At 38.5% G+C, this 243,793-nt stretch overlaps 1 protein-coding gene and 1 pseudogene across 2 annotated transcripts; one reads left to right on the top strand and one right to left on the bottom strand.

Moving 5' to 3' along the window:
- The first annotated feature begins 23,390 nt into the window (after nucleotides 1–23,390).
- On the top strand, nucleotides 23,391–127,775 carry PAPSS1 (3'-phosphoadenosine 5'-phosphosulfate synthase 1). 2 transcript variants are annotated; one of them, XM_007999471.3, is made up of 12 exons: nucleotides 23,391–23,528; nucleotides 42,464–42,578; nucleotides 51,188–51,423; nucleotides 57,998–58,136; nucleotides 62,734–62,852; nucleotides 78,628–78,741; nucleotides 82,035–82,146; nucleotides 84,141–84,346; nucleotides 85,417–85,552; nucleotides 93,943–94,211; nucleotides 110,221–110,450; nucleotides 127,055–127,775. In XM_007999471.3, the coding sequence occupies exons 1-12, from the start codon at nucleotides 23,469–23,471 to the stop codon at nucleotides 127,191–127,193; spliced, it is 1,875 nt and encodes a 624-aa protein (XP_007997662.2). In that variant the 5' UTR covers nucleotides 23,391–23,468; the 3' UTR covers nucleotides 127,194–127,775. The 2 variants fall into 2 exon arrangements, with proteins under 2 accessions (XP_007997662.2, XP_007997664.1); XM_007999473.3 differs by lacking the exon at nucleotides 23,391–23,528 and adding an exon at nucleotides 31,364–31,485.
- LOC103236677 (prohibitin 1 pseudogene) lies at nucleotides 47,314–48,370 on the bottom strand (annotated as a pseudogene).
- Nucleotides 127,776–243,793: the final 116,018 nt, after the last annotated feature.

Below are 243,793 nucleotides of genomic sequence, written 5' to 3'. Positions count from 1 at the left end.
TTTGGGGAAATTTTTCTAAGAAAAAAAAAGTGACTATGTTAACCATAAGGAAATACTTCAGATGAAATTAATAAGTGATATTTCAGGTTTCCTTGAGCCCTATTCCTCTTACCTTGCTTTTATTCCAGTAAATTTCCTTGTTGGAGAAGATGTACCTCCACAGTTTTGCTGAGTCATTTGTAAAATGAAACTGCCTGACTAGAGGGGTAATTTTCTCACAGATTGACCTAGAAATCTTCTGGCAAGTCCCAGAGACTTGAATGGGTAGGCCGCATCTCCTATTCCATCACTTTGGGCATGGAGTAGGATTTCAACATATGAATCATAAGGTGACACAAACATTCAGACCTTAGAAGCATTTGTTATTGGTTTCTCACAACAGAAAGTGAAAATTTATTTCTCCTCTCCTACCAGCACCACCACACACACATACTTATTCTCATATCCCTTCAACTTTTCCATCTAGTTATATTGCAATCTTGTTAAACTTTATATTCATAGTTTACATTATCATGACTATGTATGACTTAGAACTGAGCTATGCAGTAAAACCATTATTACGTTTCTTTTAGCAAAATATTTTTCCTCTGAATGTTTGTGTGTACATATACATGTGTGTGTACATATTTATAGTTTTCCTTGCAGAATTCTTTGTTGTTTTTTCTATTCTTAAAAAGTAGTAACTTCTTGTATAAACAAAGAGAAACATTACAGAAATATACCCATGCTATTTTTTTTTTTTTTTAACACATACTTCATTGGCGGAACAGGAAACACTGCTGGTGCCCACCTATATCCCCTTAATTCCTACTATCATGGCAAATATCATTCTGACTTCCACCTGTGGGTAGTTCCATTTCTTTGCATGAGGGTTTCCTTTGGGTCCAGAGTCTTCTTGACCTATGTGCATGCAATCCAAAAATACCAGGGAATGAATATTTCCTGAGAGTAGTCCTCGACTAACAACTGAAGAACGTTGCATAAATACTCCAACTCCCTCTCCTCTTAGGTAATATACTCTGAGGCACATATTCAATGCTGTTTCTTAGTGTTCCCTAGTGGGATTAAGCTTCAGTTTCCTATGATGTATTTTTCTTGAGTCGGTGTCTTGCTTGGCCCAGGCTGGAGTGCAGTGGTGTGAACTTGGCTCACTACAACCTCTGCCTCCTGGGTTCAAGCAATTCTCCTGCCTCAGCCTCCCGAGTAGCTGGGACTACAGGTGTGCACCACCATGCCCAGCTAATTTTTGCATATTTTGTAGAGAGGGGGTTTCTTCATGTTGGCCAGGTTGGTCTCCAACTTCTGGGCTCAAGCAATCCGCCTCCCAAAGTGCTGGGATTACAGGCCTAAGTCACAACGCCTGGCCCTAGGATGCCTCTTTGATGAAACGCTATTGGTTTCCTTCCTGTCCCTGTATCACTTTCCTACTCCAATAGTGGAAACTTATAGGATCACCTCCCAAACAAATTATTGTACTAGAATTCTTCTCCCCAGGCCTGCTTCTTAAACAATCCAAACTAAGACAATTAATGCTGTGCACAGCTAATTATGTCACATTGTAAGGCACAAGATATTTGGCATCTCAGTTTTAGAGATGCTAAGATTGATCAGTGGATGCAGGCAGTATGAGCCTGATCCCCTCATTATAAAATTCTCTTTCCTACCTTTCACCTAATATTTTTTAGCACTCACTGATGATCATTGCCTATATCTGTTAATATTACTTCATAAGGTATTTTAAATGGTGTTTTTTAAATCCAGTATTTTTCAAAAAATTAGCTGGATGTGGTGGTGAGCGCTTGTAGTCCCAGCTACTTGGGAGGCTGAGGCAGGAGAAAGGCGTGAACCCAGGAGGCGGAGCTTGCAGTGAGCCGAGATCGCGCCACTGCACTCCAGCCTGGGTGACAGAGCGAGACTCCGTCTCAAAAAAATATAAAAAACCCAATAAATAAAAATAATAAATCCAGTATTTTTTTTCTGCATTAGCTAAAATTCTTCTGTCAGCACAAACTTTTCCTTTATCAACTATTTGATTCCCCTGAAATATAGTTTGTACAGAGAGGGTAGGATAAATGTGTCCTTTTTGATGACTTTAAGTAGTTACCATGAATTTAACACTGAACTATTGCCTGTTGTCTGAATCATTTTTAATATGGTTATTCCTAGTGAATACTCTATCAATTTCATTTTTTTTCAAACAAGGTTTCTGAGGGCTTCTGACCTCTCCCACAGCCATCTCACTGATCACCCTCTAGAACTGGGACACAGAGTCATCCTGGGATTCCCTTCCATCAGTCTGTGGATTCCCTTCAGCTGTCTCCAGTGTAAAAATTCTTGTTTTCTGAATGCCATGCTTTCATTTTTTGTGGAACATGTTCCTGCAACCAAGCCGGGTCAGGCTGTGTTTTCTCGCGGCCCAATAACGAGAAGCAGACAAACTAGGGAAGAAGGGAATTTATTGCCGTAACCAGATACAGGGAGAAGGCCGGAGATAATTCCACCAGACCAACTCAAAGTATTACATTTTTCTTCGTGCTTAAATAGGTTGGGGTTATGTGCCTACATGCAGTATAGCGTTTGCCTAAGTCTACTGGTAACTAATTTTGTTTCGACTAGAAGATCAGAGGCAAAAATGCTTGCTAAGTCTGATTAAAAGGGCCCCAGTACCTTCAAGGCCTGTCTACTGTGGTACGACAGTGATGACTTCTATCTTGTCTTTTTTAGGCTCTCCAGTGAATTTATTCAAACAGCTGCCTCTCTTGCTTTGACTCATCTCAGATTTCATCGACCCGAGATGGGTCCTGGCACTAGGAATGCAAGAATGTCTCTTTATTTTGGTTTGCTGTAGGTTAGGGAGAAGTCTTGACCGCATGTTTCATTTCTAGCTTTGATGTCTGGGCACTGATTTCCCTAGGCTTAACTATTTGCTCAGTGTTAAGGCAGCTCTGTGGAGATTAGTCTGTGGAACTGAAGTGCTATGCAGGCCTGTCTGTGTGATTGTCATAGAGACTTTTCTGTGTGATTATCAGGGAGAATTGACCTGCCACAATCCCCACTGTCAATTTGTGCATGATTTTTGTCATGTTTGTGCCAGAGGAGCTGCTGGAGTGCTGGACGTTGTGATCATTTTGGCTCTTTGCTGCTGAGAGGGGTCGTCATCAGGGGTGCTTGAACTGGGGTTGGAGTGGAAGAGGTCCACCTGTCCTCTGTTCATTTCGGGGTCTTAGGGGCAGTGCCTGTTAAAACATAACTGCGTGAGTCCAAGGAATGTTCTGAAACAGCACACAGTAGCAATACATTCCACAGCATAAAGTGACACTTATGCCTAGGATAATGGCTAAGAACGTCAGAATTTTCTGCCACCAAGAGGGCCTTCCACCAAACCATGATGCAAGAAATCACTTAGTGACAACTCTGGGCTGGAGATGACCTGAATTTGCTGGTGCATATCTTTTAATGCCAGGGAGATGTTCCCAGAGTTATCTGGAATATACACACAGCATTCAGTTTTGATGAGGGCACAAGTTTCCCCTTGAGCTACAGTAAGGATGTCCAAGGCCATTGGGTTTTGTAGAATAGCCTTCTGCATGTGACACATTTCAGTATTTATTAGAGAGATGCTCTGGAGGCTGTCATTCAGAGTCCTTTTGGTAAAGTTAGCTGGGGCTTCTATATGTCATATAACAGTTCCTAGCCCTACTGAGGGCGTGAATATTGCAGCTAGATGATCATACTAATGAAAGACTGACTTAGTCCACCTAGTAATCATATGTGGAAGACTGGCTGGAATTTTTTTTTTTTTTTTTTTTTTTTTTTTGTACCCAGCAGTCTTGTGCTCATGGGAGGCCTAGAGTGCAGCATCCTAGCCAGCCCACTGGGAGCCATGGCCACAAATTGGTGCCACAAAGCTACTGAGTCCTGTTGGGAGCATACTGGGCCGTTGCTCCCAATATTTAGGCTGGGCAGTTGAGACCAATCTGTGGCAAATACATCCCTTTGCTGGAATGCTATAATATGTTGGCACCGATCTGAGAGAATCCATCCCATAACCCATGTGGCATTGGGCCAGTGGTCAAGGGAGTGGTTTCATTGTTCCCAACACAAGGGAGCTAGTTGACTTGAGTGCCCAGTAGAAGTGGTTAACCGTATGAGCCCATCCCAAATTTGGAGAAAGCCACTCTGGTATCAAACATTTTGGGGTTTAAAAGTTTGCATGGGCACTTTTGGTTCTAACAAGCTAGTGCTATAACTTTGTCTATTGTTTTGTTAATCAAAAATGGCTTTTCATGTCCTGGGTCATTTAAAGTTGTGTTTATGGGCCATTCTGACATGTTTGCCCTAGTCACTCCTATCATTTGTGACCCGGCCCAGTGTTTTAAATCCAGGAAGACTTGTAAATGTCTCTAATCTTTCCCTTGCATCGGTGAGACCCACCACAGTAAACCTGTGGTGCTAGAAAGGGGTAACAGGCCACAGACCCAATAGGAATCCTGCTGGAGGCTGTCTGCATAGTCCTGTGCCCATTGTAGAAAGAGGTTAGCAGTGTGTGCAGAAACAATACTAGGTATAAAGAGAAAGAATAGGATAAAAGAAATTCTTATCATTTTCTGAATAGAAACTTCAGGTCCTCTAGGGGCTCTGCCTCCCATTGAGTGGTTGCAGGTATTCCCGTGGTGGAGTTCTCGGGTGACTGGAATTTCTTTACCCACACATGATGAACCCAAGGCTGGATGCCTGCTAGTGTCAGTGCCGAGTCAGTAGTGGACAGCCCGTCATAGGGCTCTTTCCCTTTCTCTTGTAGTTGTTGGGCAGGACCAGCTTCCTTCCATTCCTTCCGCAGCATGTGATCACCAGACTGGAGCGGGTGGCGGGCTTCCGCGAAGTCTATGACATTTCTGTTAGAAGCAAATTTATGCAAAGGGTTAAGAGTTTGTTCCAAGTGAGTGGCATAAGTTTTAATAGTTAGTTCCTTGTCTGGAGACATTCTAGCCACCCGGGACAAGTTGGCTGCAAAAGGCCTCCTGGAAAAGATTTCATAGGGATTTATTTTGATCCCATTTCTGGGAGCTATTCTTACCTGGAGCAGAGCAATCCCAAGCAACTGAAGCCACTTTAGCTGTGTTTCCTGACATAGCTTGGCGAGGGTTGTTTTTAAGGTATGATTTATTATTTCAGTTTATCTGGAGGATTGAGGCCTCCAGGCTGTGTGTAGCTCCCATTTTTTCCCTAGTACTTTACTTACTTGTTGGGCTATTTCGTATGTGAATGAAGGTCCATTATCACTCTGGATAATGTCAGGAAACCCATATCGAGGAATGATTTCCTTTAGCAGTACCTTCACTACCTCTGTTGCCTGCTCGGAGCAGGATGGGTATGCCTCTACCCAGCCTGAGAAGGCGTCCACCAGAACTAGGAGATATTTGTACCCTCCTGGGGCAGGTAGCATTTGAGTAAAGTCAATTTGCCAATTCTCTAGGGGTTGTTTCTCTCTCCCTTGCTGTCCGGGCTGTCCTGTTTTATGGTCGTTGGGCTCATTTTTAATACAAAAGTGGCATCATAGGATTATACTTTAAATGGGCCCTCATTCCTTTTCTTTTCATATACTCCTATACAAAAGTTAACGAGACATCTTGCCCAAAAGGTGTGCCATCATGAATATATTTTAGTATCGGGTGAAGGAAAGACCCCTGTCCTAGGTCATTTAAAGTTGTGCAGCCATTCTGATATATTTGCCCTAGTCACTCCCATCATTTGTGACCCAGCCCAGTGTTTTAAATCCAGGAAGACTTGTATATGTCTCCAATCTTTCCCTTGCTTAGGTGAGACCCACCATGGTAAACCTGTGGTGCTAGAAAGGGGTAACAGGCCATAGGCCCAACAGGGATCCTGCTGGAGGCTGTCTGCATAGCCCTGTGCCCATTGTGGGAAGAGGTTAGCAGTGTGTGCAGCAATTCTAGGTGTAAAGAGAAAGAATAGGATAAAAGAAATTTTATCTCTGACACCCAAACTAGGCCTTTGCCATTCAATTTCCAGCCATTTTTCATCCTGAATAAACCCTTTGTCTTTGGTAGTCTTTTCATCCTCAAGACTGTACCCGGGTTTGAAGGCTGCCAAATCTATTTGGGGAATTAAAGGAGCCCAGAGTTCAACATTGGAGCTGGCCAGGTGTCTGGCTGTGTAATCTAAGAAAGCATTTCCCCTAGCTACTTCAGAATTGTTGCGCTGATGGCCTGGGCAATGCATAACAGCTATTTCTCTTGGGGCCTTTATTGCCTCTGGTAGCTCTAACACTTGCTTTGTGTATTTGATTTCAGTATTGTCAGCCTTCAGTAGGCCCTTTTCTTTCCAGATAGTACCCTGTGCAGGACTATTATGAAGGCGTTTTTGGAATCAGTGTACATGTTGGCACTCTTACTTTGGGACAGTTGCAAGGCTCTAGTAAGGGCGATTAACCGAGCTATCTGTGCAGAAGTCCCCGTTGGGAGAGTTATTGCCTCTATTCCCTCTGAGACTCACTACAAAATAGGCAGTGTTCCTTCTTCCATTAATGGCTAAACTGTTCCCGTTCATGAACAATGTCCGGTTTGCACATGAGAGGGCTGCCTCCTTCAAATCTGGGGGGCTAGAAAACACTTGATCAGTAACTTCTAGGCAGTCATGTATTAGTTCCTTTGATTCCCCAGTAGGTGGCAGCAAATTGGTGGGGTTTCAGGTTCCAGGGGTCTGCAGTTTCACTGCAGGGTCATCAAGCAGGATAGCCTGATATTGGCCTAATCTGCCTGCCGTTAACCAATAACCACCTTTTGTTCTAACAACGCCAAGACTTAGTGTGGCACAGAAATCGTAGTGGGCTGACCTAGAGTCAGCTTCTCAGCTTCCTTGAGCAACAGGCAGGTGGTGGCTACTGCCCTAAGACAAGGGGGCCAGCCCCTAGCCATGGTATGGAGCTGCTTTGAAAAATAGCCACTGGTTGTAGTATTTCTCCCAGTTGTTGTGTTAAGACCCAGAGTGCTAGACCTAGTCTTTCATGCACATAAAGTTGGAAAATTTGTGTGGGTTTGGCAGTCCCAGAGCCAGAGCAGATATTAATTTATGCTTAGTTGTTCAAATGTGATTTGGTGTTTGATTTCCCATGGTCTGCTCCTTTTAGATATAGCTGCTTTACTATTAACCCATAATTGGGACTCCAGATTTTACAAAATCCTGCCATTCCTAGGAAGCCCTTTAGTTGCTTCCTGGTTGTAAGTGTTGTGATGGAGGCAATTGCACTTGCCTTTCCACCGTCAGAGCTTTAGTTGATCTTGTAACAGAAACCCTAAGTATTCTACAGTTTGCTTACATATGTAGGCCTTCTTACTTGAAACTTTATACTCACAAGCTGCCAAGTGGTTTAGGGTCTTTACAGTGTTTTCTTGACATTCTTGTTTTGAGGTGCTAGAAATTAATAACTCATCCATACATTGAAGTAGCACCCCATTTTCTAATTGCAAGCCTCTCAAGGCTTGAATTAAAGTCTCTCCAAATATAGTTGGGGAATTTTTAAACCCTTGAGGGAGCACAGTCCGGCAATATTGAAACTGTGCAGCTGTCTCAGGGTCTGTCCACTCGAAAGCAAACAATAGTTGGCTTTTTATTTCCACTGGTATGCAAAAGAAGGCATCCTTTAAGTCTAACACTGTAAACCATTTGTTATACTTAGGAAGTAAAGCAAACATGGCGTATGGGTTAGCCACAGTGGGGTGAATGCCTTCCGAAATATCATTAATTGCTCTGATATCTTGCACAAACCCATACTTACGGGAATGAGGCTTCTTTAATAGCAGGAAAGGAGTATTGTATGAGGACTGACAAGGCCTTATTAAGCCATATTGCCATATTGCCAAAACCAGATGAATACCGGCTGGATAACTTCCAAGACTTCCTTCTTTAAGGGGTATTGCTTTTTTCCGGACAGGCTGGGCCCCTTCCTTCAGTTTGTTTTTTATTGGACTCACGTTAATTTCCCTCCCAGGTTGATCTGATACCCAGACCTCTGGCTTCACCTTGTCGAGGACTTCTTGAGGAATTGCCTTTGCCTCAGGGTGTGGGGCCTCAGTGCTTGCCAGCAGTGCTTGCAGCCGCAGTCCATGCTCTGGAGGCATTTGAAGGCACAGCTGACGTTTCTCTGGGTGGAAGATGATCTGAGCCTCTAACTTGCATAGTAGATCTCTGCTAAGTAAAGGTATCAGGCAGTCTGGCACATAAGCGAATTGATGAGTTATCAAATTGTTGCCCACTTTACGTGAAAGGGGGTGCAGGAACTGTTCTGATTTCAATTGCCCACTTACCCTGACTATATTGACAGAAAGTATCAGAAAGCTTAGTGATTGGTGTATTAACTACTGAATAACGAGCACCAGTATCAACTTTACCTGAGGCTCCTTTGGGGAAATTTTGGTGTCAGTTAGAGTTGGAGCTGCTGGGAGTCTTGGGCACCCTCAATCTTCCTCGGATTCATTTTTGGGTTTGACAGCCATAAGTGACCTGGGTTCCTTCTGAGTTAACTTGGGGCAGTCTGTCTTCCAGTGTCCTATTTCCTGACAGCAAGGATACTGGTCCTTTTCTACTTTCCCTTTCTGCCTTGGGGGTCCTTTTTACTTTGGGTTTCCTCCTGCAGCTGCCAGGAGTACAGCTGCCTGCCGAAGTGCCTTGGTTTCCTCGGCCTCCCTGCTATTATGTACCTTGAATGCAATGTTGATTAATTGGGACGCTTCATTCCAATAGCCCCCTCCACTTTTTGTAGTTTCTTCCTAATGTCTGGGGGCACTTTGCCCTATAAAGGTCATATCCACCATTCTAATTCAGGGTCCTGCGGGTCTAACTCTGTATACTTTCTATATGTCTGAGACATCTGTTCCGTAAATTCTGAGGGGTCCTCAATAGGTGTTTGCTAAAGTGCCTGTACTTTGTTCAGACTTTCAGGTCTTGGCACCCTTGATCCAATGCCCTTTAGGATGCACTTTCTATAGTGTTCCAGATGATTCATCCTAGCTCCACCTGCCTCATTAGGATCCCAATTTGGGTCAGTTGGGGGAGTTGCCTCTTTAGGGTCCGGGCTATCATTGGGGCTTTCATCATGAAGGCACCGTGCCTCCTCCTTTGCCTGTCTAACACTAGCCTTCTCTCATCTGCTATGAGCGTGATGTTTAGGAGGGCTTGCACATCAGCCCATGTAAGGCGATGGGTGGCAAAGATAGCAGTACACAATTCGGTCATTTTCTGGGGATCCGCCCTGTAGGAGAATTGGAATTTTTCCAATTCAGAAAATCAGACATGGAAAAGGACTATATGCCAAATAATATCCTGCCGGCTCCTTGCTTATGAACTCGCACGGATATTGTTGGAGGGAAAATTGCCCTACTCCAGGCTCAGTGTCTCCCTGGTCAAATTTAGTGCCTTGTCTAGTTTGGGAGGAAGAGACTATTTTTGCAGCCTTCTCCTATTCCAGGGGTGAAGGCCTTTCCCCCTTCTGAGTGAGTGGCGGGACATTGACTCGCTCTGGGTTGCCACTTACTGGGTTAAGCACATTTAATACTTGTTGAGTCTCTAATTCCTTTTCTCCCTCTCCCTGGGACTTGAGACAAACCTTGTCTGAGCGCTGCACCATTAGCTTATTTCCTTTGACTTCTTGATTATGCGGTAACGTAAACGCTTGTGTATAAGGCTCCTCTGCCTGTCTTCCCTGACACTGACAAAACTGTTCTGATAGATAGTAAAGTAGCTTAAAGATCCAAAAATTGGCCACCATTCCCCAGATCCCAAAACATATGTTGGCTAAGCCATATTACAATAGTAAATCATTTTATTTTTAGTAATGGGAGAGTACCCATACTGTTTCCAATCCGACAGGATCTTTCCCAGAGGGCTCCCTGGGGGAAGGGAGCCGCATTCCCCATCTTAGATTCAACAAGGCTATGGGTACAGACACAGAGATAGTGTCAGATAGACACAGAAGGAAGTGCACCTAGGTGAAAAAGGCCTGCAAACCAAGTAGCAAACGCGTATACAAAAAAGACCTATTATCTTCCTAATGGTACTGAACAAAAGGCTTAATAGCCCAGATAAGGAAATAGTAAAGTCACTGACCCTTTGAGCATGTCTGCGCCTGCCAAACTTCCATTCTTTCCCAGTGATGAAAAGGATATGCGGTTTTGTCCACAGGACAGCCCTTAGTAGAGTCCCCAGGACAATCTTACCCAGTAACTGCTGGGAGTTTCCTCATGACTGTCTCCTCACAAACTGCCAGTCACCAAAGGCAGCACCATCCTGGCGGCCTCCTGGCTGGCTTGCCAAAATTTTTGTTCCTGGAACCAAGCTGGATCTGGCTGTGTTTTCTGGAGGCCCAATAATGAGAAGCAGACAAACTAAGGAAGAAGGGAATTTGTTGCTGTAACTGCATACAGGGAGAAGGCCGGAGATAATTCCACCAGACCAATTCAAAGTGTTACAACTTTCTTAGTGCTTATATAGGTTGGGGTTATGTGCCTACATGCAGTATAGCATTTGCCTAAGCCTATTGGTAACTTATTTTGTTTCCACTAGAAGGTCAGAGGCAAAAAATGCTTGCTACGTCTGATTAAAAGGGCCCCAGTACCTTCAAGGCCTGTTTACTGTGGTACCAGAGTGATTATTTCTATCTTATCTTTTTTACAGCTTATTCTGGAGAGCTGCCTTAGACTCTCAAATGAATCTATTCAAACAGCTGCCTCTGTTACCTTGACTTGTCTGAGATATGGGTCCTGGCACTAGGAATGTAAGACTGTCTCTATTATTTTGGTTTGCTCCAGGTTAGGGAGAAGCCCATGCAAGCCTCCTACTGACCATATGTTTCATTTCTAGCTTTGATGTCTGGGCACTGATTTCCCTAGGCTTAACTGTTTGCTCAGTGTTAAGGCAGCTCTATGGAAATTTGTCTGTGTGACTGAAGTGCTATGCAGGCCTGTCTGTGTGATTGTCAGGGAGAACTGGCCTGCCACAGAACATATCCTCCAGTATTTCCTTGAGAAAGCATAAATAGCAATTCCAAATTCTAACTGAAAATACTTTCAGAGCTCTGAAGGTATTGTTCCATTTGTCTTCTAACTTGCAGTATTTTTCTTGACAACTTCTAATTCATTTTTATTCCTGACTCTTTGTTCGTGAACTCTTCCTTTCTTTGGAGCCTTGTAGAGTTTCCAAACGATTTCGAACTATTGTATAACAGTATTCTGAAACTTCATGGTGCTATGATTTTTCCATGCTTGATTTTATCTGCTGAGTTAGGCATTCAGGGAAGCATTTCAGTTCTAGGAAATTTCATTAAATAATTGCCATGGTGATTTCCTTCTGTGAGTTTTCTCTCTTTTTTTTTTCTTCCTAGAACTTCTAATACTTGGATGTTAGATTTCTTGGACTGTTCTTTTCTTTCTTTTCTAAAAAATTATACTGTATTTCCCATCTCTTGGGATTTTTGCTCTGCATTCTGAAAGACATATCAACAATTTCTCCCCATTCCTGCTATCATATTCGAGAACCCAATTTTGTTTCCTGAATATTTATGGCATTGCCATTTCACTGATAAATCTTTCAGCATGTATCTCACTAATATGTTTTGGCTCTGTGTCCCTACCCAAATCTCATCTTGAATTGTAATCCTGACATGGAGGGAGGGAAGTGATTGCATCATGGTAGTAGTTTCCCCCATGCTGTTCTCATGATAGTGAGTTCTGACAAGATTTGGTGGTTTTATAAGTGGCGGTTTTTCCTGCTGTTTGTTCTCCTACCTCCATGTAAGACGTGCTTGCTTCCCCTTCCGTCATGATTGTAACTTTCCTGAGGCCTCCCCAGCCACGTGAAACTATGAGTCAATTAAACCTCTTTCCTTTATAAATTACCCAGTCTTGGGTATTTCTTTATAGCGGTGGGAAAATGGACTAATATACTCTGAAATGACTTATTTAAAAAATATAATAACACTGCTGTTTCTCACACCAGAAAAGTAAGTCTTTTATATCGAGTTCAGAAACTTCAAATTTCCCATATAGTCTCATAAATTTTTAAAAAAGTTTTTTGTTTGGATCAGTGTTCAAATATGTTTCAAATGTTTCAATTGCTCCATTTTTATTTTATAATCTTATTTTGTTCTTTAGTTTTTCCTCATTTATTTTTTCCTATCTTTGAATTATTGAAAACTCAGGTCATTAATGATGTAGTTTTCCAGAGTTTGGGTTTGACTAATTGCATTTGTAGTGTTTTCACCTCTTCCTCTTTCCTCTGCATTAACTGTAAACCTATAAATTGTCCTGAAGACTTGATTAGAACCAGATTTGATTTGACTTTTTCATGATTTTCATCAGGAGACAAAAAGTTAGTGTTCTTTATTTTCATGATATTTGCAGCCATTGAGGATGTGACGGTTAATACTGTCAGTGTGATTGGATGGAAGGATGCAATATTGATTATGGGAGTGTCTGTCAGGTTGTTGCCCAAGGAGATTAACATTTGAGTCAGTGGACTGGGGGGAAGGCAGATCTACCCTTAATTGAGTGGGCACCATCTTGTTAGCTGCCAGTGAATATAAAGCAGGCAGAAAAACGTGAAGAGGCAAGATGGACCTAGCCTCCCAGCCTACATCTTTCTCCCATGCTGGATGCTTCCTGCCCTTGAACATCAGACTCCAAGTTGTTCAGTTTTGGGACTTGGACTGGCTCTCCTTGTTCCTCAGCTTGCACACAGCCTATTGTGGGACCTTGTGATCGTGTAAGTTAATACTTAATAAGATCATATATATATATGAGTTTATTAAGTACAAATATGTATATGTATATATATGTATATATCCTATTAGTTCTGTCCCTCTAAGAGAACCCTGACTAATACAGATTTTGGTACCAGGAGTGGTTCTAGAGGAACAGAATATTAAGGATGGAGTTCTTTCATTGGTTTTGGGGTTTCTGGAGTTGGCTGCTTAATATGATTCGACCCAAAAATGCTAAGGACTCTATTTCTAATAGTATGGAGAACACCAATAGTCCTTGGCAGAAACTGTTTAGAGAGTTATGCAAAATAAATGCATTTGACACTCCTGATTCACCACTTGTGAGAGGCAAAGAGTTCAGTGACTATACATAGTACTCATGACCATATATGGAACACCAAGGAACATAATGAAGCTGGCTGGTTGCTCCTAAGTTCAGTGGACAAAGTGATAAAAGAAAATGATAAACTCAGGGATTCTGTCTCCCAGCTTCAGAAGTAGATACTGAGCCTCAGATCTGCTAAGATTGCCCTGAGTGAGATTCTTATCTCCTACAGAGAAACAGCTGAAATTGTGGAAAAAGAGACACAAACTCTTATCATGCGAGTGGCTGACCTGCAACGAAAGATGCATGCAGAGCTTCGCCAGGTGCCTACTGTTAAAGTGAGGGCATTGACTGGAAAAGAATGGGACCCTGCAACTTGGAATGGGGATGTGTTGGAGGGACCCTGATGAAGCTGGGGACACTGAGTTTGTAAACTCTGATGAACATTTTTTGCCAGAAGAAACAGCTTCCCCATCTCCAGTAGTGGCAACATTCCCTCCGTGACCTATGCTGCCATCAACTTTTCCACCTTTGACTGAGGAGATAAATCCTGCGCTGCCTGAGGCAACAGTGATGGCCTCCCCTGAGGCAGTTGCCAGTCAAGGTAATATTGGTTTTCCTCAGAAGCCACCCCCAGCACCTCTGTTTGCCTCTAGATCTGTAAATAGGCTGAAGTCCCAGTGGCCCCCTAGAGGTGAGGTTGAGAGTGTGACTCATGGGGAGGTGCGCTACATTCAAAAAGAACTGTTTGAGTTCTCTTATTTATTTATGTATTTTTATTTTGAGATGGAGTCTGGCTCTGTTGCCCAGGCTGGAGTGCAGTGGCACGATCTCGGCTCACTGCAAGCTCTGCCTCCCAGGTTCACGCCATTCTCCTACCTCAGCCTCCCAAGTAGCTGGGACTACAGGCACCTGCCACCACTCCTGGCTAATTTTTTTTGTATTTTTTAGTAGAGATGGGGTTTCACCGTGTTAGCCAGGATAGTGTGGGGAAAACAAAGAGAGGTCAGACTGTTACTGTGTCTGTGTAGAAAAAGGAAGACATAAGAAACTCCATTTTGATCTGTACAAAGAAAAATTGTTCTGCTTTGAGATGATGTTAACCTGTAACTTTAGCCCCAACCCTGTGCTCACAGAAACATGTGCTGTATTGAATAAAGTTTTATGGGATTTAGGGCTGTGCAGGATGTGCCTTGTTAACCGTACATTTGCAGGCAGTATGCTTAGTAAAAGTCATCGCCATTCTCCAATCTCTATTAACCAGGGACACAATGCATTGAGGAAAGCCGCAGGGACCTCTGCCCAAGAAAGCCTGGGTATTGTCCAAGGTTCCCCCCACTGAGACAGCCTGAGATATGGCCTCGTGGGAAGGGAAAGACATTACTGTCACCCAGCCCGACACCCGTAAAGGGTCTGTGCTCAGGAGGAATAGTAAAAGAGAAAGGCCCTTTGCGGTTGAGATAAGAGGAAGGCCTCTGTTTCCCGCAGGTCCCTGGGAATGGAATGTCTCAGTGTAAAGCCGACTGTTTGTTCTATTCTGAGAGATAGGACAAAGCCACCCTGTGGCTAGAGGCGAGATATGCTGGAAGCAATACTGCTCTGTCACTCTTTGCCATACTGAGATGTTTGGGTAAAGAGAAACATAAATCTAGCCTACGTGCACATCCGGGCCCAGTACCTTCCCTTGAACTTATTTATGACGCAGATTCCTTTACTCACATGTTTTCCTGCTGACCTTCTCCCCACATCACCCTGTTAACCCTGTTCTGCCGCATTCCCCTTGCTGAGATAGTGAAAATAGTAATCAATAAATACTGAGGAAACTTGGAGACCGGTGCGGGTGCAGGCCCTCACATGCTAAATGTGCCAGTCCCCTGGGCCTACTGTTCTTTCTCTATAGTTTGTCTCTGTGTCTTGTTTCTTTTCTCAGTCTCTCATCTCCACCTGATGAGAAATACCCACAGGTGTAGAGGGGCAGACCCCCTTCAGATGGTCTCGATCTCCTGACCTCATGATCAGACCGCCTCAGCCTCCCAAAGTGCTGGGATTACAGGCATGAGTCACCACACCTGGCCTGAGTTCTCTAATTTATATAAACAGCAATCTGGAGAACAAGCATGGGAATGGCTATTAAGGGTGTGGGATAATGGTGGAAGGAACATACAGTTGGATCAGCCTGAATGTATTGATTTGGGCCCCCTAAGCAGAGATTCTGCATTCAATGTTGCAGTTCAGGGAGTTAAAAAAGTTCTAATAGTTTATTTGCTTGGTTAGCTGAAATATGGATTAAAAGATGGCCCACTGCCAGCGAGCTGGAAATGCCTGATCCCCCTTGGTTTAATGTAGAGGAAGGGATCCAAAGATTTAGGGAGATTGGGATGGTGGAGTGGATTAGTCACTTTAGAACTACTCATCCCAGTTGGAAGGATCCGGAAGATATATTCTTGACCAATGCCTTGTGAAATAGATTTGTGAGGGCAGCGCCTGCATTTTTGAAGAGCCCTGTAATTGCTCTTCTCTGTATGTCAGATCTAACAGTGGGAACTGCAGTCACTCAATAACAAAATATAAATCCAATGGAAATAATTGGATACTGAGGTGGCAGGGGCCAAGTGGTGGCACTCAACTGTCAAAGGCAAGGTGGGCATAGCTAACATAATGGATAGCAGAGGCAAAGTGGCAATCAGAATGCAGAATGGTCTGACGTGTGTAGAGCTCTGGCATTGGCTAGTTAATCATGGTGTTCCTGGAAGTGAAACCAATAGAAAGCCTACTGCATTCCTACTTAAATTATACAAACAAAAAACTTCTAGGTCGAATGGACAAAAGACTAATTTGAATTATAAAAACAGAGAATCATGCCCCTCAATCAATTTCCAGACTTGAGCCGGTTTACAGATCCAGAACCCCTTGAATGAAGGGGAGGCCGGGTCCCTTAAGGAAGGACCCCACTACATTACTGAGAAATTATACAGTGAATCTTTCTCCCATCCTTCCCCAACGAGACTTCTGGCCTTTTACCAGGGTAATTGTGCATTGGGGAAAGGGAAATGATGAGATATTTGGGGGACTACTGGACACTGGCTCTGAGCTGACATTGATTCCAGGGGACCCAAAACATCATTGTGGTCCTCCAGTTAAAGTTGAGGCTTACAGACGTGTGGAGGAAAAGTTAAATATTAATCTGAATATTAATCTGAACATGGACAGAAACAATGGTCACCAAGTCCCGGAACAGATTGCATGAACCTCTTGAGGCATTTATCTAGCATTGTTTCAGACAAATCTGTTCCTGTATGTTAGTTATTGAAAAACAAAAGACAATCACAAAAACAAGTTGACCTTTTTGTGTTTCTTGAAGCCAGGCACGAAGGGCCCTCGTGACTGGGCCTCATACCAAACAACTTGTTACAAATGAGCTAGGGTCCCAGACCACACTGAAGATCCACAAGACCCCTCCTTGTCTGTGCACAGATGGGTGGCCAACTCTGGAGCCTAGGCTGTTGCTTCCCAGTCTGGTGATGATTTCTCCATAGTCTGGTGAGTGTGTGTGTATACACACATATATATATACACACACACAGCTATATACACATATATGCATATATATATGCCCTCTCCCTTTCCTGCTGTGATTTGTTTATTATAGCTGTATTGCCATATACTTGGAAAAAAGGCTGTTTACACTTAGAAGTATTGTGTGTGCGTTTTCTTTTCCCCTCGTGCGTTTCCTGTAAAGAGCAGGAGGTTAGTAATTAATGGAGTTTTAGCTCAGGTCCAACTTACAGTGGGCCCAGTGGGTCCCTGGACTCATCCTGTGGTCATTTCCCTGGCCAGAATGCATAATTGGCATAGACATACTCAGTAGCTGGCAGAACCCCCACATTGGCTCCCTGATTGGAAGGGTGAGGGCTACTGTGGTAGGAAAGGCCAAATGGAAGCCATTTGAGTTGCCTCTACCTAGAAAAATAGTAAATCAAACCAAAAAGTAAATTTAAAAACTAGTAAATCAAAAACAATATTGTATCTCTAGAGGGACTGCGGAGATTAGTGCCACCATCAAGGACTTGAAAGACACAGGGGTGGTGATTCCTACGGCGTCCCCATTTAACTTTCCCATTTGGCCTGTGCAGAAGACAGATGGATCTTAGAGAATGACAGTGGATTACCGTAAGCTTTACCAAGTGGTGACTCCAATTGCAGTTGCTGTACCAGATGTGGTTTCATTGCTTGGGCAAATTAACACATCTCCTGGTACCTGGTATGCAGTCATTGACTTGGCAAATGCCTTTTTCTCCATTTCTGTCCATAAGGCCCACCAGAAGCAACTTGCCTTCAGCTGGCAAGGCCTGCAATACACCATTACTGTTGCTACCTCAGTGGTATATCAACCCTCCGACTTTGTGTCATAATTTTATGTGGAGAGCTCTTGAATGCTTTTCGATTCTGCAAGATATCACACTGGTCCATTACATTGATGACATTATGCTGAATGGATCAAGTGAGCAGGAAGTAGCAAACACACCAGACTTATTGGTGAGACATTTGTGTGCCAGAGGGTGGGAAATAAATCCAACTAAAATTCAGGGATCTTCTACCTCAGTAAAATTTCTAGGGGTCCAGGGGTGTGGGGACTGTTAAGGTGTTCCTTCTAAAGTGAAGGATAAGTTGCTTCATTTGGCCCCTCCTACTACCAAGAAAGAGGCACAACACCTGATGGGCCTATTTGGATGTGAGAGGAAATACATTCCTCATTTGGATGTGTTACTCTGTCCCATTTATCGAGTGACTCAAAAGGCTGCCAGTTTTCAGTGGGATCCAGAAAAGGAGAAGGCTCTGCAATATGTCCAGGCCGTTGTGCAAGCTGCTCTGCCATTTGGGCCGTATGACCCAGCAGGTCCATTGGTGCTTGAGGTGGCAGTGGAGCTGTTGACAGGTCTCACAGGTGACTCACAGTGGAGGCCTCTAGGATTTTGGAGCAAGGCCCTGACATCTTCTCCAGATAACTACTCTCCTTTTGAGAGACCTGTTCGTGGCCTGTTACTGGACTTTGGTGGAAACTGAGTGTTTGACTATGGGTCAAGTCATCATGTGACCTGAACTGCCTATCATGAACTGGGTGCTTTCTGACCCATATAGCCATAAAGTGCGTCACGCACAGCAGCATACCATCATTAAATGGAAGTGGTATATTTGTGATCAGGCTTGAGCAGGTCCCGAAGGCACAAGTAAATTACATGAGGAACTGACTCAAATGCCAATGGTCCCCACTCCTGCCACCCTGCCTTCTCTCCCCCAGCCTGCACTGGTGGCCTCATGGGGCATTCCCTATGATCAGCTGATAGAGGAAGAGAAGACCAGGGCCTGGTTCATAGATGGTTCTGCACGATATGCAGGCACCACCTGAAAGTGGACAGCTACAGCACTACAGCTCTTTTCTAGGACATCGCTGAAGGACAGTGGTGAAGGAAAATACTCCCAGTGGGTGGGACTTCGAGCAGCGCACCTGGCTGTGCACTTTGCATGGAAGGAGAAATGGCCAGATGCGTGATTATATACTAATTCATGGGCTGTAGCCAACGGTTTGGCTGGATGGTCAGGGACTTGGAAGAAGCATGATTGGAAACTTGGTGACAAAGAAATTTGGGGAAGAGATATGTGGATGGACCTCTCTGAGTGGTCAAAAACTGTGAAGATATTTGTATCCCATGTGAGTGCTCACCAGTGGGTGACCTCAGTGCATGAGGATTTTAATAATCAAGTGGATAGGATGACCCATTCTGTAGATACCACTCAGCCTCTTTTTTCAGCCACCCCTGTCATTGCCCAATGGGCCCAAGAACAAAGTGGCTATCATGGCAGGGATGGAGGTTATGCATGGGATCAGCAACATGGACTTCCACTCACGAAGGCTGATCTGGCTATGGCCACCACTGAGTGCCCAATTTGCCAGCAGCAGAGACCAACACTGAGCCCGCGATATGGCACGATTCCCATTCCTCAGGTGATCAGCCAGCTACCTGGTGGCAGGGTGATTACATTGGATCTCTTGCATCATGGAAAGGGCAGAGGTTTGTCCTCACTGGAATAGACACTTCCTCTGGATATGGGTTTGCCTATCCTGCATGCAATGCTTCTGCCAAGACTACCCTCAGTGGACTCACGGAATGCCTTATCCACCATCATGGTATTCCACACAGCATTGCCTCTGACCAAGGCACTCACTTTACCACTAAAGAAGTGTGGCAGTGGGTTCATGCTCATGGAATTCACCGGTCTTACCATGTTCCCTATCATCCTGAAGCAGCTGGGTTGACAGAACGGTGGAATGGCCTTTTGAAATTACAACTACAACACCAACTAGGTGACAACAGTTTGCAGGGCTGGGGTAAAGATCTCCAGAAGGCCATGTAGGCTCTGAATCAGCATCCAATATATAGTACTGTTTCTCTCATAGCCAGGATTCACAGGTCCAGGAATCAAGGGGTGGAAGTGGAAGTGGCACCACTCACCATCACGCTAGTGATCCACTAGTAATATTTTTGCTTCCTGTTCCTATGGCATTACATTCTGCTGGCCTAGAGGTCTTAGTTCCAGAGGGAGGAATGCTGCCACCAGGAGACACAACAATTCCATTAAACTATAAGTTAAGATGGCCACCTGGACACTTTGGGCTCCTCCTACCTTTAAGTTAACAGACTAAGAAGGGAATTAGAATGTTAGCTGGGTGATTGACCCAGACTATCAATATGAAATCAGTCTACTATTCCACAGCAGAGGTAAGGAAGAGTACACATGGAACACAGGAGATCAATTAGGGTGAATCTTAGTATTACCCTGTGATTAAGGTCAATGGGAAACTACAACAGCCCAATCAAGGCAGGACTACAAATGGGCCAGACCCTTCAGGAATGAAGGTTTGGGTCACTCCACCAGGAAAAAAAAAAAAAGCCACAACCTGTTCAGGTGCTTGTGTTCAGGTGCTTGCTGAAGGCAAAGGGAATACAGAATGGGTAGTAGAAAAAGGTAGTCATCAGTATCAGCTATGACCACGTGACCAGCTACAGGAACGAGGACTGTAATTGTTATGAGTATTTCCTCCTTCTTTTTTTAAAAACATGTTTGTGCATGTCCTTTTCCTTTATCATGTGACATAAGGTTTATTGACTTCATATCAGCATTTAAGTATTGCTAACTTTATGTAATAGTATGTGGGTTGGGGACTGCATTTCCAGTTGTACAAAGGATAGTTCAGTTATGTTAGACATAATTATGACCTTATTATTGTCTTATTTGAAGATTATGAATGATCTCAGGAGATGTGTATGGGTTCAAGTTGTCAAGGGGTGGACTTGTGATGGTTAATACTGAGTGTCAACTTGATTGAATTAAAGGATGCAATATTGATCGTGGCAGTGTCTGTCAGGTTGTTGCCCAAGGAGATTAACATTTGAGTCAGTGGGCTGGGGAAGGCAGATCCACCCTTAATCTAGTGGGCACCATCTAATCAGCTAACAGTGAATATAAAGCAGGCAGAAAAACGTGAAGAGGAAAGATAGGCCTAACCTCCCAGCCTGCATCTTTCTGTCGTGCTGGATGCTTCCTGCCCTTGAACATCGGACTCCAGGTTTTTCAGTTTTGGGACTCGGGCTGGCTCTCCTTGCTCCTCAGCTTGCAGACAGCCTGTTGTAGGACCTTGTGATTGTGTAAGTTAATACTTAATAAACTCCCAAACTCCCATTCGCATGTATGTATCCTATTAGTTCTGTCCCTCTAAGAGAACCCTAATACAGAGGATCATTGTCTTTATCCATTACTTCAGTAGAAGATGAAAAGTGCTGTTATTAAAATCATATCATTTCTTCATTATTTATTAGTGGTACTTCTGTAAAGAGAAACGTCTCCTTATCAACTTTTTGGGTCCCTGACAGTCCAGGGAAAGCAGAGTTAAATGCTTAATTCATCCCCTTTATTTACCAGTTTTCAAAATAATGAGTTGGTTTCTTAGCATTCTCTAAGAGTGACAATAAATTTTTTAAAAATCATCATTATTACAAACACCTAGGTTTAAACATATTTGATACGTTTTAATATTTTGTAGTTCTAGTCCATTTAGTGCTTTAATTCTCCCATCTTTGACATGGAAAAATTTCTTTAAATTGGTTTCTGAGTCCTTTTGACATAATCCAAGTAGCTTTTGATAGTCTTTTGTTATGTTTCCTGTTTGACAAGATGTTTCTGGTTCATTTGCATGACCCATATCTGGAATCACGAATTTGGATGGACAGTATCAATGTAAACTTATGATATATTTTACCTTAAAAAATAGTCTTTTAACTCTTAGGAGAAATAAGGTCAAATTCACAGCAGTGATCACTCCGAGGGCCAGATCGTTATAACTAAATACCATTTCCCTCTAATAAGAACCAGAACTCAGAGAAATGGCTAACTTCAGATGTGGCCCTATTTTCTCATATGAAACTTGAGATCTTCCAAGCTCATTCTTGTTATTGGTAGAATTTGGAATTATATTGAAATTCTGTTCTATATATGAACCCCAGATTAAAAATTCCCTAGAAAAAGCTGAAGGGAATCATTCACATTTCAAGTAGTCAAGTAACAAGCTCAGATTTCTGTTTCAGAAATATCACTCTGACAGCAGGCCCAAGAATGGGGTGTGTGGCGGGGGTGTGGAGAGCAGCTGCACAGGTGGGAGGATGTCCAGTGAACGGGCTTAGTGATAACTCAGATTGGATATGCGGCGGTGGGCTAATTTAAGACAGTAGCAGTGGAGTAAATAGATGGGGGGCTGATTTGCTAGTCACTAACAGGCAGCAGCCTCGGGTCTTGGTGATGGTGGTTGATTTGCTAATCACTGACAGGCAGCAGCAGCAGCCTCAGATCTTGGTGATGGGCGGGGGCGGAGGGCGGCTGTGTCACAGAGTGGCAGAGCTGCAAGCAATTCTCTTGGTACCAGGGGTAAGCTGCGGAAAAGAGAACTCAGAGTTATGGGGGGTGGAGGGAAGACAGCTCCTGGAGGAAACTCTCTCATGCCCCCAGCTCATCCTCCTACGAACTAGCCCTGGAATAATTAGGTGAATTTGAAAATGCCCTCCGTAGGCGGGCATTCTATTCGGGGTTACCTGCGGCCTCCCCGGTCCTGGATTTCAGCCCTCTAGGGATTTCCTGAGTAGCTATTAATAATACAGAATCCCCTTTCCGGCGTAGGTCGGTAAGAAGCACTGCACAGAAATCTGATGAGAAGGGAGGTCTCCAAGTGGAGACGGAGGTACCTTATAAATAATCACTAATCCCGTTGAGATTAATTATTGATGTCAAGAAATCGGGCTTTTACATCTTTTTAAAAACTGTATCTTGAGGCCAGGCGCGGTGACTCACGCCTGTAATCCCAGCACTTTGGGAAGCTGAGGCGGGCGGATCACGAGGTCAGGAATTCGAGACCAGCCTGGCCAACATGGTGAAACCCCGTCTCTACTAAAAATACAAAAAACTAGCCGGGCGTGGTGGCGCACGCCTGTAGTCCCAGCTACTCGGGAGGCTGAGGCAGGAGAATCGCTTGAACCCGGGAGGCAGAGGTTGCAGTGAGCCGAGATCCTACCACTGCCCTCCAGCCTGGGCGACAGTGCAAGACTCCGTTTCAAAAAAACAAACAAACAAAAAACGTGTCTTGAGGAGAATTTTAAAGTGAAGCGTTAAAATGTGGAGAATGAGCTGTTCAGTGAATCAATTCTTCCCTTTGCAAAGCTGTAAAACATTTAAAACATCTGGCCAGGGTGACAGGGGCACAGAACGGGCGGACAGGAGGCCGTCAGCCAGCCTGTGGAGGGGTAGCCAAAGGGGCAGGAGCCCGCGTCAGCATCCTCCCAACCAGCCTCTGCTGAGTGAGTGCCGCGCGTGGCGAGCCGCGCACTCCCCATGCCGCTCTGCTGGCTGCTGGTACTCGCTCTTAGAGCTCTGCGCTAGCTCAGAGAGAGGCTGGGAGCCGCAGAGGTGCCTGAAGTTCCACGACTGCATCCCAGGCCCCGCCCTTTCATCGGGATCTGGAAGGAGGAGCGCCGTGCGCGCTCGCGCCGCCGCGAGCGCTGAAGCTCCGCCCCCAGCTTCTACCTCCGGTTCTATCCCGGCGCTTCACCCTTCCCCGCAGACCTCTGCCCCGGACCCATTTCCGAGGCGCGCCGCATGCGCCGCGCAACCCAGGCCACGAGCACGGGCGCGTGCGCACGTCAGCGCGCGCCCGCCCCGACGCGAGGAGGCCCCGCCCTCCAGCCCCGCCCCGCTCACTGGCCTGCCTCCTTCTGCTACCCTCCCGGCGCAGAGAACCCCGGCTGCCCAGCGCGCTCCGCGGTCATGGAGATCCCCGGGAGCCTGTGCAAGAAAGTCAAGCTGAGCAATAAAGCGCAGAACTGGGTAAGTGGGGGAGGAGGGCGAGACGGCGAGGAGCGGAGAGGCTGTGGGAGCAGCTAATTACGGAGCCGCAGCCTCTCTCTCGCCTCCTCCGCATCCTTCCAGGAGCGCGGAGGTGGGTTCCGGGACCGCGGCGCCTCCGGACTGGGGCCGTGAGTGGTTGTGAGGCAGAGGGGCCCGGCGCAGGGTGGGGGTCTCGCCCTGGCTTGGCGCAGCGTGCTGTCCGGGCCACCGTTCTTGGGAAGAACGCCTCCCCTCCCCAGCGCCTGCACTCAGGTAAGACCCCCAGGAAAATCCTTCGCACGTGAGCTGGCGGCTGCTGAAATCTCCGGGCGCTGAAACCTGCGGCTGCAGAAAGTGGAGCTTCCTGCATCCCTTGGAGTGGCCTGACAGAGGAGGCGGAGGCGGGCGCCTTCGACGCGTTCTTGGTTTTTCTTGGCTTTGCCAGTGCGGTTGGCCCAGGTTTGGGTCCATCTCCATGTCTTTCCATTTCTGAGTCTCAGTGTGAAGGGAGAGACCCAACAATGTGGTCATTCATGGGTTGAGACTGCCCTGAACTGAGGTTCTTTGTGTCTCTGTGTTAAATCGGAATGTTTAACAAGTAGGAGTTTTAAAGACTCCATTCCTGGTGACAGTCAGGTGTGGGACCAGTCCTTTATAACGTTTAGTAACGACTGCCAGTTGACTTTGTAAAGTGCTGTGTCCTCATAACATTGCTTACTTCCTTAATTTCTCTGTGATGAGAAACAGCCTTATCTTCCTTTGTAAGTGTGGAGCAGGGGAGGACCCATCTTTGGAGTCTGGAAAGGAACTGGTTTTAGATTTAGATGGAAATGTAATTTCACAGTCCAATGAAATAATGAGGTTTAAATGCAATGTCTCCCAAAACGTTACTTGCCCTTGATGAATCAAAGAAAAAAAAAAAAGCAATTTCAGGCAAATGTTCTTTGGAAGTCATTAATTTACCACATCTGTTGTTATTGTTATCAAGAATTGTCTGCTGATTCCTCTCTCTTTTTATTTAACTCTATAGATGGTAAGGAGGGGAAGGAGATTTAAAAGATGAATTAGAACCGTGGAAAGAGCACTGGACTCCTGGCCTGGTCTCTCTTCCCAGCTTTGCCATTTACTGACTGTGTGATCTTGAAGAAAGTCACTACTTATTCGAACCTCAGTTGACTTAAGGGTATAATAGTATGTACTTCACGGGATTGTTCTGATGAACAAAGAAGACAGATCATGAATTTAAAAGTGCAGTGAAACCACTGCCTTGAAACTGAGACTCAGTTTCGCTTCTGTTACCTTAAGGTATTTCATGGTTAGGGAAATAAGGTTGACTAACTTGGGGTATTTACAGATAATTTCTGTTACATTGTCCATTTATTTACTCATTTATTTATTAACATTTGCCACATGGTGCGTATTCTATGTAGAGACTTGTGCTAGATATGGTGGTGAAAAATGTGGGACTTAAACTGCTTGCCTTCTGGTAGTTCATGGTCTGTGTTGGGGTTGTGACATTTGCCAACTGGTGAATATGTCTTTGTGGTCCACAGTGAGTGGCGTAAGACAGAAGTTTTATTGCAATTTAGAGGAGAGATTAGTTTCGCCTGGGCGTTTTGGGAGGGTTTATGGAGGAGCTCAGATTTCTGAGTCAGAGGGGAACTTCGTGGAGAAGTGTTGGGAATAAAAATTACTATTTTTTTACTCCAGGAACATTGACGAAACTTGTTTGACTGCTCTGGAGAGTTTTTGTTGGGAAGTGGAGGTAAGGTTGAATAGGGAGGCTGGGGCTACGTGATGCTCTTATGTTTGGCTGCAGAGAAGACTTAATTCCATGGGAGATTTTTGATGGGGCTAGAATTTTAAATTTTCTGATCCTTGTAAATTTTTTCTCTCCCTCATGAAACACCCGTCGTCTCTCCCTCTCTCATACTTAAATCAGCTTAATAGGCACAAGTGTGTAGAACCCATACACCTTTAAAATTCCTATCACAGGATAAAATTGGTAATCCAGGAAGAATGTTCTGCTGAAGAAATGTAGACCCGGTAGGACCCAGATGGGGAAGCCCTGGAGACCAGACAAGGTTATAGTAAGGTTTAAATGAATTAATAGATTTCAAGCCTGCCTGGCCCCTGAGCACTATTTATGTTCTTGTTAATTCACCCAGTGTGAGGGGCTGAAGGGCTGGGGTAAGGTGGCAGTGGAACTAGAGGAGTAGCTGCATTAAAAACATTTAAGGAAGAGTAGAGAGGACCGACTAGATATAGGAGATGAAAAAGGGAGAAATGTTAAAAGATGAACCTGAAGTTTTGGTCTGGGAAGTGGGGAGAAAGGTTGTTACCTGTGTGGAAATGGGGAAGTAGGTTGGGCATGGGGGTAAGGGTGATATTAAACACAAAGGAGAGTTTAGTGTGTGCCAGGAACGGTTTGAAATGTTTTACCTATATTAACCCATTGAGTTTTTGTTACATTTCTGAGGGTGAATATCATGAGAGACAGTGATTAAAAGCTGGACCGTGGAGCTGACTGCCTGGGCTGACATCTGGACTCCACTATTTATTAACTATGTAACTTTTGGCTGGTCGCTTAATTTCTCTGTGCCTCTGTGTGCTCATCTATAAAATGAAAATGATAGCCTCACAGAGATATTGTGACAATTAGACTTAGCTCTTACTATTATCATCCTCTATTACAATTAGTATTTCCATTTTATAGATGACAAAACTGAGGCACAGAGATGTCATGGAGCTTGTTAGTGGTGGACCCATTTTAAACCTATTGCATTTGAGGGACAGCCTTAGTAGAGATAGTTTTAGAGGAAATATGAGCCATGTATATAATTCAGCATTTACTAGGTACCACATTAAAAAGTATAAAGTAACAGGTGAAATAAATTTCAGTAATATGTTTAATCTACTATATCCCAAATACTATCATTTCAGTATGTTTTTCAATGTTAGTATAAGTTCAACACTATCATAATTAATAAAAACTTATAAAAGAATGGAGTTTCTTTTTTTTTACAGTTAGTACACATTTCACTTCATACTATCCACATTTCAAATAGTAGGGACATGTGGATAACGTAGTTACAGAAATTGAGTTGTGCTGAGGTTGGAAGTAAAGGTTTCATGGTTAAATTTGAGTTAAAGAGTATTTGGAAAATAAATGTGAGACCAAATATTAAGCTTTGGGTAATAGCTCCTGTTAAGGATTAGGTAAAGGAAATGTACTCATGGGAGACAATGGGCAAAGAGATGGGAAAATGTAGTCTTTCAGCTCTGGGAAACGGTTAGAATTACAGAAAGTTAAAGTTGTCCATATACCTGTGGGAATAGTGAAGAAAAACCAAGAAATTGACTTACTCTTGGGGCTGCCTCTTCTGTCTGATAAAGCATCAGATATAATGAATATAATTTTCTATCCAATTGAATCTTTCTCCAGTGGGACCAGTTTTCATCTGCCCTTGGGGATGTGTTAGTTGGACTGAGGGAAATTTGGGACACTCAGTTCAGGCCCAGGTGTCATTTACCCATTTTGTAGAATCATATTGGGCTGAGTCCCTTGTTGGATCTGCCTTACAGTGGAGTAGTGTGCTAAGAGAAGTTTTTGAAACCGGGCACGACATTAAGAAGCATATACAGTCTCTCTCTGGTTTGCTTTTCCATTCCCCTCTTACAGCTCCCTAAATTTCCATAGCTCCAGCCCAACTTTCCATCCATATCATACATCCTCATGGTTTTACACAAGCCTTTCCTTCTCCCTGGGATGCCTGTCACCCTTTATCAGGGGCTGAAATGTTCAGAGCCTTGGACCATTTTACCTTAACTGTGTGAAATGTGTGGCCCTCATAGATATATATATTCACTTGCTCATGGGCTGAATTGTTTGTGCTCTTCTGCATTATGTTGCATTCTCTCTGCTAATATGTATCTTGTAATCATATTTCATTATAGATGTTTTGTATCTATACCAAACTTTTCCTGATACAACAGAATTGGGGATAAGGGGCAGGATGCAAAGTAGCTCGGTAGCTCTGATATTGAAATCCTTAGATAATTCATTAGTATCTTAAAAAAGCTTAAGTAAGGGAATAAGCTCTGTATGTGGGAGGATTCAGATTACAGTTTTGTCACTTACCATCTGGGTGATCTTGGGAACATTATTTAACCCCTCCATCTCAATATCCTCGTCTGTAATGAGATAATAAAACATACCTCACAGTGAGACTAATGGTGCATACCATATGGGACTATAGTGAGGTTTAAGGAAGTTAATATATTTATAAAACTATGGTTCCTGGCACATGAGTACTATTCTTGTTCTTATTAGTTATTAGTTCATCAAATATTTAACATTTACTTTGTGCCTTTGTTCCAGGTCCTGAGGATGCAGTGGTAAAAAGACAGAGAAGGGTCCTGTTTTATGGATATTACGTTCTACCTGAGAGAGAGTTAATTAAACGAAATAAATGAATGAAGTAATTCCCCCTTTTACCTATTCTATCTTTCCCAAACAGCTTGTCTCCTTATATGTGGATCTTTTTCATAGAAGGCCAGCAGCCCCTTCTGGATTTAGCTGAACACTCAGATGATACACAAATAAAATAAGGACACAGAAGTGGAACACACAGCCAAACAAGAGGCCAATATACTTGTCCTTCAGAGGATTTGCCTGGGTGTGGTCAGGGGCAGGCATTGGTCTTTTATTTCCCCCACCCCCAGGTTTAACAGAGAATTGATCTTTCTACCCTGGCAAGATGATACTAAAAAAATTGCCTGATGAAAAGGGAAACTTAAACTTCTACCAACAACAACAATAAGACGAATGATAGTAAGGTCTAGATCTGTGTTGTCCAGTTCACGATCCACTTGTGGCAATTGAAATTTAATGAACATTAAGTAAGTAAAAAATTCCGTTTGTTAGTTGCAATAACCACATTTCAAGAGCTGCATATGTGGTTAGTGGCCACAGGAATTGGCCAGCACAGTATAGAACATTTTCATCATCTCAGGAAGCTCTGTTGGACAGTACAGATCTAGATGAAGCTTTGTGATGGCTGCCAGTTTTTTTCCTACTTATCTGTGTGTTTATGTATTAGGGTATTTTTACTCTGTTCCCAAGAATGGGTAATTTCTAGAGTCAGTGGCTACTTTGAAATTTTAGTTTTGGGCGGTTTTGCACCTTGGCTTCTGGTAACGTGTCCAGCAGTATTAGCCTCCCCTTAGCGTAGTTGCTTCTTCAGATTTGAAATGTCAGTATACTTCCCAGCCTGGGTGTGTTACATTGAATTTTGAGGAGTAGTTTTCTACTTTAGTGGTTCTCAATCATGTGAGATTTTACCAGCCCTAGGGGGCATTTGGCAGTTCTGGAGACATTTTTGGTTATTCTACTTGTGTATGGAGGGGGATAATTCTTCTAACATCTATTGGAAAAGATTTCTTAAAAAACCTAAATGTCTAAATTCTTAAATCTGAAATGCAAACGTAAAATCCAATTAAAAAATCCAATTGATGTGGCCTTTCTTCCCCCCATCAGCCTGGAAGTTGCCATTTCTTACTCTGAGATGGATCAGTTACTCATAGCATACCAATAACAAGACAGGAAAACCCCAATCCTGAATTGTTTTGAAATCAGATTAAGTAATTAGTTCAAATAAAGGGAATGACTTTTCTTTTTGGTATTCATTTAAGTGATAGTAAAGAGAATGTTCTCAGGGAGACTATTGCAGTGGCTATAGAGACATCTGCAATGGAGTTTTGCTGTAGGGGAGAGAGATTGGGCTCAGCTCCAAATACAATGAGGAAAAGTGGGAATTTATGGTGAGGGAGCGGTGTGGGGGTCAGTGGATGGAAAATTACTGAGAGAGGAAACATTAAGAATTAGGGAGTATTCTGACTGAAACAATTTAACAGGGTTCTTGCTGAAGGCAGGCAGGCCAAGGTGATCAGGCATCATCTGGGGGATGGTGCAGCTTGAAGAGTTCGGTCAGCTATCGAGGATGGGGGATTTCTGCTAAAATTTGACTCTTGAAGACATGCCCAAGGATAGGGGCCCAGTTGAAAAAGGGTTCAGAAGGAGCCTGCCTAGTTTGATCAAGGAGAGAAATCTTGCCAGTGATAATCGTTTCTGTGACATATCTTTTCCTAAAGACATAGTTAAATTTTAACTGAATAATGATGGTAGAAATACCAGACATTGTGTAGAGAAATTCAGTGTCTGTCTTTGGATGAATGCAGCCATTGCGCAGGCTGTTCTCTCTTATTGTTCTCTCTAGTTACGTTGATGCTTGCAGACCTTCCCTCTGCTTTTGTCTTTCATATATTTTTTTCTTTTTTTCTTTTTGTTTGAGACAGAGTCTTGCTCTGTTGCCAGACTAGAGTGCGGTGGTGCGACCTTGGCTCACTGTAACCTCCACCTCACTGGTTCAAGTGATTCTCCTGCCTCAGCCTCCCGAGTAGCTGGGACTACAGGTGTGTACCACCATGCCAAACTAGTTTTTGTATTTTTAGTAGAGACGAGATTTTACCATGTTGGTCAGGATGGTCTTGATCTCTTGACCTCGTGATCTGCCCGCCTCAGCCTCCGAAAGTGCTGGGATTACAGGCGTGAGTCACTGTGCCCGACCTGTCTTTCATATTAAGTGTACAATTCAGTGGTTTTTAGTATAGCCAGAGTTGTACTGCCATCACCAGAATCTAATTTTAGAATATTTACATATCCCCAAAAAGAAACCTTATTCCCATTAGTAGTCATTCCCCAGGCTCTACATTTTCTCCTAGCCCCTGACAACCAATAATGTACTTTCTGTCTCTATGGATTATGCTGTTGTGGGCTTTCCTAGAGATGAAATTATATAATCTATGGCCTTTTGTATCTGGCTTTTGTCACCTAGGATAATGTTTTCAAGCTTCATCCGTGTTACAACATGTATCAACTAGCCTTACCAGGATGGTGAAACCTCATCTCTACTAAAAATACAAAAAAAATTAGCCATGCATGGTGGCATGCGCCTGTAATCCCAGCTACTCGGGAGGCTGAGGCAGGAGAATCACTTGAACTAGGAGGTGAAGGTTGCACTGAGCTAAGATCGCGCCACTGCACTCCATCCTGGGCAACAGAGCAAGACTCCTTTTTTTTTTTTTTTTTTAAAAATAGTTCATTCAATATATGGTTGAAGAAAATCCCATTGTATGGATAATAACACATCTTTTTTTTTTTTCCCCTCCCTGAGATGGAGTCTCGCTCTGTCGCCTGGCTGGAGTGCAGTGGCACAATCTCGGCTCACTGCAGCCTTCGCATCCCTGGTTCAAGCTATTCTCCTGCCTCAGCCTTCTGGGTAGCTGGGATTAAACGTGCCACCATGCCTGGCTAATGTTTACATTTTGAGTAGAGACGGGGTTTCACAATGTTGGCCAGGATGGTCTCCATCTCCTGACCTCATGATCTACCTGCTTCCGCCTCCCAAAGTGCTGGGATTACAGGCGTGAGCCACCACGCCCGGCCACATCTTCTTTATTCATCAGTTGGTGGACATTTAGGTTGTTCCTACTTTTTGGCTTTCATGAATAAATGCTATGAACATTTGTGTATAAGTTTTTGTGGATACTTTTATGTGGTTTTAATAGTTAATTTCAACCTTTGAGGTGGACATTAGTGTATTTTGGCTCCCCAGTCTCTGAACCTCCCTTGTATGTGTGGTGAATGCCTCACTGTGTTTGTGGTAGGAGACATGGTCTGTTACAGATTAGTGATTTCTTTATTTACCTATGTGTAACTAGTTCCTTTTACAAAATGTTTTTGTTTTTGTTTTTGTTGTGTCCTGAGTGTCTAGAAAGGATCAAACAACAAATAATGAATGAACAGATAGTCCCAGGCCCATTCTGACTTCTAGGAGTGTCTTAGGGCCAAAATTCCCAGCTGAAGGTAATGGAATGGAGGGCCTTTCCATTAAAGGTACGGATATAAAAACCTATTACGTATTTAAAAGTTCTTTAATCTTTAACAGAATAGTTGGAGAGCCGTAATATGTATGCAGAGTGTATGCATGACAGATGGTAGTGATGAGATAAACATGCTAGTAACTCAGTCCTGATTCAGGAGGTCTGTAGTAGGGCCTGAGATTTGCTTCCTAACAAGCAGCCAGGCCATGCCAGTGTTGCCACACAACATATTTTGTAGTAGCAAAGTTTTAAGAGTAGCCTTTTCAAGTTGTTTTCTCAACATCCTCCAGGGTTGTAGGATCTTCACTTGCTTTTTATCATTGACTTATTAATATTTACAAGATTAATTTCAGTTATCAGTTAATTCTGTGAACTAAAGATTTTAATTATCAAGAACTCTGTGAACTAAAGATTTCTTTTCATTGTATTCTACAGTCTCTTATCCATATTGTTACTATCTCTTCAGTTTTATCCATATTGTGTCTTGGGACATAAAAGAAAAGTACCTGTTGCCATTTCAGGGATTTCTCACTGGAGTAATACACTGTTTAGCAGTTAGTTTAGGGTGGGTGGTAGGATGGATGAAAGATGTTGAAGTCCAGAATTATGCTTAGTATTTGGTATATGCTTTGTGTCTTTATAAATTTCACTTAAAAATGCACAATTCTTTATAAAATCATGAAAAATTCACAAAATCTGAAATTCTCTAAATAGCATCACAGAGAAGTTGATTTTCCTTATAGGCAAGTGGATAAAATAACAAAATGGCCATGTGGAAATTAGGATGGGTCAAAAAGGGCCACTTGTGTGGCTGACGAGGATGGAAGTTTGTAGTACGTACAGAAAATGCATACTACAAATATCAGAGGCCATGCAATGTTAGCCTAGTGACAGGATTGTTAGTCATTTAGTTCTAAATGTAGAAAGTATTAAATGGTCTTGGAAAGAATTGTTCCATTTCTGCTAGATTTAAGGTTTCCAAGTATCAGTCATCATTTCATTTGCAAGATACACAGAGAAAACAAACCATACTTTAAATGTGTTGTATCTTACATTTATGAGTACTAACTAGGAACAAAGGAGGTTGGGCATTGTGGAAAATATGGATAATTGTAACTCACCGTAAAGAACATGGCTGTGCTTTGGTCAAGGATAGGCCGAGGTAAACATCCAGAATGACTCAGTGAGTTTACAGCGCAGGTGTTTAACTCCACTTGTTATCAGTCATGTAGCCGTGCCATAAGAAGACTCATCATTTGGCTCTAAGCCACTATTGTCTGTAAAAGGTATAATTGCCCTACTGACATTGTATGGGTGCACTTGCCCCCAGAGAAGGAGAGGGAGAGCTGGAGCTGTCCATCTTTGCAGATGGATAGGAGTGAGCCAGGACACAGCTCAGCTCGCTCACACCCAGAGAGAGAGAGGGATTTAAGATGCTGACCCTGAAGGGAGAGCCGGCCGCGTAGCTGTGTGTGGGAGCTGCTGGACTAAGCAGTCGAGACAAGGCAAACAGTGTGAGAGAGCTAATGTGAGTGGGCTGCTGATGAGAGAGCTGCTGAATAAAACTGCCTTCCACCTCCCTATGCCCCTGAGTGTTCTTTCAGCTATCTGCTCATCCAGTTACTCCCTTTGGACCTCAGCATGAACTGGAACCTGACCCTAAGCAGGACACTCATAGTCCTTGACCTACTTTCCTGAGGAAGTAAAAATATGTAGGCACAAGAAGATACCTACATGTATTAATGGTACATAAATAACAAAGGAATGATATGGGCAGTAAATGTTACAGGGACTTCCTAGGTACACATACTTACACCGAGCCAGATTATATACACACACACACACACACACACATATTTATGTGTGTATATGTATATGTATATATGTGTGTATATATACGTGTGTGTATATATATATTTCTACAAAGCACCCAGACTATTAAGCAGTAAGCTTGGTTTCTCCTGTGTGTGGAAACTAGGGCACAGAAGACTCAGTATAGAAATATACTTTAAAAAAAAAAATTCCAACCCAGAGAGCCAAGAATAGAAATTTAGAGGTGAAAGGAACTCAGTCACTCTCAACCCTTAATGAGTCATTAATGTCATGTTTCCTCAGCAGAATTATGGAAAGGATTTGGCTGAAGTGGATGCAGAAGGAAGGGAAGGGGAAGTAGAAGTAGAAGTGCCGTGCGGAGTCTATAAATTCAGGCATAAGTCTACCACTTTGCAATTCTGTAACCACCCAATGTGTTCCTTTTGCCTGCTGCCCACAGGCAAATTTATCAAGACAGGGTAATTTCAGTAGAGAAAGAGTTTAATTCATGCAGAGCCAGCTGAACAGAAGACTTTTATTATTGAACAAATCAGCCTCCCTCAAAATTTGGAGGCCAGGGTTTTTTAAGGATAGTTTGGTTGTCAAGGGAATGGGTGCAGCTCATTCGTTGGGGATGTAATCATAGGAGTGTGGAAAATAGTCCTAGTGTGTTAAGTCCGCTTCTGGGTGGGAGCACACAGGTGGTTGGTAGGTCCAGGTGGAGCCATTGGTAGTCAGAAATGCAAAAACCTGAAAAGACATCTCAAAAGGCCAATCTTAGATTCTACAGTAGTGATGTTATCTGCAGGAGTAACTGGGGAAGTTGAAAATCTTGTGACTTCTGAAACAGTGACTGGTAATCATTTATGTTTACACCTTAGGAGAATTCAGGCTCCTCTCATCTCCTAACCTGGTGGTCTTTTATTAGCTTTAAAAGATGGTTTACTTTTGGGGAAGTACTATTATCATTTAAACTAAAAACTAAATTTCTCCCAAAGTTAGCTTGGCCCAAACCCAGCAATACCTAAGGGCAGTTTGGAGGTTCAAGGCAAGATGGGGGTTAATTAGATCAGGTCTTTTTCACTGTTACAATTTTCTCACAATTTTTCAAAGGCTGTTTCAATTCCGGTAGTTTTATAAAAGTGCTGTTTGATTTACTCTGAAAAACTGGAAGGTAGGACAATGTGGCAATTTTTTAAAGTTTATTTTTTAATATGAAAAATACCGTTAAAAACTTTAGCCAAATTAAATTTAAAAGAGTTTGAGCAAAGAATGATTTGTGAATTAGGCAGCCTCCTGAGTTGGTGCGGCTGCATGGTGGAAGATTTATGGACAGAAGGAGGAAAGTGGTGTACAGAAAATGGAAGTGAGGCCCAGAAACAACTGGATTGGTTATAGCTCAGCATTTGGCTTATTTGAACATGCTTTGAACAGTTGGCCACATTTGATTGGCCAAAACTCAGTGATTGGCGCAAGTGTGGCTACAGTCTGTTTATTGTCTCCAGCTAGGTTACAGTTTACTACATATGGAGAAACCTTTGGGCTGAACTTAAAATATGTAAAGAGGAAGCGTTAGCTTTAACTTGATTTAACAATATCAAACATACATAAACAAAAAAATCTCCTTATATCCAGAGTACTACATTTGCTGCCAGAATCTTTTTAAATGTAGGAGGCAAGAAACTGAGGGAGCATTCTTTTTAGAGATTAAAACAGACGGTCTCTACTTATCCTGTCTGTATTTTTTTCTCAGCCATATTCTCAGCAGTTTATAGTTTGACAGATAATTTTTATGCATTCTAGCTTGATTTGATAAGAAAAGCAGAAGATATTTTACAGGACCAAAATCAATTAAAATTCATTAGATACATGTTTCTTCTTGTCTGAAGAGCAAAGTAACTTGGAAAAATCCTCAAACAAAACGACCAAACCAAACAAGTTCTACCAGTATAGGCAGCAAAATGTATATAGCACCTTCCTCAATTCTTTTTTAGCAGAGACCTTAACTCCCTTTTTCTCCTTAGCCAGTATTGATGGGAGCTAAAACTAAAGAGGTGCCACTGCTTCTCAAGATATACAAATGTCTACTTCTGAAGCCCTTTTTTTTTAAGTTCTTGGAAGTGTAGAACTGGTAAGTTGTATTTGCTTCATCAGTTTATTGAAAAGAAATGAATCTAGAGACTCATATTACAGTTTTTTGTAAGCGATTATTAAATATTATTTAATAAATATTAAATATTAATTTTTAAAGCGATATTAAATAAATATGTAAAAGTATTTATTGGAAATAAAGTATTAATAATTATATAAATTATTATTGTTAATGAGATGAGTAGATGGAAAGGGGTGCAGCTTTTGTGGCATACCTATTGAAAGAATTGTCAAATTATCCCTTTGGTCCCAGAGGATTTTTTAGGCACTGGTAATGATAATAAGATTCAGATGTGTGGGAGATGGCATTCCTACTGTACAGGATTGTGAAGGGGAAGATAGGAAAAGAGATCCTTAATCTCATGGAAGTTGAAGATTTGGATAGAAATTTAATTCCTTAAAAATCAAATCTGTGTTTTGGTGGAGGTCAGCAAAATGATAGAATGGGACTTCCCAGTGCTTGTCTTCCCAAATAAACATTAATTGAACAACTATTCTTGCACAAAAATACCTTAATAAGAGCTAAGGAAGCCAGGTGAGAGATGACAGCACCTGCATGTAGCAGAGAAATCAGAAAAAACACATTGAAGAGAGTAGAAAGAACAGTTTTACATGATCTATATCACTGCCCCCAGCCTGTCACGTGAGGCAGCACAATGTGGAGAAAGACACCCTTTGCTTAGAGGAGGGAGAGGGCAGTGAGCATAAGATTTTGTCTCAGAACCCAACACCAGGCCCACCCCAGTGAAACCCAGTGCCAGGCAGGTCCCCACAACCCCAGACTCCAGGCTTCTACCCATGGATTGAGCCTCCAAGCCTATGCTGGTACTAAGCAGGATTCTGCAGCCCCAGGTTCCAGCTCCTCCGACCCCCACCACCAGGCCAGACCCAATTGACTCAAGTTTTAGACTTGTCCTAGGGCCAGGCTGGCCCCAGTGTCCCTGGGGTCAGAGCTCCCTTTAGTACCAGGTTGGCTCCCACAGGTAGGCACCTGTGGATACAGGCTCCAAGCTGTCCCAGCTTCAGGCCTTCTCCAGGTTTCAGACCAGCTGAGAGCCAGGTTGGCCCACACAGCCCTGGGTGTCAGGTCTGCCCCAATACAAGGCCATTCCCTGTGGCCCCACCCTCCAGGCCAGCTACTGCAACCCCATACTTCAGAGACCCAGGGTTTCAGTACCATCCCAATACATCTCAGCACTGGACCAGCCCCCTTCGACCCAGGCTGTAGGGCCATTTCTGTGGACCCAGGTTCCAGGCCAGCACCCACATGCCGAGCATCTAGGCCAGCCCCCATGGCTCCAGAGCAGGTCCTATGATTCTAGGTAGGCGTCAGACCAACCCCTGTAGACCTAGGCCTCCACATCTGCTCCAGCACCAGCTGAGCTCTGCCTACCTGCTGACCCAGATACCAGGCCAGCCTCCCAAAGGACTCCAGCAGCAAGCCTGCCTGTGCACCATGCCAGATGGCCTCCCCAAATTCTCTGGACAGGCTGACTGGTGAAGTGCTTCCCAGATGAAGCTAGGCTACAAAGACTGGAATAAGTTCCTATCTCTTCATTGTACATATATTGGTATAAGACAATAAGAAATGTGAAAAAACAAGGACACTTAATACTACCAAAAGTATCACTGACCTTTCAGTGGCTGACTCAAAAGAAATGGAGATACATGAACTGCCTGAAAAAGAATTAAAAAATAATTGTTTAAGGAAGCTCAGCAAACCTCAATAAAATAGAAATAATTCAATGTACTCTGGAAAACAGTAGATGAGCAACGTGAGAAATTTAACAGATTGAAATTATTTAAAAAATAAAAAATTATAAAGCTGAAAAATGTAATGAATAAAATGAAAAATGCAATAGAGAGCATCCATAGAAGAACTGATCAAGCAAAGTAATCTGTACTTGAAGACAGATTTCTTACATAGAGGAGGAAAAAGAAGAATTAAAAGTAATGGAGAAAGCTTACAGGATTTATAGGACAGTATCAAAAGTACAAAAAGTCGAGGTATAGGAGTTCAAGGAGAAGAGAAAGACAAAGGGTTACAAAGCTTATTTAAATAAATAACAACAGAAAACTTTCCAAATCTGGGGAAAGGTATAAATAAGTACAGGAAGATCAAAAGTTCTAATCAGATTCAATCCAAACAAGACTATATCAGGACATATGGTTAAACTGTCAAAAATAAAAGAGGATTCTGAAAGCAGCTAGAGAAAAGCAAATCACATATAAGGGAGTTCCAAAAATGCTAGCAGCAGACTTTTCAGCAGAAACTTTATAGTCCAGGAGAGAGTGGGGTGACATGTTCAAAGTGTTGAAGGAAAAAAACCCGGTCAACCAAGAATACTGTATTCAACAATGCTGTAATTCACAAAGAGAAACATAAAGACTTGCCCAGACAGCGCTAAGGGAGTTCATCACTACCAGACATGTCTCAAAAGAAACGTTAAAGGAAGTTCTCCAAGCTGAAATAAAAGGATGCTAATTAGTAACAAGAAAGTATAAAACTCACTGTTAAAAGTAAATCCACAGTCAAGTTCGGAATTAATACTGTAATTGTCGTGTCAATAATTTGTATCTCTAGTGTGAACATTAAAAGACTATTAACAATAGTGACAATAATTTGTTAAGGGATGTCTTCACTGTCGAGTTCTATCAAATGTTTAAAGAAGGATTAATGCCAATCTGTATTAGTCTGTTTTCACACTGCTATAAAGAACTCCCTGAGACTGGGTAAATTATAAAGAAAACAGGTTTAATTGACTCACAGTTCTGCATGGCTGGGGAGGCCCCAGGAAACTTACAAACATGGCAGAAGGTGAAGAGGAAGCAGGGCACATCTTACATGGTGGCAGGAGAGAGAGAACAAGGGCGGAAGTGCCACACTTTTGAACTATCAAATCTTGTGAGAACTCACTATCATGAGAGCAGCATGGGAGGAAGCGCCCCCATGATCCAATCACCACCTACAATGTTGCTCCCTCCACACATGGAGATTACAGTCTGAGATGAGATTTGTGTGGGGAGACATAGCCAAACCATATCACCATTTTTTCTTAAACTCTTCCAAAAAACTGAAGAGGAAATACTTCCAAATTTATTTTATGAGGCCAACATTACCCTGATATCAAAGCCACAAAAGGACACTAGAAGAAAAGAAAATCACAGGCCAATGTCCCTGATGAACATAGATGCGGAAATCCTGAACACATAGTAGCAAACTGAATTATATGGCACATTAAAGGATCATTCCTTGTTACCAAGTGGGATTTATTTCAGGGATGCAAGGATGGTTCAACATAGGCAATTTTTTTTTTTTTTTTGAGATGGAGTTTTGCTCTTGTCACCCAGGCTGGAGTGCAATGGCATGATCTTGGCTCGCTGCACCCTCCACCTCCTGGGTTCAAGCAATTCTCCTGCCTCAGCCTTCTGAGTAGCTGGGACTACAGGCGCATGCCACCATGCCCGGCTAAATTTTGTATTTTTAGTAGAGATGGGGTTTCTCCACATTGACCTGGCTGGTCTCAAACTCCTGACCTCAGGTGATCCACCTGCCTCAGCCTCCAAAGTGCTGGGATTAGTGGTGTGAGCCACCATGCCTGGCTAACATATGCAAATTAATAAAGGTGATGCACCACACTAACAGAATGTAGAGCGACAAACCTATGATCATCTCAATAGATGCAGAAAAATTGTTTGAAAGAATTCATTAACCTCTTATGATAAAAACTCAACAAATTAGGAAAAGAAGGAATGTACTTCAGTGCAGTAAGGACTATATATTTCAAGCCCACAACTGACATCATACTCAATGGAAAAACAAAAAGTCGAAAGCTTTCCCTCTAAGATCAGGAACACAACAAGGGTGCTCACTCTTACCACTTCTATTCAGCATAGTACTGGAGGTCCTAGACAGAGCACTTAGACAAGAGAAATAAATAAAAGGCATCCAAATGGGAGAAGTAGAAGTTAAATTGCTCCTGTTTGCAAATGACATGGTTTTAAATATGTGGAAAACCCTAAAGATTTCACCAAAAGACTGTTAGAGTAAATAAATTCAGTGAAGACGCAGAATACAAAGTCAACATTAGAAAACCAGTAGTGTTTTTATATACTAACAATGAAGTACCTATAAAATAAAGAAAACAATCTCATTTATAGTAGCTACCAGAAAAATAAAATACTTGGGAATACATTTAACCAAGGAAGTAAGATACCTGTATACTGAAAACTGTAAAACATTGATGAAAAAAATTGAAGACAGAAATAAATGGAAACACTATATGTGTTCATGGATTGAAAGAATTAATATTGTTGAAATGTCCATACTACTTAAAGGGATCTACAGATTCAATGCAATCCCTATAAAAAGTCCAAGGATTCTTCACAGAAATAGAAAAAGCAATTCTAAAATTTATATGGAAAGCAATTGTAAAAATCTATATGGAACAAAAGATCCTAGAGAACCAAAGCAATTCAGCAAAAATAACAAAGTGGGAGGCATTATTACATTACTTGACTTTAAAACATACTCTGAAGCGGTAGTAATCAAAACAGCATGATACAGTCGTAAAAACAGACATATAAACCATAGAACAGAGCAGAAAGCCCAGATACAAATATATGGATTTATATTTAATTGATTTTTGGCAAAGGTGCCAAGGATACATGATGGGGAGAGGACAGTCTCCAATAAATGGTGTTGGGAAAACTGGATATCTGCATGAAGAAGAATGAAGTTAGACCCTTATCTCACCTCATATTAAAAAAAAAAAACTCAAAGTGAATTAAAGCTTTACATGTAAGACCAGAAACTCTAAAATTGCTAGAGAAAAGTAGGGAAAAAGTTTTATGACACTAGTTTAGGCAGTGATTTTTTTTTTTTTTTTTTTGGATATGACTCCAAAAGTACAGGCAACAAACATGAAAATAGACAGATGGGAGTACGTCAAACTAAAAATCAGCTGTACAGCAAAGGAAGCAATCAACAGAGTGAAGAGACAACCTACAGAATGGGAGAATATATTTCCAAACCATACATCTGATGAGGGGTTAATATCCAGAATAGGAAGCCAAACAACTCAATGGCAAGAAAACAATGCAATTAAAAAATGGGCAAAGGATCTGAATAGACATTCCTATAAAGAAAATAGACAAATAGCCAACATGTATATGAAAAAAGGCTCACCTTCTCTAATCATCGGCTCAACTTCTCTAATCGGAAGTGCAATTAAAACCACAATGAACTACCACCTCACACCTGTTAGAATGGCTATTATAAAAAAGACAAAAGTGTTGGTGAGGATGTGAGAAAAGAAAATCCTAGTATGCTGTTGCAGGAATATTAGTATAGCCATTATGGAAATCAATATGGAGGTTCCTAAAAAAATTAGAAGTAGAACTACCATATGATCCAGCAATCCCAGTACTAGGTATATAATGAAAGGATGTGAAATCAGTATGTGGAATGGATATTTGCATTTTCATGTTAATTGCAAATTGCAGCACTATTTGCCATAGTCAAGATATGAAATCAGCCTAAGTGCTCATCAGTTGGTAAATGGATAAAAAAAGTGGTATATTTACACAGTGGGATACTATTCAGTCTTGAAAATGATAAAAATCCTTTTGTTTGTCACTACATGGATGACAAAATATTAAGTGAAATAAGCCAGGCACAGAAAGAGAAATACCATATGATCTCACTTACATGTGGAATCTGAAAAAGTTGAACCTGTAGAAGTAGAGAGTGAATGGTGTTTATCAGGGACTGTGAGGTTTGGGGTGGAGTGGGGGTCGAGGAGGATGGTTGGAGGAGATGTTGATTAGAGGGTACAAAATTTTATTTAGATACAAGGAATAAGTTTGAAAGATCTATTGTATAACATGGTAATGATAATAACAATGTATTTCTGAAAATGCTGCTATGTACATGTATGTACAAGTTCTATGTGGTCATATGTTTTCATTTCTTGTGAGTATAATGTAGGTGTGGGATTGTTTGGTCATATGATAACTCTATATTGAGCATTTTGAGGGACTGTCATTTTCTAAAATGACTGTACTGTTTTAAACCAATGTATGAGGATTCCAATATTTCCATATCCTCACCGGTACTTGTTATTATCTGTCTTTATTACAGCTATCCTAATGGGTGTGAAGTGGTATCTTATTGTGGTTTTGGTTTGCATTTCCCTGGTGGCTAATGATGTTGAATATTATTTAAATAATGTGGCTTATTGACCATTTGTATATCTTCTTTGGAGGAAAGCCTGTTCAGGTACTTTGAGGCCTATGTAATTTTATGCTTTTTTTTTTTTTTTTTTTTAAAGCAGCTTTGGGAGAACATGAAGTTAAAACCAGTGCATTCTACTTTATTCATGTCAGAAGTAGCTATCTCATGATACCCATAGGCATCTCTCACACTTTCTTTGGGAGTCTACTCAAATATCACCTTCTTAGCATTTCTTGATCATCCTCTCTAAAGAGGCACTCTTTCCCCATCTCTGTTTGCTTCTTTACCCTATTTTATTTTTCTGCAGTGCACTTACTACTCTCTGATGTTGTAATTAAGTTTTATTGGTTTACGTTGTTCCCCAGTGGGATGTAGGCTAATTGAGGATAGTGGTCTTGTTTTGCTCACTTGGCATACTAGTAGGGCCTCAGTAGATACTGTCTGAATGGATGAGTGAATAAATGAATGTGTGAAAAGACTAGGCTCTGGAGTCTGCCACTCACTAGTTTTGGAATCTCGAGCAAGTTATTTACCATTTCTCGGATTTAAAATCTTCATCTGTGAAACCTTAGTAGTAAGAGTACTTATGTCATTGGGTTGCTGTGAGGATTAAATCGGTTAGCATGTGTAAAGCAGTAAACACCATGCCAGTACTCTAAGGAAAAAAAAAAACTGTTTTATATTTTTCTTTGCTTTTGGCATGTTACATGGAGTTTTGTGTGTTTGCGAGGAATATGTGTTTGCCTTTTAAAGGACTCATGTAAACTAGAATTTTTTTTTCTTTTTTTTCTAGGGAATGCAGAGAGCAACCAACGTCACCTACCAAGCCCATCATGTCAGCAGGAACAAGAGAGGTCAGGTGGTGGGGACCAGAGGTGGCTTTCGTGGTTGCACAGTTTGGCTAACAGGTATGGTCAAGAGAGATAAAGCAATTTATTTTAAAAATAGTGCATATAGGTAACCTTGGACTAGGCATAGGCAAAATTTTGAGCTCTGTTCTTGTATTTGGAGCATCATGACGTATAACTGACATAGTTGCTTAATAACATTTCTTGTAATTTTTTTTGTTCTTTTATAGGATTGCTGTTAAATAAAAGTAAAAACCACAATGCACCTTAAAACTACTTTTTCATAGATACTACATTACATTCTACACACTTCTGAGTGCAAATAAGATCCACATTCTGCTCTAAGAAGCTAACAGTGAAAACCGTATACATCTTAGTTTATTTTATGCTGTTATAACAGAATACCAGAGACTGGGTAATTTATATGAATAGAAATTTATTTCTGATAGTTCTGGAGGCTGAGAAGTCCAAGATTGAGGGACTAGCATCTGGCGAGGGCCTTCTTGCTATGTCTGTAATATGGCAGAAGGAGTCACATGGTGAGAAAGAGCAAAAGATTGAATTCACAGCCTCAATCCCTTTTATAGATGGATTATTCCATTAATGAGGGTGGAGCCCTCATGACTTAAACACCTCCATTAGACCGCATCATTCAACACTGTTGCATTGAGGATTAAGTTTCCAACACATGAACTCTGAGAGACACATTCAAACCATAGCATGGTATAACCAGAAAAAATGAGTGGTAAGAATTTTCACAAAGTGAATTTCTATTATTCAGCTTTTGTTTGGCCTTTGATTGTTTCTATTGTGTTGGTTTCCATAGAGTCTGTCCTTTGGTCTAGTCATAGCAGGCTGGTGAGTGACTGAATTGATACAGATTTTGAAGTAGCTTTAAAAATGATGGATGCTTTCACTTCTATGAATTATATTTAAAATTTTGATACATTTTGCCACATTGCCCACTAAAACTTTATCCCAATTTACTCTCCTACCAGCAGTATGGGGGGGTGTTTATTTCACAGTGTCTTTGTCAACAGTGGTTGTTACCAGTTCTTAAAAATTTGTACTGATTGGCAAAAAAGTTACTGTTTTTTTAATCATGTTTCATTTTTAGACAGGTCTGTTCGTTTTTGTATGAAAGCAGATACACTCTCACATTCTTCCCATTTCTTCATTCTTAATTCCAGACAGTTGTTAAATTGTTACATTTTTATTGCCAAGGTTTATAGTACTTAATGGGTCAGTAGTTGGTAGCTCACCATCGGTTCTTTTACTATGACATGTTCACTTACAAGCTCTTTATTTGAATGGTCTTGTCTGTATTTCCTTGTTAAATAATTTTTGCAAGGTGGCCTTCCATTAGGTTCGGAACTCCTGGAGGTTTTATGTTTGAGAAAGTCTGACTATCTTTTATGCCAACTTGGCTGGGTAAAATATATATTTGGTTCATACTTTCTTGGTCTTGGAATTTTAAAAACAGTACTCTGTTGTCTTCTGGCATTAAATGTTTTTGAAGAAGTGTGAGTCTAATAAGCTTTTTCTTTTTAGGAGCTTTCCTTTTTTCATCTGGATGACTAAGGAATTATTTATTTCCCTGTAAAAATACAGGGAAATAGAGGCTTTTGTCTTTGTCAATTAGGTCCTTATCTGCAGTTGATTTTTGTGTATAGTGTGAGGTACAGATTCATTTTCGTTTTTTTCCATGTGACTGATCACTTGTCCCAAGAACATAGATTGATGAGGGTATCTTTTTTCTCTAATCTGCAGTCACTGCTCTGTTATCAGGTCTCCACTTATGTGTGGGCCCTCTGCTCTGTCCCACTGATATATTTGTCTCTTCCACTGTTAATGCCACATTTCTTAGTTACTATATTTTTATAAATCTTGAAAGACAGTGGAGTAAGTCCTCTTACCTTGTTCTTTATCAGCAGTGTTGCCTTTTTTTTTCATTGTGACTTCCTTTTTTTTTTTTTTTTCCTGGCTGTTAGTGTTGTGTGAATCTTGTAATAGATTTAACCAATTCCCCAGAACTCTGTTGTTATTTAGTTTGGGATTGCATTGTATCTAAGGTTAGTTTTTGGGGAAAATTGATCTTTAGAATATTGGGTACTCTTTTTCTTAAACATAGTATTTTCCATTTATTTCATCACTAATGATACTTATAAATAAAGCTTATCTGATTTTTTGGTACTTACTCTATGGTCTACTATGTAATAAGTTTTCAGTCATCACCTTGCCCTGACCCTATGCCTTCCTCAATTGGGACAGGATGGCTACAGTTGGCTGGAGTTGGTATTTCCCTTCCCCCAGGTCAGTTAGTTTCCAATAAAACCTCAGCAGTTTAGGCTTTGGTTAAATAGTTTCTCCTGAGTTCAGTCCTTGTTAAAAAAAATCTGGTGCTCTGGTATATTTCAGAATGGAAGCACTTGGGGATTTTTCTTCAGTACTTACTGTGAGAACCTGATTGAGCTCCTGGTGGTGAAACTCTCAATGTTGTGGCGACCTCCCTGTAACTAGGTTCCTTTGAAATTTTTAACTCTCAGACTTGTCCACACTGAGCCTTAATTCATTCATCAATTACAGTTTAGGGTTTTCTGTGTGACCCTGGTTCCCACAGCACTTTTCCCCACAGTGAGTCTCTCCTCCAGTCAATCGTCACTCCCTGCATTTGCCTGTCTCCCCATTCATGGGGGCAGCGCTTTGCCCCTTGTCCTCCCCTCACTGACGGATCCAAGAAGAGTTATTCTGTTCAGGTTTTTACTTGTTCGGATGTAATGGTGACTTTCAAGCTCCTCCCATGTGGACCTGGAAAACTTGTAGTTTTCATAAACGTGTATTTGAAAAGAATATGTATTCCCCTGTTGTATGCAGTATTCTGTATAATAGATTAAACTTGTCAGTTTTGGTGTCAAGTCTTCTGTAGCCTTCATATGTATATGTTTTTTGATAATGATGTTGGACATGGAAGTCAAGATTTGTTTTTTTCTTGCAATTCAGATGCTTAACCTGGATCTGCCCAAGGTATTGAGTGATTTTTGTATACTGTTTTGCTAGACATGGTTCACTTTTTATCAGATTTTATTTTAGGGAAATTTTGTTGTTTTGTGTTTCTACATTGGTTGGTATGTTAACTTCCCAGGGCTCTCATAACAAATTAACCACAAAATGGGAGGGAGAAATTTATTCTCCCACAGTTCTGGAGGCTAGAAGTTTGAAATTAAGTTTGTGGTGAGGTTGATTCCTCTGGTAAGTGCTGAGGGAGAATCTGTTCTGTTCCCCTCTTAGCTTCTGCTGGTGGCTGGCAGTCCTTGGTGTGTGGACGGATCACTCCAATCTCTGCTTTTGTCTTATAGCCTTGTAATAACACCAGCTGTTGGATTTAGGGTCCACCCTAATCCAGTATGACCTTCTCTTAATTTAACTTTGATTGTGTTTGTAAAGACTCTATTTTCAGATAAGGTCACCTTCTGAGGTTCTGGGTGGACACGAATATTTGGGGAACAGTATTCAACCCAGTAGAACTGGTTTCTATTCTTCAGGTATACCAGTTATCCGTATCTTAGATTTGGATTGCTTATCTTGTATTACCAATTTCCTCTGACTGCTCTGTTGACTGTAATTATTAACTGAAACTGTTTATGTCAGTAATTCAATTTCAACAGTGCTTATTCTTTGTTTCAAATTAAATATGCACTTAAAACATATAAATACACATGTATGTATGAACAGACACGTTTATTATAATTTAGGTTGTTTTTGTTGTATAAAAGTTTAGAGTTTCAGATTTTTTTCCCCTGATACTTGGTGCTCAATTGGTGGTTAAAAACAATTCAGAAGAAATCAAGAACAGCCTCTTTCACCCAGCCACCATCCCTTTGTTCCCCTTACTGTTACTGTGTAACAATTTGCCTAAAACCCAGTGTTGTAAAACAATCGGCATTTAACTTTGCTTACCATTTTGAAGGTAAGGGGGCTCAGATAGGCAGCTTTGCTTAGGTCTTGCTTGGTTGTTGTCATGCTGGCCTGGGCCACAGCCATCTGAAGTTTCAGCTGGGCTGGATATCCAAGATGACTTACTCAGATGCTGCTGGTTGTCAGCTGGGAGGTTAGTGGGCTGAGACTGGCTGGTACACCTGCTTGGGATCACGTTAGCGTAGTAGTCTCGAGGGATTGAGTCACTGGCATCTCCCAAATTAAGTGACCAAAGAAAAGCTGCATAGCATTTTCTGACCTAGCCTTAGTAGTCACACATCGTGTCACTATTTCGCTACATTCTTTTGGCTACAGGTAAGCCCTAAAGCCAGCCCACATTTCAGGGCAGGGAATTAGTACCTCTTGATGTGACAGTAGTAAAGTCACATTGTAGACACTTGTAGGATGGGATATTCAGTTGCAGCCATCTTTGGAAAATGCAGCTGGCTACAGTCATTGATATCGGTTTTTAATGTATAAAGCAACTGACACTATATCGATGCTCTCAAAATATCCTCTTCTTTTTTTTTTTTAATTTTACTTTAAGGTCTGGGATGCATGTGTAGAACGTGCAGGTTTGTTACATGTGTGTGGCATGGTGGTTCGCTGCACCTTTTAACTGTCATCTGGGTTTTAAGCCCCACATGCATTAGCTATGTATCCTGATGCTTTCCCTCCCCTCCCCTCCCCACCCCCCCCGCCCTCCTGACAACAGGCCCTAGTGTATGTTGTTCCCCTCCCTGTGTCCATATGTTCAGCTCCTACTTATGAGGGAGAACATGTGATGTTTGGTTTTCTTTTTTTTTTTTTTTAAGAGATCTGAAGTGATTTTACCTTTATTTCCTTCACTTTAAGCCAATCATGAAATTTCACAGTGATTTCTGGGGTGGGGGTAGAAGGAAGGCGGTGTTAAGAACCATCGGGGCTGTGGCCCAGTCAGCCCGCGGAGGTGCAGGCAGGGTGGGCCCTCACTGGGGCAGCTGGAGGAGCACAGACTGCCCCGCTGGCAGGTAGGTGATGTTCCGAGAACGTGAGAGCTGGTATGCGATGTCCTCCACGGCTTCAAGCTTGCGCAGCTCGATCAGGCCATCCCCTGCAGTGGCCAGTGAGTTGGCAATCAGCTCAGCCGCCTTGGAGTCACCCTCAGCAGAGATGATGGCTGCCTTTTTTTGCTGCTCAGCCTTTTCCACCACAAATCTGGCCCTCTCTGCTTTCTGCTGAGCCACCTGTTTGGCTTCCACCACTTCTGTGAACTCCTTCCCGAAGGTCAGATGTGTCAAGGACACGTCATCCAGGATGAGCCCAAAGGTGGCTGCTCGCTCTGTAAGATCGTTGCTCACCTGCCTGGAGACCAGCTCTCTCTGGGTGATTAGTTCTCCAGCATCAAAGCGAGCCACCACTGACTTGAGGATCTCGGTCGTGATGGACGGCAGCACACGCTCATCATAGTCCTCTCCGATGCTGGTGAAGATGCGAGGAAGCTGGCTAGCGACGGGCCGGAAGAGGATGCGCAGTGTGATGTTGACATTCTGTAAATCTTTGCTACCAGTGATGACTGGCACATTACGTGGTCGAGAACGGCAGTCAAAGATAATTGGTTTCTGTACCCATGGGATGAGAAAGTGAGTCCCTTCCCCTACCACAATGTCCTGTACTCCACGGAACCGGTCAAAGATGACAGCTCTGTGCCCAGCATCCACATTATATAAGGCAGAGTTCACCACGCCTCCTGCAACAGCTAAGGCCAGGCCAAACTTGCCAATGGACTCGAACACTTTGGCAGCCGTGTTTTCTTCTGCTGGACCCTCTCACACCTGCTTCCACTCTGACCTCCACATGAATTCCCCCGCGATGTTTGGTTTTCTGTTCCTGTGCTAGTTTGCTGAGGATGATGGCTTCCAGCTCCATCTGTGTCCCTGCAAAGGACATGATCTCATTCCTTTTTATGGCTGGCATAGTATTCCATGGTGTATATGTACCACATTTTCTTTATCCAGTCTATCATTGATGGGCATTTGGGTTGGTTCCATGTTTTTGCTGTTGTAAATAGTGCTGCAGTAAACATACATGTGCATGTATCTTTATAGTAGAATGATTTATATTCCTTTGGGCATATACCCAGTGATGGGATTGCTGGGTCAAATGGTATTTCTGGTACTAGGTCCTTGAGGAATCATCACACTGTCTTCTACAATGGTTGAACTAATTTACATTTCCTACCAACAGTGTAAAAGCGTTCCTGTTTCTCCACAGCCTCTCCAGCATCTGTTGTTTCTTGACATTTTAGTAATAGCCATTCTGACTGGCATGAGATGATATCTCATTGTGGTTTTGATTTGCATTTCTCTATTGATCAGTGATGCTGAGCTTTTTTTTATCTGTTTGTTGGCCACATAAATATCTGCTTTTGAGAAGTATCTGTTCATATCCTTTGCCCACTTTTTGATGGAGTTGTTTCTTGTGTATTAAGTTCCTTATAGATTCTGGATGTTAGACCTTTGTCAGATGGGTAGATTGCAAAAATTTTCTCCACGTACGCAAATCAGTAAATGTTATTCCATCACATAAACAGAACCAATGACAGAAACCACATGAATATCTCAATAGACACAGGAAGGGCCTTTGATAAAATTCAACATCTATGTTAAAAACTCTCAATAAACTAGGTATTGATGGAACATATCTCAAAATGATAAGAGCTATTTTTGACAAACGTATAGCCAATATCTTACTGAATGGATAAAAGCCAGAAGCATTCCCTTTGAAAACCATAAAAAAGGATGAGTTTGTGTCCTTTGTAGGGACATGGATGCAGCTGGAAACCATCATTCTTAGCAAACTATCACAAGAACAGAAAACCAAACACCGCATGTTCTCACTCATAGGTGGGAACTGAACAACGAGATCACTTGGACTCGGGAAGGGGAACATCACACACCGGGGCCTATCATGGGGAGGGGGGATGGGGGAGGGATTGCATTGGGAGTTATACCTGATGTAAATGACGAGTTGATGGGTGCAGCACAGCAACATGGCACAAGTATACATATGTAACAAACCTGCACGTTATGCACATGTACCCTACAACTTAAAGTATAATAATAATAAATAAATTAAAAAAAAAAAAAAAAGAAAACCAGCAAAAGACAAAGATGCCCTTTCTCATCACTTCTAGTCAACATAGTATTGGAAGTTCTGGCTGGGGCAATCAGGCAAGAAAAATGAATAAAGTGTATTCAGATAGGAAGAGAGGAAGTCAAATTGTCTCTGTTTGCAGATGACATGATTCTATATTTAGAAAGCCCCGTAGTCTCAGTCCCAAAACTCCTTAAGCTGATAAATAATTTCAGTGAAGGCTCAGGATACAAAATCAATGTGCAAAAATCACAGGCATTCTTATACACCAACAATTGACAAGCAGAGAGCCAAATCATGAATAAACTCCCATTCACAATTGCTACAAAGAGAATAAAATACCTACGAATACAACTTGCAAGGGATGTGAAGGACAAGGAGAACTACAGACCACTGCTGAGGGAAATAATAGAGGACACAAACAAATGGAAAAACATTCCAACCTCATGGATAGGAAGAATCAGTATCGTGAAAATGGCCATACTGCCCAAAGTAATCTATGGATTCAATGCTATTCCCATCAGACTATCATTTGATATTCTTACAGAATTAGAAATAAAGTACTTTAAATTTCATATGGAACCAAAAAAGAGCCCTCTATTTTTTTTTTATTCCAGTTAGCCTTCTGTACTACCATGAATTCTTTCAAGAGCATTGGTACATTAGACTTTAGTATTTTATATCTTGCTTTAGAAATATCTTGGTTACAACACTCGCCAAGTTGGCAAATAATTGTGCATAAATGTACTCTTTCCTTCTCCTCCTTGTTTACTGAGTAAACACTGTTGGTATAGGAAGATGAGTTGAAATGAGGGTGTTCTATTAAGATTAATTATATTATAAATTGGACTCTCAGATAGTTGTATCAAGGTGGTTTGTGAGTGCTGATGATCTAGGAAAATGGAGGTACCTTTGTAACATTTCTTACTTTTGTCCTTTCTTTTTCTTCCCTCACCAGAAATAATTTGGGCATATGACTTTGTTTTAAAATTTGGCATGCTGCTTTAGAAAAGTGGTAACGAGAGGACAAAGTAAATTCCCAACCATGTCTGCTAATAAAGTTAGTTAAGCCTTTCTGAAGTTTATCAGTGATTTCTGATACCTTTGCTCATAGATATTTCATTAAAACAAACTCTTTTTATGTTTAAACTGTAGTTGTTTTCCTAGGTAAGAGGTAAATCTTAAATAGAAATATTAGATAAGAACATTACTGAGAGATTGCTGTGCATAATGAATGTATTTAGTCCTGTAATTAAAATTTTTTGTATCTCTTGAGACCAGGAGTTTGAGACCAGCTGGAGCAATATATTGAGAATTCTGTCTCTACGAATAATAAAATAAGTTGGATGTGGTGGCAAGTGCCTGTTGTCCCAGCTATTCAGAAGGCTGAGGCATGATCTCTTGAGTTCAGGAGTTTGAGGCTGCAGTGAGCTATGCAGCCTCTGCACTCCAGCCTGGGTGGCAGAGCGAGACCCTGTTTCTGGGAAAAAAAAAAGTATTACTACATAATTGTCCTTCTAACTTTACACATGGAATCTGTTTGGACTGTTTAATTTTAGGCTTGTCTGGAGCAGGAAAGACTACTGTGAGCATGGCTTTGGAGGAGTACCTGGTTTGCCATGGTATTCCATGCTACACTCTGGATGGTGACAATATTCGTCAAGGTCTCAATAAAAATCTTGGCTTTAGTCCTGAAGACAGAGAAGAGAATGTTCGACGCATCGCAGAAGTTGCTAAACTGTTTGCAGATGCTGGCTTAGTGTGCATCACAAGTTTCATATCACCTTATACTCAGGTATGTGGTTTTTGTGCCATTGCCTTTCTGATTACATTTACTAAAAATATATCAGGCAAAGCACATACTTTAAACATTGATATGTGCTTTGAGGCTCACTCTGCTCCTCCCCAGCTACCATCTCTTTGTTCGTCAAACATAGGATTAAAATAACCTAAAACATTTCTATGCTGTGACTTTCTAAGTAAATCCGGTTTTGATAAAACCTGCTTTTAAAAAAGCCCTGAAGTATAGCACAGTGGTTGAATTCAAGCCAATGACCAAATTATTTCAAGCTCGACTTTTCAACTTAATAAACCTATAGTGAATGCTTGACAGATGTCATACTCCGGAGAAAATCTAAGTTTCTTAACATGTGCCCTACCATGGCTTCTTGGCTCAGAATTCGTTGTTCTTAGCTTGCATCATGGTTCCTCTTATTTTAGAGATTGCAGCAACAACAAACCATGTTTGTGTATTTCTCTGAAACAATTATGTCATTTCTTATATCAGGATTTTTGTTTCCTCCCTGCCTGGAAAGCAGTCTTCTCCCTCACATTGTCAGCTGACTTCTAGCCATACATTGAGACTCAGGTTAGGTACCTTAACACTTTATTTTATTTTCTTCAACTTTTATTTTAAGTTCAGGACTATATGTACAGGTTTGTTAAATCGGTAAACGTGTGCTATGGTGGTTTGCTATGCAGATCATCCCATCACCTAAGTATTAAGCCCAGCATCCGTTAGCTATTCTTCCTGATGTTCTCCATCCCCACCCACAATAGTCACCAGTGTGTGTTGTTCCCCCCATGTGTCCATGTGTTCTCATTATTCAGCTCCCACTTATAAGTGAGAACATATAGTATTTGATTTTCTGTTTCTGTGTTAGTTTGCTGAGGATAATGACTTCCACCTCCATCCAAGTCCCTGCAAAGGACATGATATCATTCCTTTTTTAGCTACATAGTATTCCATGATGTATGTGTACCACATTTTCTTTATCCAGTCTACCATTGATGGGCATTTAGGTTGATTCCATGTCTTTGCTATTGTGAATAGTGTTGCAGTAAACATACTCATGCATGTATCTTTGCAATAGAGTGATTTATATTCCTTTGGGTATATACCCAGTAATGGGATTGCTGGGTCAAATGGTATTTCTGCCTCTAGGTCTTTGAGGATTCACCACACTGTCTTCTACAATGATTGAACTAGTTTACACTCCCATCTACAATGTAAAAGCATTCCTTTTTCTCCACTAGCTCAGCAAGATCTGTTGTTTCTTGACTTTCTAATAACAGCCATTCCAACTAGTGTGAGATGGTGTATCATTGTGGTTTTGATTTGCGTTTGTCTAATGATCAGTGATGTTGAGCTTTTTTTCTATGTCTTCTTAAGAGAAGTGTCTGTTCATATATCCTTTGCCCACTTTTTAATGTTTTTTTTTCCTTGTAAATTTGCTTAAGTTCCTTGTTGATCCCATTCTGTAGGTTGTCTGTTCACTATGATGATAGTTTCTTTTTCTGTGCAGAAGCTCTTTAGTTTAATTAGATCCCATTTGTCAAATTTTGCTTTTATTGCAATTACTTTTGATGTTTTTGTCATGAAATATTTTGCCTGTGCCTGTGTCCTGAATAGTATTGCCTAGATTTTCGTCTAGGGTTTTTATAGTTTTGGGTTTCATATTTAAGCCTTTAATCCATCTTGAGTTAATTTTTGCATATGGTGTAAGGAAAGGGTCCAGTTTCAATTTTCTGCATATGGCAAGCCAGTTCTCCTAGCACCATTTATTAAATAGGGAATCCTTTCCCACTGCTTGTTTTTGTCAGGTTTGTCAAAGATCAGATGGTTGTAGGTATGCATATGTTATTTTTAAAAACTCAGTTCACTGGTGATACTGATAGTAGCTGTAGTGATAATAATATTAACATTTATTGAACACTTTACTGTGTTCTGGTAATTGCTAGAGTGCTTTTCTGTGAATTAACTAAAGTAATTCTTGTCTCCTAGTGGGGAGACAAGGAAACAAAGGTGTGCATTGCCCAAGGTCACACACTATACTTGTAGAAGAGCAAGGTTTGCACCCAGATAGTGCATCTCCTAAGCTTAGGTGCTATGCTGCCTCAAAACTCCACTGTCTCCTTGACAGCTGGGACCACATCTTACTCGCCTTTGTAATCTTGATGCCAAGCCTGGCTCTTGGACCATACTATATGATTAGCGTTTGTTGGACAATAACATACTCCCTTGGGAAGCCCTGATATCAGTGAATAAGCGAGTTAGTATGGAGGTGAGAGGCAGGGTCTTTGGAGTTGAAACGCCAAAGAAACAAAGGGGCTGAAATCTCAGCTCTGCCAGTTATTGCTGCTGTGGCCTTGGCCAGCACACTTAACCTCCCTCAGTTCAAGTAATGCCTGCAACATAGGGTTGCTCTGAAGATTAGGTAAGTCATGTATTTAAAGCCTTAGCACAGTGCCTGGCATGTAATAACTATTCAATAAATGTAATATATTAGCACAATTCTAGTACTGTATCATAAATTTTGATGGTTACTTGGACTTTTTTTTTTTAAAAAAAACAAGATTTGACCTGTAAGAATTATGGATAAGTGTTAGATTGAGTATTATTTACACAGGTTCACTTAATTGAACCACGGCAGGAGTCCTAAAACATTCTGTAAAAACCGTTTCTTGAAACGCTTGGATCATTGCCAATATGTCAGTTTAAAGTGTTTAAATAATAGGAGCATAGTAAGAGTTTAGAGTTCCTGAATCCTTGGATATACACAGTTTTCATAAAAATATGATATTGGCATTCTTATACCTTCTGGTGGGAATCTTGCAGCTCTCAGAAAGGGGGAGGTCTATAATACCCGTTATGGAGAGCTGTCAGCAGACACCTGGGTCTCTAAGAGTGTGCGCTGATCTGCTTTGCGGCCTCCTTGATTGCATAGTGTGGAGCAAAATCTTTGTTGACCTCATCTATAAAGGCACTAATAATGAGGTTTGGACTATGTTTAGGGCATCTGAAAATCCATGAAAATACTTGGATTGAAACATGTAATATATAGGACGTGTATTTTTCTGTACAGTCACGATTATATTTGTTCATTCAATAGTTGTTTATTGGGTATTTCCGTGTCAACCACTGAACTGGGCATATTGGTTCTAAAAATAAACCTGATAGTTCCTATTCTTAAGGAGTTGGCAGTGTGGTGGGAATGCAGAGATGTGAAGAGTTATAGTATCTTAAGGCAAGTGATGAAGTAGATATATATGAAAGGTGTTATGGAAGATTCACAGAGGAGCTGCTGCTTGAAATGAGTCATGAAGGATGAATCAGAGTATACTAGTTAGACCAGAGGGAGAAAACTGTTTCAGACAGAGGAGACAGTACAGTATGCTCAATGGAATGTGAGACAGTTTGTTTTTGTTGGGAAACTGTAGGTAAGTTGCTGTGACTGCTATGAAAGATGATTGTGAGGGGAGATGGAGCTGATTGATTTGCAGAAGCTAGGTGGTGACTTCTGGACTGTTCAGAAAGAATTTTGCCCCAAAAGGAGTTAACAGTTTGAGATTATAACAGAGATTGATGTCATTGGGTTTGCATTTGAGTGAGGTCATCCTTGAAGCCTGGAATGAGAATGGTCTGGAGGTAAGGGACTAACCAGGAGGCTTGTGGTAGCACCAGCCCCTTCAGGGAAGAGGGTGTGAACTCGAGCAGCAGCAATGGGACTAGTAACGATGGGGGCATATTTAAGGGCTCTTGAGGCTTGAGTAGCATCAGCAAAACCTGGTTCCTGCTTGATTGCTGATTGTGGCGGGGGGGGGGGGGGGGGGGGTTACGCAGAATGAAGTATGGTGCTTTCTGAATAAAGGTTGGTATGATTGAGTTATGAAGTACAGGATAGGAGGGGAGGACATGCATATTTCATTTTTGGTGGATTATGTTTGAAGTGCTGGTGGAGTGTCTAAGTGGAGATTACCACTGGGCCATCTAGGAAATTGGTTTTAGAGTTTAGGAAAGTTGTGTAGGATTGAGATCTAGATTTAGGAATCATTAACTTTATTAGTTGAAACCTAGATGAGGATGATTAGATACAGAAGAGTATATAATAAGATGAGAGCCATGGATAGAAACTCGGTGACACTTTCCTTTAAAAGAATAGTTAGAATAGTAAGATCATAGCTTAATTGCTGTTCCAGACACTGACATTGTAAAGCTAATGAGATGATTTTAATATACTGGAATAAGATCTATGATCATATATAGTGAGTATTCTGAGAACCCCGAGAAAGCAAGGGGCCTCATCAGCCTGAGCATGCAGGGAAGGCTTCCTGGAGGAGGTCACCATGGAGATGTGCTGTGAGGAAGCACATTGGTTTATCCAGAAGAGAGGGGTTGAGTATTTGCTGGTAGGGGTGGGATTGTGGTGTGGGGAGGCCTAAGGTAGAAACAGCCTGACCAAGCAAGTATTATTAATAGAGCATCAAGTGCAAGACTGAGAATGGTGGTGCCAAGTATAGGACTGATGCCTCACTTTAAGAAACTTGGATTTTACCCCAGTGGTGGCAGGGAGTCTCTGAAGAGTTTAGTAAGATGGTCAAATTTGCTTCCTTTGCCACAGCGTAGACTGTGGCTTTGAGCATATCCAAGTTAGAAGCCAGAAGACCGGTAATACGTTGAGGTTGTTCAGACAAGAGATTTGAGGTTGAACTAGGGAATAGGGAAAGATTGCAAACTGGCTTGGTGTAATATTTAGAAGTAACATCTGTAGGACTTTGTGACTGAATTATTGTATGGGAAAGGGAAGGAACCAGTCTTAGTATTGTGGGTGTGGAGTGTGGTCTTCCTTGATTTGGGAAGTATACGAGAGAATGCAAACTTGAGAGAAAAGGGACTGGATTTAGTTTTGGACATGCTTAGTTTTTGGCACCTGTGGTATATGCAGGTGGACATAGGAAGAATTGGACATGTGTGTTTAATTTCAGGACAGAGTTCAGGGTTCAAGCTTCAGTGTTGATATATGTGTTGTAGTTTATACTGTGAAGGCACTTGAGAGAAATGCGCAAGAACTATGTAAGGTGAGCAGTGGGCTGTGGCGGGAGTGTGGGCGACTCCAGTGTTAAGGGATGGGTGAAGTAGGAGGAGCCCAGGTGGAGTCTGCCTAGGAAAGATCAGGGAATAACATTATAGGCATCCATAGGCATAACAGTGGGAAAGCAGCAAAGAGGCCTGGTATTTTAAATACTGAAAAGTACCTGTTGTTAAGGAAAAGTTTTTATATGATTTGTTAGTTCATTATGCTAAAAAATTTTTTTAGAGAGAAGATCTCACTCTGTCACTGAGACTGGAGTGTATGACTATTCACAGGTACAGTCGTAGTGTGTTACAGCCTGGAACCCCTGGGCTCTAGTGATCCTCCTGCCTCAGCCTCCCCAAGTAGCTGGGACTATAAGCATGCTGCACCACTGCCCTTAGCCATTCATTTGTTTTAAATGGATGAAGGGACTTGTACTTGTTTATTGCTGGGGAGCAGGGAACCCAGCAAAGGGGGAATGCTGAAGATTTCAAGTGGAGTAGAGAGATTGGGTTGAACAAGGTCTTGTAGGAGGCCATGAAAGGGAAGGGAGTTCCCAATATGTGAAGGTAGAAGTGGCAGGGAGAAAAGGATCATTAGTATGTAGATAAATTTGTATGGCAGAGAAGAGATTTTGTACGGCGGAGACGAGATTTTGCTTGAAAGAGAAGAGATTGAGATCTTATGCTTGGGGATTTGCTGGTTTTTTTTTTTTGCAACATGAAGTATGGCCATCTGGTCAGAGTGGAAGTAGGTAAGGATTGTCAGAGGGACCAAGGAAGGTGGCAAATGCTAAAATGAGCTGTGTGGAAAAAGGATGGTAGAAATTGCAGGCACCAACTTTGAAAATATTGGCAACTACTCTTTGGTTAATGGAGTATAAATGTGGAGCAAAGGGAGAATTAGGTTTTGAAGACCAGAAAGAAGAAAAGATTGACTTAGGAAGGAAACATTGTTCCAAAGGACAGAGTAGGGAGGGTTTAGAGGGAACTACAAGGGTGGTTACTAGAGAGTTGGGAGTTAGGAGCAGAAAAGTTAAGTTTTGGGAGTGTTAGAGAGGAGAAGTGGCTGCAGGGGGCTTGTATTGGCAAAGAAACTAGCCTCAGGATTCTGAATGAATCTTTCTTGTGCAACTGTTTTCATGCCAGCTTAGGCTGCGTTTGAATGTGACATTAGAGAGAAGCCTGATGACACCTGCATTCAAGCTGGGCTTTGGCTCAGGATCCACATAGAATTTGTGTGAAAGAGTTTGTGGTGCATTCATTGTTTTCCTTCTGTAACTCCCCAATATTCTGGGTTAGTAGAACAGTATGCCTTTTAAAATTGTCACGAGTAATAGGAATTAACCTAATAATTTCTTGGAGTTTTTTTCAGTTTATATTTGAAAACATAAATTTTGTCTATTTCCCACTAAATTCGATGAGAAGCACTTTTTACTCGTTTGTAGTATTAACATAGTACCTTTTTGATTTGTGTGATCATTTTTTATTTATTTTTATTTTTTATTTTTTTAAGGATCGCAACAATGCAAGGCAGATTCATGAGGGTGCAAGTTTACCGTTTTTTGAAGTATTTGTTGATGCTCCTCTGCATGTTTGTGAACAGAGGGATGTCAAAGGACTCTACAAAAAAGCCCGGGCAGGAGAAATTAAAGGTCAGTAATATTTTCTTCCCAGTTTCACTTTGCTTAGGATATTTTCTAAGAGATTGGAAGTGTTAGAGTAACTTGGAGCTCCTTGAGGAGAGAATGTAGTCTTATTACACTATTCTGTCTCTCAGGCATAGCAGCAGTGCTTGGTGCTGGGCTAAATGAGTCTTGTTGATCCTTTTGGAATCCTGTTCAGTAGCCAGAGTTGGGGCTCGGGAGTTGGTGAAAACCTGCTTGAGAAAATTAGGTGCTTAACATTAAGTTGGACGTCAGTTGCCTGCTGCCACCGATTCTACTTTCTTTGTTCCAGGGAAAATGGAGGAAATCCCATGGCTATTGGAAAAAAATGCCTGAATGATAAGCATCTTGATGACGAGGATAATGCCTTGTACTTTATTACAATCCTTGGAATGGTCCCTTATTCATTTCATGTACCATGGTTGAATTAGATTGAATTAACATATCACTGATTCTATTAAAATATATACAGCTGACCCTGCACATCTGTGGGTTCCACGTGTGTAGTTTCAACCAAGCGTGAATTGCAAATATTCCAGAAGAAACAATATAAAATAATACAGCAATTAAAAAATAGTATAAATAACAAATATAGTATAACATCTATTTATGTAACATTTACATTGTACTAGGTATAAGTAATCTAGAGATGATTTAAAGTATATAAGAGAATGAACATAGGTTATATGCAAATAGTACACCATTTTATGTAAAGGACTTGCACATCCTCACATTTTGGTATTTACAGGGAGTCCTGGAACAAATCCACATGATTACCAAGGGACAGCTCTACACCTCGCTTTTTAGGTTTTATGGTCTGCTTCCCAGAGTTTCAACTGTGGTAGACATTTAGACATTGAGGGAGAAATTTAGAACCCAGCTCTGCTCTGGCCTTTGATATCAGTCATATTATTTATCTTGTAGACATTCCTTGACTTGTTCTGTTCTGTTATTGTTAACAGAAACAAAGGACTTGCTGGATTAAAAAAAAAAAAAAAACAAAACAAACAACTAAAGATAGCATTGTTTAGGAATCAGTGAGTCCTGCAGGTAACTTTTAAGTTTGCCTTCCCAGCAGGGAATGTGATAGCCTGAGACTGTCACAGGAACTCCCAGGAACTCTCTCAATGATAGATTTTGGCATTCAGTATTTGGCCCTGAAAAGAAAAAGATAGAGTGGGAAGGAAAATGGTAGTTATTCTGGGTTCTTCTGTATTTGGACCTGGGAATGCTTTGGCAGTTGGATCAAGTTCCATCTGCTGTGGTATCATTAGTTCCATGGGCAAGGCTGACCTCCGGTAATGCGACTATGGAGAATCAGTTCCTTGATGGGGACTCCTGCCTGTCAACCCTCTACCCCATTAAGCTGTTACTTTCTTGACTCAGAAAGAGCAGGCTGCTTGACCAGAATAATTTAGGACAATTGGAAGAAAACCTGTTTAACCCTTCAACTCCCATACTACTCTCTCAATGGCCAGTTTTCAGGTCAGTTTTTGTGTAGAAATTTGGCACAGAAAAGCAAAATGGTGTATCCTAAATAAAGTCTAAACCTTTTACTTTTTTAAATTGTAATTGGTTTTGTTGTTTTTGCACGAATGGATTGGTGAGGGAAGAAGGTTTGTCATCCTGGCTGGAGTAAGCTGCTTGTGAGCAGGGAGATCAGAGTGAACATTTTTGTGTGTTTAGAATTTAGCACAGTGCATCACCCAAAGCATATACCTGTGATACACACAGTTAATGCTTGTTGGATGGATGAGAAAGTGGAGTGGGAGTGGAATATTTAACACACATTTGCCAATGCTTTGGTGACAAAAAGAGTTGAACTCTTGTCAAATATTTGAAGAGATTTATTCTGAACCAAATACAATTTGACCGTGGCCCATGACACAGCCCTCAGGAGGTCCTGAGAACATGTGCCCAAGGTGGTCGGGGCACAGCTTGGTTTTATACATTTTAGAGAGGCTTGAGACATCAATCAAATACATAAAAGAAATACACTGGTTTGGTCCAGAAAGGTGGGACAACTCAAAGCCAGGTTGTCGGGGGGCTTCTAGGATATAGGTGAATTTAAACGTTTTCTGGTTGACAATTGGTTGGGTTTGTCTAAAGACCTGGGATTGATAGAAAGAGAATGTTCAGGTTAAGATAAAGATTGTGAAGACCAAAGTTCTTTTGAAGTCTTCCAGTGGCTACCCTTAGAGACAAGAGACGACAAATGTTTCCTGTTCAGATCTTAATCTCTTTTGGGAGGGTCTGGAAGAAAAAAATACAGTTTTGTTAATAAAGATTCTTTAAAGATGCAGATTTCCCCCCACAAAAAACAGCTTTGCAGGGCCATTTCAAAATATGGCAAAGAAACATGTTTTGGGGAAAACGTTTTGATTTTCTTTTTGTCTTGCAATGTTATGCCAGAGTCAGGTTGGAAAAGAAGTCATGATATATAGGGTTAAATAAAACCTATCTGATGAAAATTAATGGTTTGTAGGGCATGACTTCCCAGGCCCCCTAGACAGGAATTGGGGCAAGATAAAAAATGAGAGTTCAGTCCTCAGCTTTCTATTTGCAAGGTATATATTTGGTGCCAGGTATTCAAAGATGAATAAGACCTTGTCCACAATGCTCTTGAGTCTCTTACAGTTTGTACTCTATAACTGGGAGTGTGTTTGTGTTAGTCCAGTTTCTTGTTTACTTTCTCAATTGTTGACTATATTCCCCTGAGTAGAGGTTGATAAAATGTTCCTTAGGTTAATGTGTGTGTGTGTGTCTGTATGCATACACTGGTATTTAGGTTTCCCATGGTGCTGGAGTTCCTGATTGTAGAGTTGCTTATTTTTTTTTTTTAAAGCTTTTACTTGTAAATGGTGCTTAACAAGTTCCCTATCAACTCTGTTTCAAAGCTGTAATGGTAAACATTCCAGGACAGACAAGATTGTGTATATTCACGGGGCCTCTGGCTGTTACAGACCTTTACATGACATTTATTGGACAGTCAGTATATCCTTGTATCATTCATTATGTTATCTCAATTATTTTCATGATGACTACTTAAAATAGTTTTTATTACCTGCCTAAATATGTTTTTCCTCACAATTTACATTTATCATTGTAATTACTTATGGATAAATTATCTAGTAGGAGAACTCCAGGGCTTCTAAAATGTTAAGCCACTTCTTCTAACCCAGTGCTTGCTGCATGTAAACATTTCCTTGGGAACTTTTAAAAATCCAGTGCCAAGGCTGTACTCCAGACCAGTGAAATAAGAATCTCATGGGGTGGGACCTGGTAATTCCAGTATATCGTCACATTTGAGAATCAGAGCTTAACAATTAGTGTTCTTAACCGGATTTTTTTTTTTTTCCCCAGCCATTTTCTTGTGACCCACTGCTAAATGGGAATACTGGTAATGCAGAAATTTTTTCTTGAGTTCAGGACTGCAGAGGATGCTTAGAAATAGGAAATAGAAAAAAATGAAATAAGTGGGCTATAGGTTTGTAGTATATATTATTGAACTCTTTTGTTAGCGGTATTTCTTAATGGTAATGATTTTAAATTCATGCATACCATTCTAACGTAAGAGTGACCTAAGCTTTCCAAGATAGACAAGCCTTGAATGACTTACGTGCGAGGTAAGGTCAGGGATATAAGATAGGAATAGTCTATCTTTAACTCCGCTAACCCTCTCTGGGAAATTGTCATCTATTTGCTCTTTTCTTAGCAGTTTTATGGTAACACATATACCGTAGGAAAAATCTAAATAGTGGTTATTACTCAAATTATATTTGATTGTGTAATTTATTTTGTGATCTATTTACTATCCTTATTTATGTTTAGTTTAAGCAAATAGTAGTTGATTTGACTTAACACTTGTTATCTGATGGCAGAAGAAGCCTGCAGAGCTTCACTTTGTCCACGGATAATTCTTATGAATATACTGGACAGATTGATTTAGTGTTTGTTTTTGCATTGAGAAGAAAATAATCTTGTCAGGTTTGGTTTTATGTCCATGTCCTGTAGAGAAATTGAGATGCTTTGGATCACCTGGTATTAATTCCGTACATCTTCACAGGCAACTTGGGCATTTTCTTAAGACAAAAAAGAAAGAAAAAAGGTGACAAAAGTAGTAGAATTGATTCTTACTATTTGTGAATTCGATATTTATGAATTTGCCTACTTGACAAAATGTATTTGTAATCTCCACATCAATACTCCTGGCACTTTCACGGTCAGTGCAGCACGTCCAACACACCTGACACAGTTCCCAGCGAAAATCGACAAGACAGCACTTTGCCTTCTGGGTTTAGTTCTCAAACCATAAACAGTTTTTCTTCGTACAGCCTGTTTGGTGCCACATTTTTTACATTTTTATGCTATTTTGGGTAGTTTTGCAGTTTAAAATGGCCCTCAGTACAGGAAAAAAAAAAAGTTTAATTAGAAATCTCCCAAGAAAGACACTTCATTACTATAATCCTGTGACTTGGAGGACAGCGCAGATACTAACTTCAATGTAGCAGAGGTCTGTGCTGAGAAAACAAAGCAATTTTAATTTTATTTTCCACCCTACTCTGTTATCTGGTACCTTTCACAGGTTTCACTGGGATCGATTCTGAATATGAAAAGCCAGAAGCCCCTGAGTTGGTGCTGAAAACAGACTCCTGTGATGTAAATGACTGTGTCCAGCAAGTTGTGGAACTTCTACAGGAACGGGTAAGAGAAGATGAAAGAAGGGCTCATCAGAGAAAAATTGTATCTTTCTCATAATCTTCCCTCTCCAAAAAAAACGGTGGTGTTAATATTGAGTAACGTTTATATTTTAAATGCTTTGAAATGCCAACAGTGTTCTGTGTCTGTATGTCAGTGTGAGGTGTTGTGGGGAACACCATGAATGTGCAGTGTATGAAATATCCCCATCAGTATAAACCTCAGGAGGCTTAGGAGTCAAACAGTCTTGTACTTTACCAGTAATTTTACCACAGAAAAATACCTAACAGAAAATCCAGCCATGATTATTCAGTCCTGTAACTTGATAGTGTTATATTTTTCAATTTGAGGTATACAGAGTAGTTAAGTTTTCTTAGACATTTAGAGCGCCCACATTTTCCTTGTGATAACATGCTGATCTCCTTATGGGTGGATTCTAGAGAGGGACCTGTGGAGGATGTAAGTTTCTAGGACATAAGGACCTTTGGGTGCCTGGACATATGGAGGCATGAAGAGGCTTGATGTTCTCCAGGGTACTGAGGCCCACTAACAAGTGCAGGGTTCCTTCAGACTTTAGTCTGGGTTTTTAGAAGTTTTCTTTCCCTTGTGCTTTGTCCATACTACCCTCAGTCCCCTTTCCCCTTTTCATTGGAGGGTCACATAGTTCACTGTAGTTGGAGAGGATCTGGCCTCTGTGTGGGTAGCGGTCTTGGGTCAGTGATTACCCTGTCACCTTGTCATGCATCCACCCTTTGCTGTTCAGTCCTGACCTAGAGGTACACAGAAAATGAGGCATCATCTTTCCTCATTCTGTCCTAACTGCGGGTTTTGGAGTTCGAACCCACTCTTAGTCTACAAAACCCTGTAATAAACCTCTTTCATCTAGTGTATCTTATAAACCTCTTTCATCTAATCTGTCTTAACTGGATATATTCGACATACAACTTTAAAGAAATTTCTTTGTCTGAATATATTATAAACATTTAGCCTTTGATTTTTTCCATATTATATCTACCAAGTAGATAATGTGGGACTTTCCTTCCTATTTTATTTATTTTATCCAAACATTGTAGCCGAATAAATATACATAATGTAAATCGATACGCTCTGACGTTTTTCTCTGTATTTACTGTTGAGGTATCATTATTTGCAGGTCACTGAGACATCCCAGGAGGTTTTATGCTTTGTCATCTCTGCCTTCTAGGTTTCTTTTTAAATGACTTCTGCACTCTTGTTCTAATCCTATTGTTCTACTTTTAGCTTCCTTCTCATCTCTCCAAAGCTGTCCCAGCATCCATTCTTTCATCATCCATCATCAACCACATATTGATTAAAAGCCCACTACTGTAGATTTTACAGTCCTAGGCGCTAGTAATGCAAAGATTTATCAGCAGTGTCTCCATCCTTGAGCAATTTACATTATAAGTGATAGAAACAGATATAAGAGTGTTTAACTCCTAGGAAGTGTGTTAGAAATCATGATTTCAGTTATGTCCATGGCATACTGGGAGGCACAGGGGAATGAATTTGGAAAGGCTTTTTATCAGTCTTTCTCATCTGTTTGTTCATTTTTAGAAAATACTTTTACTGGGCATAGAATTCTGCATTGACAGATTTTTTTTTCTTTTAGTGCTTTAAAGATGTTCCATTTTTTTTGTTTGCTTCATTTCTGATGAGATGTATAATGTAATTCTTTTCTTTGTTCCTCTGTGTGATTTTTTTTTCGTGTCTGAATTTAAGATTTTCTGTTACTCCTTGGATTTTAGTGGGTTTAATATCATGTGTCTAGGTCTCGTAGTTGATTTAGGTCTTTTTTCTTCCTGTTTAGAATTCCCCAACCTGCTTGGGTAGATACATATTTTTTTCATTAGTTTTTGAAAACTCTTGGCCATTAACATGTTAAGTATTTCCTTTGCTTTTTTCACTCTTCTTCTGGTACTCTAGTTACCCATATGTTAAATAATATATTGTCCCACAGTTTTTAGATGCTGTGTTTCTTTCATCCCTTTTCTGTTAACATTTTAGCTTCGGTAATTTCTAATAACTGATTTTTAAGTTTGCTGATTCCTTAACTGTATCCAATCTATTCATATGCTCATAGAAGGAATTTTTAAATTCTGATAATCATTAAAAAACAATTCTCATTATTTGACTTTTTTTTTTTGACAGTATTCATTTTTCTGTTGAAATTCTCCATCTCTCCATGCATGCTGTCCACTTTTTCATTAGATCCTTTAACTTAATCCCAGCTAAAAAGCCCTAGATTGAGGATTGCTTGAACTTGGGAGGTGGAGGTTGCAGTGAGCTGAGATTACACCACTGCACTCCAGCCTGGGTGACAGAGTGAGACTCTGTCTCAAAGAAGAAAAAAAAAAAAATCCTGCCTTATGGTTTGAACATGTGTGTTATTTCTGAATCTCATTTTGTTGAGATTTGTTTGTCATATCTCTTGACAGTGGGTAGTTTTTCTTGCTTTTTGGTGTATCTTGTAATTTTTTGTGAATGCTGGACATTGTGTCTAGTTGTACAGTAGAGATTGAGGTAGTGTTTATGTCATGGGCATGTTTCATTTTCTGTCATACTGTTATTGTAGTAGTTTGATTTAGCCCTCAGCTGGACTTGGCTGTCCTTGTTTCTTATGAAGTTATTCTTACTGCATCACAGGCTTCAAATTTCTGCAGTGGTGGGCTCTTCTACCTTGTACTTAGCATGAGGCCTGGCCTGCTCTTGGGTTTTTCTTAGTGTTCCTCCTTCATCGTCAGTGTTCCCTGTATACCTGTACCACAGGAGTCTTCTTCCTGTTCGTCTCTCAGCAGCATACTGCTGTGGCTTATCACTTGGTGCTAGGCTCATGACTAGGAAGTGGTGATGATTCTCAGTTTCCTTGCCCAACTTCAGTCTAAGGCATGACCTGTGCTCCTGAGTCTTGAGGTGGGTTTTTCTCAGTGCTTCTTCCTCTCCCTGCGTAACAGTTAATCTCTGCTTTCACCCTGGGAGGCTTGGAGGGGAGTTTTGTTTTTCTCACATGCATTGGCATGTTTTGTATCTGTTTTGTACTAGCTACCTGGTTTGTACGAATGCAGGATCTTGGGCCCAAAAGGATTTCCTTCATCTCCTTCTTTTTGGCAGACCATATTTGCTTCCACCCCTCCCCCAGAAACAGAGGACCCTGGGAAGGTTTGAGGGTTTCCTTTCCTTTTTCGTTAGCTTAAGGCTTTTGTGGTTATGAAAGAAGGGTCTAGTGAGTGAGCATAGTTTTTTGCCTGTGCCCCACTGAAGAAGACTCTTTTTAGTCTCTAGACCTCCTCCTGATTTATGTTCTGAGCACCTGCCATAGGCGTGCTTGTGCGTGAGTTCAGGACCCCTTGTGTCTGGTACCCCCAGTCCCCCATTGTACTAAGCCTGTCACGCTAGTCCACACTCAGCCTTTAAAAGTTTTAAAGACATTTTAGCTCTTTTCTTCTTACCTGCCTTTATTGTAGCCACCTCTTCCTCCCATGTTCTGCTACAGGTAAGCAGTTCATGTGCCTGGTCTTTTCTTGGTGGGACTTGTCACTTGGAAGCGTTCATCTCACTGCTTTTTTTCACCTCAGTTCTGCAATGGGCTCAAGAAAGTTTATGATTGTAGATTGGCTGGCCTTTTCATTTGTTAGGTGATGCTCTCTTTTGAAATCTCTGTTTTGTTTTCAATGCATTGTTTATCCTTTCTCTTCAGTTTTACTCTGTTGCTGTTGTATATCGTTTTCTTAGAAATTTGTATAAAATTCTAGTTCTAGACATAGATATTAAATCCATCTCATTTTTATTGAAACTATAGTTCTAGTATTTTGCCTTTTCATTTTGATTGTAGTTTTGTTTGAGTTTTTTTGTACACCGAACCTATCTTTTTTTAATTTGAAATTTGCCATATCATTGTTACAAAGTTGACCCTCTGTATCTGGGGTTCTGTGTCTGTGGGTTCCACATTTGTGGATTCAAACAACCATGGATTGAGAATATTCAGGAAAATTAATACAACAATGAAAAAGAATACAAATTTTAAAAAGAATACAATGTAACAACTACTTATATAACATTTACATTGTATTAGGTATTATAAGTAATCCAGAGATGATGTAAAGTGTATGGGAAGATGTGTGTAGATTGTATGTGAATGCTGTGCCATTTTATATCACTTGAGCATCTATGGATTTTGGTGTCCTCAAGGGGTCCTGGAACCAATTCCCCTCAGATACTGAGGGATGGCTGTACAGTTTTATTATTTGTTTTGATTTTTTAAATATCTAGTTAGTGATTCGTAAGTGTTTTATAAAATCTCAGAAAAATGCACATATTTAATAGATAGCATTTTATATAATTTTATGGGGCTTATTAATCTTTGACTATAAATTCCAGATAGTTCAGACATGTTTACGGGATTATTAAGCTTGATTTGTGTTGGATGCCACAGGTTTCTCCCACCTTCTTCCCGTCTTTCTCTCTTTAAATTCGTAATCACTTCTTTGGGGCCCTATTTAGAATATTATCCTTTGGGTTTGACACTTTCCCTGTGTATAAGCTCCTTTTTTTCTTCAGGGAGGAGGATAATTTTAAGTTTTTCTTGGAAAAAAAAAACAAAAAAAAAAACCCATAACTTGGTTTTGAGAAAATTTTGCAGCTTTTCACTTATTTTTTCACTAACGTTCTTCCTGTTCCAGGATTCGATCCAGGATTCCACATTGTATTCAGGGTTCAGTTGGTTTTTAACTATAATTCTGTATAATGAAAATACAGATTCCTGTGGTATTTGTGATGCACAGGACTTTGCATCTTGCTTTTTTTCTCTGATGGTTTAAAAACTGAAGGTAAATTGACACTGTGTGATTTTAGGATCATACTATCCCATATTCCCCTAACTGGTTACCACACCTCCAGTTCTGTGTGCCCTTTTGTCCATCCTATGATATTCACAAAATCATCTTTCGAAAGTGTAGTCTAGGCATTTCCCTTTTTTGCTGTAAAACACTTACTGATTTTCCCATTGTTTATGGAATTGAGACGATTTGTATGCCAGGTGTGGTGGTTCACACTTGTAATCCCAGCACTTTGGGAAACTGAAGCAAGAAGATTGCTTCAGGCCAGGAGTTCAAGACCAGCCTGGGCAACATAGTGAGAGCCTGTCTCTGTCTCTGAAAAAGTTTTTTAAAAAGTAGTCAGGTGTGGTGGCGTATCCCAGCCACTCAGGAGGCTGAGGCCAGAGGATCTCTTGAGCCCAGGAGTTTGAGGCTGCAGAGAGCTATGATTGTGCCACTGCCCTCCAGCCTGGATGACAGAGTGAGACCCTGTCTGAAATAAAAAAATAAAATAAAATAAAATACATCACTGAAAATAAGATAAAATAAAGAGGAGAGATGATTTGTGTTCACAGTTCTTCATAGTTTGGTGCTATTGCTTGTCTTATCTCTGTGGTCTTAGTTAATGCCTTTCTCCTAATTTATTTGTACCTAATTAATGATTATGCTAATTGTTCTTCTTTTCATATGGATACTAATCTATATTATGCCTGCCTGACAATCTGATGATTGGACAGTTTCATTGAAAAAGAAGGCTAGATAAGAAATTAACATTTGCTGAGTCCTTATTATAAGGGACATATATATGTAGTATGTTGTCTTTTAAAATAACTTGTTCTGTTTATTTCAGTTGGAGAAATGGCCTTTTTTCCTAATTTAGCTTCCAACTGTCTCTCACCTGAATTACTGTGGTAGTTTTCCAAATGGTCTTTGTGTTAAGCTCTTTTCATATGTTGTTTAATTTTATTCATACAGTAAACATTTGAAATAGTTCAGAGAAATGAAGAAACTTGTTCATGGACATGTTGGATTCTGCATCTAGAATTTCAGTCATTTTCTTACACCTCTGGCTTTTACTTTCAGGAGTGTTCTCCTTACACTTAAGTGAGATGTAATTAAATCTACATCCAGTAAGGGATTCTGATTGTGTTCATTTAGGGGAGAGAAATTTTCTTTTGAAAAACTGTTAATTTTTATCTTAAACGTGGGTGGTGACAAAAGAAATGCAAATGCCTACTTAATTTGATAACTTTCTTTTGGTATCACCCTCCTTTTCAGTATTTGTTACATGCTTTTCTGAATAAATGACTTCACTTCCCAATGAAAGCATGCGTATTTCTCTGTTGTACTTAGTTGATCTTTTTAGTTAATTTAATCGATGGTGCTATATGTGGTAGGCACTTTTGTGAACACTGGAGATGTGGCAGTGAATTAAGCAATAAACATTCCGGCCTCATGGACCTTAATGTTTGGTCTTCACCACTGTTATTTTGTTTATAGTGTATAGACTAGAATGACCATATATAGATTCATTTATTTCTCTTCTTTTATACTATGATGTAGAATTTTAAAATGCAATTGAAGGAAGAAATACACATATAAACACAACTATATCTGGCATTTATTTTCTTTTGGTTGTTTTTCTCACTAGGTTGAATCCCAGTGGGCATCAGGGCACATGGAGAAACCAGTGACTACCTGACATTCAGCTCAAAGTTTATCCTTAGAGATGCCAGTTGTGCATTTGCCCACTACTTCATTGCAAAGTGACTTACTATAATGTGTACTTTTCATATCGAACTCCCTCTATCCAGGGGTAGCAAATTCAGTTCATTCAACTTCATTGTTATCGCAAAGACATTTGCTAGATTTTCCAAAGGTGGGCTATGGGAGGACACATAGTACAATCTAAATATAGATGGGGAGGTGAAGGGGATGAATATATCACGTACCATGTTGCTTTAAAGCGAGGAATAATAACTAAATCTATGTAGCTTTAGAGTATGTGTTTGGAGTAGGGAGGTGAAGGTTAGGGGTCCTATATTAACCAGCATTATGTAAAAGAATATATAAACGTGTGCTGAAAGAGAATGCCATGGGCAGTATATTAGGGTTCTCTAGAGGGACAGAACTAATGGAATATATATACACACACATATATACACATATATACACACATATACACACACACATATATATACACACACATATATATACACACACATATATATATGAGTTTATTAAGTATTAATTTGCATGATCACGAGGTCCCACAGTAGGCCATCTGCTGGCTGAGGAGCAAGGAGAGCCAGTCTGAGTTCCAAAACTGAAGAACTTGGAGTCTGATGTTTGAGGGCGGGAAGCATCCAGCATGGGAGAAAGGTGTAGGCTGGGAGGCTGGACCAGTCTCTTTTTTCACATTTTCCTGCCGGTTTATATTCTAGTCGTGCTTGTAGCTGATTAGATGGTGCCCACCCAGGTTAAGAATGGGTCTACGTTTCCTAGCCCACTGACTCAAATGTTAATCTCCTTTGGCAGTGCCCTCACAGACGCACCAGGATCAGTAGCTTGTATTCTTTCCATCCAATCAAGTTGACACATGGTATTAACCGTCACAGGCAGAGATGGAGACCATCAACAGTAACTTATCAGTTGAACTCTTACTATGTGTTAGGCCCTGTGTTAGGTACTGCAGTGGCATTATTGCATCCGATTTACATTGAAACTGATTAAGTATTTACAATTATCTTCATTTTGCTGATGAGGAAACAGATTCCAGAGGTGAAGTTATTTCTCCCAGATAGTTCAGTTAGAGAGAGTGAGGTTTGCACACAGTTCTGATTGATTCTATAGCCTACACACTCATGTTTCTACTACACTGCCTTTACTAGTATCCAGATTCTTTCCATTTCTAGTTTATTTCTGAAATAGAATCTTTTCTCTGACTCTCTTTCACATTCCTTGATCAGTTGTTCCCTACCTGTAGTTGGGATTAAGAAATGGAAGCGGCATGGGCATTTTGTTGACCTTAGAAAGATTATTTCTTGAGTACTTTTAAAGCACTTGAACAGATCAAAGAACACTATCTGGGTTGGAAAGAATGTTCATTAAAGAAATAAACTGCTCATACCTGTGCCCAGCTAGTGTGAAATGCTTGTTCTGTGTAAGTGCGATAAGAAAGGTGTTCGTGGGTTATCTAATTTTCCTTGGAAAGAGGCACATTTTGCCTAGTGAATTATGATTTATGTAAGTCCTAAAACGTAAATCTAAGTGGTAAAGGGTTATACTGTATATAATGACAACTTTATTTCTAAAATAAGCTAAGTACATTTTATCCCCTTTTCAAGCTTAGTTTTGTAAGACTTTTGAAGACTTTTTTCCTCACAATAACCAGTTTGTTTAATCTCTGATATCATCTGGTATCCAGTGATTCAATTTAATTTTGACCCTAGCTATCTGGAGTTAGCTCAGCCCTCACAGGTTAAGGGCTCACTCCTATACACTGCCCTGTTTTAGATCCCAGCCCAAATGGGGTGCCCAGGCTACCCACTTTCTTGCCTGGCTGATTATGAATCCAAGGTTTCCTACCTCCCTACCTTGTCCCCACACCAGGTTTGATCATTGGCTAGGACAACTCACAGAACTCAGTAAAATGCTTTATTTGCTACTCCCAGTTTCTTATAGACTCAGTAACTGCCAGATGGAAGAGATGTGCAGGGAAGGGGTGGCAGAGCTTCCGTGCTTTCTCCATGATCTTCAACCCCACCCCCCACCCAGTACCTCCGTGTGCTCACCAGCCAGGAAGCTCTCTGAACCCCATCATTTAGAGGTTTTTATGTAGGCTTTAAGTTGCACGTTTGATTAAATCATAGGCCATTGGTGATTGAACTCAATCTCTCTAATGCCTTTCTGCTCCCCAGAGGTCAGGGGAGAAGAGTAAGGCTGAAAGTTTCAACCCTATGATGGTGACTTGGACTTTCTGGTCCCAGCCCCCATCATGAAGCTGTCTAGGAGCCCTTCAGCCAAGAGTCCTCTCCTCAGCACTCCAGAGACACATTGATCACTTAGGGGATTTCAAGGGTTTGAGGAGCTCTGTGCCAAGAACTGAGGACAAAGACCAAACACTGTATATATTTCCCATTGTATACCACTTTTTATTAGAGAGAAGAAAGTACTATAGTCTGGGACTTCCCAGAGAATGAAGGTATTTGAAAAGCACTGCCTTCATGGAAATAATAGTGGTAGGTAGACTTTGCTTTTATCTGTTGCTCTGTATTCCTTTGGAGAGACTCTTCGGAAGTGAATTGTAACTGGAAGAGTTTAATGGTCTTCAGTAAGATACAGTATTTATTTCATTGTCCAAGAAAAATGTTTTTAGTATGCTGTACAATGGATAATATAGGATGATGGGTCCTTTGGTTACCATGGGTACTTTACATAAAGTTAAGAATTCTCTGTCATTTTCTGGGTTGCTTTCTCTTTCACTGTGACTGTGTAATATAATCGGGATAGATAAAGTGGTCATTCATATAAAGACTGCATTTCTCATCGTTTTCGCACAGCATCTTCATTTTCTTTGTTTGGTATGTATTTATTTAGGAAAATAGAAGACACTAACAAATCAGGATATTTTATTTTCCTAGACCCTAAATTCGTCACTAGATGGCCTGCTAGTATTGCATTTTAACTTGGCTTGTTATGACATGAGGAAGTAGACTTCTTGCTGCTGGTTTTAATCTAAAGTGATATTTTAAATACTGTTTTAAAATCTACCAGGAACTCTAGATTTACTAGTGCTATAAATTATTTAAAGGTTTGTCTTTTTAAGAAATGGTGGTTTAGTGCTCTAAGTGGGTTTTATACTGCACATAAAAGCCAGACTTTGCAGCTTAGTTTTAAAGTGTTGCCAGAACGTCGTTTGGTGTTCATGCTTTGGATGCATGTAGTTTAGATAATAGAAATTTAATAGTTACATAAAAATATGAATGTGCCCTTGTATTCCAATCTGTTGGGCAGATTTGGCTCAAGAAAAAAGTACAGAAAGTATTTAAAGGAAAACTTAAAATGTGGAATCATTGTATTAACATGTTCAGAGTTCTTTAGGAAGATTAAAATGAGAGGCGAGAGCTACCACTTTCATGTAGTGCGTGTTGTTTGCCCTGCCTGCCAGTTTCCAGGTGAAAACAAAAACAGTTGTCTGTTTTTGGATACAACATATGTTAGATCTTAGACTGTCAAAGTCAAACAGAAAACGTTCTGGGTACCCTGTGTTACATTTTAAAATTAAATTAATACTTATAAATTTATAATATCTCTAGACTTACAGGTTACAGAATTCACCTCTCATTAGTAGTAGAGTGTGGGTCGTTTACTGATCCCCTGCTCAGGAGGACTCCTAGGACCTCCCTGAGCCCCCTTCAGTGCTGGGTGACTGGAGCTTTCAGATTGGAGGTGAGGTGTCCAGGTATGTGCAGACTTTTTCCTGGCCTGGCTTGGGATCTATTTGTGTTTTAAAGGACATTTCATGAAACAAAGGGTTTTATATGTACAAATTGAAGAAGAGCACGTTGTTTCTAATAGCTCTGTCTGTGGAAATCCTAATGAATCCCAAATAAAGTGGATAGCTCATGTGGCAGGGACTTCAACTTTCTGTTGTCCAGATATCTTGTCTCACTTTGAGGTGGTTTTGCTCCTTTCAGATGTTTAGTAGTGGTTTTGGAAACTGAGATTTGTCACTGGAATGTGCTAGAAGCTGGCAGCATCTGCATGTTTAAGATTCTTTTTATATTCCTGTTAGAGACTGAGTACTTTTGTCTTTACACATAGAATCTGTGTATAACACATTTCCACAGACTGAGCAGATGCTCCCAGTTCCTCTTGATTCATGCTATTTTTGCATTAATTCCCAAAACATTCACTCTATGTATCTTTTTTAGAAGAGAAAAACAGTAGCAACCTTTTGAATGTTTATTTTGGCATTGGTTAGGTATCAGAAGAATTTTGTATTGAAGTTGTGAGGCTAAAATCCATTTAAAAATATTGTTGGTATGAATTTTGAAAAGGGAAGAGTTTCATGAAATGCTTCTAATGAAAAAGTTATTTTGACTCAAAAACAAAAACAAAATGTCCTTTCTTGAAAAGAAAGTGGTTATAACCTTTGTTAATACATGTAAAGTAGCACATTAATAAAAAATTTATGCTCAATTATGAATAACTTTATTAGTGCACAAAACATTTCAGTAATTTGATGGGGCTTACAGTATAGATATTGTCCTTTTTGTGTTCAAAATAGTTACCTTGGAGACAGATTTGATCGCAAATTATTTGTACATTTTTTTTTTTTTTTTTAACTTGGGGATATGGTTGGAAGGTAATGGTAGACATCTAGACATCATCTATGGAAACATTCGTTAGTGCAGAGTTCTTATTTGCAACATCTCTTCAGAGGAAGCAGAGATGCACCTGAGTGTGCTCTAGGTGTTGTGGGGGCTTTGGGGTGGAGGGAAGAGAATAGCCCCAGCCCTGTGCCTGGAGCATTGCGGTGGGCCATGCACACTGCTGTTGGTCTTCAGTCTTTGTGAGCTGAACTAGGGATGCTGGTTTAGGAAACCAGCTAAACATGCCTTGTTGTAGCCAGTAAAAATCAGAAGATGTGTCTGCTGCATGCTTTCCTCTGCTTCTCTAGGATTGTGACAATTTTCAGCAGTAAACCTGGGGGAGACTAGTTGAGCCCCATAGTCAGCGTACAAAAAGATATCGCATCCTTACAATAATGTACATTTCAGAGATGGCAAAGAAAGTTTTATATAGAGTTTTTCTTATCATTGAAGTTGAGAATGAGATTCTTCTCTTCTCTGGAGTCCTTTGTCATTTGTTCCCAGGCTGCGTATCCTGCTAAGGGATACTCAGTAGTGGAAATGGAGGTTCTTGATTATTCACAGTGGCAGGGTTTGGAACAGTCGGTTGCAAATTGCTTACTTGTCTTTAGTAGAACTGTTTAGGCCTAACTGAAATATTGAATATCTTTTATTTTTCTCTAGAACCTTGGCAACGCATTGAAAGATCACATGCTGATTAAAAACTTGGGAATTATGTTTAATAAAATCATGAAAATAAGAAAAATTTGTGTGACAAAATACTTAATACGTTAGTTTTCAATATTTCTCAACTATATGACCTTGGAAGATATAGTCTAGTTTCTTGGACTTCAATTCACTCATCTGTGAAATGGGAAATAATTAAAGTGCCTGTCTCAGGATTGTGCAGAGGATTCTATGAGTTGATATATGCCGAGTGCTTAAACAGTTCCTGGCATGTAGCAAATGTAGTCTAATTATTGAGTATTCTTTTTGTGTTAAGTCCATTGAAAGACAGTATTGCAGGGATTTGGGTCAAGTCATTGACCTCTCTTGGGCCTCGATTTCCTCTGTAAAGAGGGGATAGCAGTAGTTTCTTCTGCCTTCGTAAGTAGGACTGTGTGAAAATTAATGGATTAAAATTCACATGAAGCCCTTAGAACAATGTGTGGTGGTGTAGTCAGTTCTCACTAATGTTATCCTCCACTGTTCAGGTACTTTGAGTCACTAGATTGTCACAACAGCCCTGTAACATGTATGTGTGTATCTTTTTGTATTTTTTTTTTTTAAACAACTGGGGAGACACGTTGTAAGATGCTTAAGATTGCACTCTGAGAATTGGAACTCAGATCTTAAATATAAACAGCCTCTGCCCTCTTTTTTTACTTCATATTCTTAGTGATGAGAATATTGAAAATAACTGACCTATAGACCCCTGTTGCTTTTTTGTATCTTGTTGGTTTTGAAGATGTTATGCCCCTGAAGCTTTGTGATTATGTAAATATGTAAGTGTCGAGTGAAACCGTATCATACTCTTCCTCACAGAAGTCGTAATGAGTGCCTGACTTTTTGTGTAACTTGTTATGTTTAGTGTTTTCTTCCCCTAGTATAGAGGATTTCAATTCTTTACTTTGTAGCTGCAGAGAATCTGTATGCCTCAAGGCATCTTTGGAGGCTTTACATATCCAAGAAGCTAATTGAACATACGGAATGTATGTGTAGTTCACTTAATGCACATCATACTGTCATTCCAGGAGAAATTGACTCTAAATTATTATTTTCTACTTGAAATAATAGGCTTTGTACAGACTGCTAAACTACCATTTGTCCTGTGATGTGCCTATGGATGGAGACCAGATCAAAGGGAAGATAGAAAAATGGCAATGATAACCATATCTGGGATACAGGGTGATTTGTTTTTCTCATTCCCAAGTTCTCTTTGCTGCTATTTTATAATTTAAAATAAATGTATTAAAATAATTCTGGAGTTGGAAGATAAGCTATATCTCATGCTAGATTTAAGGAAGAGTCCTTTTTTTTTTTTTCCTATATGTGGTTTCCCCTCCTGGTGTTATGTATAAACTATGTATATTTACTTGTCACTGCTTTGAACTCCTTGGGAAAATTTAAGACATACCCTCTATAGTGTGGGTTCATTAGAAATAATCTGCCCCATTAGTACATGGCTGTATCATTCATATTTGTATCTACAAAGAGCACACAGAAGCAGCTGGTGGAGCATTCTTCCTTCACCATTATTTTTTAATGCCCTCATGTATTATTTACCCTCAGTAAACACAATAGTTAGCTTTCGGCTATGGGTGCCTGCTGGAAGCTTAATTGCAGAAGATTTGGCAGGTATATGAAGTGTCTAATGCTGTGCTGGGTTTGTGCCTCACACACTTTTCTGCTTTCCTCCTGTGAACAGTGAGACCCTAGAGGGACAAGGGGCCTCCAGAAAATGCCGTTCATGTCTGCACCCGAGGAGCAGCGCAGCTGGCTGAATTTGCTATTGTGTAAAGCAGTGTTTATTTCCTGTCTTTTGTTTTTAACATTTCTTTTTCTTTTCCTTGATATTTATTCTTTTATTTATTTATTTTTTAATTATTAGAAAGGACAGAGACTTTGAATTTACCAGTAGGAAATTGCTGAACTGTCTCTTGTTCCGTCTTTGAGGAAACAGGATGTGTGAGAAAGTAGGAGAAATGTAAGAGAATAGTTCTTTTTAGGTTTTCAGAACCCATAGTTGTTGATTAGTTGAGTGGTAGCACCTAGGTCTTTCATGAAGTCATCTGGCTTTGATCGACATATCTGCCTTTTTTTTCCTACTGAACATGTCATGTAAGACCAAATATAAATTGAAGTTTCTTTCTAAAGAACATCTATTCCTCAGGAAAAATAGTGGAGAGTGTCCTTAAAAATCCAGTTCTTTCATCTTGAATTAATTTTTTGTTGTTTTGTATTGTTTTTTAAAAAAAGCAGACTTTTTTAAAGAGAAGTTTCAGGTTCACAGCAAAATTGATGTCATGTAGTTGGAATCATATAGTCTGTACCCTTTTCAGATTGGCTGCTTTCACTTAGCAGTTCTCACTTAAGGTTCTTCCATGTTTTCATGGAGCTCATTTCTTAGAGTTGACTAATATTGCATTGTCTAGATGTTCTACAGTTTGTTTATTCACCAACTAAAGACACATTGTTGCTGTCAACTTTTGGCAATTCTGAACAGAGCTGCTTTAAACACCCTGTGCAGATTTTTGAGTGGAGGTACAGTTTCACCTCATTTGGGTGAATATCAAGGAGTGAAATTGCTGGTAAGAGTATATTTAGTTTTGTAACAAACTGGCAAAATGTTTTCCAAAGTGGCTGTACCATTTTGCATCCCCACCAACTATGAACAAGGGTTCCTATTGCTCCACATCCTTGGCAACATTAGATGTTGTCAGTGTTTTGGATTTTGGCTATTCTGATAGGTGTATTGTGCTATCTTGTTTTGATTTGCAATTTCCTAATGACGTATGATGTTGAACATCTTTTTATATGCTTATTTATAATCTGTGTCTTCTTTGGTGAGATATCTATTCAGGTCTTTTGCCCAGTTTTAAATTTCAGTTGTTCATTTTCTTATTGGTGAGTTTTAATTGTTTATTTTGTATATTTTTGGATAACAGCCCTTTATCTAAAGATATGCCTTTTGAGTATATTTTTCTCCCAGTCTTTGGCTTATCTTCTTATTCTTTTGAGAATTACTTTATTTCGAATAATAAAGTGTTGGACACATCTATGAAAAGCCCTCCATTAGTGCCAGTTTTTCATGGTTGTTGAGGTTACCTGACAGATTTGGTTTAAAACAAATTAAAGTGATTAAACACATTTAGTAATTATTCTTAGGGATATGTCAAGTGTTGTGAACAAACCTTGTAAAGAGCTCCTAATGAGCAGTATGTAAATGGTTATGTTGTTATCACAAATATGTACATAAATTGTAGTATGTACATAAAATTGTAGTATAAATGGGGTAAAACACCATCCCAGTGTTTTATAAATGAGTACATGGAGCTTGGATAAAAATTCCAGGCTGCATTTCATGTGGGATCAAAAAGTTCTGATTTTCAGACCACAGTGGTGGAAGTAAAGCTGACATTCTAGAATACTGTGTTGCGTGGGTAAAAGGTGGCTTTCCTGACAGTGGTGATAAAGGTATATATAAAAGCTGGAATAAAATGGTTTTGTGATATGGTAAAGATAATAAGTGTGATGGTTCAGGTGGTTTTTGTTTGCTTGTTTCCAAGTTCTTTTTGTTGTTACCGCTTACTTGAGGCTACCTCTCATTTGTAGTTGCCTGATTTTGACATAGGTAGTATATTTTAGGAATTTATTATTTCCCAGTAGATAATGGGACATTGTGCTTAATTACTTCTTGTATGTGGGATACTATCTGCTTGAGAGTATTGATTGAGGGGAACATAGCACTCACAGCCTTCTTTTATGCTACTTTTTGGTTTCATTTTGAGAGATTTTCTTCATTAAGATACCCTTTGGTGAACTCTAAATTCTTGAACCAAACATTTAAATTGTACTCCTATTGTTATATAGGATATTGTACCTGTGGATGCATCTTATGAAGTAAAAGAACTATATGTGCCAGAAAATAAACTTCATTTGGCAAAAACAGATGCGGAAACATTACCAGCACTGAAAATTAACAAAGTAAGTTCTTTGTTGCTTTTCACACCAAGTGATACAGCCTTATGTACAGTAGTTTGTTAAATTTGTGACTTACAGCAGTATATGAGGCCCAGGGTGGTATTAGCTGGGGGGCAAATATGTTGTGGTATATATCACAATTTCTAAGGATGGGGAATGTGTTTAATTTGTGCGACCACGTTCCCAAATTACCATGATTTTCATTTGGTTTGAGTAATAATATTTATTTATTTTGAACTATCAAAGAACAAATATGAGATCTTTAGGCATATCAGAAATAATGTGTCCTAAAAGGTCAAGAAATACTAATCCATAGTTATTAAGTAAACATTCTCCCCTTCAGACATGTTTTCTGATCCCTTGCCAAAACTTGGCTCTCTCCATCTTATATTGTTAAGAATAATTTTAGGCCGGGCGCGGTGGCTCAAGCCTGTAATCCCAGCACTTTGGGAGGCCGAGACGGGTGGATCACGAGTTCAGGAGATCGAGACCATCCGGACTAACGCGGTGAGACCCCGTCTCTACCAAAAAAACACAAAAAACTAGCCGGGCGAGGTGGCGGGCGCCTGTAGTCCCAGCTACTCGGGAGGCTGAGGCAGGAGAATGGCGTAAACCCGGCAGGCGGAGCTTGCAGTGAGCTGAGATCCGGCCACTGCACTCCAGCCTGGGCGACAGAGCGAGACTCCGTCTCAAAAAAAAAAAAAAAAAAAAAAAAAGAATAATTTTATTGTGTATCTTAGCTCTGATGATATCATTAACTATCTTTCTCAATACAACTGCTTAGTTAAACATGATGAGAATGGAAACTATAATTTATCATTTTCAAATCTTAGAGAATTTTAAGTTGTATAATTTATGTATACTTTAAAAAAAGGGAGATTAAAAATAAGTATTTGGACTAGAAGCTGGATTCCCCATCCTTTCTTTTAATATAGTAAAAACCCAAAATACCCAGGGAAGTGCCACATCTGAAAGTAAGGAGAAAGGAAAACAAAACAAAACTTCTAGGCTTGAAGAAAGACTCTTTAAGTCGTTACCGAAATCCCTGATGGGAGTAAATTATATTGGTGCACTTTGTGTGTGTGATTGGGTCCCTGACCAGAAACCAGGACATCCCAGGGAATGACAAGAAGTGAGAACTACAGAGCAGAGCAGCCCAGGAAGTGAACTGTTACAAAAGAACAACAAAATTGGTTGCTTACAGACTGCATGGAATGAATACACGCAGACAAAGGCAGAGAGAGGAAGAAGAATGAATGACTATAAATTTACATGTCAGATTCTAGAATCCAGAAAGACAGTAGATTTTTCTAAGTGGAATGTTTTTTCAATTCATTGGTTCTCAAATTTCTTCAGTTGGCAGAGCATCTGGAAGGCACACTGCCATTCTTTGTACCTCCTCACATGCCCTGTTTCTAAGTATAGTAGCATTGGAGTTAGGGCTTCAATATAGGAATTTTGAGAGGACACAGACGTTCAACCCCTAACAGATACCATCTAGAATTGAATTCCAGTAGAAACAAGTAGTAGCCACCATCAAGGGTTTTGGGAAAAAATATTTCTCCATGAATACAATTTTTTTTCCTGTGAATTGAAGCAGGAGAATACCATTATTTGATTTTGCATTGGAACACATTGGCAAACATACTCTGGGAGTAAAGAGTAGGCTGCATTTTACTGCACACCACTCGGCCAGGTGCTTTATCTTTCTCATTGGAGAGCCACTGCTGTATGCCCAGTTAAAAAATGAGCATATCCAGCTTACATAAACGATAAGTACATTGTTCATTGGTCCTTTAATTTTCTGATGGGATATGCTAGAAATCTCAAAGTTCAAGAAATAATAGTCTTGCAAAATGAAGAGTACTCTGTCATGGATAAAAGAGACTTTTCTTGGAAAATATTTTATTTAAATTTTCTCCTTTTTTTTTTTTTTTTGGAGACAGAGTCTTGCTATATTGCCCAGGCTGGAGTACAGTGGCTTCCCTTTTTTTTTTTTTTTTTTTTTTTTTCCTAACAAGACCACAGAACAGAAGGTACTTAATTCTATACACCTTTTTTTAAGAATACAGAGAATACAGTACTTTATGGTCACTTTTTTGTGAGTCACTTGATGGACCAAGGCTCTTCTTATTTATTGTATGTCAAGTGACCTCTGCCAATATTTCCCTTTTGAAGTTTAAATAGTCTTAGCTGGCCAGTGGGGTGATGCCTGTGTCTTTCCAACAAGATTTTGTTAATCTTGGAAAGACTCCTTGCTTCCTGGCTCAGCAAGATGTTCCAGGCTCACTTTGTACCTTCTAGTCCTATAATTGGACTCAGCCTTTTCTCCAACCAGCCCTAGTTCCCTTTGGAGATCATAAGCTGCGTGCTTGGGTGCACTGTAGAGGTACCAAACTGTCAAATAAAATGCAGCTTTACAGATAAAGTTGAAGTCTTCTCTGTGAAAAGATTATGCCATCATTTTACATTTCCCTGATGATTTATGAGAACAACCATCTTTTGCATACATTTATTGGTCATTTGAGTTTCCTTGTCTCCCAGTGACTTTTTTTTTTTTTTTTTTTTGAGACATGGTCTCAGTCTACTGCCCAGGCTGGAGTGCAGTGGCGTGATCTCAGCTCACTGCAACCTCTACCTACTGGGCTCAAGTGATTCCCGGCTCAAGCGACTCCCATGCCTCAGCCTCCGAAGTAGCTGGGACTACAGGCATGCACCACCACACCTGGCTAATTGTTTGTATTTTTAGTAGAGACTGGATTTCATCATGTTGGCCAGGCTGGTCTTGAGCTCCTTGATGTCAGGTGATCTGCCTGCTTTGGCCTCCAAAGTGCTGGAATTACAGGCGTGAGCCACCTCATTTGGCCATAAAGTTTCTCTTGGTTAAGGACAGTGGTTATCAAAGTGTTAGATCATCACTGTTAGCATTTTCTGGGAACATTTTAGAAATACAGATTCTTGGTCTCCGCAGCAAGCTGACTGAATCAGAAACTCTGCAGGTGAAGCAATCATCATTTTAGTAAGCTTTCCAGGGGTTTGAGGTAAAGGTTGAGAACCACGAGTTTAGGAGAGGCTGTGCTTATTAGAAATACTTGGAGGCCTAATGTTATTTAAATTTAATAGGAGAAGGAAATATTTTCCTAGTGCCCTTATTCTTTGTTAGTTTGGTATAATCTATACTCATCCTTACACTGTTTGTTTCCATTGCTTTCCAAATTAAATTCCTGAAGATCATCACTGCTTTTGCTTATATATACATGCAATAGAAAATTTTGCTTTACTTTCAAATTTACTAGGTGGATATGCAGTGGGTGCAGGTTTTGGCAGAAGGTTGGGCAACCCCATTGAATGGCTTTATGAGAGAGAGGGAGTACTTGCAGTGCCTTCATTTTGATTGTCTTCTGGATGGTAAGACATTTTACATTCAAAATTATATATGGCAGAGAAATTACATAGTTGCAGAGATTTATCACTGTTTACAAATAGTAGTAGGGAAACATCTTAGTAGAGGTAGCATTATAAGACTAAGTTATATCATTACTGAACACTTTATTTAAGTGAATCATGATACCTCATTTTTGTTTTTCCCTTTCCTGACTCTTACTTATTTTAGAGAGAGAGGGAAATCTGGGGATCAGGGCTGAGGATGGATTGTAAAACACATACAATTATTCTATGCTGTTTTTGCCTGATCACTATGGAAAGCTGCTTCCCACCGAGGGCATGTATGTGCTGCTTTTTGTGGTACTGAAGCTCATGCTTGAGCCTTCTAATGAGGAATTGTGGAGTCCTAGTTAAGGAATTCTGAAATATGTGGCTAAAAATGTGGTCCTTTCTATTCTTTTAAAACATTAACAAAAAATTGTCCAAGAAATTGATGTTGGCCAGGCGTGGTGGCGCACGCCTGTAATCTCAGCACTTTGAGAGGCTGAGGCGAGTGGATCACTGGAGGGGAGTGGATCACCTGAGGTCAGGAGTTCAAGACCAACTTGGCCAACATGGTGAAACCCCGTCTCTAGTAAAAATACAAAACTTAGCTAGGCGTGGTGGTTTGTGCCTCTAATCCCAGCTACTTGGGAGGCTGAGGCAGGAAAATCGCTTGAATCTAGGAAGTGGAAGGTGTGGTGAGCCAAGATCATGGTGCCACTATACTCCAGCCTGGACAAAAGGACGAGACTCTGTCTCAAAAAAAAAAAAAAAAAAGATGTCCAACATATTATCATTATAATCCAGCAGCCTTTAATTTTGTATTGTATACTGTTGGTAAGATTAATTTACTACCTTATGAAAATATTTTTAAATGTCACAGAACCCTACTATAATTGCTACCAAGTTTTTTTGTTTTGTGACTTCTTTTAACTGGGTGGTGAAATAGATATTAGAAAACATAATTCCTAATCATTCTTCTCAAGAAACTTTATCAAAAGAACATAAAGATTAAACAATGCATTTTGATTTTCTTCCTTGGAACTAATCGCAAAGTCTTGTGGACTACCTCCTTTATAATGATTTAGTCTTGGGCTTGGTGCAAATCTACCTATTCATTTTCCATGTTACACTTTACCTAGTGGTAGTAATTTAAAAAGCAGCCAAGCAGTTTTCATTACTCTGCTTGACATTTTTTGTTCAAAGAAGATATGCCATGATGTCCAAAAATATGATTTCTTTAGTATATAAATAGTCCAAATATGAATATGAGAGTGCATTTTATTTTTCTAACCTATAGATGATGAATAGAAAGAAGATTTTTACAGCTTGCAAGGTTGCATGCTGAGACTATGCCTTTAGTATCACTGACAACACATTTTGGTTTAAATGCAACCATTACTGTCTTTATTTCTTGGTTAGTGATAGCTGATATCAGTTTGAATTTGACTGTATTAAAAAAAGACTTTTTGGATAGTTCTGTCTTCGTATCTCAAGTATACTCAAGTGTACTTAATCAACTTGTCACATAAATTGTAGTTATTATGTCATCCTGTTATCAACAAGGATTTAAGTTTTTCCTGAAAAGGCCCAGAAACGTAGTTCTTTGTCTGTTTCATATATTGGAAAATTGGAAGTGCACAATATATATTTGGTGATTTTAGGCTTAACCAGCTGATTCTTTCTTGTTAAACAGTTTACGTATGTAATTCTATACCAAAATGTACCCAAAGACAATTTGATTCTTTTAATTTTTGCTTTTTTTTTTTTTAAACTTCTGAGCTCATTGCTTATTCTCCCTGTTCCTTGTAGCTTGTTCTTTCTTTCGTTTTTCTGTGCCAGATACCAGTTGAATACTGTCACTGGACCCACAGCCTTTTATTATTTGAAAAGTGTCCCCTGAAGTGAAAGTGGATGTAAGTAAAGCCTGCTGAGTAATCCAAGCTGTGTGCTTCATGTTCTTTTGTGCTCTGCAGGAGGTGTCATTAACTTGTCAGTACCTATAGTTCTGACTGCTACTCATGAAGATAAAGAGAGGCTGGATGGCTGTACAGCATTTGCTCTGATGTATGAGGGCCGCCGTGTGGCCATTCTTCGCAATCCAGAGTTTTTTGAGCACAGAAAAGAGGAGCGCTGTGCCAGACAGTGGGGAACAACATGCAAGAACCACCCCTACATTAAGGTGCTGAAAAAAACTCGCTGCATTTTATCTTGATTTGCCAGTGACGTTTGTGCTGAAATGTGGGCATTTTCTGTGTATTGACTTTTCATTGGAATTGTTAATATTTTGCGGAATAGAGATTGGACCTTAGATTAGTGTGATGAGTGTTTATGCTCTTGTCATTTTGGTCCAGATAAATATTTATTCAGCAAACATATTTTAAATCTCTATTATATACATGGCACTGAGCTAGGTGCTGATGCTGGGAATGCAGGGCCAGGGACACCACCAGCACAGTGTTTCAGCTCTTGGAGTATACAGTCTTGTCGTATGCTTAGGCATGTACTTATAATGAGCATGTGAGGTAGAGGCTAAGGGAGCCCTCACCAGGGTGGTTTGATGTGACAGCAGTGAAATATAATTTCTCATCAAAGTACCTCATTTATTATATGTGTATGTTGTATGTGGAATGTTATTGAAGTCAAATTTCTGTCAGTTGTTAGGTGTGTTAAGGTAGACTGAAAAAGAAGCTGGGTGCGTTGTTGGCACATAAGCCAAAGCCTCATGGGGAAAAGGAGGGCTGGAGCTGCCTTGTGAAGATGAACAGGTCCTGGAGGGTAATAGCTCCTCCTTTCAGATGCAGGGAAAGAAAGTAGTAAAATTGTAAGAAATTTGAGGTGGTGTGGAGACTGGAAGGCATGAATTTGTATCTAACTCAATGATCATTAATTCTTCAAAAGGTTAGGATTGGAGAACACAGAGTATGGGATGACCAAGGGCTACAAATTGTTCTGTTAATCGATGTACAATAATAATGAAAAGAATGTTTTTGTTACTTGAAAAGGTATAATTATTCACATTGCTTTTGTTTGCCTTTCATATGTAAAGATAGTTATTTTACAAGTTTTCTGGGAAATTACAAAATCGATTCTAATTTTATAGCATCTCTAATGTCAATTTAGTTGATAAGTCAGATTTACCTCATTTAAGATGAGAGTAGCTTACAATGACTGTATTTAGCTTATATGAGAGAAATGTTTTTACTTATTTTGATCTCGGTTTCCATTAAATTTTTTTTTTCTTCCTATTAGATGGTTATGGAACAAGGAGATTGGCTGATTGGAGGAGATCTTCAAGTCTTGGATCGAGTTTATTGGAATGATGGTCTTGATCAGTATCGTCTTACTCCTACTGAGCTAAAGCAGAAATTTAAAGATATGAATGCTGGTAAGACATGGATTTAATTACCTAATAGAGGTTGGCTTGGAGAGAAAGTTCTAGAATATTTTTTCTAGTGCTTACTAAAATGTAAAACAAAGATGAATAAATATAGCAGTGAAATATGTAAAGAAAGGTAGTCAATCAAAACTAACCTGTGTAGTTTTATTATAGTGGTATAACTTGAATTGACATTATTTTGAATACTCTGGAAGCCAGATGCTAATATAGAATTTACCTTTCGTTTATTATAAAACTCACATGTTAAAGCTGAATGGAACTATAGAATATTATTTGAATAATTCACTCATATAAATATGCTTTATATGTCTGAATGTTTTACGTAACATATATATACACACACACATATATATATGAATGTCATATATCTCAGAATGTTTTACTTGACATTCATATATTGGAAGTGCACAGTGTATATTTGCTGTGATGTATCACAGCAAATAGTGATATATGAGCATTATATCATACTATTGTACCAATGAAACATGACTATGATTTAAACAATAGAGAAAGTTGTTTAAAGCAAAAATTAAAAGAAACAACACTGTGTGTAGAAATACTTCTCAAAACAATTCATCAAACTGTCTTTGGGTACAAATTTTTGGTATAGAATTACAGAAGTAAAAGAAACTTAACAAGGAAGAATCAGCTGGTTAAGCCTAACATCACCAAATATAAACCGTGTACTTCCAATATATGAATGTCAGGTATCGCAGCAAATAATGGAACAATGGAACTTTTATCATGTTCACTTCATTTAAAAAACGTTTGTGGATCTTTATATGCCAGTATGCCCTGTGCTGAGGATCCATAAATAAGTACTCTAGGAGCTTATGGTATAGAAGAGAGAGACATTAAACAATAACACAAAAAGTTGTTTAAGAGAATACAGAAGCTGCAGATGCTGTTCTTTATAATACTGCTTTCTATATTATAAAGCACTCTAGGACAGGATTTTTATATCAAACTTCCTGCTATTAGGTCTTTGACACAGAGGTGGGTAAATGGATGTGCTTACCTTGATGCACCCATACTCTTTCTATACCTGCAAATTGAAGATTCTGTATCAGGGAACAGCATTCACTGTAGATTTGGGGAGGCTTTTTTAAGCCTTAAAATTTGAAGCATCCTGCAGTTGTGCTTCTAATTAATTCCCACCCACTGCAGAGATGGTTTGGCCCTAAGCACTGGTGCTGCTCTTTCATATTTTCTGTGTAGAAATCAGATGGATGTGACTGAGAAAGGGCAGGTGAATGTGTTTGCCTTTTTGGGGTATATAACTGGCCACCAAGCCATGTTTGTGAACCAGAAACCCTCATTCCAAGCAACTGCAGAACAACTGGGAAAGAGCAGGCATTTGTGTTTGTGTTTGTGTTAGTGTCAGTGAACTCCAGAATGCTCCTGGTAGGCATTCAGAGTTCTGTGTTCAGACTCTGCTTCACCACCTAGCAGTTATGTGTTTGTGGGGAAATTGCTTTTCTCTCTAAGGCTCATGGACAATTGATGAGGATATTGATGGTACCTAAAGCATAACATTTTACTTTAAAAAGTGAAATGAGATAAGATGTGTAAGGGACTTTAAACTGTACTGGTATGTAGTAAGAGATTAAGTTGTTGATATGGTTTGGCTCCCAAATCTCATCTTGAATTGTAGTTCCCATAATCCGCATCTGTCATGGGAGGGACCCAGTAGGAGGTAATTGAATCATAGGGGTTGTTTCCCCCATGACAGTAAGTTCTCAAAAGGTCTGATGGTTTTATAAGGGGCTTCCCCTTTTGCTTGGTTCTCATTCTCTCTCCTGCCACCATGTGAAGAAGGACGTGTTTGCTTCCCTTTCCACCATGATTGTAAGTTTCCTGAGGCCTCCCCAGCTGTGTGGAACTGTGAGTCAATTAAACCTCTTTTCTTTATAAATTACTCGGTCTTGGGCATTTCTTCAGAGCAGCATGGTAATACAGGTGCCTTAATTTTTGTTGTGTGAACTGAAGCTAGACTTTATTCATGTGAAGGTTAGAGCAAGAATATCTGTTTATGCCTAAGCTCTGCTGTAGACTGCTGAAATTTGAAGTGTTATGAACTTAATAAAATGGGTTAAGAACTGGAGGCCTGAGATGGGCCACCCACTCTTCAGTGCTCCATAGTTCCTACCTAGTCTGCTTAACTCATTCACATTTCTTTCTTGGCTCCTTTAGGGTTTTTGAGTGTGGGATCCCTTTTTACCCTTTTATACTTTACTCCTGAATTTGAAGCAAATATTTGGCTTAAATTACTTATACAGAAACTTCTTTGAGTGCTGTACTTGGTGCTGCCTGTATAACAGCTCATTTCTCTTCTTTTTTGCTAACATGTTTTATATACAGGAATGAATAATGACTGATATAAGTTAATAATGATGTCCCACTCTTTTTTGTCAGTGTGTGATTAAGGGTCAGTGCATTAAGTCATTTCTGGCCATTGAGCTCTAAGGAAGAGGGTTTTCAGGAAAGATTCTCTTTCCGACAGTTTGGCTTATGCCAAACAAATTCTGTTTTTTTCACCCTTCTCTTTCTTCCTGTTTTGGATGTTTGGAGTTCCTGCAACCATTTTGTATTCATGAAAATTCCAAATATGCTAACTTTTGTCCTTATACTGTGAGTTTCTCATCCAGCCAGGGAATCATTTATCTCCAGATTTCTTATTCAAAGAGATAGCATATATTCAGATTATTTAAGATACTTCTAGTTGGGTTTTCTGTGATTTGCAACCAGAAGCATCTGGTAGTTTATTATCTGTACTCTTCCCTTTTCTGCTGGTGAACAGAAACATGTTTAATGGAGGACTTACTGTGATCATGTTATTTAAATTTTTGCCAAAATTTGAATTCATATCTGGAACTGATGTTAGTAAATTAGTTGTTGGCATTGTTGAAAGGGTCTTATCAAGGAATTGTTCATAATTAGGGACTTTCATATTACATCTGTTTCGCACTCTTTTTTGTGAGCCAAACATTTTAAGTCATTTAGAGAATGTGTTGCATAATGAATGATTGCAACTTTGTTTAAAGTAGCTGAGAGCCAGTTATTAGCCTTACATCAAACAACACAAATTGGAGTGTTATTTTATTTTTCCATTTTTATACTGAGGCAAATAAGCAACAGACTAAGGAGTTTACTTTGTAGTTCTTGTTCACTCTTTTAGGAAGCCAATAACAAGTCAGTTCTGATGTGTTCAGAGGAGAGAAAGCAGGGAATTTATTTATTTATTTTCTTAATCTAGGATTTCTTTCCTTACCTCTTCCTCCTCCTCCTCCCCTCATCTTAGAAGTACTTTGATTACCACATCTGGGCTACTGTCCTGTGCACAGCACTATCAGTGTGACTGTTCTTAGACCACTCTGTAGCTGGGAAGGATTGAGAAGTCTTTAATACCCACATTGGTGATTGCAAGGTGATATATTTCCAGATGGCAAGTTCTTTGAATTACCGATGATTGACCAATGTCCTGGAGGGGAAGAATGCATTTCACTTATGCCAAGTCAGAGCCTGTTAGTGTTTATTAAACAGAGAATATTGGTGTCCTGCTGATTGCAAAGGGAAGAGTTGACATAATTTCTTTCAGACTAGTGTGTGGTAGTACAGTGTTGAATAAATCTGAGAAAGCTTTATAGAGTTGCTGAATTACAAACTACATTTTAAGTGAGTAAATGGAGACATCAGAAGGATGTTTTAAGTAAAGTTAGGGATGGTACATGAGAAAGCTGAGTCAGAAGCAGATCTGTGTTTGGCTCTGAAGTGGATAGTGGATCTCAATGATAAGTGGCAGCAAGCCAGAGAGCTGAGATTGGGTGAGGGGAACCTGTGTCAGTCAGCTCCCAGCAGGAAGCAGAAGGCACACTCAGATGAGGCTTTGAGCATAATTCAATGAAGTGAGTATTTAAAGAAGGATGGTCAGAGTTAAGGGAACCTACAAGGAGTTGCTGAGGTGTCCAGGGACTAGTGGCATTGAGCAGTGTTAGCCAGCCCCAAAGGGGTGAGAGCAGGAATCTGTGTTTCTGAAGCCAGGTGGGAGCTGTAGCTGTGGGAGGGCCGCTGGGCAGAAGCGGTTTGAAGGGTCACCGGCACAGCCAGAATCACAGTGCTGAGGCAGATGATAGTGGGGAGAAGAGCTCCCCCAAAACTTTTCTCCGTCCATCCTGTGGTTGCCTGCTAATGCCTCCACCCTCAAGGCAGGAGGACAACAGCCCTGTCTAGGAGAATCCCTGAGGGACCCCTGCGCTCCCTGCCCCAGGACACCAGAGAATAGATGGGGAGGGGAATGGCAAATAAGCGGCACAGAACTTTATATACTGGCACAAAGCTTTATAGTCAACATCTTACTTTAATTTGGAAGCATTTTTAGTCATGAGAATAGAAAATAGTTCATTGCTGCCATGCTTTAGAGTATGAATTTACCAGTTTGTGAAAAATTCTAATATCTTTATATTTGTTTAAGGGGCCCATCTCTTATTCCTTTATTTCTCCCCCCTCTCTCAAGCAGTTTGAGTAAAAGAGACTGTTAGTTTATGATAATCCCAAGGAAGAAGGAGAGATCAGATTGCTTTGTTCTTCCAGGTCCCTTCACAAAAACTCCCACAGAAACAAACATTAAACACACACACACAACTCTGGCAACCCGTTCCATTGTCTTGTTTAGCTACTATATTGATTTAGGGAAAAACAGAAATGTCTGTTCTTGGAGCTTTGGGGTAGAGAGGCATATAGAAACCTTGGGTGGGAGGGAAGAAAGGATTTATTAATTACTGCTCTATGTAGTGCAGTCTTACAGTGAAGTTAAGATCTTACAGTGAAGTTAAGAGGAAAGAAGCGAGAAGATTTGTAATTCTGTGTTCAGTGGTTGGGGTGGATACTGGGGCTCTGGCTGTGGGCTGGGATGTGAAGCACAGTTCTGGAAAGTCTGAGGGAGGGTGACTAGGATTTAGGAGCACTGTCCTGCTCATCAACTCATTCATTTATTTGCTGAGCTTCAGATGTCTTTGGATACTCAGCTTGGAAAGAGTAGAGTCTGGGTTACTCTGCACCGTGCCACAGCAGTCCTTGCTGGCAATGCCTCTAGATGAAGCAGTCTGTGGCTTGTCCTACATGTTTTCAGGGAATGCTGATATCTTCATTTCCTTCCTTGTCACACATATGTGCTCAGAAAAACCTTCTTCACTTTCTTCTTCCTCTTCTACCTGCTGGAAGGAAAGGGATCAGACTTCACTTGTTTCCTTAGTGTGTTGGCTCCTGGACTGGATGATAGGAAATCCAGAGGAAAGGGAGAGAGCTTGCTCTACTGGGAAGTTCCTTCACGTAGACATGCAGTACAGGAGAAGGAATAGGCTTTGGGGACCAGACCCAAATTTGGCTTGAGATGTGACAGTAATAGGAAAGGTAGAAGAATTGAGGGAAAGAGGCAGGTAATGAGCAATGTATATTGAAATAGTTTTTGTAATGCATCTGTCCGGTGAACCGGAAGGAAGGACTTAGAGATGTGGCTAAGAGAAGCCATCTGTATGTGTGCAGTAATTGAACCCAGGTGTAGGGGTAAGCTTCCTGAATGAGTCTGTCAAGAAGGAATTTCATAGGGCCCAGCAGTAAGCCTTGTGGCTCCAAGAGAACCACAAGATGTCAGAAACAGGTGGTTAGACCAGAATGGCCAAGCGGAATAGACGTGTCATATGTTTGATTATAGCTGTGTAAAAATGTGTGCAACAAAGAGAAAAACTAGAAAATTGCACAAAACAAAAGACCATGCTTTCAGGACAGTGTGTTTATGATGATTTTCTCATCAAATTTTATTGGGTTTCATGGTTTTTACTTTAAAGAAAGCATAGAGAGGCAGATGAGATATAAAAGGTTGGTGCCACAGTTAGAAGGCCTTAAGTGGTGTAGATTTTTATGTCCGTCAGTAAAGAGGTAAGGACCACTTAAATCAGGAAAGTGCCATTTGAATTTGGCTCACGTTTCATCCTCACTGTTGGTGGAACAGGAAGGAATTGGTTGAATCAATGAATCCAGTCCAGCAGTCTCATGTATAGGTGAAGACACCCATTCTTTCCTTCCCTCACTCTCTCCTCCACACTGTGGTAGTGCCGTCACCAGTCTTATGGTAATGGTGTGGAGGAGTAAGTGAAGGAATCTTGTCATGTCCTACTGGAGTTGAGGGAACTATATTCCTTTTAATGTGTATTTACTCTTTTAGGTAACGTCTGTGCTCCCCTGCTCTGACTAGACTGCAAGCCCCTGGAGGGCAGGCCAATTTCACTACTTCCTCAGGCTCAGCATGTCTCCAACTGCATTTGTATCCTGTCCCTGGTGGATTTCTTCCCTGTTACTGGCTGTTGTGTAAAGTTGGGTAGTTCCGGGAAGAAGACCTGTTTGAAGACAGATCTTGTGAAGAGATGAGGAAGGCTAAGTGTGCTGGTAATTAGTGTGCTGCAAATGAGATGTAGGGAACAGAAGAGACTCATTACATGTGGAGGACAGGGCAAGAAAAGAAGCTGAGCCTCTGAGGTGGGTAATGGTGAATTGCTGGTGAGGCGCCTGTGGAGCACTAAGAGGCGGTTGAGGAGACAGTAGTCTGAGTTTGGGTAGAGTTCTGGTCAGAAGACACAGTTTGTAAATCACTAGTACCTAGGGCTCTGCTCAGTGACCTTAGGCACCTGAGAGCAGAGTTGGGAGGGGCTTGACCAGGAGGGCGGCGCCTGTCCTTGCTGTTGTCATAGTGTGGCTTTATTCACTAGTGTGTAGACTGTGGTGTGTCAGATGAGCCTTCATGAGATGTCCCCATTATTCTTTGAGCACTTCCCTTCTTAGTGGTACAAAAAGGTGTTCCAGCTCATGTTGTACTTTCCTTGCCCCAGCTAAAAGCTGCCATTTGCCAAGGAGCTCTTGTTTATTTAAGTGGGGAATGGTATTTAGAACGTAAAATTTGGGCTTTTGTTTTGCTTCTTGCCACTGGGTAGTCACTGTTTGTAGGACCAAACGATGGTCCTACAAAAAAAAAAAAAAAAAAGGACTAAATGAAGAGGGGTGTGTGTGTGTGTATATCTGTAGTTCTAGTGGTCAAAAGGGATATTTTGGGATCTTTTATGTCCATATGTAAAACAAACTTTGAAGTACATTGAGAAGGATAGAAAAATGTTAGGTCTATATCCATTGAGAAGGATAGAAAAATGTTAGGTCCATATGTAAAACAAATTTGAAGTACATTGAGAAGGATAGAAAAATGTGAGGTCTATTTCCCTCCTCCCATCCTAAAGCAAAATAATTTTAAATGCTTGTATATCAAGACTTTTCTGTCTTTTGTACCTAATGTCATATCAGCTATTTCCTTTGTGAAAACCAGCCCTGTTCTGTTCATGTATAAAGGTAATGTGAGGAACTTCCAAGAGTAGTGATCATGCTGTAAATCTTGGATTTCACATGATATGGAAAACAAAAACAAAAAATCCCAGTTAAGTAGGATGCCACAGTCTTCCTGTGATACCTTTTTGTTATGGTGATAGAAGAGGGTCAGAATTGAGAATAAATTGGAGAAAATGTACTATTTGGCTTACAGATTGTTAGAGGAGAGAGGCTGTTCCTCTCTCTGAGTCGACCTTGGATCAGCATGGCATGATGCTTTGTCAGGTATTGTGAGGGCGGCGAAATACAGAGCTCTTCTAACCGGATTAGAAAGGTCACCTGCTAGCAAGCACCAGGTAGGAATGAAGCCAGGGTTGTAAGCAGGAGATAAGGAGTTAACCAGTTTCATCTGTCTAGTAGTTTTCATTGTTTTACGGGATATTGTTGTTGCTAAACTATAATCTAGAATTCAGACCTTCGATCATAAAACAAAATATGGTGCTAGTCAAGCAGAGTAATTGTAAGTAGCATGTTTGGACAGTAAGTAAATTTTTGAAACTACAAATATATGTCTCTACCTTTCTGTCTCCCTTAGTAAAGCATTATCTTAGGTCCTTTGGAGGTATTGACTGATGGGTAACTGAGGCACAGACCAAAAATTTATATCTGTAGTAAGCAGTGGATCCAGGATGTTAGGACCAGAAAGTCTGATGATTGCTCTCATTTCCCATGAATGCAAGAAAGTAATTCTTATAAATCCATGATTGCTATATTACACATCCTCAGATAAGTATGGTTTACTTAATATTGTATAGTAGAAGTATAGGTCATGTTATCCTAGAGTAAATGGTCAAAGCAGTACATTTTTTTTTTTTTTTTACCAGTTTTCTGATTTCTGAGTTTGCATATGTTTGCTTAATCCTAAGTATCAAGTTTTAAGAAAAATTGCATATCCTTTGGAAGGTAATCTGTTAGAAGCGTGCTGTTCTTAACTCTGGAAATTCTCTTTTCAGATGCTGTCTTTGCATTTCAATTACGCAACCCAGTGCACAATGGACATGCCCTGTTAATGCAGGATACCCATAAGCAACTTCTAGAGAGGGGCTACCGGCGCCCCGTCCTCCTCCTCCACCCTCTGGGTGGCTGGACAAAGGATGATGATGTTCCTTTGATGTGGCGTATGAAGCAGCATGCTGCAGTGTTGGAGGAAGGAGTTCTGAATCCTGAGACGACAGTGGTGGCCATCTTCCCATCTCCCATGATGTATGCCGGACCAACAGAGGTAGACTGCTTGTAAGATTTTCACTGCAGCAGTGTTAAAGCCACTCTTACCAACACACCTAGTGTCACCATCCAGTTGCTTTTTCTCTGCTATGTAGGTCTGTTCCAAACATTTAGCATACATAACATCCTCTCCTGCTCATTGGGGATGTTCCCTGGATGTTAGGGACAGCCTTGAGAAAGGAAAGGTGGGGAGAGGTTTCACTTGCTCTTGTGGGTCTTAGTGCCAGTTGTGAAGGAGGAGATGTTCCCAGCAAACAGGGCTGGGTTATTTGGGAAGTTATGCCACAAGCTCCTCTTGTAATTGCTGGCCACATTGCAGACACAACAACAACACTGATCTTGTCCCGTTACCAAAGTTCTAGGTCTTTGTTAAAGAGGGGAGCTGGGCAAAGCCTGTTTGTTTATATTCTTCTCTGTGTCCTTGTGTTTTCAGAGATAGGCACATTCCTTTCCTCTAGGTATAGGATGGGCATCTCTGGAATGAGGGTCTTTTGACCTACTTCAGGGGAAGATCCGCTACATTTTATGACTGCCTTAGGGGAAAGTGAGGGTGGCTTGGTTTTTTCTGCTGTTTTCTCAAATGCCAAGGTGCCATATTTTGGAGTAGTGTGTCCTGAACCGTATCAGTATGCTAGCTGCAGCAACTCCTTCCCTGGTCTCAGATTCAACTCTGCTCACTACCTGCAAGAGCATGGTCTAGTGGAAATAATACAAGACTGTTGTCGAGCAGTCCAGGCACAGTTCTGGGCCTGGGTTGCCACCAGCTGGTTTGTAATCTCACATTAGACTTATTGAGACCTCTCTAGACTACGTTTAAGTGCACAGTAAGTGGTATAGGTAGGACTAAGGGTTCTTTAAGATTCTGTCCCATTCTGATCAGTTCCTAATTTGTCTTATTTTCTTTTAACTTCACATTGAAGTATACACACACACACACACGAGAAAGTATATATGAAAAAGTATATATGATTTGAGTTGCAGACGTATTAAAAGAAAAAGCACATCTTTCATAGATGCAAGTAAATGAATTTTTCCCATTGGAACAGTGACATACAATTGGCTTCCAGAGTAAAAAAAAATTGTATCAGCACCCAGAAGTTTTTCTTCTTGCCCCTTTCTGTTCACTACTTGTCCTCCCCATAGGAGTCATCAGTACCCTCACATTAACATCATAGGCCCAATTAGCTTGTGTTTAAGATTGGATACCCTGGGAGCAGACTCTGAGAGTGAGGTGAGAGTTCAGGAAGTCTCTTAGGGAGAACTCTTGGGATCAACACCTCTGGAAGGGAAGAGAAAGGAAGGGAGCAGGATTCTGTAGAGGGGGAGGTCGAGCTATAGGTCAGTCTCAGTGGAGGCTTTCGTCAAGTCCATGGGGAGCTCTGGAAAGGCCCTTCAGAAATGTCCAAAGTTGCATGGGAAATAGGCATTATACCTCAGTGTTTCCAGGGGTTGGCTGCCCATGGGAGGGGGCTTACCTTTGGGTGCTGCTTCTCCTTTCAATAGAAGCAATTTGTGAGCGGGGTGACAGCTGCTGGGTGTCTGCTGGCAGCCGAGAACCTGGAGAGCCCGCTCCCTTCCTGCAGAAGGCCTGAGTATTGCATCACAGCAGTAAGTCCAGCTGGTTTTTAATATTTCTGTAATTCAAATCATACCACATATGCTCGTTTGTGTCTGGCTTCTTTCACTTTACATTGTGCTTGTGAAACTCACCTCTATTATTATGTAATTAGTGGCAGATTGTTCATTCTTGGGCCTGTGTGGTGTTTCGTTGTGTGATTATACCCAATATTGTTGATGGGCATTTGGGCACTTTATAGATTTTTGCTCTTAAGAATAGTGCTGGCATGAAGATTTTAGTGCATGTGTTTTTGTGGACGTTTCTGTTAGTTATACCAGGGAGGAGAATTGCTAGGTCCTGGGATATGTATTTGTTCAGTGTTAGTAGATTCTGCCAGTCAGTTTTTTGATGTGGTTGTACCAGTTTACACTCCCATCAGCAGTGTATTGCCTCATCAGTACTTGAGTATCCTTTTCATTTTAGCCATTTTGGTCCTTTAGTCCTGATTACTTAGCCAAGCACTCTGTAATACTTTTCCTATTTCTTAACCAGCCTCAAGAAATCTCCTCATTGAACCAGTTTCACTGAAATGGAGTCTTAGTAAATGTGTTGTAGTTATAAAGGATTGAGAAATAGAATATAATGATAGTCCATATTTTATTGATTTCTTACTGTATTTTTCAGACAATATTCTGAATGCTTTACGTATGTTAACTAAATCCTTATAAAGATTGCTAGTTAATGTATAACTTATAAGTTATTTGTTTTAAGTTTTATGTTAGGTTTTATAACTTATAAGGATTAATCCTATTGTTATTCACAATTCACAGCTGAGGAACCTGAAGTAGGAGGTTAAACTATGTTCGAGATCACATAGTAGTAGTAAATGGTAGAGATAAAATCTGAACCTAAGTAATCTGGCTCCAGAGCTATGTACTATAATTTCACATAATTTTTAATATTATTATATAACATTAAGATATTTTTTAAAATGTGTAGCCACATCTTTTTTGAAAAGACTAGAAATAAATTCTTATAATATCCTATAAGAGTTCCAAAATAGTGAGTTAGGATGGCCCTAGCAACATTCGTTAGAGGTGGAATCTTCAAACAAACTTATTTTTTTTTCAAAACCTAGAGTTGCGGGTTGTGATATTCTTTGTATAATATGTATTCTTAATCTTTGTATTCTTACAATACCTGACTCGTGATATTGGTATTATCTGCCTATATTTCTGTTGTTGAGAGGAGCAAATAGGATCAGTGTAAATCATTTAACACATTGCCTGGCTCATGACAATATGTGGCAATTGATATAATTGGCTTCCTTTAAAAAACTACTTTGCTGCAAATTCTCAGCATTTCTAGGATTCTGGCCCCACATCCAAGGAAGTGTCTATATCTCCAGGCTGCTTCATAAGTCTATGAAGTCCTAGAGTTTGATTATGACAGGGAACCTGGGATGACCTACTGCCTAACAGGTTTCATGTCAGAGTGTGTGTCCTAGCCCTGATTTGGGATATCCTTTGGTGTTTAATAATGTATAAAGCTAATATAAAGAAATTAAAAATACCCATTTTATGAGTGCCTATGCATGTATCACTCACTGAATAGCTGCTTTGCGTGCATTAGGTTACCCTACAACTTGGTGAGGAAGGTTTTATTCTTGTTTTACCAGTGAGATTACTGAAGCACAGAGAGGCTAAGTGACTTAACTCTAGTCTGTCAAAGAAGACCAGAGCTGTACAGTGATTAAAGTAATAAAAACAGAACTTTATTCAGGAAATATTGCAACAGGAGAATAAAGTCCTCAGTATAGAACTGGGCTCAACTCTGAATACAGCATAGACAGGTGGGGATTGATAGCCAAGGACAGGGTGGAGCTAAGTGGATGGAAAATTACTGAGAGGAAACATTGGAAGCAGGGGATTCCGGGACAAGTGGGATTCTTGCTGAAGGCAGGCCAGGATCATCAGATACCTGGGAAGTGAGTGGAAGATAAGGAATTTGATCAGATAATGAGGGTGAGCAGATACTGAGAATAGAGGATTCTCAGTAAACAAACTTGGCAAGATTTTTGCTACAGTTGGGCAATGCAGGCCTGATAAGGATGGACACCAAAGGTCAAGGCTTAGAGGGCTCAGAGGAGCCTGACTAGTTAGTGTCTGTCTAGGAGAGATGCAGAACTGGAACTGAAACTTGGGCCTATTTTTTTTTCCTTCTAGGGCTCCTTGCTGCCAAGAAGCCTCAAAGTAACTTTGGGCTTTGGCATTTGGAGGGAAGGCCAAGAAGTTAGTTGTTTGGGGTGCCTACAGAGCTCCCAGGTTTTCTAGGGAGACTAAGAGGCACGTTAAAGCTGTGTCTGCCTCTACATCTCTGTCTGGAGTGTGAATTGTGAGCGTAAGAGATGTGGTTCTTTTCAGGAAGGCCCAGCTCTGATGCCTGAGCAAAAGGTGGTTTTTTAACTTCTGAATTTGTGAAGAATAAGCTTTAGAAATTCTAGTAAACATCTTAATATTTCAGACCATGAAGTGTTTTAATGTTTTTGGATTGGCAGTGTTTAGGCTGTTGGATTGAGCTACTTAGGAAAAGTATCTCTTTTTCTCGAGGACCTAACTTGTGTATTTGACTTATTTGGCTTATTTGCAGCCATAAGTGAAGAATTTTTTTGTAATTAAAAAAACACCCTCATTTTTGTAGCTTTTCCAGTGACATCAGGAAAAAGTCTGTCAGTAATGCTTATTTGCCAGCTAATAATAATAAAATAAAAACAATGACTCTTCCTTTAATCGTTTTTTGTAGATCATTTAGAAGGCATTGGTACCAGATTTATTTCCTTAGCACAAATGCTTTTCAGAACCATGAGCAGCTGTTAAGCCTATTTGGTTATCAACAGGATGTTCCTGATTTTCCAGTCTGTAAAGATTTTATGGCTTGAATCCTAAATTCCATTTCAGGAATGGAGGAGGCGAGGATGTCGAGGGAGTGTTAACTTTCTAATGCTAAAATGGTGTTATAGATACACATTTTGTCTTTGTGAGGTATTGACTATGTAGGAAATTCTGTTTGTCTCATCTCACTAAATAATGAGTCCATTCTTGTGAAGGATAAATAATGCTTTCTAAGACCTGTGACGTGAAAGTGTCAAAGGTAAGATATTTTTGAGAATGTGGATATATGTTACTAACAGATATACCCTTGGTTTATGAAGTTTTAATGAGGATTACCAGTTGAATTTGGGGGAAAATGCAGTTGGAGGTAGAGATTATCCTTTGCCGTGAAAATTACCCATGCACTGTTAAATGACTCTTTAAAAGAAACTGATTCTGTGTAAGCAAGTGGATACCCTTCACCAGGGACAGTAGAACATACTATGACATGGATGCCAGTGTGCTTGTTTAATTAGTCCATGCTTTACACCAGTATTTGGAGCAATGAGTAGGGTGTCTGTTAGGATATAAACTAGTTCTTCCCTCTACATACTTCCAACAGCTCTAGCAACTGATGTTACTTCTTGAGATCTGAGTCTAATTATACAAGCCATAGACACCTAAGTTTTACTTGTACCTTTGACTCTCTTTGGGGGTCTTTGTTAATTTTGTCTTCTCATTTATCTTGTTCCAAAGTTTCTTGAGTAGTATGATACCGTTCACAATCTCTTTTCCAAAATCTTTAGGATTATGTATTACTTATTTCTCCTGATGGGTCTGGGATGGTACCCCCATGTTAAAGCACATTAATATTCCTGTAGCAAAGTGAATGATTTTTCTCACAAATAGGGTCAGCAAAAAGGCTGATTGAAACTTCCTCAGTTTTGATCAGGTTTTGCTACCAAGTGAGTTACAAAACTGGGTTTTTAGATTTCAGAAGTTTGGATAAGCAATTGTGGGCCTGTACCACAAATGCATTTAGAGTGTGTTGATTTACTTTGAAAGTAATTTTGGGGATCCCTGTAGTCTTTTTTATATACTTTTGGCTTATATGTGTCTTGATAACTGAACTTATTTCATTAGGAAACATCAGATTTTGCAGGTGTTATAGGTTGCTTTTCATAGGGAAAAAAATGTCATTTTTTTTTTCTCTTAATAGAGTTTCAGTTCAGAATTTGTTCTTGCTTGTTTCTTACTAAAGCAGTATCAAATTCAGATTTGTCTGTTACTCTGATTTTTCAGGTTTTCTGATTTCCCAGCTAGGTAGTCTATACAGCTTCCTCCCTAAGTGTCCTTGACACAGTGTCAGTAGCTCAGTATGAATATGAATGTGTGGGTTTTGGGATCGCACAGACCCAGGTCCAAAGACTTGATCCTTCACTAGTTCATTTTGCAACTAGGATATGTTATTTGAATTCTCCAAGTCCCTGTTTTCTTATTTGTAAAACAGGAATAATAACTATCTTATTGATTTGCTTTAAACATTAAATAATATTTATAAAACATTTTGTACAGTGACTGGCATATTAGGAAGAGCTTGTTAATTGTTACCTAGTTTAATTTCCTCTTCTCACTCTAATGAAGGACCTCATGAAATATTTTCCAGTGCCTTATCACCATGGTTGCCTTCCTCTATTTTCTTAGAATAATAATCAGTGGGAGGGCAGAGAGCCTCTTGAGGGCCCCTGGGTTTGAGGGGCAGGAAGAAGAGGTGGAGGCTGAGCGTTTCCGGGCTTGCTGTCTCTACTCTGAGCCGCCACTCTGGGAGGGCTGATACTGTCCTCACCTGACTGGGGGTCTGGGCTTAGCCAGGGCAAGGTCACTTCCAAGAATAAAAGTAGTTTGGTTGCTGATTGTTCTGAAAAAAATGCAGCTCTTACATTTGAGGTATATCTTTTTGGGGATTGAGACATTATTCTTAAAGATAAAGGAAATTTGGGGGAAATTCTGTGTATCTTGTATTGGACCTCATATATGAAGTAAATAATTCAGACTCCATAATCTAGACTCCCTTTCAGCCCTTAAAATTGTTTGAGAGTTTTTGTAAGGTATGTTTAATTCTCTCCTACAAGATGAAGAATGAAACGTCTAAGTAACTTTCATAATTTTTGCATTGCAAACTAGAAATGTGACTCTCATGAGGCAGCTGTTCAGTATCAGTACAGAGTAATAGAACTTAATAGAGGCACTTAGAATATCAGTTGTATTAATACAAAGAAGATCAAAAGCCACAGTATCAGGAATCTGTATGCTGGGAGGATGAGCGTTGCCTTTCACTTGCCTGTCTAGATTCTCCCAGTCATCTTGAAGAGTTTAAAATAATTCCAATCTCTGGAAAATCAAGAGGCAGGCCACTATGATTCGGGAATTTCAAGAAAATGTATTAATGCTAGATAATGTACAACCAAGATTAGGGATATTTTAATATGGAACTCATCAGATTAATTACGGTATAGATTTTTTACACAGCAAAATTAGGTAATGCATTTGACTTCCTAAGGAATTTTTATAGCATCAAAACAAATACATTTTTGACAGTCTAGAAAATAGTATTCAAACATTTACTAAAAAAAAGTTTCTGTGCCTGATGTTCTTTTATAAACCCTTTGAGTATATAAAGTTGGCCTTAGAGAATGTTGACTTTAATAAAATTTATTACACTTAAATAAATTCAGATTTTGGTGTGAAAATACAAAGAAATAAACTACTTAAGTGGGACTTAAAATTTAATTGTTCAATTCATTATTCTCAGTATTTTTAATTCAGAAAAATTGAAAATGTCATATATCTAATCTGCCAGATTTCTGGAACAGTGAAATTTCTCAACCGTTAGGTGTGGGGAGAGAATGGTTTAGTGGTAGTGGTATTATATGTAAGTGGTATAGTCCATTTTATAATTTTATAATGTAACTTTAAATTTGAAAAGTAGGTTTTTAATTTGTTTTTGTTTTAGAAACTACTGAAAATAAAATTTACCAAAGTCTTTGCCAGGTTTGGAAGTGGGGAGATAAGTGATAGACACTATTTTCAAATCGATTTGGAATGTATATAAACATCAGGTTTATAAAAAGGGGCATGAATTAAAAAGTTAAGAAACTCTTCTCAATAACGTGCCATATTGGGATGAATCTAGAACCATTCTAACTCCAAAGGATTTTATATTATAAATGTTGTGTGTGGAGATATGTAACTGAGGTTCTTATCTATCAGCAGTCATTGACTTATTAGTCATGTGGTATCTTAACCTATGATGGATGGCAAGGAGAAGCCATTATAGAATTAAAATTTTCATAGATAAATTTTGTAAAGCATTGACTATAATTTGGATCAGAAACTACTTTCCTATTCTCACTATTGGATAGTAAACTTAACTAATTCTTACTGGTATGACTCACACTATGGAAATTAAGTAAAAATTTGAGTAAACCTTAGCTCCACAAATGTCCTTGGGAAGGAAATTTTGAAACAAATATCTGTTTATTTTAATTATAGTTATTTATTTTTAGTAACCCATATTCTGCCTTCCATTTTGATAAGACAATTCTCAAACCCTATCTAAAGGTGAAATGAGACAATTGTTGAACCTAAGTATTATTTACTTGAATTTGGTCCTCCTGGCCTCCCCTGCTTTTTCATTTTCTCAAATAAGGCAGTGTGGAAATTTTGTACCACATCGTGAATCAGGTCCACACTGGGGATGTCATTATTCTGATTCTGTTTCCAGAGTGTAAGCCCTGCCTTACACTCCAGAGTGTTACCCATTTGGTCTCTTCGAATTCATACTTCTCATCACTCTCATTCCTCCTCTTGCTTGAGTTGCACGCTTCTGCTGTCGTTTTACTAGTAAGCGAATTCAGCGAGTGATTTTCCAAAATCAGATCTCTAGGGCATGATGATTGTGATAGAGATCAAAGCCTAGAATGTTTGTTTCATTTCTCCACGTTTCTATTATGTATTTTGTATTGTAAAACTGCTTCTTAAACTTCCTATATTATAAATATCTTCTTATGTTAATTTAAATATTGATCTTTTTTGAAATGATGGCACAGTTCCCTGCTGTTTAGGAATTTAATTCAATAACAACACCCAATTGAAGGATCTTTGGATTAGTTTCTGTCTTTTGACAACCTGTAATGAATCCTAAAGTGAACCTTTTTGCATATTTGCCTCACAATATTTCTGGAATTGAAACTGCTTGGGGTTTTTGACATATTATCAAAATCTTGCCTTTCAGATGTCTTATATCCAGTTTTCTTTCACATAAGCAGAGCAAAGTAGTATAATACTGTTTAAAAAGGTAATCACTGTGCACTCACACACCTGCTTTGTCACTGACTTTGAAATGCTGGAAGCTTCAAAGTTTGTGACTGACAAGATAAACAGAGAAGCACACTTACTAAGCCGGGGTCTCTGTGTACCTATGTCACCAAGTCCATGAAATACCACAGCTTCCAGAAAATGCAACTGTTGTGCTATTTTGGGCGATAAGAATATTTTAAAGTCTTTATAAAGTAATGTTTATTATGTAATTTTTTAGTTTCATGGTCCCAGCATGTAGATTATTCTTTCTGTAGGGTTATTACCAGCATATAAATTTATGTTAGTGGTTTTATTTTTAAAATGTTAACTCACTGGTCACCTCCTATTGTTTCTCCTTTTTGTTTCCTATAATTGCCTCACTTTATCATAAAAAACAGTTTGTAGGAGATTGGAAGTATGTAGAGGAAAACAGTCCTTATTTGCTCCACCTGTTTCCTTTAATTATTGGCCTGCTTTTAAATGCAGAGGTCATTGAATTGACATGTTGGATGAGCATCTTCTTGGCTTTGTTGATAACAAAAAGAATCATATTTGTGGAGATACTTTTCCCTTTAATTCTTTTGTTTATTTTAAACTGTACCTAGTGAAAAAAACATCAGCAAGTGTATACCATATTAATGCTTGGGAATAAAATACGGTATGAAAGATTAGATTTTTTTTTTCCCTCAAATTTTTTCTCTCACTTTTTGTTTTTAGCAGTCATCTTTAGGGAACATGTCTTTTTTAGACAGTAGGTTTCTCTGGTCAAGGAACTGGAAATTGATGAAGTCTATCTAAGGAAGTGTATTCGTGTTTTAGTCAACGCCAATAGAATATAAAAAAGAAGGAAAAATAAAACATTTTAGAAAAACTTTAAAAATACATCTAGAATAGGCTGGGCGCAGTGTCTCACGTCTGTAATCCCAGCACTTTGGGAGGCCGAGGCTGGTGAATCACGAGGTCAGGAGATCTAGACCATCCTGGCTGACACGGTGAAACCCCATCTCTACTAAAAATACAAAGAAATTAGCTGGGCGTGGTGGCAGTTTCCTTAGTTCCAGCTACTCTGGATGCTGAGGCAGGAGAATGGTGTGAACCCGGGAGGCGGAGCTTGCAGTGAACCGAGATTATATCACTGCACTCCAGCCTGGGTGACAGAGCGAGACCCCGTCTCAAATATATACATATGTCTAAAATAGTGTAGAAATTTTTGATCTTGTGAATATTTTTCTTAAATTTAGCCATCTTTTAATTTTTTTTCCAACTTGTGTAATGTATACAAAATCTTATGGTTCATATACTTTGGAATACATTTAAGCAGTGTGAGTTAGGAACCCTATGCACCAAATTAGGTAAAATATGAACTACATTTTAAGAAATGTATTTCTTTGTTTGCGTTTATTTTAAATGATGTGTAGATAACATATCTTGTTAATTATGTCGGTAAATTTGAAGCTTAATAAAATGTTCCCCCATTTACTTGGAAAAAGTAAAACATGGTAGGAATGTAAATTAATATTACTTCCTAAAAATATCTTGAATGGACCGCAAATGCACAGAATTGGATTAATCATAATCTGTGGTACGTGATGCCTTGTCATTAGCCTCTGAATTAATTACTCTTTTTAATTTTGATGGTGTATGTATTTGTTATTTTTAAAAACTGTTTAATGGCCAGGCATGGTGGCTCACACCTGTAATCCCAGCACTTTGGGAGGCTGAGGTGGGAGGGTCATTTCAGCACAGGAGTTCGAGACTAGCCTGGAGAACATGGCAAGACCTTGTCTCTACAAAAAATAAAAAAATAGCCGGGCATGGTGGCTCATCCCTGTGGTCCTAGCTACTTGGGAGGCTGAGATGGGAGGATTGCCGAGCCTGGGAGGCTGAACCTGCAATAAACCATTTTTGTACCACTGCACTCCAGCCTGGGTGACAGAGTGAGACCCTGTCTCAAAACCAATAAACAGACTATATAATGAACAACATAGAATTGCTGCTAACCTGATAAATATGACTTATGTCTAACAGGTACTCCTACCAATCCCCTTCTCACACTGCCATTCCCATCATCCACTGCCCCCCACCGCCCAGATAATCTCTGTCCTGAATTTTGTATTTTTTCCCTTATCTTTACACACATACACACAGTTTTATTTCATGTACATATGCTTAAATGATATATTGTTTCATTTTACTTGCTTCCAACTTTGTGTTTTGGGACTTGCTTTCATTGCTTATGGCACTTATGGGCACATTTATGTTACTAAGATTCATGTGCTTGTGTTTGACATATATGTCATATATGTGACATAGTATTTCATTCTGAAAATATGCCACAATTTATCTGTTTCCCATTGTTAAGTATTTATGTTATTTCCTTTTTTATTGGGTGTGTTCTATTTTTGTTTTATATGTTTTTGTGCATGTGAGCAAAGTGTCTTCTAGGAATGGAATTTCTGGATCCTGTGAAATGCAAATATCCAACTTGAAATGGTAACATAAAATTATTTTTAAAAAAGATTATATCAGTTTACACTCTCACACTCTGAGTGATAAAACTGAAATGATCTGCAAGTTATTTGACAGTTATCACCTTTTGGGGGAAGTGATTTGATAATGTGTAGCTAAAGTGTTAAAATTGAATGGTTTTTGGCTATCCTTTTTCTTAAGGAAATAATCAGATCTCTTCATGTCCTACATCTCAGTGTGATGATTCTGTTCTCTGTATACTACCCTTGTGATGATCTTGTCTCATCTCCTGGCTTTAAATACTTTCTCTGTTGCTTATTTTGCTTAAGTATCTATCTCTAATTCACATCTCTTTTCTAAACTTCAAACCCATAGATCCAGCCACCTGAGACCTGAATTATCAAATAGTTCAAACTTATTTAAAATGTTAACTGCCTCATTTTACCCCTTTCATATCTGGTTTATCTATAGCCCCTCCCCATCTAAATTGATTACTGTACTTTGAAAAATCTTGGAATCGTCTCTGAAAAATCTTGGAATCATCATTGACTCCTCTCTTTCTGTTGTACTCCATGCCTGATCTATCTACAAAAATGCCACTGCCGCCTCTTTCAAAATATATTTGAATTCTGCCATGGTTGTGATGGAGTAACTGATACTTGGCTTTGCCCTCATACGTTGGACTTGCCTTCTTGCTGAAAATAGTAATAAAATTAAGTATGTAAAATGCCTGTTTAAAAGAATTGGAAAATAGGCAGTGCAGGAAAATGATCCCTGAGAGATGGAAAACACACAAAATAGACCCCATCTTTACCCTGGTTCTCTGCCTGGAGACAATTTCCAGAGCTCAGCATGTGCAGTTGGAACCCAAGTAGAGGACAGTGGTCCTGTTGAGCTAAGGAAGCAGAGATGTTGGAGCTGCTGAAGCAGACATGCTGAGTATTTACAGGAGTGGAGGGGCAACAGGAGTGCACTAGTGTCTGCATTAGGAGGGCCACAGTGAAGTGGTCACTGGGCTCAGACCATGGCTTTGAGATCGGTGAAGAACTGTGTGCATTGTGCTTGCTGCTGGAACAGAGTGCCGGCAGATATTCCCATACACAGTCGCCACTGACAGATTATACAGCAGGAACAAGAAAGCAAAATGTAGCTTATCAGGACCAGGAAGAGAACCCCCTTTCTTCTACAGTGTCTTTCTAAAGTCCTGAACTGATAGAACTTAATGCTATGCTCACTGTAAAGGGAAAATGCTTAAAGGAGTTTAATCCATTATCTCAGAATAGGTACTGAGGGTGGATTTGGAATTGAGAGGCAAAAGATTGATGACTAACACAGAAGGCTACACTAGACCTGCCCCACAGGGTCTAATGCCAAGCCTCAAAAACAGAAGAAGTGCTTGTAAATAACCTGCCTGCTAAAATCAAGTCTTCACACTCTGAAGGAAAACAATACAATTCAGACTCCTTAAATCGTCCACAAGTCCAGCATACAATAACAAATTACTGGAAGCATACAATAGCAAATTACTAGAAGCAGCAGCAAAATGTGATTTATAATCTAGAGTAAAAACTGTTACTAAAGACATACCTGAGATGATGCTGTTGGAATAAGAGCATTAATGCCTTTAAAAAAAATACATAGTCCTATGGGTGGGGAATCTCAGAAGAATGAAAACTGTTTAACAACAACAACAAACAACAAACAACAACAACAAAAAAAACCAGGAAATAATACATCTTGACCTAAGTCTGTCAGGGAGATAAGCAGGAAACTCTCACTGGTTCTCAGTGCCCATTTTATAGGCAGCATGTCATCTTTTTCAGAGGGTGAATTTTCTTTAGAAACTCTGGTTAGGAAGCCATTCAGCTGAGTTTCGCAGGAAATGTTTCACTGAGTAATAGTAACAGCATCAGTGTGTGTGGCTGTTATTTCCTGAGGGCCAGGTGCTATCTTGAGTGCTTTCAAATCTATTAACCTTTGGTGTTAAGCATTATTCTCATTTTTATAAATTAAAAGACTGCATTTATGTAAGGAACTTACTTAAGGACACTCAGTCAGTAAGGGGCAAAGCTAGGACTCAAATCTAGGATAGCCTGACTCTTAAGGTCTGTATTCTTAATCAGATATACCACTGATGAAGGCTGACTTACATTCTCTTGACGACAAAGTATAATAACTTTTCAGTAGGTTATAAGTTGACTCACAACAGGTATTCTTGGAAGAGCTTCATGTGTTCTGTTTATTCATGTTTATTCAAAATTTAAAAGTATTCTCATTGGAGAACCATTCAGTAAAATGTAAATGAAAATCATTCAAGTCACCTGCAAGAGAATGTTGACTCATGGTTTTAATTTACTCATATAACCTCTAGAGGAAATCAAAGAAGCAATTAAATTTTCTAGTAATTGTACAAGACTAGAAATTAGAACTGGCCACTGCCACCAATAATGCTCTACCCCCTGGTAAGGTGCTTAATTTTTCTGAGCTTCAGTTTCCTCTCTGATTTTAAAAGGACAAAAGGAATTGGGTTAAATTATCTGACCTTCCTTACATATTAAAACTAAGTCAAACATTTCCAGATTATTGACCTTTGGGTACTTGAATGTGATAGACATAGATATTTAATAGGCAAATTAGGTTTACTGAAGTTCAGAGAACTTAAACTGCCCTTTTAATTTCACTCCATATAAGTAGCTTCTAATTTGCATGAGGCAGAAAAGATTTTCCATTTAAGTGGAGTTGCAGAGCAATTAATTGAAGATAAAATTCTGATTGATCCCTTGATTACAGGAGTCTGAACTGAGAGGTCGTATGTCTGTCTACTGTATAGGGACTGAGGGGAATGATCAGAATTGTTGTGAAGAGCTGAATCTGAGGGTGGGTGGAAGAAGTAGTAGCATATATATATATATATATGGAACAAACATCTGTCAGCATCATACTTTGCCATATTGTTCATTCAGAACTATGATAGTTCCTTCCTAGTTCTAGGAACTAGGAAAGTGCCAGGGGGCTTTTTAATGGGCCACAATTGGAAGAACTGCATATCACTTTGGCAGTCATTCCTTTGGTCAGTACTGAGTGATATGGCCACACTGCAAGGAACATGGGAATTATGTTAAACTGTGTGCTCATGAAGAAGGTTAGAGCAAGGTACACAAAAACCTGGGAAAACTATGCAAGTGGAAAAAAATCAAGGCAATCTTTAGGAAAAACAGTTGTACAAAAAGGGGATTAAAATAGAGGTAATAGTGGCAAACATTTATTGTATGCTTACTGTGTGCCAGGTGTTATTCAAAGCCCTCACATGTTTCATTTATTAATTTTCTTAAAACTTCTATGAGATAAATACTATTATAATCCTCACTTTACAAATGAATATTGATTTCACCAAAAATATTGATATCACTGTACCTGTTGGAGAATAAGAACCTCATTAAATACTCAAATGTGGTAGAAAATCTAAGTGAGGTGGAAATAAGGTCTATGTTATATACTATGTAAAATTAAACAGTCAAAACAAAGTGTAAGCATGCTGTTTGAAAACATGCAGGCAAACATCAGTAGAAACAACTGAAAAAGTTAAAACCCCTCAGGGTGAACAATTCAGGTGTGAGGTATGGAATTGCTCTCTTACTGTTGCAGTTTCTAAACTATGTTGGTAAATAGATAAGTACCTGGTATGCAGGAAATTATCGAGAGACATAAAATGAAAACAAAACCATAAAAGATGATTTGGTTATTTATGTGTAGTGGTCATCATTTATACCTTATTTTAATATGGAACAGTGATGGTTTTATAAATTACTAAATAATAGAGCCTTACACTGAAAGGGAGCTAAGACCAAATTTCTAGGCCTGAGTTTATCCTAAACTTTATTGATCAGTCACGTAACCTTCACTTTCTTCAAATCTTAAGGAGACTGTTGAACTAGAGATGATCTTTTACTGTCACTTTAAGTTCTAAGGTTTCATTATTCTAGGTGTTAGACTAATTTTGTTTTTTTAATAATAGATCTTACTAGGTCTGAAACTAGAGGCTTAAAGGCTAGTTTTGGATGCAGCATGGCCGTTTACTCACAACCAATCTTTTTTTTTTTTTTTTTTAGCTAGTATTGGGCATATGTTACAAGATTAGTTATATATTAGTTATATGATTTTCTCAGTACGAGTTTTTGTAAGTACTTACATGTCTTTTTTATCCAACAGGGTTTTTTTTTTCTTAACCTGTTAAAGTATAATATAACAGAAAAGTTCATAAATTATAAGTGTGCATATATCTCAATGAACTTTTACAGTGAGCACACCCTAATTACCAGAACCTAGATACTGGATCAAGAAACAGAGCATTACCATGATTCCAGAAGCTCCTTGCAGTTGCCTCCCTCCAGGGATCAGCCATTATCCTGACTTCTAACCTCAGAGATTAGATTTTGAGCTGTATAAATGGCATCTGGTAGTTGTGTAAAATCAAACATCTAGACACATGTACATTTACATATAAGTAATACATAAATATATATACACATATATCCATAAATATTTATGCTTTTAATCTTTTGGTTTGGGGGAGATTTGTTGTTGTTTTTTGTTAGTTTTGTTTCTGGCTTCCCATGATGATACATCTAAATTTGTTGAGATTTCCTACTGATAATGATTATGTAAAAAGCATATGCATTTATTATCCACTTACTACTTCTAAGTACATAGTCATAAAAGCAAAGTTATCCAAAATGAAACTTTTATTCTAGGTCCAGTGGCATTGCAGAGCACGGATGGTTGCAGGAGCCAACTTTTACATTGTTGGACGAGACCCTGCTGGCATGCCTCATCCAGAAACAGGGAAAGATCTTTATGAGCCAAGTCATGGTGCCAAAGTGCTGACAATGGCCCCTGGTTTAATCACTTTGGAAATAGTTCCCTTTCGAGTTGCGGCTTACAACAAGAAAAAGAAGCGTATGGACTACTATGACTCTGAACAGTAAGTCTTACATTCTTTATACAAATCTTTGAAGTACTTTGTGGTCTAGCTGCACCCAGGGATTTAGCTTGTTGTTTAATCTTTACAACTGTACTGATGACAGGCTTTGTTGTACCCATGTCAGAGAAAGGTAAACCCAGAAAACTAATTTCCCAATATTCTGGAAATTAGAAGTAGAAATAAAACTTGAATCTAGTTTCATGGTTTCAGGAATTTTGTTTTGAAGTCTGTAAGGACAGTATTGTTATTTCTTTGCCTACTGTGTCTGCTGTAGCTTACTGAGCATAAGTAGTTTGAGGACTTAGTGATGATTACTCTGGTAAGCCCAGGGAATCTATGTATGGAGAGAGAGTTTAGCTAATATTTGTGCAATCACTATGTGACAGGCAATGTCCTAATTATTTACGAGTATTAAATTGTTTACAGGTTGTGTATCCCTTGTATGAAATGCTTGGGGCCAGAAGTGGTTTTGATTTTGGATTCCTTCAGATTTTGGAATATTTGAATATTTGAATGAGGTACCTTGGGGATGGGACTCAATTCCAAACATGAAATTCATTTATGTTTCAAATATACCCTTATATGTATAGCCTGGAGGTAATTTTATACAGTATTTTACATAATTTTGTGCGTGAAACCATTTGTGTACATTGAGCCATCAGAAAGCAAAGGTGTCAGAGATGGAATTTTCCACTTTTGTCCTGTTGGTGCTCAAAAATTTTCAGATTTTGGAGTATTTTGGATTGTGGATTGGAGTGCTCAACTTGTATTTTCTGTAACAATCTCTAAAGTAGGTGCTGTTACCTCCATTTTATAGGTGAGTATCCTGAGGCATACAAAGGCCAAATAGCTTGTATAAGGTCACAGGACTAGTAAATGGTAGCTCAGCATATGAAGCCAGGCAGTCTGGTTGTAGAGTCTGTGCTCTTAATCATTAACAGCACAACTTCTGTCTTCAAAGATCTTAGGAAGAGCAAAAAACCCCAAGCTTTTAGTACAAATTATTGGTAGTATTGAACATTGTATTTGTCCATTTTCACAGTATTATAAAAAACTACATGAGACTGCATAATTTATAAAGAAAACAGTTTTAATTGAGTCACAGTTCTGCATGGCTGGGGAGGTAAAGGGGAAGCAAAGCACAATTTACATGGCCCCAGGAAAGAGAACAAAGTGGGGAAGCGCCACACTTCTAAACCGTCAGATCCATGAGAAGTCACTATCATGAGAACAGCATGGGGAAACTGCCCCCATAATCTAATCACCTTCCACCAGGTTCCTCCCCTGACGTGGGGATTACAATTCAAGATGGAATTTGGTTGGGGACACAGAGCCAAACTATATCAAACATACGTGAGGGGACTTCAAAAAGTTTATGGAAAATGAAATTAAAACATACAACTAAAAAATGTAAACTTTATTTCTCAACATAAGCTCCATCAAGATCAGGACACTTTTGTGAGTGATGATACTAGTCATTTAATCCATTCCTGAAGGAGGAGGGTATCTGGAGATCTGGAGACTAGGGATAAAAAAGAACCAAGCGTCCTGGGAATTTAACCATGTCAATGTAGTCTTTTTTGACTGAAGAAAAATGGGTGCCCCTTAAAGATTTTTTAAGATTAGGAGATGGAGCCAGAAAGAGCCAAATTAGGACCTTAGAGATGGATGCCTAATGGTGTCCTGTTGAAATTCCTGTAAAATTGCCCTTGTTTGATGAGAGGAATGAGCAGGAGCATTGCCATGGTGGAGAAGGACTCTCTGGTGAAGCTTTCCTGGGCATTTTTCTGCTAAAGCTTTGGCTAACTTTCTGAAAACATTCTCATAATAAGTAGATGTTATTGTTCTTTGGCCCTCCAGAAAGTCAACAAGCAAAATGCCTTGAGCATCCCAAAAAACTGTTTCCACGACCTTTGCTCTTGACTGGTTCACTTTTGCTTCGACTGGACCACTTCTGCCTCTTGGTAGTCATTGCTTGGTTGTGCTTTATTTTCAGGATTGTACTCGTAAAGCCACGTTTGGTCTCCTCCCTCAATTCTTACCAGGATCTTGATCCCACTTGTTTAAAATGTCCATTGACAGCTTTGCTCTTGTCTGCAGCTGATCTGGGTTTGGCACCAGTCAAGTGGAAAGTTTGCTTAACTTTAATTTTAATTTTAACTTTAACTTTAATTTAACTTTAATTTTACAGTCAGAATCGTGTAAGCCACACCAATCGAGATATCTATGGTGTTGGCTTTTGTTTCTACTGTTAATTGTTGGTCTTGGGCATGGACAAGATTAACTTCTTCCTTGAAAATTTATGTGGTCTGCCACTATGGGCATCATCTCCAACATCATTTTGTCTCTTCTTAAATGTAAACTGCTGATTTCTTTGGGACATTATCCCCATAAACTTTTCCTGAAGCATCAGTGATTTCACCAGTCTTTTACCCAAGCTTCACCATAAAGTTGATGTTTGTTCTTGCTTCAGTTTTAGCAGAATTCATATTGCCCTGATAGGAATTCTTTTCAAACTGATGTCTTATCCTTCCTAGTGCCTCAAACTAGATCCCGTTCAGACATGTTATAATTAGTTAGTGTGAGTTTATTTTGGTGAAAAATTGAAATCCATGCATAGTTTTTTTTCATAATGAACATTTTCCATGAACCTTTTCGAGACCCTTTGTATCTGTCTCTCTTTGACTGACAGAATTGTATTAACTTTCATCTATAGGTAGTACACTCTGTAAGTTTAAAGTGGTGGTGTGACAGGTAGGTAGCTCTGTCCTTGCTATGTGACTTGAGAGTCCTGTCTTCTCTGCCCTGTTTCCGTGTCTCTGGAATAAAGGCAGTGGACAGGGTGATTCACTCTTAGCCCAAAAGGTATAGCTCTTTGCATTATCTAGAGCACCTAGTCATTTTTATACCTTAGTAGGTACTTGTACATATGAATTGTTTTATGCTTGACCTTTATTTAGTATACCTGCTCTTTTAGTAAAAATCACAATCCACATTCAGCAAGCAAACAGATAATTCAGCAAGCAAAACAGGTAATTTTTTTAATTTACATTTTTATCAGTGTCAGCTCTACTGATATGAACTACTTGGAAATTGACTATGGCCTACTAACCATTAATCTGAAAGCTGCCATCCTTTGCCGTGATACTTCATAGTTGGTTCCCCATTTAGGAATAATGCAGCCCAGACCCTGTGTCCTCATTTGTGTGGCTCATTTTGTAATAGTGGAGACAGAAGAGAAAAATAAACCTTTAAAAAATTAAAACAACATTCTCTTGTTTCTAAAATGGATGTAAAGTTTGTTGTCATTTGATTTATTTGAAATAAATGATAAGTTGTCTGGAGAAAGAAGTACTATTATTACCAGTGGAAATTGGGGAATGTTAGGTTTCTCATTAATGACAGAAATAATTCTGGAGACAATGCATACTTTTAGATGATAGCAGACTTTTCTGAGAGGTGAACTGTAGCTAAAATACAGGAAAGTCTTATGAGAGTGAATGAACAGAAAAGGCTTTCATAACTGGGGCAGGCAAGTGTAAAAGGACTCCTGACTGTTCCCTATATAATTCAAGACAGGAGGTATTCTAGTTTATATTTTCTGAAGATCTGAAATGTGGCCCAGATTTTAGTATACTTCTGAACCACACCAAGAGAAAAATTTGCAACAAACTAGAACATTTTTACCCTTGTACAAAATTAGGTTTGTAAACATTTAGAAATAGTTCTAAGTCATGTGGAGTTTTTTTTGCCTTTAAAAGAAATATGTATATGTATGGCATATATACTATATATGTACACCTAGTACGATTTCACTGTCTAAAAAGTGCAACTGTAAAAGTGGTGTGCTGAGAGTTGTAAAAGGATTTTTTCTACCAATGGACCTTTTCTACCAAAGGATGCCTTAAAATTTTTTTAAGGAAAAAAAAAAATAAATTATAATAAACTTTGAACTGTTTTACCACAAAAGGTGATTAAAACTTTAAAATATAAATTGATTATTAAAGGAAGTAAAAAAGTTTTGGGTACAGTTCTGCCCTTTTATGGTAGGCCATTGTCAAAAATTCTGATTTACTTAGTCTGGGGAGAGGCCTTATAATTTGTAGTTCTTTTAAAAGCTCCCTACCCTAAAACCACTAAAAAAGGGTAGAAATGCCTTCCTACAGATCTATAAAACATACAATGTCAGTTGAAATGCTGGGCCCAGAAACCTTTTGCTTCTCACCTAGCATAAAATTTATTTAGTTTTTGTATAAGGGATTATGAACACAATCTTTTCTGAGAGTTAGGATTAACTTCCTTAAGTTGCTAATATAGTGGCAAGGGAGAGAAAGGAGAGAGAAATAAAATTATTCTGCTAGTGGCTAAATGCTTAAAACTTAGATGAATATCCATTTTGATGAGTTATGAAAACAAAACCAAACTAAAAAGAGTAGAGCTTTTTTTTACACTTACTTGTGCCGAAATGTTTCATTACTGTGGTCTCAGCATGATCAGTTGGTTTAATCATACGCAGGACCCTAAACCCCATCTGTATGTAGTTGACTGATGTGCTGGTAAGCCTTTGATAACTTTGATATTTGGTTAAATAACTGTGTAATATTGCTTTAAGTTTCTCTTTTAATCATTCAGAAGCTAAATAATTACATCAGTCTCATAAGATTTTCCAAAGATGAATTCTATATTAGTTGCATGAGTGGCTCATTTTCTTGGAATTTTGGGGGAGTTACCAAATCTTAATAGGTAATAACTGGGGAAGCTTTAAAACTGTCTTAGTTTTCTAACTTTTTATGTTTGTGTTCAAAAGTAATTAAGTTGATGGTAATACGTTAGAAAGTGATTAAAATTTTGTGGAAAGGCGATAGCCTTTGATGTAGTGAGAAAAGAGTTATTAATTATGCACAGATGAGGTTGTCTTTTGTTTGATTAATGGATGTTACTTAGCGCCAGCTTTTATGTAATTAATGAATTTGTTTTGTTTTTTATTTGATTAAATACCAACGTAAGACAAGGCTTAGGAGAAAAGAAACAAACTTCATGAAGATTTCAGGCAAAACATTGTTGATAGGAATTATGACAAAAATCATCTGTTTATATTTAGAAAGTTAAGGAGGTTCAAATTAGCTGTAATAGGGACTAAAGGAAATTTAGTTTTAGGACTACAAGATTAAAGTCCAATCTTTCAGATATTGCAAATAAACTTTTAGAGGTAATTCAATTATTTATATTTTTTTCCTCTATTATAAAGTAAGTCTTTGTATTAGAGTAGATAGATACAGAATTATTCAGATTAGTGAAATAGTAAACTCAAAAAGCAGTACACACGAGTGAGAGTGCCTTGTGGAAATTTGTAAATGAATGGGTAGGTGGACATAAATGCCTGTTGTCTGGTTATTTCCACATTTTCAATACAGTATTTCTTTCGTGTTTGATGCCAGAGAATACTTTAAATCATGTACTATTAGTGTCATTTTTAAAAAACACTCTGACTGTAGGCATCCTTCGAGGCTTTTTCAGATATACTTTCCATGGGAGAGCTCATCTGTTCCTGTGGTTTCTGTGGGGGTGATTTTTAAACCTGTACATCAGTGTTTCCCAGTCATATTAGTTTTTTGTTGTATAACAAAGCACCACTGAAAATAACACCCATTTATTACCTCATGCATGTTTCTTTAGGGCAGAAGACTGGGTGTGCTTGACAGGGTTCTCTGACCAGCTTGGGTTCTTATCTGAAGGCTCTGAAAAGAATCCACTGTCAAGTTGAACCTTGATATTAGCGGAGTTCAGTTCCTTCTAGTTACAGAACTGAAGTCCTTATCTTCTTACTGGCTATTGGCTGAGGATTGCTGTCTGCTCCTAGAGGCTACTTTTGGTCTTTTTTTGTGGACCAAAAGATCTCTCAGCAGTAGATCCTCCCTCATGTTGCATCCCTGTCATGCCTCATGTCTCTCTGACTTCCCTTCTGCTACAAGACAGGAAAATTTGAGTGATTAGCTTAGGGCCACCTAGATAATTTTGCTATCTTAAGGTCAACTGATGAGTAACTTTAATTGTATATGCAAAATCTCTTTTGCCATGCGATAACATAGGATGGTAATAACACTGGGGGCAAAGGTCATTGGGGCCATGTTAGAATTCTGCCTGCCACACTAGTGAACATTTCTACTTAAATTTCTTGCTTCTTTGATTTCTTTATAAATTTATTTCTTCTTTGGCCATTCCTTAAAATGACCAAAACCAGCTTTACCTTTACCCTCATAATATCCCCAAATCCTACATTTCTTTAGTTACTTCTTATTCGCACTATATAGAACCTTCAAGTCCTTTATCCTTTTCCCTCACTCTTCATAGCCAAGTCTTATCAAGTTGACCACTGAAATGTTTCTTGTGTGAATGCTTTCCTTTCCCTTTCTTGCCACAGTCTTTGCAATACACAAGTATTTCTGTTAGAGTATTGGGAAACTGTGTTTTCTGTTAATTCATGCAATGCTTTGTTTTTATTAATTTTGATGTTTCTTCTGAATACATGTAGAGTCCGACTATAACTGCATGAATTTACCAATGAGTCTCATTCTGTATTTGTCAATTTTGCACATACTTTATTGTAGGGAGTTGCTTCATGATCATTAATAGATAAGACCTAATTTAAACTCTATCATGTTGTCTTCTAGTATGCATTTTAATTATAATTAGGTATAGTATAGCTATGTATATTTTTGAAAAGCAAATTATATATTTTACATATACTAGATCTTGTATTGAGGTCAATATATTCTATTGAAATTAGTAAAAACTTTGACTTCACTTTGCATTATTCATTTATTAACTTCTTCTGGAGCCTTTACCATTTGCAAGCCATTGCTAGGTTGTAGGCACTATAGTTGGAAACAGGCAGATATTGTCATCGCCCTTATGGAGCTTAAATTCTAGGAAAGAAGACAGATAGTAAACCACTGACCACACAATTAAGGATGGTAAGTACTTGGCGGAGGACTGTGGAAAACTCAGCACTTGTTTGAGTAAGTCTGAGGTACCGGGGATAGGTTCCTGGAGTAAGTGATGTTTGTGCTGAACTCCAGAAGATGAGTCGGCACTCCTTTGATGAAGAAGGGAATAATAGTATTCTGGACAAAAGGATCTGTGCATGTCAAGGTCTAGGTGAGAAGGATCATAGAGGGTTGAACTGAGTGAGGTAGAACAGAGTCAAAGGAGGATGATTAGATATTCGGGGCCCAGATAAGGCAGTTCTTGAAAGGTAGGAGCTGGAGTTGATAAGAATTTTTAAAAGATGGTGGTGTGACTGTGGATTGGTTATAAAAAGTTCAGGTTTCTGGTAAAGAGGTAGGTTAGATTTACAGATTGCCTTTCTGAAGAAATTAAAAATGCTGAGTTAAATAAAACATTTTCATAAAAGTATTGTGGATCTGACAAGATGATGATAAGAACTGTGAGGCCAAAACCAGTAAGTGAATGCTGAAAAGTCAGATAAGCTGAGTGTTGAAGCTGCTTTTGCCCTGTTAAACCTAGCAAACTTGAGAGTATTGATTTTCAATGCCTCGTAGTATGGATGGGGACAGAAAATGCAACTCTGGTCATGATCAAGGTGGAGAGCCCAACAGGAGACACTCCCATTCAGTTGAGACTCCCTCCTACCTTAATTAAGTGTAAGGGAGAACCTGAAGTGAACCCGATTCCTTCCCCTGTTCTAGGAGACTGTGAGCAGGACATTCTGCTTTAAGCTCGAAAGCTGGAATCTCTCCTCATATGGGCCAAAGTTACATTACCTGGGTGATCTTAAAACAAACAAAAAACCCTCAAGTCATGAAGTTAGTTTTTTGTGGTTCTTGACTAGGCAGGCCTGTAAGCATTCAGCAGAAGCAAACATAAACTCTTCTTAGAGCAGCACATCAGTGTCCTAGGTCTCGACTTCCTCCTATAAATGTTTATATATACTTAATGAACAGTTTTAGTCAAAAATGACAAAGAATTCAAGGAAACAAAGTACCATAAGCAGGAAAAAAATGGAAACTATAGTCAGCAGAAGCAGACCTGCAGAGACTTCACGTTAGAATTACCAGATATAGGTTATAAAATCACCATACTTGTAGTGTTTGTAAAACCAAGGACAAGTGTGAAAGTATCCACATGGAACATAAAAGTTATAAAAGTGACCTAGGAGTTTAGAAAAGAGAAAGAAAGACAGGGAGGTGAGTGTGTAGGCATGTATCAGTATCATATGGGTGGGTTGCAGTGGGCAGATTGAAGGAAGTGGCTTGACTTCGAAGCATCTTCAGGAGGCACAGTCAGTAGAACTTGTAATATAACTGTTATATTAAATAAAGGCTGTTTTGTTTTTTCTTATCAAATACATAAATCTACTTACCTCCCCCCTTTCAAAACAGACAAGCAATTTAGTTCAGTGTCCTCCTTTGTAACTCCACAGGTAATGGGCAGAGTTTTAATAGAAAGAACTGTAGGTATGAAAGTGTGATGGAATTAGTGAAGAGTTCGTGTTTCACACACCATTGTTATTGTGTACAATTTTAAGTTTTCTGTACAGCAAATCTTTTGATTCCAAACGTGTTCAGATGGCAAGAGTCTGCTTCTACATTTCGTAAAGCAGTTAATAAAAGATTTTGTGTATTTTGCTCTCTTTAGACTATTTTATCTAACAATAGAAGATGGCAAACTTTCTTTAATCAGTAATGAAACAGATGAAATGGAAATATGCATTATTTGTTTTATCCTTTCATTAGCCCCTCTTTTGAAACCATTCTAGAGAGGTGAGAAGCTTACATTTTCTGGAAACAAAATAGAAGTGATTTTTTTCCCTTAGTGGTTAATACTGGGAATGATAGATGATACCATTAAAGAGATGCTATTATGGTATTTTTGGTATAAAACCCAGCAATACCCATATGCTGCTTTTAATCAACCATAGTATCTGGGAGAAAGAAGGGAGGGAGAAGGGGAGATATGCATGGAGCAGCAATTGAAACAGAGCAGTACTCTTGGGCTTTGCCCCCAGTGTAGAATTCTAATGAGCTGGAATCGACTACGTTGAAGAGATTTTTTTAAATGCCAGGAAGCCAAAGTAGCTTTGAACCCAAAGCAGGACAAAGGTCATTTTCTCTCTCTCTAAAGCCCTGACCAGGTTTGACCACTCTTGTAAAGTATCAGTACCAAAGAAAAGTAAAAAGAGCAAATGAGACAGTTCCCGAAAGAGTATTTTCCCTAGTGCTTATGTAGAGCAGTCCAGGTCTCCCCATACAGGTGCCCTTGTCCTCCAGTGGAAGGAAAATAGGTCCCGGTCATTTGTGCTCACTCTGAAAAACCTCTCTTCCTAGAAAGTTTCTTCTTTGTGGCTAAGTGGGGTGCCCTGATTTCAGTGCATTCTTGGGTGAATAAGCGGTAAATGGAATAAGTGCCCCCTAAGAGGTCAACCAATTGAAAATATGTTTGAGAAAAATTATAAGAGCATTTAAAAAGAGAAAAGTAACACCTATGTCACCAATACTTTTTGTGTGGTTTGCTTTTATTCTCTTTATACATTCATCTAACGCAGTTGTGCATAGTTGAGTTTATAATATAATAGAGTTTTGTGTCCTGCTTTTTAATTTACTTTTCATGAGCATCGTTCCATGCTACTAGAAGTTCTTTGTAATCATTTTAATGGCTCTTTGTCAGTATCTGGTACCATACTATTCCGTAAGTCTCACTGGTTGTAGTTGAATAAAGAAGTTTATGAAGGCTCCCCGCTACTCTGGAAGAGGCTTCCTCATCACACACTCATGTCCTTAGGTATCACTGTGGGCAGGTAGCATCCATCTCCTTGTCCCATTTCTTCCCACTCCTCTTAAAAACACAGAGTATAGTTTTTCTGTGTCTGTACCATCAGATGCCACTGAGATGTGGACATGATGTTGCCTTAGGCTGTAGACCTGAGTTGTGTCCAGTCATTGACCTTCTTTCTTACTGTAAAGAGGTCTAGGAGGAAGTAACTATAAAGCTCTATGTCTTATATAGTGATGTTTTGTTCTGTTACCTGCTTTTCTTTTTTCCTGTGACTTTGAGATTTCTTTTTTCTTTTCTGCCCCTTTAGGGCGAGGGTGTAATTTATATTTTATAAAACTATCAACCCAAGCTTGCTTTCTTATTATACCCATTAGCAGGGTTTCTCAATCTCAGGAGTATTGGCCTTTGGGGCCAGATAATGCTTTGTTCTGGAGAGGCTGTCCTATGCATTGTGGGATGTTTGCCCTGGGGAAGGGAAGAGGATGGCAAAAATCATCTTTGTTGAGAAATTGAGTTGATTTTGCAGTACACTTTAGGACAGCCCTGGAAGTCCATTATTTGGCTGAATATTTAATAGGTGCTACACTCTAGCCTTTATTTAGAAGACTGGAGTGCGGGGACGAAAACATGACAAATGAGTGGCTTTTATTAATTAGATTTTAGATAATTCAATTTTTCATGTCTTTCAATTGGTCTTTGGTTTGAAAATGAAAATTGTTAAATTTGTCATGTATGATATCAAACAGTGCTTTTTAGTCCCTAAAAAGAAAGCTGTAAATGTTTATCTGATTTTGAAGAGAATTTTTAACCCCAGTCTTAAGAATGCTTAGTGTTTTGATGTATACTGTGTTTGATGTAACCCACTTTCAAGTTAGATTAAAAAGTTAATTAGACTCAAAATAGATTCATTTATAAGTTACCACTATTATTTTTCATCCTATCAAAGAAGAAATTCCCTTTTGCTTCTCTGAATTGCTTGTTGCCTAGTTAGCACTTTTAAAAAGCTGGTCTAATTGAATATGAACCTTGAAAAGATACACATGAAGGGCTGTCTGCTGACCCTAGCTCTTGTCCATGTGAGCAACTTGTAGTGGTGGCTGTGATGGCCATGTATGTGGAGTAAGAAACAGCAGATGGTTGTAAAGATTTAAAATCTTCAACAAGTGGCCGAGAGTCATTTCCACTTTGGAGTTAGTCAAGATGCTGGCCACATGTGGTTAGTATGCCATGAAGGGTTTCACATATTCTGCTCATTTGGGTTTTTTTTTTCCCCTCCTTGCTGTTCTAACCTCTTCTCTTTTAAGAGCTAGCATTCTGTCTGCTGTAGATTATAAGAATCTGTAACCAAGTGGTTTTGAGAAGGAAAAAAGCAAACATACTTGTATTCCTTTTTCCAGGTGCCATAGAAGATTGGTTAACTAGTATAATGAAATGGCCCAAATTAGAATTTATTTGTAGTGAAAACCTAAGGTCCCATATTTAGTAGCCTTTCCTACTACTGGCAGATTCCTGATTACTCACAGGTGAAGTTCAGAGATAATTTTAGTCCATTCCAGAAATTCTTCAGTTTTTTTTTTTAATTTAGTTATTTCTGTAAAATAATGTCCATTTGAATGAAGATGTACTTGTGAAAAATATGATTTGATTATGGTGACTCTTGAGTCAACTCCTTGAACCTACGTTCTGATAAAAAGTTAAAATCCTTATGTGACAGAGATAGAAATGTAAGTATGAGGCAGAGGAAAATGTGTTTTCCGTAGCCAGGGTGGAGTGGAACCACCACCATGTGGAAGCGGAAACTCCCCATTTCGTGTGATGAACAAATGCTTGTGGCATGCAGGGCAGATGGAGTGTGAAATAGCTTCAGGACAAGAGGTACCCAGGGACCTTGGTTTCAAATTGCAATTTCAGAAGGAATGCAAGCAGACTTCTGGATTTCAGACAGTTTGGCATTCCGGGGAAAGAAAGGACTTTAATTGGTCTGGTTTTTTTCCAAAAAGTTAGGCAGAGCCATCCAGCAAGCTGCTGTCTTCTTTTTCTTTGCCTTCAAGAACAAGCACTTTATGCAAGTGATAAGTTTTTCTTTTTTGAAACCAGAGTTTAAAATGTACATGACCGGAAAGCTCTAGCATCATAATTTTTCAAAATGAAGTTTATTTAGGGAGCTGATAAGTGAACCTCCTATGGAACTGAAACACATTCAGTCAGTATTTTGTTAAATTATTCTTGACCAAAGCAGTTTTTAATTTTACATCTGGCTAGAGCAAGCATTTTTGGATATAGTTGAAAAGCTATCTGGACCCCCTCCATAGCTACTCAACTCCCTTAACTTCCTGTCTAGGCTCTGCTTGCTAAGTCTTGTCCTGAGATGTAACCTCTCTGGCCTGGAGATAAAGTCAACTAACTGCATTGATGGATTATTTTATATATTCATTCGCACGCAGATTCTCCACACCCTCAGAAGGCAACCTGACATCTTTATTGAGAAAATTAAGACTGTCTTGCATTAACCACCACATCTTTTTCTAACACCAAATCATTTCTCTCTCTCTCCACCCTGCCCCCACCTTCTCTTTCCTCTTTTCATCACTCCTGACCCTCCTCCTTGTCAAAGCCCCTCTCCCTGTGTCTTCATCCTGGCCTGCCTTCTCCAACCTATGTTTCTCTTGTTTCTTTTCCTGGCGCTCATCCTCCTCCCCTTTCTCATTCTTGCCACTTATTTTCTCCTGCCTATATAACTTGTTAAACCTTCTCTGGTTTCCTTAAAAAAAAAAAAAAAACACACATCTTACCTCCATTGTGTATCTCTGCCATTTCACCGCTCCATCTCTTTCTTTCGTCATCTATTAAAACTCCTCTATTAAGGAAGATTTAAATTCTGATTTGTAAATTCAGTATTTTATTCCCTACTGTGGTCATCTTCCTAAGCCCTCTGTGACCTTACCATTTTTAAGTTTCCCTTCTTCCATGACTGCATATAATCATCTTGGTTCTCTTTCTACCTTTTTGACAAATGCTTTGCCTTTTGGTGAGTTTTCTTTCTTTGGAGAGCTTCTCCATTTTCTCAAACTCAGTTTTTATTTTAGTTTTGATCCACTTACAAATTGTTTCTAACTTCAGCTCTCCTGATTGTTTTTGATATCTCTTCTCTCATAGCCTTGCTTATTTTCCTAGGCTCATTTCAAATGCAGTAACTTTGTTTTTCTTCCCTTAAGTCATAGTCCTTTATGTAACATAAAGATGATAGTTTACTTTATTTTGAACTATAGTAACTAGCCCATCTGCATGGGCCCGTATATCATGGTCGACTTGACATTTCTTGCACATTGAATATGATAGAGGTGGGAGATACTCCCTACGTTTACAAACTCTGAATCAATCCATCTTGTTTTGAAGCAATATCTGTTAATCTTTCCTTTTTATCCATCATCTTTAATAATTTGGTGTAGACATGTAAAATGTGTTTTACCTAAGAAGATGAGAGTTGAAATACTGAGTTGAATGTGTATGTCTACTTCCTGGTAATGCAGAGAATAGGAAGAATAGACAGGATGACTAGGGGAGGATGTCACATATCTGAATTAAAGTAGTAGTACCTTTCTGCTTAATAGGAAGGAGATTATAAAACACTGACATTGATTTTTCTTGTGACTGATTAAATGAGTCACACTAGTTTATATTCATATTATATATGTATAGCATTCCAGAATAAAACTCTTAGACATGTTTCAAAGGGGAGTGGAACATTTGTTAAAATCCTGGTTCCTCACTGGGAAGTTGGAAAGGCCAGAATTGGAGCCAGTAGTGAAGCTAAGAGGTAGAACTAGACCAGGAACCAAGTGTCAAGTTGATTGTACGAACTGACAGCAGTGGTCAGGCAGAGGGGTAGGTCAGGTACAGGAGACGCTTGGGGACTGGTGTTAAAAACAAACACAAAAAAACAAGCCCAAGACTCATATAAACCCTATGAGCAGTTGAGTCATTGAGCACACAGATAACAAACGTCAAACAGAAGAAACCAGAAGCTTGATATACCACCTAGATCACTAAGGAAATAATAACATTTCTTTCTTGTTCTAGAGCCCATCTTAGTGAGTGGATAGCCACAAGCTCATAGCTAGACTCAGTGAAGTGTGATAAGGAAGATGGTGGAAAGCTGACTAGTGTGGAGGTGAGTGAGGTCAGAGAGGAGACAGATCTGAAGAGGATTATTGATGAGATCATTATGAAGGGCATGCTGAAACTTCTAATATGAATAGTCCAGATTTAGATAAAAGGGAATGAAGAAGTAGCCCAAACTTCAGTAACTGACATTTCTTATATTATGTATTTATGTGTTCACTTATTTATATCAGCGTTCCTATCCCATCTTAATGCATGTTAGTTTTTTGTCTTAAGACCCTCTGCCACCCACTTCTAGGACCCATTCTTAATTTGTTACATTTGAATAAAACATTAATGTCTTTCAAAAAACAAAGGAGTGGCACAAATTGACTACAGTATTCAGTAAAGCTAAATTCCTCTTTTTGCCACAGTATAAAGATTAGTCACTGAGGGCTATGAATGGTGCTATATTGAACCAATACATTTTCCTATACATGTACCTATTTATCCTTTCATATTTCACCAAATATTTACTGAGCTCCTACTTAGATAATAAACCACCTTATCACTGGTTAGTTAATATTTATTGAATATGAATATATTTGATGTTCTTAGCATTCAAATATATTTTTTACTGCTAATGTCTGTCATTTACAGGTGTGTTAATAGCCATTATAATTGTTGTGGGGCCAGAATGATCACTTTGGATAGAGATTTTTAAAATAAGTTTTTACTCATTATAAAATTGTTGATAATAATTGATATTTTTGTTTGATTTTGATAATATTAATAATTGATAAAATGATCATTGTAGAAAACTGCAGAAAACATGAACAAAATAAAAAGCCCTTGTAAGACCACTTCCCAGAGATAACCACTGTTAACATTTGGGCATATTTCTTTTTTTTAAACCCCAACAATGAGTACATAGGGTATATTTCTTTATGTGCTCATTCATTGTCTCTCTCTCTCTCTCTCTCTCTCTCTCTCTGTATTTTCTCAAAATAGCAGTGATACTGTCTGAGTTCAGGCTGCTATAAAAAAATACCATAACCTGGAAGGCTTAGATGACAAACGTTTATTTCTCACAGTTCTAGAGGTTGGGAAGTCCAAGATCAAGGTGCCAGCAGATGCAGTGTCTGGTGAGGACCCTTTTTCCTGGTTGTGGATGGCTGCCTTCTTGCTGTGTCCTCACGTAGAGGAAAGAGCAAGAATCTCCTGTCTCTTTCTTTTCTTATAAGGAGATTAATCCCATCATGGGGGGCCCACCCTTTTGGCCTCTTAATTCTAATTACTTCCCTAAGGTTCCACCTATGAGTTCATAGCAATGTTTGTATATAGTTTTGTGTCCTGGTTATTTTATTTATCATTAATCACATCATGAGCATCTTATCCCATCCTTACTTTAATGACTATGTAATATTCTACTCAGGACTATACTGTAACTTATTTAGGATCTTTTGGCCTTTAGGTTATTTATAGTATTTTGCTATTGTAAAATGACTTTCACATAGCTGTCTTAGGCATAATATTTGTCTGCCTCTAATTTTTTCCTTTTAGGTTTGTAGAAGTGTGATTATTAGTTAAAACATACTTGGCATACCTCCAGAAGCCAGGGCCGCTTGGTAGTTTATGATTGCACTGGGTTCTCAGGTTAAGTCTATAAATAATGAAGAGAGGAAGGAACATAGAACTGCCAACTAGAAGTAAACAGGCTCATGATCTGGTGACCTGAGCAATTCTGAATGCTTGCTGAGTCATAGTTGGCCATCTAGGTTGATTCCCATGTTTGAAAGAGGAGGATGAATTTAAGGTAAGCAATATATGCCATACCTATATGTGCTCTGTGCTTAGTGATTTGAGGGCTTTTGTGTGTTTTTGTATGTGTGAAGATGAGAAACACTATCAACGCTACCTCTGTTGTGTCTTGTCAATTAAATAGTATTGATTATTGCTATTTACTTGCTGTTCCAGAAAAAAAAAAATTCAATTTTACTCTTAATATTTCAGCATTAATTTAGCCTTTCAGGTTGTAACTTCCTTAAAAGTGTTCAATATGTGCTAGCTAAATTAGATTTAGTGTTTTCTTGAAAAAAACAAGAAATCTAATTCTAGATGAGTGACTGCCAGGAGCTGGGGAGGAGAGGGCAGAGGGGCGAGGCAGGTATGACTATAAAAGGGCAACCCGTGGGATGGGCGTGGTTTTGGAAGTGTTCTGTAACTTCACTGTGGCAGCTACATGAACCTACACATGTGATAAAGTAATATAGTATTAAGTGTATAAGAGAAATGAGTACAAGTAAAATTAGGAAAGTCTGAGTAAGATTGGTAGGTTGTTTCCACACTGATACCCTGGCTGTGCTATGCTGTAATTTTGCAAGATGTTACCTTTGGGAGGAAACTGGATGAAGGGTACAGTGGTGACTGGCTATATTATTTCTCACAATTTCGTGTGACTCTACAATGGTCTTAATAAAAATTTCCATGCTGTTTTTTTTTTTTTCTGGTTCTAAAAATTGGTAATATTCAATAGTGTGGTGTTTTTTGTTCAGTGACAAATTTGAAATCAGATTTATATACACAAGTACTATGTTCAGTATTTTTTTTCATTAAGCTTATCTAATATGAACAGAAGGAACAAATGCTTTTTAAAAATCTAAGTTTCTAAAATTATGAAATAATTTTCTTTTATTCCTCTCCTTTAGCCATGAAGACTTTGAATTTATTTCAGGAACACGAATGCGCAAACTTGCTCGAGAAGGTCAGAAACCACCTGAAGGTTTCATGGCTCCCAAGGCTTGGACTGTGCTGATGGAATACTACAAATCCTTGGAGAAAGCTTAGGCTGTTAACCCAGTCACTACACCTTTCACACGTTACTAGTAACAAGAGGGGACCACATAGTCTCTGTTGGCATTTCTCTGTGGTGTCTGTCTGGACATGCTTCCTAAAAACAGACCGTTTTCCTTAACTTGCATCAGTTTTGGTCTGCCTTGTGAGTTCTGTTTTGAACAAGTGTAACACACTGATGTCTTTAATGTATCTTTTCCACTGATTATAGTTATATTCTTAAAATACAATTTTAAAATTTTGTCGTTTTATATTATATTTATGCTTCCGTCTCATGATTTTTTCAAGCTGTTGTATTAGTTGTAACCAGTAGTACACACATTGAATCTTGCTTTTTTTCCCCTTGAAAAAAGAAAAAATTACCAAACAATAAACTTGGCTAGACCTTGTTTTGAGGATTTTATAAGACATCTGTAGCAATTAGATTTTTTTTTCTACATTGAAAATAGAAACTGCCTCCTTTCTTCTTTCCAGTCAGCTATTGATCTTTTCAGCTGTTATAATCTAAAGTATTCTTATGATCTGTGTAAGCTCTGAATGAACTTTACTCAATAAAATTAATTTTTTGGCTTCTTACTTATGTGATACATTTTATATTGCTTTGTTTCCACATACCCTTTCCTCCTTATGAAAAAGTTTCTGATGGAAGAGGGAAAATGCAGGCATCTTTTATTACTGGAATCCAATACTTAGTTTCGAATACTGTATTACGGTGAAATTTTTGACAGCAGGAGCCTATGTTCCATTATTTAAGTGGGAAAATAATGAGGCAGTCTTAGTCCATCCAAGAAAATGTTTCTTTGAATATTTCTCTAATATTCTTAAAACACCTGTATAACAGTTTCCAAGGATTTGGAACATAGATGGGTACATACTGCTTTAGTTAGGAAAAACTATGCTGTAGAAACACATCTCTAAATTTGTGCCATTTGATCATACAGGTTGACATTCTGTTCACCTTAGTCATTCAGGGTGAAATTCTCCCACCTTATGTTCCTATGTCAAAAAGAGGTTTTAGAGGGAAAGAGCATAAAAATTACACACCAACTCTTCAGTGTTTTGAATCAGAAGTGGCACACATCACCTGCTAGTTCATCGGGCAAAACAGTTCACACGGCCCCACTCACATGTAAGGAGGATTAGGAAATGTAGACTTCTGTGAAGAAGGAAGACAAGTAGACTGGGAACATTGGTGACCATGAGTTGTGAATAAGTACCAAAGTTGCCGTTCTGTTCTCTATATTTGGAATTGGGGAGTAGGGATACGTTTCTTGTATTAGTCCATTTTTACACTGCTGATTAAAGACATACCTGAGACTGGGAAGGAAAAAAGGTTTGATTGGGCTTACAGTTCCACATGACTGGGGAAGCCTCAGAATCATGGTGGGAGGTGAAAGGCACTTCTTACATGGTTGGCAGCGAGAGAAAATGGGGAAGACGCAAAAGTGGAAACCCCTGATAAAACCATCAGATCTCGTGAGACTTATTCACTACCATGAGAATAGTATGGGGGAACCGCCCCCGTGATTTAAGTTATCTCCCAGCAGGTCCCTCCCACAACACGTGGGAATTATGGGAGTACAATTCAAGATGAGATTTGGGTGGGGACACAGAGCCAAACCATATCACTCTGTCCCTGGCCCCTCCAAATCTCATGTCCTCACATTTCAAAACCAATCATACCTTCTCAACAGTCCCCCAAGTCTTTACTCATTGCAGCATTAACCCAAAAGTCCACAGTCCAAAGTCTCATCTGAGACAAGGCAAGTTCCTTACACCTGTGAGCCTGTAAAATCAAAAGCAAGCTAGTTATTCCTAGATACAATGGGGGTACAGGTATTGGGTAAATATAGCCATCCCAAATGGGAGAAATTGGCCAAAACAAAGGGGTTACAGGGCCCATGTAAGTCCGAAATCCAGCGGGGCAGTCAATTTTAAAGCTCCAAAATGATGATCTTTGACTCCTGGTCATGCTGATGCAAGAAGTAGTTTCCCAGAGTCTTGGGCAGATCTGCCCCTGTGACTTTGCAGGGTATAGCCACCACCTGACTTCTTTGACTGCCTTTAAGACCGTCTGTGGCTTTTCCAGGTGCACAGTGCAAGCTTTGTCCTCAAAAAAAGTGCTTTTCTTTTCTACTATGCATCGTCAGGTTGCAATTTTTCTAAACTTTTATGCTCTGTTTTCCTTTTAAAATGGAATGCTCTTAACAGCACCCACGTCACCTCTTGAATGCTTTGCTGCTTAGAAGTTTCTCCCTCCGGATACCCTAAATCATCTCTCTCACCCTAAATCATCTCTCTCAAGTCCAAAGTTCCACAAATCTCTTAGGGTAGGGGCAAAATGCCACCATTCTCTTTGCTAAAACATAACAAGAGTCACCTTTGCTCCAGTTCCCAACAAGTTCCTCATCTCCATCTGAGACCACCTCAGCCTGGACCTTATCAGTATCAGCATTTTTGTCAAAGCCATTCAACAATCTTGTAAGAGATTCTAAACTTCCCCACATTTTGGTGTCTTCTTCTGAGCCATCCAAACCGTTCCAACCTCTGCCTGTTACCCAGTTCCAAAGTCGCATCCACATTTTTGGATATGTTTTCAGCAACACTCACTTGATAGCAGTATCAAGAATTTTATGAAAAGTACACTTTTTTTTTTTTTTTCTCACGTGCCACCTGTTATGATCAGGGTTCTTGGTAGCAAATGATAAAAACTTACTCCAGATAATTTAGGCAGCAAAAGAATTTATGGGAAGGCTACTAGGTATTTTACAGAATTGATGAAAAATGCAAAAGAATTTTGCATTTTAAAATGGAATGCTCTTAACAGCACCCAAGTCACCTCTTGAATGCTTTGCTGCTTAGAAATTTCTCCCTTCAGATACCTTAAATCATCTCTGTGGCTTTTCCAGGTGCACAGTGCAAGCTTTGTCCTCAAAAAATGTGCTTTTCTTTTCGACTGCATCGTAGCAATAAAGAATTTTGAGTAAGAAATCAGTTAAAAGTGTAGTTACTTAGGAGAAAATGTTTTGGCAAAACAGAAGACAAAAGTTTAAGAGAGTATAGTTTTGTGATTAAGAATTCAGATTCTGAAGTCAAACCACTAATTCCTCCTTTTTGACTTTCAGCTTTATTGGGCCTCAGTTTCCTTGTTTGTGAAGCAAAAGTTATAGTCAGGAATTAAATGAAATACTGCATTCAAGAACTGTTGCTTTTATTAATATTTATTTACTTTTAAAATACAGTCTTTTGGCGAAGAAATACAGTGATACCAAAATTGACAAGACTAGACCTTGGAATCTTTACTTCATAGTACCACTCTCTAGCCCACTGAGCCAAGTGACTAAATATAATGACAGGGATACATTCTGAGAAATGTGCCCTTAGGTGATTTTGTCATTGTGCAAACATCACAGAGTTGACTTAATCCTAGATGATACAGCCTACTACACACCTAAGCTATATGGTATAGTCTGTTGCTCCTAGGCTACAAACCTGAACAGCATGTTACTGTGCTGAATACTATAGGCAGTTGTAGTACAATGGTAAGTATTTGTATATGTAAACATAGAAATGGTACAGTAAAAATACAGCATTATGATCTTATGGGACTACCCTCTGTAGGTAGGTAGTCGGTCTAGGAATGTAGTCTGTTGTTTACTGAAACATCCTTATGTTGCACATGACTGTAGTGATACATGGTAGATACAAATCCAAAGGCAGTCAAAACACAGTATTCTTGGTTCAGCTGCACTTCTTTTTCCTTGTGTCCAACTTCTCTTGTGTTTCTTAGACTTTTTTTTAAAAAGTGTATTTTTACAAGGGGAAAAAGCAGAAAAGTGGAAACATTTGTCTAAAGCAAGCATAGATGAATTCAAATGTAGTAGAAAAAAATTTAAAAAAAGATAGCACTTTGGGAAAGGAGAATCAAGTGTCTTTCAATATAGGTAGTGGAATATCAGAATTAGAAACATAGATTATTCTCAACATTATATTTAATTAGGAAGGTCTGCTTTAATTGTGTTCATTGGTTATATTAAAGCTGCATTTCATAAGCAGCATAATTTTCATATAAAAAATCAATTTGATACTTCTCATCAAAGCATAAAATCTTACATTTAATCTTTAGAATTGAACTAACTATAAATGGTACTTCACGTGTTAGCTCATTATTTGTATAGTCTGGATATTAACAGGAATATGAGAATATGAAATAGCATTGTATACTGTTTCCCAGAGTTTTCCACACACATATTTTTTTCCCACTTCATGTAGTCAAAAGATCTCATGACTATGACTAGGATGATGACCAAAGTATAGCATAAAGTTTAAATTCATCTTGAATAAACAGCAAATTCTTAATAATGGCTAACATTTACTGAGTGCTTACTGCTCTTTTCGCCAGCCATTGTGCAAAGTGCTTTGCATATGCTATTTTATTTAATGCTTGTAACAACACTGGGCACATAGTAAGGAATTGTAAGAAAGGAGTAAGAAGAAACAAGAGTTCTAAATCGAGAATTGAAAGAAAAATGACAAGTACAATTTAATTTTGTAGAAAGGGAAATTTAAAACTTAAATTTCACTTTAGTAAAGAGGTCGGCATAAGATAAATGTATAAAAATCAAAATTCTCTGTATTAACAATAATTGACTACAAATGAAAATGCCCCAATGATAGCCATGCAACTTGTAAAATGCTTATGAGCAAAATTAAGAAAAAAACCCAGGGCCTGTTTGAATACAACTGTAAAATTTTAGGAAAAGACAGAAAACAAGGTCTGAAAAAATGGAAGGGTATATCATGGTTTTAGGTGAAAAAACAATATCATAAAAACATCAATCTTTCTAAAATAAATAATGGGGAAATTGCAATTAAAATCTCAATGATTTAGTTTGGGAATTAGAGGATATTATTTTATTAGTTCATTTGGAATAATAAATATCAAGAACTGGTGAGAACGTTATGATGAAAAAGTGAGGAGAGACTTAAACCATCTGATCCAACGACTCACAAAAAGATATTACGTAGTTGCCTTAAGACACTGAGTTTTGGGTGGCTTTGTTATACAGCAATAGTTTTTGTAGGGGACAAAAAATATGCTCCATCTACTCATGTTCTCTGGCGAGGGCCCTATAAATTAGACTACAAAAAGGTTAACAAGAGAAAACCAGTTTATTAATGGATGCAGTGCACAGCAAGGCAGAAACCTCTTGAAGAGTAGTTGAAATGAAAGAAAGGCTAGAATTTGGTTTAGATAGCATCTTTTGTTTTATTTGTATTTATTTATTTTTGAGATGGGGCCGATCTCAGCTCATTGTAACCTCAACCTCCCAGGTTCAAGCGGTTTTCCTGCCTCAGCCTCCCCAGTAGCTGGGACTACAGGTGCATGCCACCCAGATAATTGTTTTTATTTTTAGTAGAGACTGAGTTTCACTATGTTGGCCAGGCTGGTCTCAAACTCCTGACCTCAGGTGACCCATCCACCTCAGACTCCCAAAGTGCTGGGATTACAGGTGTGAGCCACTGTGCCCGGCCAATAACATTTTAATGAAAAAACAAACAAACAAATATGAAACAAAACAAAACAAAAATTGGTAAAGAAACAAAACAAAGAAAAAGGGTTTCAGGCTTTCAAAGGTGGTGCTGTGGTTTGAATTTGCCTCCCAAAGTTCATGTGTTGGAAACTTAATCTCCAAGGCAACAGTGTTTAGAGGTAGCATCCTAACAGGTGATTAGGACATGAGGGCTCTGCTCTCAGACATGGATTAATGCTGCTGCATGCAAGAGTGTGTTATCTTGAAAGGAGGTACCTGATAAAAGATTGAGTTCAGCCCCCTTTCTCACAAAAGTGCCTGCTTGTGTTTCTACCTTCTGTGATGGGATAATGCCACAAGAAGACCCTCTCCAGATGTCAGTCCTTCAATCTTGGACTTTCTAGCCTCTAGAACCATAAGAAACAGATCTCTGTTCGTTATAAATTACCTACCCTCAGGTATTCTGTTATAGCAGCACAAAATGGACTAAGACAAGTGGCAAATAGAGGGAGGGTGAATATGTGGGAGAAACAAATGGAGTAAGGTTTGTTTGTTCAGGTCCCCCTTGGTGCAGACTTTCCATCTCCTTGGCCATCAAGGAGAGGACATTCATGGCAGTTCTCGCTTCTCAGAATTGTCTGCTTTTAGTTGGATGTGGAAAGTTCCAGGAAGACTTCTTTCAACATCTGTTGATTCTCATATGCCTGCAACTCAAAATAATTTTTATGCCAAAGTGGCATAAATTGGGATGCCATATTCTGATACCTTACACTAATTAAAGCAAGTAATAAGGCTAATGTGTTCTAACTCAGCTGTGATTGTACTAATCAGCAGATGAAGGCTGGGGAAATTTGGGTTGTGATAAAGGTAAAGAAAATTAAAGGAATCTGAAATTGGAGCTAGAAGTTTTACAATTAGAAGAATGCCTGATAGATTAATTAGAATAGTGGTGTCAAGAAATAAACTGGAATCAGGCAACAGTGTATATTTTTAAAAAATAGCATTGAATTACTGAACTCTAAAATAGAATATATCCTTAATACAATGAGAAAAAACAAACTAGCTAGAATTCTGTAGACCAGCAGTCGGCAAATGACCTGGCTCACTGCCTGGTTCTGTAAATAAAGTTTTATTGCAACATAGCTATGCCAATTTGTTTATGTTTTATCTGTGGCTGCTTTCATGATCCAACAGAAGAGATGAGGAGTTTAGGACAGAGATCTTACAGCCTGAAAAACTGAAAATATTTACTCTTTAACCCCTTACAGAAAAAGTTTGCCAACCCCTGCTCCAAACCAAGAATTAGTTCTACATCATGGGGTTCGCACATCAGAGTTTCCACCTAAAAGAAGGGGACAGGCTTGGGGAACATAGCATTACATATAATGTTTAGTTTGTATATCGTGCCTTTCTATTCCCTTCTCTGACTTGGAGGGAAGAAGGAGGGTAGGGGGAGATGACAAAGGGAAGAGACCAAAACTCTCCAGCAGAGATTTAACCCCTCAAAGTCAAAGAAATCTGTGTGATGCTTGTTCAATTGCCTCCTATTCTAGGAGTGAGATTGGATATCTACGACTATAAAATGTCTAAACAATTCAATTAAGTGTCACACATTCAGTCTGACTCATTTTGGGGCCTTGTGGACTGATCTGTTTACTGAATAGAGTTTTTATATTTATTTATTTATTTGAGATGGAGTCTTGCTCTGTCACCCAGGCTGGAGTGCTCACTGTAACCTTCGCCTCCAGGGTTCAAGCGATTCTCCTGCCCCAGCCTCCCAAGTAGATGGGATTACAGACATGTGCCACCACGCTTAGCTAATTTTTGTATTTTTAGTAGAGACAGGGTTTCACCATATTGGCCAGGCTGGTCTTGAACTCCTGACCTCGTGATCCACCTGCCTTGGCCTCCCAAAGTGCTGGCATTACAGGTGTGAGCCTCTCTGCCCAACCTAGATCAGTTTTATAGCACTGTGTCGATCCATCAACCCAATTCTGGTAATGGAAACTAAAGATTTGTAAATACAGATAAACATATTGTTTTAAGATACAGTGCAGAGAAAAAAAAATACAGATAATTATATTGTTTATAGATACAATGCAGAGAATAAAAATAAATACAAAATTTAATAAGCAATTATTCTAGTAGTTGTTTTCACTTCTAAACATATGATGAGTGTCCAGGCAGTTACAGATTTACAAGGGTTCATGACCAGAATGTCAGGTTAGGCAGGGCACGGTGACTCATGTCTGTAATCCCTGCACTTTGGGAGGCCGAGATGGGTGGATCACCTGAGGTCAGGGGTTTGAGACCAGCCTGGCCAACATGATAAAACTCCATCTCTACTAAAAATACAAAAATTTAGCTGGGCATGGTGGTAGGTGCCTGCAATCCCAGCTACTTGGGCGACTGAGGTAGGAGAATTGTTCGAACCCAGGAGGCAGAGGTTGCAGTGAGCCAAGATCATGCCACTGCACGTCAGCCTGGGTAACAAGAACGAAACTCTACCTTAAAAAACAAAACAAAACAAACAAACAGAATGTCAGGTTTATCAGCAGAAACACCCAGATCATGCATAGAAACAGGGTACATGATCTGAGGTTCCTATGAGAACATTTACCTTTGTGCTTCTTGATTCCCATGTTTTAGTTGATGTCTTGTGCATTGTATTAGTATTTTTTTTTTTTTGCATTTAGTTTCCTTTTAAAAATTGAGAACAAAAGAAAAATTTTAATGTCCCAATCTCTCAGGGAAATCACCATATACCACATAATAGCTATATTTGAGGTCTTAGGGTTTTAAAAATATTTTTATCTTTGGGAAAATAGGGAAGGGATTTGGTTCCTTTTATTAATATCTCAAATGGATTAAACGTATTATGCCCAAAGTTTGCATAAAAATTTTTCTCTTGCTGCCTGAAACAACCAAAACAGAACAAAAGACCTCAATACAGAAAACTATAGTATAATATAGCTTAGAGACACACTTGAAAACTCAGTTTTGAGTGATTAAAATTACATTAAATAGAAACTTTTAAAGGTAATCTTTTTAGAAAATCATCAGACAAGATATGACAAAAGCAAAGGGCTCCGTTTATAGGCATTGTATCTATAGTATCTATAATGTTATATTAAATGAGATTTTTTAAACTGTGAAAGTACCTGTTCCAGAATTTTCCATGTAGGTAATAGTAGGTATTCAACATTTATTTGCTTTCTTCCCTTTTCAGGTAGACACTACGAGTTACCTAGTGTTTATTCCACATTCTTTATAGATAGGATTGTGATTCTGTTGAGGTTGGCAACATACTAAGCCCTAGTGTTGGGTCATGATCACTGGGACTAATCATGACAGCTTTGTCCCCAGCTTTCTCAGGCCCTGTGGTGGCTATCAGAGGCCATGGGATAAGTTTGGGCCAAAAGACCTAAATGGAATTTTGTTTGGGTGGAGGCTTTTATTTTCCTCATAAAAGAGAGTGGACCTGCTAACCATAAAAGAATTCCTTTTTTTTTTTTTTTTTTTTTTTTTTCTGTCTGGTAGGCAGACTCAAGAATGCTTCCTCAGCAAGCTGTGTAACAAGACATGATGGATGTCATTTAGCAATTTCTGTTTGGTTGTATTTAACTGAGAAAAGTCTAAAGACATGTTTTTCAAATTGTGGCCTTGGCCCATTTGTATTAAATTCACCTGGGTTGGTATTTCTGAATTGAAGCCAGGAATATGCATTTTAAATATGTGCTTTGTGTCATTCTTACGCACCCTAAAATTTAATATTTGGTGGCATAAAATCTGAGATGAATTTTTAAAAAGTTATCATATGTTTTTATTTGGATATGCATTCCAAATGAAGACTTTAATAAGATTTGGACTTGACTATCAGCTCCCGAAGTGAGGATTTTATGGAGAAGTTATTATTTAGAATCAAAGAATAAAGCCCTGATCCCTTGGACATTTTGAGAATATTTAAGTTGAGAGTAAACACGGTCTTTTCAGCTAAAGCCAGGGGTAGAACAGAGATGGTCCCCTCCTGAACTAGGGCTCTGATAAACTGTTTCTCCTTTGTTAGTGAGGCTTACAAATGTTTGCTTTCCCACAAATAATTCTCAGGAATTCCTGAAGTTCCTAAGAGCCCATATAATCTTAGAACAGAATAAGACCACCACTAACAATAGCATTAAGAACATTTTTAATGTTATTTTTGCTTCCATGTTACCTCTAAGGATTTATAGTTTGCTTGATGCAAGGCTTTTGCAGGAATTGACAGAACACTTTCCAGAGAGCTCAGGCTCCTTAGCTGAAAGCCTCATAATCAAATTAAACAGGCCTTTAAGTTAGCAGACATCATGAGGTTTCTATAGACAGCTCTAGATTCCCCCAAAGTTGATCCTACCTTACAAGCGCCTCCGACACTAAGGGGAAGGCCCACATAGTCTCACGTGTTGTAGGCTTCCTTTTGTACTCTCAGCTGAACTGGAAAACGTGGGAAAACAAGTAACACTGTGGGCATTTTCTCTTCAGGGACAAGCCAATCTCCCGTTCTCCGTGCTTCCATCTCTCTTTCTCCATGGCTCTCCTGCTGCAACGGCAAGGTTATAAAATATGAAAGACAGGAACACTTCAGTCTCAGAAACATGCTCCTTATCAGAGGCCTTGAGGTAAGCTTTTAAATGTTAGCATTTTTTTTTTCTCAACTTTTCTTCAAGCTCTGAGGAATGCAAGGCAACCCTGCCACACTTCACGGGGCTGGCATCTCTTTGCCATTAGACACAGTTCATTCCCTCTTTGGTTGCCAAAAATCATTTGTGGAAGATTCCAACATCCAAGTGACCCACAGGCGTGACTATGGGAGGTTGGAAGTCAGAATCCTAGCTCTACCCAAGCAAGTGACCCTTTAAGAGAACCAAGACTTCTGGTTCTGAGAACATGTTTAAAAATGAAATAGATTTTAAAAGGTTAGAGAAAATCTTATTATACAAAATCAGAATATGGGAAATGATTTGTAAGTCATAGAAGAAAAATATTTTAAAAAAGAATAAAATACAACCAGTGAAAAAGTCAACATGGGAAAATGTTCAGCTATAGCAGATTTATTCTGAATGCAAAATTAAAACAACCTAAAGAATCTTGTTTAACGTTGGCTAGAATGCAATTAAATCAGACCTAACATGTGAAGGTCTGGGGAATTTTGCTACATTTGTCTTCTAACTTGGACTACAAGAATGTTCAGGAGAGTATCACCCCCCTGCTTCTGGCAGTTGGAAGGCTACAGTAATCCCTCCTTATCCATAGTTTTGTTTTCCACATTTTCAGTTACCCATGGTCTGAAAATATTAAACGGAAAATTCCGGAAATGAATAATTCATCTGTTTTAAATTGCACACTGTTCCAAGTATTGGGATGAAATCTCACGCTATCCTGCTCCATCCTGCCTGGGACATGCATCATCCCTTTGGCCAATGTGTTGATCCTGCATACCCTACCTGCCCCTTTGCAGTCCTCTCAGTTATCAGATCTACTGTTGTGGTAGTGTAGTGCTAGTTTTGCTGTGGCACCTCAAACAGCAAGCGATAAGTGCTTAGTTAAAATGGAAAAGGTCTTAAATTTGTGGATGGAAAACGTAAACAGAAATGTGTTCTGATAGACAGCAATGTGTTGTGTCAGATTAACTTAATCTTAATTAAACCTTATAAGTATGTGTGTGTAGGGGAAAAAAACATAGTATATGTAGGGTTTGGTACTACCTAAGGTTTCAGGAATCCACTGTGGGGGTGCTGGAATGTATCTCTCTTGGATAAAGGGGGACTACTGTATTATGACTGTAATGAGAAGAATTTCATGGACACAGCAGCAGGGTGAAGCCTACTATGTGAGAATGAAGTATTAATGTCAGACCCAATAGGAGTGGCCTCTGTAGGGTTTTTTGTTTGTTTGTTTGTTTGCTTTTTAAGATGGAGTTTGGTTTTGCTATTGTTGCCCAGGCTGGAGTGCAATGGCGTGATCTCAGTTTACTGTGACCTCTGCCTCTCAGGTTCAAGCGATCCTCCTGCCTCAGCCTCCCAAGTAGCTGGGATTACAGGCGCCTGCCCTCACACCCAGCTAATTTTTGTATTTTTAGTAGAGACGGGGTTTCACCATGTTGGCCAGGCTGGTATCGAACCCCTGACATCAAGTGATCCACCTTCCTCAGCCTCCCAAAGTGCAGGGATTACAGGCATGAACCACCACATCCAGCCCTCTGTAGGTTTTTACCCAGGAGTATGGTGTGAGGCAAGTGGGGTTTTCAGTAAATAATTTGGGCTTTGGTGTGCTGACTGGAGAGAAGGAACAGAAGAGCAAGATGCAGAGGGACCAGTTGAAAGTCCTGCACTTTTGCAGGCCAAGGGTTAGGAGGGTCTGGTGTAGGTAGTAAAAGAGGTAATAGAGATGGGAGGATGCCTTTATTATCTTCCTAAATTACTTCCTGGGCCTCAAAGCCCTGACCTGTTTTTTTGTGTGTGTTCGTTTGTCTGTTGGTTTTTGGTGACCACGTACATCTCAACTTCATTATTCACTCACAGATGAGCTTTTGGCAACATGAGTCCCACAAAAGCAAATTTATTCTTCTTGCTGCAGCTCCAAACACCAGATAGTTCTGTTTTTAGGGTCTGTGCCTCAGGAAAACTCCAGGGACTCTTCTTTCCTCCTTCTCTGGAGGCCCTCTTTCTAATTGTTCCACCAATCTTGTCACACTGAGGGATTCTCCCTACCTGCTCTTGGAGCGTACAGTGATGCGACCTTACCATTGAATTTTTGGGTTGCTTCTTGTAAACCTGCAAGTGCATTTTCTTGATTTGGATTTCAGAATTTATGAAGAATAGCCGCGAGGAAATAATGCTAATTGCTAGTATTTGCTGTGGGTTGCAGTGTGTGAGGTATTGAACATTAACTCTTTTAATCTTCACAACCCTATGGTGTCAGGTAATATTGTTGTCCCTGTTTTTCAGATGAAAACACTGAGATTTATAAGTGACTTGCTTGAAGTCACATGTGGTGGAGTTGAGGACAGGAACCAAGATGGGGCTGATTTCAGAGTCTGACTATATGTGAGACAGCCTTCCATTGAGGGATTTGGAGATGTCCAGAAATGCAAATTAGCCCTTTGAGAGGAGTAGATATTTTTTTTAAATTAATGGGAAATTAATGAGAAAACCTCAACTTTTCTTTTTAATATACTTTAAGTTCTAGGGTACATGTGCACAATGTGCAGGTTTGATACGTAGGTATACATGTACCATGTTGGTTTGCTGCACCCATCAACTCATCATTTACATTAGGTGTTTCTCCTAATGCTATCCCTCCCCCAGCCCCCTGACAGGCCCCAGTGTGTGATGTTCCCTGCTCTGTGTCCAAGTGATCTCATTGTTCAATTCCCACCTATGAGTGAGAACATGTGGTGTTTGGTTTTCTGTCCTTGTGATAGTTTGCTGAGAAAGATGGTTTCCAGCTTCATCCATGTCCCTGCAGAGGACATTAACTCATCCCTTTTTATGGTTGCATAGTATTCCGTGGTATATATGTGCCACATTTTCTTAATCCAGTCTATCATTGATGGACATTTGGGTTGGTTCCAAGTCTTTGCTATTGTGAATAGTACCGCAATAAACATATGTGTGCATGTGTCTTTATAGCAGCATGATTTATAATCCTTTGGGTATATACCCAGTAATGGGATTGCCAAGGCAAATGGTAATTCTAATTCTAGATCCTTGAGGAATCCCTGCACTGTCTTCCACAATGGTTGAACTAATTTACACTCCCACCAACAGTGCAAAAGTGTTCCTATTTCTTCACATTCTAAGAGGAGTAGGTTTTTAAGGATAACAATATCATAATGAAACATGAATAATAAATAGCATCTTCTGTATGCCAGGTTCTGTATTAAGTGCTTTCTATAACTTACTTCATTTTCTTCTTGCAATAAACTTATGACACAGTTAGAATTCCCACTTTATAGATAGGAAGGCTAAAGCTTAGAGAGGTTAGGGTAATTATCCAAGATCATGAAGTTAGCAAAAGACAAAATCAGAATTGAAGTCAAGCTCGGGAATCCTGTGAAGTTGACACACAGGAAAACCTTCAGGGGCCCTTATTTTCCTCTTCTCTGGAGGTCCTCCTTCTAATTGTCGCATCAATATTGTCACAGTGTGGGATACTCCCTACATGCACCAGGAGCATACACTAATGCAACCTTACCACTGAGTTTAGGCTGCTCTGAGTGAACCCTAGTTCATATGTATTTTCTGATTCTGATAATATGCTTGGAGTTGAGTCCACTCCATAATCCAGGTTTGCAGTGTTTTCTGAGGTGTTGTCTGAAGACCTCCTGAATCAGAATTACTTCTGGTGCTTGATAAAAGTATAAATCCCTGGACCCAATGAATCAGAATCTCTGGAGGAGTGCTATGGGGATTCATATTTCTAAGAAGCCCATGCTTGATCTCCTGGTGGCAGATTTCCACAATCTAGAGCAGAAGCAGGCAAAGAGTCTAGTGGCCCAAGTTTGAAACGGACTCTGTGGTGCTTCTGCCATGCTCCATTGGCCAAAGCAAGGCACAAGGCTACCCCAGATTCAAAGGAAGGGGAAGTAATTTCTCTCTTTGAAAGGAGCTGCAAAGTCCCATTGCAAAGGACAGAAGGAAGGAGATATTTTGTGGTCATTTATTTGCTTTATTACAAGTGAGAATCACACCAAGCAGTGGGCTTGACAGTACCCTGCCCCACTCATTCATTTATGACAATCCTATCCTGATATATTGCCCTCTTTGTGATACAGACGGTGCGGATGCACTTAGTTTTACGAAAACAAAATAAAACAGTAGATGTTGCCATGAGACAGGAAGCGATCGTGAAAATCTTTATTACCATAAAAGTTTTTCTGCATTTATCATGGCAAAGTACTGAATAATTAACTTAGAGATGTATAATTTGCATCTTTTTAAATGAAAACACAAGTGTTCCAGATTTTCTGTTCTTTTCTGTGATGACAAGTGTCTGTCAGTAGTATGCTATCCACCAGACGCTTTTTGAAAATATAAACACACTTAATCCATCCCCTAAGTTTAAAGTAATGTTTTAACAATGAATGTAAAAGTAATTGCTTTTCAAAAGAAACTCCTGCTATGAACAAAGCATTTTAAAATTGGATGTTTGGAAATGTTTCCATTGTTCCATGATTTTACTGCCAAACAATGTGTCTGTGTCCCATACCACTTTTCTCATACCTAAACTTAAAAAATTGACAAGTAATTTTTTTGTCTATTTAAAAACATATTTCAAATAAAGAGTTATAATGGGTTTTCAAACTATTTGATAATAGAGGTTTAGTAACCCTTATGTAAAATGCATAATGTTCTGGATTTTGGATTTTGGAATATTTGCATACACTTAATGAGATATCTTGGAGATGGGACTCAAGTCTAAACACGAAATTCATTTATGATTTATACACACCTACACACATAGCCTGAAGGTAATTTTATCCAATATTTTACATACTTTTTTGCATAAACCAAGTTTGCATACATTGTACTATCAGAAAGCAAAAGTGTCACAATCTCAGCCACCTATGTAAATAATCTATGCTGTTTGGCATCACCATCATTCCTGACTCTGAATTTATGTGCTACTAAAAAGCAATCATTTTCTTACACTTGTTCACACGCAAGTACTTAACAGTAAAAAATATGAGATACCATGAATGCAGTGAAAAAATAATGTGTTCAGGGTAACTAAGAAGCACGATAGCATTACCAGAAAATCTGTTTGGGCTGTTAAACATCAGCAACCACAAACAGCAGCAGGCTTTCGGTCTCCACCGATGATGTTGTGTTTTGACTAAAAGCTTACTGCACACTGTATTTTATTTTTTTATCAGAAGCAATTAAGGGACCAGGGAGTAGTAGGTTGTCTAGGGATAAGGAGTCATTCTGCTGGATGGCTTTTTTTCTTTTTGAGACAGAGTCTCGCTCTGTCACTCAGGCTGGAGTGCAATGGTGCAATCTCGGCTCACTGCAACCTCTGCCTCCTGGGTTCAAGATACACTCCTACCTCAGCCTCCCAAGTAGCTGAAACTACAGGCACCTGCCACCACACCTGGGTAATTTTTGCATTTTCAGTAGAGACAGGGTTTCACCATGTTGTCCAGGCTGGTCTCGAACTCCTGGCCTCAGGTGATACAATTGCCTTGGCTTCCCAAAATGCTGGGATTACAGGTGTGAGCTACCATGCCTGGCCTGGTGGATGGCTTTTTAAAATGTTTCCTCCAGAGTCTTCTGATTCATTAACAATGATATTTGTCTTCAAAGTCTCTCTTTGATTTTATAAATAGACATGACTCTTGTTCTGTTATTAATGCACACTGCTCTAGGATTTCAGTAACCCCATTACATTTTCACCACTTTGTCCACAGGCACTTTTTCTTCAGTGTTAATGACTTCATCTTCATTGTCACTTTCATCCTGATCATCTTGATTTGGAACCATTTCAGCTATTTTACCATTGATCAATGAATGAACAACTGGAGACTCATTATCGATGTTAAAAACTTCTTCAATATCCACTTCTTCTAGCATACTGATGAAGAGTGAAGGTATGCTTTTTTGAATAGGTAAGGAGGTCAGACATCATTTTTTCTCACTTGATATATAGAATCCTTCAAAGTCACCAACTTCTTAATTATCCTCACTGAACAGAGTCACAGACCAGAGGTTGTGCCAGACATGCACAACTGTGTATTAGTCACTGTGTTCCCAGGGTTGGTAACAACATATCCAGCAGCCTTCATGCTAAACTCCTTTTGAAATCTTCCACATCCACGCCTCTTTTCACTGCTGTAGCATGCTGTTCAGTAGAGTGTTTTTATATTTACTGTTCATTGATCTAAGGATAACCTGGTCACAATTAATGGAGTCATGTTTGGGGGAAAGTACAGGCCATAAACATTATTTATGAGAACTTCAGCTGGAGGATGAGCAGAACAGTTGTCAAGGAATAACAAAATCTTGCAGTCATCACCCTGTCTAGCTTCCCTACTCTGAACATAAGATACTGGTAAAAAATGTTTGTGAAAGCAAACACAAAAGAGTCCCTGGTGATCTATGCCTTTTTGATAGCATAATAATGGACTGGTAAAAAATTCATTCCTGGGGCACGGAGCAAGATGGCCGAATAGGAACAGCTTCACCCTCCAGCTCCCAGCATGAGTGACACAGAAGACAGGTGATTTCTGCATTTTCAACTGAGGTACTGGGTTCATCTCACTAGGGAGTGCTGGACAATCAGGGCTGGTCAGCTGCTGTAGCCCCATCAGCGAGAGCTGAAGCAGGGCGAGGCATCGCCTCACCTGGGAAGTGCAAGAGGGACAGGAATCCCTTTTCCTAGCCGGGGGAACTGAGACACACAATACCTGGAAAATCCGGTAACTCTCACCCCAATACTGCGCTTTACCAAGGGTCTTAGCAAACGGCACACCAGGAGATTATATCCCACACCTGGCCGGGAGGGTCCCACGCCCGCGGAGCCTCCCTCATTGCTAGCACAGCAGTCTGCGATCTAACTGCAAGGCAGCAGCGAGGCTGGGGGAGGGGTGCCCGCCATTGCTGAGGCTTAAGTAGGTAAACAAAGCCACTGGAAAGCTCGAACTGGGTGGAGCCCACAGCAGTTCAAGGAGGACTGCCTGTCTCTGTAGACTCCACCTCTGGGGACAGGGCACAGCTAAACAAAAAAAAAAGCAGTAGAAACCTCTGCAAACGCAAACGACCCTGTCTGACAGCTTTGAAGAGAGCAGTGGATCTCCCAACACGGAGGTTGAGATCTGAGAACAGACAGACTGCCTGCTTAAGTGGGTCCCTGACCCCTGAGTAGCCTAACTGGGAGACATCCCCCATTAGGGGCAGACCAACACCCCACACCTCACACGGCGGGGTACACCCCTGAGACAAAGCTTCCAAAGCAAGAATCAGACAGGTACATTCACTGTTCAACAATATTCTATCTTCTGCAGCCTCTGCTGCTGATACCCAGGCAAACAGGGTCTGGAGTGGACCTCAAGCAATCTCCAACAGATCTACAGCTGAGGGTCCTGACTGTTAGAAGGAAAACTAACAAACAGGAAGGACACCCACACCAAAACCACATCAGTACATCACCATCATCAAAGACCAAAGGCAGATTAAACCACAAAGATGGGGAAAAAGCAGGGCAGAAAAGCTGGAAATTCAAAAAATAAGAGCGCATCTCCCCAGTGATGGATCAAGCTGGACGAAGCTCATCGCCAGTGATGGATCAAGCTGGATGAAGAATGACTTTGATGAGTTGAGAGAAGAAGGCTTCAGTCCATCAAACTTCTCAGAGCTAAAGGAGGAATTACGTACCCAGCACAAAGAAACTAAAAATCTTGAAAAAAGAATGGAAGAATGGGTAAGTAGAATACTCAATGCAGAGAAGGCCATAAATGAACTGACAGAGATAAAAACCATGACACGAGAAATACGTGACAAATGCAGAAGCTTCAGTAACTGACTCAATCAACTGGAAGAGAGAGTATCAGCGATTGAGGAACAAATGAATGAAATGAGGCGAGAAGAGAAACCTAAAGAAAAAGAAGTAAAAAGAAATCCCAAGAAGTATGGGATTATGTGAAAAGACCAAATGTACGTCTGATTGGGGTGCCTGAAAGTGAGGGGGAAAACGGAACCAAGTTGGAAAACACTCTTCAGGATATCATCCAGGAGAACTTCCCCAACCTAGTAGGGCAGGCCAACATTCAAATTCAGGAAATACAGAGAACGCCACAAAGATATTCCTCGAGAAGAGCAACTCCAAGACACATAATTGTCAGATTCACCAAAGTTGAAATGAAGGAAAAAATATTAAGGGTAGCCAGAGAGAAAGGTCGGGTTACCCACAAAGGGAAGCCCATCAGACTAACAGCAGATCTCTTGGCAGAAACTCTCCAAGCCAGAAGAGAGTGGGGGCCAATATTCAACATTCTTAAAGAAAAGAATTTTCAAACCAGAATTTCATATCCAGCCAAACTAAGTTTCATAAGTGAAGGAGAAATAAAATCCTATATAGATAAGCAAATGCTTAGAGATTTTGTCACCACCAGGCCTGCCTTGCAAGAGACCCTGAGGAAGCACTAAACATGGAAAGGAACAACCAGTACCAACCATTGCAAAAACATGCCAAAATGTAAAGACCATCGAGGCTAGGAAGAAACTGCATCAACTAACGAGCAAAATAACCAGTTAATATCATAATGGCAGGATCAAGTTCACACATAACAATATTAACCTTAAATGTATATGGACTAAATGGTCCAATTAAAAGACACAGACTGGCAAGTTGGATAAAGAGTCAAGACCCATCAGTGTGCTGTATTCAGGAGACCCATCTCACATGCAGAGACATACATAGGCTCAAAATAAAGGGATGGAGGAAGATCTACCAAGCAAATGGAGAATAAAAAAAAGCAGGGGTTGCAATACTAGTCTCTGATAAAACAGACTTTAAACCATCAAAGATCAAAAGAGACAAAGGAGGCCATTACATAATGGTAAAGGGATCAATTCAACAGGAAGAGCTAACTATCCTAAATATATATACACCCAATACAGGAGCACCCAGATTCAAAAAGCAAGTCCTTAGAGACTTACAAAGAGACTTAGACTCCCATACAATAATAATGGGAGACTTAAACACCCCACTGTCAACATTAGACAGATCAACGAGACAGAAAGTTAACGAGGATATCCAGGAATTGAACTCATCTCTGCACCAAGCAGACCTAATAGACATCTACAGAACTCTCCACCCCAAATCAACAGAATATACATTCTTCTCAGCACCACATCACACTTATTCCAAAATTGACCACATTATTGAAAGTAAAGCACTTCTCAGCAAATGTAGAACAGAAATTATAACAAACTGTCTCTCAGACCACAGTGCAATCAAACTAGAACTCAGGACTAAGAAACTCACTCAAAACTGCTCAACTACATGGAAACTGAACAACCTGCTCCTGAATGACTACTGGGTACATAACGAAATGAAGGCAGAAATAAAGATGTTCTTTGAAACCAATGAGAACAAAGATACAACATACCAGAATCTCTGGGACACATTTAAAGCAGTGTGTAGAGGGAAATTTATAGCACTAAATGCCCACAAGAGAAAGCTGGAAAGATCTAAAATTGACACTCTAACATCACAATTAAAAGAACTAGAGAAGCAAGAGCAAACACATTCGAAAGCTAGCAGAAGGCAAGAAATAACTAAGATCAGAGCAGAACTGAAGGAGATAGAGACACAAAAAACCCTCCAAGAAATCAATGAATCCAGGAACTGGTTTTTTGAAAAGATCAACAAAACTGATAGACTGCTAGCAAGACTCATAAAGAAGAAAAGAGAGAAGAATCAAATAGATGCAATAAAAAATGATAAAGGGGATATCACCACTGACCCCACATAAATACAAACTACCATCAGAGAATACTATAAACACCTCTATGCAAATAAACTAGAAAATCTAGAATAAATGGATAATTTCCTGGACACTTACACTCTCCCAAGACTAAACCAGGAAGAAGTTGAATCCCTGAACAGACCAATAGCAGGCTCTGAAATTGAGGCAATAATTAATAGCCTACCAACCAAAAATAGTCCGGGACCAGATGGATTCACAGCCGAATTCAATCAGAGGTACAAGGAGGAGCTGGTACCATTCCTTCTGAAACTATTCCAATCAATAGAAAAAGAGGGAATCCTCCCTAACTCATTTTATGAGGCCAACATCATCCTGATACCAAAGCCTGGCAGAGACACAACAAAAAAAGAGAATTTTAGACCAACATCCCTGATAAACATCGATGCAAAAATCCTCAAGAAAATACTGGCAAACCGAATCCAGCAGCACATCAAAAAGCTTATCCATCATGATCAAGTGGGCTTCATCCCTGGGATGCAAGGCTGTTTCAACATATGCAAATCAATAAATGTAATCCAGCATACAAACAGAATCAAAGACAAGAACCACATGATTATCTCAATAGATGCAGAAAAGCCTTTTGACAAAATTGAACAGCCCTTCATGCTAAAAACTCTCAATAAATTCGGTATTGATGGAATATATCTCAAAATAATAAGAGCTATTTATGACAAACCCACAGCCAGTATCATACTGAAGGGGCAAAAACTGGAAGCATTCCCTTTGAAAACTGGCACAAGACAGGGATGCCCTCTCTCACCACTCTTATTCAACATAGTGTTGGAAGTTCTGGCTAGGGCAATCAGGCAAGAGAAAGAAATCAAGGGGATTCAGTTAGGAAAAGAAGAAGTCAAATTGTCCCTGTTTGCAGATGACATGACTGTATGTTTAGAAAACCCCATCATCTCTGCCCAAAATCTCCTTAAGCTGATAAGAAACTTCAGCAGTCTCAGGATACAAAATCAATGTGTAAAAATCACAAGCATTCTTATACACCAATAACAGACAAACAGAGAGCCAAATCATGAGTGAACTCCCATTCACAATAGTTTCAAAGACAATAAAATATCTAGGAATCTGAATTACAAGGGATGTGAAGGACCTCTTCAAGGAGAGCTACAAACCACTTCTCAATGGAATAAAAGAGGACACAAACAAATGGAAGAACATTCCATGCTCATGGATAGGAAGAATCAATATAGTGAAAATGGCCATACTGCCCAAGGTAATTTATAGATTCAATGCCATCCCCATAAAGCTACCAATGAGTTTCTTCACAGAATTGGAAAAGACTGCTTTAAAGTTCATATGGAACCAAAAAAGAGCCCGCATTACCAAGACAATCCTAAGTCAAAAGAACAAAGCTGGAGGCATCACGCTACCTGACTTCAAACTATATTACAAGGCTACAGTAACCAAAACAGCATGGTACTGGTACCAAAACATAGATATAGACCAATGGAACAGAACAGAGTCCTCAGAAATAATATCACACATCTACAGCCATCTGATCTTTGACAAACCTGAGAAAAACAAGAAATGGGGAAAGGATTCCCTATTTAATAAATGGTGCTGGGAAAATGGGCTAGCCATAAGTAGAAAGCTGAAACTAGATCCTTTCCTTACTCCTTATACGAAAATTAATTGAAGATGGATTAGAGACTTAAATGTTAGACCTAATACCATAAAAACCCTAGAAGAAAACCTAGGTATTACCATCAGGACATAGGCATGGGCAAGGACTTCATGTCTAAAACACTAAAAGCAACGGCAACAATAGCCAAAATTGACAAATGGGATCTAATTAAACTAAAGAGCTTCTGCACAGCAAAAGAAACTACCATCAGAGTGAACAGGCAACCTCCAGAATGGGAGAAAATTTTTGCAATCTACTCATCTGACAAAGGGCTAATATCCAGAACCTAGAAAGAACTCAAACGAATTTATGAGAAAAAAACAAACAACCCTATCAAAAAGTGGGCAAAGGATATGAACAGACATTTCTCAGAAGAAGACATGCATACAGCCAACAGACACAAGAAAAAATGCTCATCATCACTGGCCATCAGAGAAATGCAAATCAAAACCACAATGAGATACCATCTCACACCAGTTAGAATGGCAATCATTAAAAAGTCAGGAAACAACTGGTGCTGGAGAGGATGTGGAGAAATAGGAACACTTTTACACTGTTGGTGGGATTGAAAACTAGTTCAATCATTATGGAAAACAGTATGGCGATTCCTCAAGGATCTAGAACTAGAAGTACCATATGACCCAGCCATCCCGTTACTGGGTATATACCCAAAGGATTATAAATCATGCTGGTATAAAGACACATGAACACGTATGTTCATTGCGGCACTATTCACAATAGCAAAGACTTGGAATCAACCCAAATGTCCATCAGTGACAGACTGGATTAAGAAAATGTGGCACATATACACCATGGAATACTATGCAGCCATAAAAAAGGATGACTTCATGTCTTTTGTAGGGACATGGATGCTGCTGGAAACCATAATTCTCAGCAAACTATCACAAGTACAGAAAACCAAACACTGCATGTTCTCACTCATAGGTGGGAACTGAACAATGAGATCACTTGGACTCGGGAAGGGGAACATCACACACTGGGGCCTATTATGGGGAGAGGGGATGGGGGAGGGATGGCACTGGGAGTTATACCTGATGTAAATGATGAGTTGATGGGTGCTGATGAGTTGATGGGTGCAGCACACCAACATGGCACAAATATACATATGTAACAAACCTGCACGTTATGCACATGTACCCTAGAACTTAAAGTATAATAACAAAAAAAAAAAGAAAAGAAGTTAATTCCTTGGAAACACAAAGGACACAGCTTTTGCCTATCACAGCAGGTTTACTTACACATGCCTGCAGCATTAGCACAGCCCAGCACAGATGGGACTTGGGTCCCATCTCCAACATATCTTGCATACACATAATAGTGTATGCAAATATTCTTCTGTCCTTGGCATCCTTGATTCCTGTAGGGGCTGTCTCATAATTTGCAGTCAGTGACTTCGTTGCACAATAAAGCCAAAACAGTGATGTTTCATCAGCACTATAGACTTGTTCTGGTGTCAAATTTTCCTTGGTGATGACCTTGGCAAACTTGTCAATGAATTTCTCTGTTGTTTCATGTTCACCAGATGCTTTATCGCTACAAATATTTTAAAAATTTAATGCAACATTTTTTCTTAAATTTCTACCACCAGCCTGTTGAATATTCACAATTCTCTTCAGTTCATTGTGATAAATCTTTACTTGTTTTATGATCAGCATACCATTATATGCATGTGTTCTCTGCAATACTGGTGGATTCATTCTTTCAATACATAATCAATATTTTCATTTTTAGCTTTACACAGTGTTTTTCTATTTTTCATTAACTTTTGTTCATCACTTTCAGCATAGAACTTCAACAGTTTATTTGTCTGTTGCTTCAGGTCATAAATACTGGACATTCTAACACCATACTCTTCTGTAAGACATTTTACACTTACAAAGCTGTCCAGTTTCTCCAACAGTTTATCTTTCTGTGCTAAAGATAAACATAAATGCTTCCTCTTTCACTTGCCACCATTGTCATAGGGTATCTGCAGGCCTTTTTGACATTTCCAAAAATATCTTTACATCAGAGAACAGATAATAAGCAAAAACACAGTGAGTAATGCATGTAGGTCCTGGTCCATGTGGGCCATTGCAGGGAATCTGCCATTGGTACATTCATCCTGCACACGTGGCATTTTATTACCCTTTGCAGGCATGCTTGCTTAGGGAAGTCTGGGCATGCATGGAAAAAAATATGCTGCAGCTGAAGAGGGCCAAGAGGGTCTTTTTTGGGGGGGGACACTGAGCAAATTGTGCTGTGCACTTACATTTCCATTGGGACCCATCACATTAAGTCAGGTGTGGAATTTTCCACTTATGACATCATGGTCAGTGCTTAAAAAGTTTAGAACTTTGTAGATTTTCAGATTAGGGGTGTTTAGTCTGCAGTAAGAAAATACAATACTTTCTGATTTATTTATAAGAAAACAGACTGATATTGTAGAGGTAAAAATTTATGAGATGTATTTTAACAGAAAAATATTGAAAATTGGTGAATGCAAGTAAAAAAATAAACTTCAGGATTTACAACCAATAACATAGTTTTTCCATGTGGATGTAAATATACATATAATAAACTTTTTTCAGATGATAGCCATTAAAACTCAGTGACATCACAAAGTGCTGAACTAAGCTTTAGAATATAACAAGGTGTTATATGTTACTTTGTGTTTACCTAAACCATTAATATTAATGTTAATTTTTTAGGATAAACATAATATTTGAGAAACAATACATACAAATAGAATTTATTTTAAAATATAGATTTTATAGGTTGAGTATCCCTAACATAAAACTGCAAAATCTGAAATGCCCTGAAATCCAAAACTTTTTGAGTGCAAACATTTTGCTACAAGTAGAAAATTCTACACCTGATCTCATGTGAGGTGTTGCAGTCAAAACAGTTAAAACTTTGTTTCATGTACAAAATGATTTAACCTATTATATAAAATTACCTTCAGGTTATGTGTACAATGTTGCTGTAAAACATAAATGAATTTGGTGTTTAGACTTGGGTCTCATCCTCAAGATTTGCATGTATGTATGCAAATATTCCAAAATCTGAAGAAACCTAAAATTCAAAACACTTCTATTTTGAGCATTTTGGATAAAGTGTACTCATACTGTATCTTTATCTCATCCTTTAAATTTTCTATTAAAAGATAATTAAGACTATTAGTACAATGGGCACATGTATAAAAATAAATGATCACACTCATTAGTTGGTTATTATTTAAAAAAAGAAACAGAAAATAACAAATGTTGGTGAAGATGTGGAGAAGTTAAAACCTTAGTGCATAGCTCATGGGAATGTAACATGGAGCAGCAGCTGTAGAAAATAGTACAGTGGTTCCTCAGAAAGCTAAACATAGAATTACCAAAATTCAGTTTCTCAGTATATACTTGAAAAAGTTGAAAGCAGGAACTCAAAAGAGATTCCTTTGCACCAATGTTCATAGCAGCATTATTCACAGTAGCCCAAAGGTGGTATCAAAAGACAAAATTACAGCAAGTTTAGTTTAAAGATCTTAATTAGCTTTCATTCACAATTCTGGAATTGGGCAGCCCTCAGAACCAGAATAGATTCTAAGTACTCTGGGACTGCAAAGTGGTCAGATAACATTTATGGATGGAGAACACAAGTGATGCACAGTCAGCTTAGTTGGTTACAGCTCAGTGTTTTGCCTTATTTGAGTGAGCAGGCCACCTGCAACTGACTGAAGCTCAGCTGCTGTGATTGACTAGAACTCAGCCAGTTGTTAGAAGAGTTTATGTACTCCTAAATTAGGCTTTCAGTTAGTAGTCTCTCTACCAATGTTGCAGTTTGTCACATAAGGACTCAAGTATGGGGGCAACCTCAGGCCTAAACTTAATTTAATTTAAAAGTAGAAATACCCAAATGCCCACCAATACATGAATGAATAAAGTTTAGTATAAACATGCAGTGGAATACTAATTTGTCTTAAAAAGGAATGAAATTCGGATACATGCCACAATATGTATGAAATTTGTAAACAGTATGCTAAGTGAAGTAAGCCCATCACAGAAAGACAAATATTGTATGGTTTCACTTATATGAGGAACCTAGAGTAAGCAAATGCATACAGAAAGTAGAATGCTGGTTTCCAGGGTTTTGGGGAAAGGGAGAATGAGGAGTTATTGCATTATAGTTTTTGGTGCCCAGAATGTGGGACCTGAGGAAGGGTGAGTAAAATGGAGACCCAAAACCTTTCACTTTTGCTTCTGAGGCTTTTGGTCCTATGACATTCCTCTTAATTTTTTCAGGAGAGTAATGTCACCTATCTTTCCTTTTACAATACTGGAGGTGGTCCACACCCACCCCAACAGCCACAGGTGGATGTGTGCTTGGGATGGTTGGGTGGGGCAGCTCCCTGCTCCCCCTTCCCTGCTGCCTGGGGCCATATCTGCCAAATGTGTGTACAGTGTTCAACAGCCACTCAGGGCAGCAATAAGCCACAACTGCTGCCAGGGCCTTAAGGCACCCCACACAGCTGGCTGGCATTCCCTGCCATGCACCATGGAGTCTCCCAGTCCTTGGCCAGGGAGTCCAGCTTTGTCCCCAGCAATTAAGCTTTTCCCCTGGTGGAGGAGTATTTACATAAGAATAAAAAGGTAAGGCCTGGGGACGTGTGGAACTAGCCACACCCTTAATTATGCTGGAAGAGGTCAAGCTTTGGCTGCATGTAGCACATAATCAAAACAACATACCAGGTTTTACATTAAAGTTAAAAATTGCTAAAAGTTACCATTATGGCATATAATTGAGACTACTGGAAATAGATTTACATACAAGGTGTGTGAGAACAGTAAAATGTGTTTTTAATAAAAGGTTATAAGAAGGCATAAAAGTGTAAATTCTTGCCTAGTGTTAAATAATTGTTTTAAATTAAGTAAGATAAAGTTAAGAGTTCAAACAAGTGATGGGAGGATTGTAAAAATTAATCTTGCAAAAATTCCATGTGTGAACATACTGACAAAATTCAAAGGGTATTATATGGCTTTTCTGTAAATTGAGCATTAAAATAAGCACACAAAGTACTCTTAAGGTACTCAACTGCTCTTTACCAAAATTTGTAAAGGGTTATAAAAGGTTTTTGCTTTTTTAAAGTTTCTGAGTCATCATTTTGGTAAAATAAATAATTTATGTAATCTGGAATTCTGTTTCATAACATCAAATGTTTTAAACCTCTAACATATTTAACAGGCTTCTCAAAATCAAACTTCAGTTTCAAAATTGTCTTTCCTGACATCTGACTTTTCAGATGCTTCAGAAGGTCCCCTGGAGTACACAGAAAAGTACACAGAAAAGGGGTAAATAGGATTATGTGACATGTTTCATTACATGGGATTGCCAAAATGGTATTCAGGGTTCTTTAGGCTATATTTTGGTGAATAATACTAATATATGTTCCAAAATTGTCTTTTCTAAAATTCTAATATCTGAGTATATGCTATCAATCATAATTAAAGTTGTTATGTTAAGTTATTGTAAACCACAGAGATAACTAAACTTCTTTATCAATTATGTTTCTAACTGTAACTACCCTCGACATTTTGTTATTCACAGATAGTTGTTTTAATCCTTTTCAAAATATTGTTTATAATAAGCTGTAGAACTCTGACAAGTGTGCTTAAATACAGGTTTCTGATAACTTTGTAAATTGTGATATTTGAGTACAGGAAAAATGTACAGGACTCATGAAGAGCTGAATATTTACAAATATCAAGCAAAACAAGAACTAAATTGACTGAACTCAGAAAACTGAAACAATCTTTTGACTTTTGCTTGGAATATTGCTGATCCCTGTTTCATTTTTCAGAGTCAAGAAAACTTACTTTGAACTATTATAGCCTTTCATAATTAAGGTATACTTCTGTGAACAAAATTTGGAGCACATTGGTTTCTCTCTGCCTGGTTCCTCTAGAATTTGGAAACTATCTGCGAATATTTTTAACTTATGGCAATATAGTTGTTTGCATCAGTGCAATAAAATCAATTTTCTTTTGCAACAGAACACAATTGGAGAAACTGGTTGTTTTATCAAGGCTTTAACTGAAAGGACATTCTTCCCTTTAAGGAGTCAAGTTCAACTTGCAGAGCTGATAAAAGTCCCTTAAGAAAAAAACTAGCCTCATACTCTTGTCTACAGAATTCTTGTACAGGATTCCCGACCTGTGTTCAGTAAAGAATGTTACTTTCTAGCAGGCCCAGGAGCTCCAAGTTTATCTTGGGACCTTAAGAGGAGAGTATCACCCAACTCATAGGTATTTGAGGATACAAACCCATGGCTGGGCTCTACTTTCAAAGATCCTATCTGAGATTCCTTGTGGAACAGAGTTCCATCAAAGCCACTCTAAAAGACCTATGTAGAAATAATTATTCTTGCTGTACTTTATGCAAATAACCAAACCAAGTATAAGACTAAAGTCTATTTTGCAGATAACTCAGTTCTATAGTTCTATCATTTTTTTTAAAAAAAAAACAAAAATGAGGACTGGAGAGAGAGTAATGTTTCAAAACTTACCATATATTTGTCATTAAATTCTAAACTCAGTTGTTCTTAAGTTTTTGGCTACATTTTAGAATAACCCTGCTTGTTCCTGTGAACCTACCAGCAATCTCCAACTGAGCTGCGAAGGAACAAGAGGGATGGGTAATGTAGAAATCTGGGTTGATATTTTAGTTCTGAGTAATTATCCTGCAAATCCTGCCAGGTGATGGGAATAAATAGGGTGCCCATCACCCAGAGGTTTCCTTTTTGGGAAAGTAAGACCAAGGGAACTAACCAAAGCCAAGCACCATATACCCAAATCATAGCAAGCATAATTATAGCCACTGGTTATCTGGACATGTCACAAGACATCCTTTTCTCTCCCTTGTTGAGGGGGCACTCAATTCCACAGTTTCACCTTAGCATTCAGCTTATGATAAGAAGTTCATGCACTGCCCCCAAGACACATTTTTTTCCCAAACTCAATTACGAGCTTTGGGTCAAAGTCCAAGGAAAGAAAACCGGATCTGAAGGATCCAGAGGCAGGCAATAACAAAAGTTAAAAGACGCAGTGCAGGTGAGTGTGACTGATTTCTATTGATTAAGCCAAGGTTTCCATTTCATGGATAAAGGCCATGCTAGTACCCATGGCATAAATGAGGTCTAGGGAATTCAAAGGCTACTGACAGCAGCGGAGATAAGGCCTACATGGGTAAGAGTGAATATCCTCATCCCCCAGACCCCCTCGTTAACATGGGTGAAAGCCACTTTAACATCCATGGGTGGCACCCTGTTGTGGTTGCCAGGACGTAAGTATTCAAGAAAGGAGGAAATAAAAAAGAATGCCTTACTTTCCCTCCTTCATGTACCCCAAGTATTTGCTAGGAAGAGAAGGGAACCAGTGATACCTGCTCCCCTCTTTCTAGATGGGTAGCCATTCATCTTCAATCTGTGTCCCTTTTCAATGCATCCTGAACCCTTAGGACTCCTTTGAAATAAAAGTCTTACTTTTTCCTTTCTCCTCTTCTATTCCCTCTCCACAGATAGGTAATTGTGTCTCTGTACTACAGGACACTCCCATTGGATACATCCTCCAAACTGGGAAGAGTTCATTTCCCAAACCTTAGACTGGTTGGCTTAGGATTGGGCTCAGGGGAAGGGAACCCAGAAAGCTGACATGCTGGCAAAAGAATAAAAGTTTTTTTTTTTTTTTTTTTTTTTTTTTTTTAAAGGTAGGCCTTTTAAAGGGTAGGCTTTTGGTCCCCCGCTTTCTGTGCAAACTGGTGAAAGGTATCAGGATTTTTGAGCTGTCCTTACGCCCACCTTGTTTCATTTTGACACATGTTTTCTAATAGCCTGGTTTGTCTGCTCTTGCCTTGAAGTCATCAAACTCCAATTGGTCATGCAACTGGAACCTAGAACACTGGTCCCTTTTGCCAGGGACCCTTGGAGAGGCCTCTGTGGGAGCTCTGACTGCCATTTTCTGAAAACAGCACACACCTTGTCAGCAGGAAGCAGTTAAGATCAGTCTTTGTTCTTATGTGAATACTTATCCTTATTCTAAGGGCCGTTAGATGTACTTCTTTAGAGTGGGGAATGAGACAGCCAAGTAAAAGGGGCTCCCTGGGAAATCCCCAACTGGACTGCACACTGGGAGAATGGGGTGGGGTCTCGAGAAATTCAGGCTGTTTGCAGCAGGGAGGAGCCTGGCCCCTCCGCTCCTGTTTCTCTGTGGTAACCTGGGATTCAGTCTGTGACATGAGGTCCTGTTAACAGGAACCCCTCTCACTTTGCTGTGTACTTTTTCCTTTTTCCTTTTTGCCCGATAAATTCCATCCCCTTCTCCCTTCAAAGTGTCTGCAAACCTAATCTTTCCTGGTCATGTGACAAGAACCCAGTTTTTCCTCCAACAATAGTTAGAGTTTCTATTTGGGATGATGAAAAAGTTCTGAAAATAGATAGTGGTGACTATTGCACCTGTGCTTAATGACACTGGTGTACACTTAACGGTTAAAATCGTAAATTTTAAGTTACATATGTTTTATATCAATAAATCCACTGCAACCTCTGCCTTCTGGGTTCAAATGATTCTCCTGCCTCAGCCTTCCAAGTATCTGGGACTACAGGCGCCCACCACCACACCCAACTAATTTTTATATGTTTAGTAGATATGGCGTTTCACCATGTTTGCCAGGCTGGTCTTGAACTCCTGACCTCAGGTGATCCATAATTTAATGAGTTTCAGAATTTAAAATCAGCGACTATGGTTTCAAATTCTGGCTCCTCCACTTCCTGATTGTGTGACTTAGGCCAAGTTATTTAAGCTCTATTTGCCTTTGTTTCTTCAGCTGATCAAGAAATGATAATTATTCATAATGTTTGTTGGAAGCTTTAAAGAAAAGAGGCTTTTGAAACTCCAACAAATTGCACACTTAAATATAAATGCATTTTGGTAAGTCATGATTGTATAAAAGGCCTGCCCAAATTGAGCAGCCGTCTATTTTCTTAAAATTTTAAATTAATAAGAACTAATTAAAGTGGAGAAATTAGGTAAAACATGAAGGAAAGAAATCAGCTATAACCCACTACCCAAACTTGCTCTTAATATTTTATTGTCTTTTAAGTCTTGTTTTCATGGATAGAATTTTAAAAAATATATAGTCATAATTGTACTGTATTTATAATTGGGACAGATAGTTTATAAATATAATTTATTTAAGCCATTTCCTTATTGTTGGATTTTAGGTTATATTCATTTCCCAAGTGTTAATAATTTTTCAGTGAATATCATTAGGGATAAGGCTTTTTATTTTCAGTTCCAGGATACATGTGCAGAATGTGCAGGTTTTCATAGGTACATGTGTGCCATTGTGGTTTGCTGCACCTATCAACCCATCACCGATGTATTAAGCACAGCATGCATTAGCTGTTTATCCTGATGCTCTCCCTCCCCTGACTCCCCGCCCAACAGACCCAGTGTGTGTTGTTTTGCTGTATGTGTCCATGTGTTCTCATTGTTATAAGTGAGAACACTTATAAGTGAGAACATGCAGTATTTGGTTTTCTCTTCCTGTGTTAGCTTATTGAGGATAATGGCTTCTAGCTCCATCCATGTCCCTGCAAAAAAACATGATCTCATTCCTTTTTATGGCTGCATTGTATTTCATGATGTATATGTACTACATTTTCTTTATCCAGTCTATTATTGATGGGCAGTTAGGTTGATTCCATGTCTTTGTTATTGTAAATAGTACTGCAATAAACATACGTGTGCATGTATCTTTATAGTAAAATGATTTATATTCCTTTGGGTATATACTCAGTAATGGCATTGCTGGATCAAATGGTATTTCTGGTTCTAGGTCTTTGGAATTGCCACACTGCCTTCCACAATGGTTGAACTAATTTACATTCCCACCAAGAGTGTAAAAGTGTTGCTATTTCTCCACAGCCTTGCCAACATCTGTTGTTTCTTGACTTTTTAATAATAGCCATTTTGACTGGTGTGAGATGGTATCTTATCATGGTTTTGATTTGCATTTCTCTAACGATCAGTGATATTGAGCTTTTTTTCATATGTTTATTGGCTGCATATATGTCTTCTTTTGAGAAGTGTCTATTCATGTGCTTTACCCGATTTTTAATGAGGTTATTTTTTTCTTGTAAATTTATTCAAGTTCCCTGTAGATTCTGGATATTAGACCTTTGTCAGATGGATGGATTGCAAGATTTTTCTCCCATTCTGCAGGTTGACTCTCTGCTCTGATGATAGTTTCTTTTTTCTGTGCAGAGCTCTTTAGTTTAATTAGATTGCATTTGTCAATTTTTGCTTTTGTTGCAATTGCTTTTGACGTTTTTGTCATGAAATCTTTGCCCATGCCTATGTCCTGAATGGTATTGCCCAGATTTTCTTCTAGGGTTTTTATAGTTTTGGGTTTTACATTCAAGTCTTTAATCCATCTTGAGTTAATTTTTGCATATGGTGTAAGGAAGGAATCCAGTTTCAATTTTCTGCATATGACTAGCCCATTCTCCCAGCACCATTTATTAAAAAGGGAATAATTTCCCATTGCTTGTTTTTTTCAGGTTTGTCAAAGATCAGATGGTTGTAGATGTGTGGTTTTATTTCTGTGTTCTTTATTCTGTTCCATTGGTCTACATGTCTGTTTTTGTATGAGTACTCTGCTGTTTTGGTTACTGCAGCCTTGTAGTATATTTTGAAGTCAGGTAGCATGATGCTTCCAGCTTTGTTCTTTTTGCTTAGGATTGTCTTGGTTGCACAGGCTCTTTTTCATTCCATATGAATTTTATAGTTTTTTCTAAATCTCTGAAGAATGTCAATGATTTTTAAAATAAGAATAGCATAAATCTATAAAATACTTTGGGAAGTATGGCCATTTTCATGATATTGTTTCTTCCTGTCCATGAGCATGGAATGTTTTTCCATTTGTTTGTGTCCTCTCTGATTTCTTTAAGCAGTGGTTTGTAGGTCTCTTTGAAAAGGTTCTTCACTTCACTTCTTAGCTGTATTCCTATGTACTTAATTCTCTTTGTAGCAATTGTGAATGGGAGTTCATTCATGATTTGGCTCTCTCCTTGTCTATGCTTATGCATAGGAATGCTTATGATTTTGCACAACGACTTTGTATCCTGAGACTTTGCTGAAGTTTCTCATCAGCTTAAGAATCATTTGGGCTAAGGTGATGGGGCTTTTTAAATATATGATAATGCCATCTGCAAACAGAGACAATTTGACTTCCACTCTTCCTATTTGAATAACGTTTATTTCTTTCTCTTGCCTGACTGCACTAGCCAGAGCTTCCCAATACTTTGATGAATAGAAGTGCTGAGAGAGGGTATCCTTGTCTTTTGCCGGTTTTCAAAGGGAGTGCTTCCAGCTTTTGCGCATTCAGTATAATATTGGCTGTGGATTTGTCATAAATGCTCTTATTATTTTGAGGCTTGTTCCATCAATACCTAATTTATTAAGAGTTTTTAACATGAAGGGATGTTGAATTTTAGCAAAGGCCTCTTCTGCATTTATTGAGATAATCATGTGGTTTGTGTCTTTAGTTCTGTTTATGTGACAGATTACGTTTATTGATTTGTGTATGTAGAACCAGCCTTGCATCCCAGGGATGAAGCTGACTTGATTGTGGTGGATAAGCTTTTTGATTTACTCTCTGGATTTGGTTTGCTTGCATTTTATTGAGAATTCTTACATCAATGTTCATCAAGGATACTGGCCCAAAGTTTTCTTTTTTTGTTGCATCTCTGCTAGGTTTTGGGATCAGGAAAATGTTGGCCTCATAAAGTGAGTTAGGGAGGAGTCCCTTCTTTTCAATTGTTTGGAATAGTTTCAGAAGAAATGGTACCAGCTCTTCTTTGTGCCTCTGAAATAATTCACCTGTAAATCTGCCTAGTCCTGGACTTTTTTTGGTTGGCAGGCTATTTATTAGTGCTTAAATTTCAGAACTTGTTTTTGTTATATTCAGGGATTCAACTTCTTGCTGGTTCAGTCTTGAGAGGGTGTACGTGTGCAGGAATATCCATTTCTTCTAGATTTTCTGGTCTATTTGCATAGAGATATCTATAGTATCCTCTGATGTTTGTTTGTATTCCTGTGGGGTCAGTGGTGATATCCCTTCTATCATTTTTTATTGTGTCAATTTGATTCTTCTCTCTTCTTCTTTATTAGTCTAACTAGCAGTCTAACTATTTTATTAATATTTTCAAAAAACCAGCTGCTCGATTCATTGATTTTTTTGAAGGGTTTTTGTGTATCTATCTCCTTCAGTTCTGCTCTGATATTCGTTATTTTTTGTCTTCTGCTAGCTTTGGGACTTGTTTGCTCTTGGTTCTCTAGTTCTTTGAATTGTGATGTTAGGGTGTCGATTTGAGATCTTTCTAGCTTTTCAGTGTGGGCATTTAGTGCTATAAATTCCCCTTTAACACTGTTTTACCTGCATCCCAGAGATTATGGTATGTTGTCTCTTTGTTCTCATTGGTTTTAGAGAACTTCTTGATTTCTGCCTAAATTTCATTATTTACTCCTGAAGAGTCTTTCAGGAGCAGGTTGTTCAATTTCGTGTAGTTGTGTGGTTTTGAGTGAGTTTCTTAATCTTGAGTTCTAATTTGACTGTGCTGTGGTCTGAGAGACTGGCATTATTTCAGTTCTTTTGCATTTGCTGAGGAGTGTTTTACTTCCAATTATGTGATAGATTTTAGAGTAAGTGCCATGTAGTGCCAAGAATGTATATTCTGTTGTTTTTGTGTGGAGAATTCTGTAGCTATCTATCAGGTTCACTTGATCCATAACTGAGTTCAAGTCCTGAATATCTTTCTTAATTTTCTGTCTCAATGATCTAATATTGACAGTGAGGTGTTAAAGTCTCCCACTATTAATGTGTGGGAGTCTAAGTCTCTTGGTAAGTCTCTAACAACTTGTTTTATGAATCTATGTGCTCTGGTATTGGATGCATGTATATTTAGGATAGTTGAATTCTAGATCAATTCTTGTTGAATTGATCCCTTTACCATTATGTAATGCCTTTCTTTGTCTTTTTTTTTTTTTTTTTAAATTTTTGCTGGTTTAAAGTCTGTTTTGTCAGAAACTAGGATTACAAACTCTACTTTTTTTCTGCTTTCCATTTGCTTGGTAAATTTCTTTTCATCCTTGTATTTTGAGTCTATGTGTGTCTTTGCATGTGAGATGGGTCTCTTGAATACAGTACACTGATGGGTATTGACTCTTTATTGAGCTTGCCATTCTGTGTCTTTTAACTGGGGCATTTAGATCATTTACATTTAAGGTTACTATTGTTTCTTGTGAATTTGATCCTGTCATCATGATGCTAGCTGGTTATTTCGCAGACTTGTTGGTGTAGTTGTTTCATAGTGTCATTGGTGTTTGTATTTCAGTGTGTTTTTGTAGCAGCTAGTAATGGTTTTTCCTTTCCATATTTAGTGCTTCCTTCAAGAGCTCTTGCAAGGCAGGGCTGGTGGTGACAAATTCCCTCAGCATTTGCTTGAGTGAATAGAATTATATTTCTCCTTTGCTAATGAAGCTTAGTTTGACTGGATATGAAATCCTGGGTTAGAAATTCTTTTCTTTAGGAATGTTGAATATTGGCCCCAAATCTCTTTTGGCTTATAGACTTTCTGCTGGGAGGCTCACTATTAGTCTGATGGGCTTACCCTTGTATGTGACCTGGCCTTTCTCTCTGGCCTCCCTTAACAATTTTTCCTGCATTTCAACCTTGGGAAATCCGAAGATTATATGTCTTGGAGTTGACCTTTCATGGAGTATCTTACCGGAGTTCTCTGGATTTTCTGAATTTGAATATTGGCTTGGTTTGCTAGGTTAAGGAAGTTCTCCTGGATGACATTCTAAAGTATGTTTCCAAACTTGGTTCTCTTCTCCCTACTTCTTTCAGGTACCCCAATCAGTCATAGGTTCAGTCTTTTTACCTAATCCCGTAGTTCTCAGATGTTTTGTTCATTCTTTTTCATTCTTTTTCCTCTAATCTTGTCTGTCTGTTTTATTTCAGCAAGGTAGTCTTCAAGCTCTGAAATTCTTTCCTCTGCTTGCTCTATTTAGCTATTGATACTTGTGGTTGCATTGTGAAGTTCTTGTGTTGTGTTTTTCGGCTCCATTAGGTCATGTATGTTCCTCTCTAAACTTCCTATTCTGGTTAATGGCTCCTATAATATTTTATCATGTTCTTAGCTTCTCTGCTTTGGGTTAGAACATGCTCTTTTAGCTCAGTGAATTTCATTACCTACCTTCTGAAGCCTATTTCTGTCAGTTCATTCATCTCAGCCTCAGCCCAGTTCTGTGCCCTTGCTGGAGAGGTGTTGCAATCATTTGGAGAAGAGGCACTCTGGCTTTTTGAGTTTTCAGCAATTTTTCATTGATTCTTTCTCATCTTTATGAGTTAATCTAGCTTCAATCTTTGAGGCTGGTGACCTATTGATGGGGTTTTTGTGGAGACTTTTTTGTTGGTGCTGTTGTTATTGCTGCTTTCTGTTTGTTTGTTTTTCTTTTAACAGTGAGGCCCCTCTTCTGTAGGGTTGCTGCAGTTTGCTGGGGGTCCACTCCAGACCCTATTCACCTGGGTCCATGCTGCACCTGGAGGTGTCACTCCTGGAAGCTACAGAACAGCAAAGATGACTGCCTGCTCCTTCCTCTGGCAACTCTGTCCCAGAGGGGCACCAACCTGATGCTAGCAGGAATACCTCTGTATAATGTGTCTGGTGACTTCTGTGGGTAGGATCTCACCCAGCCAAGAGGCATGGGATCAGGGACTCACTTCATGAAGCACTCTGGCTGCCTTTTGGCAGAGGGGGTACGCTGCACTGGGGGGCATCTCACTAGTGGGGTACAGCCCAGACTCCTCAGAGCCAGCAGAGGGAAAGATTTAAGTCTGCTGATTAATGGAGACGGTGGCTGCCCCTCCCCACAGGGGCTTCATCCCAGGGAGATCAGAGTTCTGTCTATAAACCCCTGGCTGGAGTTGCTGAAATTCCCATAGGGAGGCCCCACCCAGTGAGGAGGGATGGGTCAGGGTCTGGCCTAAAAAGGCAGTTTGGCCATGATATACCACAGCTGCTGTGCTGTGGAGAATTCCTCCTGGGTCCAAACCACCCAATCTCCCTGGCACCGGCAGGGAAAATGGCAGACTGGAGCTGCAGTGATGGCTGCCGCACCTCCCCCGGGAGCTCAGTCGTCTTAGGCAGCTGTCAGCCGCAATGATGATGGCCGCCCCTCCCCGCAGGCTCGGTAGTCTTAGGCAGTTTCCAGCAAAGTGGCGGCCAAGAATCTGCACAGCTGTGGGCTTGGGACCCAAGGCCCTGGTGGCATTGGCTCACAAGGGGAATCTCCTGATCCACAGGTTGCAGAGGTCCGTGGAAAAAGCATAGTTTACCGGGTGGAGTAACACAATCACTCACTGCCTACCTTGAGTGGGGATGGAAGCACCCCTTGCCCCATGCTGCTCCCTGGTGGGCCATAACTCGCTCTGCTTTTTCTCGCTGTCCATGTGTTGAGCCAAGTGTCTAGTAAGTCCTAATGAGAGAACCTGGATACCTCAGTTGCCGGTTTAGGATTCACTAGTCGTTTTCTTTCTTCTCAGTGGGAGCCTCCAACTGCAGGTGTTTCTAGTCAGCCATCTTGCCCCCGGCCCGCCTCGAGGGATAAGACTTTTTAAAAGAGATTATGTCTATAAGGTAGATTCGTAAAGGTGGAATTAGTGCATCAGAGAATTAGCCTTCTTAAAACAGACTCTTGACATCTAACTATATCCACAAAATATTTTCCCCAACATTTACATTATGCAATAAGGAACATAAACAGAAAACTGTATACACACAAGCATAGTTCATTTCTCATTTATTTATTACAAAGCAAATACCAGTTTACATACATTACCATTGCTCCAGACGTGCTCTTAATGCACCCTCCCAATCACTATTTCATTCTTTCCTTGCAAAGGAAACCACAATCTTGTTTTTTGGAATTTGCTTCCTTACTTTTATTTATAGTTTTACCATTGAAGCATATATCCCTAAATATTAGAGTTTGGTTTTGTCTGCTTTTAAAACTTTATATAAATGCAGTCATACCATATCTGTTCTTTTGTCTGAGTTCTCATGTTTGATTTTACATTTGTAAGATTCATTTTTGTTGCACGTAGCTGGCAAATTGCTCATCAGTATTTTGTTTCTGAATCGTACATGTTCTGTGAAACAAATGCTAACTTGTAACTCATTTCCCATTACTTTAAATAGAAAATAAAAGTATGTGGTAGCACTCCCATTCCACCTGTTTTCTTAAATGGAACTAAAGCAGTAATTATGCATATTACTTATATACGCAAGCAATAGATGCTAAAGTGCTTACAGTATGACTTTCTGATCACCAAACAATAAGAGTAGTGGTTAATAAGCAATTGCTTTGCATGCAGTAATATATTGCATTTCCCCTCTTTTGGCACTCTTCAGCTTTTAAAAAAGTCCGTGTAACGTCTGACATTTTAACAGTTGTATTTGGACTCACTGAATTTGACTACATTATTTAATATGTTGTAATAAAATTTAGAGATATAAATATAAAACCTTCCTAGGTAAACATCAGCCAAAATAATTTGTGCTGAAAGATACATGTATTTTATGAAAGCTGCATACTAAATATCAAAAGACATTCCACCATAAAACATTAGCCAGTGAGATGTTCTGAGGGCTATGATTATAGATGACTCATTTTAATTGTATAGTCATTAATTGATTAAATTCCAGTATTGGTATGTTTACAGTCATTGGGTGGTTTGTAGGAGCAGTCATTTTACATTGCAGACATGCAGGTGCTATTTCATAATGGAGTTAGTTCTTCTTCTACTTCCATTTTCCTTAATCCCCAGAGTACTTCAGCCTACTCACAAAATAGGAGCAGTGCATCTTGAGATTTTATTATTTTTGTTCATCTTTGGGTATCTGGGGAGAATTAGATACATAACTCTGAGGAGGAAAGATAGAACCAGGAACTGTTGCTGTATGGCATTTTGCATAGGTTTTCAGGGACAAACCTCTATTTGACTAATGGTAGCATACAAACATCAACAAATCACATTTCCCAGTGTTGGCAGATTGAAATAAAGCACAAACATGTCCTGTTGGTTCTGTTTCTCTGGGGAACCCTGACTAATACATTGATCCATGAAGACTAAAGGTTCAAACACAGGAGTTACCTGAGGTTAGTATCTGCATGTCCATGGCAAAAAAGCCTCCAACCAATGTCAACAACCACCCAGTAGTTTGATAGGATGAAATATCATTATACATGAATAAATTTCCCCAATTCATAAATTATTACAATAACACCAAGATGATTTAAAATAGTTTTCCCTTCCACTTAATGCAATTTTTTAAAGATTATAATAGACAGTGATGCTTCCTGTAAGGCCAGAGATCTAAGTTACTCTATGGTTTTAAACAGTGGATTATTTTAATATAGAAGGAATAGTATTTTTGACAGACTCTCCTAAACTACTTAAGGCTGAAGACTGTCATATCAGGTAACTTCAACAGATGATCACAATGCCTGACACATAGAATCCATGTGTTAAATCTTCCTAAAATGAATAAAAAAAGATTACAGAGATCTAGGGGGAGTGGAGGTTATGAGGCCAATGTTGCCTGATGAAACTTATCTCTAGTAGATGAAGCTACTTCCCAAGCTTGGCTGTCCAAAATGTCAAAAATATGGCCCCTAGGAATGTAAAATTTTACATATTTGGAAGGAATGAAGTGGATCTGGGGTTCTCAGTTGCAAGCAAGTTGATATTACATATTTTAAAGAAACTTTCAAGAGTAACTTGGGTTAGGACTATCTCATATGGAGTTTCCTGCTAACAGATTACGGGGGCTGGTGGGGGCGGTGTAACTCAGGGAATTTAATCTGTGTCTGTGGTCCCTTTGCTGTGGTTAATGACCAGTGAAAACCTCTCCAACAACTGTCCTCAATCTCCATCAGAGTCTGCCAGAATGGGGTCATTACCTTTCTATTCCCCAATACTTTCTAACTTCCCCATATCAAACATCTAATAATCTATAAGGCGGATGTGAAAAGTTATTTACTAAAAGGTCAGATGTACCTCAAAAAGAGCAGCTCAGTGAAGAGGGAACCATGCCTATAACTTATTGCGTTCCCCTGTGCTACATAATGCCTTACTGATTTAGGCATTTGAAAGCAGAGTAACCTAAATGGGCTTTCTTTCTCTTTCATCCCTGCTCCTCTTTCTGGGGACTTCTACTTCCAGTCCCCAAATCCTGATATGTTTTCTTTCCTCTGAGAAACTTCTCCCATTCTTACAGGAGTTTGCAAACTCCAATGGCTTTGGCTTTGGCCAGGTACTCATGAATACTCTCCTTTGGTCAAACTTGGCTGGTTTTGAAAGAGAAGAGGAAGATCCCAACGATGTGAGCAAGAGGGGACCCTGCATCAAGCCGTATGCTTTGGGGGACCCTGTTTATCATAAATATATACACAAAATGTAAAATTTTTAAAGAGTGCATGGGTACCTCCATCCCTTGATTTCTGGAGCTCAGTGCAATTGCAGCATGACCTATGGCCATAAACAACTGCCCTCCTGACTAACACTCTTCAGGCCCCAGAGAAATGCTTCTCACATTGCTTTCCCACTGTCCTTGAACAAAAGGTGAATATGCCATGTGTGGTGTTGATTGTACTGCTGCCAATATTGAAGATGTAAAGTACCTCAGGAAGCAAAAAGGATTTGAATGGCAAAAGTGCATAAGTAAGAGAAAAAGACAAATTAATTAACTCATCAAACTCTTCCTCTCAGAGAGCATAAATGCAATAGCTTCTTGCATCATGAAATATCATTTCCCAGTAGTGCGGAGAGTCTGTGTTCTTCTCTTCATGTTTCAATTTGTGGATCTAGAGATACTTATGCAAAAAGCAAAGTACTTTCCACAGATTGTACATGGTTGCTGAGGTGCATTTTTCAATATTACATTTCCTATCACTTACATTTTAGATATGTAGGTCTAGATGTAATACTGGTGAAGGGTGATAGCAATTCTTTGCATTGGCAACTCGGTGGACAGCGAATGCCAGAATGATGCATGGTTTTGACATGGGAAAAGTTCCCTTGTCCCCCTCACAGAGCATGTGATGGGGGTGTGGCTTGCTTCTTCAGTGCCCTGCTGCTCAAAACCCCTAGTGGGAGCAGGCAGACAGGCAGGTTGTGGGGAGCATGAACTTTGCCCCCACGGCAGCATCTAGGGGTGAAAACTGACAGCTCCTGAAGCCCCAGTGGGCATGTTATAGTGTGTTCTTTTAGTTTTGCCATCTGTAGGCAGCTTGTGTCCTTACCGCAAAGACAGAGGGCTTTCTGTATTCTGGGGTTCTTGCCTTGGTGTACTGGAAAAATAGGATCATATGTGGGCTTAGAGAATGAATGCAAGGCTTTCTTGAGTGGTGGAAGTAGCTCTCAGCAGATGGATGGGGGACCAGAAGATGTGTGGAGTGAGATGTGTGGACCAGCCCCTGGAGTTGGGCTGCTCAGTGGCTGGACTCTCCTCCGACTACTCCAGCCAAATTCCCCTCGGCGTCTGTGTGGTTCCGCTGATCAATGGCCTGACGGCGTCTGCCTGTGCCTATTGGTGTGTTCTTCCACTCCTCTGCTCCTCTCCAGCCACGACGTCCAGCTACCTGTGTGCCCTTCTGCTGGTGTGTTCCTCTCGACGTCCAGCTGCTTGTGTGCATGCCCAGTACAGTCTCAGGGTTTTTACAGGCACAGGATGGGGGGCGTGGCGGGTCAGGGTGGTCTTGGAAAATGCAACACTTGGGCAGGAAAACAGGTGTGGCTGTCCTCACCTAGGTCTGTGGGAACAGGCCCAAGGCTGGAGCCCTCACCAGGGACACCACTCTTCTCCTCCCAGCACTTCCCTGTCCCTGTCCCTTTCCTGTATCAGTTTGATTTTCATAAATATATTTAATAGATTTACACATGTTTTTAAAATATTAAATTTGATTTTAGTTTTCTTTACATAATTTTACTTGATATTTTGATATTTAATGGTAATATTTATTTTGCCCTTTCATTTTTATAATATGGAATATATTAGAGGAAAATCATTGTTTTTGGAAATATATATAATTTTAATTTTCTTTTTTCTTTTTGGTGAAAATACATCCATATTTTATATATAGTGAATACCATATATTTTATTTTAAATGTATTAGATCACTATTGTCAGTAGAACAAAATTATGTAGAAACTTCCACTCTAACAACATAATTAGTGATTTTTCTGAGTTGTAGGCAAAAAAAAAATTATGAAAAATACACAATTTCTTTTATTAGTCATACAAACATCACGGACTCATCAACAGAATATCCAGATATGCAAAATAGTAATTAAATTGTCTTTTAAAATATTTTGCCAACTTTCATTCATTTAAAAACCGTAGCTTTACATAGCCTCTTCAGTCTTGCTGTTATGAACATATTTGTAAAAGTAAGAGGATAAAACATACTTCATTTAACAGTTAGGTTGATTTTTAACTTGAAATATTTAGATACATGGCCTTACACACCTGAGAGCTGGCCTCCTCTCAGCTAAGCCTTCCCGTGGTGAGGAGCTGGCTTAGTACTTACAGCCAGATTGCGGAATTCTCCTGTGGAGCATGGACAGTGTCACAGAACACCAATGCCAGATAAAGCTGCTCTGGGACCATGAGGGAGCAAGACAAAAACAGGACCGCTCTGGAATCATGCTCTGAGAATAAGAACATCTTTCAAAATGAGAAGTGACCAAATGTCCTCCTTTCCTTGTTATTATGAGGGACTGCTACTTCCTTATCAGTGCAACTTTGCCTCTACTTTCTTCCAATTTTTCCAGCTAAGAATCATTAAGATTCTCAAATATAAAATTCCACTCACTTCCTGAAAGCACCCAACCCTCAGCAAAGTCTCACATCCTTAAACTCTCTTCAAAACTACTTACCCTGAGCCCAAATCCTGTAAGTACTTTCAAGTGCCCTCTTAATCAGAAGACCCATGTCCTTCGTGATAAACATGCTTTCTCCTTGCAACAAATCAATAATTCCATCATGCTATAAGGATGTTCTTAGTGGTCTTTGGCTGAAGGGAATTGCCAATATCCTTGTACAAGAGGAAAGGAAATGCTTTCTGTTAAAATAACTTTAACTCTGCTCCTTTCCTAGTGAAATGATAATGTTGGTGTTACTTAATTATCCTGGGAGAATGTAATAAACAATGCACCAATAAGATGTTAGCCACTATTATAGTTGTTGAGGATATAGCAATAAATAAATGTACAAAAATCCCTGTGTTCATGGTGCTTATATGCTTTGGAGTGTTAGGACCCTTTCCTGTGTCTGGCTTATATTAAGAGTCTCTACATTAGATGCAAAGGGCTCTGCCTTAGTCATTTGGGATGGTAACGCCGAGTGAAAAGTATTTTGATGACCAGCCCTCACTGTCCCATCATCCTCCTCTTAGTGCTCCCCTTTATTGAAGATCAGGGAGATGAGTTTAAGTTTCAGACACACAAAGTAGAAGGCTACATTCTCTAAATGTAGATGGATACTTTGTCTTTTATAGTAGTATAGAGTTTGCTATCAACAACATGTATTTGTACATAAATAATTTATTAAATTAAAAAATCGCTTTCAAATTAAATATGCCCACTTTAATCTCCAGGATTTTGCTGGCACTATCTAAGGAAATCAATTTTTCTTTGTAGTTAGAAAAGGTAACTTCAGTATTAGCACCGGTAAGGCTATCCCAAAATCTAATATAATAAAATCTAAATTTAATTCAATGTGCCAAATTCGTATTGAATATCTTCTACAGGGAAGAATAGTGTCTTTCTTTTATGAACGTTAAAATGCTTTGCAAACATTACTGAACATTTTCAAAATATTGTCTAGATCTCATCTCAATAAACTTGTAGCATACCATATGAATAGCTTACTATATAGATATACATAAAACAACATTTTTAGTAATGACTCATATGTGATAGTGTCTGCAATGTGGTTTTTATTATAGCCCTAGTCCTCATCTGCTAGTAACTTTCTCCAAATTTAATCTTTTGGCTTGAAACTTTCCATGACTGGTTTAAGCTAAAAGGTATTTCAAAAATTATTTTTTAGCTTCAGGGCAATTCTCGCTATCATATATATCCCTTCTAATTTCAATATAGGTGAGAGAAGAAAAAAAAAGGAAAGATTGGAGTATATGGATATGGTATTTGTATGTTCAACTAGAACCATAAAAAGGCCTTTGTAGCCTATACCTAAGATCATTTCATTCGCCTCATTTCCTAAAGTAACTGGAGTACCACACTTGCTGTTAGCTGGCATGCTTTGGTTGTTGCAGGAACTAGTCCTCTGCACAGAAACAGAAAATAGAAAGATCCTTAGAGATTAGATTCCCATGGCATTGAAAGATGTGTGTTTAACTAATTATTGTGAGGAATTGGACACAATGCCCTGTTTCTGAGGCTCTTGAGATGGGAGTTCAGGCCTCCATCATGGTCTTTTCCTCCATTCCCTGCCCATGGAGCAAATGTAATATTATTTTAGAAAATTAAAGGTGGCTTTCCTTGGAAAATATGGATAATTATAGCCTTTTAAGGTGTTTATGTCGGAAAAGATATCTCTCTGGATTTAGTTCTGATAGTCACATTGTCAAACGGGTCTCAGAGGTGTCCTACAGATAATTATGTTTTTCATAGAAAATCTAGAAATGTAGTTGTAAGTGTCCCCTTCCCTTCTTATCAAAAAATAAAGAGTGAGAAAGCTGCCCTCATAGAGGTCTTTGGTGGCTGAGGTTTGTTGTTATATGAGCATAAATGGCATTCTTGAGGACAAAAAAATACTATGGGGAGGCAGAAACAGGAATTCTTTTTTGGACCATGCAAGAGAAAATGAAATACCTTTTATCTTATATTCTCGTGTGTCATAAATCTTCACCTCACACTTAAACTTGATTCCCATCTTAAGTGTCATTAGAAAGCTATCACCTTGGAAATTCTGTTGTTTGGTCTTTACCTAAAAACAGAAACAAAAATCCCATCAAGGTGTCTAGAAGGCCTTTAAAAAGATGACATATTAAGTATATCCTCTTTCTAAAGGTATACCCATATATGTGCAGATTCTTAACTGGTTTGTGTAACTGTCTATTCTCTTTCTGTAGTTCTCCTGTGTAGACATATACATACACATCTATGTGGATTCACAATTCCCACAAGAAACAAAGGGAATCTCATAATGAAAAGCAACATTTTTTATGGATCCATGACAAGGTATCAGACCTTGTTCTTTTCCAGTTGATTTATCTTAATGATTCTCTGTCAGGCAGAAGCCTTTATGAATTCTGCATAATGTCGTATTCAATTACAGCAGCATGCTTGCCCCTGGTTTGCAAGGTTAAGCTTGACATGATTTTTTCTTCTAAGAATCTTTCCCATATTCAGTGACAAAATGAGATCAGTTACTGCTGGAGGAATATAATTATCAAAAAGGTTTTACTTTTTAGGACTTGTGCTTAAAAAAATTCTGCCTGGACAAGTTTTACCAACTTTGTTTAAATTCCACACCTACTTTCTCATTTCTTTCCTCAGTTCAGTTACATATATGTCTTAGAACTCTACTTTGAATTAGTTTTATGCTGAAGAAGACAGAATACATTGTCTAAATGTTCCCTCTCAGCCTCATTCTTTTACAGAGAAGCATGGACAGAGCTCTGGGTTGGTCTATAAAAGCACTATCTGATAAAGCTTTCTGTGATAAAATATTCTATAATCTGTTTTGCATGATATGGTGATCTTTAGCCACTGTGGCTGCTGGGCACTGAAAATGTGGCCAGTGTGACTGAGAAATTGAATTTTGAATATAATTTAAATTTAATTCATTCAAATTTATATAGCTACATGTGGCTAGGGGCTACTCTATTTCACACTGAGGTCTATAGAATTAAACCCATTATGATTTATTTAAAATTTTTAATTTATATATAATGTACATCTTTATGGGGTATATGTGCTATTTTGATACATGCATACAATGTGTAATGATCAAATCGGGGTAAATGGGATATCTATCATCTCAAATATTTACCATTTATTTGCATTGTGAACATTCAAAATCCTCTCTTCTAGCTATGTTGAAATATATGATACATTATTGTTAACTGTAGTCACCCTAAAAACCTATAGAACGTGAAAACTTATTCCTCTTATCTAACTAAAATTTTATATCCATTAACCAGTCTCTCTCTAGCTCTACCCTCCCAGGCTCTGGTAACTATTATATTACTCTACTCTCTGTTTCTATGTGATCAACTCTTTTAGCTTCCACATGTGAGTGAGAACATGTGGCATTTGTCTTTCTGTGCTTGACATATTTCCCTACATAATGTCCTCCAGTTTCACCCATGTTCCTGTGAATGACAGAATTTGGTTCTGTTTTAGGGCTAAATTGTATTTCATTGTGTATATATTCCACATTTTCTTTATCCATTCATTTGTTGATGGACACTTAGGATGATTCCATATCTTGGTTATTATGAATAGAGCTGCAATACACATGGGAGTGCAGAGATCTCTTTGACGTACTGATTTCCTTTACTTTTGATATATGCCAGTAGTGGGATTGCTGAGTCATGTGGTAGTTCTCTTTGTAGTTTTTTGAGGAACCTCCATACAGTCTGACATAGTTGCTGCACTAATATACATTAGCAATGTAGGAGTGTTTCCCTTTATCCACATCTTCATTGTTTTTTTGTTGTCTTTTTGATAATAGCTATTTTAACTTGGGTGAGATTATATCTCATTGTGGTTTTTATTTTCATTTTCCTGATAATTAGTTATGTTGAGCATGTTTTCGTATACGTGCTGCACATTTGTCTGTCTTCTTTAGAGAAATTTGTATTCAGATCATTGTCCCATTTAAAAAATCAGATTTTTTTTGTTTTCTGTTGAAAGTTGTTTGAGTTTCTTATATAGTTTGATCATCACATCTCCCCTGCTAGGTGAGGATGATTTCTTCATATTAATATATTCTAGATATTAATCCTTTGTTGGATGTATAGTTTGCAAATATTTTCTCCCATTATGTAGATTGTCTCTTTCCTCTATTGATAGTTTCCTTTGCTGTCCAGAAGCATTCGAATTCAATATACTCCAATCTGTCTCTTTTTCCTTTTGTTGTGTGTCCTTTTGAGGTCATACTAAAAAAAAAAAATCTCTTCCCAGACCAATTGTGAAGCATTTTCCATTTTCTTCTAGTAGTTTTATAGTTCCAGATCCATTTTGAGTTGATTTTTGTATATAGTGAAAGATAGGGGTCTAGTTCCATTCTTCTGCATATGGATATCCAGTTTTCCCAGCACTGCTGATTGAAGAGACTGTTCTTTCTCCAACATATGTTTTTGACTCCTTTGTTGAAAATCAGTTAGCTGTAAATGCGTAGATGTATTTCTGCATTTTCTATTCTGTTCCATTGGTCTGTGTGTCTACTTTTATACCAGCACCATGCTGATTTGGTTATTATAGCTTTGTAGTATATTTTGAAGTCATGTAGTGTGATGCCTCCAGCTTTATTCTTTTTGCTTAGGATTGCTTGGCTATTCAAGTTCTATACAAATTTTAGGATTTGTTTCTATTTCTGTTAAGAGAATAATTGGTGTTTTAATAGTAATTGCATTGAATCTGTAGATTGCTTTGGGTGTTATGGATATTTTAGCAATATTAGTTGTTGCAATCTATGAACATAGGATTTAAAAAAAAAATTTGGTGGCCTCTTCAATCTGTTTCATCAATGTTTTACAGTTTTCATTGTAGAAATCTTTCACCTCTTTGGTTACATTTATTCCTAGGCACTTTATTTATTTTATAGCTATCATAAATGAGATTGCTTTCTTGATTTCTTTTTCAGATTGTTCACTACTGGCATATAAAAATGCTACTGATTTTTGTATGCTGATTTTGTGTCCTGCAACTTTGCTGAATTCATTTATAAGTTCTAGCAGTTTTTTGGTGGACTCTGGGTTTTTCTAAATATAAGATTATGTCGTCTGCAAACAGCAGCAATTTGACTTCCTTTCTAGTTTGGATGCCCTTTATTTTATTCTCTTGCCTAATTGCTCTGACTAGGACTTCAAGAACTGTACTGAATAAAAGTGGTGAAAGTGGGCAGCCTTTTTTGTTCCAAATCTTAGCAGAAGGGCTTTCAACTTTTCACCATTTAGTATCATGTTAGTTGTGGGTCTGTCATATATAGCCTTTATTGTTTTGAAGTATGTTCCTTCTATGCCTAATTTGTTGATAGTTTTTGTCATGAAGAGATGTTGAATTTTTAACAAATACATTTCTCCATCTACTATGATTCTCGTATGGTTTTTGTCCTTTATTCTGTTGATGTGATCTATGTTTATTAATTTGTATATGTTAAACCATCCCCACATTCCTAGGATAAATCCTCCTTGACCTGATCATGGTTTATCATCCTTTTGATGGGCTGTTCGATCCACTTTGCTAGTATTTTGTTAAGGATTTTTGCATCTACGTTTATCAAGAATATTGGCCTGTAATTTTCTTTTTTTGTTGTGTTTTTGTCTAATTTTGATATTAGGGTAATGTTGGCCTTGTAGTACAAGTTAGAATAAATTCTCTCCCCTTCAATTTTTTTTGGAATAGTTTGAGAAGGATTGGTTCTAGTTCTTCATTAAAGGAAGTTTGGCAGAATTCAGCAGTGAAACCAGCTGTTCCTGGGCTTTTCATCATTGTGAGATTTTTTTTTTATTCCCGATTCAATCTTGTTACTTCTTATTGGTCTGGTCAGGTTTTCTATTTTTTTACAATTCAGATGTGGTATGTTGTACGTGTCCGGGAATTTATCTCTTTCTTTTAGGTTTTTCAATTTGTTGGCTATAGTTGTTTATAATGATCTCTAGTGATCTTTTGTATTTCTGTGGTGTCAGCTGTAATATCTCCTTTTTCATCTCTGATTTTATTTATTCTTCTCTCTTTTTTCTTTAGATAAAGGCTTCTTGATTTTATTTATATTTTCAAGAAACTAACTTTTCATTTTGTTGACTTTTTTTTATTCTTTGCCTCCATTTTATTTATTTCTACTCTAATCTTTGTTATTTTTTTCCTTCTACTAAATTTGGATTTGATTTATTCTTGCTTTTCTAGTTCCTTGAGGTACATTATTAGATTTTTTATTTAAAATCTTTCTACTTTTTTGACATAGATGTTTATTGCTATAAACATTCCTCTTAGTACTGCTTTTGCTGTATCCCATACGTTGTGGTATCTTCTGTTTACATTTTTCTTTGCTTCAAAGCATTTTTAAATTTACATCTTAATTTTTCCATTGACCCAGTGGTCATTGAGGAGCATGTTGTCTGTGTGTCCTTACAGGTGATGTGAGTCTCTTACAGGCAGAATATAGTTAGGTCATGGTCTTAAAAAATCAATTCAGCCATTTTATATCTTTTAATTAGAGAATTTAATCCATTTATATTCAAGGTTGTTATTGATAAGTGTAGACTTACTCCTACCATTTTGTTAATTATTGTCTAGTTGTTCTGTAGATCTTTCATTTTCTTCTTCCTGTCTTGTTTTCTTCCTTTCTGGTTTGATGGTCTTTCTATAGTAGTAGTAGGCTTTGATTTTTTTCTTTCTATATTTTGTATATCTTTCATAGGCTTTTGCTTTATGGCTACTCGAAGCTGACATAAAACAGCTTACACTTATAACACATCAACTTAAGGTGAAAACAGTTTAGAATTTAACTCTGAAAATTGCCCTGAGATTTTGGAAAAATGCTATCATTCTTAAAATTTATTTATTTATTTTTGAGACAGAGTTTTGCTCTTTTTGCCTAGGCTGGAGTACAATGGCATGATCTCGGCTCACCACAACCTTTGCCTCCTGGGTTCAAGTGATTCTCCTGCCACAGCCTCACGAGCAGCTGGGATTACAGGCGTGCGCCACCACGTCCGGCTAATTTTTTTGTACTTTTAGTAGACAGGGGGTTTCTCCATGTTGGTCAGGCTGGCCTCAAACTCCTGACCTCACGTGATCCACTCGCCATGGCCTTCCAAAGTGCTAGGATTACAGATGTGAACCACCATGCTTGACCCATTCTTGCTATTTACTATAACAAACTGTCCCAAACTTAATGGCTTAAAATAACAATTTATTGTTATTATTCATGATTCTGTGGGTTGAGTGTACTTATCTAGCTGAGCAATTCTCACGTAGGCTCCCTCATGTGGTTGCAGTTACATGTCAAATGAGGATGGCATCATCTGATAGGTCAATTGAACTGATGTCCAAATAGTTTTTTATTCCATGTCATGTGCATGGGCTGGTTTGACTGGAGCAGCTAGGGATTAGCCAGGTACCTCTCTCTTCAGTGAGCATCTAAACATGACTAACTTGAGGTTTCTCACAGCATGGCAATCTCAGGAAGTTTCCATGTCCTTTAGACATAAAGACTAGCCCAGTGTCACTCCTTGTATGATCTATTGATTCATGCAATTATCCTGCATAGATTTAAAAGGAAGTGGAATGGATGGGAAGAAAGTCAGAACATTTGTGGCTATTTTTTGTTTTCCACAGCTATTCTGTAGAGTGACACATTCGCTAATTGCAATCAGTGAAAATGTAAAAATAAATGCCTATACCTGACCAATAATTTTAATTTTCTGTCTTGACACCAAGAAATGACAAGAAAATATAACACTTTTGGTATTGTCTAAACTGTACTGGGGAATTTCAACTTGAGGAGGAACTTAACCTAGGATTGATTTTCATTAGAGAAGCAAATACCGTTTGATGTGGTTATTTTCATGGTTCTTAAATGACTGAGAACATTAAATTCTGGCTAGAAGTTCTCTCCATACTGGATGCATATAAGTGCTGCTTTATTTCTGAATATGTAATGATTGTTTAGATTTCTTGTTTAGTTAGGGAAGCTGAAGTGATTGGGTTTGTTTTTTAATTAAACTTTTTTTGATACTGTAACATTCAGCATCATGCTGATTTTTTTTCTTACAAAAATAATTAATAATCCCATGTTAACAAAAACTCATCAGTTTCTATAAGCAGTGCATAAGCTGGGTGTATCTGCATTTTTCATGTTGCTGTACAGATAGGTGTGCTCATCTGATTTGTGCTTCATTATACTAAAATATTTTTTCAGTTTAACATCAACGTGTTTTAACTTTCAAGCATCTGTATAGATTTCCTGTTGTCAGCCAGCTTCCACCTGTCTTGTCCAAGAGAATTATGTACAGGTGAACATTGCTTCTACCCTTAAAGGTTGACTGAATTACAGGACTGCTGTTCATAATTTTGTCTTGCCATTCAATGTTAATCAATAATGTTCACAGAATACCTTGAGATGGCCTGAGTCTAGGTCTCTGCATGATATGCACGGTTAGCTCTTTCATCAAATGGAAAGTCTTCACCTAGTCTTGGGATTGGTCCTATATCCAGCTGCCACACTTAAATGGCTTCCCAAAGAAGCTTTTTGGATTGTTTTGATTGTTGATTTTTTTTTTTTTTTGTACTTTGTTTCTTAGATCTTTATAACAGAGAGTTTTTCAGAAAATCAAATTCAAAAAGGCTTTAAGACCTATTTTGCAGGAGGAAATCTGGCTATGTAGGGCTTCCTTGGTGTACAATGATCAAAGGAATGCTCTTCTTGTCACTGTTTGGGGAACAGATTAAGCGGCTACTGGTGCCCTGCTGATTCTTTGTTCCATGGATTCCTTTCCTCTCTGCTGCTGTCATCTCTGTTCTGATCCTACAGTAAGTATCATAATCCTGTTCCTTTAGGCCTTGCCTTCATCTGCTTTAGTTCCATTTGCTCTGGCAGCTGCAGCTGAGGCTCTGGTCTTTTTATTATCAGTAGCCATGGTGGCTGGTACCCGGCAGGGCCATTTTAGGACAGAGAATGAGATGAATAATGGCTGTGGTTTCAGGGTTGGAGATGTTTGGCAGAACTGAGAAATCAGCGCCTGGGAACTGACATGAAATGTGTTGTTCCCACACTTCAGAGGATTGCAATGTTTCTCCATCCTCACAGCTACTGTCTAGCCCAAACCATCAGCAACTCATCCATTCTTCCTCCTCTTTAGTACGTTGTCCATCTATTGCCAGAGTGATGGTTTGAAGATGTGTACCTGATCAAGTCACTCCCCTATTCCCATTGCTTCCCATTGACCTCAGCATAAAGTCCAGTACCCTTACTGTGATCAGAACAGCGTCCACTTGTCAGACCGTTAACCTGAAACAACTTTGTAACAGATTTCATTTTTATTGATTTATCATACCTTGTGCCTTTATTTTCAATGCTTGCAATAAAGTGTGATCTGCGAAACACAACTTGTAAATTCACAGTGGTGAAAGTGCTTTAGATATTTGTAGTTATTCTTAATGCCTTGGTACAAAGAAGATCATAAGTCAGAAGTGAAAAAGAGAAAAGAACTCTTCTTTTGTAGCAAGCCTTGATCCTCATTTCATATTGCTGGCCTTTGTTTCATGCATATGGTGTCTGGCCAACCCCAGCTTTACATGAAAGGGCTTTATCAGCTTTTAACAACCATATGGTAAAACCATCTACACATATTTCTTCTGATACCTCCAGGCACAGCTAAGCAGCTGGTATTAATGAATAAGAATGGCCAGGGAAATGATGGTATGTTGTTGCTAGGAAGGAACAGTTTATAGCCAGGAGAATTACAGATTACTAGGCAAGAACACACAGGAATAGAAGGGATGTGTGATTTCTGCATTTCATCTAGATGTGGCCACCTGTACTGCTTAAGGCAATACAATGCTTGGCTGATTAGCAAGGATTAATTCTATTCCTACTGATGGTGGTCCCAGGAGATGGAACCAATAGTTTCAATACCTATCAAAAGTGTCTCAGGGCCAATATCCCTAGCTGAAGCCACTGGGGGAACTATGAAAAGAGGCCCTGGTTAAGCACAATAACAGCAACATTTTGTAATGTTGTTTTCTAGGTTTTTCATCTTTTCTTGCATAAAACATTTATTTCCTCCCACTGCATATGTTAAAATTTTTATTATGTCAAGACACAATGTCTATTATAACCTTTTAAGAGACTCAATTTCTACCATAACCAAGATGTAGAAATTTCTCCCTATCTACATCGGATTAGTTTTAGCTTTGTGGAAGCTTTGATGCAAAACTCAGTCTTTTTACTAGATTTCACACAAAAAAATGCAAGCATATTTTGTGATAGTTTTCTTACTATTTTGCATTTCACTTTAATGCATCCCTATTACAATAGCTCCAGTGTTTGTTTCCTTCAGACCCCTGGCCTCCAGCATCATCTTTTCCCTTATCATTTGCCCAGTGCTAGCGCTGTTTTTTTTGATGCCTCTTTTTCGTCTCCACATTATTCATAGTAGGTTCCTTTTTATCTGGCAACCTGACTGATTTTGATCAATAGGCTTAAGAAAAAGGTTTTACAGTGAAGTTTGTTGACCAAAATAGATATGATACCTTTTCTCTGATCCTTACACTATAGTACGTTGGAAGTGGTCTTTTCCTTTCTCTACTCTCTCTTTTTTTCTTACCTTCTGTTTGATGCCAATTTATTTTTATCAATTATTTGGTGCAAATGACTTGTTTTCATGTTTCAAAAAAGCTAAAATAATTTCTCTAAAGGGAATTTGAGTGTGAATTTCTCTTTCTTAAAGTGCTTTTTGTATAGTCAGCCAAAATTATAGTATAAACAAGAATATTGAAAGTACTTAAGCTGATTCTACACACATGTGGGAGTGGGAGGGTTCCCCCTAATCCCCCATGCAGCTGTCAAGAGTTTCACCTACTCCTTTGGAACTTAGACTGTTCTAGGGTATTGCAAAGGGATTATTCAAAAAGAACGGGAAAGACAGGGGCCAGACACACGCTCAGAGTTTGTACAGATTATAATTCCACTGGGCAACTTTCAAGCTAAGTCCTAAGTGCTACTTCAGGGAATTTCTTACCGGATATGGATGGAAAAGACAATTATCTTGGGTTTCAAATGGATGCTATGAAAAGTGCTATAAATCTTTTATAATTTATTATTATCATTATTATAAAATATAACATTTTTTCGACACATAGTCAAGCCAGAATCAAAAGAAATCCACAAAATTAAAGGGGTATGTGGGAGATGAAATTAAATTGAATGATGGAGTTACAGGAAGTAGATGAAGGTTTAAATGGCTGGGGTCTGGGATTTTGACATCTGCAGTAGGAGAGAAGTTTAGGTTGTAGGTCCTATAGGAATGACAGCTAGAGTTGAGTATGCTAAATATATAATAGTGATGGCTGACAATAAGTACTGTTATGGTTTCAAAGTTTGTGTCCTACCAGATTTATATGTCAAAACCTAATCACCAAATTCAAATAGAGTTACCATTGCAGTTCCCACTGCTTCAGCTGGTCTATGGGTGCCCATGGTGGGAGAGAGGAACATGGAGGCCGTAGATGTAGCATAGATTAAATAAACAAAACAAAACAAAAATATACCATACAAAAAAGTCCTAACTTATTAAATTGAGGTCTGGGACTTAGTTCACAGCACCAGCTACAAAGGGGAGTCTGGAATGTGAGTGAAACTGGAGGTTGCAGGCTGAGAGAAGCATTCCTTTTGGGGGAAAAGCAGGTACATAGAAAAAGAGATTTTCCTTTGGAGAAGTAACATGGAAGGAAAATAAAGCAGTAAGGAGAAAATTAAGAATAATACATAAATGAAAAGAAAAATGAGACACACCAGCTCTTCCCTTCCTCCTGATAAAAGAAAAACTTCAGCCAAATTAAATTTAAAGGAGTTTAATTGAGTAACGAATGACTTGTGAATTGGGCAGCCATCTCAGCCACAGTAGGCTCAAAGACTCCAGCACAGCAACGTGGTATAAGATTTACGGACAGAAAAAGGAAGTGATGTACAGAACAGGAAAGTGAGGTAAAGAAACAGCCAGACTGGTTACAACTTGATGTTTACCTTATTTGAACATGGTTTGAACAGTTGGCTACATTTGATTGGCCAAAACTCAGTGATTGGCACAAGTGTAGGCTATGGTCTGTTTACACCTCCACTTGTTATAGTTCATGATGTACAGAAAAACATTTAGGCAGAACTTAAAAAAAAAAGTCCTTACTTAAAAAGTAAGGAGACAACTTTAGGCTAAAGTTGGTTTAACACTCCCAACAACTAATATTATTCATTATAGAAACTGTGATTCACTATTATGATGGAAGAGGGTGATATTGAACTAGAAATTCTTAAGTCTAACACGGAAAAATCAGACTAACTCCATAAATGGTACTATAAAAAGAAAATAGAAAATGAAAATAAAGTACTTCAGCTGATGAAAATTCTCACCAAAGAATCAATCAGTAAACTGAATCATACTCTACAGTGAATTTAATATAATTGAGTAAACATTTGGAACTATTATAAAAATGAACTTAGCATAAAAATTCAAATAATAATAACAGAAATTGTTTTAAAAAAGTAAGAAATGTAATGAGGGTTGATTGAAATTGGGAAATAAATTAAAGGGGTAAAAACTATCTCAGAAATGAAGATTAAATAGCAAGGTACCCAATGGGGAGTAGACTCAGATGGCAATTCAATAAGAGGCACTTTAAGAAGACAGAAAAACAGCTAAGAGAAAATGATAGAAAAAAAGAAAGTAAAGGGTGATTAAATTAAAAAGTCAATGAAAATCCAATTTTAAGTATAATTGGAGTTGCTGAAAAACTAAAATGAAATAACAATGAAATAGAACTAATATTTAAAGCTGTAATCCAAGAAAACTTTATAAAAATGAGGGAAAACTTAAATCTAAATATTGAAAGGGCCTGTGGTGAACCTGGGAAAACTGATTTGAAATAATAAACTCTAGTAAAGTTTAAATAACTCTAGTCTAAATTCTAAATAAATTCTAGTCTAAATTCTAAAGACTAATTCAAGATCCTCAGGTCCAAATTATTAAAAAATTAAATTGGTATCAGATTTATCAAAATAAGGTAACGGTTGAGCAGCACTCTGGAGAACTCAAGAAGAATGAGAGATAAGTGTTTTTATATTCAGCCAAGTTATATCTTAAGTGCTGTATTGGTTTCTTAGTGATACATTAACAACTTATTATAAACTTGGTGGTTTAAAACAGAAATGTATTCTCTTACAGTTCTGGAGGCCAGAAGTCTGAATCAAGGTGTTGGCATGGCCATGCGCCCTCTGAAGACTCCAGGGAAGAATATTCCATGACTCTTCCTAGCTTCTGGTGGCTTCTGGCAATCGTTGGCATTTCTTGGCTTGTGGCTGTATCATTTCAATCTCTGTCTTTGTCTTCACATGGCCTTTTTCTCTCTATATCTCTTTAGGTGTCTATGCTTAAATCTACCTCTCTTTTTGCTTAGAAAGACACCAATCATTGGATTTAGAGCTCATTCTAAATATGGGATGATTTCATCTGGAGATCCTTGACTAATTATAGGGTCTTGCAAAGACCCTGTTTCCAAAATGGGTTATGTTCACAGGTATGAGAAATTACAACTTGGACATATCTTCTTGGTGGTCACAATTCAACCCACTACAAGTGCCAAAGCTAGCCATATATATATATATTTAAAAGAATCACAAGAACTCAGAAAATACTAACAAGCTATTTCTGAGGAATCTAGCTTTATTTAACAGATACATGACATTTAAGAAATCTAACTTCATTTAACTGAGCTTCATTTAACAGAGAAATGACAGGAAAAGCTTTGGCAAGAGAACTAATGTTGAATATTTAATAAATTTAGTTGTATACCTAAGGCTAAAGGAGGCTGGTGACATGGGTGAAAGGATGGTATGTCAACATTATACAGTCTCATGAAGGAGAAAGAATACAACTAAAAATGGGAAGAGTGAGGAGCAAGAAAGGGAAAGTGGAGTAAGGTCATTGACTGCTCTACAGATAATAGCTAGGAGTCAAGGGATACCATTTCATAAGTTGATAAACTGATGGTAAGAAAAAGTAAGAGGGAATTAGAGCATAAGTCCAAAGGCGACCAGTAGAACAAAAATTTAAATCTTCCTAAATATCAAGAAATTGAGAAAAAATATTAAGAAAAAAGTAAATAAGACATGCCATAGAGAAAACACACAGTCAATCTTACATAAACTTTGCAGTAGCTGTAACATAAAGTAATATGATTGTATTTAGATCAACTGTGTTAATAAATGTACATAGGCTTAACTTGCCCATAAAAAGGAAAAAGCTTTCTTATTGTCTCATATAGCAACCCTAACTCTATGCTGATTAAAAAAGAAATACCTAAAGCAATGGGAGTTTAAAAAACTAAAAATAAAATGATGGGAAAATGTGTACTGGGCTGATATAAGCCTATTATCAGACATAACAGATTTCATGGCAAAATAGTTAATCAAGATAAAAAAGAACACTTTGTAATACTAAAAGCCACAGTTTACGGCTAAAAAATAATAATTATGAATATCTATGTTTTAATTAGCACAATTATTAATATTATAAAGCAGAAACTACAAAAGATAAAAGAGAGAATACATAGAAACATAATGATAATAATGACTAGAAATCACCACCCACAATACCAAATTGATGAAGTAGACAAAGGAAAAGATAAGAATATAGAAGAGCCAAAGAACATAGAACTTTTAAAGGAGTTCAAAACCAAAAAAAACTTTCATGTGGATATCAAAAAGCCTTTTTTAAAAAACGAACCTTGAGTGAAAGAGGAAATGCAAACATAACTTACAGATTTCTGAAAAAAATGATGAAATACTACATAACCACACCTATGAGACATATTTAGAGCAGTGATCAGACTAAACAATTACGAAGAATAGCCCCAAACACCTATATCAATAAAAATGAAAGAATAAAAAAAAAACACATTAAATCCAAGTAAAAAAGCCAGAAACAGAACAATAAACAAAAAGAAAGCATCAAGTAGGATATAATAAATTCTAAGCAGAATTTAATGAGGCAGAAAACAGAGAAATAGCAGGGTAAGTTAATAAATACAAATACTGATTCTTTTAAAAATCATAAAAATACCATAACCAATAGCTAAAATAATCAAGGAAAAATATACAGATACACAAATTAAGAAATGACAAAAGGAAAATTATTATTTTTTAATTATACTTTAAGTTCTAGGGTACATGTGCCCAACGTGCAGGTTTGTTACATATGTATACATGTACCATGTTGGTGTGCTGAAGAGGAAACATATATCATAAAATAATAATTTGCCTGCCTCTATGCAAATAAACTTAAAATTAAATTTACCAAAATTGATCCTAGTAGAAAGAGAAAGTTTCAATAGACTGATGTCCTTAGAAGAAATAGAGAGAGTTATCAAGGAATTAACACACAAGAAAACACTAACCCTAGAACTGTTCACAGGGGAAATGTAGCCAAATCCTGAACATCAGGTAAATTGATGAGATATAACTTGTTTTAGAGCAATGAAAATGAAGAAAATAAGGAACACCATCCACATTCTTTAAATGAAGTGAATTAAACATTTATCTCTAAGTTTGATAAAATAATGGTACTAAATCACTTGTGAATATTGATGTAAAATTTTAAAATAAAATATTAATGAACAGAGTCAATTATCATATTAACAACACAATAAACCATGACCAAATGTGATTTACATAAAGTGTTCCTAAATAACACAAATGGAAACCATTCTTTTTCTTTGACAAAGCATCTCAATTTCATTCTCTTTAAGTGATAGGTACATTCATGATCCCAACAAACACACCAACAAGCTTTCTACCTGAAGGAAATCAAGCTGATACTGAAGTTTATACAGAAGGAGAAACACATAAGAAGAGCTAAGAAAACACTGAGAAGGAAGCACTATGGGTCAGTGGGGTAGGGGAGGACTAAAATGGCTCTCTATAAAAGAGGTTTTTGATGTTAATATGTTAATAATAAAGATAATCAATAATTAAAATAATAAGGTGATGGTGCTTGAAAACTAAGACCAATGGAATAGAATAGAAAATTCAAACCACATTCGGGCAAAGATGAATTTTTAAAAATAAATAGTGCTAATAAAACCAAATAATCATTTGGAACAAAAGGTGAGATCTATTTCTCATACCAACTACAAGAATAAGCTTCAAATGGATCAGAGATCTAAATGTGAAAATTAAACTCAAAGAAAACATTGGCGATTGCTCCATAATCCATATATAAGAAAAGCCTTCTAAATATGACTTAAAATACTGATGCATTAAAAGACTGAAAAATTTGCCTACATTAAAAAAAACTTTTTTATGAGAAATAACACCATTAGCAAAGTTAAAAGACAAATGACAAGTTGTGAAAAAAAGTCTCAACATGTATCACAGATAAAGTACTGACATCTCTAATATATATACAAATATTAATAATTAAGGAAAGAAGACCAAAAATTCAGTTGAAAATTAGGCAAGAGATATGAACTGACAACACAAAAGTGATATAAAATGGCTCTCAAACATATGAAAATGCATTCAACTTTTCTCATAATAAGAAAAATGCAAATCAAAACTACATTGAGATAACATATCTTAGGTTCGCAAAAGTTAAAAAATATTACAACACATTCTATTGGCAAGGCTATGAGGAAACAGCTCATCTTCTCCACTGCAGATGGAAATACAAAAATGGTAGATCCTCTATGGAGGGGAATTTGTCAATATATGACATAATTACCTATATATCTACTCTTTGACCTAGCAACACTTTTCGAAATGTACTCTAAAATTAACCTCCCAAAATATAAACAATGTATGCATAGAATTATTCTTTGCAGCATTATTTGTAACTGCAGGATGCTGCAACCTAAATGCCCATACATTAGAGATTAATTGGCTAAATTATGGCACATCTACACGATGGAGTACTATGTAGCTATAAAAAATGATAAGGATTCTGAGTTAAGATTCTACTATGAACTTACATGGAGTAATTTTTAGACTATATTGTTAAATAAAAAACTAAAGTGCACACACATACACACAAATTTTTTGTTTAAGAAAAGAGGGAAGTAAAAAACATACATGTATCTATTTATACATGCAAAAAGAAATATAGGAGAAATAAAAGAGGAATTAATAAAATAGCTCACATACAGGGTTAAGGGGATCACAGATAATAGATCGATAAAGCAAAATTTAGTAAATATATAGAAAATTTTAATGATACAATTAATAAGCTTGATTTAGAGGACATTTAGATACACTGAGCTGAAAAATCAGAAAACACACCTTTTTTCTAAGTACAACATGAACATACATAAAATTTGCTTAACTAATTGATTTCATAGAATGTGGTTATATTCTCTGTCCAAAATAACCTCAGATTGTCAATCAACAATAAAATATATTTAACCAATTCTTACACATTTAGAATTTAGAAAACATAACAGTAAGAGTTGAAGATGACATCAAAATTAGAATTTTGAAATATTTATAATAGATGGCAGTAAAACTACTGCACGTTGAAATTAGCAAGATACAGCTATAGCAGCACTCAGAGGGAGATTTATAGCCTAAGTTGCATTTCTTTAAAAAATTAACATAGACATATTAAACATTTAGCTCACAAAGCTAGGAAAAAGCAGAAGAAACACAAAAATGGTAGAAGAAAAAAAAAAGAATGAAGATGATATAAAAGTAAGCTTGCTTGCAAGCAAACTAAAAATCAACAGAGATGATCATCAAAACCAAAATCTGGTTATTTGAAAAAACTTAGTAACATAGTTCTGGAAAGACTGACTATGAAAAATAAACAGAAGGAATAAATTAGTCATTTTAAGGACACCACAAACAAAAGTGCTATAACTATCATACAGGAAAGAATGACAATGTTCAGGAGCAGAGGCCATGTTCAGCATTCACTCAAGTGGAGCCCAGATGCTGACTGCTTTCATGATGAGTTCTGCATTTCTCTCTGTGTGTCCTTTTAGGTCCAGTCTTTTAGCCTGGCCACTCCCTTTGCCCTTTACATGTCTTCCACTTTCATCCCCACACCCTTAGAAACCTTACCTGTTTAAGCTCCTAATTTTAAACCCTTTTTATTTTTATTTTTTTGGTTCTTCTAAATTCATTGTTTTTGAAATACAAAGCCAAGTAGATCCTCCCTTTGAATCTCTTCTGCTGTGTCTTAGCCTTTCACTTTGCAATAGGCATGGGAGAGTATTGCTTCGGTATGTGATTTGGGAAGGGAAAAAGTAAATTTCTCTAAGAGAAAAAATGTTAATGAAGAGCTGAAAATCTTTTTTTCCGCTTATGTTTCTACATGTAGATAATTTATTAATGATAATACAATAGCCATCCTAGGAGCTGAATTTCAGCCATGGCTGGAAGGAAAAATATTAAGCTTACCCACGATTTTAGAATAACATTGCTTTTTTATAATTGTACATTTGGGTGGTTAGCTTAAACTAGAAGCTATAAATGTGGAATATACTAGACCTTTGGCAGAAATGATGAATGGAGACACCTAATGGTGGTGACCAAACTCTTAAGATATAGGTACTCACATCTGTAAGCTTTTTAATTAGCATAAAGTCAGCTTGTTTTCCTCTATCCTGTGACATTTTCTTTCAAATGTCTGAATTTGGTAAACTTGCAATGTGTCTTGTTAGACACTTTTGCCTGTAATTCTTTAAAACCATGTGTGACCTAATCCATATGCTTTTCATTCATTTATAATCAAATCATCAAAATACAGCCTTTACAGAGCTATTTGATTTCAAAGAACATTTTTTAATAAGCATTTAAAGGCTTTTTGGAATAAAAACGGGATACCACATTTTTCCAAGAGCAAACAAACACAACACAACCAAAAACACGCTTACGCCCAGAGAAATCCAAGCTTCTGAGTTTTAATTCTTCTCTATGATTAAATGGGCCATCCCCTATCTCCCTTTAACTCCTGGTGAAGCATGAAGTATTTTGATATGAGGAAGTAGTATTTCTCAAATTACTATTTAAAAATAGATGTAGCTACTATTTGGGCAGCTCATATTAAGACCTGAGGGCCAAGAGACCCAGAGGGGTCTAAGGGAAGAGCCTGGAAAACTGGCAGCAGCCCCTGCTCTCCTGAATTAGGAGTCCACTAATTTCACAATTGTCACTGTAGACATGTATCAGAAATGCCTGCATGGCTTTAAAAGGCTGCATGTATGTTTCTGTGAGCTCTGGCCTCTACAGCTGCGGGAGCAGTTATATAATGAGATAAGTTTCTTGGCTTCTGGAGGCTTCAGTTGTACTGTGATGCTCTCATGCTTGGGGAGAGGGTCCATTGCTTGCCTCCATGCACAGTCATACATGACTCTCATGTCTCACTGCACTTTAGGGATGATCTACTCTAAATAACAAAGGATAAAAGAAGTTGTCTGAAATATTTGCTTGGAGGTTCAGTTTTGTTTTAGTAATTTTGTGAGAAATTAATTCTAAAATCAATGAAAGAGCATCACATGGCTTTTGTGTGGAATGTCTATTACGTAGAGATAGCATATACTTCTTCCTTACTCCCTAATTTTTAGAGAAATATTAGCCTGAGTTTGCAGAGTAGATCAACTGGGAGGCAGAAATAGGATGTGGATGTCAAGGACTGTGCAAAAGTACTTTCTTTAATCTTTTTAAAAGCTATGGGGGTAAGAACATATTACCGACTGGTAGGTAAAAATGAGAAAGAATTCATTATTTAAAAACACTGATATGGACTTTTCCTCATGCCTACATTAATACAAATCCAAGTCTTTATTAATTTTCTCTCCAGAACATGTCTTGTATCTGTCCATATCTCCCCAAGTTCATTTGTATTCTTAGGATCCTCCAGAGAAACAGATCAATAGAAAAAAAATAGATAATTTATCCTAAGGAATTTGTTCACATGATCGTGAAGGCTGACAAGTGCCAAGACCTACAGTTGGCAACCTGGAGACCCATAAGAGCCGAGGTGTAGTTCCAGTCTGAAGGCTGGCAGGCTTGAGATCCAGAAAGAGCAGATTTTTCAGTTTGAGTCCACAGGCAGAGAATACCTATGCCCTAGATTGAGGGCAGTCAGGCAAGTGGAGTTCTTTCTTATCTGAAGTTTTTGGTTCTATTCAGGCCTTCAACTGATCAGATGAGGCCCACTCACATTACAGAGGGCAATTTGCTTTACTCAGTCTACCAATTCCAATGTGAACTTCATCCTGAAACACTTCCACAGACACACTAAGAATAATGTTTGGCCATATGTCTGGGCACTTTATGTCCTACCTAGTCAAGTTGATGCAGACAGTTAATTAACCATCACAGCACTGTAATCAACACCATCATCCTGTCTTGTCTATTGTCATAGTTTCTAATGGGTCTCCATGCTTCTCCTCTTGTTTCTCACAATTCATTTTCTACACCACAGACAGAAATATATTAGATTATATCAGAATAGCTTGCTTGTTTGTAACTTCCCATTGGTTTTAGAATAAAATCTAAATTCCTTGCCCTGGGCCTGACGTTCCTTGCTGACCTCTCTAACTTTTGTGCTACACAACCTTTGCCTTGCTGGCCTTTCTTTCTGTTAATGGAATACTCCAAGTCCTTCTCATATCAGGGTTTTTGGTACCATTTCTCCTTACCTTTCAGCAGGGTTGCCTGCTTCTCTTCTGTTAAGAGTGGGCTCAGATATCACCTGCCCTGAAGGACTTTTCCTTGCTACCAGATGAAAGCAGCCCTCGTGTCTTCCTCCTCTCCCATTCCAACTCTTCTCTATCACTCAGTTTATTTTGTTCATTGCACTTATTATAATCTATATTTCCTTACTTATCAATTTACTTATAGATTATCTGGATCCTTCACTAGACTGAAAGCTTCTTGAAGTCAGAGACTGAGTCAATCTTGCTCTCCACTGGCTATCTTTTGCCCAGCCCACACTTGGCCTACCTACCCTGCATTGAATAAACACTTGTTGAATGAACAAATGAAGGTGTCTGCTTTTACTGGGTATTCTAAAGTTGTTTTTGGTTTTGTTCTTGCTTCAGGTATCAAATAAATATTTTGCCTGCTGGTATTTAGTATTGGAGTGAGCAAATTTAGAAAAATGTGAAACATGAAAGACCAAGAAGGAGGAAAAGATAGAGCTATTTCTAGAAATAGGAAATTAAAATAAGTTCATACAAAATTTTGTTTTCTGTTTTATTTGTTCCAATTACATTATTTATCTTTAAAGAAAAAATTGTCTAGATTGTCAAAATCCAGACTTTTCCAGGAATACATTATGTTAATGTAGGGTTAGTCCTTCCCTGCAAGAAGCCTCAACTGACTTTACTTGTGGTTGTCCATTCCATGGAGGGTTTCCCTGCTCTCACATTCATGAGCAAGAAAGAATAATGTTGGTCTCTAGTGCTTAGATGAATGACCAACAATTATCTGATGCCTACTGACCTATGAATTTTTGCAAATTTTTTTACATTAAAAATTGATAATATTAGAGGATGACATAGTTCAAGCTATAAATAGTAAGGCCCATATTATAAGCTAAGCTCATCCCAAACTCATTCTCTTTCAGGAGGAGTAACAACAATTTCACAGTCCTTCTGGAGTAGTGCTCTCTCTCCCCTAATGAATTTCACTGCTCCTTTGCCCTCCCCCTTGCCCTTCCTTTGAATGTGAGCCAACAGATGAAGCTGGCACCTGGAATTGCTGACAAACGAAGAACTGAGCGAAACAATTCATGCCTGTTGTTGGCACATTGCAGGGCATTGCGACTTAAAGACATAAAGTGGGGAGACGTGCCCAGTTTAGAGACTGAGCAGGCATCAGAGGTGGAAAAAGAGGCTTCAGGCAAATAACAGCTCGAGTGTGAGGTCAGAGCCCCAGGATTACCCAGGGTTATGATTTCACACATTTAAAGAAGGACCAGCACATATCTGCATGGAATTTGAAAGTTTTTCTGGCACATCCGGCATTTGGCATCTTCAGAAACACAACCTCTGCTTCAGTTCACTCCAGTTGTTCTATGCAGAAGTCTTTAAAAGTGTGGTCCTGGGACGAACAACATCAGAGGCACCTAGGAACTTTTTGGAAATACAAATTATTTAACTTGCATTGCAAAAGGTACTCAATTGGAAATGAGGGTAAAGCCCAGAAGGCTGTGTTTAACAAGCTTTCCAGGTGATTCAGATAGACACAAAAGTTTGAGAACCACTATTCCAGAGCCCTGATTCTCTCTTCCATCTCAAAGACATGTTTTCAGGAGGGATATGAGCTGTCATTCATATCCTAGTATGAATGAATGTATACATTCATTTATACATATGCATTTATACAATACACACACACACACACACACACACACACACACAAGCTAATTCATACTAAGAAATGTTTGGTATCCCCAATTAAGGATTAAAAAATCTTCGTTGTCAGTCAGAAGGAAGTTTCTTTTCTTTTTCCTTTTTAAAAAAGCAATAGATAATTTTCCCACTGCCCCTGAAACTCAGTCACTGGAATGATATCTCTTCTCTTACAAATCGGAAATATCCCTGAAGAGTTTTTCTAGTGAGATTAGGAGCTACACGCTTTTTGCCAGTCAAATTAGAACCTGCACAGCTCGTGATTTGTTGATGCTAATTCATGTTATGAGTACTTTGAGCATTTTTAAAATGCTATTTTCTGGTTAAAGCCTTTTCTTTCATGATGGGATGTTACGATAAGAAATTATAAACGTGAAGTATACTGTTAGAAGATTTTACTAGGTATTTGTTCCTTATTTTAGACCTAATTGTAGTTAGAGGTGACTTTGGAACCAAAACAACCAGGGTCCAAATATCACCTTTGCAACCTACTAACTGAGCAAACTTGGGCAAGTTGCTTAACTTCTCTACAATTTGGTTTTCATATTCCTCATCTATCCCAGGAAGATATAAGATTTCCCTTCTGGGGGTGTTGTAAAATTCAAATGAGAAAATATGGGAAGTATTTTGCCTGATGCTCAATATATGATCATTGTTATTATTTGGTAGAATCGGGTAGCTGGTGACTTAAGAATATATGTGCATGTGCACACACACATGTTTGTGTGTGTGTGTTGGGATGGTGCTGATCATTCAGTACTTTTAAAAGAGAAACAGGATTTTGTTTAGAAAGTGACTTTCCAGGAAGCCATTTCACTCTTATTCACCAGCTTCTTTTGGTCCACAGTACTTATTTCTATTTCATTTTGACAGAATGATGCCTGGTATAGCTTTTAAAATAAATTCTTACTTTTTACGCTCTATCTTCCCAGACTTTAAGATAGGTTATCAGCAAGACTGGCAGGCCAGCCGATTGACTTTAAATGTTGTTTACAAGCTGAGCTGCCTGGAAACCTGATTCCTTATAAGAAATTGACAAATGGGATCTAATTAAACGAAAGAGCTTCTGCCCAGCAAAAGAAACTGCCATCAGAGTGAACAGGCAACCCACAGAATGGGAGAACATTTTTACAATCTACCCATCGGACAAAGGGCTAATTTCCAGAATCTACAAAGAACTTAAACAAATTTACAAGAAATAATCAAACAACCCCATCAAAAAGTGGGCGAAGGATATGAACAGACACTTCTCAGAAGAAGACATTTATGCAGCCAACAGACACATGAAAAAAATGCTCATCATCGCTGGCTATCAGGGAAATGCAAATCAAAACCACAATGAAATACCATCTCACACCAGTTAGAATGGCAATCATTAAAAAGTCAGGAAACAACAGGTGCTGGAGAGAATGTGGAGACATAGGAACACTTTTAAACTGTTGGTGGGACTGTAAACTGGTTCAACCATTGTGGAAGACAGTGTGGTGATTCCTCAAGGATCTAGAACTAGAAATACAATTTGACCCAGCCATCCCATTACTGGGTATATACCCAAAGGATTATAAATCATGCTGCTATAAAGACACATGCACACGTATGTTTACTGTGGCACTATTCACAATAGTAAAGACTTGGATCCAACCCTAATGTCCATCAATGACAGACTGGATTAAGAAAATGTGGCACATATACACTGTGGAATACTATGCAGCCATAAAAAAGGATGAATTCATGTCCTTTGTAGGGACATGGATGAAGATGGAAACCATCATTCTCAGCAAACTATCGCAAGAACAGAAAACCAAACACCGCATGTTCTCACTCATAGGTGGGAATGGAACAATGAGAACACTTGGACACAGGATGGGGAACATGACACACCAGGGCCTGTCGTGGGGTGGGGGGAGGGGAGGAGGGATAGCATTAGGAGATATACCTAATGTAAATGACGAGTTAATGGGTGCAGCACATCAACATGGCACATGTATACATATGTAACAAACCTGCACGTTGTGCACATGTACCCTAGAACTTAAAGTAAAAAAAAAAAAAAAAATACAAAAATTTCTTTCCTTAACTTCCTAACAGATGTGCATGTAAAGCTCATTGAGCCTCTTGGGCTTTAGCTGAATGGAGGCACTTTCGAAGCTCCTTTGTGGTTACAGAGACCTTGCATAATAGTATTATGCAATCAATAATAGTGATTGACTTAATTGTTAATCATTTGGTTGAATTAGTGGTTAAATTTAGCTAATTAGGTAAAATTTAATGGTGGGATTGTGTATACAAGCAGATAATTCAGCGAGTTAACATAAAAAACCAAAAGTTACACAACTGTCCTGAGCATGTGTTGGGAGAAGAAAATAGCTTTGACTGGGTGTGCCTTCCAGATTAAGCCATTTTTTTGCCTCCTGGTCCCTTTTTTTGTATGCTTAGATCCTGGGACTCCTTGAGAAGAGAACCCTGAGTTGAGCACATCCATCTACCTCTTCTTAGAGACCTGCCCATGAGAAATTGCCCTGTCATTAGTTGTCTCAAGTCCCAGCTTGCCTTCAGAATACTGTGGAGCTGCCCACAGTGAAAGGAAGTGAAGCAAAAGAAAACTCTTCAGACTTGAAAGTCAAGAGTAATGCAACAGAATAATGATTCTGGGATTATTTTCACAAGGAACTGGCTAACAGAGCATCTTGGTTTGAGGCTTCACATTGTAGCTTCTTGTGTCTGTCAACTTGTTTCAAAAGGCTGTGGTGAAAATTTTAATAGTTTTTTTTTTTTTTAATCTTGTTTATAATGACCTTGCAGAAACTGGGAACTTTTCTTTGTACCAGTTTTGTCCTTTTCAATTTTGCAAAGAGCGCTTTCTGTATTTCTAATGGAACTTCTAAGTTTAAAAAAAATACTATATTGACAATTTCGGTAGTAAGGAAGACCTAGTTTTTGATTCAGTGTTCATCCATTATTTACTGAGGATTTGTGAATCCACTTTGCTTGTAGTTAAGTGACAATTTTGTTAAATGGAGGCACAGAGTGGTGAGGCTGTGGTACTGATCTACTTATCAGAAAACATGGTCTATTAATGCAAAGGAAGATATTGCTCAAAAAAGGAGGGTCTCTGGGAGATGTGTTAGCTTGAGGCCAACTCCCAAATTTGAATCTTTGAATGATTTTAAGGAGGAATGTCTCAAAAAAGTTTAAATAACTCTTCAGGGTATACAGATAGAAAGTGGATTGTGAAGGCCTTTAGGGTCATATAATCAGAGTTTAGTTTTTGCGTCATACTAATGTACAGAAGTTCATTGACATTGAGAACTTCACTGATCTCCGAGTCTATTGGGCCTACCATAGTTTGTGCCTTAGAATTTTTCAGATATTTCTGAGATCAAGTTTCAATAGAAAATCCCTTATAGTATTGATGAGAAGTAGACGTCATTGTATTAGAGGAGAGATGTGTATCAAGGCTAGTTGGGAGAACTGGGATATATTAAAATAAAACTATAGCTTAAGGGTTAAAAGCCACATTTGGATGAGGTAGAAGGTCTTATGAAAGACATTAAATCTGGGTTCTCAATTTTAGTTTCACATTGAATTAATACTTAAGTATATTGGGCTGGGGATTTTGAGTGGAAATACCTTTAGGAATAAGGTAAGTCTGGCCAATAAGATATAGAGAAAGTGTGCTGCCCTGTTTCTGGGTACTTGTAACCTGAGAATGAGATGAGGTTTCTGCAAAGACTTCAGTGTTCCTGCACTAGTCTGACTTGGCATTTTCTTTTGTTAATCGTATTATGGAGAAATGATAATTATATAAATACAAGGGTTAATATTCAGCAAAGATGCAAAAACCTGATTAGGCTAGCTCCACCTTGAGGGAAATTTGGCAAAAGTGACTGAAAGGAAGAAAGATGAGAAATTATAGGGGATGGGCCTGTGTTGTATGTTATAGGATTCATTGAGTCTGTGGGTTCAAGTGCTTCTGGGTACCGTGCCTTCTGCTTATTTCACCCACTACTGAGTTGCAACCAATACACCAAATCAACATTTGCAAATCTGCGTGGCCTCACTGATTCTAGCTGTATGCATTATTTCCTGGAAGGGGCTTCACATAGGAAAGGGAATTCATTCTCTTGGTACGTTGACTTCTGACTGGAGTCCTTATAGCGGCCTGCTACTTAGATTGAGCTGCTTGTCCCTTGCCATTATCCAGGAGGGCTGAACCTAGAGGAGGGTAGAGGGAAGAAGAGTAAATTTCCATTAGAAGAAGCCAACACCTATAAAATGTGTATTAGAGATATAGGTCTGGTTTAGAGCCCTAGCTCTGCTTTTAGCAATGATGTGACCTTGGGCAAGTTAATTTACTGAAACCAGTTGCTTTACCTTTAAAATTATAATATTATCTAATATTTACATATTCTGCATTCAAGGCACTGTGTTAAGCACTTGCCAAATGTTATTAACATAAGATAAAGATTATTGGTATTCCCATTTACAGATGAAAAAGAAAAATGTTGGAGAAGTTAAATAACTTGTACCTGGTCATGCTGCTAGTGGGTATTAGAGTTCAGAGCCTGGATTTGGACCCAGGTGCTTGGACTCTGAAGTGTATTCTACTGACCACCACAGTATACTTCATGGAATTGTTGTTTACAAGCTTATGTCTTAAAATGTACAAATATGCAAATGGCCTAAAGCATGTAGCCCAATATATAACACACAATCATTATTAACCATTATTACTATTGCAAATCAAGTGCTATATATATTTTAATGTACACAACCTTTATCCTAAAATTAGATTGTTAGATAGGGAAACTAGGAGTCAGATGGGTTAAGTTCATGTAGCTGGTAACAGATTTAACCTGTGATTTAAACCACTTTTTCTGACTCTGGAGACCATGTACTTTCTCCTCTACCAGTAGTTTGTGACATGTAGTATGGAGACTTCTGAGGACTGGGGATTTCTGAGGACTCAGAATTAGTAAAAAGGCTCTGCAAATCTACGGTTATGCTAAGCATTGTGTGTAGACAGAAAGTATAATCTATTTCACATATATATATATACACACACTATTTTAGATGTATGGTTTGATTAACACACAGAAATCTATTCTTGTAATTAAGAAAGCACAGCCTCATTAATAGGACTATATAATCCATGATGTCTTCTTGTCATTATGTATTTTTCTCAGTGTTCAAATACCAAAAGTACAGTTACTTTTAAGTGGAAATGCATAGATATTTTTGAAGTTAAAAGAATCTTTATATTTGCAAAGTTTTATATGTAATAAACCACATGAGTTCATAACCCTCCATGATTATAGGACTATGTCTATCATACATGAACTGACTTGTACATGTTTCCTATTCTAAGCGAAAGAGTCTTAGAGTGAGGAAACTATAGCATGCTGCACAGACACAGTGGGAGAAGGAACAGAAAGCTCTACTGGGTATTTCATTCATGGATACACACCATAAATATCTTACAATAGTTTTAATGGAGAAAGAAACACCCAGAGGAAATTAAAAAGCAACATCTTTGGCTATGAAAATGTGAATACCTAAATTGCTAAAGCCTTTGGTAGGATTTGAGAAGTGTGATTTCTATTAAAAACAATGGGAATCATATGGCCCTCACCCCGAGAAAGTGTGTGAGAATTTCTCCCTCAGGGGTCAGATGAGTTACAGGCCTTTGAAAAGAGGAAATTTTGAGTTAATTTTTCAATTTAGCATTACACTGGGGATTACTGAAGGGAAGAAACTCCGATTACTGTATAGGATGGTGTGTAAGAAAAGAAGCTAAGCAAGTTTTTACTTGTATCTTCAGTGGTATGGTGGTTCATGAGTAAACACTTTGAGATAGCTATCAACTCTCTCCTTAGTGCCACTTACTTGATTTTAAGCCTCTCTTCTAAGTTGAACTGTGCATTATATTTGTAATCTAATTTTCAGTCTGCTTTTAGTGATTACTTAAATCATGTTTGTTGACACAGAATTACAGTGAAAAGCACTTGAGTGAGTAATGAGAATCACCATAGCCTGTTTAACTCCTCATTTAGGGTAAGAATTTCAAATGTTCTTTTAGCTTTGGAGCCTTTTCTTCAAGTGAAATCTAATTTAGGTCCAATGTATACACAGATGACAGTGGAATACAGTGAATGATGAAATCAGTGAGGTCCATCCACTGCCAAACATCATTTCTCCATGCCCTGCCCCCATTCCAGCCTTTGGGACACTCTGGAGGAATGCCTAGGTCTGGTAACCACACTTTAAAAACCACTGCTCTATAGCCTTTCAAGTCGTTTACAAGGATAAATTTCCTACCCAGTTATTTCCCCAACAGATTTTCATTTTGGTAGAAAGTTGAATGTGCGTATCATTTTTCTGCCTTCTTTCGGAAAGAATGATTAGTTATCACTCAAGAGATAATAGCTTTCTCATGGTTTATCAGTACCAACTGATTGCAAGAAATGAATTCCTAATGATTGAATGCCTTATTATACACCATTCTGTTTCTATTCAACGAAGGATATTGAGAGTGGAAAAACTATAGTAATATAATATCAAAGTGTACTTAATTGAATTAATAATAAAAATCACGGTACTATTTATTAAGCATGTGGAATATATGCCAGGTATTCTACCTATATTTTTTACTCATTTGATTCTTCTACCATCTCTATGAGCTGGTCATTATTACTTCCTGAGGTCATTATTACCTCATTATTACTTCTATTTGCAAATGATGGGATTGAGGTGCTGGAAGTCCAAGGTAACACGCTAGTAACTGGCAGAGCTGAGATGCCATCCTAGTTGTTTCCGGTTTCATGCCTGTGCTGTTTCCACAAAGCCTCTTGTCTTTACATATGTGCTGATTTATATATTCCACCAATGTGCTTCAAATCGGTTTGTATATATTTGTACATACACACACACCTCTTCCAAAACAGTGCTCAGAGTAAAAAAGTTATATTAAAATCAGTTATAGTCTGATAGAATCTCAAATTATGAAAGCAGTCAATCATGTACAATTTGTGACTGAAATGATAATTTTTACCTTATTTTGGAGTTTCTCCACAAGATGATGTGTATTTTGATAATTTCTATAATAATTTATGTTGTTAATACAGTATCCTAGGGAAGCAATTAATGCTACAGGTTAGGGCACAGGGTAAAGGAAAAAGATGGATAGAAAGTTAAAGAGCTGAACTAACATTATTAAACAAGTCGATATTTGGGAAATTGTGTGTGTGTGAGTGTGTGTGTGTGTGTGTGTTATGTACACATTAATGCAGTATAATAAATGGTACAAGATTTATCTTTGTTATTGTCGACCTTGCATTGTCCATGCATTATGAGGTCTCTCATCTTAGAAAACACCCCTCTTGATCTCATGTTCCGTTGAAGCTGACACTCCATTTCTCTATTTCCTATTTAGGAAAAACTCTTGGAAAGGATCCCTCCCCTCTGTTGAAAGAACTCCAGTGTGCAAATCCTATGGTTAATTTTCAGTCCCTGTTTTACTAGGTTCTCAGCATCATTAAACACACTGTATCACTTCTGTCTGGAAACTCTTTTTTCTCTTTGCTTCCATGGTGCTACACTCTCCTAACCTACTGACTTTCATTATCCTTTGTTGTTTTTCTTCCCTGTTCTGAAAGGTCACCATCCAGTTCTTGCCCAGTTCTCCTGTATTGTTTACCTCTCTCCTTCTCCCACTCTCCTCCTGCAACCACACTGACCTTGCTGATTCTTGACCACACCATGCCTCTCCTCCCTTAAATCCTCTGTGTTTGCTTTCCCCTCCATCTGATACACTTTTCCCTCACACATCTGCAAGTCTAACTCCCTCATTTCATTTAGGTCGCTGCTCAAATATTATTACTCTACTCTCTATGCCAGAATCATTCTGAAATCTCTTGTTCTGCTTTATTTTTCTTTAAAAATGATCATGCTCTGAAATTATGTAATTATTTATTTACCAATTTTGTCTATCTACCTTGCTAGACTATAAGCTTCTCTAGGGCATGGACTTGGTCCATCTTGTGCACTGCTGTATCTCTAAAAACCAGAACAATAATGGCATTTAATAAGTGTTCATAGATCTTTAATAAAGTAATACATTTAAATGAGTTAAGCACCTCCATGTGGAATGACAATGCTTTGTACTAATTTTATACAAACTAGGCTCACTCTTGGTTTCTAATTTTCACTTTGTTAGTTTTGCAGTGGCTACTTTAGAATTAATATATTAAATTTATTCCAAAAGAAGCCAATATATTTCAGATGTATGGTGTGATTAGCACATGGAAACCTGTTCTTGTCGTTAAGAAAACACAGGTTCATTAATAGGACTATATAATCCACAATGTTTTATAATTTAATTATAATGAAACTTATAAGCTTAATCCTGATTTTATAACTTTGTACCTTGTCTGTTCAGATTTCAATTTCATCCTCTTCCTATGTGTATGCCTTTTAATGTAACAGTCTTACTTTGAAATAAAGGAGATGTACGTTCATACATATTTGAGTCCACAGTGATATGTTTAGGTTAATTATGTGTTTTATGTAAGCATAACACATATATACACATTCACCAAGACACAAAGCCCATGAAGAAATTGAAGCCAGATGATACACAAAGAAATCCCCAAAGGGAAAGCACCAATCTATCATTCAGAAGAGTTTCCACACTATATAAATAGATACACAGACTGCCCTCCACGGTAGCTCAAGGATAGATTTTGCTATTCTAAATGATAGCAAGGAAACCACTGACCCACCAAGAGTGTTTTCATTAGGCAATTAACCAGACGGGAAAACATGCTAAATTAGTACTATTAAACAAGGTAATTAAATAGGTAGTTCATTTTATAACATAATGGACAACTTATATATATTACTTTCTAATAAGATAGCTAAAGTCAGAGCTTTTCTTGGAACAAGGTCATAATTTAATTCAATTCCATTGGAGACATCAGTAAGCAATTGTATAAAAAATGCAAAAAGATGTATAAGATAGATATTTCTTCACTATTTTAGAGAGGAAAATCTCAGGTGTGACCATATGTAGGTATTTCTCCAAGTTAGACATGTCTGTCTAAAATAGTGGGTTTCAAACAGTTCTTTAGACTCATTCCCAATGAAATGGTGGTAGTAACATTTCTGTATTAAAAGATTAGATGGTCATATTACACTTATTACACTGTAATGAGTGATTATCTTTATAATGTAATATAAAGGTTACATTAAATTTGTTACAATGTAATAATTGCAACAGATATCTCTGACTATTCCTTCCCCATTCTCTTTTTATTTTCTCTAATCCTGAAAATTCTTTAAGTATATATTACCTTTGTAAATAGAGAAAAAGTATGCTTGAGAATCGAGAGAACTGTTAGAAAACAGGTTGAAAACTTTCTGTGTGGGAATCATATTATTGTTCAAATATCCTCCCCAACCTGGTGTGCCATATACATCCAATCAAATTGAGTTTGCATAATTAGGAAACCTCTAGATGCAGAGGTATCCATGATTGAGTTTTCTAGATGTTCAAATGTAAAACAGATGAAGTGGCTTCTTTACACAGACAGTTCTGTTTATTCATGGATATAAAGGAGTATGCCCATTGTAAATTTAACAGTCTCTAAAATATAAGTGAATTCTCAGAGACTGAACAGGCACTCTGCTAAGAATGATGTATGGCCTTCTCTGAGACAAGTAAGTGTGGTAAACATATAACTGCTGGTCACATATAGTTTGTCTGCCAGATGATGCCTAACCTCACTCCATCCCTCATCCTCAACCCATCCCTGACCCCACTTCATTCCAGACCCCCACTTAATCCTCACTTACTACCCCAGGGGGTGGGGATCTACAACTGGGTGAGGTTCAATATTGTGAAAAGGTTTTAGAATGGGAAGACTATGTCTGTTTCACACATTACTTGTTAATAGAAACAGCTGAAAGTTTAACAGTTTGGTTTTTGGGCTGTGTTTAAAAATCCCCTACATGAAATAGCTGCATCAGGGCACAGCTGTGTCAAAATATCCTTGTCAGGAAAGTCATGTATGCACGTTTTCCCCTTAAATTATTTGGGACAAATAACATTTTCCTATGTATTTCTTGTCTCCCCAGCTATAGAGTAATGTACACTTTGTAGCATGTGCCTGGTAAATAAGTTTATAAAGTGTAATGATAAAAATCTGATGCCCACTTGATACATTACTGTTCAAATGAAATCACAGTATCACTTTTTGGGACTCCACCTGGGGTATCTCAGGCCATAGTCTACGTTTCTGAGCTTTATGGCTTTACTATTTAGAATTTAATATGTAAATCTGAAAATAATTAGTTATACCCTAAGAGAGAAACCCTTTGATGAGTTTAGGAGATTAGAGAACAATTGCATGCACCAGAGCAAAAAAAGATCAAGTTTCATTTAGGCTGTAAACATAAATTCCATAACCAATAACCACCCTTTCTCCACTATTTGCATTGATTCCTCTTTAAATCTCGATTGCTTTTAAAAAAATGTTTTACATTAGAAAGTAGAAATAAGGTCACTGTATTTTCTAGTCTTTCCTAGAGGGGTACCCTAACACGATTTTAAGTTGAAGTGAATGAAAGGAGTGGAGTGGAGTTAGTTGTTATGTACTACATTTTAAAAAGATCAATTTGGGTCATGACTTAGATATTTATGACAAAATTTAGAAGCTTATGCTTAATGCTATTTTCAGGATGTATGCACAGTGACATGAACATGTATAAACTGTATGACCTTAGGTGAGTCACTTGACCTTTCTGAGGGTCTGTTATGGTTTAAATGTGTCACCTCCAAAATTCAGGTGTTGCCAATGTGGTAGTGTTAAGCATTAAGGCCTTTAAGAGGTGATTAAGCCATGAGGGCTGCTCCCTCACTGATGGAATTAAGGCTTTTATAAAAGGCACTTCAAGCAGCCTTTGAAGAAGCACCTAGCTTGCCCTCTATCTTCTGTTGTGTAAGGGCACAACATTTCTCCCTTCTTCTCTGGAAGATTCAGCATTCAGACACCATCTTACAAAATGGAAAGCAGCTTTCACTAGACAACTGAACCTGCCAGCACCTTGATCTTGGACTTTTCAGCCTCCAGAACTGTCACAAGTAAGTTTCTGTTCTTTATAAGCTACCCAGTCTCAGACTTTATTATAGCAGCACAAGCAGACTAAGACAGGGTTCATGTCCTCATCTTCAAAATGAAAATCGGAATGTTTGCCAACCAGAGCCACAGGAAGTTTTTTTTTTTTTTTTTTTTTTTTTTGAGACGGAGTCTTTGCTCTGTCGCCCAGGCTGGAGTGCAGTGGCACGAACTCGGCTCACTACAAGCTCCGCCTCCCGGGTTTAGGCCATTCTCCTGCCTCAGCCTCCCGAGTAGCTGGGACTACAGGCGCCCGCCACCTTGCCCGGCTAGTTTTTTGTATTTTTTAGTAGAGACGGGGGTTTCACCGTGTTCGCCAGGATGGTCTCGATCTCCTGACCTTGTGATCCGCCCGTCTCGGCCTCCCAAAGTGCTGGGATTACAGGCGTGAGCCACCGCGCCCGGAAGTTTTAAACTTACTATATAAGGCCCTTAGTCCAGGGTAAATATTTAACCCTACATAGCACCTAACTTAACCTGGAGGGTCTCTGAGACCCTGTGTCTCTCTATTCACGGCCTTCAGTTGAGATCCTTTGTGTCTTTTTCCATACCTCTCAAACTTTAACTCTGGTTTGCCTTGGAATGATATGATTGCCATTAGGAGAGTGTTCTCGGGAAGATTTAAAGAGAGGCCTAAACCTAGCTCTTCTTCCCCAGCTGATGTAGAACCCTTGGAAGCAACCAACAGCAGCCAACTGCAGCCAGTCCCACTCAGCTCTGGGACAGCTCAGACCCTCACTTAGGCCCTTGCTTCTCCAGGAAGTTCCGCAAACCTGCTAGAACAGACTTGACTTGAGGCCTGGCTGAGGTCTAGACTGAGTCTCACCATGACAACCTTCTAGACTTCCTCATGCTTATCCAGACTCCGCCTGTGAGCGTGCTGGGAGGGAGTGTACAGTTACACATTTAAAAATAAAAGCCCAAAATGCAGTTTAGGTAACACGCAGTGTGAATAAGACACAGAGTAAAAACACAACAATTCAGAATTCTACCTGTTCTCTTACAGAGGGTCATGTTAGGGAATGGGGTTGCGGCAGAGTAGGGTGGAAAAAGTGGCATTTGGGGTTGATTTGGAGAAAGGCTAGAAGCAAGAAAGACTGAAGTTCTTTATGATTTCTATAACTTTACTATGATCAGTTCTATTTATTGTCCACTAAAATATATCCTGTGAAAGGGAGCTATTTTATATTATGTATGGGAAAGTGGAAAATTTGCTTGTTTATCCCTTATACTTGGAGATCTTTATAGCACATTTATTTTACTCTAAATTATTCTGAATTTTTGACCCACCTAACTCAGTGAAGGGCCCTACTGAAAGATTAATAGTTATTCTGTTTGATATATAAAATTGATAAATGCAGTCCAGTTGAGTCAACTTTCTCATATTTGATGGCTTGTATATCAGATAAGCCTGAATCAGTGTTCTCAACTTTGACTGCCCGTTGGGGAGCTTTAAAAAATGAAACAACCCACTGCTGCCTGGGGCTCAACCTCTGAGATTGAAATTTAATTGGCCCGAGATGCGGCCTAAGGAGCAAGAGTTTTAAAGTTCCCAGGTGATTCTAATATTTAGCCAAGGTTTAGAACCTCTGGTCTAGATTAAAGATTAAAGTACTTGGCCTAAGCCTATTATTTATACAACCTGGCAAAAGAAAAACAAAATAAAGCTCTCTTCTACTCAATTCAGTGAATACTTGCAGAGTAGCCGCTCTCTTCAAGGCCCTTTTCTTTTAACTCTAGCTTTGCTGTTTTCTGATTAGGTATCATTGGAAAGAAAAGAATCAGAATCTTACAATTTTATTGGTAAAATTGTGGTTAGAAGTAATGTAATCCAAGTCTACTGTTTTAATGAGAAGTATAAACTAATGAGAATGCAGAAAAGTTAGTGCAAAACCACTTTTATTAGTAAATATATAAATGGGGGAGGGAGAGAGGAGAGAAAGACACAAGTAAAGCATGGAAAAATTTCTTAACAGGTCATTAGACAGCATTTTATGCATATTAAGCTGTGAGCCCTTCTAAGCACACAACTGACAAATCTTCTCTCAGTGGGACTTAGAAAAACTTGAATCTAAATAGATGTTCAAAGGAAAACCAATATCATGTCATTTGTCAACTTAGAAGGCATGAGAGGGAGCCCAGAATTAGGTTCTTCTCTCCACTTTTCTCTGTGTTTATGAATTTTCTTTTTCTCAAAACTATATATCATTCTATTTAATAATTCATCATTTTTATTTGTTTAAAAATATTTTGCACAAATCTACAAAATTAGAAAAGAGGAATGACTACAGATAAAAAGAAAATTAAAATAATTTTAAGATAATAACTTAGACTTCCTCAGTACATTTAAATATCTGCAAGAAATGACTGTTTGTTTTGAAAATATGAATTACCAACATTGTTCAGAAGGAGATAGAACAGTTAAGTAGACAATTTATCGTAGAATAAATTGAAACATTTTCAAAAACAACTTCGTTTAGCTCAGGTAGTTTCACAGGTGCATTTTAGCATATTTTCAAGGAATTTGTAATTCCAGTTCTATTCAAATTACTAAGTCCAGAGATAGTAGGGATGCTTCTAATTTTTTTTTTAAAAGCTGTTATAGCAATGCTACCCAGACTATACAAAGATGGTACATAAAAGGAAACTCTAAATGAGTCTCCCTTATGAACATTTATACCAATATGTTAAAATACTGTAACTGAAGACTTCCAATATTTGATTTTATTGGATTTTTAAATTTTTATTTTCAATTTGTTTTTCTTCTTCATTTTCCCCTTTGCCATAGAGCGGGTACCGAGCGCTATACTACTTTGCCTCTGGAGAAATCTGTGGCAATAAGGAAAGTCAAAGTTGCCTGCACGGCACTTTCTTTCTGGGTCTGGTCTCTGAAAACTGGAGCCCATTGAGGAGATATATTAGGAGACGTGTCTTGGAGGTGGAGGAGAGGGCGTCTGAGAGACATGGATGGGAAGGGCTTTCTCATAAACTCTACTGTTAAAGGGATGCTGAGGCTTGGGAGAGGGAAGTGGAGCTCTGTGGGCTCTGTGAGCAGAAGAGGTCTGTGTCTGTTCCTGGCCCTGAGGAGCACCTGCGTAGTATCTGGTCTTGCCATTGTTCTACACGTTAAACATGGTGGAGGAGGAGCAGAACCACCGCCAGGCAAGGCAGGAGCATACAGGACAGTGTGATAACTGGTGCTTAACCACTCTTCCCCTCAAAGACTTGGTCCTCTGTAAATCTTTGAGCCCTTTAAACTACTTAGGGGAGGTGATGGGGTGAACTTGGGATGAGGACAGGGGGTACAAATTCAGTAGATTTAAAGAAAATAAATAAGATATGTATTACTCACCTGAGTGTAACACCATTATATTAGTAATTAAACCCTAATTCACAATACTATAAATCTCAACAAAATGTAGTTTATTTCAATAATGAAACAGTTTTCAATTTTGAAAATTTAGGGATGTAATTCACTATATAAATTAAAGATGAAAAACCATGTATTATAATTTTGAATGACAAATCAGTATATGACAAAAATTAACCCCTATAACTGCTTAACAAATATGTGATCATATGTAAAATATATATTTTAATTACATATGTTCTATGTAGTATATATCTCATGAATTTGTTCTTTATTTGCTTTAACTAAATACAATTCTGAAGTCTTTTCCATGCTAATGAGTAGAGAGCTTTTCAGTCTTTTTTATAGCCATAAGATGGATATACCAGAGTTATCTAACCAGCCTCCATGGATGGATATTTTTAGTATACCCAGACTTTTGCTGTAAAAAATCAGTGCTGTAAAGAGTAATCACAAACATAAATTTTCCCAAACTTTCTTACCCAGTTACCCACCTTGAAAGTTGCAATTTCTACAACAGAGAAATACATCTTTTGACTTGCTATTTTAGGGTTAGAATTTTATTTCATGTGAAGAGATGCAAGTGCATTGGTTTAAGCAACTTATACTAGATATATCTCCTTAGGCCCATGTTTATAAATTCTGCTACATCTCTTATTACTTCTCTAACTTGACAGAAAGACACACAATCTGCACATTTTAGCTTTCTTATAAAAAATTTCCAAACCATGGGAACAATCCATAATTTGAAATTAATCCTCTTTCTGTGGAACTGGGAAACCCTAGACTATTCTACAGCAAACAAGGCCAATTAAGTCAACAAATACCAGGGTACCTTGCTGGCTGATAGTTTTCACAATGTACCCACTTAATCTCCTTAATGATGTAACATAGTTCTTCTCCAGATAATTGGTAAAATTTGCCACTTCCAGTTGAAATAAGCAGACAGGAATTTTAGGGTCATCAATTAGAACATATATTTAAAAATGTAATATACAAAATTCTAGCATACTATGATTCACAATAGAATAAAATAAATGTTCGCTACTTGGCTATTAGGGTTAATGTTAGATGATCGAACACTCGATGCCTGAGTATGGAAATTCCCAATGCCATATGGAGGCAGTAAACTTGGTTTCTTCCCTTATGCAAATCACTTCATATTTTGGAGATTACTAGCTATTAAAGGAGACTTTTAAATGTGTTTTCCTAGGTGTCAAGGGATAAAAAATATCTGGTACAAGCCACTAGAACTTCACGTCTGGGTTAAGTAATATAATTTTCTTATGAGCTTAGGTTACCTGTGATTAATGTTCTGAGGGAAAACAAAGGTCATTACCAGCATCTAATGTTAAATCTTCTAATGAATAATGAGAATTTTACTTCTCTGAATGACTTAATCATTCTCCGACTTTGTTTTCCCAAAGTATTTGTTCATAATTTCTTATTGACTTTTGGTATTATAAAAGTTAATGAGTCCCTGGGTTATCACAAATACGTAGTAGATGACGTTTTAAAACAACTTTTAAAATAGTTTGGTCTTAATTTAGACATATTTGTAAATCAAACAAATGCAAGTATATTTTACTTGTTATATTGCTAATACTGAATAAATTTATTCTGTATAATTCAGAGTAATCCATTTAGAGATCTGGTAATATACCCTAAATTAAATAGACCCTATTTATGTAGTACCCGAGGTTTCTATAGAACACCTTCTGCAAAATGAACATCAGTAGTCAAATAGCCAAATATATTATATGATGAAAATAATGTGTATAGCATGACTAGAAGCAAAAGTTCTAATACTCCATGGGTTATTTATTCTCTAGAAAGTGATACTGAAGCAAGGTTGAGTTACTCATTTTTGTGTCTTTTCAACAATGGAAATTTAAAAATTCTTTACCGTGTGCTTTTTATATATCTTGGTCATTCTCCTGAGATCTACCTTATGGTCAGCAGACTACTTAGCAGTCCAGCTGGTAACCGTATTTCTGAAGGCTATAGAATATAATCTGCTCAGTTCATAATGACAGAACAGATTTAGTAGAAGAATTTCCTCTGGATGTTAATAAATAATCTGGCACATTATTTTCCATACTTCTTTTGTTCCCTATGTCTTTAAATTGTTATTTTCCTGGGTCCAGCTAAAAATTTTTTGGATGTTCAATATTTAGTTGGTGTGTGTGTGTATGCGTGTTGGGAGGAAAATATGTTATATAAAAATAATCATATAGCTAACAATCAAACTAAAGCTTTCCCCTCTCTGATTAGCACTTCTTTTAAGTAATTTTTTTCTTCTCAGAGGGGAGGGAACCATTATTCTATACTTCATGTTGAACATGGCCTTGTGTGTCTGCAAATTAGACTGTGGGGAAGTATTAGGATCAAGAAAACATGAGCTGATTTTTACCTTGTATGTACTTAACAGCTTTCACATGAGGAAAGATCCTCACTTTAGACAAAGTATGATTAAAGGCAAACGTTGACTAGAGAGGATTTAAGCTAATGCCCTCCAGAATGTGGCATAGAGAGTCTTATTTGTTGGGTTTAAGGGTTGCTTTTTCTTAAATTCTTTTTAGTTTAACACGCATTTTCCTTTCTCTTTAGTTCTTCAAATAGAGACATATTCAGTAAATCTTGTTCAGTAGAAAAGACACTCATCTGTGTATGGTGGTGTAATGGAAAGAAACCGAATGGGAAGCTTGTTTTTTGTATCAACATAGAGTATTTTCCACTTGCTTAGATTGGATAAAATAATACACAGCACACAGGAGAAAATGAAATGTTTGTTTAAAGTAAGCTAAGAAACACATTAAGTGATACATGAACATGAACTTGGTCTGGTAGAAATGTGCAGAACAGAAGCTTCAGGGTTGTGACACCTGGAAATCTCCTATGGGACTGTGTATGAGAAGACGTGGAAAAATGACATTATGCTTGCTGACTCAAATCCAACTTTACAACAGCATGGGTTTCAAAGCCCTGCCTTGTCTTCCTTCTTGGCCCAGGCACAGGTAAAGTTCTGAAATGTCCTATTAAATTTCACCTTTCATCTTCTGGAGACTGTAAATGGCTTTGTCTGCTTGTCTAAAAACAAAAGGAACTTAAGCCTTTGTGTGGAATGTTTGCAGTAAGGACAAACAAGGAAGATCATGAGAATGATTTCTATTGTACACAATAGACAACTTTAATAAAGAAAAGGGATTTATTGGCTCACATTATTGAAAAAGCCCAGAGGTAGGACAGGCTGCCGGTGAGGTTTGGCCTGTGCTCCTGCTGTGCTTCTCTGTGATTTACTCTGTCCTCACACCACTCAGCTTTATTGATACATTGGCTTTGTTCTCATACTGTCTTTCTTTGTGGTCACAAGATGGCCTTGGCTTCCAGATTTCATATCCTCATAGTACATTTTTCCAGAGCTAGAGAGAACATCTGTCCAGGCCACATTGTCCCACAACTCCAGGGTATATGATTCACATGGAATATAATGTAAACTGTGGCTCCCAGAGTAGTGACAAATGACAGCACTAGCATTTGCATCCCAGAATTCCTAGTAAAGATTATCTTGTTTATTCCCATATGTGGACCAGTATAGACCCCATATCCACTCATGAACCAGTCACTGTGTCATGGGAGCAAAATGCCTTGATTGGTTTAGTTTTGGAAAATGGAAGCCACCCCTGTAGAGAAAGTGTAAGATTCACTGGAACCACATGGATTTCCAAAGGAAAGTGGGGATGATTTTGAAGGGGCCAGTGAAGAGCAGTAGCTGCAGAGGAAACCAAGAATATACTGCTTTAGATGTTTTGGAATAGAATCGGCCGTTTCGTCCCATGGCAGCTACCTTGAGCGCTCAGCCTTCCTGATACTTTTCAAGGTTCCTATCATCCCTGTTTCCTTACTCTTTGTGAACTATCACATTGGATTTCTGCCTCTACCATTCTACTGCAACAGTTTTTGCCTTGTCAGATCCAATGGAAGCCTCTAAGCCTCAACATGCTTGACCTCTGTAGTATTTGATAACTTGATTACTACTTCTTCTCCCTTGACTTTCTTCACATCATTCCCAGTCATCATCCACACTGATGAGTCCCAGGAAAGTCATCCATTATTATTTAAATGCCTAAAATGGACTCTAATGAATTCAAAATATTTTAAAAATATTATTGACCATTTCCTTCAGTGTTTAAATGAAAATGTTTTCCCCATAAAAAGCAATATTATAGAATACAGTTATGTTTCATGTAATTATATTGCTGTCTAATATCACGGATAATTTGGAAAGGTCAGAAAAGCAAAAGAAAGAAAAATAATCTATAGTTCAGATATAAATGTTATTACTATAGCAGTCAATTAAAAAATGTGTATAAATTTATGGAGTGCAATTTTATATTACATGTATAGATTTCATAGTGGTAAAGTCAGAGCTCTTAGAGTATCCATCACTTAAATAACATACATTGTACACATTAATTTCTCATCATCCACCTCCTCTCCCACCTCCTCACGCTTCTGAGTCTCCGTTGTCTATCATTCCACACTCTACATCTATGTGTACCCATTATTTAGCTTCCACTTACAAGTGAGAATACAGTCTGGCCAACACAGTGAAACCCCATCTCTACCAAAGAATACAAAAATTAGCCAGCATGGTGGGTATGCTGGTGGTCCTAGCTACTCAGGAGGCTGAGGCAGGAGAATTGCCCAAACCCAGGAGGGAGAGGTTGCTTTGAGCTGAGATTGCACTGAGATATTTGTCTTTCTAAGACTTGCTTCACTTAAGGTAATGGCCTCCAGTTCCATCCATATTGCTGCAAAATACATTATTTTATGGTTTTTTTTTGTGGCTAGGTAGTATTACATGGTGTGTGTGAATGTGTGTGTGTGTGTGTGTGTGTGTGTGTGTATATATATATAGCCACATTTTCCTTACCCAATCATCTGTCGAGGGACGCTTAGTTTGATTCCGTATCTTTGTGTGAATACCACTGCAGAAAATGTACGAATGCAGGTATCTTTTTGATGTAATGATTTCTTTTCCTTTGGGTAGAAACTCAGTAGTGAGATTGCTGAAATGAATGGTAGTTCTATTTTTAAATTCTTTGAAGAATCTCCATACTATTTTCCATAGAAGTCGAACTCATTTACATTCTCATCAATAGTGTATATAGAGTTCCTTTAGCTCTGCATGCTTGCTAGCATCTGTTATTTATTTATTCTTTTTATAATGGCTGTTCTGACCAGGGTAAAATGATATTTCATTGTGGTTTTAACTTGCATTTCCCTGATGATTAGTGATGTTGAGCATTTTTTCACATACCTGTTGGCCATTTGTATGTCTTCTTTTGAAACTATCCATTCATATCGCTTGCCCACTTTTCAATTGGGATTATTTGTTGTTGTTCTTTTATTATTATTATTATTATTATTATACTTTAAGTTCTAGGGTACATGTGCATAATGTGCAGGTTTGTTACATATGTATACTTGTGCCATGTTGGTGTGCTGCACCCATCAACTCGTCAGCACCCATCAACTCGTCATTTACATCAGATATAACTCCCAATGCAATCCCTCCCCCCTCCCCCCTCCCCATGATAGGCCCCCGGTGTGTGATGTTTCCCTTTCCGAGTCCAAGTGATCTCATTGTTCAGTTCCCACCTATGAGTGAGAACATGCGGTGTTTGGTTTTCTGTTCTTGTGATAGTTTGCTAAGAATGGTGGTTTCCAGCTGCATCCATGTCCCTACAAAGGAAACAAACTCATCCTTTTTTATGGCTGCATAGTATTCCATGGTGTATATGTGCCACATTTTCTTAATCCAGTCTGTCACTGATGGACATTTGAGTTGATCCCAAGTCTTTGCTATTGTGAATAGTGCCGCAATAAACATACGTGTGCATGTGTCTTTATAGCAGCATGATTTATAATGGAACAGAACCGAGTCCTCAGAAATAATACCACACATCTACAGCCATCTGATCTTTGACAAACCTGAGAGAAACAAGAAATGGGGAAAGGATTCCCTATTTAATAAATGGTGCTGGGAAAATTGGCTAGCCATAAGTAGAAAGCTGAAACTGGATCCTTTCCTTACTCCTTATACGAAAATTAATTCAAGATGGATTAGAGACTTAAATGTTAGACCTAATACCATAAAAACCCTAGAGGAAAACCTAGGTAGTACCATTCAGGATATAGGCATGGGCAAAGACTTCATGTCTAAAATACCAAAAGCTATGGCAGCAAAAGCCAAAATTGACAAATAGGATCTAATTAAACTAAGGAGCTTCTGCACAGCAAAAGAAACTACCACCAGAGTGAACAGGCAACCTACAGAATGGGAGAAAATTTTTGCAATCTACTCATCTGACAAAGGGCTAATATCCAGAACCTACAAAGAACTCAAACAAATTTACAAGAAAAAAACAAACAACCCCATCAAAAAGTGGGCAAAGGATATGAACAGACATTTCTCAAAAGAAGACATTCATACAGCCAACAGACACATGAAAAAATGCTCATCATCACTGGCCATCAGAGAAATGCAAATCAAAACCACAATGAGATACCATCTCACACCAGATAGAATGGCGATCATTAAAAAGTCAGGAAACAACAGGTGCTGGAGAGGATGTGGAAAAATAGGAACACTTTTACACTGTTGGTGGGATTGTAAACTAGTTCAACCATTATGGAAAACAGTATGGTGATTCCTCAAGGATCTAGAACTAGATGTACCATATGACCCAGCCATCCCATTACTGGGTATATACCCAAAGGATTATAAATCATGCTGCTATTTGTTGTTGTTCTTGTCGTTGTTATTTTAGTTCCTTGTATATTCTGGATATTAGACCCTTGTTGGATGCATATTTTGCAAATATTTTCTCTCATTCTGGAAGTTGTCTGTTCACTCTGTTGGTTATCTATTTTGCTGTGCAGAAGCTTTCCCATGTGTCTTATTTGGTTTTGTTTTCTGTGCTTTTATTGTCTTAGTCATGAATATTTTGCCTGGACTAGTGTCTAGAAGAGTTTTCTATAGGCTTTCTTCTAGTTTTCCTATATTTTCAGGTCTTAAGTTTAAGTCTTTAATCCATCTTGAGTTTATTTTTGTGTATGTTGAGAGATAGAAGTCTAGTTTTATTCTTCTGTATATGGCAATTTGATTTTTCCACTACTATTCCTTAAAAAAGATGTTCTTTCCCAAATGTTTGTTTTTGTCAGCTTGGTCCAAGATTAGTTACCTGTAAATATGTGGCTTTATCTCTGGGTTCTCTATTCTGTTTCATTGATCTATGTTTCTATTTTTATACTGATATTAGGCAGTTTTGTTTATGATAGCCTTGTAATATAATTTGAAGTTATGTAATATGATGCCTCTAGCTTTGTTCTTTTTGCATATGATTATTATAGCAGTCTATTTAATATGCCATATGAAATGTGTGTGATTAAATTATTTATGCAAAATTATACTATTTCAATTTTTTAAATATATACCAGGAACATTTTAGAAAGATTTAAAAATGTAGAAATAAATGTTATCCCCTGAGATAGCCACTATAAGTATTTTTGGATTTCCTTTTTGTTATGAGATGGCATGAAGAGGTACTGGGAACAGTTAATGTCTACAGCAGAATTTCTGTTAATCTTCTATACTGGAAAAAATTTCAGCAATTTTTTTCTGGCCAATATGGGTTTTAATGTTATAGAAAATAATTACTCATGTCCTTCTACATTGGAAATAATCTTTGTGTTGTACCATACAGCTCTTCATTGGAAAGTAAGTCAAAAGGTTTTATTTATTCTCAGTAGAATATCTAATCATTTAAATATTTTCTTCATTATTAGTAAGGTGGTAACAGGATAGGAACAGTTAGTATTTTGTAAGCTATCAGAGACGGCAGGAGATTCCTTGTGAACTGTGGAATAAAGGGTAGGCACAAGATAAATTTCCTGATGCTGGGGAAGGAGAGGAAGCACCTGAGAGAAGCTGAAGGAAACAGAGTCAAGCTTCCCTTCCCAGGTTGCAGAATCACCTGACCACATATCATCCAACTATATTGCTGGGTAAGAAAAACATAAATCCTCCTAAATAGTCATTATCTTTTATTTTGATTAATTTGTGTTTGCTGGAAGAAGTCTCTAAGTAAGTTTTTTTTCAAGAACTTTGAGTAGCATGTTTTCTAAAGTCCTATATACTTGAGGATATATTTTATTGTTTTTACAAGTTTGCTGAGTATAAAAGTGTTGGTGTACAATATTTCTCCTCTTTTTTGGCATTTAGTGTTTTATTTAATAAGTCTAATGACAACAACCTGCATTTTATTCTTTTGACAAAAATCCCCTCTGTACTTGCAGATATTTTTATTCCTCCTTGACATTCAATTATTTTTCCAAATGACTTTAGCTGTATCCTTTCACTGATTTTTATCAGAATATGGTAAGAACTCTTTAATATGAGAATTCAAGTATTTACTTTTTAAGTCAAAAGTTTTCTTCAATTATGTGTTTAATTATTTTGTTGGATTCAGTTATGATGCTATGTTTAAGATGCTAAAATTCTTACTTTAAATTAGTATTTTATTTTCCTTGAGTATGACTTTCTCTTTTATCACTATCTCTTTGTCCTTTTAAAAATTCAAACTCTTGTAGACCATCTCAGATTCATCCTTTACAATGCTAATTTAGTTTTTCAAAATTTCAGTAATATATAATTGCCTTTTATAAGCAAATAATTATATTATTGAATTTTAATTTTTCAGTCCTTCCTTATTTCTGATATACTTTATCTTTTTTTTGTTGTCTTTTATTCTCAGCTACTTACTTACTTTCTCTTCCTGATATGGTTTGGCTGTTCCTCTACCCAAATTTCATATTAAATTGTAGCTCCCATAATTCCCACCTGTCATGGGAGGGACCTAGTGGGACGTAACTGAATCACGGGTCTTTCCCATGCTGTTCTTGTGATAGTGAATAAGTTGCATGAGATCTGATGGTTCTATAAAGAGGAGTTTCCCTGCACATTCCCTCTTGCCTGCCACCATGCAATATGTGACTTTGCTGTTTCTTTGCCTTCTGCCATGATCGTGAGGCCTCCCCAGCCATGCAGAAGTGTGAGTCAATTAGACCTTTTTCCTTTATAAATGACCTAGTCTCAGGTATGTCTTATTAGCAGCATGAGAACAGACTAATATACTTCCTGTCTGATAAAGAAAATGTCTTTTTATATTTTTACTAAAGGATACTTAACTATTTAAAATGTTTCTAACTTCCTGCAGTATGGTTTCTCTAAGTCTTCACTTAAAAGCTTCATTTCTCAGCTGGGCGCAGTGGCTGATGCCTGTAATCCCAGCACGGCTGGAGGCTGAGGTAGATGGATCACTTGAGGCCAGGAGTTTGAGACCAGTCTGGCCAACACAGTGAAACCCCAACTCTACCAAAAACACAAAAATTAACCAGCATGGTGGGTGTGCTGGTGGTCCTAGATACTCAGGAGACTGATGGAGGAGAATTGCTCAAACCCAGGAGGGAGAGGTTGCTTTGAGCTGAGATTGCACCACTGCACTCCAGCCCGGGCCACAGAGTGAGATCCTGTCTCAAAAAACCCCAAAAACCCAACAACACAAAAGCTTCATTTCCCATAGACTGCAGATTTTTTACTAATAAAACTTTATATTTCTTCTGGGTTCTGTTTACTCAAAAAACAAACTATCTATACTTAGTGTTCCAAAAAACAAGGTGTGGAGGTTGTCCTTGGTCCTATTCTCTGGCCGTGGTTCCAGAAGACTCTTCTCCAATGTACTGAAGGCAAGTTAATGTGCTCAGCCAGCTCATTTCCCAGGGCTTTCAAGGCTTTGCTTGATTTTAGTTGGTTTTGCTGAAATAGAATCATCATTTACCTGCTAAGCTTAAGTACTCTGAAAGTAAGTAGGACATAGTAGGAAAATATAATTTGCAGCATGCACTGCAAGTAAGACTTTCCTTGACTCCTAGAAGGCAATGCACTATTCACTCCATTCTCTCCTACACACACACACACACACACACACACACACACACACACACACACGGCTCTGTGGATTCCTGGAAGTCGCTTTCTTGTTTAGGTTATGGAAGAACTAGGAATTGATGGATGTGGTTGACTTTAGAAAGCAGCAGTCAAGAGTTGGCTTTCTAATTTTCTGATGAGTATGGGTGGGCCAGGAAGAAAAATGACACTGAATTTGGGCATGTAGGCAAAGGGAGGTCTAGCACTGGTGGTCCGTTTTGTGTGTTCAGCCTGGTTTTAAGCAGGCATACTTCCCAGGTTTTGGAATTAGGTTGATTATTGGGCCTACTTCAAGGTACTGAGAAGTTTTGTCTTATTCTATGTTGTCATGAGGATTTTGGTAAGAAGTTGTAAAAGATCTCTTTTCTATAAAATAAAACTAGCTAACCAGTTTGGCTTCCTGTGTAATACAGTCCAATTCTATTTTTGTTGCTACCGCCCATACATCTCACACTTTGACTCTCTTTGATAACGTATCTCTAATCCTCACTCTTAGGCATCAGTGAGGTACCTAGAGGCAGCTGTGTAACTGCTATTGGATATCTGCACCCAAATGTCCCATATGTACCTCAAATCCAACTGTCAATTTCATCCCCTTGCCCCAGCCTTTTCTTTCTCCTGTATTTCTATCTTGCTGTGTGACAATAACATTCTTTTCATCACCTAAGCCAGAAACATGGGAGTCCACCAAGAATTTTGTTTTATCTCCTTAACTTCTCAAATCTACTCAATAATAATATCAACTAATCATCTGGCACTTATGATATGCTTTTAAATGTATAAACAGTGTTATTAAATGCTTGGCATATATTAACCTATTTAATCTATATGATTACATTATAAAGTAGGTATTCTTTACTAAGGCTGGGACTAGAGTAAGTCAAGTGAGGCACCCAGCAAGGAAAATTTAAGAAAGCACTCACTCTTAGTAATGCATGTGCCATGCTTCACTTGCTTTATCCTAGTCCTAATCCTGCTCTTTACTATGCCCACTTTATAGGTGAGGAAACTGAGGAAGAGACCCATGAAATAACTTGTCCACACTCATATAACTGGTATGTGACAGAGCTGGGATTTGGAGACTGTTCATCAGTCTCCAGGGCCCATAAGCTTAACTACCATACTGCACCGCCCCTCATCAGTCACCTGCTCCTTTTATCTTTCAGTTAACTCTTAAATCTGCTGGTTCCATTTCTACTGTTCAACTCCTCATTATGTCTTACCTGGATGATTACAATTATTTAACTGACTGTCCTGCATTAAACATAGCTTCTATCACATCTACGGTCCTTAGTACTACTGGAGTTATCTTATGTAACTTGAATAATTGAGATATAGCTAATTTTAATTCTCCCCAGTCCTCCCGCATGATTTGACAAAGGTTAGCTCTTTTCAGTCCAATCATTTAAAGAAGGAAAAGATACCTATTTGTTGGATTCAGCAAGCTATAAATGGGAAGACATTGAATTTATATTAATCATCATCTCATTCTAACATGCCCATTCTTCTGGCTGTGAATCCAGGTTAAGAGTCTTTTGGGGGTACTTGCCTTCTTCCCTACAGAATTGTTCATAGTGTGGATGGGCTTAAAATCTCCATGTAGCCCCTCGATTCACTGAGCAGGTTCCCATATTTCCTGGCTAAGGAAAACAAGAGGAATGGTATGGGGTAATTACCCCAGGAGGTTGGCAGTACTTTCCCTTACAGGAATCCTGTTATGATGGGGCCCAGTTTTCATACCATGTTAACTTCAGCCTAGCAGTCCAAGGCTAGCTTCTTACTGGGCCATCTCTTCTGAAGCTGCACATTAAAAGAGAGTATCTTCATTTTCATTGTATCCTAGAGCCCATGCAGAGGAATTAGAGGATGGCTATTTTCCTCTCAAATGATTACTTTGACTTAGAGAACTTTAGTGATGGATGATATAAAACATTTCTCTGGCTAGGTTTTGTTTATCATTGTAAATAATCTCCAATTCATTGCATTTTTTTTTTTTTTTTTTTTTTTTTTTTTTTTTTTTTTTGAGACGGAGTCTCACTCTGTCGACCAGGCTGGAGCGCAGTGGCGCAATCTCAGCTCACTGCAAGCTCCGCCTCCCGGGTTCACGCCATTCTCCTGCCTCAGCCTCCCGAGTAGCTGGGACTACAGGCGCCCGCCACCTTGCCCAGCTAGTTTTTTGTATTTTTTAGTAGAGACGGGGTTTCACCGGGTTAGCCAGGATGGTTTCGATCTCCTGACCTTGTGATCCGCCCTTCTCGGCCTCCCAAAGTGCTGAGATTACAGGTCTGAGCCACCGCGCCCGGCTGCATTTTTCAACTCTAGATATATTTACTGTCTTAGTCCCTTGATAGGTCATTGTAACTTTGCTTTATTCATTCAGGGGAAGAATAATGTAATGTTATTCATAGAAAATTTTCAAACTTAGTCAAACATATTTCTCAAATTTTTATTCTAATCCATATTAACTAAACATAAAACATTAAGAAATATTCAGTTCTAAGCACTTTGTGTGCACTAACTCATACACATTTTTATAAATACTTTATGAGATGGATACTGTTATTATCTCCACTCTACACATGAGGCATAGAATGGTAAGGTATATTCCTTAAGTCAGTCAAATGGCAAATGACGGAGCTAAATTTGGTCTGGGGAGTCTGACTTCAGCCACTTTGATGACCTGCTTAAAACCCTCCATTAAGTCCTATTGCTACAGAATAAAGTCAATGTTCTTTAGCACGGAACACTCTCTAGCTCCTTACCTGTCAGATTTAGCAGCACCGAACTGCTTATTGCTCCTTGCATACACCCTGACAGTTCATACCTATGTGCCTCTAACTCTTAGTACATGCTGTTCCCTCTTCCTGGATCTCCCTCCCCTTCTCCCTGCTCTGCTGGTTCTCTGTCTTCTCTCTCTCTCATCCTTCCTGTAAAAAATTACTTCCATCCTGGGCTAATTATTCGGCTTTTGTCTATTTCTCTTTCCTTGCTATCTCTTTCTTCCATTCATAATGAAGAGCAGCAAAGTATTATCTCCAGGTGTACGAAGTTCTCATTTAAAAATGGGTAATCTTTTTATTAAGTCAGTATTTGCCTTAGTCCATTTTGTGCTGCCACAGCAGAATGCCACAGACATAAATTATGACAGGGTAATTTATAAAGAACAGAAATGTATTTCTTACAGTTCTAAAAGCTGAGAAGTCCAAGACCAAGGTGCCATCTTTTGGCAAGGACCTTCTTGCTGTGAGGGGAAGAGTTCTGTGTCCTTAGGTGGTAGAAAGCAGAAGGGACAGAGAGGCAACAGGGGCCAATCTTGCATTTTTATAATGCCATTAATCCTACCCACAAGAGCAGAGCCTGTATGGCTTACTCACCTCTTGAAGATCTCAGCTCTTAATACTTTTACAATAGCAATTACGTTTCAACATGAGTTTGGGAAGGGACAAACATTCAAACAGAGCCATATCTGATAAAAAAAAAAGTGAGAAGAGTGACTTATAACTGACTTAACCCAATCCTCCCATATTATCTTTGAATGGACTCCTCTACCATTCAAGCTTGTCTTTGAATAAGCTTCTGATTTCTTTTAGAATTTTTTGAACCAAAACTATTTTTGAAATTATCTAAAACACAATCATCATTTCAGGTATAAGGAAACAGTCTCAGGGAGGCTGACTTGGCCAAGATCACAAAATTAATCATGACAAATCCCAGGTTTTCTGTCTTAGAAGAGTAGTCTCTCCTCTGTACTTTATAAGCCTAGTTGGATAATGGAGAGAAAAAGGAAAGGATTATTGCTTTACATCCTGTTTCCCATTTCCCTTTATGACAACAATCTATTTTTCCCCTTTGGCCTAAATTTGTGACATGAAGGTGTGTGCCTCTTCCTTTGAGAGGGAGCCAGGCATATCCCTCAGCTCTTCTCTTTTCCTCTAATCTTTCCCTTAGGTTACTTTCTCTTGCTATGTCCCAAATTCATGACTCTGCTCATAAGAAAAACATTACACACACTATCATCTTTGTGAAACTCTGAAGTATATAATACCAGTACAGAAAGACAGAAATCATGTCTTTACCATATGGATGGCATGTGCACTTTCATTGCCCATTATTAAAAATAAAGTTGCTTAAGCTTTTATTTGTATGTGTGTAGTAAATAAGACAACTTGACCTTTGGAGAAAACAGAAATGTAGATTCAGCGAAGAGTCAATGTTGTGGATATACGTCCTTTCTTATTGAGGTAAAGCAGTAAAAGAATCTAACAAGGACCATATGTATGGACCAGAGCACACAGACATGTAAATACATATGTGGCCTCGGCAAGAGGTACTGTAGGTAAAGGTCACAGAAAAGAAAGCAGCTTCACCGACATCAAGGAAATAGCAACTATTTACCGACAGCCAGACATTTCAAATAATAGCATGGATCCAGAACCACTTCAAAGGGAACTGGTCAGGAAATAGACAAGTAATGAATTTGAATACTTTTGAGATTCCGGAAATTTAAAAGCAGGGTCTTCAAATATTTGCATTAAGGTAGATCATGAGCAATTATTTCATTTCTGGAAATTGCTCAAAGCCTTTTGTAGAAACAGACAACAATGACCATTTTCTGCCTTTGAATAATGCTACATACTATTAGAAACTTGGGCAAATTTAAAGAAATTAATCCTGAAATAATGAAAAAAATGCATATCATGCTTAAAATATACATTCATTTTCTTTTCAAAGGTAGCATTCTTTTTTTTTTTTTTTTTTTTTTTGAGATGGAGTCTCATACTGTTGCCCAGGCTGGAGCACAATGGCACGATCTTGACTCACTGCAAGCTCCAATCTCCTGGGTTCACGCAATTCTCCTGCCTCAGCCTCCTGAGTAGCTGGGATTACAGGCACACACCACCACACCTGGCTAATTTTTTGTATTTTTAATAGAGATGGGGTTTCACTATGTTGGCCAGAGTGGTCTCTAACTCCTGACCTCGTGATCTGCCTTCCTTGGACTCCCAAAGTGCTGAGATTACAGGCATGAGTTACCATGCCTGGCAGAAAGGTAGCATTCTACAAATTATTTTCTGTAAGGTAAATAAAAAATGATTCTTGAAATGTTTTTAAACTGACCATATCATTTTAACTTTTAGAAGTGCATCTGATATTTTTGGTTTGTTAAGCTCTACTTCAGGAGGAATCTATAGGCAGGGAGCAGTTATTAATTTCAATGACTATATTGATTTTTTGATAAATGTCATTAAATAATACAAAAACTAAGTAAAAAATGTTATAGTGGGTACATAGCAAATAGATCTTCATTTTGCAATTCTTGATTTTTAGGGATCTTAGGATCTTATATTTCTCATAAGTAAATCAAGTTATTAAGACCTTTAAAGTATAATTATTCAAAGTAGTAAAAACAAAATAATTAGATTGTGGTTATGTCATTTTTAGTCTTGGCATTTGGAAAAATCATTCCCAGGACTACTTATTTTTAAAAGAATACAAATGTTTCTATTCCAGATCCATAAATATGGGCATAAGTCTTTCAGAAAATAAATCACTCAACTAGCACAATTTATAACTCAATATTTGGGAGTGGACTTCTAGTATACAGTTATATAAACTCTAGCTACTACTACTTTACAATTAGGCAAAATTGGATATACTTTTCTTTAGGTACATCCTTGCCCAAAAAACCTCCCACAGGGAGGCAGTGTGGTCTAGAGAATGAAATACCCATTTGTGCTTCGAGTTTTGCCACTGTCTTCTGTATGATTACCTTCAAAATTTGTGTTATTTAAAAAAGTCTCCTTTAGTCATTCTCACCAAAAAGTCACCCTTTGCTTACATGTGAAACTCATCTATTTTGGTTAATCAGTTTAGTCTTTTAATTAAAGATATGCTTGCTTAAGAGATGAGGAAAAATTTTTTATTAATGTGTTAACCAATGCCTGGCAAATCTTCAATAAGGAACGCAGTATGTACTTGCATCCCAGGTGATATTTTGCTCCAAGCACCTTGTTACTTCTCAAACATGTCATGATTTCTTACATAACAGGCTTGTTAGAGATAACTAAAGGAACTTTGGACACTATAATTTGTTCAAACATATTCTTCTAAGCCTATTGGGTTACAGGCACTGTGCTAGATGCTGAAGACAAAGAGGTGAAAGACAGAGTCTGATTTAAAGAGTTCACAAAGTAAAAGGCCAGAAAAGACAACCTTGAGGAGAAGAACACAGCATGTGTCCTCCTATAGGTGTACACTGGCACTAAGAAGGGGCTCTTGAAAAGGTGAGGAGGAGAGGACAGAGTTTTCTCGAGTCATAAACAAGCATACATAATTACAGTTAGATAGGAATAAATGTCAAGAGATCTACTCTACAGCAAGGTGACTATAGTTAATGATGATCTATTGTACTCTTGAACAATATAAAAAGAGTGGATTTTATGTGCTTTTACCACAAAAATGATAACTATGTGAGGTAACACATTTGTTAATGAGCTAGTTAACCATTCCACAGTGTATATATACTCCAAAGTGTCATGTTATACATGATAAAAAATGTACAACGTTATCTGTCAATTTAAAAATATTAAATTGTGCATGTAAAAGACAGAGCAGTGTCATCTGAGTGCTGCACACTTGGGAAATGTGTGCAGGTTAGTACTGATGCTGTGAGAGGTGTTGACAGGGGGACTGGCAGGAAATTAGTTTAAATCTTTTGCAAGGATAATTGATAGTCATCAGAAGATTTTAAGCAAGATCAGGGTATGATTATATTTGTGTTTTTGAATAACTCTGCCTGCTGAAGCCAAGCTGAGAGGAGCAGGGAGAGCTGAGAGGTTACTACATAAATCCATGTGAAAACTATTAACAGCCACAACTATGGCATTAGAAGTGAGGATATAGAAAAAGGATATATTCACAAATACTTTTGAGGCAGAATCTCAAATGTCTCATAACTAGTTGAGTGTGTGGTCAAGTAAGAGTAAGGAGTATAGGGTGATTCTTCAGTTTCTGGTGCCAGTGATGGTGGTATTATGCCATTCAAGGCATAAAGTCAGTATCTGTAAAAGGAGATATTGTGTTTGGTTGATAAATGATGGTGAACTAAGGCTGAGGAGTTTGGAGCTTTAGAAATGCTCAATGAGGCCGGGCACGGTGGCTCATGCTTGTAATCCTAGCACTTTGGGAGGCTGAGGCAGGTGGATCACGAGGTTAGGAGATCAAGACCATCCTGGCTAATATGGCGAAACCCATCTCTACTAAAAATACAAAAAATTAGCCAGGTGTGGTGGTGGGTACCTGTAGTCCCAGTTACTCGGGAGGCTGAGGCAGGAGAATGGCGTGAACCTGGGAGGTGGAGCTTGCAGTGAGCTGAGATTGTGCCATTGCACTCCAGCCTGGTTGACAGAGCAAGACTCTGTCTTTAAAAAAAAAAAAAAAAAAAAAAAAAAAAAAAAAAAAAAGCTCAATAAATGTTTGTTCTTTTCCCCTGTTTGCTCACACCTCTAGAATATTTGTAGATGCAGAGTAGGCTTTAAATATGTAATTCTGGAAATAGGTCTGTAATTAATCAACATTTAGATGATTGCTTCAGCTACTAGATGGATAAAATTTCCCATGGAAATGTATATAGAATTTAAAACGAAGACACAAAGAAGTTAACTCTGGAGCAAGTCAACATAAAAAAAAGAGCTGTGGAATTATTAAAATGTTTTGTCTTGTTGTTATATTTCTAACTTCATATTTCAGGTGGATAAAAGATTGGATGGTAGATTTTGACTTGATAAACATTCCAACAGCTCTGGGAAAACTGGTGAGAATAACTGTTTTTCACTTAGTGGGGTTCTATAATGACATCATTTTATGATAAATTGTTTTCATAGCAATACAAAAAAAAGGGAAACTAAATTCCTGATTTTTATTGGTTCTAAAATTGTACCTACTGATAAACTCAAAATTCTGAATTGATGCAACTTGTAGAGTGTAGTTATAATATTTATGGCAGAAAATATATTTACTTGATGTATCTTGAGTATCTGGACGGATTCTCTACCATTCAGGAGAGATTAGGTCATGTCTGTGGTTGTTCATTTTATTTTTTTGTTTGTTCAATTAAATACTCAACATCAAGAGAATTATTTGTGAAGCTTTTTTTTTTTTTTCCCCCCCTATTCTGGTGTTCTTAAAGGAATTCTATTAAATTCTATTCTGGTCTGTTCTTAAAGGAATAGCTGAGATTGACTAACTTATAAAGAAAAGAGGTTTAATTGGCTCACAATTCCACAGGCTGTACAGGAAGCATATCACCTGCTTCTGGGGCGGCCTCAGAGAGCTTTTATTCATGGTGGAAGGCAAAGCAAGAGCAGGTGTCTTACATGGCAGGAGCAAGAAAGAGCAAGGGGGTGGAGCCACATACTTTTAAATGACCAGATCATATAAGAATGCACTCATTATCATGAGGGCAGTACCATAGGGGATGGTGCTAAACTGTTCATGAGAAACTGCCCCCGTGATCCAATCACCCCTTACTCAGATCCCACCACTAATGCTGGGGACCACAATTTGACATGAGGTTTGATGGGAACACAGATCCAAACCATATCGTTCTGCCCTGACCCCCTAAATCACATGACCTTCTCATGTTGCAGAATACAATTATGTCTTCCCAACACTTCCCAAAGTCTTAACTTTTCCAGCATTAATTCAAAAGTTCAAAGTCTCATCTGAGACAAGGCAAGTCCCTTCCACCTATGAGTCTGCAAAGTAAAAAGCAAGTTATTTCCAAGATACAATAGGGGTACAAGCATTGAGTAACGCTTTCCATCCCAAAATGGAGTAATCAACCAAAAGAAAGGAGCTACAGGCCCCATGCAAGTCCAAAATCTAGCAGGGCAGTCATTAATTCTTAAAGCTTTAAAATAATCTCCTTTGACTCCAGGTTCCACATCCTGGGCACACTGGTGCAATGAGTGGGCTCCCAAGGCCTTGGGTGGCTCCAACCCTGTGGCTTTGCAGGGTTCAGTACCCTATGGCTACTCTCAAAGGCTGGCATTGAATATGTGTGGCTTTTTCAGGTGCAGGATGCAAACTGTTGGTAGAGCTATTATTATTCTGGGATCTGGAGGATGGTGGCCCTCTCCTCACAGCTCCACTATGAGGCAGTGCCCAGTGGAGAATCTGTGTGGGGCTGCAACCTCACATTTCCCGTCTGCACTGACCTAGTAGAGGGTCTCCATGAGGGCTCCACCTCTCCAGTAGGCTTCTTCCTGGATATCCAGGCTTTTCCGTACATCCTCTGAAATCTAGGCAGAGTCTCCTAAGCCTCAACTCTTGCATTCTGCTTACCTGCAGGCTTAACATCACTTGAAAGCCATCAAGGCTTACAGCTTGCACCTCTGAAGCAGTGGCCTGAGCTGTACCTGGGGCGCTTTGAGCCAAGACTGGAGCTGGAACAGCTGGGGTGCAGGAAGCAGTGTACTAAGGTTACACAGGGTAGTGGGGCCCTGGGACTGAGCTATAAAAAGAGTCAATCTTCCTAGACCTCTGGGCCTGTGATGGGAGGGGCTGCCTGAAAGGTCTCTGAAATGCCTTTGAGGCTATCTCCCCATTGTCTCAGCTATTAGCATTTAGCTCCTTTTTATTCATGCAAATTTCTGCAGCCTTCTTGAGTTGTTCCTCTGAACATGGGCTTTTCTTTTCTACCACAAGGCCAGGCTGCAAATTTTCCGAACTTTTATTCTCTGTTTCACCTTTAAATGTAAGCTTCAGCTTTAGGTCATGTCTTTTTTCATGCATATGAGCATAGGTTGTTAGAAGCAGTTTGGGCACATCTTGAATGCTTAGCTGTTTAGAAATTTTTTTTGCCAGATAGATCATCATTCTCAAGTTCAAAGTTCCACAGATCCCTAAGGCAAGGGCACAATCCAGCCAAGTTCTTTGCTAAGGCATATCCCATGTGACCTTTACTCCAGTTTCTAATAAGTTCCTTATTTCCATGTGAGAACTCATCAGCCAGGACTTCGCTGTTCATATCACTACCAGAATTTTGGCCATAATTCAACCAGTCTGTAGGAAGTTCCAAACTTCCCTCATTTTGCTGTCTTCTTCTGAGCCCTCCACATGCTTTCAACTTACGCCCATTACCAGGTTCCAAAGTGGCTTCCACATTTTCAGGTATCTTTGTAGCAATGCCCTACTCCTTGATACCAATTCTCTGTATTAGCCCATTCTCACATTGCTATAAAGAAATACCCAAGACTGGGTAATTTACAAAGAAAAGAGATTTAACTGGCTTAGGGTTCTGCAGGCTGTATGGCAAGCATAGTGTCATCTGCTTTTCTGGAGGCCTCAGGGAGCTTTTACTCATGAAAAGCATAGAGAAAGCAGGCAATTTACATGGCAGGAGCAGGAGCAAGGGAGAGAGTGGCGGGGGAAGGTGCCACACACTTTTAAATGACCAGATCTCATGAAACTCACTCACTATGGTGAGAATAGTACAATGGGGGATGGTGCTAAACCATGATTGAGAAACTGTCAACATGATTCAATTACCCCACACCAGGCCCCACCTTCAACACTGGTGACCAAAATTCGATGAGATTTGGTGGGAACACAGATCCAAAGCATATCATCTGGTTGTCTTCATTGTCAAACTAAGAAGGTCATCTCTAGCCAGTCGTGTTCTGAGCTGTCCAGGATTTGAACTGCTGGAAATCTTATGATGAGTACTGATTGCATGTAGACATCTTTCTGTCTTGCCTCTTTCTCTTCCTCTTTTCTGCATAAAAACAAAATTTTATTGTAGCTCATCCTCCTCACTCAGGCCTCAACCCCAAACCATTATGTGTCTAAGGAAGCATTCAGGTTGTTGAATTAGATTAGCTAATCTAATAAATAAATCTTAGCTAATCTAATAAATAAATCTATGCTAATATATTCATAGCTAGGAAATAGAACTTCTGTGTTCTCCATATATATCAGCAGCACAAGTTAGTAGAGGTAGTATTTTAGACACAGTAGGCTTTTTTGTCTGTATCAGTAGGATGACTTTACAACCTTTTCCTGACATCTCTACCTGTAAACCACAGCAGCAGGATTGTATAGATATGTAGCTGATTAATTTGTTTAAGCAAAAACTTGGACGTTTCTCTAGTCATTCTTGTATTAAGAAAATCAAATCAGAACTTCACAAACCAAGCCTACTATGAGTCAAAACAGAAAACTAAATTTGACCTATAAATATATGTTGAGAAAATAAAGCTTATGGAATGAAACAAGTAAGATTCATCATAACATGCTCACTCATACTGCTCCAACTACATTAGCTTCCTTCTCTTTCTTGTGTACAACAAATACATTCCTTTCCTCAAAGCCTTCCATTTACTGTTGTATCAGCCTGAATGTTTTCCTTCCAGATGCCTGTGTGGTTCATTCCCTTAATTCCTTCTCTGATTTGACTACTCTATCTAAAATAGTATCTCTCTCACCATTCTTCATCCCCAATGCTATTTTTCTTCATAGCACTTATATATTGAATATATAGTATTCAATAATTATATTGAATATTACACGCTCCTGTCTCTCTTACAAGCTCCTTCAGGTAAGGAATTTGGTTCCTATTATTTCTCCAAAGCCCAATTCAATGTTTACTACACAGTACATACTTAATAAATATATTTCAAGTAAATGTATGGCAGTGTTAAGCATAGAACCCAGGTCTTTGGCATCCTGATCCAGTATTCTTCTCACTGTATACCACAATTTTCGTATGCTTTCAGGCTCATTTCTTGAAATCGTTGTGTCGTCTGTCCTTGCCCTATATGAAAATACTTCATACCTACACCAGCAAAAATGCACTTACAAATCCTCTTTTGGGGAAATTTTCTTGGCTGGTGGTTTTCATTCTTTAGAGCACATTAGAATCAACTGGGAATCCTAATAGTACAGATTTCCAGGCCTTAAGTCACTGCTCTTGATTTAGTGACTTGAGGTAGTCTGATAAGCTGCATTTTAACAACACTGTAGGAAATTCTGAAACTACTGGTTGACTACATTTTAAGATTTGGCCTATAAATGTATGTTGTAATATAACCCAAGTGGAAACAGCTCTAGGCTTGAGAGGACATTTTCCTCGCAGCCTGGGGATGATCACTCCCACCCCAGCTTTGACCTCCAGTGTTACTTTCAGACAGTAGTTCATTTGAATAAAGTAGGCTTTGGAGAAATAACAGGAAAGCAAATTCCTGACCTCAAGGAGCTTGTAAGAGAGACAGGAACTTGTAATATTCAATATAATTATTAAATATTATACATTCAATATATGAGGAAAAGAGTAGATTCTCTCAGTCTCTATTAAAGCCCCTTCTTTTACATTCTTACCATTGGGCAGTCCTTAGACTTCATACAATCGGCAAATTCTGTTAGTTCTGCCACGGAAATTCTGTTAGTTCAGCAGAACTAGTTAGTTCTGCTACTGCTCTGGTCATTGGCAGGATAAACCAGAAGAAAAGTGATTGTGAGGAGGGGAGAATGGAGAGTATTGGAAAGACAGTATGTTGGTATGTGTATATCAGTCTGAATGTAACACTGGAGGTCAAAGCTGGAGTGGGAGTGATCATCCCCAGGCTGTGAGGAAAAAGTTGTCTCAAGCCTAGAGCCGTTTCTATCCTTAGCTCTACCTAATGAAGAATGGAGACTTAAAAAAGAAAGCCATAATCACCCTGGGTTATATTACTAAGATTGCAATTGTCATTTCAATGGCTAACTGTAAGAGAGGAAGGCTATGCAAAGGCATAGAGGGACAATGAGAGAGGTCATGGTCACACAAATTTCCAAATCCACGACTATTTATCTGAGAGTCATGAGATTTTCAAGAAAGCAGGCATGTAGTTGACTTCAAAAAAAGAGGACATTGGGACCCACCTCTTAGAGTTGTTTTATAGATCAAGTAAGATCCTGTGTATAAAACACTTAGCAAAGTACCTGGAAAGTAATAATCACAATAAGTGATAGTTAATAATACATGTGGTATTATTATTAATACATGTGGTTAAGCAGGGAATCTCCATGTTTCATTCTACCTCATGAATTTCCCAAATTTTTACAATGAAGAAATAAGGTTTACACAACAAATGTGAAGTGTGTTGACATCTTCAGAAAAACAAAGAAAAAAATTACACTCACTCACCTACATGATGGTATATACAATTTCATCATCATTGTTATTTAAGAGTTCATCGTGTACTTCTAATCATTTTTCTAAAGACTTAAACTCAAGTAATATCCACAATGTACTTGGCCAAATGCCTCATTTTTGAAGTTGTGTGTTTGGAAGAAAACTTTTTCCACATGTTATTAATTATTTTATACACAATTAAGGACTTCCAACCAGTTAAAAGAATTTCCAAGTTTTATTTTCTTTTAGAAATTGAAAATGCCTTTGGTTTAGTTTTGAATTGAAATACTAACCATGTCAGCTCTATTCAGGCAGTCAGGAACACTGTTTTTTTTTTTTTTTTTTTTTTTTTTTTTTTTTTTTTTTTTTTTTGATCACCAATGTATTCTCAATAATCAGCATAGTGTGTGGCAAATAGATGCTCAACATTTATTTATTAAATAAGTGAACCACTACGTGACTCAAATTTTTTGTGATCCTAGTAAGTAGTTGTATTCAAAGGTTCTGACTTTTTAAGGAGTTGCACTTGTTGGTAAGCTCTATGCAATTACAATGGGTTTATTAGTTTCCTAGGGCTGCTGGAACAAATGACCACAAACTGGTCGCTTAAAACACAGAAACTTACTCTCTTACAGTTTGGGAGGCCAGAAATCCAGTATCAAGGTGTCAGCAGGGCTCTGCTTTCTCCAAAGGACCTAAGGGAGAGTCCTTTGCTTGCCTCTTCCAGCTTTTGATAGCCCCAGGTGTTCCTTGGCTTGTGACTGCAGAACTCCAGTCTGTGCCGCCCTTTTCACAAGGTCTTCTCCTTTCTGTGTCTTATCCTTTTCTGTCCCTTACCATTGGATTGCAGGGCTCACTTGGATAATCTCAGGTGAGATTCCTAAAATTCTTAATTACATCTGTTAAAATCCCTTTCTAAATGAGGTCAAATTCACAGGTTCTGGGATGTGGATATATCTTTCGGAGATCCACTGTTCAACCCACTCCAATGTGTTAATGGAGAATTTCAACATTTATAGCGGGGTCTTATTTCCCAGACTGGTTTCCTAACTACCTCTCCATACACAGATTTTTTGAAGTTTTTGTAGTTGAGAAGTTTGAGGATGTGGTTTGTGTCTAGGTCTAATTTAGAATAGAAGATGGGGGAAAAACAAATCAACATTTCACCTACAGATGGAAAAATATAGTGAATGTTGAAAACTGGTGGGTGGAGAGAGGAAGTTAAGTAAGTGCTCAAGAAGTAATGTTACACCCAACCTGATGATGTGTGCATGATATATTAGGGGTGGGTATTTGATACATAGTGATTTGAGTGATGACAAATGCAAAAGAATAGTGGTTATGATGGTATAAGGGAGGCCATTTTGCAATAATCTTAGCATTTCACCCTTTGAGAGGGAAAAGTGGTTTGTGTACAGAATTGATAAGTCATAAAGACAAGGCCAGACACTCCCGGGATCAGCAGTTTGAAATGAAAGCTTCATGAAGAATACTAATCAGGAAAGAGATCTGGGGTAGATTGTGCCTTCTACATTGAAACCATCTGCATTTGATTTGGCAGTAGTAAAATGTAAGGTCTTGGAATGTATACATATCAAAAGAAATAGTGCATCAGTGGTAAGTTTTTCCAGCATAAAATAAGGAGCCAGTGAGAACACATTCAGAAATATTGTAATTCTGGCCAGCATTTCATTGAGAGGAAATTGTGGAAATGGAAGAAAAATGTTCAGCAGGTGGCAACTGCAGTGCCTTTTTTTTTTTTTTTGACTGAGCAGGGGTGAAAATTTTGCTGAAAAATAAGTCAGTATTGCTTAAGTGAAATGATTCTTAGAGAAAAGTGTGGGGAGCCATTGAGTGAAAAAATATCCTGAAAGGGGAAGAACACACTGAATAGGTTAGAAATACAACTATAGCACCACGGGAAGACCTTGATGAATAAAACACTCAGTGTGCTGGTGAAGAACCCAGTAGTAATTGGAATAGAGTTCCTTTTGTTCTAAGGCTTACTTATTGAAATGAGATTTCAATGCATGGCCTTTCATGAAAAATAAAATAACAAAAATATATAACATCCAGTGGCAGCCAAGCCATACACAAATGTATTTGTAAAAACAGAAAGCACCTGCAACTTTGGGAGTTAAAAAAGTGAATTTATATTTAGGAACTTGAGGGAAAATTATTAATCTAGCTTTTCCTATCACTGGAAACGTCTTTTGGTGAGTTCATTATTCCACTCAGACAGCTGAAGTCAAATAGGGAGAATAATAAAAAAAGATACTGGGAATTTATACAGAAACAAAGGTATATAGTTGTCATGTGAATATACTTGCTTATATGCAAATAAACTCAGTTCTGTCATTCCATCCGATGTCCTTTTAAAATGACTGAGATAAAAATATCCCTACAGCTTTAGTTGCCATTTGTGCCATTCAGGTGCCCTTATTTTTCTTTTTATATTATATCACCAGCTTCCCTTTTCTCATTTCCCTAACACTGGCTAGATATATCCAGGCTTCTCTCTATTCTGATAGCATCCATATTATCCGTCTGATTTTCCCACAAGTATTTCTTTAGGCTTGTTTGGAATTTAATATTTAAAAAGAAATAAATATTATATACAGTACAGTAGTCTTCTCTTCTCTGCAAGGAATACGTTGCAAGACCCTGAATTAATGCTTGAAACCGCAGATAGCAAGGAACCCTGTATACATTATTTTTTGCTACACATACATAGATACAGTAAAGTTAATAAATTAGAGTAAGAGAGAACAATAGTAAAATAGAACAATCATAACAATATACTATAATAAAAGTTATGTTAATGTGGTCTCTCCCTCTATTTCTCTTAAAATATCTTAATTTTTTTTTGGACTAAGGTTGACCACAGGTAACTGAAACCACAAAAAGCAGAACCATGGATAAGGGAAGAAACTGTATATACAATTTGAGAACTCCATCCTTGACTGCTAAAAAAATAAAATCATCACATGACATTTTTTTGTTTTAATTAATATTGTGAAAATAAGTTTTCAATTATGTCCCCATAAAAAGCAAATTAACCAGTTCCTCAAATGTCCTTTTCTCTCTCAAATTTCCTACCACGTATTTTCCAGTGTAATTTATGACCTTGAACATGTATTTATTAATTTTCAAGCTCCCAGAGCAGTGGTCCATTCAGAGGGCTGCTCAAAACTTTGAGAGAGTGCACAATAATTAGTTGGGGAATAGGAAGAAAGAAATATTATTTATATGTTTTTATGTAAAAAATCAAGAAATAAATTATAATTTACTAAAGTACTATTTAATATATGGATTGATAACATATATACTTTATAAATATACATATAATGCATATGCTTGTTGGAAAATTCTATAAATGTTTTAAAGTACATTTCCTCTTTACATTTTTTAGCATTAAACTTTTGGCTTCAAAATAATTTTTGAAAGTAAAGAATTGATTCAATAATACCTCAGAACTCTGATCTTAAGTGTTTCTCCATGTATTTTTCTTCCTGAAGGTTTTCTTTCCTTGACATACACAAAATAAACATACTACGCTTCTGGGCCTCTGAGCTATTTGTCAGAATTTATTCTTTTTGCAATACTGTTTAGTGATCGGGGTGCCTGGAGGTCTTATGAAGACCCCTGAAATATTGCTAAATACTAACATTCTGAAACAATGATCGGTTTTTACTTCTACATCTGTTTTGAAGATTTGGTCTATTATATTCCTTTCTCCTTCTTTATGTATTTTTCTTTTTTCCTAATTACTGCATTAAAACACACATTCACTTGAAATTTCCTCTTTGAGTACAATGGTTTTAGGTTAGCTGAAATGCAGTAACTTCCCAAATCTTTGTTTTAGCAAGAGATTCCAATTTTGTGGAGTTTTTTTTTTTTTGAGGGGGGAAGGAGTGTCAAAGTTATAAATGATAAGATTTGCTTCAATAGGTAAATTTGCTTCTCTTGTAATCTCACTGGTATTTCTGATATCATGGTTTGTCTTTCTGCAGCAGTTTCTCAGTATCCACTTACAACATAAATTTTAGATTTTAGCCTATATAAAATAAAACATTTATTAGCTATGAAAAAGGAAACAGTGGTGGTATGGTCATAGTGTTAGAATATTTTCTTACTGTCTTTTCTGCTCTTATAACTTTCTTATCTTTCTTACAAAAAGAAAACCCCTCCTCTAAAATGTTTAAATCCTTCATTTGTCCTTATTTAATTAAAAAAATTATTGAGCATATATTACATTCCAGGCACCATGCTAAAACATGGAGCATGGACCAGTCATCAAAGCAGATCTAAACTTTGCTGTTCAAGGAAATTATAGTCTATTGAACAATGCCAACAATAAGTAAGTCATTGCATTTTTAATCAATATTATAAAAGAACTTCAAGGTGCTGAGTGTCTTTTAAAAATTATTTCTCCTAATGCTATCCCTCCCCTATCTCCCACCCCCTGACAGGCCCCAGTGTGTGATGTTCCCCTCCCTGTGTCCATGTGTTCTCATTGTTCAACTCCTACTTATGAGTGAGAACATGTCGTGTTTGGTTTTCTGTTCTTGTGTTAGTTTGCTGAGAATTATGGTTTCCAGTGTCATCCATGTTCCTGCAAAGGATACGAACTCATCCTTTTTATGGCTGTATAATATTCCATGGTATATATATGCCACATTTTCTTTATCCAGTCTATCATTGATGGGCATTTGGGTTGGTTCCAAGTCTTTGCTATTGTGAATAGTGCTACAATAAACATATGTGTGCCTGTGTCTTTATAGTATAATGATTTATAATCCTTTGGGTATATATCCAGTAATGGGATTGCTGGGTCAAATGGTATTTCTAGTTCTAGATCCCTGAGGAATCACCACACTGTCTTCCACGATGGTTGAACTAATTTACAGTCCCACCAACAGTGTAAAAGTGTTCCTATTTCTCCACATCCTCTCCAGCATGTGTTGTTTCCTGACTTTTAAATGATCACCATTCTAACTGGCATGAGATGGTATCTCATTGTGGTTTTGATTTGCATTTCTCTAATGACCAGCATTAGGAAAAATACCTAATGCAGGTGATGGGTTGATGGGTGCAGCAAACCACCATGGCATGTGTGTACCCATGTAACAAACCTGCATGTTCTGCACATGCCTCCCAGAACTTGAAGTTTAATTAAAAAAATAAATACATATCTTAAAACAGCATTCCATAATCACATTTCCAGTGGAAGGGGGTCAAGAATGTCTCTGGGACCTTTTTCTCCCACTCTGTTTCAGCCCACACACTCCTGCTTTCCTTGTTCAGACAAGCAAGACAGTGATGAAGACCAACAAAAGCACATCTCACTTCCCTGTGGTTCTTTAAATCTGATTTGTATCCAGAGCTAAACACTAGGGTTAATTTTAGATTTTTTTTTTTTTGACAATTAATTGTACTTTAATATAGTGTGCATTTTAGTGGATTCAGAAATCATGCTAATAGCATACTTTTCTTACAGAATTTTATGAGAAAAAAATGCATATGAAATTGCACATTAGCAGGCAAAGGTATTTTGAGTACACAAATAAGTATTCAAAGTAGATTTTATATATTTCTTTTTTTTTTTTAAATTTATTATTATTACACTTCAAGTTGTAGGGTACATGTGCACAACGTGCAGGTTTGCTACATATGTATACTTGTGCCATGTTGCTGTGCTGCACCCATCAACTCGTCATTTACATCAGGTATAACTCCCAATGCAATCCCTCCCCCCTCCCCCCTCCCCATGATAGGCCCCGGTGTGTGATGTTCCCCTTCCCAAGTCCAAGTGATCTCATTGTTCAGTTCCCGCCTATGAGTGAGAACATGCGGTGTTTGGTTTTCTGTTCTTGTGATAGTTTGCTGAGAATGATGGTTTCCAGCTGCATCCATGTCCCTACAAAGGACACAAGCTCATCCTTTTTTATGGCTGCATAGTATTCCATGGTGTATATGTGCCACATTTTCTTAATCCAATCTGTCACTGATGGACATTTGGGTTGATTCCAAGTCTTTGCTATTGTGAATAGTGCTGCAATAAACATACGTGTGCATGTGTCTTTATAGCAGCAGAATTTATAATCCTTTGGGTATATACCCAGTAATGGGATGGCTGGGTCATATGGTACATCTAGTTCTAGATCCTTGAGGAATCGCCATACTGCTTTCCATAATGGTTGAACTAGTTTACAATCCCACCAACAGTGCAAAAGTGTTCCTATTTCTCCACATCCTCTCCAGCACCTGTTGTTTCCTGACTTTTGAATGATCGCCATTCTAACTGGTGTGAGATGGTATCTCATTGTGGTTTTGATTTGCATTTCTCTGATGGCCAGTGATGATGAGCATTTTTTCATGTGTCTGTTGGCTGTATGAATGTCTTCTTTTGAGAAATGTCTGTTCATATCCTTTGCCCACTTTTTGATGGGGTTGTTTGTTTTTTTCTTGTAAATTTGTTTGAGTTCTTTGTAGGTTCTGGATATTAGCCCTTTATCAGATGAGTAGATTGCAAAAATTTTATCCCATTCTGTAGGTTGCCTGTTCACTCTGATGGTAGTTTCTTTTGCTGTGCAGAAGCTCTTTAGTTTAATGAGATCCCATTTGTCAATTTTGGCTTTTGCTGCCGTTGCTTTTGGTGTTTTAGACATGAAGTCTTTGCCCATGCCTATGTCCTGAATGGTACTACCTAGGTTTTCCTCTAGGATTTTTATGGTATTAGGTCTAACATTTAAGTCTCTAATCCATCTTGAATTAATTTTCGTATAAGGAGTAAGGAAAGGATCCAGTTTCAGCTTTCTACTTATGGCTAGCCAATTTTCCCAGCACCATTTATTAAATAGGGAATCCTTTCCCCATTTCTTGTTTCTCTCAGGTTTGTCAAAGATCAGATGGCTGTAGATGTGTGGTATTATTTCTGAGGACTCTGTTCTGTTCCATTGGTCTATATCTCTGTTTTGGTACCAGTACCATGCTGTTTTGGTTACTGTAGCCTTGTAGTATAGTTTGAAGTCAGGTAGCGTGATGCCTCCAGCTTTGTTCTTTTGACTTAGGATTGTCTTGGAGATGCAGGCTCTTTTTTGGTTCCATATGAACTTTAAAGCAGTTTTTTCCAATTCTGTGAAGAAACTCATTGGTAGCTTGATGGGGATGGCATTGAATCTATAAATTACCTTGGGCAGTATGGCCATTTTCACGATATTGATTCTTCCTATCCATGAGCATGGTATGTTCTTCCATTTGTTTGTGTCCTCTTTGATTTCACTGAGCAGTGGTTTGTAGTTCTCCTTGAAGAGGTCCTTTACATCCCTTGTAAGTTGGATTCCTAGGTATTTGATTCTCTTTGAAGCAATTGTGAATGGAAGTTCATTCCTGATTTGGCTCTCTGTTTGACTGTCACTAGTGTATAAGAATGCTTGTGATTTCTGCACATTAATTTTGTATCCTGAGACTTTGCTGAAGTTGCTTATCAGCTTAAGGAGATTTTGGGCTGAGACAATGGGGTTTTCTAAATATACAATCATGTCGTCTGCAAACAGGGACAATTTGACTTCTTCTTTTCCTAACTGAATCCCCTTGATTTCTTTCTCTTGCCTGATTGCCCTAGCCAGAACTTCCAACACTATGTTGAATAGGAGTGGTGAGAGAGGGCATCCCTGTCTTGTGCCAGTTTTCAAAGGGAATTTTTCCAGTTTTTGCCCATTCAGTATGATATTGGCTGTGGGTTTGTCATAAATAGCTCTTATGATTTTGAGGTACATTCCATCAATACCGAATTTATTGAGCGTTTTTAGCATGAAGGGCTGTTGAATTTTGTCAAAAGCCTTTTCTGCATCTATTGAGATAATGATGTGGTTCTTGTCTTTGGTTCTATTTATATGCTGGATTATGTTTATTGATTTGCGAATGTTGAACCAGCCTTGCATCCCAGGGATGAAGCCCACTTGATCATGGTGGATAAGCTTTTTGATGTGCTGCTGAATCCGGTTTGCCAGTATTTTATTGAGGATTTTTGCATCGATGTTCATCAGGGATATTGGTCTAAAATTCTCTTTTTTTGTTGTGTCTCTGCCAGGCTTTGGTATCAGGATGATGTTGGCCTCATAAAATGAGTTAGGGAGGATTCCCTCTTTTTCTATTGATTGGAATAGTTTCAGAAGGAATGGTACCAGCTCCTCCTTGTACCTCTGGTAGAATTCAGCTGTGAATCCATCTGGTCCTGGACTTTTTTTGGTTGGTAGGCTATTAATTATTGCCTCAATGTCAGAGCCTACTATTGGTCTATTCAGGGATTCAACTTCTTCCTGGTTTAGTCTTGGAAGAGTGTAAGTGTCCAGGAAATTATCCATTTCTTCTAGATTTTCCAGTTTATTTGCGTAGAGGTGTTTATAGTATTCTCTGATGGTAGTTTGTATTTCTGTGGGGTCGGTGGTGATATCCCCTTTATCATTTTTAATTGCGTCGATTTGATTCTTCTCTCTTTTCTTCTTTATTAGTCTTGCTAGTGGTCTGTCAATTTTGTTGATCTTTTCAAAAAACCAACTCCTGGATTCATTGATTTTTTTGGAGGGTTTTTTGTGTCTCTATCTCCTTCAGTTCTGCTCTGATCTTAGTTATTTCTTGCCTTCTGCTGGCTTTCGAATGTGTTTGCTCTTGCTTCTCTAGTTCTTTTAATTGCGATGTTAGAGTGTCAATTTTAGATCTTTCCTGCTTTCTCTTGTGGGCATTTAGTGCTATAAATTTCCCTCTACACACTGCTTTAAATGTGTCCCAGAGATTCTGGTATGTTGTATCTTTGTTCTCATTGGTTTCAAAGAACATCTTTATTTCTGCCTTCATTTCGTTATGTACCCAGTAGTCATTCAGGAGCAGGTTGTTCAGTTTCCATGTAGTTGAGCGGTTTTGATTGAGTTTCTTAGTCCTGAGTTCTAATTTGATTGCACTGTGGTCTGAGAGACAGTTTGTTATAATTTCTGTTCTTGTACATTTGCTGAGGAGTGCTTTACTTCCAATTACGTGGTCAATTTTGGAGTAAGTACGATGTGGTGCTGAGAAGAATGTATATTCTGTTGATTTGGGGTGGAGAGTTCTATAGATGTCTATTAGGTCTGCTTGCTGCAGAGATGAGTTCAATTCCTGGATATCCTTGTTAACTTTCTGTCTCGTTGATCTGTCTAATGTTGACAGTGGAGTGTTGAAGTCTCCCATTATTATTGTATGGGAGTCTAAGTCTCTTTGTAAGTCTCTAAGGACTTGCTTTATGAATCTGGGTGCTCCTGTATTGGGTGCATATATATTTAGGATAGTTAGCTCTTCCTGTTGAATTGATCCCTTTACCATTATGTAATGGCCTTCTTTGTCTCTTTTGATCTTTGATGGTTTAAAGTCTGTTTTATCAGAGACTAGTATTGCAACCCCCACTTTTTTTTGTTCTCCATTTGCTTGGTAAATCTTCCTCCATCCCTTTATTTTGAGCCTATGTATGTCTCTGCGTGTGAGATGGGTCTCCTGAATACAGCAGACTGATGGGTCTTGACTCTTTATCCAATTTGCCAGTCTGTGTCTTTTAATTGGAGCATTTAGTCCATTTACATTTAAGGTTAAGATTGTTATGTGTGAACTTGATCCTGCCATTATGATATTAACTGGTTATTTTGCTCTTTAGTTGATGCAGTTTCTTCCTAGCCTTGATGCTCTTTACATTTTGGCATGTTTTTGCAATGGCTGGTACCGGTTGTTCCTTTCCATGTTTAGTGCTTCCTTCAGGGTCTCTTGTAAGGCAGGCCTAGTGGTGACAAAATCTCTAAGCATTTGCTTATCTGTAAAGGATTTTATTTCTCCTTCACTTATGAAACTTAGTTTGGCTGGATATAAAATTCTGGGTTTAAAATTCTTTTCTTTAAGAATGTTGAATATTGGCCCCCACTCTCTTCTGGCTTGAAGAGTTTCTGCCGAGAGATCTGCTGTTAGTCTGATGGGCTTCCCTTTGTGGGTAACCCGACCTTTCTCTCTGGCTGCCCTTAAGATTTTTTCCTTCATTTCAACTTTGGTGAATCTGGCAATTATGTGTCTTGGAGTTGCTCTTCTCGAGGAGTATCTTTGTGGCGTTCTCTGTATTTCCTGGATTTGAATGTTGGCCTGCCCTACTAGGTTGGGGAAGTTCTCCTGGATGATATCCTGAAGAGTGTTTTCCAACTTGGTTCCATTTTCCCCCTCACTTTCAGGCACCCCAATCAGACGTAGATTTGGTCTTTTTACATAATCCCATACTTCTTGCAGGCTTTGTTCATTTCTTTTTCTTCTTTTTTCTTTTGGTTTCTCTTCTCGCTTCATTTCATTCATTTGATCCTCCATCGCTGACATTCTTTCTTCCAGTTGATCGAGTCGGTTACTGAAGCTTGTGCATTTGTCACGTATTTCTCGTGCCATGGTTTTCGTCTCTTTCATTTCGTTTGTGAGCTTCTCTGCATTAATTACTCTAGCCATCAATTCTTCCACTTTTTTTTCAAGATTTTTAGTTTCTTTGCGCTGGGTACGTAATTCCTCCTTTAGCTCTGAGAAATTTGATGGACTGAAGCCTTCTTCTCTCATCTCGTCGAAGTCATTCTCCGTCCAGCTTTGATCTGTTGCTGGCGACGAGCTGCGCTCCTTTGCCGGGGGAGATGCGCTCTTATTTTTTGAATTTCCAGCTTTTCTGCCCTGCTTTTTCCCCATCTTTGTGGTTTTATCTGCCTCTGGTCTTTGATGATGGTGATGTACTGATGGGGTTTTGGTGTAGGTGTCCTTCCTGTTTGATAGCTTTCCTTCTAACAGTCAGGATCCTCAGCTGTAGGTTGTAGCTGTAGGAGATTGCTTGAGGTCCACTCCAGACCCTGTTTGCCTGGGTATCAGCAGCAGAGGCTGCAGAAGATAGAATATTGCTGAACAGCGAGTGTACCTGTCTGATTCTTGCTTTGGAAGCTTCCTCTCAGGGGTGTACTCCACCCTGTGAGGTGTGGGGTGTCAGACTGCCCCTAGTGGGGGATGTCTCCCAGTTAGGCTACTCAGGGGTCAGTGACCCACTTGAGTAGGGAGTCTGTCCCTTCTCAGATCTCAACCTCCGTGTTGGGAGATCCACTGCTCTCTTCAAAGCTGTCAGACAGAGTCGTTTGCGTCTGCAGAGCTGCTGCGTTTGTTATTGTTTACAGTGCCCTGTCCCCAGAGGTGGAGTCTACAGAGACAGGCAGGTTTCCTTGAGCTGCTGTGAGCTCCACCCAGTTCGAGCTTCCCAGCAGCTTTGTTTACCTACTTAAGCCTCAGCAATGGCGGGCGCCCCTCCCCCAGCCTCACTGCTGCCTTGCCGGTAGATCACAGACTGCTGTGCTAGCAATGAGGGAGGCTCCGTGGGTGTGGGACCCTCCCGGCCAGTTGTGGGATATGATCTCCTGGTGTGCCGGTTTGCTGTATTGCTGAAAGCGCAGTATTGGGGTGGGAGTTACCCGATTTTCCAGGTGTTGTGTGTCTCAGTTCCCCTGGCTAGGAAAAGGGATTCCCTTCCCCCTTGCGCTTTCCAGGTGAGGCAATGCCTCGCCCTGCTTCAGCTCTCGCTGGTCGGGCTGCAGCAGCTGACCAGCACCGATCGTCTGGCACTCCCCAGTGAGATGAACCCAGTACCTCAGTTGAAAATGCAGAAATCACCGGTCTTCTGTGTCGCTCGCGCTGGGAGTTGGAGACTGGAGCTGTTCCTATTCGGCCATCTTGCTCTGCCCAATTTTAGATTATTTTAAAGCAATTTTGTAGGTGTAAATTGTTTTCACTAGAAGTTTCAAAACTGTTGACCACTTTTCTCTATAGTTTTGATTCAAAAGTTTCATTGACCCAATCTGTTTTTACCAATTGCCTGAGGCCAAGTACAGGGACAAAGGTGATTTGGATGCATAAGTCCTAGATATGATCTTTTGTTCTGGCATAACAATACAAAGTTAAACCTTGATAGCTTCTGGAGCTAAATAATGTTTGTAAAGTAAATCTTTTGTGAAGTAGATATTTTACACATATTAATATGTGTAATGCTCTATCTGTAATTTTTCTGGTATGCTGATTATCTTACATAATTAATTTAGATGATGTTACAGCTCTCAAAACAGAATTGTTTCATTTTAACTCGCTTCCTTACACACACGCGCTCAGGGGTGGGGCGTATATGTGTGATTAAATGTATCCTTGTAGAACCTATACCATACTCTTTTACATCTGAGACAGGAACAGTGTTAATATCAGAAGTGCTTGCTTTCTGAATGTATAGATTATGTATTGGAAATTGTTTTTTCCTAATCTATCCTTATGAATGAAGAAGAATGAATTAGGCAATCCTGACCATGATCTTCTTTGTTTTGATTTGTCCTTTATATATGGAACACTCATATTTTCATATTGCATAAATGTTTAGCAACTACAGTAGAAAATAATTCTACTAGTTACAGATAACTGCAAAAAAAGATGGAAAAACAAAGCCAGAGATAAATGGAACAAATGGGCAGCAGAATCTGGAGTAGAATTCTAGGCTTCCTGTCCTTCACTTTGTCTTAATTGCTAGGGCCATATTGCTTCCCTCAAACACAGAAGAACTAGGACAATGTTATAAAAATATGGTTGCAAAAGATTAGGGAATAACCTTTCAAGAAATTTCAATAACAAAGTTTTACAAACTCTCTTCATTAGATTGTTTTAGATCATCATTTTTCTAACTATATTCTGTGGTTTCTTTGTTCAAACAAATTTGGGAAACAATGTCTTATATGAAATTAAGAAGGTTTCTTTACTGTAGGACTCCTCAGAATCTTTAAAGTTTTAATGTGCCTCATAAGTAACTAGTGAAAAAAAGTACGTTGTATTTTTATTTTATCCAAGAGCCATTTTTTGAGCATTCCATATTCATATTTCATAAAAAACAATTTAGAATAAAATATTTATGATGGTAGTTCTTATTGTGTGCCTTTCCATTTGGTATAACATTTGTACATTTTGGGATTACTTCAAAAAATAATCATAGCAAAGGGTTGTCATACCTGTGAGTGAAGATTCTAACTAAAACATGGAGAAAAGAGATTTATAAGGAAAGAGATTTTCCCTGAGTGCCTTTAAGGCCAAAAAATAACCAGATTTGGTTGGGAGCAAATGGAAAAAGCTACTTTTGTGCTGCAATTACTGCAAGGTGAATTATTTCATAAGGTGAGATGAATGAAAATATAAGAGATTGCCCTCAGGTATGGGAGAAGTGAGAGGAAACATGGAAAACCACATAAACAAGGCTTCATACTGTGGCCTTAAAATATTTTCTACCTACCTCTAATATTGAGTCATTAAGTATCAAGGATTAGGGGGCAGTGTGATGATGGAGCAGCTGGCACTTAGGAGGGTGAGGGCAGCATGTCCTGAACATGGAACTTCCTCCTACATCACAGGAGCCTTTGGTGAGCCCGACTCTCTCCAGTTTCCCAGTTGAAAGTTTGGGGGTCGAATCCTAGACCTCAGACTCAACCTCATTAATTCCTGCTTCTTGAGTGATTGTAGTAACGGTTGAGCTCTGTATCCTCACGATGACTAGGCCTCGTTTCTCATCCGTTTCTCCC

The sequence above is a fragment of the Chlorocebus sabaeus genome, chromosome 7 (genome assembly GCF_047675955.1).
Source record: "Chlorocebus sabaeus isolate Y175 chromosome 7, mChlSab1.0.hap1, whole genome shotgun sequence".
Classification (NCBI taxonomy): domain Eukaryota; kingdom Metazoa; phylum Chordata; class Mammalia; order Primates; family Cercopithecidae; genus Chlorocebus; species Chlorocebus sabaeus.
The sequence above is the reverse complement of the archived record's forward strand: the minus strand, read 5'-3'. Positions and strand labels throughout refer to the sequence as shown.

What these genes read in the sequence shown, in the direction of transcription:
- PAPSS1 (XM_007999471.3), top strand. Translation starts at nt 23,469, where the DNA reads ATGGAGATCCCCGGGAGCCTGTGCAAGAAAGTCAAGCTGAGCAATAAA. An exon ending in CAGCACTGAAAATTAACAAA is followed by an intron (nt 78,742 to 82,034) that starts GTAAGTTCTTTG and finishes CAAATTTACTAG; the next exon opens with GTGGATATGCAGTGGGTGCA. An exon ending in ATTTAAAGATATGAATGCTG is followed by an intron (nt 85,553 to 93,942) that starts GTAAGACATGGA and finishes TTCTCTTTTCAG; the next exon opens with ATGCTGTCTTTGCATTTCAA.